The sequence below is a fragment of the Ciconia boyciana genome, chromosome 13 (assembly GCF_034638445.1).
Source record: "Ciconia boyciana chromosome 13, ASM3463844v1, whole genome shotgun sequence".
Lineage (NCBI taxonomy): Eukaryota > Metazoa > Chordata > Aves > Ciconiiformes > Ciconiidae > Ciconia > Ciconia boyciana.
The window spans coordinates 3,883,226-4,146,671 of NC_132946.1; the positions used below are offsets into that span (position 1 = coordinate 3,883,226).

General features: G+C 46.2%; 5 protein-coding genes and 2 long non-coding RNA genes across 21 annotated transcripts; 3 read left to right on the forward strand and 4 right to left on the reverse strand.

Moving 5' to 3' along the window:
* Nucleotides 1-12,956: 12,956 nt before the first annotated feature.
* On the reverse strand, nt 12,957-124,724 carry USP22 (ubiquitin specific peptidase 22). 8 transcript variants are annotated; one of them, XM_072878583.1, is made up of 16 exons: nt 124,472-124,612; nt 119,338-119,646; nt 118,754-118,799; nt 82,829-82,961; nt 70,993-71,106; nt 70,416-70,460; nt 65,430-65,531; nt 40,897-41,066; nt 33,952-34,099; nt 26,491-26,596; nt 24,623-24,781; nt 22,297-22,423; nt 19,371-19,462; nt 17,824-17,886; nt 15,738-15,887; nt 12,964-13,875 (listed from the first exon to the last, which is right to left on the reverse strand). In XM_072878583.1, exons 4-16 carry the CDS (start codon nt 82,938-82,940, stop codon nt 13,833-13,835), a joined length of 1,431 nt encoding a protein of 476 aa, XP_072734684.1. In that variant the 5' UTR covers nt 82,941-82,961; nt 118,754-118,799; nt 119,338-119,646; nt 124,472-124,612; the 3' UTR covers nt 12,964-13,832. The 8 variants fall into 8 exon arrangements, with proteins under 8 accessions (XP_072734682.1, XP_072734684.1, XP_072734685.1 ...); XM_072878584.1 differs by lacking the exon at nt 118,754-118,799; XM_072878579.1 differs by lacking the exons at nt 118,754-118,799; nt 119,338-119,646 and having other exon boundaries at nt 124,472-124,722.
* A 564-nt stretch (nt 124,725-125,288) lies between these two features.
* Nucleotides 125,289-132,761, forward strand: LOC140659221 (uncharacterized). 2 transcript variants are annotated; one of them, XR_012045042.1, is made up of 4 exons: nt 125,289-125,364; nt 127,317-127,566; nt 129,977-130,201; nt 132,626-132,761. It is a non-coding gene; the product is annotated as an uncharacterized lncRNA (long non-coding RNA). The 2 variants fall into 2 exon arrangements; XR_012045043.1 differs by lacking the exon at nt 127,317-127,566 and having other exon boundaries at nt 125,296-125,364.
* Nucleotides 132,762-133,456: 695 nt separating this feature from the next.
* LOC140659220 (uncharacterized) lies at nt 133,457-144,309 on the reverse strand. Of its 2 annotated transcripts, XR_012045040.1 has the most exons (5): nt 144,143-144,309; nt 143,540-143,734; nt 142,273-142,338; nt 136,644-136,751; nt 133,457-135,281 (listed from the first exon to the last, which is right to left on the reverse strand). It is a non-coding gene; the product is annotated as an uncharacterized lncRNA (long non-coding RNA). The 2 variants fall into 2 exon arrangements; XR_012045041.1 differs by lacking the exon at nt 142,273-142,338.
* A 113-nt stretch (nt 144,310-144,422) lies between these two features.
* On the forward strand, nt 144,423-158,436 carry DHRS7B (dehydrogenase/reductase 7B). 2 transcript variants are annotated; one of them, XM_072877716.1, is made up of 7 exons: nt 144,423-144,468; nt 150,991-151,166; nt 152,808-152,923; nt 153,622-153,832; nt 154,507-154,599; nt 156,077-156,229; nt 156,585-158,435. In XM_072877716.1, exons 1-7 carry the CDS (start codon nt 144,449-144,451, stop codon nt 156,788-156,790), a joined length of 975 nt encoding a protein of 324 aa, XP_072733817.1. In that variant the 5' UTR covers nt 144,423-144,448; the 3' UTR covers nt 156,791-158,435. The 2 variants fall into 2 exon arrangements, with proteins under 2 accessions (XP_072733817.1, XP_072733818.1); XM_072877717.1 differs by lacking the exon at nt 144,423-144,468 and adding an exon at nt 144,493-144,762 and having other exon boundaries at nt 156,585-158,436.
* A 2,679-nt stretch (nt 158,437-161,115) lies between these two features.
* TMEM11 (transmembrane protein 11) lies at nt 161,116-170,310 on the reverse strand. 3 transcript variants are annotated; one of them, XM_072877719.1, is made up of 3 exons: nt 170,124-170,193; nt 166,150-166,421; nt 161,116-162,016 (listed from the first exon to the last, which is right to left on the reverse strand). In XM_072877719.1, the coding sequence occupies exons 2-3, from the start codon at nt 166,287-166,289 to the stop codon at nt 161,500-161,502; spliced, it is 657 nt and encodes a 218-aa protein (XP_072733820.1). In that variant the 5' UTR covers nt 166,290-166,421; nt 170,124-170,193; the 3' UTR covers nt 161,116-161,499. The 3 variants fall into 3 exon arrangements, with proteins under 3 accessions (XP_072733820.1, XP_072733819.1, XP_072733821.1); XM_072877718.1 differs by lacking the exon at nt 170,124-170,193 and adding an exon at nt 167,096-167,812; XM_072877720.1 differs by lacking the exon at nt 166,150-166,421 and having other exon boundaries at nt 170,124-170,310.
* A 2,689-nt stretch (nt 170,311-172,999) lies between these two features.
* NATD1 (N-acetyltransferase domain containing 1) lies at nt 173,000-185,676 on the reverse strand. Of its 2 annotated transcripts, XR_012044965.1 has the most exons (4): nt 185,431-185,676; nt 177,343-177,461; nt 175,883-176,540; nt 173,000-175,482 (listed from the first exon to the last, which is right to left on the reverse strand). XR_012044965.1 is itself a non-coding variant. In XM_072878247.1 (3 exons), the coding sequence occupies exons 1-3, from the start codon at nt 185,525-185,527 to the stop codon at nt 176,424-176,426; spliced, it is 333 nt and encodes a 110-aa protein (XP_072734348.1). In that variant the 5' UTR covers nt 185,528-185,676; the 3' UTR covers nt 173,001-176,423. The 2 variants fall into 2 exon arrangements, 1 of the variants encoding a protein (XP_072734348.1); XM_072878247.1 differs by having other exon boundaries at nt 173,001-176,540.
* A 4,366-nt stretch (nt 185,677-190,042) lies between these two features.
* On the forward strand, nt 190,043-225,878 carry MAP2K3 (mitogen-activated protein kinase kinase 3). 2 transcript variants are annotated; one of them, XM_072878067.1, is made up of 13 exons: nt 190,043-190,529; nt 210,855-210,887; nt 211,310-211,379; nt 213,264-213,312; nt 216,221-216,334; nt 216,832-216,951; nt 217,431-217,547; nt 217,708-217,759; nt 218,569-218,696; nt 219,342-219,419; nt 221,620-221,759; nt 222,557-222,602; nt 223,083-225,878. In XM_072878067.1, the coding sequence occupies exons 1-13, from the start codon at nt 190,058-190,060 to the stop codon at nt 223,164-223,166; spliced, it is 1,503 nt and encodes a 500-aa protein (XP_072734168.1). In that variant the 5' UTR covers nt 190,043-190,057; the 3' UTR covers nt 223,167-225,878. The 2 variants fall into 2 exon arrangements, with proteins under 2 accessions (XP_072734168.1, XP_072734169.1); XM_072878068.1 differs by lacking the exon at nt 190,043-190,529 and adding an exon at nt 205,418-205,710.
* The last annotated feature ends 37,568 nt before the right edge of the window (nt 225,879-263,446 follow it).

The window sequence follows — 263,446 nt, forward strand, 5'->3', positions numbered from 1 at the left end:
GCGGTTCACAAGCAGAGCTGTAAGCATCTCAAACATGGACTCAGACCCAAGAAGTTACTCATGGAAGTTATAACGTCCACCGAATGCCACTGCCATGCTCTCAAGCGTGGCATGTTTTCTGACTTTAGCAGAAGTTTCTTTACAGGACAGAATATTTGGTAAGACACAATGTGGAAAGCTCCACTGCCAGCTTTCAACACTGCTCGGGACGGGAGGACAGGTCACGGGTGATGGCGAGGCTTTGCCTTGTGACAGGACACGATGCTGCGCAGGACGAGCTGGGACGGGCACCAGAATCCCCGATGCAATTGGGTTTAAATGTGAAAACTCATCCAAGTCTGAGAACTTTCTAAAAGACTGGATTTATGTATGTCTGGTCTGGGTTACTCAAAATAGCTGGTAAAAGTGATGAACCAGCTAGAGATACAGCTGCTTTGAGGGAAGATTTTTATCTGACCTGGCTTTGAAAGCTACTATGGAAAAATGTGGGTTTCGATATGTAACCTGAAGTTCTCATTTTCACTAAAAGAGAGTGTAGGAATTTTTTCCTTGGTGAGGAATCACTCCTGGTAGGAGCACATCCCCTCCACTTTCTCAAACTAGAGCTTCAAACTTGGAAGAATAAATATGAGTCAACATATGCACAAATCGGTGCTGGGAAAGTAGACAGCTGGGGAAAGCATAAGCAGGTAGCTATAACAGACTCTGTCCCCTCCGTATTATGTATTTCTTTAAATGTCAATGTTTTCTTATCACTGAAGAAGGCAGCACCTGGGGGGTGACCATGACAAAGCCAGCGCCATGAGTGATGTCCACTCCCAAAGCAGAAAGGCGTTAGGAGCACATGAAACCCATTAGAACTAGAAAGTGCGAGAGGTGGTTTAAGGTGAGGCCTAAGAGCCCACGTGTTGGTCCAACAGCTGGTACGCGGGGCAAAGTTTTGCTGTCTTGAATTGCTCCAGGAACCAACCTGACAATTCTCCACCTCGTTATCCTTGCGTATTGCCTTTCATCTCTTCCAAAGCAAAGTTTAGCAAAGTCCTTATCCCGCAGTAGCACGAGGGATGAGTTTTGTATTGTGCTGCATTTGCACCGAGGGGAGAAAATAAGCCTTTTCAAAACTGAAATCTCATTTTACTCAGATGGGTCTCCTAAACACAATGGGTGAGCCCTGAAGGCCACCACCCCACGGTACCATGGGGAGAGCAAGGGCTTACCCACATGCACAGAGAACAAAACACAGACCCTGGCCACAAGCAAGCCGCTGGCAGGGTACAGTGACAGCGGCAGCCTCCGCTGGCTGGGCCTCCCCCGGGACCTCCACCCGCTGAGCTTCTCACACTTGCCACCTCCCACCCTCTCTCGGCACCCACAGTCCACGGGCCTGCCACCCTCCCTTGGCCTCCTGCGCTCTCATCCTTCATACCTCCTCTCCTTCCCACTCTCTCAACCTGAAGACCCTCTTGGCCTCCCACTCCCTCTTGGCATCTCCTCTCACATAGCCATCCCCCCTGGAGCCTATAATGCCACAGCATCATCTTCCATGGCCTTAGCTCCTGTCATTTCCCTCCTGTGGAATCTGCTCCAATGGCCGCTGGTCTCATGGCCTCAGTTCCCATGGTCTCCGGTCCTGTGGCCTCCTGCCCCATGGCCTCAGCTCCCATAGTCTCTGACACCATGGCCCCAAATACCGTGGCATCATTAGCATCCCAGTTTCTCTAAACCTCCAAAAGTCTTTCTGCCCCAGAAGCCACCTTGGCCTACAGGCATGCTCAGCCTCAACTCTTCCTCAGCCTCCTACTCCCTTTTGGCCTCCCACCCCTGCTCAGCCTTAACTTTTCCTCGGCCTCCCACCCCCTCTTGGCCTCTGTCCTGGTTTTGGCTGGGATAGAGTTAATTTTCTTCCTAGTAGCTGGTATGGGGCTGTGTTTTGGATTTAGGATGAGAGTAACGTTGATATCACACTGATGTTTGAGTTGTTGCTGAGCAGTGCTTGCACTGGTCAAGGACTTTTCAGCTTCCCATGCTCTGCCGGGCGCACAAGGAGCTGGGAGGGGGCACAGCCGGGACAGCTGAGCCCCGCTGCCCAAAGGGCTATTCCAGCCCATAGGGCGTCATGCCCAGTATAGAAACTGGGGGAGTTGGCCGGGGCAGCAATCGCTGCTCGGGGACGGGCTGGGCATCGGTTGGTGGGTGGTGAGTGATTGCATCACTTGGGGTTTTTTTCCCCTGGGTTTTGTTCTTCTCTCTCTCTCTTATTGTTTTACTTTCATTACAATTTATTATTATTCTCATAATTATTATTATAATTATTATTATATTTTTTTCAATTATTAAACTGTTCTTATCTCAACCCACACGTTTTCTTACTTTTGCCCTTCCGATTCTCTCCCCCATCCCACACGGGGGGTGGTGGTTAGCGAGCGGCTGTGTGGGGCTTAGTTGCCGACTGAAGCTAAACCACAACAGTGCTTTTTGGTGCCCAACGTGGGGCCCGAAGGGTTTGAGATAATAACAGATTAACCAGAGCATCTTAAGGAATTTAGATCTGTTAATAGTTGAGGGTCACAATATTGATTCATCTGTTCTCGATATTGGTTTATCTGGTCTGCACCATGCTAATTTTTTTGCTGTACATGTTAAAGATCAGTGTTGGTTTTTGCAGTTTGCTGTGCTCTGCAGCAATTAGTGATGTTTTGCCTGGGAGATTTGTTATTAAAGCAGTGGCCTTGAGCTTAATTTGGTATCTGAGTTTTGTACTGAAGCCATTACTGTACGTCGGGTACCACCTCATGGAGACAATTAGCAATTATACTTCTTCCTCTGAGAGGTTTTTTATGGAGGAAATACAGAATGGCACCTTTGCTACCTTCTTCTATGATGTTTCCTCCTTCATTACAAGAACTTTTCAGTATTTTGAACATCCTTGAGTAGTTAAGATACTTCTGTTGGTATTGCTTGTTTCAGTTTTGTCTCAGGTTAATAAGAAATTCAAGAATATCATCCAGAGATCTGCCCCGAGGCTGGATAGTGATGAGTGGCAGGGTGTGTGGGATAGTATGGACAAGTACCTAGGACAGTGGGCACCTCCAGTGTTTTAGAACTTCACCCTTGAACAAGTGCAGCATTCTGAAAAACTAGTAAAATATTTGGAAAAAGTACGCTATCACCCTGGCAATTCCAGAGAGACACAAATCTCTGCAACGTGCTGGGGCCTGGCCCATGCCTACCGAGCCCTGCTCAACACTATGCAGAACCCTCAAGGGGAAGAGAAGCTCTCTGGATCTGACGACAAAGCGACAGGCATCACGGCTACTCCAGCTCTGGGGATAGGCACCGCGGTTACTCCAGCCCCCGGAACAGAGCCTGCAGCTGCTCCAACCCCAGCAGCAGGCACGGTGGCTGAACCAGGGAACCAAGCTGTGCCGGTATCAGTCACCCCTATACACAAGAAGAAATCTTGGAGGCGAAAGTCAGCTTGTTTAGAAAGGGAGGATGAAAGAGCAGGGCCATCACAAGGAGAGGAGGAGGAAGAGGAAGAACTCATAAATGAGACGGAAACCACCCGATCCCTATCCCTGAGTGAGCTGCGAGATACGCGAAAAGATTTCAGCTGTCGTCCAGGCGAGCACGTTGTCACCTGGCTGCTCCGATGCTGGGATAACAGGGCCAGTAGCCTGGAATTAGAGGGTAAGGAAGCCAAACAGTTGGGATCCCTTTCTAGGGAAGGGGGCATTGACAAAGCGATTGGAAAAGGGGCACAAGCCCTCAGCCTCTGGAGGCGACTACTGTCACGTATGAAGGAAAGATATCCCTTCAAGGAAGATGTTGTATATCACCCAGGCAAATGGACCGCCATGGAAAGAGGTATCCAGTACCTGAGGGAATTAGCCGTGCTGGAGGTGGTTTATGGTGACCTGGACGATGAGCGGTTACCCAAAGATCCAGATGAAGTCCGGTGCACACGACCCACGTGGCGCAAGTTGGTACGGAACGCACGAGCATTGTATGCCAACTCATTGGCAATACTGACCTGGAAAGATGGAGAGGGACAAACAGTGGATGGAGCGGCTAGCCAATGCCGGGAATATGAAGAAAGTCTCTCTTCCTCCCTTGTCTCGGCTGTGGAGAAACTGGTCCAGCAACTCAAAGAGGATAGATCCTACTCCCCACCCGTATGGATGAGTATCTCAGCTATTAGGGGTCAGCATTCTTCTGCTCAAGAGAGAGGATATAGAGGGTACGCGCCACGGGGCACCCTGTGGTTTTACCTGTGTGACCACGGAGAGGACATGAGGAAGTGGGATGGAAAACCTACCTCGACCTTAGAGGCGCGGGTACGTGAGTTGCAAGGAAATATAATCACACAAGGGTGTTCTTCCAGGAACATTGCTGCTCCAGTTTCCAGTGGACACTTCCCCAGACAGAGTAGAAGGGCTGCTCTTACTCCTGATTTTAATGAAGAAACTCCTGACTCGTATTTACAAGAAGTGAGTAACAAATACTATGACCAGGACTAGAGGACCCCTGCCTCCAGCCAGGTGGAGGAAAGGGACAACCGGGTTTACTGGACTGTGTGGATTCGATGGCCTGGCACATCAGACTCACAGGAGAATAAGGCTGTAGTAGACACCGGTGCACAGGGTACCCTGATGCCATCGAGCTATACAGGGGCAGAACCCATCTGCATTTCTGGAGTGACAGGGGGGTCCCAAGAGCTGACTGTATGGGAGGCCGAAGCGAGCCTAACTGGGAATGGGTGGCAAAAGCACCTCAGTGTGACTGGCCAGAGGCTCCATGCATCCTTGGCATAGACTGCCTCAGGAGAGGGTATTTCAAGGACCCAAAAGAGTACCGGTGGGCTTTTGGTAGAGCTGCCTTGGAGACGGAGGAAATTAAACAGCTGTCCACCCTGCCCGGTCTCTTGGAGGACCCTTCTGTTGTGGGGCTGCTGAGGGTCGAAGAACAACGGGTGCCAATCACTACCACCACGGTGCACCAGAGGCAATATCGCAGCAACCGAGACTCCCTGATTGCCATCTATGAGCTGATTCGTTGACTGGAGAGCCAAGGAGTGATCAGCAAGACTTGCTCATCCTTTAACAGTCCCGTACGGACAGTGCGAAAGTCTAATGGAGAGTGGAGACTGACAGTAGACTATCATGGGCTGAACGAAGTCATGCCACCGCTGAGTGCTGCCGTGCCAGACATGCTAGAACTTCAATACAAACTGGAGTCAAAGGCAGCCAAGTGGTATGGCACAACTGGTATCGCTAATGCATTCTTCTCAATCCCTTTGGCAGCAGGGTGCAGGGCACAGTTTGCTTTCACTTGGCAGGGTGTCCAGAACACCTGGAATCGACTGCCCCAGGGGTGGAAACACAGCCCCACCATTTGCCATGGACTGATCCAGATGGCACTGGAACAGGGTGAGGCTCCAGAACATCTGCAATACATCGATGACATCATCACATGGGGCAACACAGCAGAAGTTTTTGAGAAAGGGAAGAAAATAGTCCAAATCCCTCTGAAAGCCAGTTTTGCCATAAAACAAAGTAAGGTCAAGGGACCTGCACAGGAGATCCAGTTTTTAGGAATAAAACGGCAAGATGGACGTCGTCAGATCCCAATGGATGTGATCAACAAAATAACAGCCGTGTCCCCACCAACTAGCAAAAAGGAAACCCAAACTTTCTCAGGCATTGTGGGTTTTTGGAGAATGCATATTCCAAATCCCAGTCTAATCATAAGCCCTCTCTATCAAGTGACCTGGAAGGAGAACGATTTCAAATGGGGCCCTGAGCAACACCAAGCCTTTGAACAAATTAAACGGGAGATAGTTCATGCAGTAGCCCTTGAGCCAGTCTGGGCAGGGCAAGATGTAAAGAACGTGCTCTGCACCGCAGCCGGGGAGAATGGCCCTACCTGGAGCCTCTGGCAGAAAGCACCTGGAGAGACTTGAGGTCGACCCTTAGGGTTTTGGAGTCGGGGATACAGAGGATCCAAGGCCCGCTATCCTCCACCTGAGAAAGAGATATTGGCAGCATATGAAGGGGTTCGAGCTGCTTCGGAAGTGGTTGGTACTGAAGCACAGCTCCTCCTGGCACCCCGACTGCCGGTGCTGGGCTGGATGTTCAAAGGGAGGGTCCCCTCTACACATCATGCAACTGATGCTACATGGAGTAAGCAGGTCGCACTGATCACACAACGGGCTCGGATAGGAAGCCCCAGGAATCTTGGAAGCTATCATGGACTGGCCAGAAGGCAAAGATTTCTGAATATCGCCAGAGGAGGAGGTGACATGTGCTGAGGAGGCCCCACTGTACAATAAACTACCAGAAAATGAGAAGCAATACACCCCTTTCACTGATGGGTCCTGTCGTATTGTGGGAAAGCATCGGAGATGGAAAGCTGCTGTATGGAGTCCTATACAACAAGTTGTAGAAACTGCTGAAGGAGAAGGTGAATCGAGCCAATTTGCAGACGTGAAGGCCATCCAGCTGGCTTTAGACATTGCTGACCGAGAAAAGTGGCCAGTAATTTATACTGACTCATGGATGGTGGCAAATACCCTGTGGGGGTGGTTGCAGCAATAGAAGCAGAAGAACTGGCAGCACAGAGGCCAACCCATCTGGGCTGCCGCGTTGTGGCAAGATATTGCTGCCCGGTTAGAGAACCTGGTTGTAAAAGTACGTCATGTAGATGCTCACACATCCAAGGGTCGGGCCACTGAACAACATCAAAACAACATCAACCAGCAGGTGGATCGGGCTGCTAAGGTTGAAGTGGCTCAGGTGGACCTGGACTGGCAACATAAGGGTGAATTATTTATAGCTTGGTGGGCCCATGACACCTCAGGCCATCAAGGAAGAGATGCAACACATAGATGGGTGGACTTGACCACAGACACTATTGCACAGGATGTCCATGAATGCGAAACATGCGCTGCAATCAAACAAGCCAAGCGGTTAAAGCCTCTGTGGTATGGAGGACGATGGCTGAAATAGAAATATGGGGAGGCCTGGCAGATTGATTATATCACACTCCCACAAACACGCCAAGGCAAGCACCATGTGCTCACCAGGGTGGAAACAACCACCAGATGGCTTGGAAACACATCCTGTGCCCCATGCCACCGCCCGAAATACTATCCTGAGCCTTGAAAAGCAAGTCCTACGGCAACATGGCACCCCAGAAAGAATTGAGTCAGACCATGGGACTCATTTCTGAAACAACCTCATAGACACGTGGGCCAAAGAGCATGGCACTGAGTGGGTATATCACATCCCCTGTCATGCACCAGCCTCCGGGAAAATCGCACGACACAATGGACTGTTAAAGACTACACTGCGAGCAATGGGTGCTGGGACGTTCAAACGTTGGGATACACATTTAGCAAAGGGCACCTGGTTAGTCAGCACTAGGGGATCTGCCAATCGAGCTGGCCCTGCCCAATCAAAACTGTTATGTACTGTAGAAGGGGATAAAGTCCCTGTAGCACACATAAAAAATATGCTGGGGAAGACAGTCTGGGTTACTCCTGCCTCAGGCAAAGACAAGCCCATTTGTGGGATTGCTTTTGCTCAAGGACCTGGGTGCACTTGGTGGGTGACACGGAAGGATGGGGAAGTCCGGTGTGTACCTCAAGGGGATTTGATTTTGGGTGAGAATAGCCAGTGAACCGAATGGTATGATGTTAATTGTTCTGTAATACTGTATGTCACCACTTCTATGGTGGCTATATACCATATCAACGGTATTACAGTAAGAATCACCCAGATTAATGACAAATGAACTTTGATGAAACCAAGCAAAATGCAGCGGTGATGGAACCCAAACTGGCTTCAGCATGCAACAGTCCAACACCACACACCATCTCTCCTGCCCTGAAAGACTGTTACAACAGATGGAGCCCAAAGCCATGGACTAAATGGACTCAACGGACATTTTAGATGGATGGCCCATAGACCAAGGGAATGATACCTGTGTGTATGTATCAAAAGACAGGGGAAAGTGCTGGTGATTAATTGGAATGTATTGGAAAGGGTAGGACTTGGGCATGACATAGATGGTATAGAATAAGGGGTGGATACTGTCCTGGTTTTGGCTGGGATAGAGTTAATTTTCTTCCTAGTAGCTGGTATGGGGCTGTGTTTTGGATTTAGGATGAGAGTAACATTGATATCACACTGATGTTTGAGTTGTTGCTGAGCAGTGCTTGCACTGGTCAAGGACTTTTCAGCTTCCCATGCTCTGCCGGGCGCACAAGGAGCTGGGAGGGGGCACAGCCGGGACAGCTGAGCCCCACTGCCCAAAGGGCTATTCCAGCCCATAGGGCGTCATGCCCAGTATAGAAACTGGGGGAGTTGGCCGGGGCAGCAATCGCTGCATCAGTTGGTGGGTGGTGAGTGGTTGCATCACTTTTTTTTTTCCTGGGTTTTGTTCTTCTCTTATTGTTTTCCTTTTCATTACAATTTATTATGATGATGATTATATTTTTTTTTCCTTCAATTGTTAAACTGTTCTTATCTCAACCCACACGTTTTCTTACTTTTCCCCTTCCGATTCTCTCCCCCATGCCATGGGGAGGGCCGGTTAGCGAGCAGCTGTGTGGGGCTTAGCTGCTGACTGAAGCTAAACCACAACAGCCTCCCACCCCCTCCTGGCCTCCCACTCCTGCTCAGCCTCATCTTCTTTGGCCTGCACCTTTGCATAGACTAATCTCTACATCAGCTTCCCCCAGTCTCTCTGTTTCCGTTCCAGCTCAGCCTTACTCTTTCTTGCCCTCCCACCATCTTTTGGCATCTACTTTTGCTCTGCCTTTTGTCCCCTACACCCTTTAGTCTCCCCAAGAGTCTCCACTCGCATTCTTGCTTGGCCTCCACTCCTGCTCATCCTCACGCTCCTCTCCCACCTCCCTCAGCCTTTTGCCCTGCCCTTGTTCTCTGTCAGGCTCCTGTTTGTGCTCGCCTTCCCAAAGCCTCTCGGCCTCTCCTCACCCTCCACTGCTGCTCCGTGTCCTGCTCCCTCTATGGCCTCCTAGAGCATGATCTCCTCCACTCCCACTGGGCCTCCCACTCCTGCCTGGCCTCCCCACCAGCTTGACCTCCCACTCAGGCTGGGTCTCCCCCTTGGCCTCCCCAGCACTGAAAGCCCTCCCTCTCTTCCTTTTCTTGGTTTCCCCTCCCTGCAGCCTCCCCCTCTCAGCCTCTGCAAGGGGAAGGGGTTTTGCAGGTACCCTGGGGCAGCACCAGCAAGTCCCTCCCCGGCACCAGGGCTGGGAAAGCCCCCAGCCCCGTGCCCCCCTCTGCCCAAGCGCTTCCCAGCGAGGACGGGGGCTCCAGGAGAAGGAAAACCCTCACAAGCAGACGTGGCAGCTCGTCACGCTGCCCCTTCCCAGCGCGGTGCTCCTGTGGGCAGCACTGGGGACACGCGGCTTCAGCCCGGCTCTGGTGCCCTGCGGATGTTCAAGTGTCACCAGGGACAGGCGCTCGTCACCCACAGGAACCCCCAGCCACGCTACTTGTGCAAGGAGATTTAAGACCTTATTTAAAAATGATAGAAATAACTGAACGTGTACCACCAATTTTGCAATTAGGGCATCTCTTGAGGATCAAGAGGCATCAATGATTCAAATGAGAAAGCTTTTCGGAAAGCATTTATGCCAGCTAGCGCAAGAGCTCACCCTGCGTGGTGCTGGCAAGCGGCAGCTCCTGCTCCAGCTGGCCCAGGAGGCCACTTGCCTTCTCGCACCAAGGCTGAGCCTGCGTTGGGCTGGGGCTGTCCCTCCCATCACCGCGCTGCTGCCCGCAGAGCGGCACTGCCCAGGCTGCTGCTCTGTGCTTCGCTGGTTTCTCCAGCCCTCGCTGCAGTAGACGGAGGAAGCACCAACACCCTACAGCAGCCAGCATCGTTTCTGTCCCACAAACTGGGGAAAATGCTCATCAGAAGCCAAGTCCTTCCCCTCCAGCCCCGATACACAAGAGGGGAGCATTCCTCACCCTCACAGACATGCCCTGCCCTCCGTCAGGGAATATAGCTACCCTTGTCAGCATGTAAAAGAAAAGATAACATGGAGCAACTGGAACAAATCAGCAATGAGAATAATATACAGGCTCCCAGATACAACCCTTAGATGCTGGAGAACCAAGAGGAATCAACGGATTTGGTATCACATTTGCAGCCACTGGCCAACAGCTCTGACGGCACACATCTGAGGACATCACTTCAAAGATTAGAGGGACTTTGTAAGTATGGAACACAAGCAGTTACAGCCAGGACGAGTTAAACTACATGGAACTAAGGGCATTGATTTTGAGCAAGAGCATCCACCTGGGGGTTTAATCAATTCTCACATTTCTGCTTTTGCTCAGGTTTTCATTAGGCACCAGCATCAAGTAAAGCTTTATCTCTAGTCAAGTGGCGGAGGGACAAGAAAATATACTGAAAGCCACTTTCTGGCTATTTTTGTGCCCCACGTAGATCCACGTTCAGTGCTGGCAGATAACAGAAGACACACCCCAACGTGAGCCTGCATCACCACACCAGTCTTTGTTTTCAGTCATTTCTGCAGATGCTTCCTCACAACAGACCAAGCCGTGCCGATATAAAACCGTACCTCAAAATAAACAAGTCCACCCCAAACTGCTCCCCGAAATGAAGAGGGTCAGCAGCTGAAGCAGTGCAGCCATCACGCATGGAGGAGGCAGCCTTTCACTGCTGTCTGCCAGCACATTAGGGAGGCATAACCTCAACAGCCCTTCGTTAGCGTCTTGCTGCACAGCAAGGAGCTTTGTGGTCGGTGCTTTCCTAAAGGTGACGTTAAGGGAGCTCTGCACAGAGAAACCTCCCAGTTCTGCAGGGAATAAACCCAGTGTACGAGCTGCGTGGCTGCTTCCGAAGAGATGAAGAGAAGGCTGCGTTTGAGAAAAAGCATCACGAGGGGTAGTGCTGCTTGCGCGACAGCAGCTGTTCTTCCATTTTTATAGGAAGAGGAAAATGCTTTCTCCTCCTCTAGCAACCTGCGCTGATTTACTGTTACTGGAAATAGAAACACGCCTGGTAGGATTCAGGGAGAGACACAGGGGGTGGGATGGCAGGGGGAAGAAAAGAATAAGTGCTTTTAATACACCGGGAATTCTGCTTTGAAACCAGAAACGGAGCACTGAAATCTACCTCGCTCTCCATCTCCCACTGAAAACCATCTGCGCCGGTGCAGTTCCACGGAGCACAGCCCTCTTCACCAGCCTCACAGGGGTGGGGAAAAAAATTAAAGCTCATTTATATGACTGGCATCGTCCCTAAACAATTTGTTTCTAAAGGATTAACGAAACAGACTGCATTAGCTCCGGTGGCCAAGCGCGTGCTAGTGGAAAAGAGAATTCATTTGTTCAGGCTCCAGCATCAAAAAAAAAAGGCAGCTAAAGGCTCAGATCTCGGCATCACAAAGCAACAGCATCCCCGCGCCGCCAAAGCCATCCGCCGCGCGGTGGCACTCCTCCTCCAGCCACGGGACAAGGTGGGGATGCCAACTGCAGCAGCCCTGGGAATAATGAAAGGCTGATTCTTGTCTTCCTCTGCAAGCTTGCTGCATTATTAAAAGGTAGCAGAAAGCGTTGTCAAGCATCTGCACGATACCGTGCCCAATTCGGGGAGGGAGGGGCCCCCTTTCCTGCGGGTGCGCCATTCATCTGCATTTCTCCAGCCATTTTTCATTGGCGACAAGAATGCTCAGCTTAAATCTTGCAGCACCCAATTACAATTGAAAATTATTTCAGGCATGATGATACGGAAAGACAGGTTACAAAACCAGAGTACGCTATCACTTCTGCAGCAATCAGGCTGCCTAGGTAACTCCCACACTGTGCGGTACATTTTCTATGTCTGATTTAGTATTCAAGGTGCTTCAATTAGTTGTCCCCCTTCTTCCTTCCCTGTTGCAAGCTGTCGCAGAAATCTCTTGATGTACAAAACTGCCTTGTACTCTTCCAGTTTGTGTACAAATCAAATGCAATTCCACCGTCCTTTTGTTCAGCTGCTCTTGTAAGATGCTCATTTAAAAAACAAACAAACCCGCTTCCCTTATTTTCCTCCTATTTCTTCTGTTCATCAGATCGCTTTCCACCTCTGCCTCGGGCAGGTGAGACACCTGTAACTCATTTCTAGAGCACAGAATCTAAAAGGTTAGAGCCATCGATGTTTTTAACCACACTGCTGAAGTGGAAGAATGGCTGTCTGGATACATATGCAGAGCTTAATGACCTTTTTGGTGTGGCCCTTACACCAATTTATACAGTGCCTAACGCTTACACGTAGCTCCCTATAGGTTCCATAAAGAAGGGAGAACAAAGCTGGTTTTGCTCATTTAAACTCTATGTTCAGAATGGTTTCTCTCACAGGCTGCAATTCAATCCACAGCCCAGCCTCCTGAGAGCAAGATACAGCACACCAGCGGTTACTTGCTGGCATCTCGACAAGCCAACGAGCTGCTTTTAAAAGGCAGCGGTGGAGGGGGAGAAAAGGAGCAAAACTGCGTTTGTGACAAAGCACGAGCAAGCTGGTGCACCAAGTGCTGCAAGCTAAGGACACTGATACGGCGGCTGTGATTCTGCAAGGAGGAGAAGAGTACATGAGGAGTTAATACATGTGGGAGGATACAAGGAACCAATACCAGCCTAGCACATACCAGGGAAAATGTGTTGTTTACTTAAAAACGGAGTGCACTGCAGAAGTGCTCAGTAGCAGCAGATCTATCGCTCAATGCTGCCCCCAGCAGCAACCGTTTCTAACAGATGGTACATTTTTCAATACTGAGGTTCTTTCAAGTGTCATATATAAGTCTTTGGAAGGCAGCAAGGGAAAAAAAAAAAAACCAAAAACAACGAACCAAAACCAGCAACAACAAAACAAGCAATTTTGAGAAGTTCAAACTTATTCACAAGGTTTTAAAAAAAGAACCAAGACCACTCTTACAGTATAAACACGCCAATTCATTCATTTTTACTGATGGTTGCATTTATGAATTTCATTCTCGTGAAAAAAGGGAATAAAAGGAAAAAATTAAGAAAATAGCTATTTATAGAAAACAAAACAAAAAAGGGCTCAAACAGAAAATAATCTGTGCTGATGCTTTTGATGAGCAGTCCGATGGCATTAAACATTACCTGTGCAAGCAGGCATGCCTGAAAACCTGTCTTAGTACTGTAGCTTCAGTTCCACAATCCAGGATTTCTTTTATGGTTGTTGAAAAAAAAGAGCCTAATAGTTTCATACTGTATTTATTTAATAACTAAAATTCACAAATAAAAAGATACTTGCAAAGTCCTTTAGTTGTGTCATCCCCTCCTCCTCCACTCTACTGCTTTCAGACCCATATGCATAAAAAATGGGCTTGGATTTTTAATTTTAACTGTTATATGATTGGTCGTTGGAGCTGAAGCACCAAATGGAGAAGATACTTTATGGAGATGAGGGTATAACCCCTTGCCTTCCCACACACATTTTGGAGGAACATAGGAGATGTACCAGTGCCCGGACTCCTCTGCTCCCATTTCCCCCACCCAGAGCATTCCTTTCATTTTATATTTCCTCTGTTAAGTGACTGACTGTAGCCTCTTTTTTTCCCCCTTTCTGTCCTTGCGGGACTGCATACACGGTGGACATTGTTCATTTCTTACTCCGCCAGGCTTTGATTCAGTGTCAAGTAGGTCCTGTTACAGCTCAGTGCTAGTTGTTTTTTAATGGGTCTCTTCGTTTCAGGTAGGTTTGTGTGTCGATTCAGAAGGCTTGCTTATTTTCTTCCTTGTTTATATCTGACAAGCTGCTGGATAAGGCTATTCATACTCCAGGAACTGTTTGTGATAGAACAGCAAATATCTGCAAGAAAGCGGAGGTACAGTTTTAGCTTTGTGCTATGCATCAGAGCAGATTAGTATTTCCATTGATGCGATGATAAAAAATGAGGACTATTAATTTTGTTTTTCTTTTCAATTTGAAGTGATTCCAGGGACCTGCCAGTACCCTACAGTAACCATGGATGAGAAGGAGGGAAGCCAGCTGAACTAATTTAACCAGCAACTCAGAAACTGAACAGTTGTACATCAAAACAGTCAAACGCTCTTGTTGTACAATCTATTTAGAACCTGAAAGCTCGGGAAGACTGGACCATGTCGGTGCCCAGACAGGCAGCATCCATTTAACACTATCATGACACAAAATACAACTGAGATGCTTTAAGATGCAAATGTTGCTTTAGAGTCCCATTAGTAAAACATCAGACACTTAGGATTATTGCAAACTGTCTGCCATTTACTGTTACAGAAGCAAAATGAAGAACTAAGCATGTGGGTGAAAATTCACGTGTCCCAATCAAATCCAACTGAAACATCTAATGTCTCAATCTGTACTCAAATCTGGTGTTTTAATAGGATGAAATTCTTCCTGTCCCTAATTACTTTATGCATACTGCTACATAACAGAGCTTGGCCCTCAAGCAGTTACATGTCAGAGGGAAGTGGACTCATCTCTTCATACTCTTTACACACCACACACTGACAGGGTCACTGCATGACTCTCTCAAAATGCTTCAAAGCACTTTTGAGACTTTCCAATTATTATCATTCCATCTCACGCCCTATGGAGCTTCCCTTATACAATGCAGATCTACTTAGTGTCAGTTTTTATCTGAACCAGGGAAAATGGATCAGAGCTCAAACCAGCCTTTAATGAGACGGATGGGCAGCAGTTGTGTCGTGTATCCTCTCTTCCTTGCCTGTGGCAGTTTCTTCCACAGACATACCCCATCTGAGGACCAGAGCTGGCCACTTGTTATTGAAGAAAAACAAACTCATTTTCCTGCTGACCTCAAGCAGAAGTTACCTTGTCAAATCATTTAACACTAAAATTCAGATATTACAGGATGGATTTTTTTTTACTTCCCGGTTGAAGTTCAAAAAATGAAAACATGGGAAAATCTGTTAAAAAAAATTACAAAATGAACAACTGTACCTGCAGCAATCCATGGAAATGTCAGGAATAATTAAAACAAGAACAATAAAGGCTTATCTTTCCAGTACCAAGTCCATAGTGGAAAATGCAAAATGAAGACTTCAGATTTTAAGTTACCTTATTCTTGAAACATGTACCAGTCCCCAATGCTTCCCTCAAATGAGGAACACCAAGATGCTCCCCTTGCAAACTACTGCTCTGCACTCCCAATACTTGTCTAATGCAAATATCTGAAACCATAATGTCAATCTGAAATCAATTTAAAGCTGTGAGCTAAGAAACAGCTCATGTTCTATACCTGCCTCCCATATAGCCTCGCCACTCTGGTTCACAGTATTTTCTTAATGGCTTTTCTTCAAATCTTTTACACTCATAGTAATCCAAAGGTTCTGCAGACAAAGACTGGATTGTGTCATGGAGGTAAATACTGCTCCTACACTGGATGATCGTGTCACTTTGGTTTTCAGAGTCCCTTCCATTAGCAAGCAAGAGTTTGGACATGAGCACCAGTTACAGACACTGCAGAGTCAGCTGATGTCCTTTGTCCTTCCCCTCTTCTTCCTTCAACAAACCCAGGATTATAAAGCAACTGATAACATACACAGAGACATTAGATATTCAAAGAGAGAAATTAAGTCTTCTCTATGATGAAAGGATCTTAACTGAAAGCAAGGAAAACCCAACAAAGGTCAAAGTTTCCCTTCCTTTCCCCTTTCCAGTTCACAACTCACCCTTCACTGTCTAGCACATCCTTAATGCTAGCCTTGGTGATAATGGCATCATCACACTTGAACCACTGGTCCTTGTGCTGCCGGATGAAGCTGGTATAGTGCCCACTCTCCAAGGTTCCCTGGTGATTAACTACTGCAAACAAGGAATACCTGGTACAGAAAAGAGTTAATGAATAAGTGGATCAAAAGGGGAAAAACAACTGACATTTCAGACAGGCAGAAGCTTCTGTTCATAAACATACAGAAATAGTAAAGGATCTGATCCATCAATAAAACACCAGCTCTTAATGTTAACTGGGAAGAGGGCATCCTTGCCCAGGGAAAAGAACCACATTTCTCTTTTTCTGTCTTGCTATTACTGCAACACTCCAGTCTGATGACAGCTGTCAGCTCTACCAATACTGGCTTCCAAATATTTTTCTTCTAGAACAGATCAATATTGATGCATTCCTGAAGAGGACCACTGATTATCTAGTCTGACCTTCTATTGGCCTGAATTAGCTACTCTAACGAACCAGACAAATGCATGTGAGGTATGGGGATGGGGAAGGAGGTAATCTTAAATATAACTAATGTTGAATATTTCTAGTGATGAATTGCTGTACTAATTAGGGGTGCTTAATCTGGAAAGTCTGTACCCATTTTGAAATACTGAATATATTCAGCCTCAACTTCCAGCTTTCAGGTGCTGCTGTGCATTTGTCTACCAGTCTGAAAACTAGCAGACACATCTCTGTTCCAAAGATAGATACTGACAGACTGATCAAGTTGCTCTTAACTTTTTTTTCCTTTTCTTTTCTTAAAAAGGAGAAGACTGAAGTCCTTGGCTCTTTTGTTCTAAGGTAAGATTTTGTTTCCAGTCTTAAATATACTTGCAGCTCTTTCAGATGTTCTCTACTCTCTTTAACTCTCTCTTAAAATGCTATCCTCAAACTGGATACAATCACAGCTGCACAACGGTAAAATAATCTCTCTAATCTCACTTGATATTGTTCCACTTATGTTCAAAATTCACAGAGCTCTTTTGACACAGCGGTGCCGCAACAAGGCACCTATTCAGTTGACTGTCTACAGAGCCACTGATTTGTAAAGTCACCCTCTTCCTAGTGGAGTCCTTTAATCCAACTAGGATGGACACCACTCTTTAGTCCCGGATGGAGGATTCTAAGATTGCCCCAGCTGTTTACTGGCATCCGGCTTACTAAGCAGCCCAGATGCCTCTGCTCTCATTACCTAATCCTCTTCATTGTTAACAACTTCTCCAACTTAAGTCATGCGCAAACCTCAAAAGTGATCAGTTGCGTTTTCTTTCAGATCTTTGCTAACACTATTAAACACCATACCAATTGCTATAGGACCACACGTAACACCTGCCTGGTAATCTGCTTGTATGACATCTGCACTAAGACCTAGTTAGCTAGTTTTTAAATCTATCTGTTGTGTGATTCCAGTTTCTTAATGAAACTTTTAGTGCCAAATGAAGTGCCTTGAAGAATTTAAATACACAACATCAGCACATGACTGTAGCAATCAAACTTGTAACCTTCTTAAAGAAAAGGTAAGGTTTGTGTATTCATCTTTATTCCCATAAAGCTATGGATATTGGTTTAAATTACACTCTCTTTATATTCTTGAGCAAGTCCCATCCAGCCCGTCATTTATTCTGACTGGAATCAATACCTGACCCAAGAGACCCCAGAATTACTGGGGTCATCTACTTGGGACTTGGAGTGTCAGTGTTCTATAAACTTTCTTTCGGTCCTCTGGAACTCCCTTTGCTAATGCAACAGAAATAGGATTATTTAAAGAAAACACCCATCCCTTTTAATAGTGTAACCACAGCTTTTAATTTTGCTCATAGACCAATTGCTGGGGTTATCACCTTCAGATCTGAAAGTCAGCTGCCACAAAACCATGAAAGGGTAGGCAATTGTAGTGAATGAAGCTTTATTTTGCAACAGTTCAGACTTACTGTGCTGTCAAATATGGTAATGCACTTCGCACTGCAGGATATACAGCAGACTGTATATCTCCTTCTAGAAGCCAACTACCTTTCACAATAGGAGTCATGGAATGTACCACTTACTTATTATCATTGTTTAGACTATCCGTCGGCTGCTGGTATTGCCCGTTCATTCTGCTCTCTTTACTGCAACACACACACACACAAAAAACCAGTCACTTAAAGCAGTGGCTTCCCAAACCGAGGAAATAGGTTTTACATGACACAGCCTGTTTGCCGAATCCAGGTCCTTATTCAAAAGCACAATGCTGCTTAGCAGCAGAGAAGGGCTGCTGATTAGGATGCTAAAGATGCTTTATTTGTTCTCACAGCAATGCTACATAAGAAACACCATTTCTCCTCCCAGTCAAGGCTTCAGTGCTGCAAATACAGATCTGTTTACGTCAAATGTCCTATCCAGAAAGCTTAAAAACAGGTTAAGAAAAGATTTGTATTTTAAACCTGGAAAAATATCTAATTACATCAATCCTTTATCCTGTGATGGGTCAATCATCCTGGCTCTGACTTGTAAATTCATTTTGTGTTTTGACAGCAGCAATAAGATTATGCTGTTGATTTCATAGCCGATGAAATTCAGATTACTGAGTTATGCCTGCTGATTATCCCATCTATATTCCATTATGCTTGATACCTTTCATCAGCAGAGCCTGTTCTATCCAGGGAGAATTCACCACAGAGGAACAGGGAAGTCTCAAAATCTCCAGAATATACTGGAATAAACCATATATTCTTAATATAACACTATTTAACAGAGCTTCAGGGCTCTCCTTTCTCTCCTGGCAGAAGCATCTACTTTTCTTAGGTAGGGGGGGGGCAGGCAAAGCTTTAAATTGCTAGTAAAATTTTAGCATCAAATAGAGCCCCTGTGTTAAGAGATGCCAAGTTTTGGGGCTTTCTGCATTGCTTCAGATATAAATTAAATCTGAATATCCTCTTGTATATTTGAATGGAATACCTGACAAATACTCGTTAAATGAGCTGGTTAAATTCCTTTCATAAAGGTATATTTATATACATGTCATGTCTTTCACAAACTTGGGAGGTGGGAGAAGTCTTACTGTTTCTGTTTAAATACCAATTAGAAATACCTATTTTAATCTGGACTATGTTTTTTCTTCTTGCAGCATTCTCTAAACAGAAGTTGAAGGTACAAAACAAAAAATCCCAGATTTGCATGTGTGCAGGAATAAAGAGGAAGGATTTTTATAACTTCAGAAATACTAGGTTAGGCATTAGGTTATGTCTAGTCTGCCTCATTACACGAGATGACTGGTGGGTGGGCACTCAGGTGATGGGACCAAAGCAGAGGTCTGAAGGCACAATGATCTGAGTCTATAAATTTAACATGCAACCAGAAACATAACACACATTAATTTAAAAAAATTCATGTTTAAATATAAAGCCTTTTCTGGCACACAAACCTCAATAGTTTATCTAAAACCTAGTTTAGAAAAGATGCACATTTCAAGGAGAAGCTTACAGCAGAAGTATCATTATACATACTGTTCTATAACCTTGATTCAAGGATGTTCCATGTTTCATGATGCACATGTATGAACTGGTAAACAGTTCTGTCCAGGTCTTTGGGGGATTTTGAACTTGGTACACACCTGGAAGCCATGAATGGTGTCATGTCCAGCTCCAGCGGAAATGAGACATACGTAGTGATCTTTCGCCTCAGTTTGGCTGAGTGTTCAAACCGCTGGAGACAAAGTGGAAGAATTTTGTTTTTCTTTAGAGAAAGGCTGTTTTCTGTCTTTTATAAATGTCCTAAGCTTATGAACAATAACATGAAAGCATATCAGCAGTCAGTATCCAGGGACATCCCCAGATTTTTTTCTACCAACTATCTGAGCTGGGAACCCCCATGTAAATGCTAACACATTTCTACCAGGAAAATAAACCACAATTGGTGGGGGAAAAATACAGTATTAATTAGATTGTTTACCTTAACATCTATACATACAAACTTATTCCAAACTGACATTAAGAAAAAAATATATTAAACAGAGACGAGCACACACAGCCGTTAACCAAACCAGTGTTCATTTGTACTACGCACTATTCAAATATACGGCTGCTGCCTACACTAGCACACAAAACTGGTGACAATGGGAGCTTGCCATCAGATTCACACACTTAATCCACCCATCCAATCATCTCAAGTGACAGGATTCAAACCTACACAGGAATACCAATTAAAATTAAAGCAAAAATGGAATATGATAATAAAAAAGCCGTGTCCCTCCGCCAAAAGGAGCCTGCAATACCCACCCATCCTCTCCTCATCTTCTCAATTGAACATTAAATGGAAACAGGAACAAATACCAGAAAGAGATGAATGAGCTTCTATTTAAAGGCAGCTTTTCTCCCCATTTCTCAGAAATTCTGCTCTATTTACACTTCAAGTTAATTATTTTCCAGTTGTGGTGCCATAACAATTCCCTAGCAACAGATCCAGACGTGAAAAACTGAGACTTCCGTAATTCTTATCTTTTGTGTTTCTTTTTTGCTTTAACACATGAAATGAAATTTGCATTTTGCATGGACAGGACAACACAATCACTTAGGAGAAGAATTTGTTTTCAAAAAAATCTTCAGTCATTCTGGATAACACAAATACTGAACTGAGTGTAGGAAAGGGGTTGAGCATATTCACATTGCCTTGCCCAAAGAGCAGAATCACCTAGGTGTATCTTGCCAACTACTCTGCAGTAATAAAATAAAAACAAAACCAAGAGCCCAACACCCCCTAAACTCCCCCCAAAAGCCAAGCAGCCAGCTAAGCACTCCTGAAACCTCAAGTCAGTCAGGCAAGAATGCTCTTCAGGAAGACCACAAACAGCCAAAGAAGAACAAAGGAACTGTGCTACTATCTATTCCAGTCAGGCTAATATCTGTGGCGTATAACATTGCATATCAGCTTGGTTAATACTCAAGATGCAACTGAAGAACTGCTGGTATATGGGGGTGAACATCTGAAGGCATGATTGTCCTGAACAGTCTGAAAAGACCTGTAAATTACAGAAGAGGGAATTCTTTCCACCTGTAACACCTTTTTCCAGTAGAAAGCAGAATCAATCTTTTCTCACAAATACAGACCTTCCTATGGCATTCTGTTTTCATGTCAAGACCTCTGCATTTCAGTAACAAGCTTCTGTACAAGCCAGATTTTGAAAATAAATTTTAAATCACTGCTACGCTGGATACAGAGTTGCTATGTAATTTAACAATTCCAAACTACAGTCATTTCTTGAATACAGTCCGTGCCTTGCTCAGTGAGACCATGACACTATAGTTACACAGATTATTAGATTTTTCCAGTATGAACGTACTGACCTAGCTTAGAGGGCTACTGGAAAATAAACCAGAAAAACAGCCTGCATGCTACAACAAAGTTCAGCATGCACTTTGCTTTGACAACTACAAGATAAAGGTCTAATTCCAACACTATTAAAGTTACCCAGGTGTTTTACCAAAGTTCAAAGCCTAGAAACCATGTAAGAATTGAACAACTTAACAAAGTGTCTGGAGCAAAAGGCTGGGGCATGTGTTCTTTCAATTCACCATTCCCCAGCTGGAAAGAGAAGCGATACAAGCCTTCATTTGTACACAGGATATAGGCTGCTGTTTTAAAATCTGTTTCCAGTCACCATGGTGGGAGGTAAAATGCTGCTTTTCTTTATGTAGCTTATATGACATTAGTATCATCATCAGATAAGCAGTTTCTTGCAACACTGGTCATAGTAAGAGCTGAGGCCAGTGATCATGAGTTGCTGCCTAGCAATGAGAGGACTTTGTCATTCTATTCCAGGAGACACTCAAGACCTTAGAGGTCTGCATCTAAAAAGCTCAAGCAGATCAAAGATGCAGTTAAATTACTATGGTGGCTGCTTCTACAAAGGCCTGTGGCATCACTTTCCAAGGACCCTTTGCCTCTTCACACAGAATGACCTTCATCTTCGGCGACAGCTGCCTACTTTGCACCACAGTCACACTCTTTGTATTTACAACATGAATTGTACAGGACTAAACTATCTGAGGGCACCAACTATGACATGATCTTCCATCATTGCATCTGACAACCTGGATTGGAAATGTTGAAAACTACATCACAGTTGGGAAGATACAAGAAGCCTTCTCCATTGCAACCGATAACTCTTTCTTGCTTTTGCTTCAACAGAGTTCCTCTGTGGCATTCTTCCAGTAGAAGTGTAGGGTAAAAATTTCACCATGCAGGATGAGTAGGTGTTATTGGAGATGGGTTTCTACACTGGTGCAGGTATTGTCCTAGCCTTCCATTTTGTTTCTAGATTCTGATTAGTTAGGTTCCCACAGACATCCTGCAAAGCTACATTATCTATAATGTAATACTACCTTAATAGACAATCTAGCTGGGCATGCAAGCTGTTCTTTATATTAATTTATATCATAAATGATTAGTTAGTGAAAGCCAGAATATATGTCCAGGAATTTAGCTCATCTGCTCAGAAAGGAATATACGTCCTCTGCTCTGTCTGCCCCCTGTGAACTTACTTTGAGATGAAAACAGGCCACAATGGGTAACTTCTTCATAGTGAGTTGTTTGGTAGATTCCTGGTAGCTATGGCAACCACTACATTTGATTTTGGCACTGCTTCCTAGATGTTCTGGCCTTGTAAACCTGAAAAAATATTAAAAAGCAAAGGAATGCACAAAATGATCAGACTGTTTTCCACACATGCTGAAAACACTTTTTACTTGTGGGTCACTGGCACCACAAGAGACAGAGTTCATGGCTTTTAAGTGTCATTTTGAAAAAACCCAACACTTAGAATAATGTAAAGTGCTATGGTTCAGATATCCAAATCTGACATTTATCATTGCTCTACTTGGGAACACTGCACTGAAATGCATCAGTGTCTGAGAAATGAGCTAAATGTTGGTTCATCTCCTACAACAGCACAGCTAATTTTCACACAGAAAACAAAGATCTTTTGTTTTCAAAACCAAAAACGTTGATATGGAAGTTCTGAAGCAAGAGGACACGACTTCTGTGCTCAGCTGCATGCTAGTCTGCAGGACACCCTTCTAGCTTGTAGCACTCCAGGGCTGGGATCAAAGCTCTGAGATGGAAAGGGCTGTAAACACAAAGTTCTTTTCAAAATACAGATATCTTCCAAGAAAACCCAAGTGTTGACAACTAGAAAAATCTCCTTCAAAATTTTCAGACAGAACTGCTCAAGGGAGCTATAGGAAGAGACCATTACAGAACAGGGAACTGCTTAGAGAAAATATACTACCTCTACGTTCTCACAACACACTAAAGCAAAATATCTCTCACTTTTTCAGAAACTGTCAGCACAGAAAAGGCTAGGAGGATAGACTGCTAACTCTTTTCCTCCAAGTTGAGACTTCCACGGGGCAAATAAATCATCTCCCCAGAGGCTGATTTACAACTAGGACTTTTGAGATGAAATATTTTGAAATGTAGTTGAACACACTAAGCCCGTGAGGGCAACATGGTATCAGCTCATTACCAACCCTACCTTGCCTCATTCTGTTTATGGCCAACGCAGCCTCTAGCATTAAATGATCATCACACCCTCCTGGTCTCCCCTCTTGTTTGATTAACAGGATTTCCTTTACCTAGCCTATGTACCACCATTCTCTGTTTTTGGTTTTGTTTTTTGATTTTGTTTTTCTTCTCTCAACTCTGAAGAAAGGCTTATAAATTTGTTGTTATTGTTGTTAGGAGTGTCTATATCTTTCTGGTTTTTCTCATATTCCTGCTCAATCCTTCCTTCTGCAAGCCAAGTTCAAGTTGCACGGCCACACTGTTGACATGAAGTTACACACCTTCCTTGTTTGAATCTAATATTCAACCTGCTTGCTAATTTTTGGGTAAAAACCTAAACCCATCCTCTTTATCCATTATAGTTCAACTTCTTTCCAAAAATCCATACTCTTTCAGGGTATCTTTGAACATGGATGTTTTTCCTTCCCTATCATCATCATCTCTCTCCGATTCTACTAATGCCCATGTTGAAGAAAATCACCAACATTTGACCGGTTTTGCCTCTTGATGCATTCCTGCATCAGCAATTTCTCATTTGTACTAATTCCCTCATTTTGTTAAAATTATTGATCTTAAAAGTATCAAGAAGGTTAGAAATCAGATGTCAGAGGCTATGAATTTTTATTTCAGGAGGATTAGCTTTGCCCCAGGCTACAGGTAACCTCTTCCTCAGACAAATATCTGCATTTGCCACAAGAGAATGACTTTCAGATCTCCTAAAAGATCTAAGTTAACTGTATATGAAGCCATGACATTCTCTCCAGTTACCTGTTTCCAAGTTGCCTAAGTTTCCTGCTCAGAGTTATCTTTTCTTTTTGAAAGCTCCATTCCTTTAATTCATAATGCCATCCCTGCAATTAAGCTGGCAGTAGCTGACCCTCAGCTCTGCTTAGAGCAAAACCAGATTCATACTTGGTGTTATAATTTAGACAAATATTAAATGCATTGTGAACTCTTCTTATGTGCTTACTTAGCTGACACAACCAAGAACACCGAGACAGACACTAGTGGTTTCGATCCTTTAAAACCACTTTGCCAGGTGGCAGCCAATATAAAATGTATTTTCTTTTTGCATCATATGGCAACTGGTTTTGATTGCTTATTGTTAGGCCTACTGTTGCTCTGAGCCTTCTTTGCCTTCTCACTTTCTCTTATGCAAAAAACCTAAAATACGTATAAAAATGCTGTTTAGGGATAATGCCATGACAAAGCATCGCTTACTCCCATTGTTCAGTGCCACCTGGAGAACAGAATGAAGCCAAATTCTTTTTACCCCGCCAGAACTGTATTTGTCTCATTTCATACCTTCGCAAGCAGTCTGTGAGAGTGGTGGTGCCTGATACATGGCTTTCCCCATTTACGACACTGCCATCACTCCCCGGACTCAGTGGCCAGAACGGGGTGGAGGAGCCTGGCAAATCCAAACTGATGTCCCAAAATGGGTCTATCGTTGTGGAAACGCCACTGTGAAAAAGAAAGCAGTTTAATACTTGTTTAAAGGAAGTAAAATTAACAGTCTCTCTCACTTTAGGGTACACACCAGATACTTACTTTCAAGAACTATGGGATCTACATCACCCCTAGAGGGCACTCAAAGATGACAGAAAACATAGTTACTCCTGAGTGTTTTCCCACAACCGATATTTTTTCTGAATATTTAAAATCCATATGTTTTAGAAAATGTATGTGACGTACAAAATGCAAAATATGTGCATTTAATATATTCTCCCACTCACTGAAGCCCTGTGACTCAAAGTGAACAAGCAGGGTTACTCAGAGATAGAGGTACTGGCCATATTACTGACCAGTATAAACCAGCTAACATCTACGATAGCTACATGCAATCCAAGTTTAGAAGTTTAGAAGCATGGTTCTCTGGTCAAGACATGGAAGATGGTGCTTAAGGCTACTTCGATAAAGAGAGCGCCAAATATTTTTGCTATACAGTACTACACTGAATTAAGCTTTGCAATTCATATTAGCATCTCCTACAGCATTTGGAATTTGAGAGGCCAAAGAATAACTGCATCACGAAGTAGCGTATGTTCTTGATCAGATTTCTCTACAAGACAGCTGAAGACAAGCCAACAGCTAGACTATGGAAAAAGCTGCTCAAAATTTTAACTTGTATTGACTCAAATCTTTTCTTGCAGCATGTACATTTTTAAGAGAACTCCAGAACTTCAGGGGTCTAAGCTTCTAGTTTGGAAGCATTTTCTGTTTGTACTCGTTATGCTTATTTTTTGAGTTCTCTCTTCCTCTAAAAACTAGTGTCTTTCACTCTGCGATCTCACATTAAGCCTACAATATTCTGCCTTTTCTCCAGCTTCATTCGTGCAAAAGTTGTCAATTTTCAAAAGAAAACTTCTTTTGTTAAAGTTTCATCAATGCTAATATTGTGTCATAACATATCAAACTTTTTATTATCATATAAGGATTCTGTGGCTCTACGAGGCAAAGAACAAAATTTCATATGTTTTCCTTACAGTAAGTCTTCTGCAAATCTCTCCAGGAAGCTTGAGAATAAAAGCAGATTCAAACAAGCACAGCACAGCAGTCCATCTGCAGGACAGCGTGCATAATTATAAAGAATGCAAGACAGAACAAAAAACAAGAATTCTAACTTCTGTGCTATGGCAACACCAAACATCTTGAAAGAGAAGTCAACTTGCTCCAGTACACAGAGTGGAACAACAAATACATTTTTCCTTACTCTTGTAAAACATTCACTTGCTGGTACTTGAGATTACATTAGTATCAGCCTCTTTGAAACCTCTCCTGATGATACATGAGGCTCCTAACTGAAGGAAAATATGGCTGCATATCAGTATTTTCTTCAAATGTAGTGGCAATTACATACTTTCAAAACCAAAGAGATCTTGGAAGTCTTTTCCTCCTGAACTTGGAAAAGAACAACCTTTACAGACTAGTAAAAAGTTTATGCCCATAAGCCTGTGGTACTTCCCAGGTAGCTTTTTTGGCGTGTCTTAATATATGACAGTTAACTAGTAATTGATTGCATTTAGTTGATGCTGTATTTAAATAGTTCTTGTCTTGCTAGAATTTTGCTGGTATTTTTTTGGTATTCAAGAAAGAAAAGATTCAGTACACTGTTGCACTGGAGGGTGTACAGCTTCAAATCAGAGTGCAGAATCAGAAACAAAATTACTTACTGGCAGACTTGACAGGTAACATCAGACTGCAGTCCGCCTGTGAAGATTTGGTCTATGATGCAGTTACAGTGGTTGGGGTTGTTGGCCTTCTTCCCATTATCATCACCTGCAGGAACGCAAACACAAACTCAGAAGTCAAAAATCCTCTTAGGGAACAGTGGTTTGTCTTGGACTGTGTAACTCTTTATAATACAAATTTATAAACATACTGCAAGTTCACATAGACAATATGGAATGCTGAAAATGTGCATTAAAGAAAAACAAGGAAACAAGAAGAGAACTCCTAGCAAAATATAATCAGAGGGTGACTAAATGCAGTTAACTCCTGTAGCGGTGAAGCTTTAAGCCATATCAGCTGTCAGCCAACCCCTTTTTCAGGGTATAGCCCTATCTCCCTTTACAGAGATTTGCTTTGCACTATCTGGTGTAAAGATCAGTTCCTAAAATGAAGGAGTTGCCAAAGTGGTTCATGAAAAAGACCACTTAAACTTCACTTAGGGGGCCACCATGCAACATTCATATCTAAACAGATGGCCAGCTCTTTACCACAGAAGCACTAATTTCTGCTTCGGCAGAGTATTCCATAGCACATTACTTTCCTAAATGAACAGAGGACAAACGTCCGCAGACGCTACTTTTTAATTCTATCCCAGTCAACTTCTGAGAGTAGAGTGAAGGGAGGAGGTTTGTTAAGACTCATTAACCTCCGGCCTGCTGTCTGCATCCTGTCCTTTCAACATAAACATATACCTTCCGTTCAAGTTTTCACCAGTGAGAAAATGAAAGATGTCCTTATCTGAAGTGGGAAGATAAGTGCTGTGTCTTCCTCCAGCTTCTTCAGAGACAGGGCAATCCTCTAAGTTCCCAAGGGGCACAATGAATGCATACCCATCTTTTAGGCATTATAAACTGTCATTGCAGGTCTCAGGAGCACAGCAATTCATTTTTATGATTTGAGTGCTGAGTTTAGGCCAATTCAGCTTTCTTAGACTAACCAGAGCATTAAATAACCAAAAATTTCTTGGCACAGTTCTCAGCTTTAAAGCATATTCCTCCCATTCCCCATAGGTGAACTAGGAGTGATACACTTTTTCTTTGATTTCCAAGACTGTACTGCTAATTTCCTTGGGTAGGATAGATGCAGTTGGTTTTGCTTTGTGAACAGAGATGCACATGCAAACTATTTCACAGCACTAGCTAATTATTTTGTAAAGTACATATTAAGATGTCTTCCAATCTCCTACAACAGAAACTGCTAAGACAGAATCAAGTTTTGCCAGATTTCCTCATATCTTTGTAGTCTAACAGGACTACATCTTTAACTTACTAGGAAGTATTTCAGTTTCAGAAATTAAATACTAAGATGCTGACTCCTCAAGTCAGAGCTATTACTCAAAAATAATTAATTTCGAGTCAAGCATGTCAAAAAAACACCCGAAGACACTAAAAGCATAGGATAAAACCCCACCACTTCTCTTGTGTCTAGGGTGCTCCAGCTGAACTCTTCTTGCAGCAGAAAGGAATGAGATTTTTTTTTTTTCCAATGAAGCTTTTAGAAGTCTGTTGGAAAATACTATGTAAACTGACAAAGGTTCCACCTAATATGAAGTGTGGAAAAGCAGACATAGGTGATACCTACTAAGCTGCAATGGGCCACTTCAGTTAATTAGATCCTAAATGCCTCAGAGAAGCTCTCACTCAGCTGCCTGCTTTAGAAACTTTTGTTTGAATTGTCAAGAAAAGCATATTGTTTCCTTAAAATGGCTCTTGAACAAAATGCTCTAAAATTAGATTTCGAATGTACAAGGTTCAAGTTGGGGGTTATCAGACCCAGTCTCAGGCATTTCTTGATGGGAATTTCAGCTAAATCTTACTGAACTTCAGATCTTTTTAAGGTCTCAATTACACTAAGCTAATGAATAGAGCATACAGTATGGAGACTGTACAAGACATTCTTCACCTTTAGAAAAAGATCACTTATAAGCTTTAAAGACTACATGTGGATTTTTAAAAAAGAATTTAATGGATTTTATCCTTGTTTTTGAAACTCCACTTTTTCTTTTCAAAGAAACAACATGCAACTGCCACATCCCTGTAATCACACCATCTGAAACATTATCTCTCCCTGTTTTGTTTCGAGGGGGCAGAAGCAGAGAAATAGTGTCTAGAGATTTCCACTGGACCACAGGTAACATCCCTGTTGGACACCTTTAATAGACAGCCATTTCCACCTATGGGAGAGAACGAATACTCCCTTTTCAATTATACAAGTCAATTAGGATCAGTGATGAGAGGGTCTCAAAAGAATATCCTGCAAGCTTGTTCCCAACAAAACAGAAGGGCATTACCCACTCAACATTATTTCCCATGACATTTGGTTGGAGAGGAGGAAAAAAAAAAAGATTACCACCTACTCACACTTGTCAATATGTAACAGATGCTGAGAGGAGGTATATTATGCAGCTGAGAACTAGAAGCTGCTAGATTGTTGTGCTCAAATTAAGGTTCCCTTCAACATTTCTGTCTTACAAAGTCGGTTTTAGTTTTATACATTTTTGTTTTTAAAGCTGGTCATAATTCCTACTAGGGAAATCAGCAGCTTCTTGTAAGAGATTGGTCAGCACAAGACTAAAACGAAAACTTGAAAATACATCAACGTATACACTAATGTAATTATAAGAATGGCAAAAAACTGAGTTTAAAAGCTTGGAATCAAATTAAATGCAACTCTTAAAAAACCCCAGAAGTTACTCCTGCGTCTGTGCAATAGCTAAGCATATTAACTTGTGTTGAAATGTATACGCATTTAATATACTACTAAAGGTAAATCATATGTAACAACTGTAAGAACAGCTATAGATTACTCTTTAACATTGCTTTTGGTTTTGAAATAAAAATAAAGAAGTTTTACCACCAACTTCCATTGTGTATTTTAAATGAGAAAAAGGAATTAAAAACCTGCCAGATATAACCATTATAATAACCATTTAAAAGGGCATTTATCAAAAGGGGCATTTATCAAAACAAGACATTAATGGAAACTTTTCTGCTTTACTTTGGCCCCTCATGTTCTGAACATGTGCTTGTTATTCTTTATGACAAAGCAGTATACACATAAATTTATAAGGATCATGGCAGATGACATGTTTCGCAAGCATATGCTTTATCAGTTCCTAAGAATATCATGCAGAATTCACAGAGCAGGGTAGTGTTTTACTCCCAAATCTCAGCACAGCATCTTTTTCTGTCATGATACCTAGCACTAGGCTTCAAATTTGCTTTGTAGCAGTCCTTGTTAAAGATGAATGCAAAATGCTTCATGAAAACCAGATAAATGAGAAATAATCAGCTTTAAAATACTACTCGTTTGGTTAGACAACTGAAGAATATTGGCTGAATAAAGTTTGGGATAAAAATATAGGATTACTTCAATTTTTTTATCTTGCTTTTTGAACCTTTGTGTACAAATGCCCATCTCTGCCACTCTCTGCTGCTTGATTGTTGTTGCTCTTGCAATAAATAAATAAAACAAAAACAACCCACAGCTAGTGATTTCACTGGGCTGAATATTAACTTTTGAATTGCAGTCTTGGTCCATACAAGAAAATAACAACTCTGGTCTAAGTTTCTCCAAGTTTGAATATGTCTGAGACAAAGTTAGTAAACTACGAAGTGTTTGCATGATTGGAACCTCATGGTCATGGGAGTTTGCAGAATTAGAACCCCAAATTTCTTCCAGAGCACTGATAATTAAGATGTATCTGTCATGTGACTAAAAGCCGACCTAATGCTTTACACACTAAGCAGAAATAACCATTATTTACACTGCTCTAGCAAGTGAAGAGCCCTGGAACTCCTGAAGGATCCCACATGAAGAGTGGGGCATACTTTGTACTTGTTCTTCACAGAAGAGTAAGACAACACACAAGAAGCAACAGATCAATGTCTGATCATTTTCAGCATCTTCTATAATCCAAACATATTCAGAGACTGAAAATCAAAGTTGTCATGCATTTTAAAGATCAAACTCAATACATGCCAAAGTCTAGGTGAATGGTTAGACTTTAGTACAAAGGCGGCGGCCATTACCTACACAGCAAGGGTGTTTATAGCATTACTCCGGTGAAGAAGCTAGTATCTGATGTAGAGTAAGCTCTGAATCTCATTTGGAAGCTTTTGTGGTGAGAAGGACCGCAAATGCCAACGTACAATGACACTGCAGAACTCTGAGCACTATCAAACTAGCAAGAGAGACTGGAATAGCACAAAATGCAGGTACAACTTTAAATGACATTTATAGTAGTAACATTGGAAAAAGAATTCAGATTCAAGAAAGCTCCTGCTTTTTTAGTTGGAGTATGCATTTAAGGACAGACCTTGTGCACACTTTGGGTGAATGGTGGAGAAAGAGGAGTCATTAATAGCTTAGCTTCCCCCCCCCCCCCCCCCAAATACTGGAGTATTCCAGTTACTCCATCTTTCTCCAGCTGTTGGAATGAAAAATAGTGATGCACAGGCATGACAGACTAGATTCTTTTTATTCAGAAACATTTTATATTACTCTAGCAGCATAGAGGAGCCCTGTTAAGTGTTCAGAATATGCCCTGCACAGATGCCACAGCTCAACACAACAGTGCTAGGACAAGGAGAGCTATCACCCCTGAGACATGATTTACATGGGTGATCATACAGGTATCCTGGGCTTCCAAAACTTCACAGATGCCACTAAAACAAAGTATATATTCAACCAGCATTAAAACAAAACCAAAAAAAACCCCCACCAAACAAACAACTACCTGGGCCAGCCCATATATGAATCTCAGGGCAGTTAATTTTATGCTTCGTAGGATGCAGTATTACAAAACTTATCTTTAAATGCACAGCAAAATCATCTATTTTTCCTAATTTAGGCAATGACAGATATCAATAACGAGCATTCACAGCCTTCTTGACTTCCTAGAAAGCAGAGTAAATGGAATGGAAAAGGGATAAATGACCCATGTTAGCCAAAGAAATATCACTGGATATTTATACAGTTCTTAGCATAAGGAATACTTTCATTTACTTTGGTGCCTGAAGCCTTGATCATGAATAGCATCCAAAAGCTAGGGCTTTTGGACAAAATTTTCCCCATACTTTATATTACTTTACTGTGTGTTAATTGTAGAACTTGATTACTATTGACTGAAAGCTTTAAAAGCTTTTTTGATTCATTAAAATAAATATTTAATATTGGCAGGGGAGGCATTATTTGCTTATTGTAGCTTTAGGACATATTCTTACTATTAGTAATAATATTTTTACATATGTATACTTCACGTGTGTGTGTGTGTGTGCACATGCATACGTAAGTATGTAAGTGGGAAAACTTTCTCATTACATAGCAAACTAGTTCATTCCAAAAGTGGTTTTTCATGACCGTACTTGAAATTCTGGTTTAGATGAACTGGTTTGGTTCCCACACAACTGCTCAACCACTTATTTTAAATTACCTTGATGTGGTATAGATTATTTACCGTAGTTTAATAAAAGTTCATTTCTTCAGAAACAGAGATTTAAAAACCTGGGTGCATGGATGTCAAGGATCTAGCGTTTACGCCTTCTCAATAGTAGCACTGTAACAGCTTAGCTATGTCCATGCAAGCAGCTCAAACTTAAGGATACCCATTAAATAACTGAATTTCAGTCCTTGTATTGAACGTTAATGGTACACCTTTGCCACAACCCAAGAAACCTCAGTATTAAAGGTGCAAAAACTCCTAATGCAATTCAAGCTGGCTGAAACCATTATGAAACTTGATACCAATTCAGAAGTCAATGTTTTCAACACATCTGCGATATCCAACCAGTACTAAAAGAATCCACATGCATGCACATGCTCTTTCCAAAGAATGTTTAACAATTATTTTTTTCAAAGTTTTAGGACAGATTAGAGTTTCATTTTCATTCAAGCCAGAGAGGCCAAATAGAACCAAGAATAAAGGAACTGTTGAGAAAGCTTGATTTTGTTGGCAATTGCAGAAGATACATCAGATAGATTCTTCATTTAAAGCCAAACCACACTTTAAAAAAAAAAAAACAACCTCTTTTCAGATTCTTTATCAGTTTGAAAAGAGTGCAGGGACCTTTATTCTTGCAAGTTTTTTCTGTACGATTCTGAGAAGAAAACATTCCTCCCTCATGAACTACTCGGGACGTATAGAAGAAATATGGACATCATTTTATATCAAAAACGATGAAAAAAACTTCAAGATTTGTTAGATCAGTGGTTCAGAAACTTTACAGGAACCATGAAGTATTTCTCTGTGCAGCTGAGTTTATTCAGTGTTAAGAAGTAAGAGTCGGTATTTGGATAGACTCTATTCCTTACAGTACTTCAACACTAGTTTCATTAGGCTTATTGAATTTCAGTTAGTGATTGTCAAATGACAGATATTAATAATTACAAAAGAACTGTTCTACGTTCTCGTGTCCTTAGAAGTACTCTTTTTGGAGAAGACTCTTTTGGAGGACACCTATTATGAATCTGAACAAGCACATCTGCTACCATGTAAGACTATCTCAAAGATAAAAGCAAGACTTCAAAATGTTTCAAAGAAGCAGTAGCAGCCTTCCCTTTGATAAGCCAAAAAACTAACCTCTAAGTGCCTTTTCTAAGAGCACTAGAGGAAAGTTGAGTGCTTTAAAGCTCATTTTTAGTGACTAAGGATTTTTTTGTTTCTTTGTTTGTTTTGCTAGTATCAACCCTAGTTTTCCCTTACAAGAACAGTAAAAATTTCTGTGCTTAAGTGAATCAAGCTAGATCAAACAGTGGCAGATTGGGAATTTTTCAGTTCAGATTTAGTTCAATTAGCTAATATGAAATACATAATTTCATAGGATATTACCAAATCAGTTCAAGACTTACATACTTCATCTCTAAAAGCATGTCACTGAATATCTTCAGTGTATTGTACAATTATGTATTTTTATATACAGACTAATAAAAGATACCAAAACCAAATCTTTTCTTATTCACATTTCTGTAAGCAATTGGGCATAATGAATACAGTAGAATAGTATTTAAGCAGAACAGCCATAGCCTCCCCTATGTTATTTTCATCAGTCCCATGACACACTGAGTAAGAGTTCTAACTACCTCAAGTATAAATAGAATTAAAATGGCAATTTTAATGGCAATTTAAAGAAAAGACAGTGACTCACAACCAATAAGAGAACAACATGATGGTGATTCAAATCAATGCACAGGCTTGTCTGCTTCTAAGTCTAGGTAATTTTTGACAGTGGGAACGGTTTATTTACTTATTTATAAATTTTTTCCTTTAAGTCTACCAAACATTTTAAAAGGCGTTTGCTAAGACTGCTGTACTGGAAGAGACTACACTTGATTTAAGAAGAGATTGTTCTACCTCCTTTTGATCCAATATTCCTTGTTGATTGAAGACTCAGTACAAGCCTTACCTTTGCAGTGTCTGTGTAGCACATCTAATGCAGCAATGAGGAACTCGTGTGCATCTTGTTGCTCGTACCCTGCTAAATGCCGTGCATGAGTCCATACCAGGTGCAATAACCTATATGGAATGTGAGGAGATCGGTGCCCAGAGTAAAACTGCTCAAAGCAAAGAAAAGGACATGACTGTTAACAAGTTACACAGCCTCAGTGCATTTAATTATTAAAAACTTAAAACGAGTGCAATTAGTCAAAAAAGTTTAAACCATTTAATTCTGATGGCCTTAATAAATACACAAACAGCTTTTTATCACAGACTACTGAAGAAGTGATGTCAGAACTGAGCACCTCAATTTTCTCCCTTGAAATTCATTCATTTTGTGATGGATTAGCCTAAAACAAAAAAAAGAGGGGGGGCACAAACAACACTCAAAAATTCCTTACTGATACCACTGGTTTTTATTAAAATAGCGGGGGGGGGGGGAGAATTCCTGCATTTGCAAGAGATCAGCAATTGCATTCACAAATTACACACCCCCAAAAATCAGGACAAACACTGAAGATGTGAATATCAGATGCCAACTGCCATCCACCCCTGAACCAAGCCATGGTAACTTTCTGCATCCAACAGCTGTGCACGATCCTATCTTATGGAAAAGTTTACAAGCAGGATAGCAGCCTCATGCCGGTATTGGCCTTTCACTGCATAGCTATAGCAGCGCAAGGTTTTAGAAACAACTTTATTCAGCACAGCTGTTTGCAGAGCTGAAGATACCACTTCATTCACCTACTCCCAAAGTCAGGGTGTCACTGCTGGAGTTCTGGTCCTGGACCAGCTCCTGCATCTGCTTCTTAATCTGCTTCAGTCAGAATCTGATGAGCTGGCTACCGTAGTGACTGAAATTGCCCCAGGTGATTTTACCAGAAGCATATTAGAGAGCGCACAGACAAATTATTCAGTCAGCAAAACTGATGTGAAACACCACTGCTGAGTGGTGACATACAGCTGGGGAGGTAAGTCAGCACGGAAGAGGACGACAGATAACTGCCTACAGAAATTCATGCCTTTTTTTTTTTTAAATAAAAACCAGCCAGGTCCCACTAAAAAAAAAAAAACCCAAACCCACAAGAACAAAAAAAGCCAAGAAAACCCCCCATGCTAAGGGTCTGTGTTTCCCCGGGTCGAGGTTCAGCTCCTTCCTTTACCCTCTCCATTTCCATCCAAGTGCTACTGCTGGAACTCTTCTACTTTCATCTTCCTGGGTCCTCAATTCTGTTGCCAATTCTGGCATCCAGAGTCTGAAACTGAAGCTAACAGTCCCTTCTTGAGCAAGCTGACTTCTGTATCTGTTCACAAACCCCTGCACCATGATACCAGTTCCAAAAACAAAGCAGAGGTGCTTGTGGCGTCCCTGCAGGGAGCCAGAAAAGGCCCAGAAGAGTTTATTCACTTGGGCTTCAGGTTTTAATGGAGTAGCGTTTTATTTTTAATAAGTGAAAATTTAAGTCATTTTGCCTTCCCTAACCTTTGGAAAAGGTATTTGCCAGTAAAGGGTGCCTGCAACACCATGACTATGTTTTGCCAAGATCCTATAAAATCGATGGCGGTTTATTTTCAGTTACTCTTCCCAAACAGAAGACAGTAAGCAGCAAATACAGAGAAGAAGATTTAAACCCCCAGCAGTATATAATTTCTCACTCTCATTGGAAAAGTGGGCTTCCTTCCTCAGCCCTACGTTTCTCCCTGCCCAGTCTCTGAGCATTTTATATCAGTGCAAGCACAGGCATTGTGCCACTAACCTGCCTAGATAAAACATACTGCATTTCAAGGGACAGGTAGGCAAAAGGTAGTACAATCTTCTCATCTAGTCCTTACATCTGTAGGGTTTTCTAAAGGCTTTTAGTGTATTTCCTTGCAAAGAAATTTCTTTATTGCAAGCTCCACTTTTTCCAAACAAGAAGATATACCTCTGCAGCCAAACAACACAAAATGCTTCTATAAATAAAAAGATCAATAGTTAACTCTGATGCCAACAAGAATGACACCGAGGGACTGGAGCAGTAGTATGGTAATTGAAATCTGCTGACGCAGCTGCTGCTCAACGTAATTCAGGGAACTGCAGCAATAAAACTTCTCTGTTCTGTCACTCCTTACAATTAGTCCCAGAGCTCTCCAGTCATTTTAACCAACAGCACTCTCCATAATTACTCCACTGCAGACACTAGACCTGCCGGCAGATTTTACATTCTCTAGTGTTTCATTAGGATTAGAAGAATCTAACAAGAAGCTTTATCAAATGATTAGCTATTCTCACACAGAAACTAGAAACACACCTAAGTAAGAACGCTGTTGAATATACATGGGGGTGGGGGAAAGCTTCGCTATCCTAATAAATCAGAAATGAAACAAAAGAAATTGAGCATACTCAATAGCCAATATTTTAACTGGAATGTATAAAACATCCATCCCATCTCCGTCATTTCCTTGTTGCTGGGAAGACCAGCCTATCAGAGCTGTTCCAATCCACAAAAGGGAAAAAAGTCCATGTAAAGTCTTATTCAATCACTATTACACAAACCTTTTCATTAAAGTGTGCAAATATAAATAATGATGTGTTTGCAAGTCATCTTTAAAACACTTCAATGGCACAATTCTTCCAAACATAATTTAAGAGAATTTCTGTTTAAATTTGTTTTCAATTCAGCAATATCAGTTGTTTATATTGGAGAGAACTAGTTCAAGCAATTTGAAATGCTTGGTAATACAGTGTTTAATTACTGTTCCAGGGAAGAGGGGGAGGGGGAAGGGGAAAAGAAAAAGAAACCAAACCAGGATTCAAAGCCTCTGTTCTTCCCAGTAACATTAGCTTTCTTTTTTTGCACTTATACATTTTGCTCTTGGATTCTAAAAAGAAGAATCTATAGGGGATTTAGAGGATTCTAGGCTTTGTATTTTGCATTATTGTTACCAAAAATATACAGATACCAGTCAGGTTTAAAAAACCAAAACACCAACCACGCACATCTGCACTTCTTTCTCCTCCTCCTGACAAACACACATGCATGGAAGTTTTCCAATTACATGAACAGATACGTTTGATCTATCCTGCATATGTATCAACTAAACAGTCTCCGAGCTTTGTAATCAAGAATTTATAGGCATAAATCCTGTCCCAGGCTCCAGTCCAATTTGAGAAGCTAAAACCTCCTCTTAGAAATTGGTTCTCAATTAAGACTTTACGGGTACTGAAAATTTACAGTGGATAAAGAGAGTGGGTAACACATGTGTCTTTCAGAATAAAAAACCACCTACTGGAGGTTTCCCAAAGAGCAATGGTTCAAAGAGTCAGAAAATCCATTTTGCTTGCACACACTCTTTATGTTCTACACTTATTTCAGAGAAAATATTTTACTAAATTGGCACCAACTCTGTATTTTCCATTACAACATGCAAGGCCTCTGCCTATGTAAAGAGCCTTAAGTACTTTTTCTCCCTTGTACCTTTGTTGTAACTTATTTTATACATAAGCCATTTCAACGTTGTACCATCTTAAGGTATCAAAGCCATAAATCATCTCATTCTTTTTCCTTTTTGTCCTCACTCCTCAACTCTCCACGTGTTGTGCTGTGCACTTTGATAGGCTCATGAGGATGAGTAATGATGGGAATAAAGAAGGCTTTGTTCTTTACATCTCTGAGTGGATGCACTGCGTTCTGCTGTATTCCCAGGTATTCTTGCTATTCCTGTCACAGAGTACAGATCTGCTAATCCTACCATCCTGAATGGTCATTCTGTAAAGGATTTAGATAAACCTTAAGGTGCAGACCATCTTGAAACTAAGTTTCATTGGTGAAGCAAGACTAACACATCAATACCGGTAGGTAAAAAGTAGTGCACAAATCCTTTCAGCCAAAAGGCTCAATGAACGGATTCTGTGTGTTCTGTCTTCCCTCCATCCAGTTTTACCGCTATCTGTTATTCCCAAATCCTTTTCATTCCTTTTCTTATGCAGTGTAATTCATGTCATGATTCTATTGATAAATAGGTTTCAAGTAGCACAAATGAGAATGTTAATTGATGCAGTCAGATATTTTTAAAACAAACAGAGATTCAATGCTTGGCATATTTGCAAGAAAAGCTACCAGGAAAAAAACCTCAATTCTAAGAACCATCTGACACTCATTACTCACCATCAACCTACTTCAAGGTAGAAGAACTTTGTAGCTTCCTATTTATCACAGAGAAATCACACACCCTATATAACTAAATGATCTTAAACAAAAAAAAGGGACCAGCATCTTCTGTTCAGGAAGCAAAATAGCAAAACTTGCTTATTTATGTATAGTAAGTTTCATTTAATGTTCAAAACAGTCTCTTTTTCTCCTGTAGAGCTCTTACTGGCACGAATTCACCAGATCCCCTGGCATTCCATTTGCCTAAGATCACACCTTCAGAAAAGAAGGGTGGAGGGGAGATGAAGTTAACCCTTGCCCTGATCATTTGTCACTGGGTAAAATGCCTTGGGATAACTACATTAGTTAATCCCGGTGGGAAAGCTACATAAAAACAAGACAGAACCTGAACCAAAGTTTCCCTGGTAATTCAATTATAAAGGAATTCTTAACCATAGCACTGAAATCTCCACTGGTTAGCTTTCCTTCATTCAGACCTCATCTCTGCAAAGGCAGCATAGGAATCTTCATCATAACCACTGCATACAGTTGGGACACGAAAGATAAGCAGTCTGCTCCAAACATGCAAGATTTTGGTTCTAATCCTGAATGTAGAGAAATTAAAGCTCACTGGGAAACTGAATTTTACAATGAGTGCTGACAGAGCTATAAACATAACATGGTATTTACTGCTTGCAAGTTAAAATATGCCGAGTTGGTTACAGACACTACGGTTTTGCTTGTGGAGGACTAAGCTCTAGTTTTACTTCAAGGTGGTTGAGTCACTTTTTGTTGCCCTCCCACAGCACACAGCTACAGTATTGCAACGTGAAATAAGGCCACTGACTACTGTACTGTCTGTACTGACTACATCAGTCTGATATCACAGATATGGCTCTTCCCTCATTCACATACCCTCATGTCGCAGAACATTAATTATCAGAACTAATAAAAGTGTAGGTATGAATTTTGATTGGGGAAAATGAAGGCTGAGATTCCCAAAGTTGTGTGTGAAATTAAACTCGATTACAATTGAAACTAATATGAATGCTGCATTTAAACCCCATTTTGGTTAACAGCCTGTTCTTTGTTTCGTGCTTGTACATAGTCTAGCAAAAGGCATCCTAGACCATCAACAGGGCTCCACATACAAAAATGGAAATTAAAATCATTACCTAGACGGTCTTGATCCTTCCTCCAGCCCCTCAATCTGTAATGTAATACTCATTTCCCCTTTCCCAAGGGATTTTTTAAGAAAATGTATGTGTGTAAACAGAATGTGGTGATATTCATAGGAATGAGACTTCATACCACAATTTGATGAAAGGATATCAAGACTATAATAGTACCTTTTTTTAAAATAAGCAAATAGGTTTCTATATTAACAGTGTACAGAAACTGGTATTTCTATACCACGACTGATTTTTTTTATCTAGGCAGAGTGATATTTCCCCATTTAACTGCACATCTGGTTTCAATAACCCTGCAGCTGCTACCTACTGGTATGCCTGCCTTTTGTTTTTACCTCCTTTCCTGACAGACTCAGGAATAATTGAAAAATAAATCAAAAAATGAGAAGTATAACATACAACTAATGACTGATAAGCAGCATGAAAAGTTGCAAATTCACGAGTGCTGAGTATGAGCAGAAAACAACTTTGTACTGGAATAGCTAAGGGGGACTTTACCTTCCACATATGTTTAACTCACCTGCAATGACCAAAAAGAATCATCTCTGGTGAAAAAGGCACAGAAGTAAAATCAAATTGAAAATCACAAGATAAAGGTAAATCTATTTGAGGCTGGTCTCAGTTTGAACGAACTTCCATAACAGCATATACACAAGAGACATGCTCTGCGTACAGACATCTCCAGCTATCTTAAATGTTCTGTGACAGCATGTGCTATAGCTTTTTTTAGGGGGGTTGGGTTCCCCCCCACACTTACCAAGAAAGCAGATCTATGACTGAGGAAAAAGCACAGGACTGGATCTGTTTGTTTGTTTTTAAAGACTCATCTTAAAACTAGAAGTCCATGTCTAGCCATAGTCCTTACATTACTGATGTGGAACTAACATAGTAGTCAAAGAGCTTGGTTAACTAAGGAAAAAACTGTGCCTATCTCATACAGCAAAGACTGGACCTACAGAGAAAGGCACATTGCAAAGCCAGTCACCTGAGTGAGAAAGGGAAAGAAGGGTAGCTCATACGTGGAAGGTACCAACACATTCACTTTTCTACATCCTCCTGGCCATTAATGGGTTTCCACATAAGAGATCACAACAAAGATGTTTCTCCCTGTTAGAAAGCACCGAATCGAGATCTTTAAAATATTTATACAGACCTACATAATCCACTGCCTTAAACCACAAGGCTATATACTATTGCTTTATTCTTACTCCCATTATCACCCAAAGAGCCTGTGACATATTTTCCAGTTACAACTTGCACCTTTAATTAAAGCGCACATTCCGCTTTAAGACTAAAGACTTGTAGGTCAGTCTCAGAAGAGCAGGCAGCACAGTAATTATTTCCAATACCGGCTTTGCCTAAACAAGGGTGACTTAAGAATAGGACTTAAAAGGCCAATAGTTTCCTTTTCAGCAGTCGGGTATGTTTGACAGTAGGGTCTCACTCAACCTTTACTGCTCTGTTTTGCCTCACCTTGAGGGGAAACAAAATTTGCATTCCCTTTATATTTGCAAATAGAACACAATCCCTTTTGGGGTAAGAAACAGCCAGCATCTGTGGAAAGGCGATGCTATTGTGGCAAACAGCACTCACCTCCTGAAAAAGCGTAGACATTTCACAGACCAGACATGAGCTGGGGCTTTGCATTTCACATTTATGCCTGTCGGAGAGGAAGAAATCTCGCAGCAGTGGAGTGTGGGTAAGTGCCTGGACAATACAGTTCATAAAACATGTGTTCCCAAGATTGATTAGCCCTCGTAGACCTATAAAGACAGAAGGGGGAGGGGATGCATAAGCATTATCAAGTTAACAAAATGGCATATTTGCATTTTTATATAGTTTTCACAATATTGCCACAGATTTACTGTATATGCACAGCTCCAAGTACACAGTTTTATATTGTTTTAGGTAGGCTATTGGTTTTGATGTACTCAAGGCACTAGCTACCACAAGCTTTCTGACCTAGACTAGGATTTGTTTTAATACTCAGAAGAAAGGAAACCTCAAAGTACAGCAACACCAATAGCATTATTTGGCAATGGCTGTTTTGCCATACATCACCAAAACATGCCCCCTCCCCAAGCTGATACCAAAGTGCAATGACAACATCTGGTTAAGTCACTATAGTACGAACCAATACATTTAAGTAAATCAATAAATAAGTTTTCAGATAGTTTAAAAGGCTTTCCCTCATGCAGGTCACGAAGCCAGAATAAGGTTTTTGTATTGTTATAATGCAACAATCATCTCTAAGACAGGCAGCAAAGGAAACAGCCTTGACAAAACAAAGTCAGGCTGTGACATCCAATGCAGACTTAGCATATCCTTTTTTCATACAAAACCCGAGATCCAAACAAGACAACCTTAAAGAGAAACTCTGAACAATACTAGTTCCACACTCGTTTTAGCTAAGTTAAACATTAATCTACAGCATACATCAAAAAATTCAACTTGGCATAAGAGGATTCATCACACCTTAAGTCAAACGTTCAGTAATGCCCAGAGACGATTTCTTGTGCTTGGAAACCAAGATGCTTAAAGGAAAGCTCTTTTGTTGCACAACAGAAGAGAGGTTAGGAGTGGGGAAAGCTTTTCAGTCATTTGCAAAGTCTAAGCGAGAAGAAAAACATGCTCAAATCCTTGAGTATTCTTCCAAAATGTTAACATAATACCACCATACAGGAGTGCTAAACGAGAAGAGCATCAGGTGCACAAGAATGCTTATTTTTAATCAAAAACTTACTTTGAAACAAGATAAAATGCACTGATAGATACAATTCTAACATTAATTTAAAATCAACATAGTCCTCTTATGCAATATAAATGGGATTACTACACAAACGGTGAATGAAAAAACACGATTATCTGACAGAGAACGAAGAATTTCCTTGCCACTCCATGGGGGGGGGGGGGAAGTATCAGCTGGCAATGCTGTGGTAATTAAAAATGGTGCAGTTCCCTTGCAGTACACCAGATAGTGCTCAAAGGGCTCTTTAGCATCTTTCAGCAGGAGGAGGTGCGGTCCAGTTGCTATGTTACCAGAGAGAAACGGCACTACATCAGCTTGAACTGCATACTGAGCTATAGGGGATGGACACAGAGTCCTCTTAACTTTTCTTTCCTCTATCTAATGCAACACAGTCGTCCTTCCAACAGCTTCCTGTTGCTTCTGTTTACTCAAAGTGCAGGACAAAGTTTCTCATTATATTATAGTAACTTCTACTGGACAGAAAGCTTATTGCAATTATTTGCTTTATTTTCATGTTGGGAGGCAACAAGTGTACACACATTAGCTAAGTGTTAAATGGTAGCTAAGTGTTAAATAGTTAATTTGTTGTATCAGCTTGAAATACGGTGTGATGCTTCAACTTTGTACGCAATCCTATTTCAATCCCCAGTCTAAACGTCTCTGCAAACAACGTCACAACAGAAAGGTGTTCATGCTGTGCAAGTGGAGAAATGTTTGGTCAGTACCTCTCGCCTACCTCTCCCCTGTATTTTCCATTTAAAACTTACTGGTTGTATTTAAAATCGCAGACTGTGCAAACAGAAGCCTGTAAGGCTCCCTGGACATGCCTCAGATGCACCAGGGTATTTTGAGAAGCAGAAGAGTCTCTCCCTATTTCTCTCAGGAAAACTTGGTCCCTCTGGTCAGCGCCAGAATTCAAAGTCAGCCTGCACAGCGCAGAAGAGCAGTGGAAAATCGGTAGTACATCTAGAGACTCACCCTATCACTTTTCTTTTCGATATCTAATTGAGCAATCACAAGTAAAAGCAAACACATAAAGGCAGCTTTTTGGAATCATTTATTAAGCATCATTTATTACATGCCTGTGGCTGGACCTTCTTTCCCTGTGACCACAAGAATCAGATCTTCCTCAAAGTTGCCACCAGAAGACTAGTTACAGGTGTCAAACTCAGAAGGCTCTCTTGGTTTACTCTGCTTGCTTGGTCTTTTGGTGTCAGCCTTTCATAGGTCTAAACGGAGTGCTTCATACACTATGACTTCATTCAATGAACCGAGACAAAGTAACCTGCAAAACAGACAAGGCTGAAATGTGAATACCCCAAACCCTAATAAAAGTAAGAAAGTGGTGAATGTAGCAAAACATGAGAACTTACTTGGCTGAAAAGGGAAAAAATGTAAAGGAGCATACATCAGTCTCATCCTTGAGGTAGCAATGACTGCAGCTGCTATACTGCCTCTAAACTGACATTTGAAATGAAACAGGTATGATGCACTGAACTACAGCTAAGACTGCATAACTAATTGCAGCATCTTGGAAAACATCAACATTGGATGTACGTAACTAAAGAGCTGATAGAACTCAGAACAACACATCCTCTTGAGCTTAAGTTTTATGGGAAAAAAAATGAGTTTTGTTGGAAAGAAAAATAACTAAAAGTTAAAGCCTATACAGCATTCTGGTCAATAAAATATTAAGAATGTAAAAGACTCGTGTCTGCCACACCTATTCCCTCCCCATTAATAAAGCCTGGCAATATTTAACTGGAATAGTCAAGCATTGCAACATGTGGGTCATAAATTAACAGAAAAATAATGTGCCAAAACCTCAAATGCAGCAGTCCACTTTTGCTAGCATCAACAGTTGTCTCCACTAGCATCTCATCAGTGGACGGTATTTGTAGAGAGGGGTGGGCTAACTGTCTGAGGACTGCCAACAGGATCCAACCTCTAGTAATAAAGCTGTGGTACTTTGCAGACTTCTGCTGTGCTTCATAGTGTTATCTTTATTTCTGTTTCTTATGAACTGTTTCTGAAATGAGCAAGAGCAACCAGTGAGATACTTAATATATTCTATACACAGAAGTGTTCTCTTGTGGTAAGTGTAGTTAGCAGAAAAGCACTGTTGTACTTCTGAACCTTGCTGATGTAAATGTAAATATTGGAATAAATGAATATTGTTGTCAAGACAAAATTGTCATGTATCGTATAATCATAAAAAAGAGAACACCCTTTAATCATTATGCATGGTGTACGACCGCTACTCTCATTCTGTCACATGCTGGACAGGCAGGGCGTAAGAAAAGCAGCAAGAAATCTACTTCTGCAATGCCTTGAGCACAGGTTAACGCATCTGGGAAATGCTTTTTACATTTGGCCTCAAAACTAGGTCCTAAGCAGCTGGCTTACCTTTGTCAGCTTCAGTTCTTCAATCTTCTTCCAGTAACGGGTTTTGTTTTTTCAAATGCTCAAAGTAATAGATCTGCAATACTGGGCAACAACGCTTGTTGTGATGCAGGAAGATCTAGAACACTGGTTCTGCAAGTCCACCCACGCAGGCGAGATGAAAAAACCAAAACAAGATAAGGAAATTCCACTTCTGTGAAATACAACTGTACAGCTATTAAAGGTGGGGAAACGGGGAAATGAGAGGACCACACGTGAATACAAAATACAGAAAAACCAATCAGGTGCCTATCATGCTCTCCTGGAAGAGGTTCTCTTTGCCTCTCAAACTAGGCTTCGTGCTGGGGCAGGAAAAACAGCAGACAAACCAGTCTGAACAAATATTACCACACAGAAACGGTGTTTTATTTGAATGAAGGTTCTGGAAGTAAGAACATAGGTCACTATATAATGCAACTTTGTGAGACGATCAGGAAATCATTCACATGCACTAAAGCACAGCCAGCTTGAGATTACATTAAACACAGGTTGGCAACACCTTAGAGAAATTTTTTGCCCCCTACCCCCAGCCCTCCCAGTTCTCCATCTGGTGTTGATGTTTCCCTGAAGCTCCATCAGGCAGTATCAGAAGTCAGTGCAAGCTGAGGAAGTGTACACTGAAATATTTAAAGAGAGTTCAACATAACCCTTGGAAACAAACAGTATAGCATGGCAATGAAGATTTGTAGAACAATTTTGGGTTTTCATCCTATGTTCATCAACAGGAATTGCAACATCACTTAAAAGCATCTTTCTGAAAATGTATTTCAAGGGAGAACTGCCCTACTTCTTAGCACCTAAACCTAAAGGCAAATTCTAGCTCAGCTCTCAAGTTTCAGGTGCAGACCAGACCATACATTACCAGAATATATGTTACAAACACTGGCCCCAGCCAGGCCAATACACTACTGTTCCTGTGCCAGAAGCAGCATAGTTTTGCTAATGGGGTTAGTGACAGCAATTATTCTCAAGAAATAATCCCTTTTGAAATAAAGAAAAAAAACCCCACTCATTTCAGAAAGCAACAGTATGCAGATATATGAAATTACAAGTCTACACAGGAAAAAGTATGACATTCTGTGACACTAGCGATCATGTCAGTTATCAAAAAAGAACCATGCAGTTTTGGTGAATTTATTCCACACCACTTCAGCTGAAGCATCCTTTCTCAGTGGCTGCATGAAACCCACATGTAACTGTAGAAGCAGAAATACTGAGTTGAATGTATTAGAAAAGGTTTTTTCAGCATTTTTTACAGAACATTTTATACAAACTTACCAATGACACACTTAGGTATTAAATTATTTTGACAACAGTTTAAGAAAAAGCTACATAAACTTTTGCCACAGCCAAGTTAAATTAAAAAATTTCAACCACATGATCTTAAAAACTAACTTAACAATTCAACATCTCTACCACCAGCAAACACACAGCATGCAATCTAGCATAAAATAAATAATAATGGGGGGGGGGGGGGGGGGAAGGTGTTTGAGCACAATCTGAGTTACAAATATGTAAGCTGTATTCTTTAAATTCAAAGATTTTTATAGCTTTGCTTTAGAATTTGTAAAGAGTGAATTTCTTTTCCTCTGTTTATTCTTAAAGGGTACAAACAGTTTGACCACATTAAGTTCATATTTTAATAGGAAAATTTTGAAATAAAATTCTCAAAAGTTATCTTGAAATTCACCTGAGTTCTGCCAACCACGTCTTGTACTTTTTCCACCAGTTATAAGATACAAGGCAAAAGCACGAATTTATTCCTTCAGTAATAAGCCACCACATTTAGGTATTATGCCTTCTTTATATTGCAGAAAAGTATCAAGACAGAAACTGGGGTTTTTGTTTGGCTGATTTTTAAACACTGCAAAAATACTATTCAAAAATACTCAGAAATAACACAGACCCCAAACAGCTTTCATAAAGAACACAGAAGGATGGAAAACATTTGTGTGACCTGGTACATGGCTGAACTGAAACACTTGTCAGCGACTACACTGTAACGCTTTGCTGGGAGGAAGCCTGCAGCAACCAGGAGGGCTTTGCTACGGGCTTTGGTTCCAGTGCCTGTTAGAGGAGCATACACAGAATAGAAGTGTATTAAGTGTTTGAGGATTTCCCCCACCCCCTTTCACATGTATTTCAAGAGTTAATAAAAATGTCCACGCAATATTCTGTTGGTTTTTAGGCCACATCAGCAGTACCGCTTCAGGAACATGTAGTGAGTTTGAGAAAAGAATTTAAGCAAAGAAGTTCTGCAAGTATAAACTTTGAAACATCTATAAAATTCAGAGTATAGTCAAAGCTACTATAAATAACCCTGAAATGAATACGCTCTGCCTAGAAGCAAGTTAAAGGCTATATCCACAGAGCAATGATTTCGCAGCAAGTTACACACTCGCACACAATTTGCTGTTCAGGTGGAATGAAGGTGGTCTCTCATGACCCCAGGTCTAAGACCAGACAGTCAGCAACAGCAATGCAAGAGAACTTTCAACTTTGTGGTGAGCCTCTTAGGCAGTCATAGGTGGACTTGCAGTCTTACTGCTGGTGAGAGGACACTTCAGCAGACACTGACATTAAACCCTGAACAGAGTTCCTTCAATAAGTCAGTAGTCATTTTGTCAGATGTTAAGTTTTTTTTTTTATGATACACTTTTGACACACCCCCAACCCCCCCCCCCCCAAAAAAAAAATCAGTTAATAGTGGGCTTGCCAAATACCTACAATAGGAGTAAGCTACTGCAGTGCTGGTTAACCTAGCTTATGTTCAAGAAAAAGCCTGCACAATGGCAAAACTATTCTGTCAATCCAAAAGGATTTCCAAAAAGGGTAAAAATTTAGGAGACACCAAACACAGAAGAAACTTGATAAAGAAAATGCATAATGCTAAAATAATGTGAACCACTCAAGACACTGAGCAGTTATAAACTGCTGAGTTGCAAGCAAGACGATAGACTTTTGCAAGAGGCTAAGCTTGAAAACACTGCATCCCTACACTGAACATTTCTCAGTTTTATATAATCACCAAGCTACAGAAAAAACCCTCACTAAACAGAAACGGTATTAGGAAGGGAAAAAGGGTATGTGGCTTTGGAAGACTAGACTAAAACAATTCAGTTAAATGAATGAAAAAGACGTGGCGAGATCTAGATACATAAAAATAATGAATGAACCACAAAAATGGTTCTCATTTTTGAGCTCCCACAACAAGAGCAAACCCAGTAACATTAAAGAATGCCACAAAGATGCTGAGACCACCCCCTCCGAGTAGTGCAGAGCAGCAAGATCAGGGACACTAAGGCTGCAGCTCCCGGCTTCTTGCCATTGCATCTCCTTGTTGCCCCGACCCTCTCTCATCTAGCAGGCTTATCACCTCAACTTCCCACTGAAACCGCCTTCCCAAGTCACCATGGGCTCTTCCTCCCCAAATGCATCCTGCTCTGTCCTGCAGCTGATCGGCATAAGCAGGTTACAGACTAAACTGCTTATTACCACCCTTTGCCTCAGTACTTAGGGATCCCCAGCAGGTAACTTGGGGCAACTGCTTGAGTAAGTGCTCTCCAAACTGATTCATTGATTCAGACCGGTTAATCAGTAAATCTTTTTTAAACAGAGTCTTTCTGACAGAAACAGTTAGCAAGGGATTACATGACAGATCAAAGAAATTAAGATGAACACTCAGGGCAATAATCTTTCCTCTTTCGGTTACTGCTGAACCAGGTGAAATAAACCCCTGTGTTTATTTTTCTGACTTGGCTCCTTTTCTCCAGTTATTCAAGGTTGCCAGGTTAGTCATTGCTCATTTTGAATCACTGTAAATCCCTTCCGAAACAAACCACCTTTCTCAAGCTATACCACTACCACCACCCACCCACTCTCCCAGCCCCCTCAGGCTATTCAGCCACCCAGAGGCACAACCTGGAGAACTTCACTTGCTCTTCTGCTCTACCTGACTTAAGCAAAGCCTTTTAAATCACAAGTCAGAAGAGAGTTCTAGAGCAGTATTTCTTACCTTATAAAAAGAGATTTGTGATACATGTTTTCAATTTTTCTATATATGTTATATTCTATATATTAATATAAATATTTTCCTATATTATATTATTCCATTATCAAAAAATACCTATTATTAAATATCATGTATATATGTGTCTGCATCAAGATTCACAGGCCACACTGAATCCTGCAGTTTTGGGACGTTGGGAGGATGACAGAGTACACTGTATTTAGATAACAGTCAAACAAATTTTGATTTCTTTTTCCTGTTTTAATTAGAAACAAATATTTTAATTTGGCACTGACAGGAGGCAAATAAAAAGCCAGCCCCTTCCATCCAGAAGGCCCAACAGACACACATATGCGCTCCGGTGCAACTGGAGGACACATTCTTTAGTTTAAATATCTGACCTGCGCACACATCATTTGTGGGAACCATAAGTTAAGTCCATTCTGCAGAGTACTGGGATTAGAACAGAAAGTAAACTTATCCGTATTTATTGCCGCTGCTTACCCTATCAAACACACAAGAAGAATGAGGTGGGTTTTTTTCCTTACACATACTGACCTAATGTTGGTGTGCTCCCCTCCCCCCCCCCCTTTCTGGAAAACTCTAACATAAGAACCAAGGTGCATAAGAAAACTAATTTAAAACATGGAAGGCACTGAAAACAGAAACCAGTCAGTATAAGACTATGAAGAACAACTGTTAATAGAGAGAAAATAAATTATAGGACTATTTTAGATACACTGCATTATGCATTGCACCGTAAACCACAAGTTTACCCACCCCTACACAGACAGAAAGGCAATTACATCAGAATAGGCTTTCTGGAAAGAAAAAAAAAGTGTATCTTAGGAAAAAAAATGGTTGCATTCTAAATGAAAACTCATCTTTAACCTTCCAATTTCTGGCAAAAGGATTCTGGATCACTGCATTTTTTCCATTACTATTGAAATAACAGATTGCTCAATAGAAAAAAGTTTGCTTATGTGTGCAAAAGGAAAGTGTCCTTGAGTTTGTTTCCAGTTGAAAATCCTGGAGCCCAGCTACAAAAGATGGTGCACCGGAGGAAAGAAGTACATACCACGAATGGCACATGTATAGCAAAATCATGAACTGTTGAAAGAAACAGAATACAGTAAGTATTCCTCCTTCTACATATCACCAGCACCAGAAGACAAACACTATTTAGACAGATGAGTCACTCAAACCTATAAAGTTCTCAGTTTCAGTATGTCACTGCTGTCCAGAGTAATTGGAATTCATCCTCATTACTGATCTGTTTACCTATTAACACAACTTCACCCAGAGGCAAAGATGGGTTGGTCAGTCCATTTAAAGAAATTAACCAGACACAATTTGCTCTATAGCTGAGTAACTGACAACTCAAAAAACCCAGGAACTATCTCCCATGCACTGAATGCAAGTTGTGACCTTAACTAGATGCTCTGACATTTACTTATTTTACTTAAGTTACTCATTACTGGCCAAGGGTAGTTTTGCTTTTAGAAAAGAGAGGCAATTCCCCACCTTTCAGGTTACCACGTGGTTCAAAAAAAACCCAAACAACATGTCGGTTCATATTTCCCAGGTTTGCTGTCTGTAAGAAAAATCTCATGTCAAGTGTTATGACTTAAATGCGACACTTAAATGCATGCTCAAATACTTCATTGAGGTTCATATGACAACTCAAAGTCTTTTTTTTGGTAATTTCTGGCATATTTGTGTGCAACTGGGCAGTTCTGGAGTGACCTCAAGGAGACAGGAGACTTTCCAGATTTATCCTTTTTTATGTTGTGTTAGGATTGCCATTCAAAGTCATTGTTTTTACTCTTTTTCTCCCTTAAAATATCCAAAAAGCCATGAAAAGTTACCAATAGGTAACAACCTGCCTACGTTAAATTGTCAGGATATATGTGCAGTGATGTTTGTAGCATCTGTTCAGCAGCAGATATTAACATATTTTCTACCATGTCTATGAGGATGATCTCGTTCATCCACACCACAATGTAGAAACAACAGCGCTCGTTCTGTACAGGCAAGATTAAGTAGTCCAGACCAAGTAAACGTGGTTACATTCTTTATGCAACCAGATGTAGTGCCTCTGCACTGCATTCCCCAGTACTTCTTGGAAGGCTCGTTACCTTGGGCACAGCGCCATGTGAACATGTTCACGCTGTTTACAGACCCACGCTGACACTGCGCACATTCATGCTGCTCTGAGCCTAAGCTGAATTTGCATTGACTTAGTGTGGATTGAGACACCGATAATGTTTTTCCAGCATTTAGTTTGTCCCCACCCCTCTTAGTTAATGGGGAATTGATTGCATTCACTATTTTTATTCAATCGCTTCAGTGACATCACATAATATATACTTACAGAAGGGACAAACTACATCAAGATAGCGCAAACATAATTGGAAGACAGAATAATAATTCAGGAGCAACTTGTTAAACGGGAGAAACTATCTGAAATCAATTAAATTCAATAAAAACAATTGTGAAGTAGGAAACAAGAAAAATTAAGTGGACAAACACAAAATAAGGAGCAATGGCTATAGCAACTCAACCTAAATGACTTAATACTGTGCTGTAGTTCTGAGACAAACAGCATTTTGAAACTTAACAGGAATATGAGAAGGCCTGGGAGGTAATTATTCTGCCCTGGTGACAGGAAAACCTCAGCTGGACGATGTCTGGAATTGAGCACCCGTTTTTAAGAGAGATCTATGCGAACTGTGGAGAAGTCAAGAACATGAGCGAAAATTTGCATGAAATTAATATTTTGAGACTGGAGAAACAACTAAAGAACCCACTGGTTGAGTTAATTAATTAAAAAAGATAGTGCTGATGGAGGAACAGCCAGGCTGACAATTTTCAAGTATGTTACAGGCCACTGCAAAGAGGACTGTAATTAACTCTTGTGGCCTACCAAAGGTATAATAAAAAAAAGACGGAGCTCACAAGAAATGAAATTTAATTAGATATTAGAAATAATTGTCTCACAGTTAGAAAACATTGCAACAAGGGAGTTTGGGACTCCCAGTTGTTGGAGTGGTTCCAAAAGCAGCTCTGTCAGCTATGAGGAATGGCCAAGTACCTTGACTCGGACTCAGAAGAGGTATGTAACGCCCCCACCACTTTTTCATCCCATGACTGTTCACGCATCCAGATTAATATTATAGCGTGATACGAAACACAGGAACCAGCTTTGACAGGGAGGGGGAAGATTAGGGCATTTTCACACTACAGCTAAGCCCATCTACCAGTTCACTGATGCCAAAAGGGATGTTCCCCTTGCACTGAGCTGGCATCTGCTTGACTCCACAGTGAAATGGTTCACCTTGCCTGTCTGACAGAAAAAGTAGTCTCACCTTGAGGGCATGAACTCATCACCTGCAAACAGTGATGAGTCTTTGACCTGTTTGAGCCTGTTCACACAGCTCACCGCGGGTCAGGACAAAAGGCCAATGCCAGAATGAGGGAGAGGTGCAGGAACGGTCGGTCTCTCAGAAACAGCCAGCCCTCGTATTCCCTCTACTGTAACAAACTTCCAGCGCAGGCAGTTGTCTAAAAACCACAGGCTGGGTAGCAAAACAGCCATAGCCCTAATGCTTGTATCCCTATTCCTACCACACAGCTCTGGAAAACAAAATTTGTTTTGTTTTCCTGCTGCCACTCAGGAAGGGATGGAGAATAAGTAACAGCTGCTGCCAGAATCAGGGCTGCTATCTATCTTCAATGTCATTTTTAGACTACATAGGTATTCCGCATATGAGCTTTTGCATTTGTGGCTTAATGCATCATCCATTCACTTTAGTAATGCAAAAAAGAGTCACAGGATAATGCAAAGAGATCGCATGGATCTGGTATTTCAGTTCATTTCCTTTGTGTCATACCTGCTCACGTGGGTCGAGAAAAATTTAAGTTTGCAGCTATTGGCAGTGCTATATATCAATTCTGGAGGAGCTCTGCGGTGTCCCTGTATCATGCTGCACCTTCAAGTAAAAGCAATCACATAACATTTTAACAACACTGGACTAAAGGCTCAGCATAGGAGATACATGTTTGTAGCTAATCTAAATAAAGAATTTCTAGTAATGATATAGAAGTAACAGCAACAAACGGAGATAAGATTCATGGAAGGTTACCCTTAACTTTACCAGATTTGGGGAAAAAAATGCACATCTCTAAGCAATGACTACCAAAGGCGGCTTTACTATAGATTCTTCCTCAGAGCAACAGATGGGCCTTTCCATGCATACTATTCGGACATGTATTGTTGGAAGAATCTAAGGGCAAGTGACATCCTTGGAGCAAACGGATCAAAGAAGTTACCAAGAGTGTAATCAAACAAAGTGTAGCATTTTAGATTACTATTGCACAGATGAAACAAAACCCACAAACCAGACAATTCCCAAGTGTACCACACAGAAAGTACTCTCTGTACTATACTTACAGTATGTACATCTTTGAACCAATTCACAAACTAATGATGCCAAAACATGAACCATTTCACAGCCCAAAGGAGTTTCCATTTTGCCTTAGGGCACACTCCCTATGATTTCATTTACCTGTAGATACTTTGTGACTTCGTGGTGTGCAAGCACTGTGTGTCCCCGATTCTCCAAAAGAGTACTGACCAATTACGCTTATTTTTATTTCTGTTTCTCCAGGCTTAAAGCACTTCAAACAAGGCAAGTGATCTCTTCTAACAGTGTGGGCATGGTAAGCCAGGCTGTGAGGTTACAGCCTGTCATTTACTTTGCAGTAACTGTATGCTTGGGTTAAGACCAAGCACACAGACGAGGTAGGAGCACTTGATGTCCTTTAAGTTCTCATCCTTTTGATTTGATGGTAATTTGCTCATGTGTGCACACCCTCGGCCTGGTAAAATGAGTCAGCATTCCTAAAATATCTGGCAATACAAACAAACAAACCTCTTAAGGTTTATTTTTCTATAGCCTGTGTAAATAGAGAAGCTGTTTCAAGCAAGACAAGGGACTGCAAGTATTTTTTCCCTATGAATTTAAATTACGAAACATGCTTCCAAAACAAAACAAAGTGAGTGTTTTTGACCAAACCACTGAAAAGTGCATTGAATCTGAAAAGTGCATTGAATCTTCCACTAAAATCACAGGAAACATAGCTGTAGATGATCTTGAGAAATCACCTGGTCTAGCCTTTTACCTCAAAGCAGAATTAACACTACCTATGTTATTCCTGACAAATGTTTCCCTGAATTGTTCTTAAAACTCTCCAGTGATGAGATCCTGCAATATTCCGATATACTTGTATTTTGAAGTGTTCCAGTGTCATCTCAGTAAATAAATTAATGCAGTTTAAGAACTGCAAAAATGGAAGATATATGGAAGATACACATATACAGACAAGCTCCTTTACTAGTAGTATCAGAATTTCTGAATTAGAATTTTTTTTTTTAATACTTCAAATAGCAATAGCTTTACAAAAGCCCCTAAAATGAGGGAGGAGAGAACTTGTCCACGATACTGCAGTATCGCTGGTTTTCTCCACTAGAAACTTCTGTGCACCTGAGTGGGTATGGCACGGGTCATTTTATTTCCCCATACGCTTCCCCACAAGGAGGAAAAGAAAACAGCTAGACAGAAGCCTTCTGTGGGCCAAATCTAGCCAACATGTCCCCAAACTGGTCACAATTACAGTAAAAAGGAACAGATCAGAATACAAGTAAAAATACTTCCCTTTAGAGTAAATATTTTGCTGTTTTGTAGCTGCAGAGCATGACATCAATCCTGATACAACCACACAAAGTTTCACGTGACAAGTCCACAACAGTTGGGTTTTCATCTAGGTAGGATAAAAAAAATATTCCAGGAGCAATTTGCCCTGGCCAGGATGTGAAGTTGAACTGTTCTTCCTGTTAAGCAGTGGCTGCCTTGTATTGTAAGTGTAAAGAATAACCTGAATTTAAAAAAATAAAAATTCAGGGAAAGGACTTTTCATAAACTAAGGTGACATAGTTAAATCCACGCCTAAAAAGTGATTTTAAAATATGTATAAATGTAATAGGCATTTACATTAATTTACTGTCTCACATAGCCAAGCTTAAGTTTAAAATAAATGTGGGGCGGGAGGGGAAAGGGGAGCTAAAGCCAAGGATCTCTGCAATATGCAAGATTAGTTTTGAACCTTTTGGTAAGTCACCTAGCAGGAAGACGACCCGTGAGCACTCTGCAAATAAAGGCTTTTTTTTTTTCCCTTCAAGAGTATGGAACATGTCAGGTTTTATATCCATAATTTCTTATCTTCAGTATTTTTACTGACCATCTGCATTGCAAAATTGTTTTTCTCTCTCAGGTGTCTCAAGAAGAAACCAACACATCATGTTCTCAAAACCAGAAAGCTATACAGCATGTAATCATCCATGGGAATCATCTCTTTATTTGATTCTCTCAGCTGAAACATGTAAGCCTGAAAAAGACATTAAGTTCTGCAGCAGAACTTGTACCAAACTTCTCTGAATTCCTATCCTGGCATATCAAGACCCACTGAACAAATTTTGTGTTGTGCTTCAACCTGATCCAATATCTGTCAGGATCTCTGAGCAGTGAGTGAACACATTGGGGAATGCATACATACAATCTGGATCTCAAATTTTCAGAACATGCAATAGAAGAAAACATCTTTCATATACAGCACTGGAAATAATCACATAATGCTTTGATACTTAGTAATTGATTTGATTATCTGATCCCTGTAACACCTGAAGATCAATCAGCTGGAGGAGAAAGATGAAACACGATGCACTCCAAGCACACGTCATATCAAGAGCTAGAGAAACAAAAAGGCGCCTATTTCTGCACAGCAGAAAACGTGGCATGAAATGCTGCACATAGGTCTATGCATTGCACAAAATGCTTTAGTTTAACAATGAAGCCAGACCCCTTACAACTGTGGTGCTCGTTGTACACTCAGATACACAGAGCTGAATCAATCTGAAGAAGTTGAATAAAGGTATGGAGAAGCCCCTAAAGGAGCTACATAACCAAAACAGGAGCTGCCCTATCTCACACACCCTACAAAGCAAAGTTCAAGACATTAAAGTCCTATGAACCAGAGCATGAAAATACTGATTAATCTGATAATAATTGCAGGAAGGTCAGGGAGAAGAGACAGAAGACACCCAACGTCAAAAGAGAACAGTAACAGGCAAAGAACAGGAACTGTGTTTGTCAAAACGACTGAATGATCGATACGGAGCATTATGACAACTAGGCTTTAAAAGCTAGTTAAGTTGTAGACCCTTCAATGTATTTTTATACGGCAACTTGATGGCAAAGAAAAAAGCCTTTATAAAATAAAATACTTCAAAAGGTGGCACAGAATAATATATTCTCTTTGCCCTCCCCCAAAGCAGCCAAACTTAAAAGCTCAGTGAGATCTTATATGATCTGCACAGAAGCGTAAGACTTACAGTGAGAATCCTGTGCAGATGGCATCTTTAAAGAAGAAGAGGTACTCCCACTAAACTGACAAAATAAAATTCACACCCGCAGCCGTCCTTTCCCCCCAATATCACACCATATGCTGCCTACAAGTTTTTACCCTTCCTCAAAACAGATTTCACAAATTAATAACTTAAGGAGTAAGCTAACTGCCAATGAAATTAAATGCATCCAAATATATTAATATGCACAAATTATTGTTGATGAATTGGCACAGAGCTATTCCAACAATCCACAACACACAAACCATGCCACATGCTGTTTATGCATATTCCTAGTTTCAGTATATACTGTATCTACCTTCTGTCCACACGAAGCCCGACTCTAGAAGCAGATATGAAAGAGCAGAATGGAAGGTCATAGTAAATATAATCCAAAAGTGATCCACAAAAGAACAAAACTGAGATCGAGATTACTGGCCTTGTTGAAAATGCCATGCTCTCTGTAATGACATGGAGCTAATCAGGCTAAAATACAGTGGTAAATCAAAGTTTATTTCTTTGGTTTGGGTTGTTTGTTTGTTTGGGGTTTTTTTAATAGTAAGAAAAAGAACCTTCTAATGCTAAGGGTGCATCTCTGCCCATGACAAGACGACAGGCACACATTAAGACTGTAATCAGTGTAGCTACATGGGCTAATTCTGAACTTCCTTATCTGGGTCTTGATTTAGAGATTATGAAAGTATCTTTGCATCGACTGCACCACTGTACAGCAAAAATATACCCCCCATTTCAAGAAAGGCTTTGGTTTTTAGAGGATCACTGCATGATATTGACCAAAAAAAGCAATAGTCTGTAGTTTGGCATAGCATGGTCAAGAAAACAGGAGACACACCTGCTGACCTCAGGGTTTGCTGTCAAAGAAGGGTTAGGCCTGCTGTTTGTTCTGACAGACACAGAAAGCCAAGCACTTGTAGCACATCTGTTTTTCTGTAAGTGTCCACTGCTTTGTTGGTTTGTTTTTTTTTAAGACAGTTAAGCACTACTTTAAAGAAATACCCTGATAAATTTTATTTAAACAAATAAAAAATAATACTTTATCTAAATAAAGGTATCTTCCTCAGAGGGCCAAAATAAAATTCTGGCTATATATTGCTGTTGGGTTTTTCTTGATAAGAAACCTCCCCTTCCCATAAAAACCTGTTCAAGCAGATGATGACAAGTGACTAACATTTACTGCATTTTTCATGTTAAAAGCCTAGTGTTTTGACTGCATATTGAAGTTATATAATGACTCAGTGAAGAAAGCACAGCACAGGAAAAAAATTAACTACCATTAGAGAGAGATAGGTAAGACAAATAATTGATTCAGCAAACATTTTACACTTGAAAGTTGAATCAGCATCTAGGAGGGGAAAAAAAGACCTTTTTCATGCTGCTACCTGACTGGATCCAAATGATGAAGTTTCACCTGAAGAAGTGCAGAGCACGGTTTTAGAAAAGTCAAATTGAAACACTGTCTGTAAACTAAAAATGATGTGTATGGATCAGTAACAACCATGGATCCACTTTAAAAAAGTCCAGAGGAGGAAAATCAGGTTTGAGTTAGAAGTTTGGAACATGATCCAAGCCCGGGATTAAGAACCCTGTCTTCTAAGGAATTTCCCATTGTGAACACACACAGTGTGTCTTCCTTTGTCTCAAATCCCCAGGAGCCACCTAGAGTTACAAAATTAAAGTATTTTCTATGCAAGTAATACGAATGGCAATTTTCCAAGACAGGATAACAGAAAAATTCAGCCCCAACTGCAGTCTGCTTATTTCACATACAAGTAGTTTTAACTTTGTACAGTCTGCAGGAGTTGTATTTGAGGTAAATATCCCTGGAGATTAGAATTCTGGCTTTACAAACTTTGATGCTTATGTCAATATTTCTTCATCTGCAATATTTTATATTATTGCAGCTACACACATGCCTATACATTGGTCTCTCACTGCTCTTATTTCCCCACTAATAAAACATGCAAAACAAGCTTTACAGGGAAGGAAAAAAAAAAGTCAAACCACTCACAATTTTTTATGTATATTTTTAAGGAATTCTAAAACCTGTATGAAAACCCACTACTCCTCAGACAGCAAATATACCCAAAGGTTCTACTCAGCTTGCTATTCTAAACTGCTCCCACATAAAGCCATGCAAATTAAAACCTTCAAGCAGATCCCTGAACCTAAGAATCTCCTCCAGAACACATCTAGCACATCACTGCAAAAGCTGTTTCCAATGCTAACCTACCACCAAGCTCAAGCTTCAAGGTAACTTCTCCTCACTATTGTTTTTGACATTTTGTTAATTTTTACTGGAAACAAAGCAAAGGCATGGGATTTATTCTATACACAGATATGGCAAGAAACCAAAGTATCATATTTCTAAGTTCTGCTAAGAATACTCCTGATGTACACAAGTTAGGTCTGGTGGTTTCTTCAACGATCTGTATACTACTGCAAAAAGATCAACTGAAAAATACTGGGAGGCCTAACAAGGGCCAAAACTAGCCATGATTTCCTTGAATACGTAATTTTACTTTCCAAGCTATCCCACTACTATTGCCTGATACTCCCTGGAGAAGAGATGTTAACTGGTTTATACTTCAACTAGTTACAGCACTTCCACTGCAAAGCAGGACTAAACCCTTGGGGAAAAAAGTTCTTTGTAAAGGGAATTGGTATCCTCCTTTCATTAATCTTTACAAGCTGAAAAACATGCCCTGCAAGTTTCAACTATCCTTCAATCATCAAACAAAAGACAGGCCAACATTTTATATTAGTTACTTCCGAAGAGCTTTCTTCTCTCTTGGGGAGGGGGACTGCATATAAAGGCTGAAAAGGAAGAGCCATAAACTTTGAGGTTATCCATATACACTACAGCAGGAACAGTAAGTGGCATAAGCCAAAAAGGTCATTTAGATTTCAGCCTTACATTGATTGATTTTAAAAAAGAAGTAAATTGATAAATACAAGGTTACTGACTGATTTTAGAATCTTAGAAGACAAGGAGGAATTAACATAATTATGTAATATTTTCTTAAAAAATATTAAGCTAAATATGCAACAATATAGGCCATGTTATCACTAATGCCAGCTTCTCAAATAATTTGTCTTGTTCACATGGGATCCTAAAAAGCCTGAAAACTTGGTTTTCTGTTTAAAATTGACTTCCTGGCTTACTCTAATGTCAAGCCTTACAAGGTGACAGTCCAAGAGTAGTTAATCTTCACTGGCTTTGCTGTAGACAAACAAAACTACAGCTCAGATGCAGCGTGGCTTGCTGTCAGCAAAAGGAGGTTCCCCCTTACTCCCAGCCACACATCCTGTTCCTGTGCCATCCCCTCCTCATGCCAGCTTTGTGCATGTGTCAGAACCTTTGTCAAGCTGTTGAGTGTGGTAACACAGGAGAACATTGCTCTTGCAAAACCACCACCAACAAAAAGCACCATGTTTTCTGCCAGGTTAATGAACTGAACAGACCCTGCAACCAGCTTGACAGCACAAGAGTGAATGCCCAGGAGAGGGTGGGACCATGTGGCTGGCATTAAGGGGAAGTGTACACAAGGCTGAAGAGAAAAAAAGGATTGTCCCCTGACAGAAGAAACCTGTCTACCTCAGTTGTAGCATATGTCTTCACCCTTAGCAGGTATTAGAGAGAAGTATACTGATAGTTCTTTTGCTTAAAGCATAGCATCAACATGGATGGAGGGGAGAGGGAAAGATAATAAAGTGTTATTGCTTTCATCAGAAATGCTTTGTAGAATTTGGTTCTCTTAATGTTCCTTAAGGAGTATGCCCCTGCAAAACCATGACATGAAAACATAAACAGGACAACTCATATACTGAAAGACATCAGCTAGGATTCTATGATTCTATGTCCTTTCTGAAAGAGGGCCTAAAATTCAATCAAATATCGAGACAGTAAGAGCAGAAAACCCCCTTCGTTCCTCAGTGAAGCTAGCCTGGGATCAAATCAGCATTCTGAAGAAGTATTGTTAATTAGTAAACACCTCAAATGTGAAGGCAAGATGACTTACTCCTCTATAATAAAAGTTTCTGTAACAAAAGTTTGCTCGCTCCAAGCAGGTAAACACTGCAAGGACTTCAGTGATAATGTGGCCGTTCCTAAACTTACTTGGGAGCAATTAAATCATAGATAACTCAATCAATGACTGCTGTGAAGATCAACCACACAGTGACATTACAGCAGTGATGCAAATTGCTTTCTGGCACTAGCTTCGGAAAACTAGGTGACATGCTCTCAGATAACAATCAATACACAAAAAGGCTACTGAAATATCAAGTCTGGAATTTCTTTTCAAAATGTCTTTTGCAGAGGGAAGCTTTATATTTTATATTGATAAAGAGGTAAACTTCGGAAGTCTAGCAATCCCTACAAACCTCAGCAAGTAAACGACAGCTTATGTTTTAGAATTCTTAGGAGATTCACACCCCTCTAATTTTTCTTAAAATTCCCTGGGAGCTTTGAGAGGAAAGGGGTTTTTTTTATTTATTTTTACTATCAGGATTATCAATTTTAGACCTAGGAAAAATATTACACAACTCAGTCCAACGGTCAGAGCTCATGGCAAGGTAAAACAGGAACAGAAGGATCTACCCGATAGAAGGGTAGCATTTTTTTATTTTACTAATGCAACCTTTTAGGAAACAGTTTTCCAACCAGATAAGCATTCAAATTCTGAAATTAGATATAAAAAACAGTCACAGAGGAAACATTCACCTGAGTAATCTTAAAGGAGGTTCTCCTTTCCTCCATCACACAAAGTCCAAAAAAATTTAAGAATCGAAGAAGAGGCTACTATTCAAGGTGCACTTTGTGTGGGCATGATTTCAAATATAAAAGTATTACTGTGTACAAATCAGTAACTTTTAAATTTAAGTTACAGCTAAAAATTTGGTGCTGTACCAAACCATGTTTTTCATTACACTTTTCCATTTGAGCTACCTTAAGTAGCATTCAACTAGAAAAAGTACACCAGAAAGCTGGTGTTACCCCACAAGTGTGGGATAACACTGGTACATTCACAAAAGACTTCCAAGTACTAATGTAGTCTTCAACACCTTCAAGTTACCGCTACTTCTACAGAAGCGGAAAAGCTCCTGCTAGCTTGTCTAGAGAACCAGAAATATTTTCCAGGCCACTGTTCCTCTTCCCTTGCCACCTTTACATGGGAGCTCTGCTGCAATATTTATTCCACTCATGCTGCTCTTTGTCACATCACACTGCTTAGTGTTGCACAGCTGCAAAAACCACCTGCTACTCCCATGTAGCTATTGTTTTTGCCACCTCCCCCCACACCTCATCCTTCTTTCTGAAAAGGATTTGCTCAGTCTCCTATAAAGGCGATCCCCTCTGCCTTTTTGCAACACTGCAAATGGGAATCCCAGGTGGCTCCTGCTAATTATCCATGTGCCTTGGGAGTCTAATTCTTCCTATTGTTAATATACCAATCTTTAGCCACAAAGTCACTTCATATGCTAATCAGAGACCAGCTGATCCCAAGCTAATACTTCATGTACTCAGGAGAGCTGATCTGCTGGGAGTATTAATGATAGCAGAGCAACACGAGCTTTGGAAAATAGTTCCTGAAAGATACTGCGTCACTTCTAGTATAACCCTGTAATAAAAAAAACTTGCTTGAGAACTTGGAGCTTGGTCATTACCCTCACTTGCTGAGGGCAGCCTCTTCACAGATAAGAGGCTGAAAAATTAGATTTTCCTTTTATGCTGTTAGAATCTAATTTAATAATTGTTAAGTTTAACTCTTATCTGATTTTCCATATAAAAGTTTTGGTTTTTATAGGATGCTTGAAACATCAGCCTCAACCCAAAATCAAGATGAGCATTTCTATGGATAGAAATATTCTGTAAATCTAATAATCTAGGCCATGATTCAGTACTGCTGCTAAGAACAACATACAATAACTTAGAAAATTTCTACTTTCCACTCACCCTCTGCATTCCCTGCAACATGCGATCCCTTCAGCCTGATCTAGTTCACCTGAAAACAACTGTGCCAGCACAATGAAAAAGGCAGCATGCTATTAGCATCTGGGGCACACAAGGTCTGAGAATGTCTTGAGCTGATATTGCTACCGAAGAGCACGTTCATGGTCCGAGTAGACGGTCTTCTTGAGTGTTTTGAAACGCAGAAACTCCATCAACATTTCAAGTCTGCTAGCACATCAGAATATGAAGTGCCCCACATAAAATCCACACTATGCAAGGAGTTTTTATCATGGCTTCTTGCACATAGATAGCTCAACATTTCCACTCAGTTAACAGTGTGTTCCAAGTTACTTTGAAGATGCTTATGCGCAAGGTTGGGAACAGCCGTTTGTTTATATCCCAAAAGGCAGGAATCAGCAGAGTTTCTATAGCCTGTAGCAGTGCCTGACATGAGTTTTCATTTGAAAAGCAATTTGCTCAATGGCAAAATAGTGATTCAAGCAGTTACCTACTCTGTCTCCTTACTAGCTGGAAAGATATCTATTAGATGGAAACACACACCATTTTAAAAGAGCAAACTTTATGGGGTTTTGTTAAGTTGGATTTTTGTTGAGTTTTGGTTTGGTTTTTTGTGGATGTGAACAAGAAGTTCCTTCTTCAATGGGTTTCAAATTGTTGCATAAGTGAAAACAATTTAATTTCGCTAAATCAAAAGCTAGGAGTTTTGCACAGTATTTCCTCCAATGAACTACCAGTTCAATCTTCCATTATAACATATTCATTTCATGACTGAGTTTTCTTCAGATTTAATTTATGGTGACAATGAAAGACAAAGGATCCTGCAGCTGTATAAAAGTTCAAACAGCTCAGAAAAAGTAGCAGACACGTCCAGCTGTTTGAGAAGCATCATGAGATTACTACAAATCTGGAATAAAGAAAATCCCTTTAACTATGAAGAGGGTTCTGCCACATAGTAAAACATCCACCTGAATGAGTGTCATGTAAATAATGTAAGTGTAACAGAAAACTACAACAAAACATATTTTACCGCCTCAGTGTATTCTAGATATGAATAACATCAATTTTAATGTTTTTTTATTATTAGGGCTAAAAATCATATGCAAGCCTTTCACATACAAGTTAAGGATATCCTTTCAAGGCCATGCCTGTCCAGGTTTCAGAGTATTGTCCCACTTAGTTATAATACTAATACACTTGTCTTTTATACAAATTCTGAAGCGGGCATTGGCACAACAATCACTTCAGAAGGTCATTGCAGAGCAGTTAAACATGCTGTCTCCCAGCTGACATCAGTGTATCTCTGGAGGTAAGACAGAAAGCAGCAAACACCCCTGGCATTCCTCTTAAAATAGCTTTGTAGAGAGCATTTTATACATAAAAGGCAGCTGGTTATGCTTTAACAGACTCTTTTGTAAACAGAACTGATCAACAGATGTGCAATGCTTATAGATGGTTATCAACATAACCTTCATTTTCAGAACCAATAGAACTGGACATTATGCCTATTCTCTGAGCCATTTACCTACCTCAGAAGATAAACTGGATTCACTAATATCTGCTATGGGATTGATAAAAACTTGATGTCAAAAGAATTGGGTATTAGAAAAAGAGAGAAATGGGAATGTCCAGATAATTGCAGCATTTCAGTCTGCATATAGGCTCTTCACTGATCTGAAACTGCAAACAGACAAGTCAATGTGAGGAAAGTGAAGGGAAAAAGACTCTGAAGCAGATATATATTTAGCAGCAGGTTAGATGGAGAGAAAAGGCTCAAGGACAATGGCAGATCTTTTCTTCCTTCAGCTAAACCCCCAATGCATTTTTGTGAAAGAAAGCTAGTCTTCTGCTTTTAACTGTAGCCCAAAACTGCATTATGTCTCCTGGGTGCTTTGATTTTTTTCTCTTTCTAAATCTCAGCACATAGACAGCTCCAGGGCTCAGTAGGAGAAATTATTAAAAGCATGCCTGCAGAAGTAAAGAGATCAGTCATTTCCCTTATCCCCTGTGTTCCATGAGCACTCCCCTGCCCGTGCAGCGTTGTATGAGATTTCATGCAACCAGACGTGTCCTTTTAAAATAGACTGAAAAATTTAAAATCCTTTCAGAGTAGGCATAGCATTCCTTCAAATTGGGAAGAGAAACACAGAAATGTGCTTCAATTCTTCAGAAAGGTCACATTCACGTTCAGATTTCTATCAAACTTTTTTTTGCCCTGCACAGTTCTATTATCTTAAGTAATTTGTAACAGTCTTTACAAAATATACTGGAGTTTCATAAAACACAAAATCCCAGTGTGAACACGATGCAAGCAATCTTTGCCTAGTTATTTTTTCCTAGGCTGCTTGAAGTTTCCAAAGTCCAGATGTTTTTCCAACTGTCTTTCCTGGTCCACTATTGCAAATGCATAGGTCCCTTCTTTAGAATTACCATTCTATACGCATTTTCAACTTATTACAACTTACTTGGTCTTCTCTGTCCATTTTTCCAAATAAATATACACATATTTTGGATTAAAGATGACTTACTGTATTAGAAACATGACATTAGAAAGTTTTAGCAATTATGTTCAGTGTATTTTGACAAAACCAAATGTGCTGAAAGCATGACGTGTTGTCATAAAACAGTAAGTAGCTTAAAAATTAGGAAAAAGCTTTTTAAACCGTTTCCTACTTCCAATGTCTATAGCTACACCTCCAACCTTGTACCTTCACCATTAAAATGTTACTGTGGATTTAACAGTATAGGAAAATGCCCAATAATTTTCATTCGAGATTGTCAGGAAGCTGGTTTTAACCCCCTACGCCCCCAACCTAAAGACAGCAGAAAAAAATTGGAAAACGCTGTTCATTTTCATCACCCTTACCCAAATACTCTCCAGCCATAAGTAGATATGCCCACATTTCAGAGTTCTTTGCTCCAGACTACTGAACTCTAAACATTAAGCATTTGATATGCATTTCAAAACTGCTGTTTGACACACATTGGAGAATAAATTACATCTTTTCAGAGTCAATATGAAATTGAAGAGACCCCATTTAGAGTTTAGAACATGAAGCAGAAAGACACCGCTGTGCTTATTCTGTCTGCTAAAAACAGATTTACCAATAGACTGCTATAGTTAAGGATACATCTGAACTACAGGATTTCCCTTCATACACCTTCATGGAATCTCCAATGAGGACTGAGTTGAGATAACATCACTGATTTCTGCTAAAGTCTTTAAACGCATATTGTCAAAAAAAGTTCTGTTTTGTAGCTGTTATGCAGATGAATCATCATCAGTACCAGAGTGACATATCCTTCTACAGTGAGAAAAAGGTAGTGTAAAATAAACTTATTTTGTTATCCTAACAGTTAAGGAAATCCACTACAATTACCTCAGGGTAAAAATATTTATGGAAAAACACCACAGAATTTTGATCATACAAGTGGCTGAGAATCAGCTTCGGAAAGGATTTCTAGAACTTACCTATGGTGCAGTTTGTGGTTATTTTTCTCCGCTTGGGGTTGTGTCGTAGCAATTCTAACTCTCGTTTGGTTGGCTCCCATGTTGAATACTTCTCTCCAATGCCTAAGCAGACGAAAAGAAAGTTTCAGGAAGTTGTTTAGTAAAAGGATAAAAACTCTGTTCAAGTAAAAACTTTCAACATGCTGTCCATTAAGTTAGATCCAATCTACGTACAACTACAAGAGACTGATTTCTTTTACCCTTCCCGCCAAACAATATTGTTCAGAAAAATATCAACCAATCTTCCAACAAATAAGAACTAAAAGAAAAGCGCTTCTTTACTTATAAAGAATACCTAGCCCAAATAAATTTTCTATTATTGGATTATAATCCGCCTTTCAGTCAAAAAGAAATTCTAGCACAAGAATCCACTATTACTCAAAAATGCATTTCTTTGTGCTCAGAGGAGGTCAAATGACAGAACCGCCATATGATTTTAGGAGAAGATACAGGATAACCAAGAAATCTCATCACCGAAATTTGACAAGTTATTAAATAAATCAAAACTAACCCAACTTAATGGACAGATACAGGCTTAATCCTTACAGACAAACAGCAGAATCTAGTAATTTGATATACTAAGCAGTTACTACACGTCTTAGGATATACCATTACAGAGTATGGCCTCTCCTTATAACCACTGAGGTAGGACTGGATATTAGCAAGGTCTAATATTTGAGATTCACTTTACTGACATATCTAACATTACCTAAAAGTACAATTAGTAGTAATAGGTTTAAACATAACCCTCCCCCCACCAACCAACAAAAACTCTCCAAATACTTAACTACCCTTTCGCATGAGCTGCAGCTAAAATCTGTCATTATTCTCTTCAAACATCAACATTCTATTTCCCATACATTTCTTTTGTTCAAAGGAAAGGGCAGTAGAAATGAGTCAGGTAAGTAGTATGGAGAATAGATCTGAAGTAAGCACAGAGTTGTGTTCAGTGTAAATCTGATACAAGAAAAACACAACAGTGAAGACTCACGTGCTGACCAGCTAAGTACTGCTGCAGCATTCTATGTAGCACAGAGAAATTACTATGCAAGGTCAATTACAGTGAGTCACAAAAGCATCTTGGCATTAAAAACAAAGAATAATAAGATGACAAGCAATCTATTCTAAAACTGAGGATTAAAGTCAATTAAGAGTTATTTTTCACAGAATGCATGGAGCAGAAACAGTGCTGTGCTACAGAAAATAAATTATAAATCATACATATGAAAAGGAGGATAGTAGAAAATATAGCTAGAGGCTTACACATTCTGCATAATATACATGAAATTTTAATAGCTCTTTGATCTTCATTTTCAGAAATAGCTATGCTTGTCGGAAGCTACCCACCCAAAAATGTTCAATTCATAGTTGCTACTGACCCTCCAGGTTCTAGTAATAAAAGGTCTCATTTTCAGATTCTTGAGGACTAGAAAATTCTTATTTACATGGATGCACCCATCTCTCACTTTATTCGATTCAACAATAGATTATGCAAGAAGCATAAGAAAGAATACCAGAATCATACAGTCCCTTTCCTTTATCCAAGGTTCAGCATCAAGCTACACACCCAGGAAAACAGAAAAGGAAACTAATTACTGTGTAACAGATTGATGAGATAAAACAGCTGCAATGCTTTGAATACACTATACAGTATGCATAGGCAAACGAATGAAGCAACTTCAGAGACGCACATATGGACAGTTCACATATGACAGAACATTGGCTTGCAACAAGTTTTATATTAGATGTCTTCAGCAACCCTTTTCATATCTGTAATACTTCCTTAGGAATTTATCTAAATTGGTTTGTAAAAAAATCTCAAAATAATTTTCAACACCATGTTAGTACCAGCTATTGCACTGGCCAGCTGTAAACTTGAACTCTTGCATTTGGGTTCATTGTAGTTTAAAAATGGCCAAACACAGTTAGTATAATCTGACAACAGGATGAAATCGCATAATAAGAAAAACCAACAAACTTGGATATGTTTAAATCCTGGTTTAAATCAAATATAACAAAATTCACACCTGGAAACACATGTGCGCTCAGCTTTAGGCATGCAATAGTTCCACATATGTCAGTGGGACTATTCAAATATATTTATATATATCGATATATAATTATATAGCTTAAATGCTTATAGAGGATGCAGACCAAAGCTTTTCACAAGAGCAACTCTTCAAGTAAAGTTAAACATGACAGACTGGATTACTTTGCAGGATTCTGGGTGAATCAAATATTCAATTAAAAAGAAATGAAACCAAACAGAAAACCATGTACAGTTAATGCCACAACAAACACAGAGCAAAACAGACAGAAGACTTTTGTACAGAAGCCTTTCATTAGAAAGAGCAGAAGTTAAGTCAGAGACAGAAATTAAGAAGTGTTCTGTTCCGGCTATATAACTTAACAAGAATATTGAGGTTTTATTACTCTTGAAAATTTGGAAAAAAGACATAACCATTTATTAGGAATGGTTCGGTGTTTAAAATTAAAAAAAAAATTTAAAACCCACAAAAAAACCCCAAAAAAACAACAAGAAAAAAAAACAAGGAAGGAAAAAGTTTTAATAAAAGGTTTAATAACACCCACAAACATGCCAAAAACTCCAATATAAACTGCCTTAAAGATCTGCAAAACATGCACAGGTTACCATTTACAATTAAAGGAAAGTAGCGTTAGAGGAGTGAAAATTCATCATTTTAAAAATGATGCTATAAAATAGCCAGAGATTCGAGTCAGCATGTGAAATCTCCATCCAAGAATTAATTTTATTAGGTCAAATACACAAATTGTCATTTTTCAGAGACTTTATCAGGGACATATGGATGAGTGAAGGAAAAGGCGATGAAGGCTCTAGTTTATAAAAGTCACGGTTTTGCAAGTAATCATTAGACTGTTTACTTTGCTATACTTCAGCAAATCCACCTTTTTCCCCTCCCAAAAATCCAAACATTAATTAGAATGAAGGGCTCCTTAGTATTCTCACCTCCCTTGTTATTAAAGAATATTCAATACCAGAGGAAAAAAAAAAAATGGTAGAGTTGCAACTTGTTCAGAGTTATATCATATAACCCTGAACTACACTGGACATGGGAACTCATCACACTAAGAGTTAATAATACAAGAGTATGAAATGAATCTCATTATATTTGGGGTTTTTCTTAAAGTTTTTTTTCCAGGCATCATGTTGTTATGTGAGCATCTATTAAAATATATACTAATACCCTTCAAGCACTGTGGACAGAAGTTTGAAAACATACAACATTGACACTTTAATTTTTAAGCCAATCTCAGTTTTTGCAGACTGGATTCACTTCTTAAGTTCTTTAAGTTGGCAACACTATCTGAGGTAAACTAACTCTGTGGTAGAAATATAAAACCAAGACACCGAGTCTGGGGTTTGTATTAATCTTGACATTCAGTTTGGAAGAAGAAGGGTTCCCTCCCCCTTTAAACTTCATAATCTTTCAGATAACATAAGTCACTATGGGAAGGAGGGGATGGATTGAAGCAATGGAGAAAGAAAGAAAAAAGACATAATTCTCTATTATTTCTCCCATGTATGTCCCTTTCTCGTTCTTTAGACAAATTTGCAGGGAAACATATGATTTCACAATGAAAAGCCATAAAACAAAAGATCCTATGCCATGACTTTAGAGAGAAAATGTCTATATTGTGTACTCCAGTAATTTAAAGTGTATTGTTGTCTATGCCTTCATTTTATATCTTCATTGGTCATTACAGATTTGTTCTCCGGGGACAGAAGATGCAATGTGCATATTCATATAAACATGCATTCATATATCTATTTAATATGCCATTCATTAGTCAGTTAACCAGTACAGAACAGGTTTTGTGCCTGGCAGTTCCTCTCGGTGACTCTTCCCTTCACTGCACAACTTTGTGATCCATGACGACAAGATGAACAATCTTGTAGCTGTAATTACCCTAGAACATAAGCTATAGCAGCCTGACGTCCACTGGAGGACAAACTGGCTGCATCTCAGTCCAGAAGGCACAAATATATAATTTGCTAAGGACAACATAATTAAGAAATTGCTCTTTGAATTTACATATTCAAATGTAAGGAACTGAGGGGCCTTCCTCTTCCACAGCATCATGAAGAACTGTTATGTTGTTGTAGTTAATTTGGTGCCCAAAACAACACAGTTTAGAAGGTTTTGAAGGAGTTTTCAGAAGAGGTGCATAGCCTAAATGAAAGGTTTAAAAACCAGTTTTCTTTTTGTCTTGCTTTGAAAACCAGTGCTTTGTGCTAAAGCTTTTTAAGCTGTATTTTCTTGTTCTAGGACTCACTGGCAATCTCGCTATCCTCCTTTCCTCTGACTCAACTCCCTCAAAATGGGGAATAAGCAGAAAGTAGAATGGAATCTGTAGTAGGAACTAAGTAAAAGCAGCTACACTTTCAATACGCCATCAGAAAAGCTCTAGTTAATACGATGTTAGCTGCTATTTTTAAAATTGGAAATGAGGTTAAGAATGGTTTGAAGTCATATCAGCCCTGACTAAGGCTGTCACATTGAAACAGGATGCCATGGATTCAGTAAGAGACATTACTAGACAGAAGTCATCCGTCTTCAAATACAGGCTTTCCCACTTTAAGAAAACATACCCCCTAGAGGCCACTGGAAATGGAAGATGACAAGCTTTTATAACTGATGCTTAAAAACTACTCAGTTAAAGGTAAATGCTACTTCCTTTCCAAAAAAAGGAGAAAAGGTTTGTTTTGGAGTAGTTCTATCAAGGAAAGGGCATATGAAATCAAGTCTGCTGTAATTATGCAATCATTGGAACATATCCAAACAAGAGGAAAACAATTTGCACGATAAAACTGGCATTCTTAACTGTGATTCATGTCTAAAATGGCAGGATAATCAGCAAAGGGACGCTTGTTAGTGAAGTGCGTCGCCAGCCCACGCCTCTTACCTGTCATTGTACACTGGTAGTGAGAAACCACTGTTGGGGTGAAGGCTAAAAAAGAAAAAATTAGGGAAAGCAAACTGAATAAAACAAATGTGTGTACATATATTTGTGTGTAAATATTTCTACATAGAAACTGTGCGTGTACCATGAAAGCACAGGTGTGTAAGTAAGCTGGCACGTTCTATTAAAAAAAAAAATCACACACAGGGGTGGCATTTCATGTGCGGGGAACAGATTTATTGCCTGTATCACCTAAATTAGCCTAAAGGAGCAGACTGTTACATTTTCTACAGATCTGACTCTGATATTATGCAAGCTTTGCAGGATTAATGTTAGATATTTTTATATTTTTTGCAATTAAAAATAAAATATTTTTGCTACAATTAGGTGTGGCGCACATGTTAAACTAACAGTCTAACTCGTGGAAAGTAATAGCTAGACATCTCTCTCTCCCAAGGCCTGCACTACTATCTATCTCTAAAGAGCTCTTTCTTCCCCTTACTGTTTTTTGCCATTGACAAATGGGAGGGACAGGTATGATTAAAAACAGAAACAAGAAATTCAGGCAGGAAAACCAAACCTTGTAATTTCCAAGCTTTTCGTTGTTCTTCTTTGGCAATTTGTTCCATGTCTTTGTCGTATATGTAATCTTGACACATAAAGCAGTATATACCCCCATACAAAAGGTCTATGGCTGCAAAACAGAAGGGAAGTTGGGGAGGAGGAAAAAAGACGTGAGTTCATAAACTAGAAGACATTTTAAAGCAGGTTTCCAAGTCAGGCACTCTTTCTTCTCAACAGTCCACAAAAAGTAAAATCTGTACCTTAGAATCGGGGGGGGGGGAGAAAAAAAGTTTTTCCAGTTAGAGTATGAGTTATTCAATTGCTTCTGGCACAGCAAGAAAACTGTGCAAGACAACAAAGCATTAGCTGCCTTCAAGTTGTTTGTAATTCACAATATACCTTTCAAAGACATAAGTAACCAAAAGGCATAATTACAGTGACTAAAATACATGCAGAACTAGTACTGTAAGATTTGATACGTAAGTTTGAACTGTCTTTTTCTAAGACTTCAGTAATTTCCTATTCAAAGCTATTAAAATAATTAGAAAGCACCTATCCAAATGAAGGCTCAAACAGAAGACAGCACTCAAAACTCAAAAATACCTGTCCAGGGGAATGTTTTTTTGGAGTAGTTTATTCCACAGGTTACATGCCTCACAATTTCTCATTTCACATGCCCTTTTAAAACGGACATATGAATGCTGACCAACATTCAAAATATTTTTCTTACACAACCCTAAACAAAAGAAAGCCAAGAAATGAAATAAAACAGCTAACTGGGAAATTACATTTTGCTTCAACATATACCAAGGAAGAAGAAAGTGCAAACTAATCATAGCAAACTGCTGATTTTCAGTACATAGATATGGAAAAAAGCCACAATCAAAGGAAAGTTAAAAAAAAATTCAGTGGGCACTAACAAATTCTTAGCCAGCTACTAAAATCGAGTCTGCATCTAGCAGACAGCTGAGAAACACATCACCATTCTCCCTCAAGAGTGTATCCTCCATTTATTTTATTTCTAAATTCCTTTTATTTCCAGATAAGTAGCATTATTAAAAAAAAAAAAATATCTCACTACAGTGGAAACTTGTTTCAAACAAAGGAAACCATTACCACATTAGGTGGCCTGCAAGAAACAGCACTGAATTACTCTGAAGTCATGAATAAGCCAAAACACACGCCACGCAGCAAGACTTCTGCTGTCGGTCTCATCAGGCAACCAAAAGTGAAGTCTTAGTGCTCTCCCCCGTTAGTGGGCCAGGCCTTGGTAAGGTTGGTAAGCTCGGTAAGGTTTCTTTCTAACCACATCTCATCCATCCTTCACAGCCTCTACCCTTCTCCTTTAGTCCTGTACGCCCTCTTTTTCTCCTCCTCTTCTTTCAAAATCACTTTTTCAATGATCATGTCAAATTGTTTGTTACTTCTATTACATAAGAGAACAATTACTTTAAACAAGTTCATATAATGTCTATTGGCTGTCATCTTACTCATGTGCTTCATTACTTACTTCTTTTGTTTTGTCTATTTGGACCACAATCGGTTTGCGGAAGAGGGTAAGGACTGCTTGCATTACCTTGTGTAATGTCCAAACACCAGACTTTTCACCCTGGTGCCCAGATGACTTAATAAACTCCTTCAGCAAAATATCACAAAAGGGAATAAGAATCTTAGCTGCAGTGAAGATCAGTAACAAAACACTATGACATGGCGGGGGGAAGGAAGAAAAAAAAAATCAATATTAAGCTACAGAGTATAAGAGTTGTATAATATTTAGTCCATTACCTATTGCACTACCAGTTGTGCACAGTTTTCAACAAAGAATTGTTGAAAATCATCTAAACTACTGGTCTCAAAACACAAAACCAAATATTGCTCTCCATTTATTTTTTTTTTTTAAAAAAGATCCCACAAACACCCCCCCCCAACCCCCCAATAATAGAACAGGACTGGCAGAATATTAAATAAATAGGACCCTCTGTGAGCACTAATACTTTTAATCTACCATCAGAATGGGTAAGCATACATTGCACTCAGAGGATTCCTTACTTTTCTCAGCTTTCTGGATTTACATGCATGAGTGATGAAGTATAGATGTCAAGATCAAAACCAACAAGAGACCGCCTTACACAAACCACTTGTTCAGAGCAGAATGAATTTCTGGTGTAAAGAATCAGAAAGTTTAACAGAAACACTGGTGGAGTAAAAGCTGTAATTGGCCAGTACCTGATTAAGGACTCTTGAGAAAATGTCCTCTCTCCAGCATACTTATGCTAACAACACAGTTGTATATATGCCAACACTTTCAATGTCATTAAAGACTGCAGTAGGTTTTGGACAAATTACCTCAAGCACCAGTGACAAGGCAGCCATACAGGCCTGGTTACAGCACAAAGGAAGGGCAGGAGTTTCTCATGAAAGCCAAAACTCGGCTGCTCAGTTTCAGGATCCTAGGAAAAGAGTCCGCTAGTAAAGTTTGTAAGTTAATTGTTTCAAATTATACTAAATTTGAATTTTTCCCTTGAGATGTACTTTAACCTTCTTATTCTGGTCATCTTGAGGTGAAAAATAATGTTTTCTTTAGGGCAAAGTGCAAAATATCCACTACCAAGTCACTCTGGTGAGCTCCCATGCCCGTGGAGTTGGCCTGCAGGGCCTGGCAGGCGCTGGACTGAGGGTCCCCAACGGAGGAACCACTGAAGGGACTGTCTTACTGACAGAAATTCTTCCAAAGCAAGCAATTCATTAGCACTAACTGAAGTTACACCACACCAAAAGGAGAAAGTCCATGCAAAACTTTCTCCCTCAAAGGACCCAGGGTGGGGGTGCAACACAAATTTCACCTCATTGTTAGCAACGGGCTAAAACTTTTTTAAAACTAAATTGCTGTGAAGCTCTACCCCAAACTGAGCCACTTAACCAGAAAATTCAATAAAAACCACTACAAGAGTAAAGTATGAGAATGCACATGTAACAAATTTCATCATCTGCATTAGTATTTGGGGGTCACAAAACTAACAGAAACAGGCCTCAAATTCATAAAGAGCTTGGGAACTACTAACCTAGAAACAAACAACCAACTAAAAAAAGGCCAAAACACACTAGCAGACTCATCTGAGGCATCGATCAATGTACATATTTGAGTTTTGGACAGAAACTAGTGAGCAGACACATTAAAAGCTTTTCACACTTTTCTCTTATCCTTTCAATCTCTATCAAGGTGATCATAGCCTTATCAACTCGACAAGTCACAAAACAAGTACACATAGTTTTTATTTATTTATATATATAAATAAAAATAAAAGGCTAGTCCTGATAAATGGTGATCCAAGCTAGCTTCCACTGAAATAATTGAGAATCGCAGGTACTTACTTGTGGGGTGGGGGGCAGGGAGCAGAACCCCAAACTTCCTTTTGTTGCCAAAAATGTAGTGATACCCAATCTTGTAATAAACATTAAAACGATTAAAAACAGTTAAATATTGAATGTGGGAGGGATGGATAATGCTTAAGAGAAATGGTATTTTATTCTCCTAATACTTGAGATAAAGCCATTCTATTCTTTAAGTACTTCTTTTTCTTCTTTTAAACCAGCAGCCAAAGGACAAGCGTTTCTGTGGGCTGTGCTCTGAAGTCTCCAAGATGCCTACTGGCCCCATACAGATCTAGAATTTTAATGTTTAAAGGGACTGATTTGCCTGCAATCCAAACACAGCAAGTACCCAATACTACGCAGCAAAGCACTCAAACAAAACTAGGAGCCAAATCCAACCTCTATGCTGTACACTTGCCTCTGTGATAGTCTGGAGTATCATCCTACATCAGCATGCAAATTCAAGCCAGGAAAGATGAGATGTTCAGATGAAGGAAAAATGTCCTAGTATCCCTGTGGGATCTAGATACCAACAATATTATTAACTTAATTTAGAGGAACCAGTCTGTCAGAACATTTTATGTTAATTTATTATGAGCAGAAGATTAACTTCAGAACTTCAGCTCCTGACCTCATTCAGAAATACATATATCATACACACACTACTTATGTATGTGTGCATGCACCCAGTATACTACAGAGGAGTACGCAGCATGCCTATACTTAAGTTGCCCTGCACTTCCGCTTATAAAAGATGTTTTGCCTTTTGTCAGTTTTCTCCCTGCCCTTCTCTGACCCTACAAACTTTAACAGTTCCCTTGTTTGTAGCAAGCCTTTCAAAAGTGGAAAGGATTAAATCCTCCTGGCTAAATCACCTTTTATTGATACCACAAAACATTAATCGGGTTTAAAGGAGAGAAATTGTTAAACACTCCCTACTCCCTGTTTTCTTCAGAAATTTGGGGGCACAATCCCAAAATCACAGCCATCAAGTTTTGTGTTGCTCCATATGAAATTATGCAAACTGCTTATACTCATCTGCATATTCTCATTTAATCAACAATGGAGAGCTACCTCAAAGCACTATTTTCAATAAAAGCAATAGTAAGATCCAGAACTGCACAGAAGTTAGTAGTTGGGTCTGAGGCAAGCAGATGCATGCAGAGCTGGCAATATGCAGGTAAATATTGAGGAGGTTGGCTTTGAGGGCTAAGAACATTCCAGGTGTATAGAGAACTCTTGAGGAGTTACTTCTGAGACTAAGAGGAGCTTTTGAGAGATGGCTTGCGGGAGCTCATAACTACCCGCACTTACCAGAGCAGCTCCTAGCAGAAGACAATTGCAGTGAACAAATGCCTGCTGTGTTCTTACAAGTTCAGTCTGTCTCAAAGTTTGAGCTAAGCTATAGGAATGCCATGCTGGAATATGCATCACATAAGCAAATGAGAATTTGCCTGCAATACTTTGCACAATACATCCTAGAACACCAGATATTTTTAATGGCTATGAGGAATATTGGAGGTTCAAAGCTACACCCTATGGCTGACCCGTATATCCAAAATGCTTTCCTCCTCCATTTCCAATCAATGATCCTCTGGTTGATGCCACAAGAGTGTTATTATGTTGAAGCACAAAGAGTTTGTACTTTCTACTATCAAATTCCATCTCACTTTTATTACTGTAGTCAGTGAGGCTATTTAATTCTTATCACAGGACTACCTAGCCCTCCCCAGTATAAGCAATACCTCAACTTTGTGACCATCATGAATGTCATACACAGATGCAATTCCTTCTCTTCAATTACTAGAAAATAGCCGTAAACCAGAACTGGTTCTGCTAGTAAAGTCTATGCGTCCAACACACTCTGCTTTCACTTTATTCATCATCAGTCTCCCTTTATCCTGCCTCATATACACTACAATTCTTACATTAATCCCTGTCACTTCTACCTCAAGTAATAACTTCCAAGAGGGCAAAATGTCAAATTCTTCACTTGATCTAGACAAATTAGGTCTAGTGTATTTCCTCTTTTCTAAGAAAATCAGTTATATTATCAAAAAGACATAGTAGTCTGACATGATCTATCTCTGACAGAACTAAAACACACTGTATCCTGTTTTCCATTTGCCTTCATCTTCTTAACAGACTTTTTTCAACACCCACACTAAGCAAAACATTAGAACAGAAGTCAAATCAAGAGGCTGGTAAAATGCCCAGATGACCTTTTCTACCCCTCTCTGAGCCTAGATGGAAAAGGGAAAACCAAACTGCAGTGCTACTCCAGCACTGCAACACTCTGCATGGGAAGTGTTTTAATTGCCCCTTCCACACAGAGTATAATGAAAGTTTTAGCTGTTTACAAAAGAACTCAATTCTACTGCCATCATGCAGAATTAACACTACTGTCAATACCTTCCAACTCAAATGAAAATTAAATAACTTTGTCATTCCTTTACATAAGTGTTCTGTTTCTACATATTTTATTTCAGACAGACAGATACATATTAACAGCAGTAACCAGATTTTTTCCTTTGACCAACTTCAAGTATAGAAACCAGCTTTTTGTCATGTTTCCCCTGAATCACATGAAAAAATTTCGTTATTTGTTTTCTAGGGGAAGTAGAAGCTTTTTGAATTCTACCCAAAAAATCCTCCACTTAATCTATGGACATTATTGTTATGCTCACCCACCCAGTTCCTCTCACCACAAATGTATTTATTGGACTGAACCTTACATCAGCATATACTTAGAAAAAACAGTTCCTCAACAAACAGTTTGTGATCTAATAAATATTGAATGTACTCTAACAGAACTAATTCTGAAATCAACTGTTTGCCAGTCTCCTTAGAAACTGAATGGTACTTCAGTCTTCCAACTGTTTCTCATTTAGTCTTTTAACCACTGAACCTCAGTCCTATTTCACCTACCTCTATTCTTTAACTCCAGAACAGGGCCTTAGAGCAGAGCAAGACTTCATCAAAAACAGCATTATGTGCTGTTTCAGAGATACTATTCGCGTGTTAAGAGTGCATCTCTAACAGATAGAAGCATAACATGGAAATGCAAGAGTTGGCTCCTTACCAAGGAGTCTGAATAGGTCTACACAGAGCTTTGATACTGTAATTGAACTAATCTAACTCAGAATGGTTATCTGCAACAGACTTTCCTAAGCCTCATGCCAGTGATTTTTCTTGCAGCTAAGTGTATATATAAAAATATACATATACACATATATATATATTTATATTTAAAAAAAAAAAAAGAACATGGGGGGAAAACTCCCAAGCAAGGTTACATAAGTACTCCACACTCAAAATCATCAATTTTGTTTTCTCATATGATATTCCCCCAAAAAGGTTTTAATCATTATGTAATAGAAATCAAATATTCACTCAGAGAGAATATTAAAACTGCATTTGCTGTCTGCCTAGGATTTTTCAGTCCCAACCAGGAAACTGATAAAAGAATCACTGCTATCGTTCCAAGATGAACTCTACAGCACCAACCTCTCTTCTCTTTTAGAGCTACTGTTTAGAGTCATCTTCCTGTTCCTGCTACTCTGGGACTAAGTTACTATGTATTTCCCTTCATTGAGCAACTGTAGAAGAGATAAGAAGGGACCATGAGTTTTTACAAGGACAGAAACTACCAGCAGATAGATTCCCCAGGTGCTGGAACCCAATTTGGAAAGATTATATAGGAAGATGACAAAGTATGCTGATGGCACACATTCATTTAGAATAATCAAATCTGAAGCTTGCAAAAAGCTCCAGAAGGATTTCAAGATACTTAGCAAATAGGCAATACCACCAAGAGTGAAACTAATCACTTCCAACAAGGTAGCAGACAAATAACAATTACCACTCAGGAAAGAGGGTTTGGAGTCACTGAGTATAACTCCTGAATAACATCAGCTCAGTGTTGAACAGCATATTAAGAAACACAAAATAGAATTCATAGAAGTATTAACTAAGAATATGAGTCATTAGTATAGTAAACTGTATTAATCCAAAGAGTTGTCACCACAGATGGACACATTAGAACTAAAAAAAAAAAACCAACCAACCAAAAAACCCAGTATGACGAGGACACTGAGAATCATACAACAGTTTCAATAAGAAAAGCTAAAAAGAGTTCAGGATCCTACAGGTTGGGAAAAGGAAACATCTGACAATATCAAAAAGATCAAGAATCCCCCGAAGAGATCTATAAGGACTTTTTACTCACCATTTCTCAATTCCTCACAAAATAAATACACCGGAAAGTTACAAGATCCATTATAAAGCAAACTAGAAAGACATATGCATTTTTCTTATGGCTCAGAAAAACCGTGGAACTCACTGCCTTTGCACGTTGTGGGTGCCAGAAAGGAACCAGGCTTTAACACTGGACTGGCTGCTGGAACACAAGCACCTAGAAGCAGTCTCCTGTTCAGAAAGTTTTTGAAGAGCTGAGTAGTAGAAAAAGGGAGAGTACAAGAAGAGAAAAAATGCTTAATAACTATACTGCTGCCTATTCTCTAAGCTACCTCTGTCAACCACTACCAGGTAGAAGGCTGGGTTTTTATGATACAGCTTCAGCCAGTACAACCACTTCAAAGAAGCAAAACATGTTTTATGAAATTGGGAGAAGAGGAAAAAAGGAAAAAATAAGGATTCTATATTATTAAAATTGCAACAGCAGAAACTATTTCCTGAAGTAACAACATCCACAGACTAAGATATCACTTTGCTTAGGCTGCTGGATTTCCGATCTGTAGCATCTATAATCAGATGTCTATTACAGTGACTTTGATTAAGTACCTTCCAGTTCTCAAGGAGGGTATGGACAGACAGCCCTGCCTTATCTGCTACTGACAAATCCTTCGCATACTACCTACTTTGACACAGACCATCTCTGAGCAGTCCTAGGACATACCCATGGATGTTTATAAATGATACCATTTTCATGTATTGGGGGGGGGAACGGAGGGACACGGATGTGTGAGGAATACCTACACAGTAAGAAAACAGCAGTGAAACCGAACAGGAAGAGGCTAGTTTGAATAGTCCCAAGTCTTCAAGGTCCTGGAAAGGTCAGTCTTATCTACCTCTTTCTAAAGGTTTTCACATCTGTATAAAAATTTTACATTGCATTAATGATTCCCAACCCAGTGGCAATATCAGCCTACCATGGTGATCAACTAACAGAGACTGTGCAATGCAGATATTAAAAAAAGCAGCTCATATAGCTGGGTCTTACCTCACCTACCCGTCACCCACATCCACAACTCAAGGAATATATTAAAGTACAGTATTATTAATATACACTGAATAGGCAAGCAGATGCAAGAGCACAGGTATCACTACAAGGTCAGAGTTGCGAGTGTCTAATTTATATTGCTCAGGGAAGCAAAGATAACAAGGGATGTATTTTAAGAACACTCTGGACCATGATCCTGAAGCATCCTGAAACATATAGGAGTTAGCTGCAAAAACATTGCTTCCAGTGCTCAGACAGCTGTTACAGCTGAAATCTATGATATTTCTTAGAACTGTGATTAAATGTGCAGTTCCTGCTAGTCTCCATGGAGACTGATGTTGGCTCAGCAAAAAGTCACCAAGTGTTTTAAAATAATTCCTGTTCGTTTTGAAATTTCAAAGCACTTAACTCGTTTTTGCCTATCAGATGTTATTCCCCCAACGAAAATTGCAGCAGTAAAAGCAACCAAAAGCACTAGCAAAACTACAAAAATATTTTTACAGCTCATTTCACATGCAGCTAGAAATTAAACACCAAAACATACATTAAAAAAAGAAAAAAGGAATCTCCAAAACTAGAAATCAAGCAGTCAGTTGTACAATCTTCACATTACATGTATTTGTGCACTGAGTACATTACATTTAACTGCAAAATAATACTTTTTGGAATGGTACAATACTGTATTCTGTATTTTGGCTTGTATAATTAACTCTTGCCCTTTTTATCTAAAGGCTATTCCTTTTGGGAAGTACCTTATCTGACGCACTCTTAATTGTCTAGTACTATGACAATAACTACAGTGGCCTTAAAGCAAGAGTGCATCCTCAAAGCACCTCCCTCCTCTGTCCAGTTTTATTTTTCCTTTAAGGAAACAGAAGATATTTCACTGCAGCAGACACCAGCAAATTCTACCTTGCACGAAAATTAACTTGAAGAATTTAGGCTTCCCAAACACATAGACAAAACAGCAGCTCACAACATGTGCAATTATAAAGCTCTTTTTAAAAGTTCTCTGTAAATATGGTAAGTTTAATGGTAAAAATATTACAGTGTTTACACAGTATCCACAGATAAACAGGCAAATACTGCCTACGGTCTCAATTTAGCACTGTAATTTTTTAAACCTTAAACCTGGCCATAAACTTATATTGGCACAAAAGGTTTTTTATACATACATACACTTTACCAGAAATCCTTTGATAGAGTTTACCTAGAGTAATTTGTACTTCTGCGGTGGTAAAGATTCACAAATAATTTCACCTAATTAACTGACTTCAAAAGCTCTTTGAGATTATACCCTGTAAAAAGCAATTTAAAAAATTGTCATACAGGGTTGGTTTGTTTTTTTCAATTTTCAAAGAACGGTTGAGGTTGGCAGAGACCTCTGGAGGTCACCTTGTCCAACCCTCCTGCTCAAGCAGGGCCAACTAGAGCAGGTTGCCCAGGACCACGTTCAGACAACTTTTGAGTATCTCCAAGGATAGACACTCCACAACCTCTTGGGGCAACCTGATCCAGTCCTCCGTCACCCTCACAGTAAAAATGTGTTCCCTGATGATCAGACAGAACCTCCTGTGTTTCATTTTGTTTTTACTGCCTCTTGTACAGTCACTGGACACCACTGAAAAGAGCCTGGCTCCACCTTTTTTAACCATTCTTTCAGGTATTTGTACACACTGATGAGATCCCCTGAGCCATCTCTCCTGTATGCTAAACAGTCGCAGTGCTCTCAGCCTTTCCTCATACGAGGTGTTCCAGTACCTCCACCATCTTTGTGGCCTTTGCTAGGCTCTCTCCAGTAGCTCCAATCTCTCTCTTATTGGGTAGCCCAGAACTGGACACAAAACTCCAGATGTGGCCTTATCAGCACTTACCAATTTCAGATGTCTTCTCATACTAAAACATTTCACTTTTTTCTCCTGAACTTATTTAAAGTACAGCTATCCGTGCTTCAGTTTATAGTGAATATTGCTGCCTACCTTGACATCAAGAATTCTGATCATGTCGCTCTCAAAGGCTAGCAACTTCATAAACATTATGGATATTCAGTACTATTTTCCAGTACTCTATTTTTCAAGGCATTTACAAACTTAAGCTATACCACCATAGAGCCTACATTTTTTCTTTCTTGACACATACGGAGGAAGAAACTGTAATGATTTGCTAGTTTAAATAATCTTTTCCATAAATAGTAAACTTACACACCAATTTCTTAAGCACAGAAGTACACAGCACTGTTGGCCTTCTGGAGCATCTTTGTCTTCATGGAAAATACAGACAGTTTGTTCCATAAGCACTTAGGATAACTTAAATGAGAATGGTGGCCACACTGGTCAAGAGAAAATTTATTCCATGAAATAATGCCTTTTTTCCTGTTTGTTATATCACTCCACCAAGAATGTATCTTCATTTGAAGAAAAATTGTGTTGTACACCAAGCAAAATTGTATACATCTTTCTGACACACCCAGAATTTTAATATGAAATGATCAGGATTTTGCATTATAACTCTAAAATATTCTAAACTATAAGCAATAAGTAATTTAAAACAAAACTGAATGCTTTTTGTTTTGAACATTATGTAGCACCAAAGCTGACAGAACAGAAGAAAGAGCGTGTTGGCATTTTACCAACGTTTGTGAGGCAGTTGAGGGAAAGGTACTCCACATCAGTTAAACTGTTTTCTTGTTACTTAGGTTATTGACCCCACTGGAAACAAGAAGCCAAGACAGGGAAACAACAACAACAAAAAATTTAAAAGTTTAAATAATTCTGATTGTCACTTGATTAGTCTTCTTTGTGATAGGAATGATGTTCTTCTCCTTAGCAAGAACAAAAAAAAAAATGAACATGACCTCCTGAAAAAAGTTCACTGAAATAAATGCTCTAGTTCAAGGCACTAAACCCACCATTTATCAAACTTAGCAAAAAAAAAAAATCTCTGTCTACACACATTTTTATTATTTTTCCCTATATATGACATTAATTCATAAATACTAAGACACTAAACAGTAATGATTCAAATTTTAAGTTGTGAACAAAAACTTCTCTGTGATGCAGTGGAAGCTCAAGCACCAAGTTTAAAATAATGCCACTAAACTAATCCAAAACACAAATAAAATTGATCTCCCTGTCTAATAAGGTAGCTACAAGAAAATATCACCTTACTGGCCTGGAATTGCCAGAGATAATACAGTGAGTTAGAAAGCACCACTGAGTGTATCAGGATGACAGCTTACCTAAATTGTGTCGCTTTGTCTTTGCGTGCTCGTGAATATGTTTCTTTGTAAAACAGCCAAAGAAGACACAGTAGAGGCAAGAGTGGAGTCTGTTCAGGTGGGCACCACACATATGACAAATGCACGACTTTGCCTGAAATAGAGAAACAGACACAGAATATGAGTGACAGAAACATATCTCCAGCTAAACGGACATAGATGTAACTGCTAGCTTTCCCTTTTACTCAGTGCCTGCAACTCGGTCTTGCACACTATCAGGGGAAACAGGAGTTCTGTCCTCATGTGACAAAAACACCGATTAGACATATTAATGGAGAAAACTCTTTCATTTGTCCAGTACCTTTCCAAGTCTTGACAGAGAACAGGTGTCAACAAAGAGCAGATGATAGTCAACCCATTCACAACTTTCAGCCTGTAGTTTAATGAATATTTCAAGCCAGGGTAAGCAGGCACTGCTGCCAGAATACACAGTCCTACCACTCCCTCACACTCCACCTGTGCACTTCTATTCCAGTACCAACCAGGTACCAGCAGAATGACCTACACAGCAGTCACAGCCATGTACTCAAGCTGGGAGATAGATGTGTTTGAAATGAACCTGCCACTCCCCGCCAGATTTACCTGGATCAGTTCCTCCAACCAGCTCGCTATGAGCCATGCAAACATTCATTGCTGGTGCAAAACATTTGGGCATTACGGCTAGTGCAGCGTGGGTTTAACATTACCGCAGCACAGATGCTGATTACCAGGGAGCGAGGTCTCGATGCATCTGTTCCTGCTCAGTTCTTCAGCATCGCCCCCCACCCAGCGTCCCTACCTTGAAGCAATGGGCTGTGCTGCTCAACAACCCCCTTGCTAAGCTGGTTCAGCTTGCTAACCTGGAAGTTGAAGCTAGACTAAAACTAATCTTGTGTCAGGTTAGTAAGTTTGGGGGATAGGGGGAGATGGAGTAGAACATCAGAGCTCAGGGAAAGCAGATGCCCAGCAGGGAGGTAAAAGGGGTGAAGAGGCAGGAGTTTTGGGTGGTGGGACCACAGCAAGAACTCTGCTGTTTCACTGCACTGAGCTCTTCGATCCACTCAAAAGCTGTAATATAACTTAAACATTAAAAAGTTTGTGGGTATACGGCACTTCATTTCTCTGCTGGGAGATTCTGCCAGATTCATTCATTAGATTTCTTTATACCAGCCCAGGAAATAGTGGCGCAACATCAAATCCGTACCAGTCAAAGAGTTACAGAAGTCACTTTTGCCACTCTCAGACTGGCTTTGAATCAAGTTTGGAAAGCAATGTGCTGACTATTCCCTGGAGGGACCCAGAATGGGGAGGTATGTGATGAAAGTTACCATGATTCACTGGAAATTAATAAGCATGCAAGCCTAACGTGATGGTTTGCATTCTTATAACAATACATTTTAACAAGTAGGCCTGGAGGAAAAAAAAAAGCCATTAGAAGGTTAAGTAGACTTTTTGACTCTCAATCATATTTGAAGCACTCTAAGACAACAACACCCAAAACCTTCTCTTAGCATTAAACTCAGGTACTTCAACAAATTTTTTGAAAAATTACTCTGTCTAGTAAAAGACTTAAGAGAGTTTGGGAGTTTCGATGGTGTTGAGTCTTTTGCTCAACATCACCCAAAATAATTCAGGTCCAATACCATCTGACTGGACAATACAGACAGGAGAAATTCCTCACAGTAAACTCACTTTTCATCTCAGACAACAGCAACTGCATTCAGACATATGTTTAAGAGTAACTGAACTTCTGTAACAGCTCAGAGCTACAGAGATCACTTACAGAGGTACGCCTCATTTTACAGACTAATCTGAAAATACTATTCTGTTGCTTGTCAATACAGAAGCACCTTTTTTTCTTCATGTTAAAAAAAAATAAGAATCGGAATTACTAAAATACTAAGCTATCACCTAACCCAGGCAGTGCATTTCATCAAAAATAACTCCCAAAGTTCTTTAGTAATATTTGCCCAGTCTGCCACAACTTAAAACGAGTGCTGAATAAATGATGCACGATCCTGTTCTCTAGTCTGGCATTTTTCTTTCAGAATACTTACGGCTGTTAAAAAAATAATCAACAAAGAAGCTTGCAATATGCCACACCGTGTAATTTATTTTCAAGTTTCTACAAATTAAGACTTAAATCCTGAATCTCACATGTTGTGTATTCAAAGTTCTCCTAAATTCTGTTAGATGAAAATAGATCGGTTGAATCAAACTCCACACACCTACAGAAAGAAATATTTTAAAGTAGGACCAAAAAAATTCACCACCACCAGCACAATTTCCATCTTTAGAAAAATACTGCAGAACTGTCAAACTGTTGCCTAACGGTCGCTCTTTGGCTGCAAAAGCTAAATAGGATCAGCCTATCTGTTAAGATTGCTGCTATGACAACAACTCTAGCAACTAGCTATTTTACTTAGCCAGCTAAAAATAATCTTTTAGCATTAAATGTATTGTAAACAGACGACATAACAAGCATATAAAACCAAATCATTTTAGGCTAAAAGGCAGAAAATTCATACCCTAAGAGTTTTTATTTCAATGAAAATGAAGAGAAATCGAAGAATGTAAAAAAGAAAAATTAGCGGTAAGTCAAAAGAGAAGTTCAATCACTTATTTAAAGGAAGCTATTTATCCATATCCTCTATTTGTTCGGTATAGCTCAAGATGGTTTTTCTAAAATTGTAAGAAAACAAGGTTAAAAGACAGAGTGAAGAAAGAAATCAATATAAAAAAACATAGTGGCTATTCTTAACTAGATTAGCTGTCTCCTTTTCATCTGTCTGTGCTTTTAAACAATTTGCTAAGTTAAAACAAAGCTGCCACCCTCCCACCCCACCCCAAATAATCAAATTACTTTGTTTCATAATACTCCCACCCTTGCTCACATATCTTGAGGCTACAGTCTAAGACAAAACAGGATACTGCAAATGAGTAATCAAAATCAGTCAGATCCATAAAGTCACACGCTTGTTTTAAAACGCGACTCGACTTTTTTGAAAAGCAAGTTAGGTCTTGCTTATGGTCCAGACGCTTTACGGAAGTCAACCAGCATTTTTGGCTGCAGAATCAACCTGCCACTTCTCCTTTTCTCTGGTATGTCTTCCTAGATACAAGAACACTCCTTCCTTATCCTCCATATTATGGAGGATTATTATTCTCTCCCATTATTATTCTGCTCCCTCCATCATTTTATTCTGCTCCCTATTTGCTTCTCTCCTTTATTCTCCTCACCTTCAAGTACTCCACTCTACATCTTTAACCCTATTCTCTCTCCCTACACACTCAGTTCCTCATTTTATGTCCCCAGCCAGTCTTCCTTCAGTCCATACTGAACCTCTGTCTGTCTATCCCCTCTAATTTTGCTTTGATATTCCAGCAAACTGCACAGAGAGACCACAAGAGGCTCTGAGCGTTTTCTTGCTGGAAGATTATAATCAGTTTTTTAAATTATAGAAAACTGGAAAGAATGGTCCTGCACAATATAAACAGCATATGCACACATACACAGTAACCGACATTTCTGACAAAGCTGCAGGAGTGAGCAACATTAGATATCCCAATTCCCTCTTCAGTGTTTTTTTCTTCTACTAATCTCTTTATTGCTACTAAGACAGCGGTAACTCACACGCCCAGACCGCCAGAAATGGTTCTGTACCTTCTTGAAAGGAGGTTTAAACAGCCTAGCAAGTGAGGCTGTAAAGCCTAGTGCATTATACACAGAAAGGAACCTGGCTGTAATGACCCGTAACACCGGTCAATAGAGTCTCATCTCTAAAAGGCTACCTGCTCTTGATTATTGCTAATAGCTATGATATGAAGTGAGTTAGAAAGCAGCAGGCATCAGTAGGTCAAATAAACTAGACTGCTGACACTTCAAGTCTTCCCAAATTGTCAGAATAGCTTATTATTAGTTTACCATCCTACCATCAAAACAGTGGTGGAGAAAATTAGTGCATCCAGCTGGCATTTTTTTTGCCCTAGCAGTTCTCTGTCTGACAGCTCCCATTCCTGCTCTTCTTTCCTGGGCCAGCTCAGGCTCCACCTAAAGCAAGGTCATGCTGGGCATGTAGCGTCAGTTGTTCCAAAAACCTACGAACCAGTTTCAACTTCATATAATATTGGCTCCTCAAATCAATGAATGGCAGTTTCAAGTGGCAATACGCTATCCCTGCAAAGCAAACTGTGCAGAAAAAGTAAGAGGCATACAATAGACCTTAGCTACTGCAAACCATCCTTCTGTATTTCCAGCTACTTCAGAAGTAGCTTTAGAAGCTCAATTTTTATTTAATTGTACATGAGAGGAAAACATCTTTTTAAAGAAATTTTCCATTAGGGTACTTAAGGTGTCTTGCCTCTTAGGCTCACACTAAATATATCAAAGCACTTTCAGAATACAGCTCTTTTCAGTTACAAGCTTGTAAGCCAAAGGCCTCCCACCTTTCACAGTCTGCAAAAAAATCACATTCGCCACAAAGGTTCATGGGAAAAGATGAACTAGGTAACACTAACAAGACAGTGGGAGGCTTGGGAGGTTAAAAAGATCATAACAAAGGTGTTGCCACACTGTACGTGTTCACAAGGAACTCAAAGAAGCAGATTCTTAAGGAACTCTTAAAGCAAATACACTAGTTACAGATCCCTGCAAGTGTTTGATTATGTACAAATCCTTAGCATCAGGAAAGTAAAAATTTCCCAATACAAATCTACTTCAATTTCCCCACCTTTTAAAGTAAGTTTTTGTGTAAAACAGACATAACATTTAGACACACCAGAAGCAAGAGGAGAAAGTTACTTCATGTTCTAATACATAATAATCATTATTGAAAGTCTTTGAAGGGGTACACTTCACTTTCCAGCCCAAAACCAAATCTAATTCTTCAAAAAGAACTTTAATCTCAGTCTACACTGATTAAGGTGTTTGTTGTGCAGCTCTAAATATGCCTACCTACAGAATACAGATGTATGTGGGAAATTCTCCCTCCATGCATAAGTTTGTTACCATAATCTGCTTTGTTTCTCAAGACAAGCATTTGTGCTCCAGAAGCAGTACTTCAGCTCAGACAAACTATTTCTTACAAGGTAGTACTTAAGTGGACTTGAAAGAAGGTGAAGTCCAGGCACATGAAGACACTGAGGAGTCCTATTCATAGCTGCTGAATTTTGAAGTAGGATTTCTGTGAGAAATTGAGAAACCTATTCCAAAGTTAACCTTGGTACAACCACCACAGCAGTTATTTAGGCAGGAGAAGCTGCTAGCCCTAAAGTCAAGAGGCAAAATTTAGCAATGCTATGAGATGCTTGGAAGCAGAGTATCTGTAATTCTCAATACTTTCTTTCCCGTTACAATTTTATGTTTCTATGTTTAAACTTGCTTTGAGTTAAAACTAGATATTATGAGATAAATACATCCTTTCAAGTCCCATCCCCTTTTCCCAGTGATGCTTCCACACGGTGGTGAAAGAGGCGAGTAGGAGAAAGCAATAAATGAGCGTCCACTTGCCCAGAGCCTTAGGAACCTGTGACAGCTCCCACAATAAAACTCTGCTTTCTTGAATCCTTAATCCCTTACAGACACATGAACAAAAGTGAAGAGCCTGATTTGAAGTTTGCAGTGTTCATTAGTTTAACAGCACAACAAGAAAAAAAAAAAAAACACAAACCCAGAACAGAAAAGTCAGAGACTTTCGACTGAAACTTTTCAGATATGAAGTGCAAATGCCCTCACTGAGCCACAGATCAAGATATTTAAGGGAAATTTAAACATTTCCTCACATATTCAGAGTTCCTGGTTTTAATATGCACATTTTGTGTACAGTCAATCCTCTTTGTCAATTTTTGCCTTTCATATTCACCTTGCCATGTCTAGACCATAGCCTAGGCACAGACTTTTATTTTTATTCTTATCTATCCATGTTGTAACCAATTCTTGTCCAAATGTAATGTAGACACAGCAGCACATGATGAGTGACGAACAGCATGCTTCCCTTAGCCTATTTTTTGAAAGAAAAAAGGGCCGATAATCACAAAAGGTCACATAACCGACCACTGTTTCTTTCTTTGCTGAAGATGGAGACCCTACGGCTATTCCCACAGCAGCGTTTCTCCGGCCTTGTGGGAGGAGAAAGCCAGTATTAAACCATAGCTGACAAGATTTATTACTCTTGAGTACCCTTTGCACCTCAAGAGTAACAAATTTAGGTCAAATCTGCCTTACGACATTTCTATCACTTCTTAGTCTACACTTACTTCAAGATTCACTGTACTGCTTTCCTAAGGCAGGCATGCCACAGACTCATCATCCATTAGTATAGTGGCTGGGATATTTCATAAATTTAAATACTTAAAACTTCAAAGCCACGTTCTTAGGTTTCTTGAAACAAAGAGAGGGAATTGATTCTACAGTTCTCCATGGTACGGCATATAAATCACTCCTCCACATGCTGATAGGATGATTCAGAGTTACTCTGAGTCAGTGCACATTTCTGACACATCAGCTTTAAAAAAAAAAATCAACTTAAGTATTGTTCACTCAGTTCCTGCAGCAGAGTCTTAATTATGATATTTTCCAATTAGAAATGTCAATTATTTTTTTAAAAGAATATTCCATCAATACTGTAAATTTTGTTTCAAGGCCCACTAAGGTCAAGGGTACTAGTAAAGGTTTTATGAGTACCAGGCAAAACTGTGTGCTAGTTACAGAATTTTGTGGCTTGGTAAGTGTTCAGAAACTCAGCTTTTAAAAAAAAGCCAAGTACAGGTAACTTCCTAAACTGGGTTATTCTAAATGTTTGTTTAGACAGTAGCAGAAAAATAATTAAGTATTTCAGCTCTGTTCAACAGCAAACATTAAATCTAAGGTGCTTGCTCTGCACCGGTGTATTTGCTGGCTTCCATATTGCCATTGGGTGCAGCAGAGAAAAGATGTCTATGCAGCTTTCCTAGTCTGTGAACGGGATGTTTGGCTCTGACCACCTGAGCACAAGTTTGAAGACAACAATATCACAATTTATAATTAAAGATGAAATAGCCTAAGTTGTTAAATAACATCACAGTTCTCAAACTGAGTGTAAATAAAAATATACCATTATGACCATCTGAGCAGCTTGCTGTCCTTCTGTAGATCAGATTAACCCACGGCTAATTCCAACGAATCCTACTTCTGCCTATAAGTGAAGAAACTGTGAAAGAGGGAAAAATGAAAGTACTGAACATGCTACAAAAGATGCTAGAAAACAACTTGAAACTTTTTTTTTCTTCCAAACTGATAAAACTTTTCCATCACACCTTATTCAAGATGCTGCATCCCAGCAAGGGCACAAACTACCTGTCTTTCAATAAGGCAAAGTAACATGTACATTAAACTCACCTGTTTGAACCTCAGAATCACCTTATCTCAATTTAACCCTGATTTTGAAAAAATATTAGTTACACAGTACCAACCGCCAGAGAAAGAATGATTAAATATTTTCTGCAATTCAGATTCTGAAGGTAATTCCCCCCTCGCCTTTATTTTTTCAGGGTTTTTTTTTCCCTTCCTATCTTCATAGAATCACAGAATGGTTTGGGTTGGAAGGGACCTCAAAGATCATCTAGTTCCAACCCCAATGTCATGGGCAGGGACACCTCCATAGACCAGGCTGCTCAAAGCCCCATCCAACCTGGCTTCATGGAATCTTCATGGAAGACACACTAGGAACCACACAAAGGAAACAAGACTTGCAGTTTTTGAGGCCAATATCAGAATATTTTGCATGATCTGCTTAATTAGTACTTTTTGGTCTAAAAGTTTTAAAAGCACACTAATTCTATTCCTTTTTCAGTTGTATTTTTTTGTTTTGACAAATTATCTCAATTTCCTCACCTGGCAATGACAAGCCTCTGCTAAGTGTTCTGTGGTGCTATGATGCCTGGCTGACAAATTCTCTGGAGGCTGGGGAGAATGGGAGTTTATCCTAATTAATAAAGCAGCCTGAGCTACCTTCTGCAGGAGTGACAGCTTGCCACAACAGCAGTGTGGCTAACCCACCAGGAACCAAAGCACAGTTGGCCAAATATTTTGATTGGACCAGGATCCCCATCCAGAGAAATAATAATGCTAGAACTGAGTTTAAAGGAGATGAGATTAAAAAAAAAAAAGAGACACCAATTAGGTTGTTTCCAGTTCCTGAACAGGTCTTCTCAAGTGTAAAATTAACCACAAAAATGACTGTGGAAGCCTGACAGTATTTTGTCTTGTGCCTTTGGACACAGTAAACAATTGTTTTTATCCTCTGCTTGAAGGGTGGGAAGATGGCAAGAAAGGTACCATGCTTTCACGAGTTAGCTGAACACCAGAAAAATGCTCTACACAAAAGTGAATTCTTAGTAACAAAGAAGAAATGCTGATCCAAAGACAAGACACAAGAGGAACACGCAGGTAAACCCTTCAAGTTCACAAGGCATAAGGAATACAGAGGGGCTGTTTTGTAACATGCAAGAAAAGAGGCCATCTATAAAAGCATCTTCTAGACACATCAGCTGGAAGCAACAGCATTCAGAATAAGCCTGAAAGGACCACAAACATCTTTTGAAATAACAAGATCCATTCTGCTGAAGGATGAAAAATCTGGATTAAGTTATCCCAGAAACTTTCACAATGCAGGTAATATCCCAGTGTCCACTGACTTATGAATCAACAGCCAGAGCATTCACTTTCCTTATCCAAACTGTACCACAAAATGGGAATGGATATTACTGAGCAGTTCTAGAGCACAGTGAGTAGTTACATTAATAACTCATTTGCATGGCAGTATTGTTCCAGCCCTAAATTGGCAGGGGTTCATTCCCTATCACTGTTAAGGAAAATATGGGTAACTTTTCACCAAGCAGCAGCTGGAAAGAGGTGCAGTATAAAATAAGGCGACTCATTGATCTGAACTGAAAGAAGCAAGTGTGAAGTAGCTTTGAGTCCATTAAAAAAAAAAAAAAGACAGACGGCAAACAGGTTCCACATAAAAAGCTTTAAAAATGCTTCTATACATACTAAGTGTCAGATAACATAGTAGGTTTTTTATGACCCCACATGCTTTTCTGAATTCTTGAGTGCATTTAGAGAATAGTGTTAAAGCCTGTTTTCCACTGTGCCCAAACATACTACAGCTGTTCTGAGACTGGTAAAGGGAGAGGGAGAAGGAAAAAAATACAGGAAAAAAAAAAAGAAAGGAAAAAAAAAATCACTGAAAGTTATTTCAGAAAAGACAACCTCCTTTCCCCCCCCGCTCCTTCCTTATCCACAAATACAAAGATTGATCCATAGGAGTCAGAAAAGCCTTCCTAGAGCTTTTCTTCCAGAAAGAACCAGACTTCTTGAGGACAGATATTTTAGTTCTCATCTACTAAACTTGATCTAACATTATATGCCCTTATACACTAGGATCACCCTATCCCAAAGCGACCTTTCCCATTCCTGAGTGAGCTACTTCAACTAAGTAATTTTTTCCCAAGGATTCAGAACAAGAATAATGACTTGCTTTTAATGTGGTCTTTCATTCAATAAGATCAAAGCTCCAGTGAGGCTCTGCACTAAATGACAGGATGGAAAACATCATTACACTCATATTATTTGTCCCCTTCCTACTGGAAGGGATTGGTTTAAACTGTTCTGCTTCATATCATACAATTTGCATCTAACATTTTTCTAAACTAAGACAGGTGACTTCATGCTGATGAGGAGCACTCACATTATTTGTTCCACTGGCTCAATTGTAGGTGGAACCATCTCCAAAGGAGGGGCAGTGACACACATTTAGAGCAATTGCAGCTGTTTGTGCAGTAATCATGCCTTCCTGCTCTAAAACAATTAGACTACAGCTGGAGAGTTACTTCTATTGACAATCTGTGCTGTCTGAAGCTTGGAGTGCATGTACCCTGAAGGGAATTACAGTTCAAGCTCCAACACGCTAAAGTTAAGGGATTATATGTATGGACAATACTCAGAAGAGAGAAAACACATTTTTTGGAATCAACTCTGCAATGAAGACATGTTCTTAAACAAGAACAACATTGTAGCCAAAGTCTACCCAAGCTCCAGAAACACAGCTTTGGTTCAAGGGCTCTTCTCAAGAGAGCAGTGCAAGTCAATCTAAAACTAGACAACTTTGATGAAATTAAGAATTGTATTTGGGGGTGAAACAGATCTGCCTAGCTATCATTTAATCTCTACATACAGATTTTTTCCTGCTCTCCTTACTCTGGATGATATATCAATGCCAAGAGCTGGACATAATTCTATTTTTTTTTTAAACCCAACTTTTTCCAATTTTTGTTTCACACAAAATTCCACAGCAGGTACAAGGCTGAAATGAAACTTGGGAGGAAAAAAAAAGTTGCATAATTTAAGAGACAGACAGCATAAGCTAGAGGAGAAAATAGGAGAATGCTCTAAAGATGTAATTTTGGTTCTCCCATATATAGTCACAGTAGTAAAAAGCTGTATTTCAACAAGAACAAAGCAATTCTCTGGAATTCAAATGACCACGCTGAAATTGCTTATTTGCTTCTCCTTTGGTAGGTGCTCATTTCCACCACTAGCATTTACAAATCTAAATTATTTCTCAAGTACTCTATAAAAGATGCATTTAACAGCCTATTGTGTTTTTAAACCATTTAAATAATGGATCTTGTTCAAATTAAATTGCATGTCCTTCTGTAGTAAGATTCTTTTAAAAGTGGAAAGCGTATTTGCTTGTGAAAACATGTAAGCTGCTTAAGGTTCAAATGCATGTCTCTTTCCCCGAATATATATGATGCATGGATATATTCTGTGTGTTGATTTTTATCTATTTCCTGCAATGCACCACTGCAGTAGCGAATTTCACATGAGAACAAGGGGCTTGCCAATACCGCAGTAGTGTATTCTAAGATCTCGTACAAAATCTATTACTTTACCTCACCATTCCCCCATGTCAGCAAATCATGGAAATGTTTTTCAACATCCTATTAGGTAGTGTATTGATCTAATCTGTGAGCACGTGACTTGGGAAGCAATTGAAGGAGCAAGCAGAACAGACAGACCTGCCTGATGCTGTGCAGAGTCTTATTAAACCCTGCCTGTGCTGCAGAGATCATATTTTGCCCTGCACAAAACTAAGAAATCGGATTCTTCATATGAAAACAGGTATGCTCTTGGGAAGTTTGCCATACTACTTTGATGGAAATACTCTAGATAGCATCCTTTCAGAAAGAAAAGAAAAAAGAAACTTCAGATTATGTAGGATCAAAGCCCTAACAAGTCCTACAGCCTCATTTAGAAAAGCACAGATATTTCAGCTATCTTTTCTTTAACTACTCTAAGATGTCCATAAAAATATGTGAACTTAATTAGTCCACATCAAAGTCAAAGCAATTCTGCTAGTAGGAAAGATGGATAGGATGATGCTACAGCACCAATTCTCTGTGGCATGACTTATTTATGAGACAAATACTCTCAGCAAAAAAAAAAGGAGACTAGTAGAAAATGAGCAGCAGTAGACTGACAGAGTGCATCTATTAGTGCCTATTTGTTTTATTTAAAAAAAAAACAAACAACCAATGCCAGACTAAATAGGCTCAACAATGGATCTACCCTAACTAAAAAACATTAGTCTGGTAGAAAACATTTCTGCTTTTAAAAGCTTCCTATGAGTTATGTACCATTCTGTCAAGACTTGAAGAGTTATTATACGTGACATTTTTATATTTACTGTAGCAAAGCAAACCAACTGGTAGTACAGAAATTAACCCCATTGCTTACAACTTTTCTGACAATTGTGGGTTTCAATGATACATATAACAAACAAATAAGGCATACAAGCCAAACTCTCTTCTTGCCATAAGAATAAAACTTCCTCTTTGTCTAATAGGAGCTGAAGACAAGTTCTAGTCCCCTCACAGTGCCTACAAGAAAAACCATTACGAAACAATAAAATAAACTTCCCTTCTGGTTTCACAAGAGCTATACAGAACATTTGCTGATTATCCTTCCAAAGACTGATTTGCCCAAAGCACCACAAACCACTCCCAAGAAGCACATTCCCCCTTAAAAACATGCCAGAAAAATGTGCTGACACAGATAAGACCATTGACCCATAGACACTAAATAGCCTTCATCACAGAACAAGTGTATCCTCTAAAGTTACACAGCAAGTCTTGCAGAGAAAGTAAGACAGAACATCCACAGGGTCTCAAACAACAGTGCTTTCACTAGCATGAAGCATAAAATAGAACTATAATGGACAAACTAGAAGTTTTGCTTGTCTAGTTCCACTTATGATATTAAGGCATCAGCATCTGAGGACATATTTATGTTCACATAGCTGTATATGTACAGGAATACTCTAAGCCAACTAGCACATTACTGCCTAGGAACATCCAGAGAATGAAAGCAAATTCTCGATATGTTTGCACAGAACATGCTTTGATATCTAGTGAGCTGAAGCTTACTATTTCCTCATACCTCAGTACAAAACAAATTAATAATTCATTTTACTGGAGCAAAATAAGAGGTCTTTCATTCACTTTCATGCACATTTGCAAACCTAAAGTTATGGAGATAAGACAAAGGTGGTCAGAACTACAATTCACCCTTTAGAAGATTTAAGATTTAGACAGATAGATATTCTGAACTCTACAGACATGCAAGTCAGCTCAGAAAAACTGTTATTAAAGCAACAGGAACATAAAATACCTTTTGGAAGAGAAAAGGAGTTTGGATTTCTCACACTAAAACTGGTAAGATGAATGAAATCATCTTCAGAAAAAACCCAAAACCCTGGGAAATAAGCACTCTCATGACAAAAATTTATTCCTTTATCCATTTAAAGAGTTTGCAAATTGCTGCAGTCCCACAGAATAATCATTAATCACAATGTGTATAGGAAGGTAGGTGATATTTGCTAGTGAAGAGCTTCTGTCTTTTTACACAGGATGTACAGCCAATTATTATGTTTTAATACTTCATGCTGCATTTGGAACATTAACTTGTTTTGCAAAATAAGTTAATTTTACCTGCCTCTCAAAGGAATTAATTGGGAGGAGGGTGCAGTTAAATTATTACTGCCCCTCAAGATCAGGGCACGTGAAATTCTAGCTGATGTTGTTCAGGAGGGCTTGGGGAAGGGGTGGTTTCCAAGCAGAGAAATTTGGAATCACCTAAATGGAATCAAGAAGCAACCAAAAAACCCTCCAACCTGTCCCTCCCCCAAAGAAACAAAGAATACCCCCAAAACCCAACACAAAACAAAAATACATCACAATACTTTCTCAATTTGGCACTTCACTACTAAGACACAGTTCTTGGAGCTGAGTTTAGAGCATCTTGCCTACATGTTACGAAAAAAAATGCTGCCATAACAAATACTTGCCTTTTTTGCAGAAACATTGAACTACAAAGTTTCAGCTGTCTGCTCCTTTCCCCCCTGCCCCCAGGATACTACTAAGCACTTTGTTAATTATCTCAAAGCCAAAGTTCCATTACGACAGGAAAGAGCATTTTAACTTTGTTACATTTGAAGTATCTCTAACCTTACTTAGTTGTGTTTAAACCAAACGTCTAGTATAATATACAATCTTTGTATTTTGTGGTTGAAATCTCTATTCCTCCCATACTATAGAACTTCAAATATATACCAGCAGCAAATTCAAAAAAGCAAGGACACCATTTCTTGATGGTTTCAGAGTGCTACTGAGAAGCTGGGATAGCAATGGCTGTGAAGCACTTTCTGAATTTCCATCACTGACGTCAGGACTGTTAAAGACAGTACTTTTTTATTATTTTTTTTTCCTAATGACGTTTCAGTTATAAAGCTGAAACCTTCCCCTGAGAAGTGTAGGATGACAACCTCGCAGTTCTCATTTCTTTCCTCTTTTTAGTTTGTTGACTACAGCTAAAGACATCTCCTTCTCATACTCTGATTTTTTTTCCAGCAATATACAACCACTCAACAATATTTTTGGGGTTTTTTTTTAATGTACCAGCCAATAGCATTAAGTAAAAATCCATATATTCCCTTCTCACAGAGGCCTGTAAGCCATTAACAGATCACATTTCATGTATTAGTGTCATTGCTTTGTTAGAAGACCTAAACAGACAAATTTCTGAATTTTTTAAATCAAGTGTAGAGAAACTCATTCTGATATTTTTAATACTCTATTCTCTACATTACTAAAAGGAGTGCTATTAGGAAAGAAAAGGGTTGTTGGGTTTTTTTATTTAGTCACATGCAAAACTTTGCCCTTTTTTAATAGTGTAATTACAAATGCAATTATTTTTATCTTTTTGAGGTGTCATCATCAGTAGTTTTGACTTCAGGACATTTACTTTGATTCTGATCAGTCACAGTTTAATAAACATGATGCAAACCTGTAAGTGAACGGAGTTGACATCCAGGCCCTAAATCTGTCCACTGACATTTGTGTAAAGAAAAAAAAAAAAAGGTCTAGAGCCTCACTGCAATGCAATTCTTTGAAGAGCAACATGGAGAACCATCAGATAGATTCAAATCTTCATCTTGACCCAGCTCAGACTGCTTGCCTACAACAAACATGAGAACAGGAGGGCATTTATGGACAGGTCAGATGCCACTCACCCTAGCAGCAAAGGGAGAAGCTTCTACTCATAGCAGCTTTAAACTACATGAATTCACTAGAAGAAAAAAAGTCTGTCCTTACTACTGTGAGAATCAATATCCAAACAGGGTTAAAGATAGGTATTTTTGTTGTTTTTTATTATTGTTGTTGTGGGGTTTTTTCATTTAACTTCCAAGCAGCTGCTGTATCTTATAAAAAAAAAAAAACAAACACAACACTCCTCTGGCACCTAATAGCAGAATGGGAAGTGGCCAGAGGTTTGTATATCTGACTGGTACTATATGAAAAATTTTCACATTCAGCAATAAAGCCAGAGAAGAGGCAAGCCTACGTCTCTTGTCCATGCTTACAATTGCACTGAGTGTGGCAACTGCAGGGCCACACTCAGTGCAATCAGGGCCAGGCATGGACAGTTTGGAGGAGAGAAAAAGAAGGTTGCACAGCCCAAACTGGCAGTGAAAGGAGCTGAGGGGAACTGTGCCAGAACCCAAACTGTTGCTGTGGCCCACAAGGCCACAGACACAGAAGTCAAGAAGCAGCACTAGGAGAGCACTGAAGATGATGTAGTGCTGGCCTTGTAGCTAAGGCTCTGCATCTCTTGAGACTGAAGCCCACATTACGATAATGCATCTATTACAGGTATCAGCCACAGGAAGCCTGTCTTTGCCTACAGATAAGGACATACGATCCAACAGTCTCAAAATCTGTCAGCAAGCACAGAAGATACAAAGAAGTATTCCTTTTTCCCATTGGCCAGTGTTTTCCTAGCCAGGAAGAAAACATCTCCCATCACTAACAACTACAAAAACTGAGATACAAGAACAAAAGGGGGCATAAGAAAAAAAAAAAAATTTAAAGCCCCACAAATACATGAACAATCTTACTGCAACAATTCCAGTGTCACTGTTGTAGACTTGTAAATAATGATTCATTACTATTTTGAAACAGAATTTCTACTCCATGCTTCATCTTCTAACATTTATTCTGTTCATTCATCACTTGGACCAAACCAGAAAGACAGGTGTCTGAATTTCAGAAAGTTTAAGTACTTTGAACTTTTATCAACTTCAGACTGCCGCAACCCTGAAAATTAACCCATCAGTAGAATCCAGCTACATGCTACATGTTAACGGCACGCATCATCTCCTACAGCAAAAGATATGAAGATTTGACAAGAACATTTTGTGCTGACCCGCCAGACCCTGCTCTCTTCACTTGTCTTCTGTATTTAGGAGAGGAAGTGCTAAACCCTTAACTCAATATAAACACTCCCTTCCACAAAGGCTGATCACTTTAGTTTAGCACCATTTACATGCCACCAGTATTATTTCCACATCTTCCTTTTTAGTAGGCTGCTTGATTACATAATGCCACACATTGAAAACAAAAATTAGTAGATTATAGTGTTTGGTTTCATTTATGGACATTGTGCTTGGTTTGTCATTTAATGCAAAAAGTGTTAGTTTAATTTAAAGCATGGATATAAAAAGTAGTTAAGACAAAACAAATACAGACTGCAGCAGCCAGCTGGGCTCAATGGCTAGGAAAGCTTATTAGGCAAAGCACATGCTTTTAGCTAGAACACACCTCTGCATTCCAAAAAGAAATCCCAGAAGGACAGCAAGCTTTTGCAACACGGGGATAAGAAAAGCAAGCAGAAAAATCCCTAGGTTGTTAATTACAGTGAAGGCCTATTTCATAATATCAACAACAGATCTTCCTTCCTATTTTCCTTGCTCTTTAAAGGACAAAACAAAACAAAAACAAGGCACCTCCAACTTTTGCCATTTTGCTAGCCATGTTTTAAAGAGAAGCCTGTCTCTAAAAAAGCTTCACCTACCCTCTACTGTTCCAAAGGAAGATACTGGAAGGGCTGCAGAAAAAAAGAGTGAAAATATAATTAAGTGCTGATAACATTACTTTCAGGACCTAAAACATCCCCTTCTTCCTGACATCAAGCATGAAAACATACCCAGAGCCATAAGCATTATTCAATCTGTCTGTGTAAACACCAGTTTCTTTCTGAATTAATTAGGTTTCATAAAGTTATAATACCCCTATTAAAATATGAAAGATGGAAAGGAAGAAGACATTTCAGCCAAAGTGCTACCCAATCCTGGCACGATAAAAAACAATCCACCCTCATGCTACCAAATACAGCAAATGCTAAGCCTCCTTTTAAGAACCTTCAGAAGGGAGTGAAAAAAACAACAAAACACCCAACCACCACCACACACACCAAAACAAAACAAAAACCCCATAATACCACCACAACACTTTTGTGGAGTAAAGACTTATCCTACAAAGCAATTGGGGAGTTCTGAGAACCATTTCTGGTAGCCAGCTCCAAACAACTGTTAGCGACCTTTTGAAAGGAACACTGCTTTTACTTAAATAATTGAAAAGCTGAGGCTAATGACTTAAAAAAATCCTAAAACTATTCCAGTTCTTGAAACTATTCAGAGTTCTGCAGAACAGGAACCATCAAGACAGAATGCTTTCAACAATGCCACTGCTCCATTCTACACTGCATCTTTTTGACAATACTTCAGAACGCATAATATGCACGTTGCTTCACATTCTCACAACAGAACACTCTTTAAATTAAAATACTGGAACTCAAGTTAGGAGAAAGCAAAGAAAAATGTTTAAAGGTGCCGAAGAACATCTTAAAACCATATCCAAAAAAAAAAAGCTTCTAAATCTCAGTGAAAGACAAAAACCTGACTTTAAAAAGAAACGTAAATGGATTCACCTTCAGCAGTTTTAACTACTGCCATTATACGTATCAGCTCAGTGGAAGTATTCAAAACACAATACTCTCACCTTTCAGATGCTCTACTAACCGTTATGTCGGTGCCCTGTAAGCAAGGAAAAGTAACATGCTACATAATACATACCATTTTCCATTTCTTTTTGGTGAAGACATTAAGATTTCTATCAAAGATTTAATTTTGTCCACTGCCAGAGAGCTAGAAGAACAGTACTTTGATGTAGAAGACAATTTGCCTGTCAAAGTTAATGAATTACTCCAGTTATTCTTTGATTAATCACACAGAAATTAAGAACGCAGAGAAAAGGTTCTCTAAGAGAGGGGAAATTTTTCTGAAAGTTTGCAGGCAAGTTCAAGTGTTTTTCATCAGTACTGCGAAGCCATCCCCAGGCATTTCTTTCTCAGTAATGAAATAATTCTTGGAATTAAAGTGCCAACAGACTTAATCAGAGCAGGATTTTCTGACATCCCGTTTCTGATAATCAAGTGATAGCAGTGGTAACTGATGAGGGAAGTGGGGGAACAGTACTACCTACATGCATTTAGCCCAAGATCTGATTAGGACTCCCCAGTCCACCAATCCCAGGTAAAATTTATCTCCTAAGAAAAATGAAGAAAAGATTTATCAAATATGTCTATGTTCCATGTGACCCTTTGGAGAAGTGTTTTTGCATAGCAAACTCATCACTATAGTTTTGCTAGAGAAAAGCCAAATGATGACCCTAAAAAGAGACAGGAGAAAAAACGTCACATAGCGGATGGGTCAGGAACACTACAAAGAAAGGGGGAAACAAAAGTCTAGTGAATGTGACAACATCTTCGGTATCACTATTGCAGGCAACTCCTTTAGCACTTGGTACAACAAACGTGAAGTATATATAAATGCTGTTCTGTGCAGTGTCCAACTACTAGAACATTTAAATACGCAAGCATTTAGTGCAGCTAAAAGTTCATTTCACCATTTATGTAAGATTCATCTTCAGTTTTACATAAGACATACAGTTTGTCCTCCAAACTGTAAACTATTTCATGAAAACAAAGACAGTAACCACCCCAAAAAACTGTCCATGATAACAAGCGGGAATAGCTATTTGTACATATCCCTTCAAATTCTGTAAACCAGCTCAGTTTTTATGTTTCAAGAAAAAAAAAAATATATGATTTTCCTCTCTGTATCTTGCAAAACAGGAGTACCGCAAATAAGATCAAAACTGTTTCAGCCCACTTCATTAACGTCTCCCTTCTCCTCCACTGCCTCTTGGGAAACTTTGGCTTTTGAAAAGAACTGTCCCATACATGAATCTTCCTTGTCAAATGAAAATACAACTTATGTACATATATATACACACATACATGTGTTAAAGTGTAATCATTCTACTTAGAAGAAAGAAAAGGTAATTTGAATCTCAATTTCTTGTCAAGATAGTTTCAGAAGGTACTTTATGTACTCGAGTACATACTGAGCTCCAGGAAGCCATTGCAAATTTTCTATCCAAAAATAATAGCTGAACACAGGTATAGTTTGTATGATGGGAAAATATATGGTTTTTTGTAGAGGTCTTGCTCTATTTATGTCTACTTATATTAATGCCATAGACATTCAGTAGTTAGCATCACACACTTGGACAGAAGCATATCAGTTTCTCTAAGAGCAGAGAGACCTTTAAAAAGAGATAAATGCACAAGGAGAAACTACAATACATCCATCAGTTACAGAGAGCATTCTGGAGCACATGCACCTGACAAATTAGTAGCACGTGGCATTTTAGTAATAACAGTGCCTGCAGAAGATGCTTGAAAGAAGGGAAGAAGATAGTCTTGCTTATGCATTACAGGTGATTGCCAGCAACAACTCAGGCACGTGCCATTGATTCATTCAGACAGGACAGTCAGAACTACAGTTACTGTCACACCTGTCAAGCATAAAAAACCATAACTTAGATTATACCTGACATTAGCAAATACTGGGCCCACAGCATGTCCATTAACACTAATAATTAAGATAAGTAGTGTTTCATTTACCAAGAGAGCATCTGTACAGTAACGCTGCAGACTGTTTTCAGAAAAAAAACCTACTCAGATATGATTTACAGTTTATCTTATCAGAAGAGTTTAAGGGTACTTGGGCACACATGCATTTTCATGTAAAGCAGAACACAGAAGAGACAACTTCAGTTGTATGAATATAATAATTGTGTTATTTAAATAATCTATTTGGAAAGCAAAAATTATAGATCTGAGGACTCCCAACTGAAAGACACACAACTCAAAACTGGAACATGCACTGGTGGAACAAATTGCTTTTTAACTCCTATGGCAAACATGACCGAGCTATTTGCAGACAGCAATTGTGACAAAATCAAATAATCTTTTTTGATCATCCAAACAGAGACTGGGTGTCACTGGCATCTACAAAGCCAGACTGGGCCGTAGTCAGTGACCTCGTAATTCTGTTTAATGGAATCTCACTAACATGGCTGCCATGATTCAAACAAGCTACAAGAAAAGGAAGTCTCCTCTTTGCCAGCTAAACTCCTATAGTCTGTCTAATGATGAAGCAGAACCCACTGTTCCTCGGGACACTTGCTCAGGGACAGCAGAGCTTACTCAGAGCTATGAAGGAAATACCTTGAGTCTGAAAACAGGATGGGAAAGCAATATGCAAGCAGCCTTCCGAGTACAGCTTCAGATTTGACACAATGCTCCAAAACGGATGGGAAAAGAAGGCTCTAGCATTCACATACTTAGGAAAAGATTACTGCCATGTCTATGATAGAAAATACTGACATCTTCACGATAATCCTCAAATATGGAGCTTGTGCACGTGTGGAGTTAGTTACACCAACATCAGTGTAACTATTCTGTGTACCAATGTAAAACTGCCTGTGGTATGAGAATTTATTAAAAGATTGAACTTTCATCTCTAGAAAACTAGAGATGAAGCTGGATCACCAGATCTTTTAAATTCTCAAGAAAACTAAAAAGCATTACTGGAAAAAAAGCAGTAGCTGTAAAATCTCACAATCCACTGTGCAAACAAGTTGCTCTGTTATTTGGTTTAGAATGTAAGGTGGTCATCTGAAACAGAAGGGCTTTTGCAGTTCATACAAAAATTATTCCTGGACTAGCCCAACAGATCTCCCTAAGGCGTAGCTCTTTGAACATCAGAATTTCAAACTTGCAGGTCAATAGGTAAACAAAAGAGGTAAGCAAAAATCTTGTTTCCTTGCAGGAGTGGGGGGAGGAGGTGCTAGGTAAAGAGGAAGAGGAAGAGAAAGCAGTCCTATACAGATGGATTCCAGTTACTCAAGACTGCTTGGCAAGCAGATAATGGGTCGAAATAACCAGAAGTCCATTTAGAGATAAGAAATCATTCTGCAGTTCTTCAGAGAAGGGATTATTACCACTCAGGATTTACAAGCATTACAAGATGGTCAGCTGCAACACCTTAAAATACAGATTTGCTATGTTTGATAAATATTCAAAATACAGTCCATCCTCACCAGCCATTGCACTGCACATTCAGTATAAAACAGGGGTTTGGAAAATTTACAACAAATCCTCCATTATCTTAGTCACAAAGTAACTAAAAAAGTGGGTCCTTTCATATTTTACATATTGGTCAGACTTCACCTCTAACAATCAACATAATAATGAAGATTTTGCAAATTTTAAAATTGACTAAAATATTACAAGCAGCAGCCTGGAAAGACTGACCCCTCCTTTGCTTTTCTTCCTAACACATTTCTGATAGAGACTAAAGAACAACGCTCTACAGTAGTAACTTTTCCAAAGTGGCCACTATTTCCATCATTCTTCAACGAGACTCTGGGGAAGGGAGCAGAGGAATAGTGTATGCATGTACAAAAACACTACCTGTTCTTTGCGGCACTTTCATTTTTCCATCTTTACAGCAAAAGAAAATACTCTCTCTCCTTGGGCAGCTAGATCCTGCTTCTACTAAGGAAAAAAGTCAGAAACAGCAGCTATTTCAAGGGATAGCAGTTCCTTATTCCAAAGGTTTTATGCAGCTCTTTTGCTGACAAATATTCTCTTCGAAAACCGGAAAAAAAATTCAGAGCAACCACTAATATTGTATGTAATTAAAAAAAACCCACTAAATTCCTCTTTAAATCAAAAAAGGAGACAGTAACACTGACAGACATGCACATCCAAAGAAGTTACCAAAAAAAGATAAGGGGGGGGAAGTTATGTATGTGGTCTAGCTGTGCTGCTCTGACAAAACACAGCAGACCTTGAATCCTCTTTAATTGATCTTTAAATTAGTGAACCTGATTCTTAAGAAGACAGAGAAGAAAGATTCTGTACTATACTGGATACCACACACCTTGAAGTAGCTCATATTACATTTTATTACATTACATTCTCCACTTTTCCTTCACAAGGTTAAGTAAATTACATTGACCGTATATGTATTTTTAATATACATATATACATACACACACACAAAAACTAATTAAAGTAAAAAATCCATGGCAATGATATTCTGTGCAATGAAATGAAGTATTAAACCCTCAAAATTCAAGTTAAGACTTTAAAAAGTTAAGATTTGGAAACACATTTATGTTGGCCAAAAATACCTCTGCGCTCTACCGAACAGCAACATCACAAAAAAGAAATAAATAAGTGTTCTTACAGGCTTCTAAACACCAAAACACATTTTCTCATCACACAGCTCTGGTCTCTCATGATACGAGATAAAGTTCAATAGGAGTCTTCCATGAGACATGGGGATTGAAATAATAAGTTTTAAAACTATTCACAATAATTGTTTGCATTTTTAGTAAAACAATACAGATGAAATCACTGTATGATTAACACTAATACAACAGAAGAGTGAGTGTTCATTGTACCAGTACTTAATAACTGAACATAGACTGACTGGAACAACCCAAGTGACATTTTTCTTCTTTTATGTTTAAGATAATACCGTGGAGAAGGAGAAAGCTTTACCAAAAGTAACTACTAAACCTGCCTTTACATACATTTTTTTACTTTGTTTTAATTACCTACAGATACACATACGTCTACATATAAAACACCAATTCAATGCAAGACACTGCCTGACAGACGAGACAGAACAGTGCAAAAAGTTTAATGAAGCACAGGCTTAAGAAAGAACCAACCACGCACTTCAAACACAGAGACTGCTAGCAAAACTAATAAAATTAATGCTTTGTTTGTTGATCATACACGAATTACAATTACAGTTTTATTGCTCTGTATTTTGTCCAAATATACCCCTGTGTACCTTGGCACAAATCTATGCTTCAAAAATCAATGGAGTAATTAGAAAAGCTGTCGAAAATTAGTACATCGAGTAGTATTTCCATAATTTCTCCTAAGAAATTATTAACAGAGATTAGATACCAAGAGCAGTGCTTTTGAGGGATGTAAGACTATACTCATTTCGTTTTCCAATTAAAAAAAAGTTATTATATCCAACTGGCCTCCCAGCAGCCAATATAATGGTACTTCAAGATTCTCTCTAAAAAACAAAGAATGGTGTTAGAGGCACAAAATCTTACATGCTACCACAGCACAAAAGTGACAGGTTCTTGTTTTTCAGACCAATAGAAAAATTATATTTTGTTAAGTGGTTTTAAATTTGAATTTCAACACATGCATGCATCAACAGAGAAAGTTATCAGTTATGTTTAACATGCAGCTACACAGACTTTGCACAGAATATCAGCATTTAAAAGAAATACAAAAAAAGCAAGAAAGTCCATCCATGTGAAAAAGCTGTGTTCATGCAAACAGGGAGGCTAAGTCTACACAATAATTTCTGCTGACGTTATAACGTCCTTCAGGGAAATGAAACTTGGCCAACAGTGTCTGCTCCAAGGCCTCACGTTAGCAATCTTGCATGAGAACACACTGCTGGGACAGACAGAATCAGCTATACCACCAAAAACCACACCAACAGAATCAAGCCAAAATCATACTTCACCTCTGAGACACAGAGGAATAGTTACCCTGAACAGTACTCTGGCTTGTTGCTTGAGCAGCGAGTCACTAGAGTTACTTCCCTGGTGTGTCCTCACTGCTTACACCAGGGGTTTCCTGAACCATCCCTATTATGATACTCTCTTCCCCCATCATCTCCCCACCCAAACCAAAAGGCTTTCCTTCCAACTCTTCTACCTTCCCTCACTTTGTATTAGATGTTGTATGGGCTTCCATCTCTCATTTTCAGTTTACTTACTTTCCATACAGAAACTGAAGAAAGGTTTTTTTGTTGTGCTAGAAGGTAATAATTTATATCAGGTGGATATAAGCAGAAGACGGAACTGCAGAGAAGCCTGAACAAGCCAAAGGACAGATGGCATGGGTTCTGTGTGTCCTGCCTTCCCTTCTGAATTTCAGTTCTCTCCCCAAACCAACATGGATGGTCTGCCGGTATCCACAGCTTCCCCTCAAGTAGGGAATCCATCTGATGCAATCTCAAAAGTTACCACATTGCATTCCAACAGAGAAACATCATCAAAAGGTAGGACTCCACAAGCTCTGCCCCAAAGCTGCAAATGACTGAGGTCTGAAATCAATCTGTTCAAGCAAATAGATAAGCTTAATGCTTCTTTTCTCCCAACTGAACAATTTAATTTCGGAGCGGGGGGAACAGCTGCTTTGGACTTGAAGATCTGAAACTGCAGTCTCACTGGGAAAGAGAGAATTAGGGTATTCATCATTATTTGCTTTCCTTGTTCTTCCCCATACTACAGGAACATTAACAGTTTTCAGAAACTCTTAATTATTTATTGCTCCCAACATACTAACAAATATTCTTTGGCAGATGAGGTGTACTTTTTAGTATGCTCTTCCATTGACCTAGCTGATCCCTGTTTCCAGAACTAAGATAGACTTACCAACACCTTCTGCTGGTTAGGGCATTAGCTGGTATACTGACAGCTCATTAAAGCTCCAGACTCCTTACCAAAGTTAACATAAAAGCAGAAGTTTGTGCATGCTTGGCATTGGTAAAAAAAAAAAAAGTTGTATTCGCCATTAAAAAGAACCACAGTGCAATCTGCATTTTGGTAAGAACAGAGAACTCATCTTGCAATTTGCTCTAAACAAATCCCTGCTTCTGCACTCACAGAAACAGTACCAGTAATAAATTCAACATCTATAACGCACGTGGCAAGACATATTCAGCCTCAATCTATCATTTACTCGGACGTGTCAGTGGAGTCCAGAAATACAACAGACAACTCAACCTTTCTCTAGTCAGCTCTGAAGAGCTGTGCAGGCTACCCCAGCAGCAGGATATAGTTGTCTGGGCTCTTAAAGCCTCTGTATACAGAAAAATGAAAAGCTAATACCTATGTACAAACCACAGCATTGGGATGGGGGTGACAAGGGAAAACATGGGAGTGGGGGAGCAAGTTAATTACCAAGTCTTTTACCTGAGCAAAAACCAGAACTGCCCTGGCATACTTCACTTGAAAAACCAGTTAAGAGCTTGAAGCAAAACCAGGGGAGGATTCTTGAGGAAATTACTACAACTGCAAATCATCAGTAATCTCATATAGAGTAGAGCAAAAGTATTACATGAGATCCCATACAAATTTCTAGTTCCAATCTCTTGCTTTGTTTCTATGGTTATAAACATGTGCAGTGTTTTGTGGACAAATACATGGTCTTTACACTTTACAGCGGGATTAAAGAATTTGAGAGTACTGCCTCAGGCCTTCTTGAGAGTATCAGGAGTTGCTTAAAAGCTATCCCTGCCAAGTAAAGAGGTGGTTTACTCAGGCCTAAAAGAAGTCCTTCCTAGTTCTGATTTTCAAGATAGTGTTTTCCTATAATCTGGTAGTACAAATAATTGAGGCACAAAGAATGAAAAGTAGGGAAGGCTGCATGACACACATAATTTGGGTAATACTAGAACAAACTTTCTGACACCACATTTTTGCCTGGATCTTGACCTATGGGAACACATTCATAATAACGTAACTTCTATGGCAACTTCTCTTAAAATATAAGAGAAGATAAAATTATTCATGACACAATGCCTAGCCACTGGACATTATGATATTTATGCTGGAAATACACTGGCAAAAGCATATTAGCAAGTTTATGTCTCACTAAACAATCAGTAAATCTCACTCCCCTGGTAATCAAACACCACTCTGCACAAAAAATGTAGTTTTTTCAGAAGCTATCCATTAAATAACTTGCATTTTTCTACAGCATGTATATGAGGGCAAATGTTAAGTTGTTCTGGGGAACCTCAGCTCCTGTACCAAAAAGCCACCAATTTTCCTCTTCAGAGCTCTACGTCTCAAAGACAGAACAGCTACTGATGTAAGGGCTTACAGAAGCCTTACAAGGGACAGATGTGACCAAATAACAGTGGTGACCTGTACTCTGTGATCTGGCTTACAGTATCATCTTCCAGTGGGCCGAAAAAACAAGGAGTTTGTAAGTTACAGCTATAAATTCCAGGAACAGGATAAGTAACCTTGGGTATTTAGAGCAGCCTAGAATAAAAATTCCAAGTGAGAGAAAATTATAACCACTTAACCTAAAGTAGTTGTAACTACACCAAACAGCATTGTACAGGCCAGCGCCTAGATATGCTGGCCATTATCAAACAAGAGTTCACAACATTTCCCCCTCTTTTGAAAGGTTGTAAGGACACAGATGGCAGAAGAAGTTACAGTTCTTCAAAATCAAACCAATCTAGTCATTAGCACATGTTCTTAAAGAAAACATAAAACTTCCACAGCACCTAACTATTGCTGAATAGTTAGAGAGAACACAGAACTATAGAGAACACAACTAAAACAGCAAGGGAGACACTGTTTAATTCCTTTTTAAATTCCCCTCACCCTACCTTAAAAGCTTTCCTTCCTTTTTAATCTGAACACAAAATAGAACTTCCCTACAAGCAAAACCAGAAAAATTAACCATGATCGGAAGTTCATCTACCTCTTTACCAGTGCTTCACAGGAATGTGTTTCACTGTAAAATAGTTTTTCCTCCCTGAAGTCAGAGCAGTCATAAAAAAGGGGGAGGGGAGGTTGATTGCACTAGTTCTACAGCATCTGGCTATGCAATAAGACTCTCGAAATAATTTTCTCTAGTGTAGCATATAGCCAACAAATCTGGCAAGAAGCAACTTTAAGCATGTGTTGCTGTGACAGCAATGAATTATCACCCCAGTCTGCAAGCAAGATTAACACTTACAACCTTGGCATGAAGAGCAGTCTGCTCAGATAGTGTGTCAGGACTAGTGCTCCATGATCAGACTCGAAAGGGTGGGCTCACGTTAAGAAATTAAGAGCACAGAAATGAAGACATTTGCCTAAACTATAAACAAACAGATAATTTCTAGGGGAAAAGGCAGTGTACAGCCAAAGAAGTAGGAACACCAAGGGAAACTCGAGGTATGGAAGAAAAAAAAAAAAGAAAAAGCAGCCATTGAAAAACAAGGTACTGCCTATGACAGATGACGTGCTCCAAAGAACAGTTACAGAACAAAAACAAAAATTAGAAAACAGCCGACCAGATTTCTCCTGCTTAACACAAAAACATTAAATTATCCAGTCAAACCATCCTGACACAAAATAAGCTTCTCTGAAAGCTAGGTACAAATTGTAGAAAAAAAGCAATCACTGACTCCAGCTTAGGAGGTTACTCATGCTGTGTTACAGAGTTTGTCAAATCTTTTGTGTTCTACAACAGTACATGTCATTACCTGTGAGTTAAGTGCAGATTCAAAAACAGCTTTGGCCTCATTGGAAGGTGAGAGATGACATTACATCAAAACCAACTCTACTAAGGAGTTCTGTTTGGCAGATTCATGGTCATCCATTCCACTTTTCCAGCTAACTGACCACAAAGAGAAGAAACCTGAAAACAAAGCTCCTTACCACAAGTTTCTTAAAACAAAAACTGCAGAGGGAAGTGAAGAAAGCCATGAAGGTGAAGAAAACATGGTGGAATCACCTTCCTGCTTGAACACTCACCATACTTAGCCCTTCTTTTGCTTTGCAGAATTGATAGGACTACAAAGGATGACTTCTGCTCTTTGATCTGGTTTACTAGAAATTTTTCTATAAACACAGTTATGAGATTCCACCAATCATCAGCTTCACCTCTGACGCAACTTTGCTTCATGAACCAGAAGAAATGTATAATATTAATGCTGATAGAATTGATTTCACAGATTGTATGTTCTACTTCCAAGATCTTAACTTGAAGGAAATACTTCAAGAAGTTAAGCAGTGTGAGTTGAAGCATATGAATAGGTGAGGTTAAAGGATTCAGCACTGAGGAAAACCAGGACAAAAGGATTTCACTTCTTAAAAAAAAATCTAATTCACGAACTATTAGTAGTAGCTGGATATAAAAGTATCTTAAAGTCACAGGAACAGTCTAGTGGGCATCACAATCAGCATGGTTTTACATAGAAAACAGCTTTCTGCATGACAAAAGGAAAATTTTACAATTTCCCTGAAAAGCTTTATTTCAAACACATACCTGTAAGTAGATACAACATACCTCCAAACTCTCAAATATGACAGCATAAGAAAGAATTAAGAGAACAATGTGTGTTGAGAATTTTGTAAGGAAGTTACTACAATTCATCTATCTTGCTAGGAAATTAGCTCCAATTCTCTGAGATTAGAAGCTCCTCTGTAAGTAAAAAGGTAGGAAAGATGTTGTCTAGCAAAGAGGAGTAAACACTGAGTTGAAACAGATCCTGTAACTGAAGTCAGTTTGGAAAAATCTACTTTGTAAAGAAATCAGGGAAGTGCAACTAAAGCTTTTTAATATTGGCTTGTAATGATGAAATGAATGCTGTATTGGCTGGGAAGGCCAACCTTCATCCAAGGGACACAGTTTAGTGCGAAGTCTCCACAGACTGGACGTCGGTCTTCTGGAACAGGGCACTTAAGCTCCGCTGGACTGCTCTGAAACACTAATTAATTCATACTATTCATAGAGATCATACTTACTGCTGCCATCTATGGTTGATCACTCACGAAAACAAAAAACAAACCAAATCAATCCTAACAAAAACACATTATCCCCCAACTCCTGCAAAATTACAAGGGGGCTACAATACAAAGTTCTGTTTTTAACTCCCTCAGAGCAGCTTGTAAATTATTTCTCACCATACTTTTCCTCCCAGTACTTCAAGTTAGCATATCTTTCATGATAGACATAGCCTTAAATCACTTGTCTTTGGTAACAAAGACAAAACAACAACTCCCAAACCTACATAATGTCCTATGGGATCACAAAAATACCAGCATTCTGTCTTCAAGAGCAGAGACAGATACTATTTAGGTTGGAATAAGATAGCCACTGCTTTCTGTGGTCCATTCTCCTTCTAGTGCACTCCTCCAGCACAGATAGTCATTGGAGCAAGGAAGCTACAGGGCACATCCTTCCTTGCCTATTCCCACTAGTATCCATACAGTTCTGGAGGCTGACAGGCCTTTTTTTTGCCTCAAAGTAAGTAAATTGTTCTTCTGAGGAGAAGAGCCTTTTTACATACTATCATGTTGAGTTTATTAGCTTATTTAAATCAGACACTTGAAATATCTGACCAGAATAGGCTTATGTGCCTCAATTGGGGTTTTTTTTCAGCTACAGTTCAGCATGTTGGGTTATATCAACTATCTGTGCAGCAAATGCCACCAGAGTAAAATCCAAGCTTGACAGCTATTTTGGGCTGCTGGATTAGAAGTGTTAGCTGCATTAATGGGGCAATGAGAACAAAGACTTCTGTGGCAAGAGAGTGACGAAACACCGGGTAAGCTGGTGTATCTCAGCTCCTCTAGAGAACGTCTACTGTTTGAGCAGTCATCAGGTAATATGAATCTTCAAGGAGTTTCACCCATTTACTGTCCTGATCTCCACAAGATGGAAATCTTCAAACACATGGTTTTTGTGGGGTACATCATCTGCAGATGAGGCTATTCTGCTGTGGCTGCGAGACTACTCTGACTAAGCTTGTTCTTGAATACAAAGGCGGCCACAGGGCTGAGGTGGACCAGCAGGCCTACTCAAATATAAAGCAGTAATACCAACAACAGATTTCACTGGTATTCTAAGAAATAAATTTCTTTCAGTAAAAACTATAAAGTCAACTCACCAAATGAATGGATTAAAACTTCTTATATCTTTTGTTTTAAGCATGTTTAAAGTTGTCACTCAGGCAGTAAAATGAAGGGGTTTGTTTTGTTTTAATTAAAAAAAAAAGAAAAACCATCAGTATTAACAAGCTTTTTCTTGTCTGGATATCTTATAGATAACAGCATTTTTCAGTAGTCAGGAAAAAAACAGGACAACACATCAGGAAACACCACACTTGCTCAATATTAAGATAGATTTTTTTTCTATTTTATTATCTGTACAAGCTATGGAATTCAACATTTCACAGATACAGTATAGAAGCATAAAACTAGAAAGGCAGCGATGCTAACACACTCCAAATGTTTCAAAAGCTGAATCCTGTATTATGCATCTCCTCAAAAAAAAAAGAAGACCCACAGATGCCCTAGTCCAGTCCTTTCCACGGCTGCACCAGTACAAGAGCAGCTGGGTACCAGCACAACCACTTGCCCAAGGACGCCCTGATGTGGTTGCAGAGCTAGCACCTCTCCTCGACCCTAGGAAGCATGTTAGGGTTTTACTGGAGTGCTGCTATTCTCCTTCTGTCTCCATCTGGCACACCAGTCCCGCAGGGCTGCAGCCAGCTGGCACAGCTCAGAACAGCCCTGGGGCTGCTCTAGACTACACAAGGAAGCAGGCCAGAGGAAAATCAGTACCATAAAGAGCTAATCTACAATCCCATTATCCCATCATTCTCAACTATATGCAGCATGAGCATGATCTAGACACATGCCCCATGACCAGATGCTTTAAACCAAAAAAAAAAAAATTAAAACATCTTAACAGATATTGATTATAAAAGACAGAAATCTTAACTTAGAGACAGGCCTGTTTAAAGAGGGAAACGAGTGGCTCATAACTTGATTACTTAGAAAAACACTATTAATTTCATTAAATTAAATGTAATGTGAAAAGTGGATTTTCTGTAATAGCTGATCACAGATTACAGGCATTCTACACTCCCTGGTTCATTTATTTTTCACAAGGAAACTGGAGTAGAAGCAAATGATTTGCATACTGGAATAAATTCTAATGACTGCAAACATAAGACAAGTTTCACGTATCAGGCTCAGCACACACTAGTACATCTGTGAAAGCATGCAATACTTACAATACCAGGTACAATCGCACAACTGTAGTAGTAACAGAGGTCTACCTTCATGGAACCTTTCAAATGAAGTTAGTATTAGCCACACTTTCCAGAAGAAACCATTAGTACATGGAGAACATTCAAACACAGTCAATCTGTCAGTGGCAAAGTGGCACACTGGCAGCAGTGGTTACTCAAACTGCCTTACACAGCCTCCAAGCGTCACCACTCAAGTCCTCTGCCATCGCCCAGGCACTCCTCTCCTCAAGCTACCAATGCTACAGCTGTTTGTTCAACCCTACGTTGACACATAACAGAGCCAATTCAGGTGAAATATTATTAAGAGGAGAAAAAAAAAAATCTTTTTCATCCTTATCTGTTCTTTCTGGTTCACAGCACCATCGCACCAACACAATGCAGCGAATGGTACCACAGCAAGAATATGCAGCCAAGAGCTGGTACTTCCATAGACTGTTAAGGAAAGACACACACATACACCCACAGCCAAGGAGCTGGATTTCGTGTTCCCCACTCACTAGTTTTTGGTGATAATGCACAGAAAGGTCCAAATGTCACATCTTTTGCTCTCCTCTGGTAAATCAAATATTGCCCTGTCCTGTATCTGAATGGCATTTTTGTGATGCAAACCATTTGCCAATTCCATCACACACTTGTGTTTCACTAGTTCCCACATATATAGCTAGTTCTTAAATTTTAATTCAAGCTTTTAAAATTTGTCAGATTTGCTAACCTGCCTTTTCCTCCTTAAACTCATTTTCTTGTGTTCTTTTTTTCCACTGCTTAAAACAACTTGTCTGCAAAACAGCTTCAATCTACAGGTACAATGTGCTTACAGAATTAAATTGCTTGCTTTATAAAGAATTGCTATAATAAAGTAATTCTTTGGGTTACCACTAAACTGGAGTTCTGTTTTTCTACAGTCAAACTTTTGCAGTACACAGCCTAAGACAGACAAAAAAACCCTCCACCTCCTACTGCCAGAAATCTTTCAATAAGGGCCTGAAAACTTGCATTCCAATTATGAGATGTCCCTGCGACCTCAGACATACCAGGATCTCTCCCCTCAAGTTTCCTTTTCGTAAAATACTTAACCACATAGATGAACAAAAGATTTACTTAGCATCATAAAGCAATTTCTCTAATGCTCCGTGTATATTTTTCATTTTTAAACTTGGCACTATTTCACAGATACACAGTGATACACTCCATACAATTACAAACTTTGGTACCATTCCATTGCACTTTGTGATTGAGATCCCTTCAATTAGCAAACAAGTGGTTGACAGTAACTCTTCTGCATGTGCAAGTCTGAATCAATTCTGATAACCGAATCAATGCGGACTAATTATAAAGAGATGCAGAAAAGAAATTGAATTTATTGGGGCAACAATAGAACTTAAACATCAAGAAAAGTTATAAGAAGCAGAATTACCATGCGACAAGGAAACACATCACTAAGGGTAGTAATATAACATTATGCTGGACAAAGTGTAAGACCAATTTCGTTAGGGAAGAGCCTCATAACGAGATAAGAGACTTGTTCCTCTTTATGCACATAACTGCAATAACTCTTGAAACTATTTTCACTGCTTTCCTCATTCTGTTCTCCACATCACTGTTAAGATCATCCCACAACCAAAAACACAAAATGTAGTCACAAATGACCAAAGAATTGAGTGTTAACCATTCAGATAAACATATCCGATAATTAGCTTTTGGGGGAGGATGCTTGCTAAGAGAGCATGACAAAAGTCAGCAACGTACAGAAAACAAGATTATATGAGACTTTCACCCTGCTTATTAGCTGCCAAGCAGGACAGCGATCCAGTTTAAGAAGAAAACTGAGCAGCAATATGAAGATAACAAAGCACAGCAAAGAAAAACATAAAACCTTAAGACAAATTTTGCATTTGTCACTGGAGAGCACAGGGTCACAAAGCCTCACCTAACATAAATGAGGTACTGAAATCAGTCAGCTATCTCAGCTGTCTTCACTTATGAAGTCATCATACATCTGCTGTGCAATAAATCTTACCTTTATTTACCAAGTGTATTCTAAAGAATGTCCCTTAAAATCTGACTTGCATGCAATAACAAGCCTGAATGCACAGGACAGAAGCCCAAATTACAATTAGACAAACTTTGTGAAATAACATTACGTGGTTCGAAGACACAAGGAGAGGAAGATTAATCTTTTTTTTTAAAAAAAACAGAACAAACAGAAATTGAGGGGGAGGGAAGGCAAAAATAAAGGTTATAGCTGCTGTTTTCTCTCCTTGTGCTAACACACTGAAGTAATAGAATTCAAGTCTGTATTTCATGCAAAACAAAAGCCCTTTAAAAACAGAAGCAAAACATACATATAAAAGCCCTGGTAGTCAATTCAGTAAGATGAATCCAAAGTCAAACCCTATTTAAAAAAGGCTACTTGGATGCATGAATTTCTGAGTGACAAGCGAGGCAATCACCACAAATGGAACTCAGTGTCACATCGGTGTTCGATACTCCATCATCCCCATCACTTAACTATATTCAAGTACTACAGGGTCTTTCACATGTTTAGGCAAAAATAAAGTTATTAGTAATTTTGTAATTTTTACTGTTTGGATTTTACATACTACTTTTAAAATTGTATATTGACATATATATATATATATGGATGAAAACAACTTGGTTTAACATACTAGGGCAAGAGTTGCCACACAGAAATCCAGATTAAGCCACTAATGAAAAAGAAGAGATATTCTAATAATCTCTTAACTGCAACGTAAACTAATCATCTCTACAATTTAATTCTACATAAATACAACTCATTGAATTTATGAATAGTTACATTTTTACATCTTGCATGTGCAGAAGAGCTCAGCTGTGTGTGCAAACCAACTGCCACATTGCAAAAACAGCATGGTATAAGAACAAGACCACGTAAGTGTAGTTAAACCTAGGTTCTCTTTTCAGAGTTACTACTAAGGCAGCATCACATTCAGTGAGCTGCTTCTCACTACTACTTTTAATATGATATTTAATATATTTTACATGTTTAATGTCAGAATTTGTTACTGGACACCAGAATTCCCACTGGCCCCAATATTTATGCTAAAAAAACACAACATTTTTTAAATTTGTTGAAAACAACTTTTGTTACCACATCTACTTTTTTCTTTTTTTTTAATTTCACCTTGCCTAACACCCAATTTTTTAATTCAATTACAAATTTAATACACCATAGACCTTCACAGAAGTATTTCCCAGCGATATGCTGACATCACCAGTGATACTATGCAAAAGGCAGACAAGAAGAGCCATGCTAATTTCAAGCTCCATTAAACACAGGAAAGGAAGAAGAAGAGGGAAAAAGTTATCTTTACAAACTTGGAAAAGCAGCAGAGACAGACAGGAAAAAAATAAGAATTTTAAATTAGTGTTACATATCACTGAGAGGTTTTGAAAAAAAAAAAAAAAAACAACAAACAACTTGCGTAACATTCTACCCAAGTAGAGAACTGAAACAAAGTCGACTATTTGCTGTATTTCACACACAAAAGAATGTGACAAGACAGCCACTTACTGCTAATCAGTTACCAACTGATAAAAGTGAATCTCAGGTTACTTTGAGTCAACTGGTGTCTGGTAACAGTTCACTTTACTGATCATCAAATAGGTCTTGAAATAGATAAAATTATTCTTTTTCTTAAATGAGAGGTATCGACATGGTGGAAGCTGTCCTAGCACTAAAGTAAACCACAGATCATTCTGGAGTTGCTATGCAAGTTGCATGTGTTTTGAACCAAACAGAACACAGGTTAATTTTGCAATGAGTAACTCTTTACAACATTGATTATATTACTAGCTAATGCAGCAAAGTTCTTATCTTGAATTAAGCAGAGTGTACATAAAGGACTTCCAAATCAATATGTAAAAGAATACAACTACCAAGACAGAGTTAGCATCCAGTCAGAACAGATCTATCAGCTTCTAGAAGTGCTTCTGGTAAGAAAAGGTTCCCAATTCAGGCCTCTCGGATAACATATGGCTCTCCCTACGCTTCAGCACTGCTTGCTGACAACACACTCCAGGATAACATAATAAACTGTAATGTCATCATAGCATTTCACTCACTTACCTCCGTTGCCCATAGGTTAACAAGAGATTGGAGGTAGCTGCTCTAGGCAGCTCTGACCAAGCCTAGAAAGGCTCTAACAAAAATGGCTCCTTGCATGGTTAAAAAAAAAAGATTACTTTTTAAAAATATAGTTCTAGTAAATCCAGCAAAATGCATACAGGCCACCTTCAGACTGCCTTTCTTGTGATGCCACTGTAACTGATATGTAAGGAAGAGTATGTATGTTTCTCCTCACCTTCGATGCTGCCACGTGCTACAGACACATTATAAATACTTGGAGAACCATGGGAATACAAGAATTAAAACACCCAAACCCAACCTTTTCAAGTAGCTGTCAGCCAAATGAAATGGAAAGGTATGGCCGATAAAAAAGCCCTACATCTACCAGGAAAAAGACATCAAGAAACCATAGTTCCAAGTCAATCGCACATAAACAGGAAAAAACTATGGGTGCTAGGTTTAATATGAGAAAAACAAGCTTTTAAACCAGAGAAAGATTAACTCAGTTTAAAACAAATCAGCTACCACAGCCACCACTGGGAATCAAACTAACATTTGCAACAGCATTTGTTACAAAGCAGGATCCCCAGAGTATGTCCCAAAGGCAAACATACTTTTTTTTGCTCAGACTCAAGTAGCAGTAAGTCAGGAGAAGGGGAATCAGCAATTCACAAGCAGACAACTTCCACTATCAGTCAGTAGCATTTACCCGTTGATTTGTTACTCCAGTTACTAAGACAGAAAATCCTCAAATGAAAGGAGTGTAGAAGGTTTGAAACTGATTTGCAGCTCCGGTTTCATGTTAACGCTACAGATTAAGGGCTGAAACAAAAATGAGGATATCAGCTAACCTTTGTTTGGAGTTTAAAGCTTTGATGGCTTAAAATAAAGCTCAACAGATAGTCCAACAAATCAAACAAAGCCATTCCACTCTGCTCACCTTCACACTACTAGCCATCATTTCAGTTTGAAAGCTTTCAACGTTGCAACATCAAGCAAATAAGATCATTGACTGCAGACAAAATTAAAAGAGATGCTACAACTGCTCCCGACAAACAGCCTGGCTATTAGCAAACCCTGACTGCTGATAAGACTACAGAAAAAAATAAGGCAGCCTTCTTGTCCACATACCCCTATATTTTTCCTCCGTCAGCTTGTGCAGATCCATCTTCCTTCTCTGCAACAGGGAACAAACAAAATGCAGGAAAACTGCATTTATTGTGCTCATTTAGCTCTCCATCCATATTAAAAAATATAGAGAAGGAAATGGTTCCAATACAACCATTCTTCATAAGTCAGCTTCAATGACAGAGATTTGTGTAACCTTTAAATCAGACTGTAAGTGTTGACCCGAAAAAGAGATACGAACAAGTGTTTGGGTAAGTCCTGATGGTTCAGATCCCACAACTCAAGAATTGCTATTCATGACTGCAGAGGTCATGGCACAAGACTAATTCCTAACCTTTGGCCCAGAAATCAACCATTTATTTAAAAAAACATGGCAGAGGATACAAAATAGGGATTAACACCACTAGGAAGAGGAAGGCCTGGTATTATATTCTTCTTTGGCACCAAAGACAAACTCAGTGGAGCATTTTCAATCTGTCTTGTCCCACATACACAAGGCTCCACTGTGTATGGAGCTAAAATCTCATGTCTGGATGTGTCTCACACCAAATATCGTGTCTTCACAGCAAGAGGAAAGAGAACATTACCTTCAGCAGGTCTAAGGACCTTTCTACTCCTTAGAGGTTAAGAACTAAGGAAGATTGTTCAGTTATAAAACTGGAGACCTCCTGAACAGTGAAGCTTGCAGCTGATTTTGACACTTCTTATGGGCTTTCAAGGAGAAGGTAGTCCCCAGAACACATGGCAAAGAAGAACATCCTTCCTGAGTGAATCAGACAGGTCACACAAGCAGCCAAAGCGGAGTATGCAGCTGAAAAAGAGACATGCTTCTGGAATCCTCGACTCCTCTTTCAAATTCTCCACAGGTTTTGTAATCCAGAAGTTTGGTTCATATGCTAAAAACGTTAAAGAAAAACAAGCTAAGATTTCCTTATTAGTTTAAGCAATCAAAACACCGAGTCTGAGAAGGCTGCACAGCCTGGTAAGGTTCCTTGCCCATCTGTTATGGTACAAAGCAAATCGCCTAAGCAACACTCCCTGTTCCTGGACAGGTATATGGGGCAAGGCTGCAAGGGAGAAAGCAAACGAGCAAGCATGCCTCAACAGGCATTCGAGGAGAAGTTCCACCATTAGCTTACCCTGTGACTGCAAGGTCATTTTAGCAAGAACTTAACACGTTGATTTAGACTGTGAACCACAATACTTGCTACTGAAAACATGACATGGCATTTATTTGCTAAAATGATATTAAGCTTTTTCTACTTTGAAAGTTAGGAAATGAACCAAAGTAATTTCAGTTTTAAGTATCTATTAATCAATCACCTGTCAAATATAAGAAGGAACAAAGGACTGAAGTCCCAAGCACATGGGGAGAAGGATACCTGTGGAAAAGTCATCACCCATAAAAGAAAATGTTTCTCCATATCTGAAAGCATCAACCAGTCTGGAGGGTCCGTGTAAAGTGAGAATAATGGAAAGAACAACAGAAGCTCTCAAACAGGAAGAAATATGCTAGAACGCACCCGCTGTCAATGACAGTGTACAACCCCTGACAGGCAATTATTCTTTGATCTATTGGCAGAAGCACAGAACAAACATTCTGAAATTCCAGATAGGACCTTGTGCGTATCATGACTGTGGTCATAATGAGCGGTTTACTTTTATCATTGAGAACATTTTCAGAGCAGGGATAATAAGAACCATTCAGAACGAGAAAGACAGTTTTCCTCCAAGGTGTATAGTCCAGTAAGACAGAATTTAATTGTAAATTCAGCTGCCCTTCAAGCACTGAAACCATTACTTCGCAACTCCTAGACACAAAGATGCATCTACATGTCTAAATGCTCACTGATGAGGACCAAAAACTACATTCAGCACTGCAAAACAGATTTTTCTCATCTGTAATTCTACAGGAATAAGCAAAGCGTTTCAAGTGTGACCCTACAGAAAAATGGAAAAAGCTGACACAAAGGGCTGGCAGTAAGTCTTTTTAGCATCCTCTGTCTGTTCCATAATTCCTGAATGGGAGGTAGTGGTGTCAAATTTAAGGACCTCTTATACAGTGTTACTTAATTAAGTGTGAGGTAATTTCCACATCAAAATATTCAAGGTAAAGTCCATGACCTACAGAAACATGAGCTTTGCCGTCAGCTTATTAAACAGATTCTAACTATCACAAATTAAAAATCAAGAGTCACAGGTCAAAGCCCTAAGGCCAAGACGGTCAACCCTAATTTTGTGCCACTTTACATACAACTTAAGCCCTGAAATCTAGTTCCAACTTTTAGTCACAATTATTACAATTTCAAGAGCCATCCTTCAGATTTCTTCCTCTATCCCTTTTCCTGTTCCACTCTTCAGTATGACAGACAGGTTTCGTCTTCGCTTAGGCTTTACCATCAGCAACGCATTTACAGTATGGCAAAGCCTTTGCCTAGAACAGCACGTACAACGATGCTGCACTTTACTACTTTGGCCAAGATGCAGTGAGGCGAGGCAAGCTACAGCCTCGCTCCTTCGTGTAGATACAACGATGCACCATGACGACAGCTCAAATCCCACTGTAGACAATGCTTCAGAAGCAAACGTACTCCTAAAACCTTCACCAGAATTCCAGTACCTACAAAAGTATATACATAATTACCTCTCGCTTCTGACTGAGAATTCAAATACACGTTCAGGAGATAGCTTTCCAACTATAAACTGTGCTTTACAGCTATTCTATTCAAAACTCCGGGTGTAACGCATACTGAACCGAGAGCTGAAGCTCATAAAAGCTGATTTGCAGAAAAGGTACGTATTAAAAACGAATAGCAAACAGCAAGCAGCATTAAAATGGTCTTCCAAAGCATAATGCAGTAGGCAGCGTAGGTAAGGCGGGAGGAACGGACACTTTCTGCCCCCTGCAGTTCCCATCGCTATCTAGATTTTTAAGACAGCCTTAGGAGGGATCATACATTACCATTCTGCAAACCTAACCATTTACATCTGCCTATCACCAGACAACCAAGACATTTTTGACAGCTAGGTTCATCTGACTAGCAGTTAAATTGACCAACGCTTCCCATTCACGATCAACTACGTATGTCGAATGTTTTCCGTGATAAATGAATGATGTGACTGTCCTTGATTTTGCAACAGAGAAGAAAATCACCTCTCACCAAACCTTTAATTTGACCTCATAATTTTGATTAGGATTAAGAACAAGAATCCTCACCAATAAACAGGTACTCTTAAGCAGTCAGAGCTATGATCCTAAAATATATACATAGACATACATAATATATGTACATATATAATCTTAAAGGACAAAGGATTGTTTTCTAGTTATTAGACTATAAACATGCCTCCAAACAGAAAACACCATTTATCAAATTTTACATGTAAAACTGTAAGCCATACATATGGACAGAGAATTTCAGTAAAGAAAAATTCCATGGAAGAAGGTCTCATGTCCATATGTAGGAGAGGTAAGTACCGTAACTGTCGCTTATATACTCTCTTCAATCTTTACGAATATAGACTGGGAACTGAATCCCAAACTCAGCTAGCCAAAATGTTTCCCTATATGTGATCGTGTACTCCCTATACGTGATCGTGCCAGGTTGGCTGAATTCAGGAGTCCAACTATTTTCAGACTGGTAACCTGCTTAAAAAAGGGGGGAAAAAAGAACATTTTTAGCATGTATTTGGAAAACTGATGTTTTCCATGAGACGATAGATAATTTTGAAACAATCCTGTTCTGCTTTATGAGCCTGGCTGTGCAAAGAGGAAGTGAGAACAGATTGATTACAATGGAATATTATTTATTTCCAGCTGTTTTGCAAGCAATGATGAACACATCACTACCATTAGATTTCAGAAGAAAAAACCCAAACTGTTGCAGCATACAAATGGTATGCAGGTTACAAAGGATACTCCACATTAAACAAAAAAGCTGAAGTGGTAATTTTGCTAATGAAATTTTTTTTTCATTCTTCCACGTAACACTTGATAGATACTTGTCTGAGATATCTTACATCACTTGTCATTTTTTTTCTTCCACAGCACATGTATGTTTTTTTCCTCCACTTAAGTTATAAGTACCACTTATTATATATCAATTTGTATTTTGACACACTAAAGGCTAAATAAAACCAGTTTTTGACTAATATACTTCATAACATTGACTTGTAGGGGATTATAAATACTGAAAACAAATATGACTATATTTTGCAGGGCTATCCAAGTAACTAAATACATTTAAAACATGCTGCTTCTCAGCTTCCATTTCTCCCTCTAAGTAAAAAAACTGGGAAACAGGAATGTCCTGAGAACATAAACGGAACACAGAAAAATGGTTAGCCACCTCACCCCTGAAGTACATCTTTCATACTCTAGGTCTATTACGAACAATAAGCTGAGCAGCTTAATGCAAAGCAACTGGGATCAGAAAGTTTTCAACGGGTTCCTTCAACACAAAGACAACCTGTGCTGTCCCAAAAAACAGGTTTTGCTACATGTAGCTGTTGCGCTCCCCTCCTCAGTCATGAATATGATGACTGATAGAAATCTGCCAAGTCACTTTGAAGTAAAAAGTAGGAAAAACTAGGGAAAACAGTAATTAGTTGCATAGTTAAGAGAGAAGTCCTCCAGAAGCATGCATGTGGATAAGGGATGTAATTTTAGAAGATACGTGGGAAAAAGTGCTCTTCCTCTCGCATTTTGCCTCATTAACGCGGATTTTTTTCCTGGCGTTTGCCTGCGCAGTGCATGCCCCAAGCACCAACACACTCCGAGAGCAAACTCCCCTCTCCCTTTCCGTGTACTCCAGGCTGAGCCAGTTCCTTTCCTCCCCCCGCCCCACTAGGGCAGGAATCCCCTTTTCCAAGTGGATTATCAGAACCAGCAGCTTGCTTTTTTTTTTTTTTCCTTTAAGAAAAAAAAATAAATAAACCAGCGTCGTCCCCCTCCCCGCCTCCGGGACCCGCTGACACGCTCCCAGCCATTGTGCCTCCCCGCTCTCCCCACGCACACGCCACACGCCGCCCTGCTCCGGCCGGCCCCGCCGCAGCCCCCCGGGCTCGGGCGCGCCCCCGCGGGGCTCCCCGCCGCGCCCCGGCGGCACAAAGCTCCGCCGCAGGCCGGACGTGCCCGTTGCCCCGGGCCTCCCCTCCCCCGCCCCGCCGCCGTATTCCGGGAAACCCTCGCTGCCTCCCGCACCTCCGGGAGGAGGCGGCGGCGCTGCGGAACAGCCCCGCTGCGGAAAGCCGGCCCCGCCGCCGGGGCAGGTGGCAGGGAGGGAGGCCCCCCGGCGGGCGCCGGGGCCGGCTGCCTCCTCCATCCCGGTGACCGGCCCCGCTGTACACACACACCACAACCACCCCCCACCCCCCCGCCCCGGAGGCCGGAGACACCGACCGCTTCCTCCTCCCTCCCTCCCCCCACCACCGCGTGCCGGAGCCCGGGCCCCTTCCCTGCCGGCGGGGCGGGGACGGGGCTGGGGGAGGCTCGGGCCCACCTGCCCCGCGGGGAGGGAGGGAGGGAGGGCCGGCCGGCGGGCGGGGGACCCGTCCCCTCCCCGCGCCCGCGGGCAGGCCGAGGCGGCAGAGTGCGTGTGAGCGGCGGAGGGAGGGCGGGCGGGTGGGTCGGTGGAGGGAGGGAGGGAGGGGAAGGGACGGGAGCGCGTGTGGGGAAGGGACGGGAGGGGAAGGGGGGTGGATGCGAGCCGCCCCCGGTACCTTGCGCTTCCTGGTCTCGGCCGAGCCGCTCCACACGAAGCACTGGTAAATCGCCCGCAGGTTCTGCTTCCAGTTCTCCACCTTGAAGCCGGTCACATGGCAGCACCCGGCCGCCGGCGGACTCATGTCAGACCCCCCCACATCAATCCGCCCGCAGACGGGCCGGGCCGGCGGGCAGCGAGCCGGCCCCTTCCCCCCCTCCGCAGCAACCGCACGGACACGGACGCGGGCACGGGCCGGGGCGGCCGCGCGCCCGCCCGCGCGCCCCCCCCGCCCCCCCGCCGCGCGCCCGCCCTCCGGGGCTCCGGCCCCTCACGCCGCCGCCTGCCGCGCGCCCTCCGCCGCCCCCGCGGGCTGCTGTGGGGGCGCGGGGAGCGGCTGGCACATAGAGCCGGGGCTCCGCGCCGCCACGGCCCCCCGGCTCCGAACAAAGCGCGGCGACGGGCGGGCAGCGCGCACTCCCTCTCGCCCGCCCTCTCCCTCACACACAAAGATGGGGCTCTCTGAGGCGAGGAGGAGGAGGAGGCGGCGGCTGTAGCGGCCGCTGCCGCCCCCGGAGTGGCCGCCGCTCCCTTCTACCTCATAGAGGCCGCTGTGGAAGCGGCGGGCGGAGGGGAAGGGGAGGGGGGGCGCTGGCGGCGGCGACCCTGGCCGCGGTGTGAGCGAGCGTGTGTGGGGAAGGGGGCGAGTCTCCGCCCGCCGCCGCTCCTGCTCCCCCAGCCGGCCGCCCGCTCGGCTCTTGTCTCTTTAAACCGCCCCCCCGCCTCCTTCGTCGTCTCCTTCCTCCTCCTCCTCGCCCGCCCCCCCTCCGCCCGCCGTGTGCAATGGTCCGAGCCGCTAACTCAACCTAGCCCGCCAGGCCCGGAGTGGGACAGACCAACGGGGAAGGGGCGGTAGGTGCGCCCCCTCTGCCCCGCCACCCTTGAGGGAGGGAGCCGCAGGGGGAAGGAGCGCGGCAATTGGTCTCCCCGCCTGTCACTCCGCCGCTGAGGTGCCCTTCTCTAGGGTCTCATTGGTTTCTTTTCCTTTCTTCTCCCCCCTCCACCCTTCCTACCTAGCATTTCCCCCTGCCGGAAAGGGGCGGGAAGGGCCCGGCCGATTGACAGGACATCCGGCCAACGGAGAGAAGGGGCGGGGCCTGTGTGGCGAGTGTTGCGGCGGGACTGGCTGGAACGGTCGTCAGTCACGTTCCAAAACGAGAGGGGATTGGCGATGGCCGGCTGAGGGGGCGGTCCCTCCCAGCAGCAGCCTGCGCTGTGGGGGCAGCGCTGCTGTCACATCCGCTGGTCCCGGCTGTTTCGCTGCTCCCTCAGTGATTTCCTGAGGGGAGAGGGGCGGCGGCGGCCGGGCCGCTCCCCGGGGCAGGGCTCCCGCTCCCCGGGGCAGGGCTCCCGCTCCCGGGGCAGGGCTGCCTCCCCGTCTGTTCCTCTGTGTGCTTGGCAGAGGCCCTGCCAAGCCTTGGGCTCCCGCCCGGGGGTGGCTCCGGTAATGCCACAGCGGGCTCCGGTTAGGTCAGCCGGTATTGCGGGACAAAATCAACACGAGAGGCAGGCCTTTCCTCTTCCTTATCGTTCGCAGGTTCAGAAAGCCGAGTGCGGCTTTGTGGGGGCAGGTCTGGGTGTAATAGGCCTCGCCGAGCATGGAGATCCTTGGGGTCTGGGGAGAAGATCTGTGCAATGCTCCGATTTGCCCTGAGGACCATATATGGTCCCTCTATACTGCCATCCTTCTCTCCTGGTGCTTCCACGGGGAAGAAACAAAAGTAGTGTATAGACAGAACTGGTATTATTTCAGCTTTTTCCTATAAATGACTATACAAAGAAATGAGAAGACAAAAAGTTTTGAATCTGTACACAGTTCTTAGCTTGCAAGCCACACACGCTACAGGGTTACATAATGGTGGAGTGCAGCAGGAGGAAAAGGATGGGAATTTTGCTGAGATTTATGAAAAGAGGCAGGAGGCTTTGCAGGGGCTAGGTTCTTAGACAAGCCCTGGAAGGACTGTGCAACAAGAGAAAGGTAGTGGTTAAGTACCACTGTGTTATTTTATCAATCCATCTTTGAATATGTGCTATTTACATTCTTTCTCATGAGCTATAATCTCTTAAGTCTTTACGTGGCAGATTTTTATAAGGCCTCGTCCAGTTCCCTGGCCTACTGCTGCAACTTGCAGGAATCAAAGACAACTGCAACTATCACCTGAGGACAGAATCACTTTCCATTTTCTTTAGAGGTGCTGCCATTTTAGAAAGAAAGCAGGATATCTGGTAGTCTAAGAGACATTTTTTCATGATTTGTGTATAACCATAAGGTTTGGTGGCAAACCAAGTAGGGAATATAGGGCTAGCGAAAGACCTGAGTTTATACCCTCAGACAGTAAAGCAGCATCAGGCCACACTGTCCTGCCAGCGTAGCTGTGTGCCGTATGGGTGACCTCCTGTCATGGTAACATGGATCGTTCAGTCTGCCTGGCTCACGCTGCTTGTTAGGCTCTCTCTGAAATCCCTCTTCCGTGCAGTTTGGGGATTATGGCTCCAGCAATAAAACTTGACTTGCCCCATAGGAGAAAAAAAGGATGCCAAGAGACCTTTGCATTTGACAGGAAAGGGCCCAATTATCCCGCTGTGTACACAAGCTGGTAGAGCCTGGTAGTTGCACTACTAGAGAAGCAGTTTCAGAAGATTACATGCAAAATCTGGAGTGAGGCTATACCCTGTCTTTGACCCTACATAATCATTAGACCTATTAAGTCATCACAGCAAGCGTGCAACCCACATTTCTTCTTGAAAAGGTAACAAGAACTGGTGCTGCATATAATTCCCACGTGTTAACCTGTCGCCCTCAGAGACATCTTTACCCATGACTGTGCAGCATAATGCTTCCAACCGCAGTCACTTGAGCGTTGCAGCTCTGACACCACCTACTCACCCTAATGCATCAGAGAGGCTGTGAGCCATAACAGGACTTCTAAGCCCTCGTCCTTCCTGCGTGAGAAGATCCCTGCACATGCGTGACACCTTCCTGATGCTAATGAATACAGTTTAATGACCCCAGTGTTGAGCGTTTCCCACATCAAGGAACGACTGAACGTCTTGGTAAGACAGTCATTCCCAGCAGTCCGAATGGCTCTTTTATAGACATAAGAAACAGTATGAATCTATTAAGCTATACTGTTTCCCATGCTTGGAACAAGCTCCCTGGTGATACCTACGTAGCCGTAGCCTCCTCTTTCCTTCCTTTGAACCCCTGATTAGAACCCTTTGCTTGCAGTACACACAAAGAAGCTGAGGCTCACTAAACTACTTACATATCAATACCAACGTCTGCCTCATGATTAGCAGATTGTTTCCCTGAAAGCTGCTGCTCTCAAAATCTCCCTCTTATCTTGTCCTAGCTCCAAAGCTGTTCGGAGCAGGGACCTTTTTTTTTCTTTTTTTGCATTTGTCCAGTGAGGATTGGTGGGGGTTATGAGATATTACAAGAAATGGTAATAACTGAGCTAAAGTGAAACCTTTATAGATCTGAGAAGGCTCTCCCAACGTTAAAAAACAGCCTCATGGGTTTGGCGATGATCCTTTTCTACTTCCACTAAGTCAATGTTAATATTCCTTATTGACTTCAGTTGTAACAGAATTGTACTCTAAATGCTGCACACTTGTCCTATCTTCACAAAGACAATACCAAAGAAACCTCTTACATGCCATGATCAGCCATACTCTTTAATATCACTCTAATTTTAACACCAAATCTATAGCAGACATATTCAAAAGAGTGTCTCACCTAAGAAATGTTATAAACCATTTTTAATAACCTTGATCTTAACATCTACCAGATCTTTAGCAATCAAAACCAGCAGGAAAATAGAGATCTTCTACACTTACTAATCAAACAACTCTTATCTTCTCAAAAGAAATGTACATAAGTCATTCTGACATAATCTGCTAAAATTAAGAAGTAATAAAAATGAGTTCTCTTTTATCTTTCTCATCCAGATACAAAAGGACCATCAAAGGAAGCTACCGATTAGTTTTAATTCAGAAGCCAATCTTCAAGCAGACCCTGGTCTCTCTGACAATCTGCTTTTTCTCTGTAGCCTTAAAATTAGCTAGTCACTCATGCCTAGGTTCCATCACCATGAATCAAAACAGGACATTATCTGTGATCATTTGGAAACAAGATATGTGTTGTAAAAGCACACTGACTGGTAGAACTTAACAATATGTGATATTATCTCTGTGTCACTATGTGTCTCTGTCATCCTACAATGTCACCCCAGCAAAAGCAGCATAAATTCCTTTCTTCCTAAATATGCTGCAAGAGCTCTGGTTTGCATGTTGCTGTAAAATGCAAAATAGTTTTCTAAAGAAAAGTTGCAAAACGTGCATGAGGCTACGTGCTGAGACGCTGAGAGGCAAATCAAGTAATATACCAGACAGCATGGATATCAGCTATATTTGGGAAACTAAAACGTTACCGGTCAAGCATTCACTAATCCTACCCATAGCCTGCTTTGCCAATAGCAAACCAGAGCAAGGTGTGGTGTCTTTGTTCCTACCATTGTCCCGCTTTCTTAGCCCATGCCACTGCCAAAGGCATTCAGTTTCTTCCTAGGTTCTCTGAGAAAAGATTCACCTTCCGTTCTCTAAAGTTTCTCACTACGAGCTTCTAGAGGGAATCTGGAAACTCATTGCTGGACACTGCTGTTAAAGTAGTATTTTTGAATTTGGCTTTCTTGTGGCACTTGAGGCATCTCAGCTTCAGAATATGGCCCATTTAATTCATTATTAGCCACATGGAGTCAAGTTCCAAGGTGCCCTGATGTCTGTAGCAGGGCAAAAGTATTTAAACACACTGACCTTCAGAACTAACCATTGTTTCCAAAAGCAGCAGGCATAGAGAGCCACCCTCTACCCTGTGAAAGCCACCTCAACATCCCTCAGAACAGATGGAAGTTAAAGATTACCAGCATTTAGTTCAAGGTGGATAGAAATTAATGGGACGGGTGATTAATGTCCTAACAGCATTTAGTATTTATTTTATGCGATCTGAGTATTTCCAGTTAAACAAAACCCCCGATATTACTACAGTCTAAATCCAAGTAGAGAGTTATTCTTATTCTGCAACAACCTACTGTTACTAATCTTGGGCTTTTCTCCATGGCTACCACATCAAAACAGGAGATAAAGATAAAAGACAGAATTTCTGCCAATGAAATTTAAGTCCATCTCTCTGAAAAAATAGGATACCAAAAAGACAATACATATGTTCAATGCCCTGCAGATTCTGAAATTTTCACAGAGATTTCTGTGCCACTCTTTCTTGCAGCGTCCTCATGTTTACTCAACGTAGGGCGTGGTGGTGGTTGTCTTACGCAGAAATAACAAGAATTGTGAGTTTATAAACACAGTTGTTTTCTCTTAAGAAACACCTGCATTTGTTAGTGTTTCCCTCTCAAAGAAATATTTCCTTTGGAAAAACACTAATTTTTCTCTCTGGCCATTTCAGGAACAATTACAACATTTAACTATTCCTGCTCCCTGAGGTTTCATGGGCCACCACTTGAAGACCTGCTGAGGATGTGAGAAGCATTCTTTGAGACACAATGAACCCTCATGCGGGGACACCCGTCCTTGACCACTTCTGCTATCAATGGGAGCTGAGGCCTGCTGTCATCTCCCAAAGGCAGGAATGGAGAAATTTAAAGATCGACTCTTAGGGAACATTTCCAAGGTATGGATGTTACTTTTCAAACGTAAAGTTCCCCCAAAGTTTTCCTGGCATTTATTCTCCATAATGAGGAGTCTCTTTAAGGCAGAAATCCAATCTGAGATTCTTGTTGTCAATTAATCATTTTGGAACCAGAGTAAAAATCCACTCTAAAATAGTCTAGGAAAGAATGGCTCTTGAGATTTTTTGAGGCCAGCTCCTGACTTGGGGAGCTTGATGCAAGCTCTAGAAGGGGGCACTATCATTAAACCCTTTGCTTTCCATCTTGTGAAGACACTAGAATCTTATACTGTGAAGTATAAAAACTTCATACTTTACAAACACTTCTTGATTGTTCCAGCCCACACAGTAAAGGTGACACAGCAGCACAGAGCAGCAGTCAAAACAAAATAGGAGTGGAAAATAGTGACAACGTTTTGTCAGGTAGTAATTGTCAAATCAGGGCCTGCTTGCTACACACACATGCACGCACACACACACACACACGAGAGTTTACAAGTTTGCTGTAGTTTAATTTACTCTTGGGCATAGCTTGGGAATGTTTCTAGAATAAAACCTTTTGGTGCAGCAGATATCTTGGGAAAGGATTTGCCTCTGGGAACAGGAAACAGTTTCAATCCCTCCTGTGTCTCTTGGAGGAATTTTTAATTTTAAAGCATTGACGATTCTGCTAATTAGTGCTTACCCCCAAATGACAATGGAATATAAATGTTGATAGTAGCTAAAACATACTGCAAATGTGCAGCAAATGCTTCCTCCAGAGAGTCATCTACGTTACATGATAGCTCAGCTGGGAAGAAGCAGCATTCTTCACATGGAAAAGCAAAGTAACTGTATCCTCCATCCATGTCATCCCAAGGTGGCACTTCTAGACTTTGCTGGATAGCCATGAATCAATCGTTACTTTACCACTTGGGCATGCATTAAAGTGTCCAATTTAGTTCTCAGGTAAACGTGAACCTTTCCCTTAGATCAGATGTATGACCAACATCAAGGATTTAGCTAGGATTCCTCACATAAACTTGGATTACAAGTGAAGCTGTCTTAAGTTTGAATCTACAAGAGGCTGAAGACCCTGGCTCCAGAAGTGGATTTGAAGGGGGCTATTCAGGAGCTTGCATTGCTTGCTGGTTTGAAACTGAATAGCTTGCAAAGTTCTTGATTCTGCGCACGCTTGCTAGAACTGAGAAAGGAACTTGGGAATATGTTGCCATAAAGTAGTACTCCTTAAGTGTCATCCTGCTTCTGTTAGAGCAATCAAACCAGACTCCTAAGTAGGCACTCCTCCATATTAAGACAAGAGGCACACGGCTTGGGTTTTCTGTGGTAGATGCTGGACATCAGCTCTCACTCCTTTTTGGCTTCCCCTGGACCCCGGTCTCCAGATATGAACCCCATTTCATCTTCTAGTACGAGACACAGAGAAGTTAGCCTGTGTGCATATGGCTAAAATGCTAGATCCAGTTGTGGCATCTTGTTCTCATCACAACGAGTCTATTTCCTCCTGCAAGCACAAGGACTGTCCATGCTAGTAACCAATACATAATACATGAAGATTCCTCAGTACCTCCCCTGCATTTTTTCAGGCACTCTAAAAAAGACAAATTCACCCACAATCTAACAGGAAAGGACTTACAGAACAACTCTGCTTACCAAAACCCACATGGAAAAAATTTTTGAAACCCTAAACAGAACACTTTTAACATTTTAAAATTACTCTATTTTTAAATCTTTAGCAATTTTTTTTTCCTAGCTCAAGCCTTTTTTCATCTAAGCATTATGAACTCCCACCCAAGTAGTACTACCATTACTTAATCCAAAGCGTTTAAAGCACATCAGGTTGTATGTCTGACTGCAGGGCTTAAACCTCTGGAGATATCATAGGTAGAACCTGTTGCATCATTCTGCCTGAAGCTGATTGCCTTTACTTTCCAATAAAGTTCATCTGAGATACTTCAGACACCTCACAGTCTGTAGGGAGAACACTGTGTACCTGTTCATTTATCTCAGGGACAAAGTACTGACCTTGCTACAAAACTGAATTGGTTGTAATAGTCACAGCTACACCAGCTTCTCTAAAACAAAGTTTTTGTTTTCAGCCCAATCCATTGGTAACAGCACCTGATAGGTGCCAGATGAGAGGTTTCCACATGGCTCAGTCCATGGGGAACAGAGCTCAGCCCATAGGGGACAGAGCGGCTTCTGGAATCCACAATATTCAATGACAAAGGGTTAGTTCAGCTGCACAGGTCCTGCCAGAAGGATGCTTGTTAGTCCAAGGAGTACAAAGAAAGGTGGATTTCAATGGATCGAGCTGACAGAACTTTGTAATCGAGTCCTGAAGTTTTCTCTTGGAATCATGGACCCCTGTATAGCTAATTTAAATCTACGGACAATAAGCTTCCTTGTCTTTGTGATCTTTTGCAGATCTCTTCAACAGAATTCCAAGATTCATGGCCCATAGGTTGAAAAGTGTCCTAGAACAACAGAATGCCTGCACTTATTTTTCTGAAGATCATTTGTTAGATTTCCCATCAGTGCTGTCATAGGATGAAATCTTGGCCCCAGTTGAACTCAACAGGAATTTTGCCACTGACTTAAATGGAGCTAAAATGTCACTCCTGCTATTTGTCAAGTCAATTACATCCAGACAATACGTTAACATCCGGTTTCAACTGAACACACAGAAAAGTTCACTCCCTTAGTCTCTGAAGACAACACAGGACATTGGCTATCTCAATAAGAATGAAAAATTTGTTCTTGGCAAGCTGCTTGTAATAAAGAGTGGATCCATCCAGTGACACTATCGGAACCAAATCCCCGTTCTTTAGCATACAGTTATTGGCAATAGCATCAATGGATTCTCTGTCATTTTCTGGGAAGAATGTCAAAAGCACCCATCTACTGTTGAAAGTCATTCTGTTGTAAAAACTTTGTTTAGAACAACAGATCTGTCCTCATCTGTGGTTTCCCACAGACGAGGGGGGTTTTCACCCAATTCATCTTCTGTTTCCCAAGCCACTGGAAGGGCCCTTGCTAGGTTAGGTAGCAGCTCATCTATCTAAACCCGTCTCTGAGTATGGAGATCAAAGGTAAAGCTGAAGGATAACTCATCACAGAATCATAGAATCGTTTAGGTTGGAAAAGACCTCCAAGATCATCAAGTCCAACTGTTAACCTAGCACTGCCAAGTCCACCACTAAACCATGTCCCTAAGCACCACATCTACACCTTTTTTAAATACGTCCAGGGATGGGGACTCAACCACTTCCCTGGGCAGCCTGTTACAATGTCAGACAACCCTTTCGGTGAATAAATTTTTCCTAATATCCAATCTAAACCTCCCCTGGCACAACTTGAGGCCATTTCTTCTTGTCCTATTCCTTGTTACTTGGGAGAAGAGATCAACACCCACAAGGTTTATAGGAGGACAGCTAATGTGAGCTCATTTCCCTCTCTGAAAACCCAGCTGAGACAAGGCATTATTGTTTTATTGCAAAATATTCAGGCTAGGCCAACCACAAGTGGGGTACATCTTTTCATGGCAGAAAAAACCCCAAAGCTATAGAGTTATTTGATCAGTGGCAACTTAAAAAAATCTATTTGAATGGGAAGTATCATCGGATGATATCTGGAAGAAAAGGGAGGTACAAAGAGCGGGGCTTTTATGCTTAAGGTAGACAAGGATCTGCACACTGTTCTTCCCTGCTCCAAGTGCTGGTGAGTTACCATACTGCACACCTGTGCAAAACCAGCTTCCTTCCATCTTGTTCCATCCCCTGGGAAGCAAAACCAAAATCAGTCTCCACTATCTGATGAGCCTTAATTCACAGCACTTAAATAATTAGCTTCTCAAATGTACGAAAACAACTCTCATTTTCTGGATTAATGAAGGAAGCTGGGTTCCACTGAGCAAAGCTATTACGGAGCTGCTAATGCACGGTTTGATTTCGTCGCCTGCCACTAAACACAGAGCAATGTGGGCTCCTGGGAGAGCAAGAATACAAGGAGAGCAATGCTGGAGGGTTAAAGTGGAAGGCAGTGGGGGAAACCCTAGCAATACTTTGTGGTTTTATGCAGAGGGAAGGCTGGTTTTATTTGTGTGTCTGCTGAGTTTCATCTGGGTTTGTGAAGATGCCATATAACCCAAAAGAAGGCTAAAGCTCAGGGAGGTCCTAAGGGGTGGATAGTTTGCTTTAGTCACAGACTAGGCAAAGGCAGTTTCTGAAGCAGGGTGACAGAAATGTAACACACACAGAAGCCTAAAGCTTGCAGCAGCTTCTGCCCAGGTTCTGTAGCTAGAGCAGTAGAGAATGGCAAAGAGCTGTAGTGCGATGCCTTTCACAATTGGAAGGCTACAGTGGTACTGGAGTGTACTTGTCCTCCCTGCTCATTTGGCTTATGAGTTGATAGGAAACTGGTTGCAAAAAGTCAATCTTTTTCTTGCCTCATCTTGGCAGGTACAGGCATATACACTGTTCAAAACAAACTTCTGTTCTTTCTTTTATATCTAGGCACAGGACTGGTGATTTCATTTTTCCTAACTGGATGGAGAAGGGACTGAGAAAATGTCAGAAAAGACTGCAAAGGCTGCTTTGCTCTGTCTTGGGAGATTTAAACCTAGGCCATATTATGTGAACAACTCAACAGTACTAGGACTGTTCCCTTCCCCTCTGTGCCTCACTATTTTGCTGCCTTGCCCCAGACTCTACTGTTTCACACAGGCAGAACCAAAAGCCCACATTGAACCTCTCTATGTGGTACATGGAATGGGGAACAGAGAATAACTAGGAAATCAGGGGTTTTGAGATGTAACTACAGGTATTCAACAATGCAGTCATGCAACTTCTCAGACACTGGGAGATGGAAAGGCCTAGAGTGTTGATCTCCTTAGATTCTTCAACCATCAAAAAGCCCTTCAGTATGTGTCATTCTCCACCACCCATCAGTATATCCAAATTAGTGAAGCTGCAGTTCTGGATGTGGATTTGGGACTCAATAGCTTCCTTACTGAAGTTCTTCTAACTCCAGTACCTTCTAACTCCAGTCAATATGCCCTCAAGCACATAACATCTGTCACACCCTGTAAAACAAGACAAAGCAAAACTTTTGACCTCTGTAAGAAAAGCCTGAAATTGTAATGCAAGCCCTGGGTTATAAAGAAACCTTGGTGCAGACATGCAGCAGGAGTTGAGAGATTAACGAGGAAATCAATGGAACTGTGACGGTTTGTACAGCAAAGTTTGTGCTTCATAGCCCAACTTTCAGAGATAGGGACCAAGGACACTAGGGACCTGCAGATGCTAAAGAATCTCAGCACCTTCCCAAATCAGGAGCAGTTTTCTAGAGGTGGCCATTCAAAATTAAGCATCTTTGAAAATGCAGAGATGCTGCTTCTTATGTCAGGGCTTGTTGGACCACTGACTTCAGAGGGGTTACACCCCATGTAATTTAGCTGAAGCAATCAGGAAATAATTACGTACAGTGGAGAGTTAAAAGATGGTAATTCAACTGTACAAATAAATAACTGAAGTGACTAAAAAAGTCCAACCAAAGCCTACTTTTGGAGCACTATTTAATGTAAATGAATCACTTAGTGGACAATGCAACAGTCATCTCTTCAGCTTCTATTCATTATCAAAAACAATACAAAAGGATTGGCAGGGAATAGCCATGTGCCAGAGGGAGCCCTTTAGGAAATACCACAGAATCTGGACTGGCTTTTGTCTGTTCTCCTATTGTGTTCTGACAATGCTTCGCTAATGAATGTCCAATGTCATTTTGGTTGTCCTTTTTTTTTCCCCAAAAACAAATCAGTAGTAATCTTGGCCTTTCAGAACAAACTGAAATGCTTGTTCGTGTTAGGAAGACTTCCACACATGATGTATCAGTTTTGCCAAGGTCTAAGAGGCTGAGGATGTATGATTTCAGGCACCCTGGGAAATCCCACTGGAGGTGATGAAGCAAAATCCTTTGATTTGGGTAAAAATCCATTAAGTTTTTAAAGAAATCATCACTTATCTTTGAAAGTTCAAACGCTTACTGACTTCAGTACATCAGTGAGTTGTATACTCAGTAAATTAATCTTTTGTTACTCAATTTGAAATGACACTAACCTCATTCTAAGCAATAAGCTACTTAGCTACTTTTCAGTAGGGAGTATTTGTACTGATCATGCCCAGCATTATCTTGGGAGTTATCTGCAGGAAACTGCAAGCTAAAGGGAATCCTCATTAGGGATCTGGGGAGGTAAGCATACCAGGCAGACACCTATGCTAGAAGAAACAGAGGCTAAGAAGACAATATCAAGCACTAAAATACTGTCATTATGCTTCAGAACTGACAATCCACTGGCATTCACATCTCTTAGAGTTACTGGTTTGGAATATCTGCAAGTTCAAACTTGATGGCATAGCAGGTATCCACAGGGGTACCCTTTTCTTACCTGGTTCCTTGGCTCACTCCTACGTTGCTGCTGCAACTTACAGCTCCTGCAGTGTTGCTGGTTCAACTCTTTGCAGACCCACAGTATAAGCCAAATCACTGAAATAGTCTGAGTTAAGAAAAAAGGGCAACAACGATACATAAAAGAGAAAAGAGCGGGGCAGGTAAGTAGGCTTTGCTGCTGAGAAAAAGGCATGTGGAATGGCACCCAGATTTGACTTCTCAAGGTTGTCTCCAAGGTTGTTTTATTTTGTATTAAACAAAATCTTAGGCTCTGCAGCAAATTTCTGCAGCCAGAGATTATTTTTGTCAAATCCAGTGACGATAGAGTATGTGGGTTTCTAGTTAACAGTATCTAAAATTTGAGATAGAAATACACACTTCATAAAATCTTGCTACTAGCTCAGTCTTCCAAATAAAATAGACAGAGATGGCATCAAACCCCCTAGGGCTTATGCTTGCAAAATCCCCACCAAGTTAGCTGCATAGCTTGGCTTGCAATTTGGGAGTTTTACTCACAGCATGTATTCAGAATGCCACTGAAGGTGGGACTCGAGGGGAGGGCTGCCAGCCCATACTGGGACTATTTATGATATTACTATTTCCAGCTTCTTCCTGTCCTTCAGCTGGAGATCATTACTGGAGATCATTGCAGAAGCTGCAAAATGGGTGGCATATCTTCTCTGTGGCCACCACAGTTCAGTGCTTGGAATAGTAACACAACCTGAAATAGCTGGCAGTTTAGATTAATACGCTGGGCTGTGAATGGTGATGCACGGTCCTGCCTGCTGCCTCGGGTACTGGACAGAGACCTCTGACAGCGGGCTGGGGCAGCAACATCGAGAATCAGTCTGCCTAGAACTGCTAGAGCTCTTTGGGAGACACCATTAGTATCACAACTACTGTGGTGCTTTAGTTCAAAATACACGATTCCTAGTACCTACTAGGCAGTGCTGCCACGTAGAGTCATGAAAATGGGTGGTTACAATACCCTAGAGCAGGAATCCTGAATGTTGCCCTTTGACTAAATATTTTTACCACTGGGTAGGGGTTGGGCAGGGAGGGACAACTACTCAGCTTCTGATAAACAATAGTTCATTTCGCAAGACCATTGCCAGCATTTGCACTAATTGACACTTTTTTTAATAGCAATCTCTGTTAAAAGCCAAAAGATCTCAAGAATCCTTTTAGAAGGAAAAAAACCCCACGATTATGTTAACACACAGTATATTAAAGGCATCATCCTAATATTGGGATACACTGAGAAGAAACCAGCATAATTAACGCCCTTCATTTAACACATTTCCCCTAAAATATCCCCAAAAATGTATTCAGTAAAATTCTGTTCCTCCCTGCTCTGGTATAGAATTTTTTTTTGTTAGTCCCTCGAGTGGTTGCTTAAGTCAGGTCTCACTGTAATTACATATCTCACAGCAGTGCGGGGAGACTTAATTAAGAGAGTCACTGTAGGTGTGTTGTCAGACAGACACAACCTAGTCCTGTTGGAGGAGGCACTAGGATCCAGCTGCAGCGGGCATGTTAAGGAAGACAATTAAAGTTTGCAGAGGGTTTTGAGATCCTCCTGCAAAAAGCAGCATGGACACACCCAGCAGCCTTTATTCAAAGCCCCTCAACCCCATCATCAAGGAAGCTGTGGTTTTAAAAATCTCTCTGTACTCACCAGGAGACATTCTGCCACACTGCAAGATTTCATATTCCCCCCCCCCCCTTCAAAAAGTGTGACTCACCAGTTTCAAGCGGTGACATTTCATTCCCAAACTATTCCGGGAGCAGCTGGCTCCATAACACATGGGGATGTGGGGAAAAGGGAGGGGAAGAGCCAGATTGTGAAGTGAAAACCACTCATTCTCTCCCCCACACAGGTATGTTGCTTTTAAATTTCAGAACCACATAATTTGGGACACGCTGGCAAATTCCATCGGAGGAAAACAATAAAACAAGCAGATTTCAGGAAAAATATCCGCACACGCCAGTGATGCAATTCCCTCTCAGCCAGGAGGGACTGGGAGAGAGTGGTTTGCTCTCCAGATCTAATAGATGTGAGGAAATGCACTGTCCCCACTTCTCACTCTTCTTTACAAGTTTGAACCCTGCAGTTCTGGGCTGCTCCTTCGAATGGTTTCTCTGTGATGCAGACCCAGGGTTTAGTCATCAGCAATATCTTACTAATGATGAACAAATGTATGTGCAGTGGGAAGATGACAACAGGGGAATGACAAAGAAATCACTGTCAGCTCCCAGTCCCAAGAGGAGTTTTGTGTCACACTGCAGTTTAGCATAGCTCGTGTCCCTGCTGTGGGGACGTCACTGCCATAAGCATAACATCGAGCACGTGAGGACAGGGCTGCTGCGGGCACTGGCCTTGTGCGCTTGTCAGCACACACATGAAATTGCTGTCATTGGTGCAGTGCCAGAGGCAGAAGCATAATCTCTCCTGGCCTCAGACTATAAATCTGTGCATGGCTGATTGGCGTCAGAGCGGCAATCCAACCCCATTCATTAACGTTTGTAAAATTCCATGGGGAGGGAGCTGTAAGTGATGTAACCTCGCAGCCTCCCCGATGGGAGTGTCCGGATGCACGTTTGCAGCGTGCGAGTCAGCCTGGCACGAAGGCAGGGGCACAGCAGGCTGCAGGTAGCCCTGCGAGCACATGAATGTCAACAAACGTCATCGCTGCGGGCGAGTGCCAGAGGGGCGAGAGCCTCAAGGCGGACTCAGAAGGGGCCAGCACAGGACGGTTCTCGTCCGTGTGTGCTAGACTGGGTTGCTGGGGGCAGGCAGCCCCATTTTGCCCTGCACACGCTGTCACGGATGATGACAGCACACCACCGCACACCCTGCTGTGCCTCATACTGTACGAGCTCATAACCGATCCCCGTGCATGTCTGCACAGGAAATGTTTGATTACAATTTCATTCATCTCCTCTGCTGAATTTATAACAGGGAAGGCTGTTCTTGCAGCTTTCTCTACCCAGCAGCAGCTTGGGACCTTGCATTGGCAGATTCAAGCCCATTCCCATTCCTTAGCTGGGGAAGCCTTACTGAAATCAGCGCTCATTCAAGGAAGAGGAGGCTGGCTCGCTGCTTGATACTGGCACGCAGCAGCAATGACCTTGGCTAGGTAACCATCTCCTGAATACAAAGATGGATATAAACGCAGCAATTCCCTTTTTAAAAAAACAACCAATCTTCTGCTAAGGTAGGGAAAGGCAGTGGTTTGTTAAATAAATGCGTCTGTCAGAGCTGGATTTTTTTTTCCCAGCTTCCCTAAATGCCCTTCACCAGCAGAGAGGGGGAGGGGACCTGGTCTTTGAAGCCTTTTCCTTATGGGAATAGAAAACACGGAAAGAATTCAATTCTCTGCCACAGCCCAGCACCACTGATACACGCTTCAAAAACCAAAGCCCAGAAGACAAGCTGGCTGGTGGGTGCGGGTGGCTTGGCGCGTGTATTACCACCAGATTAGCCTTGCTCAATATCCAGCATCATTAAGTGTCCCCCGTAGTGTTAAAGCATAGAAAGAAGAGGGGAAGGAATGGAGACTGGGGAAGAAAAATTAGGAAATTCTGTGCTGAAAAGAACTGCCGTTATTCAAATCTTTGATCAAAAGCACCATCTAGTGAAGAAAAGGATCACTGCAGCTGGCATTGCTCTCGGGCAGCTGCATCAACGACAAATGGAATTCGACTTTCACCACAGGTTTGCCTACTAAAAAACCCAAATATCACCATATGCACAGCCCGCGCTGTATCTGAGTGAACAAGAACACGTCCAAAAATTGCTACCCTCTGTGTAAATATTTCTCCATTGGAAATGTGTTCTCCTCCCCTCATCTCCCACCAGAGAATCTCAGCCACCCTGAAACCCGCAGGGAAAGAGGCACCACAGGAAGAGAATGATTTCCATGTTATAATTTGGGAGTTAAGGAAAAGAAAAGGTAAGTGACTGGTCCAAGGTCATGCAGGAAGCCAGAGGCAGATCCGGGAATAGAGATCAGCCACCCTGGGCCCAGGGATGCCTGAACAATAGCACAGCCTCTCCCTCTGTTGTCATTTAACTCTTTCCTAACCCACCAAAAAGCAGAAGAGGGGTAAGCTATACACTTCTCTGCATATGTGCCTGCTGCCTTACAGCTCTTGGGGGCCAGCCCTCAGACCTGACCTGCTTCTACCACTCCAAAACAAAGAGGGAAGGCAGCAGGTAAAGATGGGGTTGGATATCCTGAGATCAGCAAAGCTGCAGGTAGGAGATATTTCTATACACCAGGCCTGAGCTGTCCACTCAGCAATTAAAGCAATGGAAATGGTACCTCAGGTTTGCCATGTCTCTATTTCTGTGTGCGACAAAACATCACTATCTCCCCTGGAGGCATTCAACTCGGTTAAAATGGTTGCGGTGTATGTTTGAGGATCTTTAGCTGCAGGAGGAGAGGATATTGCTCCCTCTTCCCTGGCTTTTAGGTTAGCTGCAAAGATCAGGGATTTGCAGCATGATAATACATCAGAAATGCAGTCTCACTAAGTCTACACTGTTTTCATACTGCGCTTGGAAATGCTGCAGTGCAGAGTCTGGAGAAGACAGTAATTATAAACAACTGGAACCAAATCTCATAGAAACTAACTTAAAAAAAAAAGACTCAGGTGGTGCAAAAACCTGTGAGTGCAATGAACTGAACCTAGAGCAAAATTCTCCCAGAGAGAAGAGCTGAGAGACTAGTGACCAGGTGTCCAGCAAGAGTTCTCCAAAAGGAGTCTGATGTCCTTGAGTCAGAGCCCAGTTCCAAAACAGAACTATAACTGGTGCAAAAAACAAGACCATCTTCTTGAGTCCACTGCCTGGAAGGGAGACAGACGACTGATCTGCACAGCGCTGCAGGAGCAAAGAATGGAGAAGCCCCAAGAAGCCCTTCTTTCTCTGTTTTCTACCTTAGGTCTCTGTTTCTTCCCCTAATGCCCTAGTCTGTTTTCATTCACTCCTATAAACCCAATCTATGCAAGCAGGGAGGGGAGGAGAGAGTCTGCACTCTTGCATCCGAGGCTGAGACAAGAAAACCTTTAATCATGCCACAGCCTGTTGAACATTTACATTTTCCAGCCAAAGGCACTGTGAAATTGGGAGCTTTCAGTTCAAACTAGTTCAAGGATGTTTTCCCTGGGGAAGGTTTTTGTTACCCTGTGGGGATTTCTGCACAGATCTTTGCTCTTAGGGTAAGCAACCAAAGCTTTTCTTAAGAGAGAAGCTACATCTTATACTCCTTGAAAAAAGGTGACAAGTAAGAGCCTGGAAGAACTAGAGCACAAAATTGTTGCTCTAGAGAATAGGGTTAAAAGGCTGTAGATCTGCATTCAGCGATGCTTGCAGTAAAGCAGATGTCACTGAACACAAGTGCAAATAGTTCCTTGAGTTTGGAGATGTTTTTCCCCTCAAAAAAGAGCTCCTACACTTCAGGAGGGCAGTGATAGAACAGCAGGATGTTTGTCAAGGAAGCGTAAAAATGCTAAAAGGATTCCAGCCGTTTGCAGTTCTGGCCTGACACAGAAAGAAAAGAGGAGACTGAGCGCTAATAAAAACAACAAGCGTAGTTTTAGAAGACTGTACCAACATTTACCAGTCAGGCCTGTATGGTCTCCAAAACAAAAGTTTGCGATTCAGCGTAGACTCCCCTCTCATGTTTCTGCGAACAAAGGCAGACAACATAAGTCAGTCGCCTAACTGCCATCCGATGTGCAATGTGTGAATCAGCAGGTTTAAATCAACGGTGAATTTGTTGCCAATTACACTAGGTTAACCTAAGAAAACAGAATCCCAACCAAAGCAACAAAGTCAAGCCTTAGTTCAATGAATTTCCTTCTCTAATTGCAGCTCCTTTGCTATATCGCTTGCTACTCATACAATCACTGCAGGGCGCTTGGTTTCAAACAACTTTGCCAGCACCTGCCAGTCTGGTGACAGACTATTCCCTGTTAAAATAAATAGGCTGGCAGATACCAGGTAAATGACCACAGGAGCTTGGACAGAGCTCTCAGGCAACTACTGTCCTGTAAGAAAGAGAATGTATTAGACTACAGCTCATCCTGCCTTGCTTTGGTGGGAAAGATGGTCTGAAATGGCTTTTTCCAGATTTTCAGAAGCCTGAACTGACTACGGCTTCCAGTAACGTTGCCATGACATAAATTACCTTCTTCTGGTTTTTGTTTTTCAATATCATTTGTGTAAATAAAATTATTGATTCTTTCATTTTGCATTGGTCCTGAAGCTAGAAAAGTGCATTACCATCAGACCTTTCAGAATGTGATTTTTTAGGAAGATCTTGAATTCTTTTCTGCCTTTTCCTGAAATATCGATCCCTTACTAACGGCAAACTTACTGAAATGAATTCACAGCTTCAGTGTATTTTCCTTATTAGAAGAGAGGAGCAGAACACTGTTATCATAAAAATTTATGATAAAACTGTCTTTCAAATAGCTGTCATTAAAAGCTATCCTTTATCTCGCTGCTGTTCCCAGGGAAAAGACATCTGGGATTAACTGCCTTTGTCTCTGGATAATGCTGAATATTTCTGACTGCCTCTGTAAACGTACCTTCTGCTCACGCACACCTTAACAAAAAGGTGGAAAAGCTCCCTGTGTTGGGATGAAGCCACGCACCCTTTCCTTCCTCAGGGCAAAAGCTCCTTACACCACTGAGCCCATTTGGACTTTTGGGATCACTGGGGCCTCAGGTTTCCAAAGGCCTGGTCAGATTTGTGCTACAGCCCGGCAAGGCTCTACTGCCCCTTACCAGCGCCATTACCTCAATGAGGAGATTTAAAGCTACGGAACCTGTAGCACATTCAGGCCACATTTCATCACAGACAAACTGAAACGTTTCCGTACCACTGTTGCAGTCTGTGAGCATCACTGCAAAGAGCTCAATTAAAAACTGAGAAATCAGATTTCCCCCGATCATGGCTTTGAGAGGGACTCTGCAGAAATGCCTCTTTTTCTCCTTTTACAGGAATTCGCCACCCGTTGTTCCCCGTAGCCACGCACTGCACGCAGTCCCGTCACATGCAGTTTGTCCGTCTTCACCTTTCATGCAGAGATATTGAAGAAGAGAAGATCATTTAGGTCAGTGTAATCAGCGATGTGCACATAAAATAATGACCGTTGCAAATGGGAACTCTTCCAAGCTCGTCAGAGATCCCGCTTGGAGGTCAAATTGGTAATTACAGAAGACTCCCCTAAAACAAGTCACAGACACAGCCCGCCCAGCTCAACTGCTTAGAAACAGCCTAATTTCTGGGTCTTGAATCCGATGGTAAAAATTAGCCTCAACTGCAGGGGTTCGGAGAAGCCAACCTGCACCCACCTGCCCACCTTCCCCCCTCTACCCGTCTGGCCTTCCCGCGCCCGAGGGACAGCAGCTCGGGTACTCCCCGCCCCACCGAGTGGCTCGGCCGGAGGCGACCCTGGAAGGAGACACGGGAAAAGCAATACCCATACGAAGGGCTGGAGTCCCGCGCTCACGGTGGCAAGCCTCGGCCTTAGCGCTGGGGGCGGGAATGCCAGAGCCGCGGCAGGAGCCGCAGACCCCGCCGGGGGGAACCCCGGGCCGGGAGCGCCGTTCCCCGACCGGGCGGCACCTGCGGGCGGACCGGCGAGGGCACACCGCCCTCCGGCGGCGACTTCCGGTTTGCCTCGCGGAGGAGCTGTCTGTCATTGGACGCTCTGGCGGAAAGCCCGCCTCTCCCCCGGCGGTACCTCAGGCGCATGCGCACGCTCCCGGCACTTCCGGCGGTGGCCATGGTGACGGCAGTAGCCAGGTAGGGCCCGGCGGCCCCCGCCGCGCTCCCCCCGAGGCCTCCCGCTCCCCTCAGCGCCAGCCCCAGCCGCCTCGGCCCCTTTCCGGCGGGGAGGCAGCCCCTCTCTGCCGGCGGCCCCCTCGGGGCCCCGCTCAGCAGCGAGCGGGGCGGCGCGGGGCTGCCGGCTCCGCGCTGGGGCCCTGCGGTGCCCACCGCCGCCCGCCCGCCGGTGATCTCCCGGGGAGCCCACGGGGAGGTGCCGAGGGGGCTGCGGGCGCGCTCCTCTGGGAGGTGAAAGTCTGGCAAATGGGAGAGGTGGGTGAAAGTGCCCCTGCTCTGTGTGCAGGGACACCCTGGGCTCTCCAGTGCATAGTTCATCGCCGTTACAGCTATTAAATACGTTTTTATATATAAATCGGGGCGGGGAGAGACATTTAGGCAACTCTCATTTTCTCACGATGTTTTAGGCGATTCATGATTTGATAAATGTCTGCAAAATACTTTCTCTGGCACAGCAAATGTTTTAATTTTCTAATCACACCACTTTGATTTACTTTTGTTTGTGTCCCAAACACCCGTAGAGGATTTTCGAGTGGGAAGGTTGGAAATGAAGCTTATAACTGAATAAAAGTGGCAGGAAGATTTATGAGAAGATGTTCCTCAAGTCCAGTCTGGTTTTTGGGTGCTGGAAACATATTTTTTCCCTCTTCCTGTACCATGGGGTGAGGTGGTTGTTTTGCATAACAGTTCTGTAATGCATAAGCAGGATGCTATTGCATGACTGCTGCAATACAGCAGATGGTTTTCCTAGACGTTGCTTCAAGTAATGCTTGCGAGATGGTAGCTTGTTCAAACCGCACTAGAAAAAGTTAATTAAAAATTTACAACTGATACTTACCCCCCCCCCCCGCAGCAAACCTCAAACACTTGTTCATCGTTGCCAGCTACTTACAACGAGACCTACCAGTGCATAGCACTTCTGTGGCACTCCTGATAACACCCGTTGCCATCATTTCTTTTGGGAATTCCAGCTGGGTTACTGTATTCCTTCTCCTGAGTCCCTTCTCCGTTTTCTGTTTGAAATGGTTGTACTGTAGTGAGGAGCTCTGTCCAGTTCCTGCGTCCCTTCTTAGGAGTTGTACTGGTTTCTGATGACCTCAGTGTATTTTTGACTTTATTTTCTGCTTATAAAGTTTGGAATGAAAGCGGATTATGTAAGCATGTAAGTGCACACTGGCATTTCAGTAATTCAATTGTTTGAAGTAATGTCATCACCGTTTTTTCTCATTGGGTTTTGAATGAGTTTTTTGAAGTTTAACTTACCATTTATGGACATCTTGTGCATCAGAGAAATTGTCCGCAAATTTCCCAGTGGCTTACATTAAACCACTGATTTAACAGACAATGCTATATGACTTTTTTTTTTGGCTTAGATGTCTATAAGTTTGATTTCAGTTTCTTTCCAAAGCAGTTGGGTCAGTAAAACTGATTAGCCGATATAACATGCAAGTAATGCTTACTTTTCTCCCTGTCAGACATGGCTTATAAGGGATTTAGTGAATTTGATCTGCTGGAAGGAATGCCCTTCTCCCTGGTAAATATCGGGTTTTGATGCAGAGTGTGATGAGAAACGCATCTGTCCGTTCAGTTGTGCTCAAAGTTCTCAAGAATCCTAAGGGAAGACAAAAAAAAGTCCTTTTTGTTTTAATTAGTGTGGTACCCATTTTAGAGTGTGCACTATAAAATCAGTGTATGCCCCAGAATTAATGACAGTAATAGAGAATTGCAACTGATTCACAAGTTGCCTCTTTTTTTTTTTAATTGATCTTTATGGATGCTCTGGATTCAGTACTAGAAATTATTTATTTAGTACTAGAAATCATCAGAGGGTCATCCTAAGTTTTGAATTCACCTCTGTCTTTCCAATCTGGGGGTTAAATTACCCCCACATTTCAAAGGTCACAGACTGTATTCCTGAGGTTTGTTTTTAGAGGCTGTTCTTGGCTGTGCTAGCATTGGACAGAGCGCATTCGCTTGGACTGCTGCCATTTCCAAATTTAAGTCAGGTCTGTCCTGTTAAAAGACCAGAGGGAGACACCATCTCACAGAGTCACTGGCAAGTGAGTTCTTTTCAAAGGTAGGATATTGTGCTTTCTTCAGACTAAAGTCGGTAGCTAATCAAGCTTAGAGCTGCTGTGCTTCTGGACATGGGCTTCCTTAGAAAAAAAAGATTTTTTTCCTTCCTTTTATCCCCCCACCTTTTAAATGACACCTTTTGATTTCTGAAAATAGCCTCCCAGTTGCTGCCATTTGTCACGTAAAGGACAATGTGATTCTAGGTGGCTGAAGCTAAAGGAGAATAGGTGTTGTTTAGGGAAACTATCATGGTTTTAGTTTCTTTCAGGACTTGATCTCATCTTTGCTGCCTTTAGTACACTCTTGACCTTATTAACTAAGATCCTTGTTCCTTCGGAAATCATTGTCCTGGCTTTTATGGGATAACATCCAGTTTTTGGTTTAAGGGGAAAGTTGGTTTTTTTTTTTTAACTGGATATATGTGATTTATCTTTGGTAAGCCTTTCAAAAAGTTTCCAATCACCTCTATGTGCTTACATCATGGGTGTTCTTATTTCTGCTCTCTAATAACTGCATGTTCCAATCCTGCCTTTTGGGATGGAGAACTGAGAATTACAGGACTTTATTTGAACCAGTTATGAGCAGTGGCTTCTCTCCTGCCGATAAGCTGGTGTCATAAACATTATCTGTTAAGAATTAATAACAGTTTTTTTCAGCATGAATACCCAAATTTTGGAACAAAGGTGATAGTGGGGTCTCAGACCTTTGAGCAAGAGGTCTGAGGATATCCAGTTCATCTTGAATTAGGCGTGGAAACCTATGTGTTCCTCACCGTCCCCCATGTTTTTAATGTGACATGGCATTACCTGCCCTGGGATGTCTCTAGCTACTTCAGAGTGTTACCTTTCTTAAGTTGGGTTTTATGCTTTTTATCTTCTCCCAGCCTTTCTCTTGCAACTTAGCATTTTTGTTGACGTGAATCAAGCCTTTTTTATCTACGATCTATCTCATTCTCCTTCAGATGGCAGCAGTCTTTTCCTCTGGCTTTTGCAGCAAGTAACCCTAACACCGAACAGAATATAACCTCTCCTTGAGGTTGCAGCAATTCTTTCCTTTGGTCTTTCCACCCAATAACCCTGAAAACTGAACAGAACGTAACTGCCACGCTGTTGTGTCAGTAGCCTGGCCCTGGGCTCCGTAAGATGGATATTGTTGAGCGTACTGCATTGTGGCTCTATGGCTTGAGCTGATTTCCATGGTCTCTTGTTCCACTGATATTTATTTTATCAACTATTTTTTTTAGCATGTTCAATATGACAAGCTAAAATAAGGACTCATGGGTTTGTGATACAAGCTAGTCTATGAAATCAAAGCAAAACTTGTTGCTGTGAGTCTAAAGTGCTACAGAAACTTTCTTCTCTCCAAAATGATTTAGTTCAGCTTGGTTGTCCTCTTTCTCAAGTCTGACTGAACTGAGATTTTCTTTGTTCTGGGGCTCTTTTGAAGGGGCCATTTGAGTACCTTCCTTGGCAGAAGGTACTGCAACTGTATGCCCTAATAACAAAGGATCTACATCTCTGATCAGCTAGTCCTTCTCTTGCTTGCTCCCCCTCCTTCATCCAGTCCTTCTCTTCCCCATCCTGTATTTCCCCTCCCCAGATATCAGAGGGCGCTACCTGTTGATTCAAACTCTATCCTGGAAGCTGCAAAAGTGGGTTGTTGCTGCTGACTGGGTTCATGGCTTGCTGCAACTGTTGGGCAGAGATTGGGTAATTTGCCCAGTTCCTGTATATAATATGGGGGGGTGGGGAAGAGAAAGAAAAACAATAAAAGGCTAGGAAAGATTTTTCAAATGAAGAAGGATTAAAGGTAGACCTTCTTTGTTTAGAAAGCAGATGAGTAAGTGATATGATTAAGGAATAAGTTAAGCAGGCATAACTGGTTCACATTGATGAGCAATGGATGCTACCTGACCAAAACATGGTTAGCTTTTAGTTGGTAAGATGGGGGCTCTTTTCCACCTGGCCCTGTAGCAGAGAGTTCAGTCCTTGGAAACTCAACCTTTATTTTTGCCAAAGAATGTGAAAGAACTGTGCTGTAATCAAACATGGGACTCCCTCCCATCTCCTAGTGTGGTTTGGTTAGAAAAGGTGTCAGAAAAGCCCCATCTTCCCAGTTACCTTTTCATCTGCTTTTTACTGAAAGTAATCTGCATTTTACTGAAATCAGAAGCAAAGCTGGTCAGGGCCAGAGTTTTAAAATGCCTCAGCTTCAACATGGGCTCATAAAGGAAGTGCCACTCCACCTGTCAGCTCCCACTTTGGAAATAACAAAAGGTCCTAAATGGGAGCTGAAGATTTTTGATTCCAAAATGTCCTGTAAGCCACGCTGCTCAATGTCAGCACAGCACCTGTTGTCCCTGCCCACATCTTGTCTTCTGAATCTCAAGAGACCTTTGAGAGCAAAAAAACCAAGGGACAACATAAAGAGGGCAGCTGCTTTAAACAGCTAGCTGAACATGAACCAGTAAGGAGAAGCTCCTGCTTATCCAGCCTAAAGAAGGCAGCGGCCTTGTGTCTAAACAGCTCTTTCCCAGGAATTACTTTAGGGGCGATACACACTCTTTTGTTAAATCAGCCCTACCAGTCCTCTGCTGTAAATCAGTACAAAATACACGCTCTTTATGCGCACTCAGCACAATAAGGTGGAAGAATAAGACGCTGGTCTGAGCTGCTGGGTGCTGTGCTCACGCACTGCTTTGTAATGGAATGAGTTTAACCCTCCTTTTGGGTTTCTGATTTCCCACTTTGGGCATACTCCCTATGCTCGGGGGTGCCTGTGGCCTGGGTGCCTAGCTGCGTTATGCACAGTGTACTGCACAATGAAGTACTCTGTAGATACATGAGTTAGCTCATGAATGGGAAGCTCCATAGTGTCTTGAGAAGAGCTGTGTACTAACTTGATGGCTTTATTTTTAGACCTTGTCAAGCTTATTTAGAGCTAGCTCAGCTATCTTTATGTGTTATTTTATTGTGTTCTAGCTGTACCTCCAGAAATACTTATTTTATACAGTTCACTACTGGTTCAGCAAACTAGTTTGTTCACTGACCAGCTACTTGAGGAGTTCTGTCCAAGCCCCTGATGGAAATCTGGAAGAGCCTGACATTTTCCACATTAGCTCTGTTCCACAGCATGTAGAGCCTCTGTCATCCCTTCAGCTCCATACAAGCTCAGTCCTACTTAATGACACTGAATTCTGGCTTAGCATTCTTAGTTACCTCTTGTTTTCTGCTACTCATGCTGTCCTTTTGTTTGAAGTAGCGTATGAGTTGTGTGCCCAGACCTTTCCAATACCTTCCTGGGAAAGGCCTATCTTGCAGGTCAAACTCCAAGAGTTCAAACTCTATCTGCACAACAGGGAAGATATACCAATATTTGGTTTTGGCTTTATGTGTGCCCCACAAGTTGTATAGATTCCAGGAAGGGGTTGTAACTGACTTCACTGTAACATCAAGCATAAAAGTTTGGGGGTATATACAGCGGGAAAATTAGTGACCTTTTTTACAGCAGAAGTATCACTTACTCTTTGGCCATGTAGTAGGCTGTAACATAAACTACTCCCTTGAAGGCAATGGCTTAGCAAGAAGATTAGAGCTATGCATTGGTATCAGAATCCAATTCCAGGATGAGCTAGGTCTAGTAGATACCTTTAGCTTGGGTTTCATTCGCAGGTTTAATTTCAGTATATTAGAACACAGGTTCATGCTGTTAAACTGCACAATTAATGTTGGCATAAAAGTAAAGAGCATGAATGTAGGCTTTAGCCTACTAGATTGGACATGTGGCTCATTTAAATCAGATAATTTGTCTCTACTAACGGGTGGTGAAAGACACTGGAGATGGAAGCACAGATTTCGGTGCATTAAGCAAATAATGTGCGCAGAGAGAAAACTTACTCTATGTCTCCAGAAGACAGACTGGCTTACATCCATGTGGGATAATACACAGTATCTGGTCTCTGGCATGTAGATACTGGGGTACTGGCTGCTCTAGAGAAATCTAAGAGACTTTATTACAATCAGAAGAATGCAGAGACATATCCCAGCCCTGAGGAGCTTCCACTCTAAATACACTTTGTGTCAGAGAGTGAATCTAGAGCAAAATGGAAAAGCATGTGGGAATAGCATCTCTGAACCCAAGATTGTTACATGACAGCTGACAAGATCCAACACCAAGTGTCCTGCAGGGATGTTCAGATTAGCATTTAAATGCTTAAAATTGGGTACTGATGTGAACTCGAAAGTCTAAATGAAGGGATGAGGAAATTTGTTGAAGAGACCTCTGTATAGGATTTGGCTTATTGGTGGTCTAAGGCAGGGTTAAGAAAAAGGATTTTCCTGGTTTTCAAGCCTCTGCTAATTTTCTTGATGGTGAAATGGTCTGTTTCCTTTCATCTTGTGGCTCTAGGAAGACCATTCAGAAAGGAAAACTCATGGATCTCACAAGCACAGTCATCATCCCACTGCTTTTTGGCAGCCTGGGGATCTTCGCCCTTTTCCGGCTATTGCAGTGGATGCGGATGCGAGCTTACCTCCAGGAAGCAGTGGTCGTGATCACAGGGGCTACCTCTGGCCTGGGAAAAGGTGGGTACCGAAAGATAGGCACCAAAGGCAGGAGAAGCAGAGGGCTGTGGAAGGGATACCTATTGGAACAAAGCAGTAACGAGCAGAAAGTTCCTATTGCTCTGAATTTTGAGAGGCATAGCTTGCACAGCCGTATCAGTTATAACTATAGCCGGTGCAAATTTTGATGCAAGAAAGTCTCAAAATTTGTGGAGGAAAATTTTAATCATGCTGTACAAACTGGAGCTCATCAAAGCAAGGAACAAGTTATGCCGTTCTTGTGCTGTCAGGGGTATTTTCTCTAAATCCTGAAAAAGCCAGAAAGTCAAATTGTTTCTCCAAAACTTCCCAGAACTGGTGTTCTGCATTCATGTTTGTTTTATTTCCAGACACACTGCCATACTTTCTACTCCCCCAAGTTAAGGCACCTTTTCTCTTGTGGTACAAATCCATCCATTCTAAATTCAAACTCTTGGCAATATTAACGCCAGTGAGTATTTTTTTTCTAAATAAAAACACAGTATTTTTTTTTCCAAATAAAATTTATTCTTTGTTTGAGCGGATACTTTCTCTAATTCTGCTTTCTATACTTGCTTTAAAAGCTTCTTCAAGACAAGGTGCTCTCTGCTATCAAGGCCTTTCATTAGGATGAGTACATTTGTAGAACATACAGAACTTAAATTGCTGCTGTCTTTGCATGTGATCCTTAAGATCCATATCTTAAGGATAGGGGTGTTCAGTAACTGAATGGCCAAAGGAGATGAAATGGTCCTCTCTGCCTGTCAGAACCAAAGAGCTGGGAGTGGTAAAAGAATGTGTATTTCACATCAAGAAGAGAGAGAACTAATATCTCAGGAGAGACCTTCCAGTTGGGATAGGCTGGGCAGATGAAGCGCTGTGTGTTGTTGGGTGTATAGATTTCCACCACTACAGTGATGTTTCCCCCCTTATAGACTCATTGGCAAGATCTTATACTATTCCCTTCACTCCCAGTTATTAATATACTAGACCATCTCTAATTCTTATGTGTTCTTAAACACCCTTCGTTACCACCACACTAATCTCTTACACAAATAAGCAATCTGTCTCACTGGATCACAGGGGGGTGGGATAGAAGAACATACGATTGCCTCAGCAGCTGGTGGCACTGAAAGAAGAGCAACAGCATGGCATCCATTCTTCAGCCTTTTCTTCATGAAGAGGATCACCTTGATGAAGCCATTAGCTCCAAGGCTTCCAAAACCTTTGGAGGTGTTCACTAAAACTGAAACTCCTAAGACCAGGCCCCACTGCATTAGATGACATACACAAGGTAACTGTAGTCCCTCTTAAGAGAGGGATATAGTCCAAAGTTAAGAGGCACAGGGAAATTCAATCAGCCGATGGGGGAAGATGTGTAAACAGCACAATAACTGCATAAGCAGCACAGTAACTGAACATACCAGCTGCCTCACCGCTGTCACGTGTCTGTCAAAGTCACAGGAAAATGGCATCTTGCTGCGACTTCATTGTAAATCAGCCTATCACTAAGGAGTAATAAAGCCACCTTAGATCCTCACCAGCTAAAAGAAGTTTTAGCCTATCACCAGGGATGATGTGGATCTGCTGTTTGTCTCTGGCATTCAAATGTCTACTTTTCTCTCTTCCTTGCTTCCTCCAAAGAATGTGCAAAAGCCTTCCATGCAGCTGGCTCCAAGCTGGTGCTCTGTGGCAGAGACAGCGAGAAACTCAAAGACCTGGTGCAGCAGCTTTCTGCTATGACCAATCACCGAAAGAATGTAAGTGTGGGAGAAGGAGAGGCTTGTCGTCTCGTGAGGCTGGGATTTCTGCTCACATTATTACAGAAGTTACAGAATTGCTTGTGGGTTGTTCTGTTGAGCAATAGGAAAAATGCAACTCTGTGGTTAGGGATAGATATTGCTATAGGAGTACATTGAGCTGACATGTCATATCTTGTAAAAACCCTAAAAAAAAAAGCCAGCTGCAAGACTCCTTGCCTTGTAATGGAAGTGAAAGCATGCGAGTGCCCAGAGCCCTTGCATCTGTACGTCATATACTGAATCTGGAAAAGTGACTTTCCTTCTGGTGGCTTTTATTTTTGATGTCTAGTTCTGCTGACAGTGGCTAAGAAAGGTATTGCTGGCTTCTGTAGAAGACACCTGGGTTAAGTTTTTTACTTTTTCAGATGCATTTTCTTTAATAAGACAATAGGAAACTTTAGTACCTGAGGAGGATCTCACTTGCCCCTTTCCTAGGCTCTGGTATAAGAAACAGGACAGGAGCAGAGAAAGACAAGAGCACAACCTGCTTCTGTCATGTATTCCTACCAAATGGAACTGCTGTGCTGTAACTGCACAAGGTTTGGATGGCCCTGCTTCTGTGCTTCCAGAGCTGGGAAATCCCACCATGAGCGTGAACATACAGCACATTCAGCAGAGCCTGAACTGCTCTTTTGCTAACTTTTGTTTATTCACAGACACACAAACCTCACACTGTGGTGTTTGACCTCTCGGACACTAAAACTGTCCTAAATGCTGCTGAAGACATCCTGAAGTACTTGGGTCACGTGGACATACTGATCAACAATGCAGGCATCAGTTTCCGAGGCGCAATTGTGGACACAGGACTGGATGTGGATAAGAAAGTGATGGAAACAAATTATTTTGGTCCTATAGCCCTCACCAAAGGTACTCGTGATCCGGATTACAGGGAGACAACGGATTTGGCTGATACCTTCTGCAGGCCAACACAACTAAGCACAGCTTAACTCTGTTTGTAATTGTATTTGGTACAGTACAGTATAAGAGGGGAGAAAAGTTTTTTTTATGGGGAGGCCTAAAGGAGATGCTTGGGCATGACTACCTGATTAGAGATACCATCTTGTTTAAAACACCTCCTGACTCTTAGTCTGGCAGGAACTTGTGAAGAGAGATATGGTTAGCCTGTCTGCGCTGATAAAACCCTAGAGAACGTGGTATGGGTTCTAGGTGAAGCTGTAGCTTTCCTAGGAAGCTTCTTCAGTTACACAGAAAGTTCAGCCTGGAGCGTGTCAGCTGCAGGAACTGGAAAGATGTACTGGTGGCAGAAAAGTCCTGCTGACCGTGCCTGTGGGAGATCATAGCACCTATAGCAGCCTTTGTGCAGCCTCGCTGGCACAAGGAGTCTCCTCATAGGTGAATGTCCCCGCCAGACTGCAGCTTCAGTTAGAGGCATCCTAAGCACTATCCCTTGCCCAGCCCCTACACTGAACAAGGATCTTGTAATTCACTTAGGCATCTTTGAATGCTCTGAAAGCATCAATTCTTGACAGCAGTAATGGCAGGACTGTTATTCTGAATGGGTCTTTTCTGTCTTTTGCTAGCTCTTCTCCCCTCCATGATCAAGAGGAGACAAGGCCACATTGTGGCCATCAGCAGTGTTCAAGGCAAAATAAGCATTCCTTTCAGATCTGCATGTAAGTACCTCCACAGAAGATGGAGAAGACATATTTGGGGCACCAGACTGAATGAATACTTGGCTACTGCTTCCACATTTAGCTCTCTGTAGAGCTGGCTGCATGCAGGGAAGGCAGAGCTGTGCATCATTCTTAGTGTGGTCACAAATCACTGACAGCTGTTGAGGAAGGCCACTCTCAAATACAAAATCTTAGCCCTGTCCTAAAGTTGTTAAGGGATGGGAAGGAGAATATGTTTTCAGTGTCTTGAAAACAGCTTGATATTCCTGTCTTAAAATTTGAGAGTCCCTATAAACTTTCTGATTAATTCCATAATTTTATTGCATTTTATCCTTGCTGTTTGCCTGGCTAATCTCCTATAAGAAAGTATGAACTTTTTGTTTTAATAAGTTGTGAAGTGCCATAGTACAACCAATGCCAAAATAAAAGCCTAAACAGTTATCTTGATCCAGCAAACTCTTCATGCTAAATCAGTTATGACAAGAAATACATTGGTGACATTACTGGAAAAAGCCTTATAAAAGATGGAGGAACTAAAGGAGAGCGTTTGGCATACAGGCATCTGTAAATCACTGAAAATTAATGTAAAAATGGAAAAGTACACCACTCTAAGAGTGGTGGGGCATGATGCTGAGTGAAGGAGAGCCTGGAACGTCTGGGCCTTGCAGATGATCTGGGTACGACTGCACCAAGAAGTGTGTTCTGAAGAGCTTCCAGAGCGCTTGCACAGTGACCAGAGCTGCGTGGGCCTGCAGGATGGAGCTCAGCTCTTGCCTAGGTCCTCAGACAGGGTATGCAGCCTGCGCCAAGCTCTGTGCTGCTGGTGTCAACCCTGCAGCCACGCTGAGGTGATGGCAGTCACGGTGGTAGTGACCAAGTGCACGTGGAAAGGGAGCGAGCAAAAGGAGTCGCTCAGCCATTTAACAGGGGGAAGTCCTGCCCTAGGCCACACTTCCCTGCTCCTGTCTGCTTGTGTGATCAGGTTTTGACTTGTGTGCAGCCAAGCTCTGAACCTGCTCTGCAAGTCCATAACGCTCAGCGCATGTAGGCCAGCAGGGCGCTCGGCAGCGAACGTCAGCTCTGCCCTCCTGTACTGGCATCACATTCCCCCAGCCCCAGCCTGTCTTATCAAACGCTTCCCAAGCCAGGCTTCATGTCTCCTTTATCGCGAGTGGGAGGCAGCTTGGGTTCACTCCGTAGCACTTTGGCATGACTGTGATATTAAGCTCAGGATCCTAGCCAGTTTCCAACTTGAGTATTTACATTTTGCCTTCCTAAATTGCCTCTCACTCCCACTACCTGTTGCTGCCATTCACTTAAAAAAAAAAACCAAACCACGAACCTAGAAGTTGGAGAACAGCTGCTGGGTTCTTGCTGAGAAGTGGCTGCATTGCAGTGAAAAACCCATTCAGGGGAGTGAATCTTCCTTCAGCCTTGCTCCTTCTCTTTAGTGCACAGTCCTTTTCCTGTTTTTCAGATGCTGCCTCTAAGCATGCTACCCAGGCCTTCTTTGATTGTCTACGAGCAGAGGTAGAGCAGTATGACATTGATGTGACAGTTGTAAGCCCCGGATACATCCAGACAAACCTCTCTCTCAATGCTGTAACAGCAGATGGATCTCGCTATGGAGGTGAATATGATTTTGTGCCCCATATCTAAAGCATCTGCACCTCACTGAGTTACTCCCAAGTGTGTTTGCAACATATGGCCTCTGGTGGGGATACAGGTTAACCCTGAAGTATCAAAAGACAACTTTGGATGCCGGGTAGGAACAGTAACCCCCAAAATTTAGCCTTCCTATACAGCAACTACTGACTTCTAGCCCAACCATGGATTATACCTGCCTGTGCTCCCATACATAACTGGTGTAAAAACCAAAACCATACAAGCAGCCATGTACAGTTAGAACAGAGCATTCCTAGGAAAGGCACTTAAGTGTGGGCTTACCTGCTGGCATTGGTGCTTACTCAGCTTTCCTTTGGCAGTTATGGACAAGAACACCGCCGAAGGACAGACAGCCGCAGAGGTCGCTCAGGTGGTTCTCAATGCAGTGGGACAGAAGAAGAAGGAAGTACTTGTAGCTGGCCTAACGCCCTCCCTGGCTGTCTACCTGCGAAACCTCTTCCCCAGGCTCTTCTTCACCTTAATGGCAACTAGAGCAAAAAAGGAGAGAAAAGCAAAGGAGTCTTAGAGCCCAGCTCATTCGAGCAGTAACTGTAGGGAGAGGCTAACCCCCTGCAGTTTGGCTGGGACGTCAGTGGAGGTGCTCCTGCAGGAAAAAACCTTTCTCAAAATGCTGCAAGTTACCATTGCGTGGAGAGCGGGAAGCTGTTTCCCCCACATCGGGGCAGGCCCACTTGCTGGAAGAGAGCACCTAAACCTCACCTGAAGAAGGGTGCTTGGACAAAGGGGGAGAGCTGAGGCTGCTGGGGAGGGTAACTCAAGGGAACTTTGCAGCAGGGGAGGCCCATGTGCTGGAAGACAGCACCTTACCTCACCTCACTCCAGGCATGCTCAGCTTTACTGGCCTACTACAAATAAGCACCACCTGTTTTGCCTTCACACAAGCAGATCTTAGCTTTCCCCACCCCATGCCCCCTGTGAAATACAGTCCTCAGCTGGGAGCTCTCGTGATCAGTGTCTCCTTCCCACTCCTTCCAATCTGATCTAGAACATGTTGCTTGAAGTGGGAAACTTCACAGAGCCTCTGCTTGTTAACATGCCAAGTCATCTGATACGTTAAGCTAAAGTCAAGTCCAGTGCCACTTTTAAAGACGTAACTGATGTAAAATTTAAGTTTTATTTGCCAATTATCTGTCTGAATCATGCCTTACTGATGTACAGGGACATTTAACTCTGCACTACAGTATTAACCCCAGCACAAGTTAATGCAGGGGAAGCACTGAACAGACAGAAAATAGCACAGCAAGGTATGCTGTTGCGTGTCAATACTGTGCAGCTGATAGCAGCACACCCAGTCCACCTGCAGGCCTGGAGGACAGAGTAGGTGGGATTCTGTAGATGCCAGGCACGCTGTCTCCTGGCAAGCAGAGGAGAATCTGTGTGCGTAGGGTGGACAGTATAGGAGACAGACCCTTAGTTCTCACCTGTTTTAAAGCAATCATGGATGCTAATTAGGATCACATCCAGTGGGGAAACGATACCCGCCTGTTCACATATCACAGGCTTCAGGGAGTCTGACAGCCTGAGGGAATGCCATATTCCATTCTTCACCCCTTCTCCTCATGTGAGGGATACCAGCACCACTAGGAGAAAGGAGTGGCTGCAGAGAGAGTTCAGTAAGGACAGAAATAATCTTTTTTAACTTATAATTGAAATAAAGCCTACTAGTAGGAAACAAGGTCCAGACCCCTGCTGCCGCCTCCATGCACTTACCAGCATTTTCCACGTGTACTGCCTTGTATGTCCTGCCTGTGAGTGCACATCTGATGACAAATAAATTATATTGCTATGAAATTAATCCTTTGTTCTACTTCAGCTCCTCACAGCAGGTAACATTAGAGGAAAGAAAAGCAGGAGGGTTTTGTTTTTCTTCATCCCAGCCCTCTTTACATCATCTGCTAGCTTACAGTAGACATAGTGTGAATCCACACAGAGGATTAGCACACTAAAACTCTGATACAGGTGTGCAGGGTCAGCAGGACCTTCTCCTTCAAAAAGCCTTTTCTTGACCACTACAGATTTATAACCATCTCTGAGAATCCATCCCAGACGATGACCAGGACGTGTTTAACCATCACAGCGCTGCTGCTCAGTTGGGACATCCTCTACCATTTTCACTGTGGCTGAGGTTGCAGATTTGTTACATAAAGGCCTAGGGTTGAAATTACAAGTTGAAGCTTTCAGGTGTATGTCTATTTTTCCTGTTAAGATAGGAAACCAAGGCATTACCTTCTCTCCCTCTCCACAAGGGGAGTTTCTGTAAGTGTTTTCCTTTTGTGTTTTGCATGTTCAGGTCCTCCATTTCTCAGCAAAATACAGTACTCCTGCCAGTCTTGTCCAGCTGCTCCGTCTTCTGGTGTTTCAGGTCATGGCTACCCAGGAAGGACCTAGAGGCCACTTTGCATTTCTGCATTATCTTCCAGGGTGCTGAGGGGTGGAACACATCAGGCCTGAGGGAAAAAAAATTACACGTGGGGAGTTACTGGAGTTACCGTTTGAACTACAGCCCCAAGTCAGAGGTTACAGAGAGTGTGCACATTCCCCTTTGAAAGTAAATTCCCTCTCTGTGACGAGAGGAACGTAGCACACTCCATTTCACAGCACCTCCAAAAGCCCTTGCAAAGTGTGCGGGGCTTTTAAAAGGGAGGCTCGTCTCCAGCCACTGTAACCCACAGCTACCAGCATGGGGGGAGGCAGAGACTGACCCCAAAGCCCTGCACGCAGCACCCATCTCATGGGATCCACTGAAACACACAACCCTTGAGACCCCACTCATTCTCCCAGGTCACTCTGCATAGTTACAGCTCTGACTTACTAATAGCCAGGATGTCACCAAGCATTTTAGCTAGATTATCACTAATATTTATTGGAAAACAAGGCCTCCCCCCCATTTATGTCCTCTCCACCTCAGAATGGAGTGAAAGGTGCAGTTTTAAAGCAGACCTACCTGTTGTGACAGCTAAGCTGACTTTTCACTTTTCCTCCTGCAAGAGATCAGAGGAAACTTGCTCATTTTTAACTCCAGAGTCTGATGTGAGCCACGCGTGTAGGGAGCCTACCAAAGGTTAGCCCTTCTGCCATAGTCATCATTCCAGGCAAGGGAAAGCTTAACACAAAAATGTGCTCAGGACCATAGAGGGTTGGTGAAGAAAAGGAACTAATAGCCCTGACAATTATTCTGCATTGATTAAAAAAAGAGCAGGAATGTCCTTTGTGTGGCTAGCATAAGGATATTTCAGGGCCTTCTGCAGCAATAAAGTACATATTAGCTACAGCAGATCTGCCAGTAGTTTAAAATTCATCCAGTAGACAGGACTTTAGGAACAAACACTGTCAGGACTCAAAAGGCAGCCTGCCCAGCAGTCTTGGCCTAACCGCAGAAAGATGAAGTAGTTGCATTTCTTCCCCTCCGCTCTGCCAAGGCAACTGTACATTGTTGCTATAAATAGAGATGCCTGGATCTCAGCTTCTTTTAACCTCGGAGGGAGACAACTCAGCCACTGTACCAGCAAAAGAGGCAAAGGGCTGTTGCCACCTAGAAATGTCTCGATGCCACAGGAGTTTCCTCCAGCCTACGTGCCTGCTCAGGTACAGCTGCCCGTGCGGGTGGTAAAAACACTTGCTCAGAACTCCCGGCAAACCCCGTTTGCCCAGCACGCACACGACTGGGATGCATGCCCTGCTAACACAAAAGCTGCATCAGCAGAAAAGCCCAAGTTGGAACCGTGGCCAGAAAAGCCTGCTGCAGTCTGGAGGCGAGGGGGAGTTCTTGGTGCCTGCTATTGCAATTTGGAAAGATAAAGATAGAACTACTGAATTTGGTTTCCGACCTCATGAGACTCCCCTTCCAAGGTCAGTGCTTCAGCTGTGGAGGTCGGATTGCAACTACCACTGAAGCAAGCAGTACACCTGCGTGCAGGCGGTTTTTATTACAGGGCTTTGCTCTTGTATCCAGATCGTAACACTTGAAGCTGTGCCAAGCTGGCCTTGTAAATGCAAGCCACGCCTGTCTTCCATCTGGTAGGAGGAGATTAAAGAAAGCAAGCCCCTGTCTTTTAAAAGTAACTGGCAGATCTTGCAAAACGGTAAATACTTCCCATTCTAAGAACAAGATTTTGACAGTTTTGAGCTAAAAGATGAATTACTGCAGAAGATTGAATTCTCAAATTTCAGATAACACAGGTACAAGATACAATCACGTGGATGCCTTGCAGCAGTAGCAGGCAGCTCCAGAAGTGTGTGTTCCAAGCACAAGCAGTGGAATTGCATAGCCGGGGCACAGCTGTCCGAGTGTCAGCAGCGGTAACAAAGCACAAAGGCAAGACAGCTGGACTCCCACCTCAGCAGTCCTCAGCTGCACATGGTACCACACATTTCAGTGGAGATGTATGTATGTAAGGAAAAACTTGTACAGGAACTGAGCAGAATGTGTTCGTAGCTGGAAACAGAGTGTTATCTCCATTGTTCAGAGAAGTAATGGAGGTGGCAGGGCAGCAGAGGATTTGGACACCTTTAGCCCCAACCATCAATGTTTAAGCAATTACCAAAAAGATATAAACACTGGGGTAACAAGTAAGCCCTCTTCCAAGAAACAAAACTAGTCAAGCAAGATGGAAAGCAACACTCTACAGCTATTCCTTCAACAGATGGCTGCTGTGAAGTAACATGCATGGTGCTGCCATGTGCAATGGACAAGAGGAATATTGGGTCTGTGTGTGAGCATGCATAAGTAGTTATCACCACTGGAGTTCTCATAGCAAAGCCTCCATCCTCTGGAAGCACGCTATAAAAGGGAACTACGATAACAGTAACAAGAGAGCAAAAGCATTTGAAATTCTCATCCTTTAATGGTCAATGATAACTTCTGGCTGGTTCTGTGTAATACAATTAAACAATATACTTAAATGTTTCCAAAAAAAAAAAAAAAAGAAGCTCTCACGCCCCCTCTTTCTATAGCTTTCTTTCATCGACATTCCGCTGCTGGATTGGACTCCCATGGCTTAACGTACAGCTCTCAAGTCACCACACATCCACATCTTAAGTGTAACGAAGAACTGAAAAACCTTGGTGCACCAGTGATGTGTTATTTTAAAAATAACAGCTCTATTAAACCAAATCCTTCCCAGTCTCCACTGCTTCTCAAAGAGGAAAAACAAAATGTTACTGTGGGAGTCTTAATACACTTGTCTTTGTGGGTTTCTCTCTTCCCTGCTGAAGTCATACAGCGTAGAGTTCATAGATCTTCTTTACACAGTACACCAGGGCAGCGAGTGCTATCGTGTTATGCAGTCTCTTTCTGTGCAGGTCGTCCTTCCTCACCAGCACCACCGGTGTGGAGGAGGTGAGCGTATGCAGGGGCAGGCGGGAAAGTTTATAGGCATCGTACTCTACTTGGTACTTGCAACAAGGATCAAATTGCCAAGAGATCCCATAAAGGGTGCAGCAAGCCACGCTCAGCACACCAGCAGGCAGGGAGATGTAGTGAGAATAATCTACTGGAAGTGCCAGAGGGGTGAAGAGACAGGTGGTGCCCGCTAACACGGCGGTCTTGTGCAGGCAGTTCCCGACAGTGATCCAGCGGGCCGTCTCATCGCCAATGCGAGTGGGCTCTATCACTATGTATTTGTACTGCGCTTCCAGCGCCTGCTCCAGCTCATACTCAAACTGGTCCTGAGCATTCTCTCCGTTGTAAATCTCATGCACGATGTAACAGTCCGTGGAGGACAAGGTGACCCTGTTAACAGGAAACACAGAATTAGAACTACAGAGCTTAAAGACGGACTTTTCACCCACCCAGCTGTGGGAACAGGAGAGAAAAATGCCTGAAGTGAGGGCAGCCCCTCAAGGTCAGTCACTGCCTCTGTTCAACAACAAGCAGCTCTTTCAAATCAAGATTCATTTCACATCAGCTAATTATGCCTGCTGTACATGAAGTCATCCCAAAATAAGGCAACATATTTTTCCTTACCTTTTCTTAACTTGGAGGAGCTAGAACATTTTGAGAAAATAGCATCTTGTTAACAATCCTGAAATGGTTCCTCACGCTGATACCAAGCAGTTTCCCTAGAGATACTGGAAGTGTCACACCTTCGCGACCACACCGCATGAATGAATGAACATACATACTTATGGAGTTTTCACAGAAAATAAGACTATCAGCTCATCCATCAAGAGGGCGAGTTGCACTGGAAGGTTTTAAGAGAGGAAGCATCTTCAGATGAATACGTTTGCTTTCTCCCCACAATAACTACCTCCTTGCCACTAATGCAGCTTGCTATTTAGTCCTCCATACTAAATCCAACATAGCAAATCCAACAAGGACGGCCAAGAAACATTGCTGGAAGTGAAGATGAAAACGGTAGCAGAGCACTCTGTTACAGAATGGTTCACTCCCTCTCCTGAAATAGGATGCAGCAAAGCAAGAAAGGAACGCTTTTTTAACCCAGGCAGGCTTTAACAGTGAAGAAAGAGCTGCTCGCTTTACCTTGGAGCAGGCTCCCTACTGACAGGGGATTCACAAGGCTTGTACATCCCTCATTTGAGTAGCAGCTCTTAGCTACCTGAAGTCACATCAGTTTCCACCTTCCCTCCACCCTCCTCACACCCATCACCTTAGCTGCAGCTACATTAATGTATCAGACTGCTAAGAAATAGGATTATGACTGTTTACCTGTGCTGAGAATGGGTAACCTATCCATTAGAACAAGGCAAAATCCTCCCTTCTAAGCAGAAGAAATAACTATTTCTGACATACTTGTGCTTAACCAGAGCAAAACTGAGCACGTGGCCTCTCAAGGATAAAAATATCTAGCCGATTCCTTTAGCAGAAGGAGAGCAAATCGCATACGTATTTGACCTAATCACAGCAGACAAAACAACCTCATCCCAACAGCATTTCAACCCTCCTGATACTGGGAGGCAAGACACTGCTGAGATGGAGAATGAAACTAGCACTTTTTGCTCCATTAGTGCAATGGTACTTATGTGCACGCACTGGAAAATGAGGGAGAAAAATACACATTCACAAGCTGCTGCATTACCAGACATTACCCTTAATGTGCAGCTCCATTCATGCTGCAAAGGGTATCGTGCAGTGGCCATCTGTAATCAAGAATATTGTTAAATTACAAGCTGTTGCCAGAAGTAGCTGCTTTTGTGAACAGCGGCAAACATATCAAACAGCAGGACCCAAGATGCACCAGCCTCTCTCAAAGCGGAGTAATAAGCAGTTTCATTAAAAGTCTGGCTGGAATTGATAGAAACTACAAGGAAAACTCAACTTACAAGCTAGTTATTGAGTTCTCTGCAGTGCACTTCTCCCTTGGCCTGTTTCATGGGTAGAAAGAAAAATAAAAATCCACCTGAATACTGTGTATGCCAGGGGCTTCTTTAAGGCCATCATCTTGTCAGAGATTGTTTGGAAAATTATGATTAACCCTTTCAGCACAGGATGCGGTGGGCTCTGACATTCTGTAGTGAACTGGCAAGTATTTAAAGAAAAATTTTGAAGGACAGCACCTATATAAAAATTTTACAGAGCACTATATCTCTAATATAACTAAGTGTATCAGCTAACATTAAGGAGTTTCTAACAAAGAATAGTTAACCAGATGTTACACTGATACATTAAGGACACAGCTGGTAATGATTTCTGCCAAGGATTTTTTTTCTTGATGACAACTGTTCCAAGTGCAGCTTATTCCAAATCAAAAATTCCAGTTTTGTTACAGAAGACATGCTGAGACTTACGGTAACTCTGCAAAACACCATCAATGACTATGTGAAACCACTTGCTAAGGCATAATGACTACAGGGAAAAGCTATTGCTGAAAGGCATTTTCAAGCTGGTAGCTGACCCAGTGCTAACACAACCCTCCACATAAAATTAGTATTTCCTACCAAGGAGCATTTTCAGCGTTTTGTAACACCTAGGAACATGCAGCATGGGTCTGCAAAACAGAATCCAAATTCAGCTAAGAACTCCGCAGAGGCTTAGGAACAGTACAATAGCCTAAATCACCCTAGGATCTCCCTACCATCACTGGGAAAACAAGGGTGAAGCAAGCCCATTTCTTCTCTGCCTGTACAAGAGCCATGGGGAACTGGGCTTCTAACTCTAGGAATTAAGTCAAGTAACTACATTACATGGGATTTCTCCAGGCTCCACATCAGGACAGGTGGCACTAACCTATCAGCCTTATTTCTCCTCGCTCGGATCTTGCCTGTTCTTCCATCTGAATGTCCCTTCCCTCCTTTCACCGTAATGTACACAAACAGAGCCATGCTGTAGTGGGATAACAATACCACAAGCAACAGCCACCTGTCAAAGAGAGCAGGAATCCAACAGACTTTGGCCAGAGGCAGCACTGTCCGTCTCTTGTGGAATCTTTTGGCTTGCCAGGCTCTGGGGCTTTATAACAATAAAGTCAAGAAAAGCACAATCCTCCAAAGCCAAAACAAGCACATCTTAAAATATGTTCTGTTGAAAAAAATCACTGGGAAATAAACTGCACAAAGGCTTCATCCCTGATGGAGTCTGGCCCCTTAACTATGCTGTTTCTCCAAATTAGTCCTCCAGTATGGGAATAAATCTCTATCATAGTGCTGAAGCTGCAAATGGCAAAATGGGCAATCCAAAAGCAAAGGACAAAGAATGAAAAATTAGCTGCTCAAACAATAGGACACAGGAAGAGTCAGCAGTGCAGCAGAAAGTCTCCATTTCTGGAGCAGAGGAAGTGGGGTTTATCATGTATCAATTTCACACAAGAACTGGCTGCCCCTGGAGGATGGAAAGCTGAAAACTGGTTTGTTTTCATAGGATATAGAAAGAGACACAGAGGAGATACATGGGCTTGAGAAGGTTTTAGACCTTGTTGGCATGCAGAGTAGGACTGAGGACCTCAATCCACAGAGGCAATCTCCTGACACAGCCTTTCAATTGAACACAGCAGCTGCACACGAACAAATGCAGTCAAAGCAATTGGATTTGCTCAAACGCTGGAGGCTATGGGGTTTGCCTTTTGGAGCTTGTCCCCCACCCCCAGCAATAACAAACAAAAATGCAGAGCTGTGCAGTCAACTCCAAGCTGGCATCCACTGGTTATGAAGTGTGGTGATTTTATAAAAATTCCATTTTACTTAAAAGAATAGTAAATAACCAGTGTCAGAGAGGACCTAGTTCCAGAAGTCATAAAATGCTGCCACATGTTCAGAAGCCCAGCATGCTATTTACTAGGCAGACCAGAACCTAAAAGCAGTCATTAATATTATTCAGTCAAATGCTTTTCCAGGACCTGCCTCCCCACCCCAAAAAAGAAGGCTACATTAAAAAGCTGTACTGCTGTTCTATAAGAATAGTTTGGACCTTATATCCAAATAGTTTGTTCTATTGCAGCTTCACACATTCTATTCTTGAGAAATTTTAAATGTCTCATTCCTGGTGCCAACTGCACGCATAGATGGGGGAGTGTGACAGTACTCAACTATTCAGCATAGAAAGATGAAAATAATTTAAAATCACTGATGTAAAATTTTGGTATTGCCAAAGTTATAAATAAGGAATCAGTTGTTAACAGAGCTACCACCAGCAGGAGGGGCAGAAGTGTCTGTCTTAGTTATAGGGCAAGCTTCAAATTACATTTGGATTTATCTTCCTAACATGGGAATATCAGAGAGCACCAGGAGAGGGGTGCTGGAGCTGGCTGAACAATAGCAACTCCAGCAGTTTCCCAGTTACAGCCCTCAAAGCAGCTCCATTTCTCTGCCTCCGACTTGGAAGCAGTCTCCTAGCTGCCTCTTGAAAACAGCAGCCTGTCTGTTAAATATAAGTTTCAATTGGACAGTCTTTATGGATGAAGAAATAAATACCCTTCTAAGGAGGGGGCACAATGCCACTCAATGTGAAAAGACCGAAAGTTTTGCCAGGTGCCAACTGGCAAAAAGAGAAACAAATGAACACAGTGCTGAAAACAGGGCAGATGACGACATCCTGGAAGAAACCCCAACATCCTTCTACCGCTGTCCACTTGCAGGGGAGAATGACCAAGCCTCACGAGTTTGTTGCTCTCAGCCTAATGGTGTTCCTCGATCTGCCACATAGACTTTTGGAGAGGGTTTCAAGTTGTCCAACTATCTCAGTTCTGCAAAATGTTCAGAATCACGATTAGAAACAATCTCAATCTGCACAAAGCACAGGTACAGTTCTGTACAAAAGAAGTTCTTTTTAAACCCCTCCCATAACATGTAGGTCAAGTTTTGTTTGTTTTTTATTGTCGTTGTTGTTTTTGGTTTTTTTAAAAGAAGAATGTTCCTGGACAACAGTATTGCTCAGAGCACCAAACATACACTCAGATTAACTGTAAATGAAGACCAGTCTGATCAGTAGTTAAAAAAATAAGAAAGGAGAGGCTTGCGGCAGTGCGATAACGCCTGTCACAAGCAGCGCGCACACACAAAATCTAGTTTGGCAATGCAACAGAGGGACTTCATGCTGGCTGTGCAAGTGAACTGCAGGAAAAGGGCATCACCAATGGCCAAAGCACAGTGTCTGGGGTCACTATGAGCATCTCAGCCAAGCTTGAGTAAGGCAATAAAGTCAAGGTATGACAAATTAAAAAACTCAACTTCTCTCCCCCCACATAAATCTTTCCTGAAATTTAATTTAATTTCAAGATTAAGGAATGAGCTGTGATCTGGCTTTAACTCTCAGTGGAAATACTCCATCTCAAAGTCATATTCAACAGTGTATTTTCCTACTCAGGAGAGCTCCAGGATATGGCATAATGAAAGTACTAACACATCTGAGCTTAAGCACCTGAAGAATTGCTTCTCTGCTGAACGTCCACACGATCTACCAGTCTCAGGCCATTAGCCATGGCTGTCAGGCCTACAGCTTCTTAAAGGCCATTCTCAACAGGTTGTCAATGCATGCATTAAAGCACAGGAAGAACAGGAAAATCGTAGCAATAAAGCAAGACTTCCATTCAAAAGATATACCTTAAACACAAATAAGAAAGAGAACAGGAGAACATAGGTGAGATCTCCAAGCAGCCTCAGCGAGGGAAGACAACACTAAGGAAAACATCACCAGACCATAACAAAAAACTCCAGCCACCAGAGCAAAAAGAGGTGTCAATTTTAAGTCAACTAATGATTAGCCAGGCTAATGGAAATAGGTCAATCATTGCTGTAAGCAAACAGAGTACCAGAAATCTGAGCAGCGCAGGCAGCGAAAGGAGAGACCTCTTTAAGGACACAGAGAAGCCATTACAAGCAGTGGTGATGACATTAAAGCTGTTCTTTCTGGAGTTTGTTAGAACATCTTCTGGGGGAACAAATGGCATTCTGTCTTGTGTTCTGGCGGTCATCGTGCTGAATTTTATACAAAAACACTAAGTACAATTCAGTGTCTGTTCTGTATAAAAAAGTTGTTTTGGTCTACAGAGTAACAATTCCCTTTAGACAGTCTCCATTAAAGAGTCTATCCAGAATGAAGAAAAACAAATATTTAGTTGGTTCTCCTCAGTGTTTTGGGTTATTTTGTTTAACCTTATTATTTCACCACCAGAGCACCAGCTGGAGTTCACAGCCAACATCCTTTGAAATTAATGTCCTTACATTTAGTCCTATTGAGAAAAGCGCTTTTTGACCAATTACAGACTTCCTTATATCAATAAAGTTGTTCATGAAGGGATACAGTCTCCACAGATACAGTTGCTGGACTTTTTTTTTTTTTTAAATGAAAGCTGGCCTAGTCTAACAGCAGACAGTATTTTATTCACTACTGAGTCTCCTCACCCCACCTCCCAACACAGAGATGCCTTTTAGACTAGCTGGCTGACAACTATAAAAACTCCTTGAAGCAGCTCATTTATGAGGAAAGCTGGATTAGCATATTCAGTTCAAAGGAATGTGTCTTTGGACAAGAATCCTGCCCAGTGTAAGAAAACTGTATTCACCGTATAAAAAGCATATGTCATCATTTGATGACATCAGGTCTGTCAGCACTGCCTTGTACACAACTTGGGTTGCCAGCAGTCAAACAAGATCGGTAGGTGTGATTAGGATTAGCCACTGATGGAGAGAGGCAGAGGCCCAGTCATGCCTATCTCCAGCTCTGCAATTGCAAGGAAGAAGTAGCACCTAGCTGACATCACCCGACACCTACTAGAAGCATGATCTTCCGTCACGTTCGTCCAGGATGACACCCGAAAGAACCACCATCTTTTGACAGGGATTGTGAAACACTGGTCAATAGTATATCTGTTGTTGCGCTATGCCACTTCTGTGCTTTCTTATACTTAGCTATATACTTCTCACTGGCAAAGGGAAAATAATATATGCAGCAGGTTCATGAAGTAACTCATGGTTATGAATCACTATTTTCGATCCTAAGATCAAGAGTAACCATAGCTTAAAAAAATAACCTCAAACTACAACTAGATTATTGTATAGTTCACAGATTAAGTTACAAGGTAACAACTCTCTTTTAAGTCTGCATCAATTTTTACCCTGGGAGAATAATTTTCCTTGAAGTTATTAAGCGCTCTTTTCCATACTTTTTTTTTGTCCTTCACTTCTGCTGGGAGGACAGGTCTAGCACATGAAAACTCCACATGAAAACTCCTCCACGCCCCATGTGCTTAGCGCTGGGGCAGGTGCCAGCACTGGGTACAGCTTTACCACTACGCCACTGAGCTCTGTGGTATTCTTAGTTGTTTATATAAACTACACTGATGCAGTAATTCCATTGGCTCTTCCAGTTCAATTACTTTTAAATTCCCTGAACACAGACAGCATTCCTGCAATTCACATTAGCGCCAGAATTTTAAGGGCTACTTGTGGCTCTCCTTGGCTCTGTAGATTCAACGCCATCAAAAAGAATACTGTTGAATTACAGCAAGGGAACAAAATGAAGCAAAAGACACAGCAAAAATTAAGAGAGATCTCAGAGTCTCTAGGTAAAGCAGCAGGACAAAAGAAAACTCCTCAAAATAAAAATGCAGCAGTTTTCAGCAGCTGCTGGTTACATCAGTCAGCCCTGGGGCAAAACAGGGAAAATGCCAATGTAAGGAAATACAGGATTTAACCAGGCATTTAAAGTAGGTAAAGAACTGTGCATACAGATTTTTAAGTGGCTCAACAAGATTTTCCTCTGTCTCTTTTTGCTCCTTTAAAGTTACGGTTCCCAAACTTCTACAGCTACTCTGTGGGTAGTTCCAGCATGTCCTAGCTGCTCCTCCGTCCTGACAGAGGCAAAGAGAGAGCGTTACAGAGCTCTCTGCCAGCGCCGAGGCGGCAACCGCCGCCCGCCCCGGCCGCTACCGCCCGCCCCGGCCCGGCGGATCGGGGGAGCGCGGCGGCTCCGCGCTGAACCCCCAAGCGGCCGGGACCGCCGCGGCCGCCCGCAGAAGGAGGTCACCCTGGAGGACTCGTCGCTGCCCTTACCGCCTTTAAAAATAGCCGTGGAAGGAGCCTCCCCAGGGCTGGCCCTCCTCCATCCCGGCCCCGAGCGCCGCATCCCCGCGGCGGGAAGGGCTGCGGCCACCGCCACCCTGCGGGCCGCGCTGACCTTCCCCGGCCCCGGCCCCCTCCGCGGCCCCATCCCCGCGCCCGCCCACAGCGGGAGATCGCCGGCCCCGGCGAGCCCCTCCGCCTCAGCCCCACCTCAGCGGGGCCGCGTCTCCCGCCCGCCCTGCCTGGCCACGCTCCCCTCAGCGGGGCCCCCGCCCTTGCCCCGGGGTCGCGGGGAGCCCCGGGCAGCTGCAGCCCACCTCCTCCCGCTCCCCGCCCGCCCGAGGCGTCCCAGCGGCCCCGCACCCTCCACCCCCGCCGCAACTCACCTCTCCCGGCCGCCACCGCTGTTGGTGCTGCCGGGGCCAGCGCGCCTCCTTCCCCACGCCGCCATCTTGGAGACACTCGTCTCGCAAATGTCTCCGCCAGCGGAGCCCGGGCCCGCCGCGCCGCCCGACGGGAAATGTAGTTCGCGGGGGTCGCCGGAACCACTCAGCGGGCGGGGGCGAGCCCACGTGCGGACTACGAGTCCCACAGCGCCCCGCGCCACCGCCCGGCCGCGGGGGCCCCTGGGACACGTAGTCCCCTCGGCGGGTGTGGGGGCGGCGGGGCCGGACGGGGACCAGGGCGGGAGCCCGGATGGGGCCCCCTGTCTCCAGCGGTCGGCTGCGGCGGGCAGAGCAGCCCCCGCGGCCCTCGGCGCGGCCCCTGCTCCCGGCCTCTTCCGCCGGCGCGCCCCAACGGGAGCGGGCCGGCCAGGGGAGGAGCGCCGCGGCGAGTCCCCGCCTGCCCCGCCATGAGGGGGGTGCGGCCGGGGATGCGGCCTCCGCCGCGGGCGAAGCGGCCTGGTCCGCGCCCTGGAAGTGGCCGTAGGCAGGATCGGGGTCAGCTCTCGCTGAGGTTCGACCGTCCTCCAGAGCCTGAGCGCTGCCCTGCTTCCCTGCTCGAAAAGAAACGCGGTTTCTGTTCGCAGGCGGAGGAGGAATGGAGGACCTCCTCAGAGCAGCACCGCTCTGGGGAAGAGAGACGGGGCTTTGTTGGGGCAAATTTAGCCCCTTTAATCAATTCTGAAAGAGGAGCAGGGAATGGGGAGGCTCCACCACTGCCGCTTCTCTGAGGAGGAATAACAGTTCATAGCCAAACGCTTCACTAGAAAACAAAATGCAGGTTTGCCACTGCCACAGGTTTCCCAGCTCCCATCGATCCAGCAGCAGTGGATGCTGCAGGTTTTGTGGGGGTGTCCCAGGACCCAGCCTGTCCTCAGCCTCTGGCCCAGGGGGCCACCCCCCAGCACAGCAGGGTCACCCAAGGGTGCTGGGGTGCTTGGTGTATCTTGGGGATCCTTGTGCCTCTCCAGGGCCTTCTCTAGCTCCCCGTTCTGACTCCTCCCAGGAGAGGAGCCTTTTCCTCAGGAATCGGTTCTCCCTTAACAAGCAGCAGCTCCCTGCTCTGCTGATGGCTGCGCTGCCAGCTGTCCTCAGCAGGACCAGCCCTCCTCCAGCCTGACAGTGCATTTCAGAAGAGAGCGGTGCTGTCTTTGCATCTCCCCTTCCTAGAAAATGCCTCTTTTTGACGTTATTTCCAAGCCGTGTAATGTAACTAAAGAGAACAAACCCATGGCTTCCTCCACCTTCCCGGGCATCGCGAGGCTGCGCTTCCAGACCGCAGGGCCCTCCCGCACCCCTGCTTTCTCAGCCGTAATTTGGGGGTCAGCTGTTTCGGTGGAGGTAAATGGTGCATTTGAACGAACAAGAGGTGTTTGGGAAGCGTGCCCAGCCTGGCAGAATGCGCGGCCAAGCGGCGGCATTGCTGGGGCAGGCCGGAGCATCGGACTGTCTGGAATGTGGAATGTAAACAGAGCATGTTACCAGCAACAGCCCGGCTTCATGCTATAACCCAAACCTACCATGCTGTCTCTTAGGAGAAGCAAAACCCACGCTCCTGCCTGCTCGAATTGCAGCCCAGGGGCTACTTGTCATGTTGTATCAAATCATAACTGTAAATAAGCTGTGCCCCTTCTCCCCACCGCTGCCCACAGCCCTGGCATTTTCAGCTATTGAAACTCCAGCCTCAGCCTCCATAGCTTGCACCCGGCTTTAGGAAGCACGTAAACACGCCGTGCTGAGAGCCCGAGTGCTCGGGCTGTGCTCCAGGGCTGAGGAGCGCTGGCCCCAGGAGGGAAGCGCCTTGTGTTCCTCGAGTCACCTGCCCACCCGCCTTGCTCTGGACAAGCACAGCAGGGAACAACTCCACCAGCTGGTTATTTAAATGTTTTCAAACATTTTAAACTGATGAACACAAACTTTGAGTGCCTGCTCACCAGAAGCTGCATTTGCGGGACAACTCCTGAAGACTGTTTGGCCTGAAATCTCGAGGCAGGACTGGTGAGCGTGAGCAGGGGCGGATCAGCCAGCAAAGGAGAGGAACCAGTTGTGATCCACTCACCCCAAGCTCTACACAGTCATCATGAGGTCAGCCAGCCCTGCGACCTGAAATAAAAGTCAATAGCTTCAGCCCACGCCTCCCTGTTCATTTGCAATGGAAGCATGCTGGGCTCACCTGGGGTCTGGCTCCGAGGTGTTCTGTGATGGGAGAAGGGTGATGCAGGTAGCGTCCAGGTTAGGTGATGAAAAGACACAAGTGGCTGTCTGCAGGTCACAGGGAGCTGTGGGCAACACCAGGCCTGGGACCAAGACTCCTTTGTCCTGAACCTAGCAAGGGTCTTATGGACCCTCCATCATCCTCGCCACCTGGATGGGGTTCTTCTTGCATGAGTTCCTCTTCCTCATGAGGGAGAGAAGCAGCATTTTCTCCATTTTTTGGAGGGGAAGGTTAGGCAGTAAGAGAGTAGCTGCCAAGTACACCAATGTGCAGATCTGCCAACTTCTGCCTTTTCTCTCACCTCCTCCAAGACACTGACAGATGCATGGTAGTTACTGTCTAAGAGATTCGGGGTTAGATTTGTTAGAGGATGTGTTTTTTGCGGATGAGAAAAAGATTGTTTACATTTATGTCAAAAATGAATATGGAGCAACAAAGCAGCAAAAATCATACCCTGGACATGGACTGGAGAGCAGAGTTGTTTGACAGGACCTGCGAAACAGGCTCTCTGCCAGCGCGACCCAGCCCAGCGGTGACAGAGCTGGGGATGCCCGAGGTCCCCTGGTTCTGTGGGCACCTCCTCCTGCCTCCCACCAAGCGCGGCACAGTGAACCACTGCGGGTCAGTTAAGCCACACTTTTTATTGTATTGTATTCCATGCAATATGTTCATGTTTTATAGTATGACAGAGGGAGGGATAAAGATAAATGTTAGACGAACAAAAGCAGAAAGGTCATTTGTAACAGGTCCTGAGAAGGAAAGGCACATCGTAACCACCGAATTCAACAGAATGGAAACCTTGGACAGAGGAAGACAACGCTGGAAAGCGGACAAGGGAGGGGGTGTTTCAAGTTGGGCGATGTGGAAGCAGGTTTGACAGCAATCTGCACTTCCCCACCCACCAAGGTCTGTAGTTCAAATGGGTTTGGGGACCTCAATATTCAACCAAACCACTTCCACACTCCTGTTGCTGGAGAGAGTCCAGGATCCCCAACTCCTCCAGGCTTAGTCAGCACCAAGGGGCAGTGCGGGACTCAGAAAGCTCCATCCTGCAGAGATGAGCTGGGAAAGGGCGGCTGGCAGAGAGGCAGGAGGGAGGGCTGCCCAACGCCGAGGGACCCCAAGCCATCTCCCACCCGGCAGTGCCAGATCACAGGAGCACCGTGGACCGCAGCATCGCTGGTGACCTGTGGGTATTGCTATTCACCGACATCAAAGACCACAGGGAAGGGAAGGCCGGGGCGGAGGATGGGTACAGCAGTGAAGCAGTTGGCACAGACACTGGCACACGTCTCCGTCAGGTCAGACACCGGAGGGATTGTAGCACCTCGAAGGGAAGCAGCAGCAAAACTGTGTGCGGTGCCTGATTTAAGGCAGCGATTGCCACTTGTGATCCAGCACTGAGAAGCACAAGGTTCCTGCCAGAGCAGGATGAAGGGCTCCAGGGCCAGGCTTGGATGCTGTGACCCTGGCGGTGCAGTGACCACAGCACACCCTCCAGCGAGCCGCTCTCATGGACCAGACCTGATGGGGTATTTCTGGGAACTGTCACACAGTGGAAATGAGCACAAAACCAGGGTAGAGGCTTGCAGCACTGGGCTCACACTATTGCTCCCACGAGGCAACCGGGCATACATCTCTTCCAAGCACCCAGCCCCGCTGCAACAAAGATATGACGGTATCTTATCCTGGCTTGCAGGAGAGGAGACAGTTCAGCTTCTCCTTGGGAGCAAGAGCAGGGACGGTTCTGCCATCACTGGGCTATAACAGAGCCAGCCTTGCTCCTGTAACTAGACGTTGAAGTGTGTTTTGCATGTTAAAAAGTGAACATTTAGCAGCCCAGATTTCTTCTTGAGCCCCTTTTCTTTAGTTCGTTACCTGCGACCCTTTCCCAGTCCCTCTAAGCCATCCTGAAGGTCGCAGCCAGGCTGAAATAGGCAGCAAGAGGGTAGAAGCACGAGGCAGCGGCAGGGCTGAGCCCGATGCCTTTCCTGAGCAGCACAAGCCAGAGATGGGTCTGCCGCTGGGCACGGGTCCCTGCCCCAGGCAGGTAGTGGACATGGGCAGGGGTCTCACAGCCTGCGGTGTGGCAGGGCAGGGATGGAGTTTGGGAGATTTTACTCAAGCCTGCAGGCAGAGGGCTGCATTATGTTGGCAGTGGGCAGCCCACAAGCACAGGCAGGTGGCAGGGCTTTGCCTCGAGCCAGGGGCCAGGAGGAACAGCTCAGGGCCTCCCTGGCTGAGATCAGGCACAGGGTCTCCATCTCCAACCAACCCAACCAGGAGAGAAGGTTGTAGAAGCTTTTGCCTTCACCTCTGTGGACTTTGCACTGGGCTCTATGAGAGGGACAAGCTGCCTCTTGGCCGGGGCTTCATTCGGTCCGTGGCACAGATTGTAAACTTTAGTCCCTGCTGACAGATAAGCTAGGTCTAGATTTAGCCTCCAGGTGAAAGGCTCTTTAGCTCGCTCTGCCTGGCTGCAGCCCCCAGCAGCTGCTCAGAGCTGGCATGCCGGCAGCACCGTCTCCCCCACTGCAGCCCAGCCCTGGGACACCACAAAATCCCAAGAGCTCAGGGGGAGATGCTCTGGGATCTAGCTCAGGCCCTGGAAAGCCTGGGCAAGGCAGGAGAGGCAGCAAGCTGGAACCAGGCAGTGCCCTGCCATCACAGCATTACCTCTACATCCGACTGTGGCAACGCTGAGCTGTGCTACGAGGTCATCATCCACTGAGGTAACAACGTGACGCGAGGGTGTTCCTGCTGCTGGCCGAGGACCCCACAACGCTGCCAGCACCCTGGGCTTGGAGCTGCGAGGAGCCCAGTGAGGAGACAGGTAATGCCCTGAGCCAGGGCTTCTTTCCAAAGGCCATAAGGAGAAGTGATCAGCATCCAGGCGGAGGCAGGCGGCTCTAGCATCGAGCCCTGGAGATGGGCCAGGACTAGGTTCCAGAGGCCTTATCCCTGACGCTCTCAGGATGCAATGACGGCTCAGGCCTTACAATCTGGGGCACAGACAGGGGTGCAGAGCTGGAGTCAAGGGAGATGGGGGGAGCCTTCCTCTTCGGCTGCAGGAAACCACCCTGGTGCCTGTAAAAGCATGGGATGTCCCCTCATTTGCTTAGGCCAGGACTGGCTGTCGGGGCTGGTGCTCTTCTCCTGAGCAGGCTGTGTCCACACCAGCACAGACAACACTGATAGCAGGGAGCAGAGACAGGAACGACAGCCCGCGACCCTGCAAGGATGCCACGCTGGGGCTATGTACAGACGGCTGGGCAGAAGCTGGCATCTCCAGGGAGCAGCGTTTGCGACTCAGCCGCCTTTCTTCCTCTGCACACTCATGCAGCATATGCTCTGCCGCAGCCCCTGCGGCCGAAGCCTGCTCCTCACACAGCTCCTGCCTCTAGGCTCAAAGGTGTCACCATCCCAGCGACTCCACAGCCGGTGCAGCAAAGCCCCCGCGGCACTGCTATGGCCCACACGTTCTCACCTGTGCCCCACGTGGGCTTGGGCAAGGCTCAGTGCCCAGCAGATGCTGCAGGGGATGAACCTGCCAGGGGGCTGGGGCTCCTCCAGCACCTCCCTCTGTCCCACAAGGCTTAATCCACAGCATCTTCCCCAGCTGCCGGGCGGAAAGGGGGGCTGGTACCCCACAACCACCCCTAACCAACATCCCCCAGCCAGTTCACAGCTGTTGCCAAGCAGAGGGGAGATGATGAGGCGCAGACCGAGTCATCCCCTGGTCTTGTGATGGAGTTTGGTGGAAAAATTATCCTCTTCCACCCCCTGGCTTGGGAAGAACAACACCGGGGGGCACCACGTGTTCCTGGAGCCAGCCTGGCCCACGGGCTGTAGCCATGCTCACACGTGGGCAGAGAGGAGGAGGTTGTGCCCACACTCATGCACCACATGGATGTGCTTAAAGAAGTGGGAACTGTGAGTGTGGGAGGGGGGTTTCCTGAGACCGCAGAGAAGCAAAGGCCGCGTTGAACAGTCAGGGACAGGCGTGCTGGTGTCAGAGCTGTCCTGCCTTAAGGCTGCAAGTGTTCCAGGTACTGCGGCAGCGGGTTCTCCTTGACGTATTTCTGAATGTACCAGCACGTCAGATGAGCTTTCAGGTCCTCCTCCACCACAAAGTCCAGGGCTGCCTGCAACCAACCGGAGAGGACAGACAGGTTACAACCAGCAACCCCAGGCTACGCTCTCCTCTGAAATGTCCCGGGGGTCTGGACTCCCGTACCCCACATGCAGCTGGGGGAAATGGCAGGCTGCCATCACGTACCCCCTCTGCAAGGCAGCTGTCGAAGAGCATGGCCGTCCTGCCATAGCCACCACAGGGTCCCCTGTTTATCCAGAGGTGTGCAGGAACCCTCAACGCATCCAGTCTGGTGGATGCTGCATTGTGGGTGACCCAGCCACATCACGTGAAGGCCACCTTTGTCACCCATTTGCCCTGGCTTACAGGGCTAGGGAGCAGCTGTAACTCCAAAGCATCACCCCTCAGTCCCCCCCACCACCGTGCTTGTGGCTCCTCAGCTTTCCCTGCACAGCTGTGGGCCTCAAAAGCAGGGCCCAAGGCAGGAAAAGGGTTCAAGAGGGCCTTGAAGCTTTGAGATGAAGGGGTCCAGCCCCCAGGAGAGGTGCTACATCAGCCCCTGCAAGGTGGGCATGAGGGCTGGTTGCTGCAAGGAGAAAAGGGATGAGCCCGGGTGAGCGGCTGGATGTGCTGGCACTCACCCAGCCCCTCTCGCTGCCAGAAATAGGAACATCTGACCATGGATTTCCATCTGCCCCGCCAGCTGCCCCTATCTCCCATCGGAGCAGGAATGGTTCCCGTGGGGCACGCGTGCAACACCAACGCAATGGGGCCTTGCTTCAGCCATGCTCTCTAGCCGCAGCTGGGACAGCGAGAGCTTCTGCCCAGGGGAGAAGGGGTGGCTGGGGCCGTACCTTTGCGAGGTGCTTGGCTATTCCTCTCCCTCGATAGGCATCCGGTACTTCCGTGTGCTGCAAGTCCACGATCCGCTTCCCCACGTATTCGTAAAGCAGCACCGCCTTGTCGTGGCAACCTAGGGGATGCGAGAGAGGGGTGAGGCTCAGGATGTCCCCGGGGAGCCGCAGGCTCCTGGCCCACCGTTGGACAGAGCCATTCACCGGGGAGCCCACAGCAGGGGACAGGCAGCTTTGGGACTGCTACAACAGCCCTCGCACGGCTCCTCGCACCCACGGGAATGGCTGTGACGCTGGGTGGTCTCACGCACTGGAAAGTCTCAGCAGAGATTTTTGCTTTCGGTGACGCTTGCATGTCCCTGTCGGTCCCCCCTGCCCTGAGGTGCGAGGAGAGGCAGATCTGCTTGGCTTTTCCAAGCCCCTGGACCTTTTCTACCCAGCCCTGAATCAAGGGCCAACATGCCAACATAAAGACATTTAGGGTAGGAAAGCAGCTGGCAGGGAGGGGTGGGGGGCAGGGAGCGTGTTGATGGGGCAGTGAGCAAAAAGAGGAGGGGGAAGAACAGGACAAAACCGACCCAGGTAATGGCCAATTCCTTTCTCTCTACAGCACAGAGTTTTTTGTCGCGGCAGATAAAACAGGACAAGGACTTCTTGGCTGGGTGTTGCAGCGTTTGGACAGACACATTTTGGGGAAGACGCTGGCAGAGATGAATCCCACAAACACGCAGGAAAGTGCACACAGGCGTGCAAGGGGGTTTGTGCACACGCATTTACACGCACACAGAGGCTTCCTGTTGCGACACCCTGACCTGTCTCACAGCAGTTCAGTTACAGGAAAAAAGAAGTTTCAGCACACATGTAAATCAGAGGAGAGCTAGTAACACCCCTCCGGCTTTGTAGAACCCGAGTTTCTGTCTTCAATGCAAAAGCAAACATTTCATTTTTAGAGAAGGTTTCTGTATTTAAAAGCGAGTTTCAGAAATGCAAGCTTCCAATCAAAGAGACGAGCTCAATTCAAATAATGGAAACCTTTCCTTTCCCTCCAAAGGTTATTGGAGGGTGAAGGTCTGCAAGGTTCACCTGCATTTACTACGTGCTTTAGCTGAGCTCAATACACTTTATTTTATCACATTTCAGCTGACAACTCCAGCCCAGTTCCCCTGATCCCTGTATGTGAGAGGCACTAGAAATGAGACCATTTGAATTCTGTGTTTCAAGAGAAGCAGCTCAAGTTTTTGTTCCTGCTCCTTTTAGGCAGAGACTCAATCCTCCTACATCGGATGGAAAACTTCGCATTTCCAGCCTGAGCTTATTCCTGCTGGTTTCTACCAGATTGTTCTTGTGCCAACGTTGTTCTTGGGTGGACATAAAATAACTTCCCTCCCTGCCATCCCCCCAGGTATTTACAGGCATCAGTCCTGCCCCTCTCAGCCTCAAGTTCACCAAAAAGCCAAGCTCTTTTAGTCTCCCTACAGATCCCAGACTCCCCCCCCGTCTCAGGACAGAGGGTTTGGGGTGAACCACTGGGACAGGCAGAGATAACGGGGTGGGGAAGGGGCTGAAGGGGTGCTCGCCTCTTCCCCGTTAGCAAGACCAGTGCAGATGAGATCCTATAGCCCCATTTTACAGCCACAAATCTTAACAAGGAAAAAGAAAAAAAAAAAGGAAGAACTACTGCATTTCCCCATGTGGATCCAGGCACCCAAACAAAGCCAAGAGCCAAGGGAGCAGCTGCAAGCTGAGCTCTTCCCCAGCAGCACAGACCTGTCTCACTCGAGAGAAAGCCCACCCAGGTCGGGGCACAGGCAAAGCCGGGTGCCCTCGCCCTCGCATCAGAAGCGACACATTCGGTGGCAGCTCCCTTAGAGGTGCTATGGGCAGAGCTGGCAGCACCGAAGGCTGTAAAACGCTCTTATAACAGTGGCTTTCACATGCTCCAGACCTTCCACTCTGCTCTCCTCCCAGGCCAAAACTTTCCATAGACTCTGCCTGAAGCTTTGGTAAGTTCAAAATTAAATCCTTTTCTAAGTGATGACAGAGCAAAAGATTGTTGGGCGCTTTTTTTTTAAATATACTTTTATACATTATATTTTTATATATATGATCCATATAGAAGTATCACCCACAAAAATGTATTTTAAAGCAGGAGATGATGCAGTGTTTGAAGAATCTCAGATCTGCCCTGGACAGACTTTCCCTTGATATTCACTGTACCACAGTAGCACCACAAAACCCCAGCCGGGACGGGAGCTGCAGGGTGCCATCCGCGTACAGATGAACACACACAGAGCCCAAAGGATTTTACAACCGGCTCTGCAGAGAAAGACAGTGCTGCCAACACTGTGGGGAACTGGTCCCAGTTCAGAAAAACATCCCGCTTCAGCCAAGTACATAAATGCATCTGTACCTGCTCACCTCAGTGATGGGACCCTGAGCCACCCAGCACATGAAATCAGGAACACTCATGCCATAAGGTTTGGTGTGGGCCCTGCAGGTGACACCGACGGCTCGGGAGGAGATCGCTGCTGCGTCCGCACTCCTGCGCAGCCCCGGGGCAGGGCTGGGCTACGTCAAGCATCTCCGGTCCCCTGTCTCCAGCTCCCCGCTGCAGGATGGTGGGTGATGCAGAGCCACAAACCGAGCACCCGGGCTGCAAGAGGAACTGATGGAGGCAGACAGCCAGAGGTGAGTGGCTATGCTTAAAGGTCACCACAAATACACCCTGCTGCTCCTCCGGGCAAGAACATGCCAAGCCAAACCCATAAGCTGGGCACAGCTGGATGTATGGGACTGCACTGCCACAGGGGCTGGAGGTAGGAAAAAGCCCTGATCAACAAAGGAGAAACAAGCCGGGATCCAAAAGGATTTCAGTCTTGTGAGACAGCATCCCACCCAGATTCTCCACTGTCTGCTGTCAGGCTGTGCACTCACGGCAGCCCTGCCTCCACGGTGACGCTGGCTCATGGCACAGGTCCTGCAGGAACAGCCTCTCCTGGAGATCGAGATCCCTCTTCCTCTACCGAGCGAGGCTGAAGGTGGCCAACAGCTCATGAAGGGAGGGGAAGGACTGGCTGGTGGAAAGCCTGTTTCCTTCAAAAACAGCTGCTCTGCACATCCTCTCCACACCATGCTCACCGTGGCCGAGAGCCTCCGGGAAAAGCAGGGTGAAGCAGGCTGTGCACCCAAACCAGGACTGTTCCAGGGCTCCCCATGAGCAGCTCTGAGCATAACCCTCATCTTCCGACCAAAAAGCCTCCCCGGGACCAGAGGGAGGAGATGGGGGAGCAGAGGCATGTTGCTGCAATAATGATGCTGGAAGAAGGCGCTGCTATGTACCTTGGACACGGGGGGCTGCCCCCGCAAAGGAAACATTGTGAATCTGGGGGAGCTGGAAGCAGCGTTGACCCCTCGCAGGAGCAGCCCAGCCCCAGCTTGTCTCAATCCACCCTGAAGAGAGGGCACGCAAGCAGAAACCACACCAAAACATGACATAAGAGGAACGTCGCAAGCCAGCCTCCCGCCTGTCTGTCTCACCCCCTTAGACTTTGGGGCAGGGATTTTATCAGCCTGCACAGAGCTTGGCAAAACAGGCTCAGGTCTCGGCCGGCCCAAGCAGTGCCCTGTGAGCCTGATCGTGGTGTCTGACTCGCAGACACTCCCCTGCACAGCGCCTCGGCTTCGAGGCCACTGCGAGCGAGGAAGTCTCAGTCAATGCAAATCAGCACAGCGAGAAAGAGGAGCAAGAGGAGGCTGCTCGATAAAAATGGCAGCAATGGCAGCACAGCTGGTCCCTAGCCTTCCCCCCCTCCCTCGAGTCACAGGGTGCACAGGGAGGGGGAAGCTTTTCCAAGTGGTGGGAGAGAGGCCAAGTCTAAATTTGCTCTCCATGGAGGGTTTCCACTGGGACCAGTGGCACAGAGCAGGGTGGGTGGCAGGGTGGACAGCTTTGGGCAGCAGACGAGGCCCCTGCACCGCAGGCTCAGACGTGAGTCCCCAGGCTGGGCAGCTCGTGAGCCTCAGAGGAACAAGCGGCGAGCCTGGCCCCAGCCCCAGGCTGAGGAAGGGACACGGCAGGCGTCCGGGAAGACACAGGCACCCCACTCCAGCCCATCCTTCGCTGGTTCCCTCTCCCGTGGCGTGCACAGTACCTGCCCGGTGAGCGGATGCTGCAGCACTGGCAGCACAGCAGGACCTGTCCCCCCAGCCTGAGGCCTTCTCCCTGTCCCTCTGTCCTGGCCCCAGCCTACAATACACCATTGTGTGCCTGAGACTGGAGCAGGGCAGGGGCCTGGCAAGGGCTGGCTGCTGCTTACGGGCCAATTTCTGCACTCACCAGCCTTTGGAGGCAGCCCCTGAGCTCCAGCCTCCTCGAGGCACTGCTGGAAAGCCATTTCCCAAGAGCAAGGGGGGAGAGAGCAGACGCCAACCCCATTTCCCGCTCTCAGACCAAAGAAAGCCCAGAGGCAGGCAGCAGCTCGGCTCTTCTGGCTGCTGAGCCAGAAGGTAGCTGCCGAAAATTGCATGTGGGGTGAGCCAAGAGGACAAGACGTCCCAAGGAACGCATGCATCCCAGGCCGGGGCTCGCTGCACGCTGGCCTTGCTCCCCAGGGAGCCGCTGGCATGTTACTACGGAGAGAAAACACAACAGATAGCGCTGAGCAGAGACGGTGCAACCGTCACCGAGGGGCCTCGCTCGCAGGAGCGGCAGCGGGGGGGCACTCTGGTTTGAAGCAGTTTCCTGTTTAGGAGCAGCTCTCTCGAGGAGACTGCAGCATGGGAGAAGAGCAGGGACATCTTGACGCAGTGTCCGGTGGCCATATCCCTTCATCCCCGCTGCAAACGCCGCAGCTTTCCCCTCCTGGAGGCCATCTGCCCCAGCAGGGAGGAAAGCACCAAGGCATGACCTGCTCTGGTTTTCCTAATACGCCTGAGCCCAGACTCCTGACAAGGAGCTCCCAAGACTCAGATCAGCAGCAGGCAAAGCAGGAGCTTCCAGCCACTGAATCCTGCCCAAACCCAGCTGGGGAGGAGTGGGAGGTTTGGGAAGCGTGGCTCGATGCACCCATGCATTGAATGAATGGGAGCGCGGGTGTGCAAGAAGCCTGCGCATCCCTGAGGAACCGGTGCTGCTCGGTGCATGGGGTGAGCCCATCTCCCGACCGGAGAGCCTGATGTGTTTGATGGGCATCACAAAGTCAAAGAGGCCACTGCTCAAAGTGCTGTTCCCCTACCCCAAGCAGCTGTGCCAGCAGCTGGACTGACTGGCTGACTACTTTGGGGTGGGGGTCTCTTTGGGTTTCTTGTTTTGAGCAGAAATTTTATCTTGGATCAAAAAAACCCCCAACTATTCCTGACAAAACCGGCCTATATGATTCCCATGGAAGTTTTTAGCTTTGACAAATTGATGTTTTCCAACACAGTTGCTGCATCAGGGGATTTCTGGCTAGCTCGTGCTGTTAGGCACATCTTAACCGATTACATATCCAGTTGGGCTTCTTTCTACCCTCCTCTCAGAGGGATAACGAAGCTTAGTGAGGTCTGGTTATAATCAGCTTTACTTTCAGCTTCTCAATGCTTCTGCACTTGGGATGCAAGGAAAAAGGGAATGTGTTAAAGTGAAGCAGCTGTTTCTATCAGTTTTAGGAGCCACGTGCAGCAATGAGGGCTCAGAGAAGGGAAAGACAGAGCCACGCAGAAAACACCAAATGCAATTTATCTTTCTTGCGTACAAGGAGGGAGTCCTGACACGAGGTTACATGGGGGCACAGAGGCAAACACGGGACAATGCTGAAAATAAACACTTTCACAACTAGTTCACAGCTTTCACGGTGTCTCAGGCCTCTTGCTACAGGGATTTCCATAAGAATATCACCACAGAAAGTTTTCTAACCCAACATCACACTACTGTAAACCACCAAGCCATCAGCCCAGAGACCAGCTATTACTGGAGATGAGCAAAGCCTGGCTCCTTGGTCCACAAGCCCGACGCACCAGTGTTTTCCCAGAGCATCACCCAGACTTGACATCTAGCTGAAGTTAGGACCAAGACACAAGGGACAAGCTGACCCTGGAGCCCACCAGCGAGCTGCATTCGCCCCACGGGCTGCTGTTCATCTCTGCCACAGTGCAGTAACCTGGGATGAAAGTGCTCTCAGAGGGACACTGGATCACACTGAAGCCAAAACCTGTTGCCTGACACTTTTCTTGTCATTCCCCTGCATGCAGCAGGGAAAACCTGCCAGAGCATTCAGCATCCCTGATGCTCATCGCGCCAAAAGCGGGAGCGATGAAGAGAGTAGTGCAGGAAATAAACACCCCGCCATGCACTCCCACAGAGATGGTTATCTCCTGACCGCCTTCCAGGGCTTGGCTGTTATCAGCAAATGCCTAACAAGAAGGAGAGACGGATCACCCGCCCTGTGTGGATGTTAGTCAGCCCAGCGGCAGGAATACCATCACACCAGGACGCTGCTCAGCCCGGCTTCCTTACGTGGCCAGCACTGAACTCACAAAAAAAGGGTTCAGTCTCCCTGAACACCCAGAAAAAAACCAACCCTGATCACGGGAATCCACCTACAACCCTGGGGAAGGCTGCGGCTTCCCTGAGCCGTGGTGGTCCCCTCCTGAAGCAGGAGGTTTTGTGCCGATTTACACACGACTCCCACCATGGATCCCACAGTTGATTCTCTCACTCTCAAAGTTCATCCTCTCCAGACCCGACTCATCCCCACTCAGCCGCCAAACGCTACTCGGCCCACGGTGTGGCTGACAGAGGTTTTATTCAGCAAACCACGATAAAAAAGATTACATTTCCCTAATAACTGTTGGTCTTTAGCTCTCCCCTCTCTTTTGTGCACATACGAACTTTGCCAACAGCAACAACACTGTGTTACAGCTCTCGCGATGGCAGTGGGGACCTGTCACCTGGGACCTTGTTTGATCTCTCTCTGTTTGAAATAAGCAGTTGGTGAAATTGTTTTCTCCGCACCCAGCGCGCACGTCTCCTCCTTCCTTGTTCCACCACTGCTGAGCCTCCAGCCTGCGCTTTGTAATTAGTGGTTGAAATGAAAATGGGGTGGGGGGGAAGAAGAGTCTAAAATAAACCCCAGACTATTCCTGTTGTTTTATTGAGAATGCCTCCTACAGTCTGTATAATTTCTGAACTACCCATTTTATTTATGTATTTTTTTAAAAAGGCAACTACCCTGCAATTTCTGTAGGGCAGTGAGACAGCCTGTTTTCCCCAGAGTGGTTCTCGGCATGACAAACAGACAGGATCGTTGAATATTTGGGATTAACCATTGAGAGGATGGCTGGAAAGGAATCGGTGGGCTGTAAAGAAATGTCAGTGGCACCTACTTTTCTGTTCACTCTGCCTGATAGGTGACAGATCTGTTGGGGGGTCACTGCATCACCGGATCTCTGCAGCCCTGGTCCCACGGATGCTCGTGGCACCTTGCCTCCGTCCTGTGGATCCTACCGCACCAGGCAGGATCCCACAGTGCCAGGGCCCCCACGGGCTGCTCACACCCCCAAGGGACTTCCCCGCAGGAATCCCACCAGAAAAGCCACCAAGCAGCTCACACGCCAAGGAACATCCCCCCACAGCAACCTGGCGTGGCACCTCCATGTCATCCAAAGGCACCCACTGCTGGGGGGGCCGAGCTAGTCCCCCCAAGACCTGCCCAGGCCAGCACAGGGTTCCACACCCCAACACCAACCAAGGGAGCCAAAAGACCCCCAGATCTCCTGGGCCAAGCTTTTAGGGGGGCAGAAAGGATGGGGGGCACCAGCAGGACCCAGGGGCACTGGGGAAGGTACAGGGGGCTTGGAAGAGCATCGGGGGAACGGGGGGACACAGTGGGGTGGACAAGGGAAGGTGCTGTGGGACACAGCAGCGCTGGGGGCTCGGCGAGAGGAGAGCTATGGGGCAAAGGGGGGGGACGACGAGGGGAAAAGGGGGGGACGACGAGGGGAAAAGGGGGGGGAAGGGGGGTCGTAGGTACTGGGGGCCCCAGGGAGGTAGGACCGGGGGCAGAGGGGAGCAGGGAAGGTGCCGGGGAGCCCCGGGCCCCCGTCCCTTACCGTTCAGCCGCACGGTGAACTGCCGCCGCTTCCGATCGTGCTCTACCTGGATGGGGCAGCCCTGCTCCAGGAGGCCGAGCGGTGCCGAGTGCGCCATGGCCGGGCCGGCTGGGGCCGTACGCCGCACGGAGCCCCGGCAGCGCCGGGTCCCGCCCCGGAATCCCGAGGGCGGCGCCGGGGGAGCGGCGGTGGCGGCGGGGCCGGGCCGGGCCGGGCCGTGGCGGCGGGCGCCGCGGGGCTGCCACCGGCGCGCGGCCGCAGGAAACCAGCTGTGCGCCACGTGCCCGCGCCCCAGCCAATGGCCGCGCCGCCGTTTTGTTTTGGTCCGGGCGCCCGGCGCTTAAAGGGGCAGCGCCCCCCCGCCACCCGCCCCACCGGCGGGGCCCGGCGCCCCCGCGCGGGCGGGCACGCGCTCACCCGCTGCCGGTGCCGCCCTGGTGCGCTGCACTGGTCCTGCACTGGTCCTGCACTGGTGTACTGGTCCTGCAATAGCGTACTTAGTCCTGCACTGGTGTACTGGTCCTGCACTGGTATACTGGTCCTGCAATAGTGTACTGGTCCTGCACTGGGTACTGGTGCTGCACTGGTATACTGGTCCTGCAATAGTGTACTGGTCCTGCACTGGGTACTGGTGCTGCACTGGGTACTGGTGCTGCACTGGTATACTGGTCCTGCAATAGTGTACTGGTCCTGCACTGGTATACTGGTCCTGCACTGGTGTACTTAGTCCTGCATTGGTGTACTGGTCCTGCACTGGTATACTGGTCCTGCACTGGTGTACTTAGTCCTGCATTGGTGTACTGGTCCTGCACTGGGTACTGGTCCTGCACTGGTATACTGGTCCTGCAATAGTGTACTGGTCCTGCACTGGTATACTGGTCCTGCAATAGTGTACTGGTGCTGCACTGGTGTACTGGTCCTGCACTGGGTACTGGTCCTGCACTGGTATACTGGTCCTGCAATAGTGTACTGGTCCTGCACTGGTATACTGGTCCTGCAATAGTGTACTGGTCCTGCACTGGTGTACTAGTCCTGCAATAGCGTACTTAGTCCTGCACTGGTGTACTGGTCCTGCACTGGTATACTGGTCCTGCAATAGTGTACTTAGTCCTGCACTGGTGTACTGGTCCTGCACTGGGTACTGGTCCTGCACTGGGTACTCTGTACTGGCTTACTGGTACTGCACTGGGGCCCAGCCCTGGGGTACTGGTACTGCCCTGCTGTGTGGTACTGCCCCGCAGTTACGGTACTGGGTACCCCGCCCATGTACTGGGTTCTCTGCCCCGGTGTACTGGTGCTGCGCTGTCACTGCCCTGTTGCACTGGTACTGAACCAGCACACGGGGCTGTGCACTGGTGCTGTGCTGCTGCCCTGCGCTGGCACTGCGGGGTGCAGTGGAAGCCCCAGGTCACGGCCCCCATGCGATGCTCTGCCCGGCCAGCACAGGGGGGACCAGCAGTGCCCCAGCAGGGCAATGCCACGTCCCGCCACCCTGCAGCACAGAAAAAGCCCGGAAAGCCCCAGGAGGCTTGTCGGGGTGGCCGCACTGCTGTGTGAACAGCCAGCTCCGAGGTGCTCGTCCCAGCGGTCCCAAAAGCAAAGGAAACCTTGTGCATCAGCTGTCACGGGACACCACGGATGCCGGGGGGGATGACACAGATGTCCCACAAAATCACTGTTTGTGGGACAGTTGCACTAAGCGCACCCTCAAAACCAGAAGCACTTGAGCTTCCACGCACCACATCACGTCCATCAGGGTCTGCTCGCTAACCTCGGTGTATCCACCACGTGCAAAACTGGGCGAGGAAATAGGGGGGTTTGTCTCCATGCCCGTGGAGCTGTAGCAGCAATACCTCGATATATTTGAACTGAAAGCTCTCGGAGGTAGGAGCTGGGCCTGTCCGAGGTGCCTGCACGCCGGCTGCGCACTGGGGCAGGCTGGTGGCTGCCTGTGCAACAGGCAAAGCAGCAACACCTAGAATTAATCTGGAACTCGTAATAGTTCACTGGCAGCTACTCTGCACCTAAATACCATCTCGTGTAGCTTCGCCTTTGTTTACTCATCCCTTTGGCTCCTGCTCCCCGAGCTAGAGTCCATCAGCTGATTAATTCATCAGGCCACTCGATTTGTTTGCTTTGTGCTGCTCCATCGGCCGGTGCCAGGTGCTGGTGTTGTACCCGTCGGGGTCACGTTCTCCTGCTCCCATTGAGCACGAGCACCTGCAGCACCCACAGAAATAGCTGTCTGCTAGGGGAGAGGGCTTTGTTACCCTCCTGCTTCAGGAAAGGCTAGAAAATGTCGGTGGTGAGATGCTGTCCTTCTCCTCATCCCCTCCCTGGCAGCCTTCGCTCCGCCTGTGCTCCCATGCCGTATGGCGGTGCGGGAAGACAGCAAAACACCGGGAGCAGGGGAAGGCAAACACGCTGCAAACGGCTGGGCCAAGTACAGCTGCAATTTTTCAGGGAGGTAAATGAGTGGCACAAGCCCAAGGGCAAGGGGGAGCCTGGGGCAGGTGGAGAGAGGGGCCCGATCCTGCACCCGGCTTGGGGCTATGAGGGAGCGCTGATGCCCTTCAGCACAGCGATGCTTGGGGGAAAGTCAGTCGCTTTGCTGGGAAGCCCTAGGAGAGAGGGGAAAGGAGAAGCAGGTTTTGCACAGACAAAGGCAAGGGGCTCCCCCCTGGCTCTCTCGGCAATCCCCCCAATCGCTGTGCCGGGGACACCGGGGATGCCCCGTCCTGCCATGGATTTCCAAACCAAGCCTGGCACAGCCCCACAGCGAGGGACCAGCGCCAGAGTCGAGCGTCGAGCGCCAGCAGCAAAGGCCCCAGCGTGTCCGGTGAGGTCTGGCCCTGGGATGCACCCACACCTCCCTCCCTCCTTCTCCCTCCGTCGGGCTTTCCTTCCAGAGCCTGCAAACCCGCAGGTTTACCTACAGCTCCCTAGAAACATGGAGTGGCCTTCCAGGGGTTCCAAAAATCCAGCACCCTTGTTGAAATTTCTGGGAGCACTCGGGCTCCACCGGGACGCTTCGCTCTGCCTTTGCTTGTGATGATTCCCTCTGCCTCGGGCCAGCAATTACAGCTGCCTCTGATCTTTCAGATACACTTCTCCAGCAAAGAGTCTGCCGGGTCCAACAACTGCAGCTCGGGCAGACAGAGGAGGTGCAGGCAGAAGGCTGGCAGGCACTGAGAGGTTGCAGAAGAAAAAGAGAGGTGCTCCCAAGAGGTCCCCATGCCCTGCCACTGAAGAGAAGGTGACCATATGCTGCCTCTGGTCCCTTCCTCGCAGCCCACGGAGGTCGGTGGGCTCCCTCCCCAGCCCCACACCTTCCCACCCTGTTGGATTTTGATGCCAAGCATACCCAAATTTCCATTCGTGCTCCTGCGCTGGAAGGCCTCGGAGCAGGCAACAAACCCCTGCTTGTGAAGTGCCTGGCGATTCAAGATGGGTGAATAAAAGCTGGGTGGCTGCTTCATCCATCCCTGTAATTGCAGCCGAGGCCAGGGCCAGCGGCGATCTCCAGCCATGCCTGGGGATGCAGGCGGAGGAATGGCGTAGTATGCAATGTGCTTGGGGACACAAGGGTCGTGCCCTGCACTTGCAACGACACCCCAGGTGCCACCAGCGCCGAGGGCGGGTGTCAAAGCCGGTCCCACCGGTCCTTGCAGGTCCACATCCAGCTGCACGTTTGCAAAGGTGCTAATGACACTCTGCCCTGCAGCAGCACCCCCCGAATCTTGCACCCAAACACTGGCCTAGCCCAAACCCGTTCAGATCAGCCGGGCTGGAGCTCAAACCCTGTTGTTGATTCAGAGATTCGGACGGCTAAACGCCAGAAAGGCCCACTCTGCTCCCACCTCCTGCTTGCCCAGCCCAGGCAGTGACATCTGCAGCTCTTGCATCAGAGCTAATAACCCTGCGGTTGAACTGGAGCGGAGTTTTTTTAGAAAGACTCCTTGCCTGTGTTGAAAGACTTGAAAGGTGGTGAATCTACTACGTCTCTTGGGAAGGTAATTGCTCTCCCTGTTAAAAACCTGTAATTTATTTCCCATTTGAACCTTTCTAGCTTCAGTTTGCAGCTGCCAGATCTGATGCCATTGCTGCTGGATTCCAGGTCTGTTTGAGGCACCAGTCCTCTGCACGATGCAGACCCCAGCCCGCCCAGCTCCTTCCCCCCTGCAGCGATTGCCTTGAGGTGTCTGGTTTTGAGGCAGGTTTTCCAGCCCTCAAACTGATCCAAAATGCTCTACAAAACGCGACGCTGAGAACAGGCTGTGACAGACCAGCTGTGATTTCACCAGGGCTGTCTGCAGTCGCCACCCCTCCAACTCTTCCTTCGTATCTGTACGGATCACGCTAGGAATTTCAGACAGAAAATAGCACTTGTAATCTCCTTCTTGCTTGTTCAACTGCATCACTCACGTCGTGTTCAGCCGCTATGTTCTGCAGCCCAGCTCGGGAGTTTGGGGGAGCATCCTCGCCCCAGGATGTGTCACAGCACATTGCTGGGCAAGAGGGCTTGATTCCCCAGTGGCTCGGGGAGGAATAAATCCCCATCGCTTTTCCAGCCAGACCCACTGGCGGGAACCACGGTGTGAAGAAGCAGGCACCCACGGGAGATGCGATGACCTTGGCCGGTCTCAGCTGCACAGCACCAGCCTCCCAGTCCGGCACCACCCTTGCCCCCACGCTCCGTGCCCCCCTGCTAGGGGGGCGTGGCGCAGGACGGAGGCCCCCTGGGCCGTGCTGCCGGCAGGGCTCCGCGCCCCAAACGCCACCTCTGCCCCGCGGGTGCCCCGGCGGGGGTCACGCCGGTGGCGGCGACAGCGGGGACGCCCCGCTTGCACGGCAGCGCCCGCCCGACTCGCTTCCTCCTCACAGCCGTGCCCGAGAACCGCCAAGCTCTTCCCGCGGAGACAGTAACCACGCCTCCTCCCCGCCGCTGACCAATCCCGACGCGCTGGAGGCGGAGCCTGCCGGCCGTCGCCCCGCCCCGCGGCTCTTCCCCGGCGGCCGCCGCGCTGGGCCGGACTCCGCCGGGCGCCGCGCTCAGCCCGGGGCCGCGGGGCCGCCGGCAGCCATGTCCCTGCCCAGAGGTAGGGCCGCGGGCCGGGGGCGGGCGGGGGGCTGCTCCGGGCCGGGTGTCGCGGGGGGAGCGGGGCTCTGCGGCCGGGCTGTGCCGCGCCGTCGGGTCTGGCGTAACCCGCGGGGACGGGGCTGTTGCCCAACCCGCCGGGCGTGGGCTCCCCGCTGCCGCCGGCCGGGGCTTCCTCTGCGTGGGCCCTCAGTGCCTCCTCCTGCCTGGTCGGGGCCGAGGGCCGCGCTGCTGCCCGCCTGCAGCCCGGCATCGCTCGCCGGGGCCGGGGCCGGGGCCGGGCTCCCGCGTCCCCCTGGAGCTGCGGAGCCCGGGGCGTGCATTGCTGTGTGGAGGGGAAAGCGAGCGAGCGGCCGCCGAGCCTGCGGGGGCGGGAGGGGGTGAAGCTCCCGTTGGGCTGGAGAACGGGAAAGGATCATTCGAGTGCCGGTTTCATCCGCTGCTGCCCGACTCTTTCCTCCTCCAAGAAGCCGCCCGTGGCAGCTCGGCGGGCGTCGTGGCTGGCTCAGAGCAGCGTGTGCCCAGCGGAGCCCTCGTCTCGGCCTGACGAGGCGGGAAGGCCAGGGGCGAGGATCCCCATCCCCGCAGCATGGCGGTTCGCTTGGGTGGCCGAGGCACAGCTGCCATCCAGCTCGGTGCCGGCATGTGCCGGGAGCGCCGCGGCGGAGTTTCCCATTGTCTCCGCCGTACGCGGCTGGCAAACGTGACCGTGTGTCACGGGTGTTATTTATAGACCATCGCCGTGACTAAGGTGGCCTGGTCACTGTCCCAAGGTGAGTGCCGGCTGGCAGGCATTGGCCCGGGATGGCCCTGCCAGCGTGCCGGGGTTGAGGAAGATGGGGAAATGGCTTCTCTGGTGTCTCAGTGCTCCCGGGAGCCGGTTGCATCAGCGCCCTGAGCGCGGGCCGGACGGAGGAGGGAGCACACGGAATACGGTTGCTGCCTCTCTCTTATCACCGGAATAAAATTTGAGGGGTATTCCTTGTTTGGGAGTGATGCACTGGAAACTTGAAGTCAGGAACCATGTGAGCAGATGAATGCACCTCGGCGTGACTTTTCCCCCCCCTTTTAAATGATCCGTGTCTTAACCGGAGGGAATGTGGACCTGAGTTTCCTGTTTGCTGTGTAAGCAGGGTGTGAATCAGCAGCGATTTACGGTGCTGCTGAGCGGAGCTGCTGACTCACAGGTAGGAGCACATGCCTCCAGCCACCGTCCCGTGTTGAAAGAGATCAACCGGGCTTCTTAAAAAGGCTCTTGCCGGGACGCCTGAGCCCAGACCTCTCGCTCGGCTTGCAGTTGCGGTGGGCTGCCCACGCCTGCCCGGCGGATGTGTGGATGGAGGGAAGAGGTGAGCCTGGCCGAGGAACCACTCGTGACCCACGGGAGACGAGGCCCCATGTGGGCCCGGGAGGATTTTGGGGGAAGCGGTCTGGCTGACAGCAAAAGGCAATGCTTGCGGGAGCACCTGGGAGCGTGGTGCTTTCCTCGGAGGCAGTTTGGAACCCTTCTCTGTCTGCAGGTTTCTGGTTGCACAGGGCTGTTGGTTGTGACAAACCGGTTCATTCATACAATTACTCCTAATATCCTTTGCTGGAGGTGTCGCGTGTGTGCCGAGTGCCCCCGGTTTCTGCTGGCACCAGCAGCTCCGGGTCCCCATCTGACCCGAGCTCCTTTGCCTCCGTCGGGGCAGCATTCAGCACGGGGATTGATCCCAGATGCGTGTGACCCAGCTGCCTCTTCAGAACCCTCTCCTCTTGTCCTGTTAGCCGTCCGCCGTGCCTCTCCTTGGTTTTGCATCAGCCTCAGCAGTGCCAGCCCTCCGAACAGGTTTGCTAGGATGGTCACAGGTCCGAGTGCATGCATCTGCTTCTGGGACTGCAGACGCTGCTAGCACTACTCGCAGCAGCTCCTTCTGCCTCTCCTTTCGGGCAGCCCGAATTTAAGCTAAATTTCCCTAATTTTCCTTAGGGAAATTCAGCGAACGGTCTCAGGTTTCCTTTTGCTGGTTGCTTTCCCTTCTTGGGCTTGAGTTGATCATGGTAGTAAATGGAGGGTGCTGTGCTGAAGCTCCCAGGTTGGCTATTTCCATGATAGATGCATACCAAAACTTGCCTGCTGTCATTTTGGCTTAGTCACAGGGTTGTCTCCTGCCTCGGGAGTTTTTGGGGAAGCGTGTGGCTGGCCGTGACACGCGCGATAGGAATGGTGCTGGGCGAGAGCTTTGCCTCGCTCTGCGCTAAACATAGCTTGCAAGATAAACACCTTCTGGGGATTATGCAAAGCTTAGGAAGGATTTCGGCTTTCTTCCTCTTCCCATTGCTCGTATCTGCTTGATCCAAATTATCTCGCTGGATCAGGTGTGTGGGAAAACGTCGCTTGGTTTCTGTTTTACCTTGCACTGTCAAGTCTGATGTTTACTCAAATATGCAAAAGCTCTGTTGTCTCAGGTTGCCAAATCTCTGTTGTCTCAGATCTCCCTCGAGCTGTGTTTCATCGAATGGGTGGCACTGAGGGAAGGAACCGCGCACAAGGCTCTGGAGCTGCCCATGCGTCCTCCTTACGGAGCTTTGCGAGGGACGCAGCCTCTAGCCGCAGATTGCAACACGTGGCTGGTCCTGGGCATGATTTTCCAACCAAGTCTGCACCTTTTTTGGTGAAATGGCTGCTGTGAAGGGAGCAGTGTTGTATCCGAGGGGTTAAAGCAGAAGGGGGTGAAGCCTCAGGGAGTTTGCAGCCCTCGGGTGCGTGCAGAAGCAGGACAGAGGGTGCAGGGTCTGTGTTAGACTCTGTGCCTACAAATCCAGGCTGCTGCCTTTCCCCGGGGCTCAAGGCATTTTGCTGCCTGCGTGTGCAGCCCACGTGGAGACCCGTGCACCCGTCGCTGTGGCTGTGGCTTGGGTGGCCACTGGCACCCGGGAAGCCTCTCCTGGAGAGACAGGCAGGAGTGTGCTGGTGGGGAGACGCGTGTCTCCCGAAAATGGGGAGTTTGCTGGAGAAAGCAGCCGTGCAGCTGTGAGGAGGGAGGATGCACGGATGGGGTCTGGAGGGAGAAGACCTGCTTGGCCTCCCCAGGGCTCACCCAGCGCCAATGCCTGAGTAATTCAAAAGCAAGTCCTTCTCTTTAGGGGAGAGATCTTCCTGCGGGAAGGTGGGTGCTGTTGGAGAGAAGGGGCAGGGTCCGGCTGAAGCCAGGCTGTGTTTCTGGGGAAGCAGCTCTCCTTTGACACCAAGGGTTGGAAAAATCAGCGGTGAGAAATGCCAGAACCCAGGGATGAACTGGTACTTGTTCTGGTGGTGCATCTATTCTGGGTAGGTAAATAAGCAGCGGGGACGGGTCCCTCCCGTGCCCTGGCCGTGCCCTCTGCGGGAGCTCACTGCCGTTATGCAATTCAGTCGGCTGTGAATCCTGTACTGTCTCATGTGCCATTCACACTTTTCCTGCCGCCACCCCAAAAAAAGGCAGTTCTGCTGAAAATACATGTGGGGTTGTGACCTGCAGAAGCAAGGCTTTGGCTTCGGGCTCCCGTCACCTCCGGGCAGAGCAGCCACCAGCCTGGTGTCCCCTGGGTGCGTGTGGGCAGGGGGGTGGCAGGGGTAGGAGCTCTGATCCCATTTTATGGTTTCATTTTAATTCTAGTTTTTCATTTAATTCTAGGTTTTCATTTTAATTCTAGTTGAAGGATCATAGAGCTTGCATCAAATTAATTATATCAGTCAGAGAGAGAGCACAGTGCTTTGCTCCTGCCCTCCTCCTTGTGCCGCTTTCTGCTAGCATAATGGTGGGTGCCTGGAAAATATCACCTTGGATGTGATAAATATTTAGCTATGCTTCAGCAATCCGTTTCCCTCCCTGGAGGGATGCTCCCCTGCTTTTTTTTGGTGAATAATGCTTCTCCCTGAAGGCTGCTGTTTTTATTTTCCAGCTCTGGGCTGCAGTTCAGGGCTGAGCCAGAGTTTGGTTTGCCCCCGTTGTTTGCAAAGGTAGTCGTTGTTGGAGGAGACTCATATGTGCTTTGTAGAGCTTCCCTTTGGGTGCCTGGGAATGGGTGCGGGTTTCTGGTCCTGGTCATTTTGTGACCCAAGAAGCCACTGCTGTGGACGTGGGGCTCTGTGGGTTTTTGGACGGAAGATGTTTTTCACTGGTGTTAATAAGGCGCTGCCCGGGCAGACTGTTCGCTGGGAAAAGAGCTGGGAGAGGAACTTGCGTTGGCTGGGGAGGTGATTTTACTCTACCAACAAAAAGTCTGGGGTTTTACTGGCGTGACTCAGGACTGCTTGTGGGTACGTATGGAGTTAGATCTACCCACGGCCTCTTTTGCTGACAAAACCCTGTAGCGCAGGTCAAGTGTTAGCCAGGGATTTTGAGTGGGGGAGAGGGCAAAGAGGATTTTTTATGGTGGAAACTTGAAGTTTCTGTTCTTTTTTTCAGCCTGGGAGATACTGCATCTCCCCACAGCCCCTTATCTGTGTGGGGATGATGCTGCACTGATTTCGTGGCAGCATTGTGAGTCTAAATGTTCGTCGCCCCAAGGAATACCATAATTACTGGGCATGACTGCAGCTATCTCAGATACCACAGCAGTGTCTTGTGGCCCCAGCTGGCCTTGGTTTGCAGTGGGTCCGAGTCTCTGCTCCCTTTTCTGGAGCTGAGACAGAGCTCCCTGCCTGCACCTTTCTCTTGCAGCTGCTTCTCTGTCCAGCAAGAGGCTGGAGCAGAGTTGCTGTCTGTGCGGGATGCAGTGGGCTACCGTGTGGCTAAGGGGAAGGGCAGGATTTGGGGGTCTCGTGGTCCCAGCAGGTTGGGGAAGGAGGGAATCACTGCCTAATACTGGGTGAGGTTCTGGACCTGCAATGGGGTGAAGGTGGGAGGGAGGTGGACCCTCTCCAGCATCCTTTCCCCCCGCAACCCTGTGCTGCATTGTCCACGTAGCTTAATTAATCCACGGGCATAGTAACACAGGGCTCCTTTGTGCACTGTCTGCTCTATCGACCTGTTGCCAGAGAAGATGGACAGCACTTTGGAAGAGCACATCCCTTTCAAGCCCTGGAGGCTGGTGGGCTTTTCTGTGTGGCATGATTGCCCTTGTGTGCTGCTGGATCTAATGTAGGGGGAAATGGGGAAACACTTGAATCATGGGCTTTAAGGTCAGGAGGGACGATGGTGAGCATCGTGCTCGGCTGGAGGTCAGGGCGTTGCTTCCAGGAATTACTGCAGCCAGTCCAACAGCTTTTGGGCGAATTAAGCCAGATTATGTAAGAAGACACCCGATTTTGTTTTTAAAGACATGCAGTGCTGGAGTTTGGTTTCTCCGAAATGTGAGTGTTGTGACCTCGGGGAGCTGTTTGGTGCACTGGGGTGTGGTGCAGCGGGATGTCTCTGCCCTGTCCCTGGCTCCCTCCTGTCCCGGGGAGCAATGGCTTTATAGCCCTGCTTGCCAGGAAGCGAGGCAAAGAGAAGCGTGACGGTGATGGCCTGGCTGTTGCCTCCTCCTCTGGGAGCTGGCAGGGTGCATGAGGGGCTGGGGAGGGTCCAGCACCCGCCGGGCTGTCGCAGCCTCCAACCTCCTGCCTGCGCTGCGCTCTGGGAGGTCGCTGCTGAACTAGGTCTGTCCCATCTTCTAAGCCTTAATTTCATCATTTCAAGTGAAATGCTTATTTTTATTTTTTTTTAAAAAGATAAATTTCCGTTAAAAACATAACTTCAGTGGAAGAGGAGGCAGGATGAGGAGGAGACAAAACTTACCAGAAGTTGTTTGTAGAGCATCCACCCTTCCTCCCCCCACACCACCGCCACCAGCAAAGAAAAATCTAGTTTTGGAAAGGAAGAAACCTCCACAGTGCTCAATACAAGTAATTTCCCATCAGATACTGCTAACCTTAGCTGTGGTTTGGCACTGGCATCAGCCTAACTGCTCGTATCCGATTAACCTCTCTGAGGATGACGGTGGTGCTTGGACCCTCTCCTCCCCGGGAGCTGCTTGTTGGGCACCAAGTGTCTCTACCTTGCTTGTCTCGTCTCCTGCCTTGATAGTGCCTGTCGTATCTTTTAGGAAACTTAAAAGCAGCTTTTAATGATTGTATTTCGTTCCCATAAAGGTCTCCAAGATTTCCAGTAAGGAATGCATAAAACCCTGCAGCTGGGATGGGGTCCTGCCAGCATCTCTTTGGCGATGCCGAGAGCTGCGTCCTCCCTTACCGTCTGCCGGTGATGGGTGTGGTGGGACCGGTGGTGCAATGACCGGTGGTGCAGTGACTGGCAGTGCAGGGCAGAGGGACAGGAGGGGAAGAAGCTCGTCTGCAGGGCTTGGCAGGTGACAGTCATGTGTCTGACAGATCATAAACACGCAGGGCTGGTTACGTGGACGGGCCGGGGGTGGTTTAGGGGAGGATGACGGGGTTATCTAGGGAGTGTCAGCTTGTCTGGGCTTGCAGGCCAGTTAGATACTGCTTTGTGGAGCGTGTATATAGATTCCCTCCTAGCCTGAATCTCGCAGGGATGGCTGACAAAGCAGTCTGCCTGCGCTGCGGGAGTTGGCTACGGTGGGTTGGGTGCCATGCAGCCCTGGCCATCTTTACTGGTGTTAGTGGCAGCCCTTTGAGATGGCAGCATCTTGACCTGCCTTGCTGGAGGGCATTTGCCATCCATCTCAAAGCAGCCGGAGCAGATGTCCTCTCCTGCTGCATGCATCTCTCCCTGCAGGAGACTTGTTTCCTACTAAAGGTAGTGAAGGGCAAATACACTGCCTGGTGGAGGTATTTTTTTGCTGTAGGATGGAGATCTTGGTTTACTTGGTGTCAGAGTGACGAAGTTGAAGCTTGAGAGGGAGATGACGGAGCAGCAGAGCGTGCAGCCCCGAGGACCGGCGAGGATGGTCCCTCTGAGTCAGTCCTGAACGTGTGCCCCGCGGTGCAGGGGGGTGTGTTGTCCTGAAGGATGTCTTTGCAGCTCGTCACTGAAAATGACGTGGCTCTTCTTCTGAGAGCCAGATGTGCTCACCATCAAGGCTTTTTAAGAAAGCTGCTCTGCATAGTTAAAAATCCCCTGCCGCTGCGAACTGCTTGGTTTCTCTCCTGACATGCTGCCAAGTTGCACCTCAGCCAAAGATGACACGATCTTGTGCTGATACGTTGCTTTGGCTGTTCTTTGTCATCTTCCAAGCACCTTTACAAGGTGCTCGGGGGTAGGTGGCAGGCCCAGCCCCAGCCCCACGTGCCTGTTTGTAAAACCCCGTGCCTGCACCCAGAAAATCCCTGCCAGCACAGGGCAGGGCAGCGCAAGGCATTTTTGTGCGTGTGCACGTGTGCTCAGCTGGTTTTTGAGGTTTCCCTGGTATCCCCGCAACTAAAATCATCCACCCTGTGCCAAATCCGTACCCGGCTTGCCCGCGATGCTCCCTGCCAACCGCCGTCCCCGTCGGTGAGAGCTCGGCGGTCAGAGGACCGAAATGATGTAACAGTGCAGAAAGGAGGATGTGGGTGCTGGGGGGGTTGGACGTGGGTGGTGATGCTGCCAGGGGACCGGCACGGACCTGTACCAGCCTCCGTTCTGTGCTCTGGCTTTCTCTCTTTGGCAGCACCCATTTTCCTTAAGGCTGGAAGCAGCCGCACGCCGCCTTAAGGCTGCCAAAAACGGGGGTGGTGGTGGGTGTTTTAGATCTGCTTCTACAGCCCCCTGCGTTAACTATTCATTAGCATCTGCAGCCTGTTTCCTCCAGGTTTTTGGTTGATCCCTGTAATTGCTTGGCTGTGAGCATCGCTTGTCTCAAGCGTCAGTGGTGAGCACTGGGTGCCAGGGGATGGCTGGCACGGGGCAGGGCTGGGGTTGTCCTCCGAGCCGAGGATACCCGTGGGGCTGTACCGTGGCCAGGCTGCCTCTTGTGCTCTGCAGACGCTGCTCTCTTGCCCAAGAGAAGCTTTTCGCAGGTATTAATTACACCTGCCCCTACCTGGTTTGTTGAAGGATGTCTGGGTGATGAGTGGAGGCTGGAGGAGGTGCCTCTAGAAATCGCCAGGCAGAAATTGTGGGTGAATATTAATTGAAACTCTTATCAGCCTTGTGTGTGCTTTGCTAAGGTGCTAGAAAACCACTCAGCTTTTCCTCCAGCTGCTCTCCTGTATGTGTGGTTTCCTTTTCTGTGTACATTCCAGGTTGCTGCAAGAGTTTACCCTTAATTTTGAATCCACAAAGAATTTCTTGTTCGGTAACTGTGGGTTTCCCCGTGGGGTTTTACAGTCGCAGCTCAGCAAGGGAAACCGTGTGTAACCATCGCAGGGAAGGGAGCCAGCGTGCGTTTCCCTTTATCTCAAACAGGTTTGACATTTCACACGTCTTCTTCCAGCTCCTCTCCTTGCCGTTTCGCATGCCACCCTGCAGAGCACTGCTCCTTTCCCCAAAACACTGATGTGAGGCTTGCTCTTGGGGGATAAAGGGGATTTTTAAATATTTATTATTTCTTATTTAAATGGAAATGGTTCTTGGAAGCCCTAAGCGTGCCCCACGAGAAGCTGCAGGCTGAACTGCACTGAGTCACAGCCTGCGAACTTGTGAGCTGGGACGTGAGCCGGATGCGTTGGGACTGGCCTGTCTGCGGAGACTTCTGGCTTCCTGGGACAGAGTGACAGCTCTTTAATCCGGCTTTACTAGGAAAAGCCTGCAACGCTCAATTCCCCTGAACACTGGAAAAATTGCAATGCAATAGGTGGATTTGAAAGAGGTAGGCGAGGAATGAAAAAAGAAGGGGGAAAAGAAATAAAGCCCACCCAAAGGGAAGCAGCGGAGTGAGGCTGTGCCCTTCCTGCCGGCAGCCACGTGGGACCACGGTGGCGAAACGCCGCTGAGCTGTGGGCACGTCGCCCGCGGAGCCCCTGCCTTTCCCAGGCACGAATCAAAGCTTCCCTGTGGGTACTGGGCAAATCCGCCACAAAATAGGTGTTTTCCCCACACAGAGTTGTTGCAGCCTCAGATAAGAGTCCGCAGAGGGGAGGCGGGAGGGGACGGTGGAGGGCGATGCTGGGCAGTGGAGCTGGCAGTGGTTTTCAGTGTGCTGATGGTCCAGTCTTTCATTGGGGGGGGGGGAATTTTTAAGCTTTGCAGGAGGGAGTTTGGAGAAGCAAAGGAGAAATGTTTGCAGGTGACTTCTGCAAAATGTGGAGCTTAGCAAGTATGTGGTGCTTCTCTTTATATGTAGATATCTCTCTCTGGTAGATATATAGATATATCTTATTTTAACTTTCTAAACTTTCTTCCTGATGAGCAGCAGGAGCTGATCTCATGGACCAGCTGGACGTGGGGCATGTTCTGGGAATGTGGACATACATCTGTCCTCTGGGGCAGAGGAGCAGCAATGGGAGAGCAGGAGGTGTGCGGTGCAGGTCAGAGGGATGGCGTGGTTCATGCCAGGAAAAGAGGCTGCAGGTCCGGCTCGCTGCGGCTGGGCTCTCCTGGGGGTTTCGGGACCCAGCTCTCCCCTTGCTACCTCAGCCCTTTCTCCCGGCCCCTGTTGCAAGCAGGTCGTGGGGACCAAACGGGTCACCGGCTGCCTCTCTTGACTTGGAAGCGTTGTTAGTGGTTAAGATTGAAGCTTTTCAGCTGGCCGCTGAGGTTTATGTGTGGTAACAGGCTTTACATGGAGATAAGGATGAGCGGTGGCCTGAGGGGAATTGGACAGTCTCCATATTCCCTGGCTGCTCTCAGCCTGTGGTTTTCCTTTGGCTCATCTGAGGCTGGGGAGGCCTCCTGGCTCCCCCTTCACCTCATGACAGGGTGGATTTTTCTCTCAGAAAAACTCAGTGGAGAAACTGAGGGCTCTAACTGGCTGTGTCTGCTTTGCAGCAGCTCTCTGGTGTGATGAGCCCTTTGCGTTTGCGTCTTCTGCTCGGTTCCCTGGAGCGGGAAGGGGACAGGGTGAGAGAGGCAGGGAAAAGGGATGGTATCAAAGATGCACCAAAAAGAGCAAAGAATTGGTGTGGGACAGCAGGAGACATAGGGGAGCGTACCGCAGTGCTCGCCTGCTGCTTTCTGTAAGCTGTCGGATTGGCACCCTGCTCCGAAAGAAATAATCGAAGGTTTACCCTGCTCCTGCACCCTGGAGATGCGGTGCTGGGTCACCGCTGGAGATCGGAGGTTTTTCTCTGAAGTTGTGTGGGCTTTGTCTGCCCGAGCCACGGCGGCATCCATGGGGTGTCCTGGGATGGTGGAGAAGCTCCTCTCTCCTGAGCCGTGCCTGGGTGCTCCCTGGGTTCCTCTGTCTCAGCTGGGGAGAGCGTCTTGGCATGGATGTAATTGGGGAAAAACACAGTAAAAATAGCAGATGAGCTTGTTGGGTCTGTTAGGCATAAACGTGCGTGTCGGTTCAGGCAGGCAGAGCACTGAGTCGGTCCTGCCTGTGCCGTGCTGTGGCTGGCGATGACAGACCGACCTGTTCTGACTCCCAGATCCCCCCCAGCTGAGTTTGCAACATCTGCGGTGAGATAACAGACCTAAAGCATGTGAACTGGGCAGGCTTGGTCCCGAGTCACCGGCAAGCAAGAAACACCAGGCTGCAGGATGTCACCCTCCCGGTCCCGGAGGGTAATGTCACTGCGAACCATCGGAGTAGCTGCCTGCCCTGTTCTTCAGCGCAGATGCTGGTCTCGAGAAAGTCCTGCCCGAAGTCTCCGGGCCAGGGAAGCACCTGGTCGGTCTCTTGTTTCGGCCCCTCTCCTGGAGCAGGCGGCTGCGGACATCGAGGCCTTCCTTGTTTTTTTTCCCCTCCATAAATTCCATTTTCATAGCAGGTGCCTGCTCTGTCTTACATCATTTGCAGAGATGAAATCACTCCATCCCTGCCCAAAATCAATCGGAGAGAGGATGGTAGAAAGCTAATTTTTTTTTTAATAAGAATTGCATTAGAAGCAGAGAAGGAATACTTTGCTCTCTTGCCAGGTTTACAGAGGTTTGGGGACACCTGGAAGTACTTGAATTGCACCAGTCTGGATAGAAAAAAAAGTGTCTATTGACTCTGGAGTTGAGTTACAGCTGGCAGTTGAAAAGTCAAATGATTCTTTTCCTTTCTCAGAAAGAAAAAAATGAACTAACCGTGTGCCTCCTGTCAAGCTGATCTGTTCAAAAAACGGTTTGAGTTTTCTGTCCCATCAGGAAACTCACCAGCCGGTCACATCAATTCCAAACAGGTTTTATTTTTTCATGGCTTTGCCTATGGGCTGAGAAGTCAAAGGGAGGAGCGTTGCTCTGGGGAGGGCTGGGTACCTGCTGGCAGGGAGATGGGCACAGATGACGGTGGCTCTGCCTCTTCCTTTTTCTCTGTTTTTGGGGCTTTTTTAGCATGCTTCTCTCTCTTTGTCTTCTCCTAACAATTAAGGCGTTGGGGCTGGGATTGCTTCCAGACCTTTGTCTCGTGGCGGCATGCCAGCGTCTGCAGCCAAGTTGGTGCAGCCCATGCCGGTCCCACGAGATGGCTCGTAGCCACGGGTTTCATGCTGGCCATGCAGGCTGCGGGCTGGCCGGATGCATGTGCCACCCAGCTCCGTGGTTCCTGACGAGCTGTGGCTTGGGTTAATTACCCATCCCAAGCATTTTCCCACTGCCCCCAGCCTACCCTCGGTGGGTCCATGTTGGCATTGCGCTGCAGCTGAGCTTTGAGGAGGTGCTGTCTCTGCCCCTGCTTTTTTTGGGAGAAAACCCAGTCAGAGGGATGGATGCAAAGGAGACAGTCTCCAGCCCCGCAGAGGATGCTTTGCCTGCACCCTGGCTTGGTGCCTGCTCCAAAGAGGTGCCCCTGTGACCGTAACCACCTTCACACTGGGGTTTTGCACAAGCTCTGGTGCAAAGCAGCCCAACTCTTGGCATGTATGTAGGGTGTCCTGTAACAGCATAGTGCAAACGCCAGCTAGCTGGTGCTTTTAAGCTTCCTAAAGGCAGTCTGGTCTCTGCTCGTGTGGGTTTCTCAGAGGGGAGCCCGTGTGCTCCATCGTCACAGGGCTGCAGGATAGCTAGCTGCCACCTGGGAACAAAACACAAAATCAAACGTTTTTTCCAGCCCTCGGGGTTATGCAGGTAACCTAAAAATACAGCTGGAATGTAACTGGGCGGTGACATCCTCCCGGAGCTGCCGGCAGAGCCGGCACGGCTCGCGGCGGCGTTATCTGGCCGGTGCACGGAGGCCGGGTGTGGCCCCAGAGGTGGCAGCGCGAATGTCGGCCTCTGGCTATTGGTAGCTTTGGCTAACGTGCCCATCCCCAAATCCCTTGCTGGGTACTAGGAGGTCGCACCCTTCTCCCTTGCATGGGTCTCCCCCTCACCCAGCCCTGGTGGCACCATCGGTGCCGTCTGGGGCTGGGTGACATCAGTGTCATCCTGCTCTGCCGGAGGAGATGAGCCCTGCACGGTATCGGAGATTGATCGTTCCCAAGCACCATCCGAGGGGATGAGAAAGATGACCCTGTTACCTTTCCGATTGGATTCGGTTCAAAGGCTTTGTTTAAAAATAGAGCTGCCGCAGAGTTTCCAGGCTGCTGGTCCCGTGCGTGGCTCAGGCACGTGGAGCTTTCCCATGGGATGTGCACCTCGTACATGGAAAAGCAAGTGCATCTTGGGCTTGGGGCAGTGGCCACGTTACAGCCTTGGCCAGGGAAACTGCTGCAATTCCCGGCCGGACAGCGAGGTGCAGTGGGCATCGGGCAAGATGGCGCTGGGATGGGATGGCGTGGCCAGCTGCTGCGTGGACTTTTCTCTGATCCGAGGAAAGGGATATCCTATGAAAATCGCCCCCTCCCCTGGTTGGGCAGTGACTCTTCTTTCAGGGCAGGTGAAACCGTTAATTTCTTGCTCAACCCCAAACGCACACCTATAAAAAGCTCCTTGCTGACCCTAAATGGGGCATTCCTTTTTTGCCGCTCGTGGCAAAGCGGCTCTTCCCCGGTCCCCAGCTGCGATGGCGACCCAGCCTTAACCAGACCAGCCTTGGGAGACGCTGCCTCTCCGCAGGGGAAGGGTGGGGAGAGGGGCCTGGCATTGGCAGGGTGCTGTTTGAGCTCATTGCTGTTTTTAAGGGTGTGCTCTTCCACTTATTCAAGCCAGCCCACTGGCAGGAGGCTGCTGGGAGCGATGGGAGTGTGGCTGCCATCCCACCGGACCCCCGCCTTGTCCCTGGCTCTGCCCCGGCATACCTGGACCTGCAGCAAGTGCCTTTCTCCCCGTCACAGGCTTTGCTCCCATGGCTTCCCTCACCAGTTACGGGGTGATGTCCCAGCCCAGCAGCGTGGGGAGGCTTCGTTAACATCGGTGAAACACCCGATGCCTTTTGTTCCTCCGGGATTACCTGTACTGTATAAAGGGCTGGGTGATTAATGTCAAATGGCGTGTGTCTTTCAAGGCTGGGCAATTCCTACGGTGTCAGCAAACTTTTGAAAGAGCTGCCAATGGCGAGACTGGAAAGGATGCTTGGGTTTGGTTTTGTTTTTTTGGTTTGGTTTTTTTTTTTTTTTTGAAGATGCTTTTGAGATGTCAGGAAGCTCTGCTTTACACCAACCCTGCTCCTCAGGCACTGAAACCCAACTGGACTAATTCAAAGGAAATCGTGTTTCCCATCCCACCTCCTGGGTTAGGGACTTTCTGCTCCAAAGCAGCACTGACTTTGTGGGTGTCTGTAAAGATCCTTGGAGCATCTTCTGTCTTGGCCAGAGAATTCTCCATCAAGCCAGAGGGTTAATGACAGGAGAATAACACAGCATCGTTCTCCCCAGGAGTGCTGGGGACGGGTGCCAGTGGCTCTTGGTGCCGTCTGCGATAGCAGCTCCTGCGTCAGCATCCTTTATGTGCTGATGATCTGTGCCTGAAACTATACCCTGGGAGTGGAAATGCGCCTGAGAAAATATCTTCCGCAGTCCTTCTGGGGCTTATATAAACACTATTTAAAATTAGAGTCACTCATTATGTTGGTATGTGCATTTACCTTGACCTCTGACTTTTCTGCCTGCAAATGTGTATGGCCTGGCACAGCCTACAAGTTAGGGAATAGCTCAGGAGCAAACCAGAGGCATATTTGCTATAATTGGTTTAAGGTAAAGAAGCTGGTACAGTATCTCCCCTCCAGGCTGACAGGGAAATCAAAAACAAAACTGCAGCCCGTCAAAGCCGAGTCTGGCTTTGATCAGGAATGTCAGTGCTGGCTTCTGCCAGGCTGGTTTTGAGGGACAGGGGAAGAGCAGTGATACTTCGCCACGGCTTCTCTTGCACATGTTTGCAGAGAAATGAATGATTTTTTTTTTTTTTCCCCATGCCTTTGTCTCTCTCCCTTGCTATTTACTGGCCAAATCCGTGCAGCGATTTATATTTTGCCACCAGAGATGCCGTCTCGGTTGTCACCCTGGAATAGCTGCCAAGCTCTGTGGCGATATTGTCATGGAACAATATTTCTACTATTTGTTGTGGTAATAGTTGTTAGTGGCAAAGCAATTAGCGTGTCACCTGCAGCACAAAGGAATGTGACCTGTTTCTGTCCCAGCACCCCCTCGGTGCCCGAACCGGCGAGCGTGGGCTTCCCTCTGCTCTGATGACCGGCTGATGTGGGGTGGCAGCAGGGCTGTCCTCGAGCAAGGGTCGCTCCAGTGGGATGCCTGGGGAAGGGGATGGAGGAGACCGGAGTGGGCTCTGCCTCTCTGCCTGCAGGCTGGGTTTGAATGATTTAATTTGTCGGAAGAAAACGCGTCCCACCAGGATGCACTGTAGCAATCCAGTGCTTCAGTGGCTCCCGGAGCTGGAGCTGGCTCCCCCCTAGTTTCCTGTTGACGTCATCTGCTATTTCACTGCTGCAGTTTTTACAACTGTTGAGCTTTCAAGGGTAATCGGAGCTGAGACCGGCCAACCTCAGCAGCTGCCGATGAGGGAACGTGGTGCTACCTTCCCCGTCTCCCCCCGCTTGCCTTCGCTGCTGCTTCCAGCCTCACGGACCCCCGGGAGCTGGGGACGCCGGGCAAGGAGAGCTGCGTGAAGCCGGCGAGCGCTTCGGGCCATGCATTCCCACCGAAAATAATCATCGGTGCTTGCAAGAAGTGCCGTGTGCCGGATCCTGTGGGATTTTTTTTTTTTCCCTTCCCTCCTCCAGCCCGCCCCCATCCCTCTCTTCTGCCAGGCGTGCCGGCGCTGTTCTTCATTTCTGGGAAACCATGGACAAGAAGCAAGGTAGATGTTGCAATTTCCAAAACACGTGGTGGGGGAGAGTGAAGGGCCGATTCTGTTGCTAAAAGGGGCTGTGTAACTTTTTTGGGTCAATCCATGCGGTTTTACTTCTTTCTCCTTGCTTGGGCGGGGGGTCAGTGTTTGCAGCTGTGGATCTATTTTTAAAGCACTGGAAACTTGCATGTTTTGTGTGGGGTTGAAACACTGGCATCATAATTGTAAAAAAAAAAAAAAAAAAAATCTAGCATGGCTAAAGGAAAATATTCGGAGGGTAAAGCAAGCTCCTGGCTCCGGTTTTGGTTGCATTCCTGGGACGCAGGGTTTGCCAGCAGCTCTTACGTGGTTGTCCCCTGCTAAAAAGCCTGTTGCATTGGAAAGGTGGGCACCCACGGCGGCCCCGGCAGTCAGGACCTCTGATTCAATGCAGGCTGACAGGTTGTTTTGGGGCTGCAAGGGGCTTTTTCTGAAGCGTGTTTTTTTCCTCCTCCTCGCTCACTTTTTTGCAGAAGTGGCGAGCGTGGGGCAGCGATGACCCGCAGGAGCCCCTCTCTGCAGCAGGACCTCGGCGGACCGATGAGTGACGGCTTTCGGCAGGTTGAGAGCCCTTTTTCCACTTCCACAGATAGCTTTTTCCACTCTCAACAGTGGAAAATAGCACAAAGTGTGCCTGTGAGGAGCTGGCTCTCATGACCAAAGCAACCAAATTCCCCTCTCTGCTTTGCACCCTGCCTCTAATTTCTTTTTTCTTTTTTTTTTTTTCTTGATGCTTTTTTTATTCCAGCTCTTTCTTTGCAGGAGGGCTGGGATCCACCCTCCAGCCTTCTGCCCCATCCATGGCATTTGACTCTCCTCCTCGGATCGAGGAGAACCGGGATGCATCCAAAACATTTTCCGCAGCACTAACAAAGTGGCGTGGCTCTGGAAGCAGCCTCCTGTGCCGCAGCCGTCCCCAGGACTTCACCTGGGGCTGGAACCAGAGCCCTGGGGAGGCAGCGGAGAGGCTTAATTTCAAAGGTCGGCTCAGGCAAATAGTTTTATTTACAGTTCTTTAGATTGTCCTGTTCGTTTCTCTCCACCCACGCCAGCGGAGTGAGAAGGATAAACCTCCTGGGGAGAGGTGCAACTTCATAGGACTGAAGTCGGTGGTGGCAAAGATGAGGATTCAGATGTTGAATTAAGCAGTTCCAGGAAATGTCTGTGTCAGTTCTTAGCTGGTGGAGGTTATAGCATGAGAAAAAAAATTGTTAGGCTTTCTTTTTTTTTCTTTAGGAGGAAATGGTTCCTTTCTTAGCATAAAGGATGCAGTTACGTGCCTGCAGCATCACGTGGGTTACAATCTCGTCCGCACCAGGAACTTCTGTCAGCTAATTTTCTCCTGCCTGGGTGTAAGGCACTGTGCCGCGTGCCCCCGCGGCCGGCAGCCCCTTCCGCTGCCCGGAGCACCGCATTGGCAGTGCCCAGCTGTCCCGCGTGCTCGGGGCTGGCAGCAGAGCCCTGGGGCTTGCAGGGGTAACCAGGATGTGTCCCCACGTTGCCTTTTCCTGCTGCTGCCTTTTTGCTCACGTGGAGGAATGTCTAGAGGGGAGCTGTGTTGCTCTGTGCTTGCAGCCACCCCTCTTGCAAGAGCGCAGTGCCCTGGGAAACTAGTGTGTTTCCAGGACTTTCAGGTGACAGAAACCATTCTTCACGTTATAGCAATTCCTCCTGCACTGACCCTACCGGGATCCCAAATGTGCGAGAGAGAGTGCCGAGGCCTCGCTGGTGAGAAGGAGCTGACAGCAGCTGTCTGCGGGGGCTAAAAGCTGCCCTGGGATGTACTTGGGACAGAAGGGCTTGAATTGCAAGGTCTTGTCATGCCCATCCCACTACTACTTTTTGTTCCTCCCATTTTATTTTTCTCCCCCCTCCGCTCCCTGTCCTTCCTCCCACCCTCATTTACCCTCAAAACAGTGTGTGGGCTTTCCCTGGGGGGCTGCAGAGGCTCAGGAACGAGGAGGTCACCTCCCAGGGGGTGATGCATCCAGCTCTGGGGCTTGCAGCAGGCAAGGGGGCTATCACTGGGCTGTGCAATAGTGGGGAGGCAGTGCCGTGCCCCCTCTCACATCGGGGCTCTGCCTGCCCTGAGCAGGCTGTGCAGAGCTTCAGGGCAGGACTGCTTGTCTCTTTTTTGGGTGTTTTTTATTTTTTTTTCCTTTCCGGGCTGTGCTCAAGGGGAAGTGGTGCCTGCCCACTCAACCTCTGCCCAGCTGGACCCATGCTGCCAGCAGCGGGAGAAGCTTGCAACAAGAAGCAAGAATTCAGACCAACTTGCAGGGTGCTGGAAAGCTTGTGGCAAGTTTTGGGAGAGCCATAACAGGCAAATCCAATCTCTGCCTCAGCTCCCCCGGCTGCAGGGTAGCATCGGGGCTGATTTTATTCCTGCAGGCATGGGCTGAGCTGGGTTTTCCACTGGCGTGGGTGGCCCAGCCAGAGCCTGGGAGTGGTGGCAGAATACCTCCGGTTTAATCGGTGCTTTTTCAGACTGGAGCTAGGAAATGCATTTCGGGGCTAGGTGCGACAGGGTGGGAAGGGAATTGTCACTGACCCTGGCAGTATGATGCTGTGCAGTGAAGGGCAGCGGTTTGAGGGTACAGGGAAGCAGGCTGATGTGCAGGACCCCCGTTATAGCAGAGTTCACAGGGGATGGCTGATGCACAGAGACGTTAAATGACTCTCCTGTATGGCGCAGGGAGTTTGTAACGGGGAATCTCCCCATCCCTCGCTGCCCCTCTAACCTGCGCTTGCAAATCCTCCTGCCTGTGAGCTTGGGCTCCACCGAACAAAGCACCCCATTGATTCCCGACCCTGGGTGCTCCCAGCTCCCTCTGGCCTGGCTCTTGCAGCCAGGGCTAAGGAAGGGCTGACGCCGCAGCCTGCGGGACGCCTGGCTCGGGGAGCGTGTGGACCCTGCTCCTGCTGCGTGAGTCACCGTGCTGTGGCCGGCGCTGCCAGAGGAGCTGGCGGCACAGAAGGCGCTTTGTGCCGGCTGCGGGATTACTATGGCAATTGGGGAGAGGGAGAGCAAACAGACTAAGCAAAACGCCAGCCGGGATGGGGGGTGTTTCAGGGCTTTGTGTAGAGGTCTGGCTGGTAACTGCCTGGGGGGGCTGCTTGCAAACCGCAGTCTGCATTTCGGAGCAGGTCACGGAGGAGAAACGCTCGGTGCAAGGCTCCTGGTCGGCAGCGAGCTAAATCCATCCCCCTGGATGGGATGGCATGGGATGTGTGCCCACAGTGAGCTCTGCAACTAGTCCCAACTTGGGTGCAGAAGGACTCTGGGGACCCCAGTTTTGAGGTTCTGTGGTTGGCCTCCCATGCTGAGTAGTGAGAGGCTGGGTGCGGGAAGGGGAGGCATTTCTGAACCCGTGGATGGCATCTTTCCTTTGGCTCTGTTTTGCGTTTGCTCTCGTTGCTCAACCAGGTATTTTGCAAAGTGTCATCAGTGGGCATGCTGGGCCCCTGGTAGTCCCCCTTCCAGCCCTGCTGGGTGGGTGATGGGGAAGGGAAACTTTTCAGGCTCATGAATTAGAAGCTTTGATTGCCGGGACATGGTCAGGTATCCAGAGATGGTTTCCAGCCAAGCAGGATCGGTTTGGGAACTGCGCTGGTCCCAGACCATATGGGCTGGCTCTGATGCAGGAAAGGTGACAGATAAGATGGGGATATAGACTGATCCGTGCTGATTCTTTCAGCAGGGAGGGATGCTGCTGGTCCTTGCAGTTGGGACCTTTGCAGTATCTTGCAGACCAGCTTTCACCTGCAGCCTCAGCGAGTTTTGCATTTGGGGAAGGACAGGACTGGAAAAGTGGGTTTCAGGCACTCATCTCAGCTGAAGCATCTGGAGCTGGTGGGGGACAGGGATGGGGATGGGGGCTGTCTGTGCTGGGAACATGCTGGACACGTATTGTCCTTCTGTCTCGCCGCTGCTGCAGGAGCTCTCGCATGGTGCTGCGTCTCGGGCTGAAATCCCAGCTCCTTGCCTCTCCCCTCCCTTCCCCACAGCCTTCGAAGTGCTGGACTTTGTCCGCACGCCTGTTCCTGGGAGCCAGGCGGGTAGGAACCGTTTTGAAGGGCCGTCCAAGGCCACGCCGAGTCGTCTGCTCCCAGCCTGATGCCTGGAGCACACCTTGCTGTTCGTGCTTTTTAACGCATCTTCCAGGTCTGTGCAGGCAGAAGCGCCTTTAGCTGCAAAGCGCAGCTGCCCCCTTGTCTCTCTCGGAGGGGATCAGGACTTCGATGCTCTCAGCTGTATCACTTCAGCCCCTCGTGGTCTGTTTATTTTCCCAGCGAGCTGGGGTAGATGGGTGAGCTGTTTGCTGATGGAGGAATAGCTAGGGCTTCGGTGAGCAGCCTGGGGTCCCTGGCACCGCAGCGAGCTGATTCTTAGCCCTGCGCGGGTCTCTTCTGCCCATTGCTGCCCGCTGGCCCGTGCTGGTTATCTCTTGTCCTTGTAGTTTCATCTGCAAGTATTTGGCCTGCACTGGACCTGCCTGAACCCCGTTTCCCTCCGCAGCAGTGGGTTATGTTATCTCAGTGCTGTTTGGAGTTGGGGAGGAGCGGGAAGAGAGCATCCTCTCGCCAGTCACTCCCGGTGGGGTCACGCCTTGTCTGGCGGGGTCTCAGCCTCTGCAAGCCTGGGTTTGTGGCCGGTTCACTACTGGCTCTTATAGTCAGCTCCTGTCTGGTTTCCTTTCGTTGTGCGTGGGGTGTCCCCTCTCCTGCTGGGACTAACTCCTTGGTTTTGCTTGAGGTCTGATGGCCGTCACCCTCCGTGCCCGGTCCGACCCACGCTGCAGAACGGGTCTGGCTCTTCCCAAGAAGGCCTGGGTGGGGGCCAGGGGGCTGTGGGGCAAGGAGGAGCCGGACAGGGAGTGTTTTTGGGAGCCCTGTGCATCACTAATGGCGTGGGGACCTCTTGTGGCTGGAGAAACAGGGATCTGGCCAGGCTTGGCTGGGCTGGGCTCCGGCAGCCTGTCTGCCTGCCTCTGCCTGCAGCGCAGCCGGGAGGGCTCTCCTTGGGCCGTGCGTGGGACCCGAGGGACGCAGGGTTGGTACCCGGTGGGTCTGGAGCATGAAGGCTGAGCTGGTGCCTCCCTTTTCCCTTTCAGATTCCAAAGGATCCTTGGAGCCGCACAAACCGGGTAAGTGCCCGGCAGAAATCGGAGCTTTAACCCATCTCCTGAACATCAGCAATTAAAATCTCCAAAGAGAGGGGACTGTTAATGGCCATGAAGGGTAAAGAGTACTTCTGGGGTGTCTGAGGAACACTGCAAGGCAGTGCTTGGCTGCGAGACTTGGAAAATGGTCTCTGTCAGTGCACCCCTGGGTATTTCTGTGGGCAAGTGCTCGACAGGGACATCGAGACCCAGTTGTGCTTCTGGTTCTTGCCTGAAATTGTGGGCAAATGGTCGTGAGCACTGTGACCTTCTTGTGATCTTGCCATAGCTGCACAGTATAGGGGATCCAGGCCCTGCCTCCCCTACCTGGTGGCTGCAGGCAAGAGGATGCTTGAAGGAAGAAAAGTAAAAATGCCAGTTGCTCACATGTGCATCTTCTCTTCCAGTGAAAAGCAAGAAGAAACGGGAGCTGAGGATAACATGTCCCCCCATCAAACAGCCCGTTGCCAACACAACGTAAGTGTCTCTGCTGCTTAAAGCCAGCCGGCGGTTCTCCAGAGCCGGATTCAGCAGTGTCGCAAGGGGAATGGCCCATGAAGACTTCACAAAATCAGCCCAGTTAATTTTTTTTCTCTTAAGCTCTGGCTTACGGGCAATGAGAAGGAATTACACACGTATGCACATGTGCGTGCAGACACATGCACAGCGTGTGTATCTCTGGGAGGTGCCTGTTAGATTTGAAATGACTGAAAGGCAAAGGCTAGGAGACTGCTGGGAGACTCTCTTCAGTCTTTCTGCCCTGGCTGTGCTGATGCCAAAGGGTAAAGACATGGTGGAGAGAGCAAGTCTGCCCGATGGAAGAATAAGGGAAGGTTTTCAGTGCAGGGGAAGAGAAGAGGTGGTGGCAGCTGGACCACGGCAGGAGCAGGAGGGTGAGGGTTGGGGGATGCTCTGCATGGCAGGGCATCCTCCCCCTGACCTGTGCATCAGAGCTAGTTTGAGTTGTTTGCAGCTCCTCGCCGTGGTGCGAGGACGACGCAGACATCTTGCGTTGTTGTGCTGCTTGGTGCCGGGGGCTGGTGCCCAGCAGTATCTCAGGGCACTGGAATTTCTCTCTGCCCTGTTTGCTTTGTGTGACTGATGCTTGTTATGCTGTGGGGGAGAGCCCAGGGTAGTGGCGCTTGGTTTGACGAAGAGCAGACTGCTAAAATTCCTCTTCTGTGGTGCTCTTCCAAAACACCTTGGGCTGCGTCTCCACCGCTGAGCCTTGTTTGCTCCAGAAACCCTTTCTAGAGACCCTCCCAGCTCCAGGAGAGCAGTGAAATCCCCAAAGGGGAAATACCACTACCGAAAACCCCAGGTAGATAGGGCAGATCTGCCAGAATGAGAGCCAGGGGAACTCCCCCATTAATGCTGTGCAGCCTAGCATGCACACGCAGAGCCCTGCACGCAACAGCCACCTCCTTCCCCTGTGGGTGCATCTGTCTCTGCTCCTGTCGGTGTTTGAATTTCCTCTGGAATTTGTGCGGCACTTGCATGTCCAGAGCACTCATGTAAAAGCTGTGCAAGCTGTCCACAACTCCTTTTCTTTGTGCTTTTCAAGCTGCAGTGCAAATATTTGTGCAGTGTCAGGCTTTTGCTGTGAGCCTGAAGTACTTCCTTGAAGCCAGAGGTTGCTATACTGCTTGGATGGGAATTGGGAGGCTAAACCCGTTGGGCAATCTCCATTCTTAAAGGTCCCAGGGGATGGGGAGAGCAGAGAAGTGAGGCATGAGGGACAAAATGCTCATGTTGGCTCTAAAAGTACCGTGCTGCCCGTAATGGGAAGTGGGCAGCAATGGGGAAAAAAAGCCATAAAGGAAGACTTTCACCTGCACGGTGTTGTGCAAAGCGTGACACCGAAGTGCTGCCTGCTCTGCCTGCCATGCTGCCTGAAACAGGCCTGCGAGTGTACACAAATGACTCACGGGTGAGGAATTACCTGTTGTTCCCTCGGCGTGCGTTTCGGGCTACGTGGCTGTCCTGTTACAACACCTGCCTGTCAAAACATGACAGCTGAGCTGCTCTGCCACAGAAACTTCTCATCCCGTCGGTCTCGGTTCCTTGGGCTCCTGAGCAGGGATGGTTTCGTAGCCGGTTGGTTTGATGCATGTCTCACCTAGCTGGCTCTCTGGGGTTCTCGCTGGCTGCGTGCAGCGAGTGCCTCGTGGGTGTGGGCTGAGGTGTTACTGGCACGATTAAAGCATTTGTGAATGTTTGGAGGGGGCTGGTTCAAACCCACGACAGCAAGGCACAGTGGAAAGCAGCGGCTGAAAGCGCTCGAAGGAACATGAAACCTGGCTCTGGCCAAGAGGGTTAACAAAGCTGGGCTTTCTCCTGACTCTCTCTCTTCTCTTGCAGGCCCCCGAGGAACTTGGACTCCAGAGCATTCATTACCATTGGAGATAAAGTACGTGTCAATGTGGTTTATTTTTTGCTTGCTTCCAATTTTGTTTGCCCCTTGTATGGGGAGTTTTATGGATCATGCCTGAGAACCTGTCAAATCATATCTTGAGATTCCGTGAGAAGGACAGTGCCATCCTTGTGCAGCCTCGTGGGATGCATCTTTGCAGGGATGAGACATCCCCCAGCAGGACCCTTCCCTGGAGCAATGGGGTGTCTGTGTGTATGTAGAGCAGTGACTGTTGGGGAGCTGAGCATGTCACCCTGCCTGCAAGAGGGCTCATCTCTGAGCCTGTGTGCTTGCTGGCTGATCTCTCCTGCCTGCGGGCAGTCCCTGCAAGGCAGCTGGGTGTCAAAGGCTGGGTGTGCAGTTTTGTTTGTAGTGGGAGATCACGGTGGTCCCTTGACAGCCCCACCGGCCACCTCGGTCTGAATGCATGGACCCAGCCCATCCACCCTAAAGCAGCGTGGCCTCACTGCGCTCTCTGACTGCCCCAAACAAAGTCCCCTTCATGCTGCTGACCCGCAGGGCTGTGTTACTGCCTGTGGCCCAGGAGAAGCTGGGCACAAAGCTTCTCTCTGGCTCTCCAAAGCCTTTCCTAGTGACCTGATGAAAACCACTGCTAGAAATAGCCACTGTCTCTCTTTTATTTCATTCTCTTGTTACGGGCTCTCCTGGGGCTGCAGAAGGCTGTTTGCAAACGAGCTAAAAATACCATGCATTGGATCAGCCCTATATCTAGCTGCTTACCTTCCAGGCTGGGGGCAGCTCAGCTGATGGGATCTGGGCCCCTCGGCCCTGGTGCAAGATTTTAGGGTTAGGGGACAGATAAGAGAGGGGAGAGGAGAGGAAGCTTTGGCTGCGTCTAGGGAACAACCCCGCTGCCTGTATCACTTTCTGGCCATTGTGTCCATTAATAGCTCGGGGAGAGATGCTCTCTAACAGCCTGGGCATGGCGTGTGCAACAGGAGAGTGCTGTAGCTCGACGAAAGCTCTCTAGATTCGCTTCCTTCCCTGCTCTGCCTGCACCGGTGTTTGCAGGAGGGGTCTGGTCCAGGTATTTTTGGAGCGACGCAATGTGGGATGGAGGAAGAGGGCTTGGGCAGAAGGCCAGCTTTGGGTCGTGGGATTGGATGGTGACCTCGGGTCCATCGGATCCATGCAGGTGATGCCCTGCGTCCCCACTACCGGCTCAAACCCCCCAGGGCACGGGGTGAGCGATGCCGGGGTGGGGAGTGCCGGCTCTGTTGGTGCATCACCTTTGTTGCTGGGCAGGGCGATGCTGGTTCCTGGAGTGTGCTGGGAACCGCCAGCTTCTGGGGAAGCCTTAGGGTAAATGCCAGGAAAAAAAAAAAAAAAAAAAAAAGAAACAATAACCTGGAACAACTGCAGAACACGTGTCCTGCAGAGCACGACCATGTCCTTCCTGGAGGCCCCTGCAGGAGCTGCGAGCCTGCACTGCTCCTCTGCCAGCTGCCCGGGGCGGCAGGGTGGGGGGTTGGATGTGTCCCCATTACCCTGCTCTCCTCATTTCTGGATCCACCGTCCTGCCCAGGAAAGGGCCGGCACCTTCCTGTGCTGGGTAGTGCATAGCTCAGCGCTGAGCTCAAGCACAGATCTCTCTTGCTCCCTGCCTCGGCCGCCTGCCAGGCACATCTGGCTCCAATAAATGGAGCCGGGGCTGCCGGGAAGGTCCGGCGGACCTGGTCGCTGCTGGCCTTGCCGTGGCCTGCGCCGAGGGGAGCTTGCTGGCCAGGAGCCCGGCAGCCACATCTCCCAGCTTGCCTCCTTAATGCCAAAGGCTGTTTCCTTTCTGCTCTGGGTGTAGCTCGCAGGCACAGTATCCGGCGCTGTGCCGTGGATGTTTCCCACCCTCGCTGCCTTTGTGGCTACTGGGGCAATTTGGCATCCTGGTATTATATTTTTGTTCCCTGAGACCAGAGGAAAACTGGAGGCTGGATAAAGCCTGGCTAAAAGAAGGCCTGTGACTTACTAGGAGTGATGAACGCAGCGTCTAAAAATAACCCATGTCTCACTCAAAGAGTTTGTGCCCTGCCCAGCAGAGCAGGCAATTACAGGGTAACACGTCTTTAGGGAAACTTGTTCGTGGGTTGCGCAGGAGCTCACTGGCTCCCTGCTGCGTGGGACACTCGCTTGTCTGAGCACTGGTGATGGTTTTTTCCAGCTTGAAGTGAGACTTATGTAGTTGCACTCGCCTGAGCTCCTTTGTTGGTGCTAACTCACGTTTTACCTTGCTGACTGCTTTCTGATGGTGGGAAAAAGTACCGAAAGCAGGTAAAACCCTTTTGAACTCCCCGATAATTAGGAATTGAGTTGCTGGGTTGCTGCGTGCACCATCCCATCGAAGAGAGGCTTTGCACAGGCAGAGGTGTTATTAGACATGTAGGTGTGTTTGTGACCAATGATCTCTTGGGGTGCAAGGTGAGGTGGGGGATTCCCCGCTGTGCACGGGGATTTGGAACTGTGGCAGAGGCTTCTGACTGCTGCCCGTGTTGGCACGGGAGCTGTTAAAATCCTGCAAGTAGTTCAGCAACCGCAGAAATACCCTTGTGTGGGTAATCCCGAGCAGGCAGAGAGGCACCAACCTTTGGTGCCCTTTCCAGTGGCAGCGTGCCCTGGCTTAAAGAATGAAACTCCTGATCTCTAGCTGCAGAGGGGGAATTAAATGAGCCCTGGTGAGTATGGGGTGAGAGGGTTTGGACTCTGGTTCAACAGAGCAAAAATTATATCCATCTTCTCTAAGCATGGTGCCTCTGGTTTGTATAGGAGCTGGTGGGGTCCTGTAGGTACCATCCTTTGGAAGTGCTCTGCATGAACGAGCTGCAAGTGTTGGAGCTCTGCTGATGTCCTTGGTGATAAGCATGCCTGTGTCTGATTTTTGTCTCTCTTAAAGAACTTCGAGGTGGAAGCTGATGACCTGGTGGCAATTTCGGAGCTGGGCCGTGGAGCCTACGGTGTGGTGGAGAAAGTCCGGCATGCGCAGAGCGGCACCATCATGGCCGTGAAGGTGAGGACAGCTGCTTGCTGAGGGAGATGGAGGTCAGGATGTGCAGCTCCAAGGGAGCGGAGAGACTGCTGAACTCCACCGGTCGCAGCAAAACGGGGACAGGCTTGTCTCAGTTTGGCAGCCTCTGGTATCTGTAGTGTGGCTTGGTTGTTGGAGGGTCTGTGCTGATACCAGCTGGACACGGTGGGGTTGATCAGCAGGCTCTGAAAGCCAGGCTTGGTGCCTGCAGTTAGGCAGTGCAAGGTTTGGATGTCAGAGTGCCCATCCAGGCTTCTGGCCTGATCCTGCATCTGCTGAAGAGCTTGCCAAGGGTTTGTCATTCATTAAGGTGCTGTCTGGAAGAGGGAATCTGGGCATCTTCCTGGGTGCTACTGGCCACAAAAAACAGCCCAAAACACTTGCCTTGGCCTCAGAACCGCAGGTCCTTTGAGTCAGCCCAAGGGATAATGGTCTTATCCCACCTACATCAAACCCCTCTTCTTTCATATTTGTCTCAGAGGATTCGAGCGACTGTGAACACTCAGGAGCAGAAGAGGTTATTGATGGACTTGGACATCTCCATGAGGACAGTTGACTGCTTCTACACAGTCACCTTCTACGGAGCCCTCTTCCGTGAGGTACTGAGCCGATGGATGGCTGGTGGGCTGCGTGGCACCTGGGGCTCCTGCGATTGCGCTGAAGGCACTGAACTGTCCCAAACCACCTCTGCATTCTTCAGTGCAGCTGGGTTGTTTGAGATGCTGCCATGACTTAAAGTCAAAGGCTTGCCTCCATCAGGCAGTGTTGAGCAGGTCCGGTTCCTCACTTCCATGGCAAGTGCCCAAGCGCGTTGTGCGTGGCCCAGACCGGCTTTGGGGTAGACCCTCAAAGGGAGCCATCGCAGATAGTTTTGGTGGTACCTGGACGTCTGTGCCCATCGCTATCCAGTGTGGAGCCCATGTACTGGTGGTGTGGGCAACAGCAGCTGCGCAGCAGAGACCTTGGCTTGCCTGTATGGAAGGGGCAGTGTCTGTTTGTCCATCCATCCCCACCTCTCCCTTCAGCTCCCGGGGATTTCCAGGGAATTCCCTCTCAGCTGCTTTCTCTCCATCTGCAGGGCGACGTGTGGATCTGCATGGAACTCATGGACACCTCCCTAGATAAATTCTACAAGAAAGTACTGGAGAAGAAGAAAACCATCCCTGAAGACATTTTAGGGAAAATGGCTGTGTCTGTGAGTGCCTCTTGGGTTCTTATGTGGTTTTGTGCATTCCCTGAGCCCGTTGGAGGTCTCTGTTCATGCCCACGGTGTGTGGAAACGGGTGGTGTGTTTGCAGTGGAAGGCTGGTGCTGCATGTGATTAACAGATACTCTTTCGCTGTGTTCGTTCTCAGATTGTACGAGCTCTGGAGCATCTGCACAGTAAACTGTCCGTAATCCATAGAGGTAGGTGCTGGGTGGGGTTAGCGTGATGTGGCTGGAGACCTAGCCTTGAAATAAGTTATGTGAGGACTCCTTCCCAGGCGATGCGTGGTGTCTGCCTCTGGGATGCCTACGGTGGGGTCTAGTGGTACGTGGGACCATGGTGGACAGATCTAGATGCTCAAGGCCTATTCCTGAGATGTAGCCTTCATGCATCTGCTTGCGTGATGCTGTTCTCATCCTCCTTTCCAGATGAAGGGTTGAATATAATAACTGAATTCCTCACTAGCTATGTTTTTATGGGCATCTCTAGCTCTCTTGGAGTAGAGATGCATCAAAGGCAGCTCTTGGAGCCAAAACCCCGTAGCCTTCCTGGCTGGGTAGTTCTGGCAAGGTGAGGGCTGAAGGGGACCTTGCAAATCAGAGATGGGAATTGTAACACTCAGGTCCTGTTCTTCATCCTGGTATAGCTCCTTGTGTAGTTGTGGACAGATAATGACGGGCATGAGACAAGCTGTCCTGAGAACTTGGTAGAGTTGAGCTTTTAAGGCTGTGTTGGGCACATAAATCTCTCCTAAGGAGCTGGGCATTAACTCCTCAACATTTTATTTCAACCTTTTGACCTGCCTCCTTAGAGAGGAGGCCTGTTCTGCCTGGAGAGGCATGGTTATGGTTTGCAAACAACTTTTACTGAAATAAAAGACTGGTGGGGTTTTGTCTCCCTTCCCTTGTGTTAGGGCCTGCCTGCGCCTCTCCCAGGTCAGTGGGGAGTTTCCCATCTCGTCTCAGGCTCTGCAAAGGCCCAATCTGCCCTCTCATGTTCTCTCTATTAGACGTGAAACCTTCCAACGTGCTGATCAACAAGGAAGGACATGTGAAAATGTGTGATTTTGGGATCAGCGGCTACTTGGTGGACTCTGTTGCGAAGACCATGGATGCCGGCTGCAAACCATACATGGCTGTAAGTGTGCTCGTGCGGGGCTGGAGCCAGCAGCCTTCAGCTGCCTTCAGCCTTTACTCGAAGAGGCTGCTGCTTAGAAATCAGTCTTGGTTCACCTGTGTCCTGAGATAGAAACCACTTCAGAGTGCTCTGGGCTTCCTGACTCAGCAGAGTCCTCCAAGGACGGGATTACCCTCCCTGTAAGCCCTGCTGTGTGTGTTAATCCCGCAGCAGACTCTTCCTCTGCCACCTTCCATTTGCAGAAGGGTAAAAGACTGGCTGGTGCTGGTTGTGGTGGTTGGAAGGGCTGCTCCTTGTTGGCTTAGAAAATGCTGAGACTTTTCTTGGCAGGATCATTTAACTTCATCCTCTCAAGGCAGTATGAATTTCCCTTTACCATCCGTGGCATCTGTGTGGGTAGTTTGTGCTCCTGGGGCAGGGATCATGCTGCAGGGATAGTACAAGTCTCACTCAGGAGCTGGAGGGCAGAGTTTATGTGGGTTGTGTGGAGCAATCAGTGCTAGATTTAACCTCAGACCCTGCCTCCATGGGGACATGAGCCAGGGGAATCCACCCAAGCTGAGTTTTGAGCCAGAGATTTGCTCTGTGGGGTTTGCACTGGGAAAACGAGATAGAGTTGTAATATCTTCCATTTTGCTGTTACAGCCAGAAAGAATAAACCCTGAGCTGAACCAGAAGGGCTACAACGTGAAGTCGGATGTCTGGAGTCTGGGGATCACAATGGTAACACCGAGGGCTTGGACTGGCACCCTGCAGCCCTGGGGTTGGGATGGGGTCTGTACTGGGGCTCTAACTCTGCCGTGAGCGGTGGTATCTGGTGGCTTCACCCCTGGGTGGGTGCCCACCAAACGGGGCTAAATTCTGAGCGTGATAGCTCGGGACATGAGGTGAATTACCCAGGGCACAGGGTGGTGCTGCTGCCCTGCGCACACGGGGTACCTCACCCCGGGGCAAGGTAGCTGTGAGCCGGGGCGTGCGGCCAGCGTTGCCACCACTGCTGCAGCTCTTGCCGAGTCGGCTGGCAAGCTTGCCAGGAGAGAGTCCATCTTCTACCTCTTCTCTTTCCTCCTCTCCCTTCTTGCATGTTCCTGCTGGATCCTGGGGGATACACAAAGGCCTGTTATCCCCACGTGGTTGCCTTGTACCCCTCCGTTTGGTTTCACAGAGCTACTTGTGTACTATGCCAGCTCCAAATAGCTCCAGTTAGCTCTGAGCCCTGTTGGTGTGGATGGCAGACTCCCAGGGGGCAATATCTGGATGACGGCGGGCTTCGTTGGGCATCCAAGAGTCTGGCTTTTAATTGCTCTGCAGCTCCCCATGTGCTGGCTGGAGAGGTAGTCAGTGGAGCAGGGTTTGCTGCAGCTGGGTCACAGCCTTCCTGCATGCACCCCCCTCCCGTGTTAGCAAAGCCTTGCAGGAGGATTGCGGCGAGTTAGCCTGCCCTGCTGCAGCGAGGGGTGCTGTGCATGCTTTGCAGCAAGTCCTGCCTGCAGGGTAGCTCAGAGCAGCCAACAGGAAGGGGAAATACTTTCAGTTCCAAAATTGCAGCTGCTCAGGATGGTTTATCTACCTCTTGCAAGAAACGGATCTTGCAGAAAGCAGCTGAAATCTTCTGGCGCCAGAGGACAAAGGAAATCCCAGCTGTTGGCTCGAAGGGGATGCCGCCTGGGAACGCGCCTCTCGCTTTCCAGGAGACTCTCTTTCTGCGGGTAGATTATTTTCAGGAATTTTTCCTGTGCCCTGTTGGCTGTCGCTTGTCTTGGGTGCTGCATCCCTGTGTTTGTGTGCGCTGCACAGGTCTCTTGGTAAATATTCCCTCTTCCCCAGCTAGTTTTGTCCACAGTGCCAAACCCAAGCCCCTCTCCTTGGTATCCCTGTGCCAGTGCAGAGCAGAGCTGGGCTGGCTGGCTGGAAATGTAGTCAGCTCTGGGTTTCCTCCCGAGATGCAGGAAGCTGTGGGATGGGAGATTGCATGAATGATGAAATCTCTCAACCTTTCCAAAGCTGGATGGGAGAGGGGAACCTTGCTGACAGCCTGCCAGCCTGCAGCTGAACGGAGCCCCAACCTGTCTGACTCCCTCTAATGTCTTCCTCCTGGGCTGGCTTCCTGTTTTTTTTATTTTTGAAGGGGTTTGATTGATTTCAGACCGGCTGGTTTTAGGGCCATTGAGTTGCAGGACTAATCCAGGCCTTTCCGGGCCGGTGGCTTCATTCAGTTTTCCAGCAGCAGGAGCTGAGCTCCCTATGCCTGAGCCAGAGGCATGCGGGGGTCCCTGGCTCTGCCCTGTGTCCTTTCAGGTTTCTCATTCCTCCCATTCCATCCCATCCCGTCCCACCCTGCCAGGCAGGTCTGGAGGTTCTGCTGCCTGTCTCGAGATGGGAGCCGACCCTTGGCATGAGGGGTGACGGGCTTTTTCCTGCTCGAATGGGTGACAGAGCAGAGGTGACTTGTAGGAAGGACCCAGTAATGGAGGTGGTTTGGCAAAGATCTTCCTAAGTGATGTTCGAGCACTTAGTTTTTCTTGGGTTTGTGGATTATTTTTTTTGTGTCTAGCTCATTACAGTACTAGTCTGAAGCCTAGAGGCTGGCTTATGGAGAGCAAAGCACTTTGGAAGCTAGTGCAGAAACAGTGTGCTGTTATTATTATCTTTTTAAATAATCCCATTTTACATGTCTTTGGTGGCTTCCTGTAAATGCATTAATATGCTGAGCCAGCCTCAAAAGGAAGTATTTTTGGCCTCTTGGTCTTTGTATTTAAAAAAAAAAAAAGAAAGAAAATGTGGTATGACCCAAATTGAAAATGGTTTGTAAGGAAAGAGGTTTTTCATTTTGAGTCCGAGCTGGCTGCAGAGGCTGAGGTAGGCAGGCTGCGTGGGGTTGCGCTCATCCTGGTGTTTCATGTCGGGCTGTCTCCATCCTCAGATTGAACTGGCCATTCTTCGCTTCCCGTATGAGTCCTGGGGGACCCCCTTCCAACAGCTCAAGCAAGTGGTGGAGGAGCCTTCGCCCCAGCTACCCACCGATCGCTTCTCCAAGGAGTTTGTGGACTTCACGGCGCAGTGGTGAGTCTCTGGCAGGGACTGGTGGCTTCTCCCAGCCTGGCTGAAGAGGAGCCCTGATCCGTGAGGGCTGGAGCAAGGCTGGGTTTGTCGTCCTTTTGGAGCCCATTTCTCCTCACCTTGCTGTACCGAGGCTGGTGCTCGGCCATGGCAGGAAGCGCTGCCCAAACTGGTTTTGCTCTCTGCCTGACTCATCCAGGCTGGTTAGAAGGCCCAGACGTTTCTCTTCCCCTTTTGCCATCGTTGCTGCTGAAATTTTGGTGGTTTCTGGCAAAGCGGCAATGAAATGAGAACGAACCCCTGGCAGCGTCTGGGTGCCTGTGGGTGAAAGCTGATTTGTGGTTTTGTGGGTACTACGTACAGTAGCTGCTCCCCTCGGCGTGTCCCTCTGCTCCCTGTGTGCTGCTTGGAGCTGCCAGGCAGGGGTGAGCCCACCGAGGCAAGGCTCGAACGAGCCTTGAGCTGATCTGCCGACCCTACAGATGGTGGGAAACCATCTCCTCTCCTCCCCGTTTGTTCTGGTCTGTGCGGACAAGCGAGGCTGTGCGGGGCAGACTGCAGTGAGCTGCTTGCCTTGTGCTTTTTGTGGCAAAACACCATGAGTTGGCCTTTCCCAGTTACCTGCCTGGCCACTTTGCTGGTGGTTCAAACCTGCTTGGCCAAGGAGGGAGAGGAATGGGTGCTGCCCATAAGAAGGTTGTCATGTTGGTTGGGAAGGGGAGATCCCTTGTGACAGACCACATACAGCAAAAAAAAAAAAAAAAACCTACAGCCTTTCTCTCCCATTTTTTGTCCTCCAGCTTAAGGAAGAACCCTGCTGAGCGAATGAACTATTTAGAACTTATGGTAAGTGTGAAGCCATTTCTGCTGGTCTTTATCGCAATGCGTTTCAAAAGTCAAATGAATGGTCCAGCAGGTCCTAGGAAAATGGGACAACAGGATGTGTGGGTCATTTTTCAGGCACGGAGTGGGATGGGTGTCATTTGTCTAAGGTGGAAGGGTGTGTTGATTTCATGGGTGTTAAGGTTAGGGTTTCTAGGTGTTTTCTCCCTCTGTCGTATCTGTTCTTGGTGAGTTTAGACCTCAAATGGTGGTAGTACAGCTGCCAAGGTGGGCTGTCCCACTGGGGTTGAACCTAGAAATGCCAAACCTGAAAGCGTTAGTTAATTGTTAAGCAGAAGGCTGGCGTCCATGGGAGCCTGGGGAGGAGGTTGGTGTCCACCTCTCCCCCAGCACCTTGCCAGCTGCCTGACATCCCCCAGGGACTGCTCTTGGGCTTGTCTGTCCTTGGGTGTCAGCTGATGTTGTCTTTGGTCTTTTTGGCAGGAACACCCGTTCTTTACCTTGCACGATACCAAAGAGACTGACATGGCCTCCTTTGTGACAGAGATCCTCGGGGAAGACTCCTAACTCAAACCTCACGGCTTCGTGCAGTCCCCTCCATCCTGGCTTCCCCGCAGAAGAGCGAACGAGGACTCAAGTTAATGGTGGTTTGCACAAATCGTACTTCCCCAACCCACGGGTATCTCTGGCCCCATCTGGCCTCGCAATCTCTTTTCTCTTTGCCCTGTAAATGAAATCCCCCAGGATGAGCCTTTTGAAGCCAACACCTTTCCAACTAAGCCACGGAGACCGAAGGCTCGAGAGTTCCCCGCTGATGCCAGCGTATTCCTCCTGGGGAGAGGACTGTGCCCGCGGCACCTGAGCGGGGCCAGGGCAAGAGGGTGCCAGAGGGCATCTCCCCTCCCCAGCAGCCTGGTGCGCAGCACCAGGGGGTTTGTGTTTCTTTGCTGCCTGGGGAAGGCAGAGAGAAAAAATGCTGCTGCGCTTGCCCCACTCTTCTCCCCTGCCTGCCCAAAGCCCCTTCCCCGGAGTCTGGTCTTGCTCACCTTCCCTTTGTGCCTGGCTCTCTGTCCCCAGGAGCCTACGCAGCTTTTTAGGGGGCTGTGGGGCTCCCTGGGCATGCCACTGTTCACACCAGAGGCTGTTTTAATGCCTGGCTCAACATGTTGATGACCCTTCGAGGCAGCACCCTCCTTCAATCGATACGCCGCTCCCTTGGGGGGAAAAAAGAAGCATTTTTCGATGAGCCCACCTTGACGCAAGCTGCGACCCACGCCTGCCCGGGGGACTTCATCCAGCACACAGTGCTCCCTTCCCCACGCGGGCACAAGGTGACGGAGAGACAAGCAGGTCCCCGGGCGCTGCCTCTCTCCCCTCCAGCCCTGGGCTGGGACGACGCATCCCCTCTCTGGGCATCTAACACCTTCCGCAGCCCCTGCCTCCACCTTCCCTGGCTCCTGGAGAAGACGTTGCTCCATCTCCCTTCCACCCTGGAGCTCATGTAAGACCTCGCACTGTGACACCCGCTTGTTTCGGAGGCTGTACTTGCATCCCTCGTGTCCCAAACTGCCTTCGAACCCTCCAGCTGCCTGCCGAGGTGTCAGCCGAGATCGAAACCCCAGTGGCTCGCACGGGGGCTGCCGACAGTTGTACATTTTATGTCTATATATAATGGACTTTGTAACATGTTTCCTAGTTTTAATCTAACTTGCTATAAATTAAAGCCCTTCTGTGTGGGAGGAGGGAGGAGCAGTTCCTTCTCTGCTAACAAATCCACTGTGAAAACCTGATGTGTTTCCCCACTCTCCCAGCCTGAGCACTCTGCAAGGAGCTACGGGAGCAAAAGGGATTTCTGTTTTCTACTGTATATGATCACGGGATAAACGCACCGGCTGTGGATTTTGTTGTTTTTTTTAATAGATTGAGTTTTCAGAGGGATTTTTTTTTTCTTTTCTAATATATATTTGTGTGTGTGTATGTGTGTGCCCTATATATATTATATATTTTTTAAATCAATGATGAATGTGTGAACGTCTATGTGGCCAGCAGATTTGGTGAAATGGCTAGCATTTTTCTGCCTAAATTTGGGGTGGTGGGGAAGGGGTCAATAGAAGACACCCTGGCCTAAGACTTTTTTTTTTTTTAAAAAAAAGCATCTATTTTTTAACTGAATCTTTTAAAAATGTTTTCCCTGAAATTCATGCCCTGGAGGTCTGGATTTCAGGGTTCACTTCCAGCATTTGGGGTCCCCCACCCAATGAAGAACGATGTCCCCTTAAATTCAGTGCTCCCCCCGCCCGCAGCCCGGGGTTTGAAGCGGTGCTGGGGACCCTCTGCCCGGGAACAGGGCTGCTCCAGGCCGGGCTGCGTGACACCATCTCTTTCTGTGAGCAGCTGCTGGGGGAAGCTGTGCCGGGGCATCGTGCGGCAGCGCTTTTCCCCCCGTCACCACTCTCATCCCCTTCCCCAAGTCAACAAACCCCAAGAAAACCAGCCCGGGCTGAGCTGGACAAACCCTTTGGTTCGACCCTGACCCCCCACCCTACCTCTTCATGTAAAATAAGAAAGTGATTGATGTTCTCCGCGTCTCTCTCCTCGGTCCCGCTCTGCAAACCACCCGACGCTCTCCGGGAGCACCCACACCCTTACCCGCTTGGTTTGACAGCTTTGCAGCCGAGATGTACAATTGTATTTTTTTTTTCATAGTTGGTTACTTTGGATTGTTTTTTGTTTTGATGTTAAGCTTCTGATTTTTCCCTTCTCTCCTTGTTTCAACCCCTTTCCCCTTCCTTTATCTCACCTTTTTTTGGTGCTTTGGGGAATGGTGATTTTTTTTTTTTTGCATGTCGGTTGGTTGTGTTTTTTTTTTTCTTCTTCTTTTCCTGCATTTCTCCTCCTGGAGGAAGTTCCAATTCCTGTATTTTGGGGAAAGGGAGTATCTGCCCTTTCAAACACTGGGGAGATGCCTTCAGGGTGGACTTGGGACCCTGTGAATGAAGCAAGGCTTTGCTGAAGAGGCACCCACACCACCTCCGGGTGCCATCTGCTCTGCTTCCTTCGACACGGGGCTTACCTGTCCCTCTTCACAGCTGATGCTTTCCTGTCCTGCTGCCTCCCCTCTGCCATGGCAGGGGGGAACGGCAGCCCTGCGGGGAACCAGCTTGGCTTTAAGGTGGATGAGGATTTTGACTCACAGCGGAAGCCCCTCTAGCCTTGTATTTTTGAGAATGGTCTGTACCCATTAACCCCAGTCATTGTTTTCAATAAAATTCACTCTCAAACCTGCTTCTTGTCACCTCTTTTCTTGCTGTTTGAACATCAGCGTGGGGTCCAATATCAGATGGGGTCCTGCCACTGGTGTGCTTTCTCCTCGTACCGTGGGGTAACGCTGGTCCCGAGCCGGGGCTCCCCAGAGCAGCACCCTTAGGAGCAGCACCCCCGGGAGCCCTGCCAGCGGCACCCGGGGCTCTGCTTCCCCCCTGGACTGGGCAGGAGGGTGGGTGCTGCTTGCAGGGGCTGGGCTGTGGGTGCCTGGGGCAGGAGGGCAGGGGGGTGCAGGCCCTGGGGGGTCCCGAGACCCCCTGCCCCCCCGAGCCCCCTCCAGCCATCCCCTGGGGGTGCATGTCTGGGATTTGGGCTGGGGGGGGGTCTGCTGCTGCCTGGGCATCATCCCCATGGGCGGTGGAGCTGCAGGTGTAGCGGGGTGGGGGTGTTGTTTCCCCCCCCCTGCAATGGGACAGGGAGAAGGGGAATGGCTCCTTCCCCAAATATTTCCCCTGGCAGCCCCCGCCAGGCAGGATCAGGCCAGGGACACCGGGTCCCTCAAGCACCAGGAGCTCGGTGGCGATGCTCTGCCCGGAGCTGGGATCCAGGGGTGTCAGCGATGCTGTGGGTGAGCAGGGACCTCAGGAAAACCCACTGGCCCACCCGCATGGCGTGGGGAACGCGCTTGGAGGGGGCCTGACCTGCCATAGGCCGCGGCCGAGCTGGAGGGCTCTCCGTTTCAATTACCAGCTTAATAGCTACATTGAGACCCATTAAAAATGCATCAGTGCCTCCGAGGAAAGAACTTCAGGAGAAGCGGAAAATTCATCACTTTGAGTTCCTTTATTAGGAGAAATGGTGTTTTTTTCCCCCCATTTGTCTTGCATACAGGCAAAAAGAGGTTATTTCTGCCTGGTGACTTCCCCATGGGTCTATCATGAGGTATAAACAGGCAGTGCCCAAAGCTGGGCGAGGGGGACACAGCGCTCGCTGCAGAGAAGGGAAAACTCAGCACATCCAACACAGGGAGAGGACGTCGGGACCGTCAGGGCTGCGGCAGCTCAGCCCTCCTGAATTTCAGTGCCAGCAGCTTTCCCTGCCCTTTGCTGAGCAGCGTGTGTTGGGAGCACGATCTCCCTGAGAGGGCAGACCCCCAAACGCGCTCTCCCAGTACAGCGTGGGTGTTTGTACTGGTCATACTGGCCCTTTGCTGGGCTGGTGGGTCTCTCCAGGAGCTGCTGAGCTGGATCCTGATTCCATGATTCCTGAAGAGCCGTTTGTGGAGGAGGGCTGGCTAATAGCATTAGCAGGGGGTGTGATGATGCAGCCAGTTTTCTGGGGCTGTGGGTTATTTATTTTGCTTAATTTTTCTTCTTTTCCTGAAGGTGGCTGAGCCTGTATCTAGGGCAGGGTTGGGTTTTTTTTGGTTCAGGTGGCCTGTGGGCACCTTTCTAGATCGATAGCGTAAATTAGAGAGTTCACGCAGGCCATCGGCTCGTACGAGATGCCTTCAGTCCTCCCCTAATAGCTGTCTCGCCCAGAAACTTCCAACGCTCCCACGCCTGTAGCACCTAAGTGCTAATGAGCTGAAGCTGCAGAATACCAATGAGCCCTCAGGAATATGGATCAGCCTTTCCAGCCCCAGCCAGGCTAGCCAGAGGCTTTAAAATCATTTCAGCTGGCACCTGGAGAGCCTGGTGCAGCCCATCAGAGAGGGAAGGGGTTAAGTGAGGTGCACTTGGGTGCAGAAGGTCCTTGCTGCCCATGGGGAGCTGCCGTGGATGTCTCCCAGCTCTTCTCTCCAAACAGAGGGTAGGTGGTTTGTTTTGGGGTGAGGAGAGCTCAAGTTCTGGTTTAACCATGGGTATCCAGGTGCTTTGGTGCCCTTCCTTTTCCCCCTGATAATTGGTCATCCCTGGAGATGAGTTTCTAAGCTCAGCTCTGTTTTCACCGCCGGCTTGGATAAAGCATCTCCAAGTCTTTTCCGTCTGTCCTAGCAGCCTGGTTTTGCAAATCCAGCCCCGGTGTGTGCGTGTTTATGGAGTGAGCCATGGGACCGGTCCACGCATAGCTGTTTTGCTGCTGCATTCCCCTGGGACTTGCACCAGGGTCCATGGCAACTCCCCATGGATGGGGTGCTGGAAAACTGGGGTGATTTTCTGCTGCCTTCAGTGAACGTGGACCTCCTGGCTTCCCTCTCGGCTTGAAATTCCTGTTGATTTTTCAGAGGTGGGAATGCTGGTGGGGAAATGTGGGGGTGGGAGAAGGAAGCCTTAGCAGTGCAAAGCCTGAAAATATCGAAGGTTGAAGCAAACACTTTGGGGGGGGGCCGAGGAGGTCACCTCCTACTCAAGGAGCCCCAATCCTCTGACAGGTTTGCCTGGAGGCTTTCCAGCCCCTGCGAGCAGTGGCTCTGGCCCCTCACATGCTGCGTTAACCTTTCTCGAAATACCAAGCGGTGCTGGAACAGGCTGTTTATTTCCAGACGGGAGCAGTGGCGAGTGCTGCAGGCACGTGGGCAGAGGGCTGCGGAGAAGCCTGGCGAGCCAGGGTGGCTTTTGCACTTGATTTACATCTTGGAGCAGCTCAGAGCGGAGGAGACGGGAACCTCAATGAATCAAAGCCGTTACCTTGATATTGGCTGTGTTTTCCTTGGTGTCATTCCCTGCTCAGGGCCACTTATGTCTCTTCTAGAGTGATATGCTCTTTTCTTCTTATAGAAGCTGAGATTTCATAAACAAAATCCAAGGTTTCAGACAAAAGCTCCAGTTTGGGTCTGAAGCTGCCCCGAATGCCATGAAGCGTGCATTGCGTGCGTGGCTTCTCCGAGCATCGCCGCTCTGGGTCAGTGAGGCAATTAATTAAGTATTCCCTAGGTCGCCTCGACCCTCTGCAAAGGCCCTGCAGAATATCACCGCCTGCAACAGGTCCTGTTCAGTGTTGGCGACGAGAAGCTGTTGGATGAGCTGGAGGGTACCCCGGGATGCGACCGTGCAACGGAAGCCGTGCCTGGTGAGCCCTTGCTGGCATTTAGCTGGTGTGCAGCTGCCCCCGCTGCTGTCCCCAGCCCTGGGAATGGGAGCCCCAGGGATGCTCGTTGCTTCCCCCCTTCGCAGGGCTCGTAGTCGCTGTGTAAATACACAGCAGATGCCGTGCAAATCCAACGCTGCCTCACCCGGATCGATGCAGGCTGGCGCTGCGCAGCTCTGGGGACGGGGAGCGACCTGGCAAAGCCGGGCCAGAGCGATGGGCAACGTTGTTGGGTGCAATTTTGGGGGCCTGGGGTAAGCCAGGAGGATGCAGAGGTGCTGGTGGCTCCTAGGGCTCTGCCAGCATGAGGCATCGGGGTGGCAGAAGTGCTTCTCAGGGAGCGGTACCTCCAGGTTGTCTTCCCACCCCACTTTTTTTTAGGGCTGTTGGGTTTTTTTTGAGACTTATGCTGTGGCTATCATGTGCCAGGGTCTGTCGCTTTGGCTCTGTGCCTCACTTGGGGGCTCTTCCCCCTTACAAGGGACCGTTGCTGCACCTTTCTCCTCAAAAACCTGATTTTCTGGCCCCTAACGTGACAGGGGACCCGCAGCCCTGGGCACAGCCATGTCTACTTGCACATCTGAGGATGCGACCCTGGTTCCTGCAATGCTTCTGAGTCCTGGGACAGGGGTCCCAGCCTGGCTCCTGCGGCCATCACTGCTAACGAAGGGTTGGCTCTTCTTGTTTGGAAAGATGCGTCATGGGGTCTTCCCACTATCAGAGTCTCACCCCAGCTTCCCTCTCTGCTCGCTGCCTCTTGCTGAGCCCCCACCTCTGCGGGCAGTCAGCATCTGGTGCCAGAGATGCGTTTTGTGGCAAGTACCTGGCTCGCTGCTGGCTGGCCCGGCAGGTTGACTGCGCTCTTCCCTTTCCCATCTATTAAAGAAGCGAAGCAGAAGCTTGGGTTAAAAGAGACTAGAGGAAAGGGGTTTTCAAGGTGCCATGAGGGAGCAGCCATGGGGCTGGGAAAAGGGTTGGTTTGCACCGAGCAGCCATGCAGGGATGTGCAGCATCAGGGCTTGTGAACCCCCATCGGCTTTTTCTCCTCTCTGGTGGCCAGGAGGGACTGTCCCTGCGGTCCCATGTTGCGATGGGAGCAGGGAGTCTCCTGAGCAGGTTTGGGGTTGCCTGAGCTAGGAGAGCCATCTCCGAAGTCTGACCCATGTGCAGCTCTGGGGCTGGAGACTGTGCCCCGAGCAGCAGATGGGGCCAGGACAGATGCTGCTGCCCTGTCTGGGGCCGGCTTTGTGCCTCCTTACTGAAGTCTGGAGGATTTTGGAATGTTGGAGGGGGCCACGCAGCCTCTCCTCCCAGGCCAAGGGGGTTTTGGGGAGCAGATGTTGCTCACAGGGTTGAGCTGCTCCTCCAGGGCTGATGAGACACATCGAGAGCTAAATAAAGTGGGAAAATTGCCTGTTTCCAGCACCAGCTCTGAGCGGGCTGGTGGGATGGGCTGTGCCCAGCTCGGCAGCTGATGGAGAGACATCAGGAACTGGTGCAGCTCTCGGACCCTCCCCACCCAGGCACCTCCACCCTGCTGGAGACGGGGCGGGAGGCCCTTGGTCACCCATCCTGGCTGGCGATGCTGCTCTTAGCATCACCATATTGAAACGGTACTTTTCCCGGAGTGCCGGCACACACTGAAAGGCAAGCTGTGCCGCTTTTCAGGAAGGTGAAGCCTGTGGAGCAGGCTGTCCCGGACCGCGGCACCTCTCCAAATAGCCCAGAAGGGCTCTGCAGGTCCTGGCGGCAGTGGTACCCACCTCCCAAAGGCCACGATGGCCTCCCGGCCTCTGAACCGGCCCCTTTTGGCTTGGAGGGGGTGAGCCAGCGCTGGGATCGAATCCCACCAGGACCCTCCTGCTTCACCAGCCCGGCAAACCTTCGCCGTAACTCAGAGTCAAACCAACAGGAATTTGGGTTTGATGTATTTTTAACTAGGCTGGAGTGCCTGCTTGCTCTGCGTTTGGTGAATCTTGCTGAAGGTCTGGGGGACCTCAGTGAAGATTGAAAGGTTGTTTTTGTGGGTGCAGAGCAGCCTCCGCGACCTGTGTGTGGGGGGATACCTCCCCTTGGGGAGGGGGCTGCGCCAGCACCACGGGGCCACGGTGGGGGTCTCCACTCCCCTCGCACTGCCCTCCTGAGCTGAGCCCCATCGACAGCAGGACGTGTCCTTTCTCGTCGTCCCGCCTTGCCCTGAGTTTCTTTAATTACAGCTTTGGGAGGGATCTTCCCCTTTATTCCCCCAAATCTTCTTCTTAATTAAAATGCTCAATCTGGGCCAGCAGGAAGCAGCTGTTGCTTCTTTGCTGTGTGCTTGGGTGCGTTGCAAGCTGCTAACCTGATTGCTGGCCATGCAGGGACATCATGAGGGACAGCGTGGGGACGGGACGGGGCTCACGCAGAGGTGGGGGGCACTGGCATCGTCACCGCCCCACCTGGCTTCTCCAGGCATCCCGAGGTGACGCTGAGTGGAGCTGGCTGCTACAGCCACCCTTGCCTTGCCCACGGGAGGGCTGAAATCAGCTGAGATGTGGATGGGAACCAAGCACCCGGTCCCTCCGCATCCTTTGCACCGTGGAGTCCCTTCCTGTGGGGATGCAAACGGCCTGAGAGCCAGCACCCTGGGGAGAGGGCACTGGACCCGAAACCAGTCATTTTTGGGTTCACCCACCTCCTGGTCTGGAGAAGGGCTGAAAGATGCAGGTGGATGAAGGTGATCGGGGAAGCTGGGGCTGGGATTGTCCCTCGAGCCCAGTTTGCCCCCGGGACCCAGGATGTGTCTGGCCAGGGTCAGCTGTTTCTCATTCCTCCTTCATTCACACGCTCGCACCTTCAGAGGAAGCACATTGGGAGCTGGCTGCAGCACTGCAGGATCCAAATCCAGCGCTGGCACCTCACAGGGCTCCTGGGACACCCCTGTCACCCCTGTGTCCCCAGCCTCGCCACGGCTCGGGGCACTTCCCTGGCACGGGCTCTGCAGCTTTGTTACGTTTTCTTCCAGAAATAACCTGAAGAGGTGACTTTATCCCTCCCTGCCTGCCTGGGGCTGGTGTTTCTGCAGTGATCCATCATCAAAGCAACAGAGAAGTGTCAGGAACAATTAGTGAACCGGTGGTGTTAACTTTATCAGAGACAATATGTCTCTTCTTAATGAAACTCATGGAAGGGGGGGGGAAAGGCTGCTGACAACATGTATTATTTCACCTCCAATTTACTGGCACATGCATTTTTCATTCATGGAAGCAGCTGATATGCAGATTTATTCAGAGCGGAGCAGGTACAGCCCTCGATGGATCAATTCTTGGAGCACGCTTAGGAGAAAGGGACCTGGCTGAGAACACAGCCGTGCAAGGCAGTTCCCAAAGCCAGCCCCAAATTTGGTGCCCAAGATGGGCTAAAAGGCCAATCATCTTTTTTTCCCCGAATCTGTGCTCTTCAGCCCCGATTCTGTTCCCATTTTTGGCCAGGAGAGATTTCCACTGACCTTTGTGGCTTGTGTCTCTCATGTACTCCCTATGGGGTGGCCTGGGTTGACTTTTGGTCTTCTCCCAGCTCCACTTTGCTGGGGCAGCCAGCACTCGGTGCAGCCCAGGACGGCTTCACCTCCACCCCGTTTTGGAGGAACACATCCAGCCGCAGATGGCATTCATCCAGCCTCCACCTGGATTTATATTATGGCCGGATTTATATTATGGCCATATTGAGGTGGCTTCTTCAGGAGACCCTTCTTCCCTCTGTCAGATGGGTTCTGGCTACTTGGTCACCATCGTCATCACTTGAACCTCAATGCCAAAGCCAGGTGCCTCTTACTGGTGAACTGAGTTTGGCCTCCAGACGTGTCTGAAGCTTTTCTCCCTCCATATGCAGCGCATTGTGGTTTCTCTTTGTGTTTTGGGGGAGTCAGCTCCCCCGCAGTGGTGGAGGAGGACACCCTCCAGAAGCCAAGTAGAGTTTCATCTCCTTGTGCTGATAAAACTGAACCCAAGAAAAATATTTGAGGTCTTTTTCCCTCTCATTAGGAATGGAAGACGGGAGTCTTCTCTCTTCTGGGTACTATACAACCAGCATGAATTATTTAGGACAAAGCATCTCTCTGATAAATAGTTTTTTTATGTGGGGAGATTAAATCTGATTTTTTTTTTAATACAATAACAAAAGCAATTTCTCTCTCATAAGTCCTCATATTTCAACACAGTAAAGAGATCCCAGACATCCATTTCTGTATTGATCAGCAAATAGGTCCTTGTATAGATTTAGTTCACCCAACCTTGTTTAATTTTGGATTCATTGATTCAGTGCAAAGATCTAGATGAAAAGCAAGTGGGCTGTTTCCAGTGCTGGTGATGCTATTTTTAAATAAATCTAGTGCATACTAAAATAAATATGCAAAGCATTTTGTAAGTCCGTATATGGGTGGGGAAGAGGAGACCAGATGTACTAAAATATTTAACAAACTTTTTCTTGATTTCTGGAAATGCATGTTTTATTTAGTAAACGCTAGTGAAATTTAATCTCACCCAATATTTGCTCCGATGGGCTGTCCCGCGCCCATCGCCTGGTGTGAGCAGGTACGTGGGACCTTGAGGGAACAGTCTGCGCAGTGACATTGGTGCCACATTTAAATGCAAAGCTCATTAACCATGTCTGGGATTTTTTGTTTGTTTCTTTCTTTTTTTTTTTGTTTTCACACTCGTTACCAGAGCAAGAGATGAAATACCCATCTAGAATTCCCTTTCATCTCTAGGCATGTCTTTTTTTTTTTTTTCCCCCTCTGTTGCTCAGATGACAAAGTTTCTCCTTTGGAATTTTATTTGATTTCAAAAGATGAGAAAGAATTAAAAGCACCTCCGGGAGGCTGGGCTTACCTTACTCTAGCTGGGATCCTCCAGAAGGTGGATGCATGAACTGGCAAAGGCTCCTGGCCCCAAGGGATGGAGTTCATCCTGGGGCTGGAGCCACGTCCCAGCTTTTCCTTCACCTAGGGGTGACCACCCTGCAGATCTTAGCCCGCTTTCCCAGGGAACGGCGTCCCGCTCTGGGTGTACGTGCCTGTCTCCTTGAAAACCTTGGCTTTCAATCCAATCAAATTTAATTGAATTGTGGTTTTGATCACATCTGACAGTGGTAGAGATCTTGCTAATAAGCAGATTCCCACGGGTGACATGGAGACAGGGCTGGTGGAGGGGGGAGGTGAGACGGGGGCTTGTGTGCCTGTGCTGATGCCGCTTGGTCCTTATGAGACACCAGAGAAGCTACGCGGGAGCCAAGCTCCATCCATCCTAGGATCAGATCACGTTTTGGGGCTAGGTGAATTTACTGCATGTCTCAATAGGGACTTAACCAGACAGGTTGTGTTGTTTCTGGTCAAAAAAAGGCCAGTTTGCTTGGCAAAGCCCTGAGGTGGCTCTGTCTCACTGGGGCTGTTGGGGAGCACCTCCAGCATCCCCCACCGCTGCTGCTCCAGCACATGTGGTACCCAGCCTGGCCTCATCCTGACCTGGCTGGTGTCTGGATGTGGGCTCAGCTCTTCCTCTGCGTGCCTGCCCCATCCGCTATTGCTTGCACGTGCACAGCCAGGGACGGCAGCGATTAATTACGGGAATTCACGTGTGATTTACATGAATTCACCTGGAAGCGCAGCCCCTGGGATGGGGGGAATGTTCCTCGTAGAGCTGTGCTGCCCCCCTGCTCCAGATGCCTTTCTGTCAGCAAGTGTTTAATTGGGCGTTTATTGTGGGTGTAATTTTGGAGGGAATGAAGCGGGCAGGGAAGAGCGAGCTGGCAGCCTATCCTCCATCCCCGGTCCTCGGCAGCGACTTGAACGCAGCAGTGAAGGCATCGGAGATCCTAAGCAGGGCTGTGGTCCCTTGCGTGAGACACCGGGCATTTATCCCCCAGGTTGGGGGGAAAACAATAATCCTCCACCCTGACCTCAACTTCTCCAATGAGCCATCGAAGGGACACACCTGTCCCCACCCCAGGGTGCCAGTGCTGCTCCCCCGGGGTATTTGGAGGTGAGAAGATGGGGCTCCCCAATGCAACCCCGGCTACCTGCAGCCCTGTAATATGGTGCTGCCGTTGCACGAGGCCATAAGCCTTGCACTGAGTTTGCAAGGCCTCAGGACTGAGGCTTGGTGGACCTGCTCTGTCTGAACTTTTCTTGAACACAGCTTTGTTTTACCTGGTTTAGCTGTAACAGCAGTTTTTCTAACTGAGCAGGTAGCTATGGCTAATTTATTTTACTTCTATTTGTATGGTACAGCCCTAGTTTTATACAGATAACAGGAGCCAGCTGTTATTCCATGTAGAATGAGAATTTTTTTTTTGACTAATATAATGATGTGGGATAGAGAAATATAGGCCTGGTCTGAAAGTAGAGATGTGAAAAGTGGAGATGTGGGATGGTGAGAGCTGGGGTCCAGGGTTAGCAGTAGAGACCCCATGGCTAAAAACACCTCACCAATGGTCAGTGAAGGACATGCAGAGCTAGAGCTAAACAAAACTGGTTTTAGGGGTAACAAGGAGAAGAAATACTATCTAACATACGTAAATGGCATGGTATGTAGTAAATTCAGATTTAACATGGAGCTGCAGACCAGTGGAAAAAACGCAAGGTGTAAAAATGTTAGTGAACGTCTAAAAATGACCCCAAGTGGATTCTAAAGTGAGGAAGAAGAAACCCTCAACGTGAGCATCATATTCTTCTTGTTGAGGACTCCAGATGCTGACCACTTGTGTAAGAGGGGATGTGAGTGCTGTAACAGGGGGATGTGGACACGTCCCCTCCTGGCTCCTGCTCCCTCCTCCTGCTCCCCCCTCTGCCCTGGCTGGTGGGTGGAGGTGGGAGGGAAGGGCCGTTCCTGCCACCTGCGCTGGGGTGGGGGATGCACCCCTGCAGCCGGTGAGGAGGATGGGATGGAAGAAGACTTGCTGTATTTAGGAGCCTGCGGAGCAGAGGTTGTACCAGAAAGTGTCACGAGCTGAAGATGCAAAGGGTGGGCAGGTTTCCAGACGGTATCAGTGGCCTCTGCAACAGATTCCCTCCCATCTGGTGATACCCAATCCACAAAAAATAGGGTAATTCTCCTGCCTTTGATGAAACCAACACTCAGAACTCTTGCTTCCACTGACTCATCCTTATCAACAATTTATACGAGGGGCTCAGGAGAAACATTCAGTGCAGCCGCCTCTATCGGAAGTCCCAGGAAAGGATTTTAACTGAAGCCCCCAGGTCCTGAGCATTCAGGTTGGCCCAAAGGACACCTACTTACATTATTCTTGGGAGCAGTTTGCTAATCATCATGCTGGAGGGAAAGGTGAAGGCATGGCGGCTTTGCATGATTCCCAGGGAGGGCTGGAGACACGGCCCTCTGGAGCGAGGAATACTCTGCTGTTCTTTCTGTGAATAATCCAGACTCCTGGCAACACTGGAATGGAAAAAACAAAGGGAACAGGAGAAGGAAACTTTGCATTTCTGCAGGGCTTCGAGTCCCTGAGGCACATATTTCCCTCTTGTACCTCAGCATGGACCTGTGGTGTCCAGGAGTTGGTCTGTCCATCTGAAAGGCTGGGGAAAAAGGGAGGCTGGGCAAATTCAGGGGAGAAAAGCTGTTCTCCCTTGAATGCCCCTGACTTCTTTGGAGTTTTTTGTTCTCACTTTGTATTTAAGGCCCCAGACTAAGACTCAAGATGGCTAGTTTCAAAGACTCTCTGTTGCTTGCCTTTCATTGCTGATTGATTGTTTTTTTCCCCCCTTTCTACCTCATTTTCATAACTTACTCTTTGAGAGGTGCCAAAATATTCCAATCATAGGAAACAAAACCAAGAAGACCTGGGCTGTGTTTCCCTGTGGCTGCAAGTCAGTGGATTTCTGGGGATTTTCAGCAGATTTCTACTACAGTGAAGGAAATCTGATTAGATCTCTCTTTTCCAAAGTTTCTGGCACTAATTGAAGGTAGCATCTCCTCTCTGTGGGCATGCAACTATGGTTTAATGCATCTAGTCTCCTTGGATGCACTCGTTTGTGTTAATTACAGCAACACTTGTCAACAGCAATTCTGCCACTTTGTTCTTTTGTTGTTGTTGTTTTTAACAATTTTTTCTTCCTGGTCGATTTTTAACACCTGATTGCTCTGTCATCTCCTGTGACTGCTGAGCTCGGGCAGGACATACAGCACCCGTGCACTCACTTGTGCCATCCAGCCTGGCTCCAGCTGCTCAGCCTGAACTCTGCCAAACAGGCAGTACGTGGAGTGCGAATGTGTCCATCGACTTCAGGGGAGGATCATGTTGTGTCCAGGATGTCTTGAAATCAAGAGAGGGTGATCCAATGCATCCTTCCAGCCCTACATCTGCAAAGCTACAGTCTTTCCTTGCCCATGAAGGTGACGACGACATCCATTGCTACTTTAAACAAGGCAGTGGTGGGTCTCTCAGACCTAAGTGATTGGCGCTGGTTTGGCCAAGTGGAGTTGAGCAGTGGCTTCCCCAGGGCTCAGACTGGTGGGACTCAGGTGGAAGTGGCTCAACAATGCTCCAGCATGGCTTGGAGATGAAAGAGACCCATGACGGTAAACTGCCAAGGGAGGATGGAGGGTTGTAGTTGTGGAGTGTAAATGAGAAAAGAGAGACTCCTGCAAGGACTCTGCAGATGAAGTGTGTTAGCTCGGTGCAGAAGATAGCAACAAGCCAAGAGACCTGAATATCATGGCCAGAAGGATGAGAGAACATTGCCAAGCCATGCAGCTGTCAAACAGATGAGTGCTGAGCCTGGAGGAGACATGTGGAGTCTGGAAAGGAAAGGACGAGGTCAAGAAACTGAAGTGTAAGGTGACAGCTAGAAATAGAATGGACCAAGTGATACTTGTATCAGAGGTATCATGGGGAAGGCATGAAGAAATCCAGCCCTGAGATACCCAGCTCCTCATGTTCAAGCCTTTCCCCTTAAACCCAGCATAGACTATCTTAATGGCCCTTCTCAGCTAACCGCAAGAGGGGACAGAGCCGGGCACGGCAGCCGGGCACTTGCACCAGTCCACTGGTTTGGTTCAGATCACTAATGAGCTAATGAGTTGCTATGGAAATGTAACGTGTGAGAACTTTGGGGAGGAAAAATTAAAGGTAATTTTTATTTGTTTGGGCCCTGTTCCTATAGCAACAGGAGAACTTGTCACTGAGTACCAGTTGGTTTCCATGGAGTTGGCTGCTGGTTCTGGGTTATTAATGCCTCCGAGCATAAAACAGTGCGACTTACCTAGTAGGACTTGTGGGTCGTCCTCCATCACATGCACGGGAACTTTGCATTTAGCCAAACTCCTGGCCTTGTTTTTGCAATGAAGCGAGCATGCTCCCAGGAGTTGGGTAGGAGTGTTCATCGTCAACTGATATAGTGCTAGAAGGATCTATTAGATTCCCCCTCCCTTGAATTCAAGACATCCTGGAATGAATAATCCATCACTTCATAGCTTGTTCCACTCACAGCATCGCCTGATTTTTTAATTGGATTTTCTCCGGGTTCAGCTTCCAGATGCTTGGTGTTGATCTGCCTTTCTCCGCTAAATTAAAAAGTCTTTTTAGCACCTGGCAGTTTTGCTGTAAAGGGACTTATTGTAATTAAGTCACTTCTCATCTCACCACAACTGGTTCTCCTGAACGAAGCCATTTGTTTTCCTTCGGCCTCTCACTGTGAAGCATCGCCTGTTTTTGTAGACCTCTGAACGAAAGGGATGCGGTCTCTGCTTTGCAGCCGTGTTGGAGGTCTGTCGAGGGACCTCTCCAAACTCCTTCAGAAGCTGAGCCTTGGAACCAGACCAAACACTCCTGAACACTAAAGAGACTGGATTTGGGAGAGAGATTGGTTTTATGCTAGGTTATAATTTCCCTCCCACCAGCTAACTCCTCAGCCTTCTGTAGGTGATAATTACCCAGCAGGAGCTAAAATGTCTCTCTCCATTCCCCACTTATCAACCCGTACTCCACTTTGAAGGCATCAGCCACTTCTCTCCAAAGCATCCTGACCAATATCCGCAGCCATGTGAAGCTAGGAGCGAGCGTGCGCGGCCTCCGTTGGCTTTGAAGGTGGTGCAACAGCTACCGCATCTCCCCAAGGAGAGAGATCTCCCTCCAGCTTTGAAGGCAAATAAGGTGATCAGTGTGTGGATAAACCTTTAATGATATTTGGCTGAGTGCACCACGCAGTTGGAAGGGAGGCATGAAGCAAACCAGCTAGCAAAGGGCAGCTACTTGTAACCGGCCCTTCTTCAAATCTCTTGGCAAGCTTTGCTCCTGGCCTCGCAGCTCCACATGCTGTGCTCACAGCTGCTCCTTCACCGTTGGTGAGGCACAACCCAAATGCCTCAAAACGAGGGTGCAGAGGAGGATGGAGGATGAGTCTGAGATGAGGGCTGCCTGCAGAGTCGGGAAGGGAGTCCTGAGCCACCGAGGTGGGTTCTGGCTGGAAAACCTGGAGAAGCCAAACCTTCAATGTGGAAGAAAGGCTTCATGCAAGAGTTCCTGTATCTCCTTAGTGCCTCTTGAATTACAGATAAATTATGTTAGAAATCCCTCTGCAAGATCTGTGTTTGTTCTTTCATGCATTTCTTTCCAACGGTGGTCCCCATGGGGGGAGAGCCTTGGGAAACGCTGTATTTAGGCAACCAGTGATGTTGGCTTTAGCATCAAGACTGGCTGTTGGATGGAGAGTGTCACCTGGATGAAGGGGTCACATCCAGCACACCAGGAACCCAGCTCCAGGTTGGGGATGCAGAAGATGAGAGCAGCAGGTGCCCAGGACATGATGTGCTGGCAATGCACCGTGTGGCCCCTGCCCCGGGGCAGCTGCCAGGGTCTTTCTGCCCATATCAGTGTCTTGGCGATAAATGACAGGGATGTTCTTAGTGGTCATCTCCAACCCAGCTGCAGCCCATGACTCACGGGCTTCCTGTCCACAGCAACGCTACAGGCTGACTCATGGCTATGGAGGAGCGTTTCATCCTGACCCCACAGCCCTTTGATTTCACCAAACACCATTGGGTATTTGCGAACGAGAGGTCTTCATTTCAGGGCTCGGAAATCTGGCTGGCAACCTGCAAAGACACACGGCAGATGGTGCTTTGGCCCTAGCTTCACCTGGTTCTCCTCCTCTCCTTCCTTCAATCATGGCTGGCAAGAAATGCTTCCTGGCTTGGTTTGATCTGCAGCTCTCCCAAGCATGGCTTTGCTTCTCCTGTGCTGTTGGAGCCCCTTGCAAAATCAGCATTTCCCCAGTTAATGTCCCAGCCTTCCTAAGCCCAGGGCAGCTGCGGGTCAGCACCAGAACAGGCACGTGGCCTCACCGAGGTGTGGGAAGGCAGCTGATACGGGCTTTATTCAGCCATCCAGAAGCTGTTTGAAGCAGGATCTGCAGAGGGGTCTGAGCATGGAAAGTACCTGGCACGTGGGAGGGGTTAGACCAGCCTTTGGGAGATGGCTACGAGTTGCGGCACTGATGACGGTGGAGCTACGCTGCTTTGCTCTGAGCATCTGGCACCATCGTGGCAGAGGAAGGGAAAGGATGACCTGTCCCAGGGCACAAGGTAAGGCTGGCTGCCAGCTGAGAGAGCCTTGCTGGACCCCTCGGGGATGTGATTGTTCCTGTCGTGTCCATGCAGGTCTCCTCTCCTCGAGCCCGTGCTCTGAGGTGACGTGGTGGAGCCACCTCGGAGGGGTGTGACGGGAAAGGTGCTCCTGGCCGGCAAGGCCACCGGACGTGTGGCCGGAGTGCTGTGGTGAGCACCGGAGATACCGCCCAGCTCCGTGGTGAGGGTGGTGGGAGGAGGAAGCAGTGTCTGGTCTTATGACACACAAGCACATGCTTTTGATCTGAGTAACCTTCTCCTGACGGAGTTAGGAGCCTTCTGCTGCGCCCTGTGCTCCCAGGGAGGTCGGTGGGAGAGCTGTGGGGCTGCAGGCATTGCGTCCCGAAGCATGGCAGCCACGTCTAGTACCCGTCCATGAGAGCTGGCAGTGGGCGGGTGGCCACAGAGGAGCTCCGTGGTGGGACAGGCCTGGGTGGCTTCCCCTTGTCACCCAGTAGCTCTGCCATGAGTGCGACAGGCAGGTTTGGGTTGTTCTCCACAAAGTAGGTGGAGACCTGTTTGGGTACGGTGTTGTCCCAGCCTCCTGCTCCAGGTTTCTGCTCTCCCCAGCCCTTTGGGATGCTTTCAGACAGCCTTGTCAGGGGGATTGCTATTGCTGAGATGTCTTGGTGAGCTTGTGGTACAACCTGGGGTCCTTCCCACCACTTATTTCAGCCCTCTGATACCCCCAGGATTTGTCCATGCTGTAAGGGTCAAAGAAGCTCTACAGCAACTGAAAGCCCACAGCTTCACGGTCCACCAATTTTCCACCCATGTTGCTGGTTTTAACCAGCCATAGCTTGGACTCAGAGCATGCTGTGTCCTTGCAGGTCTCTGTTTATGCACTGCTTGGCCCTGGGGCAGCTCAGGAAGGGGCAGAGAGCAGCATTTGTCCAAAAGCCTCACATGCGACCTCACAGCTTCAGTCTAAAATAAAACTATGGAGTGTAAAGGCATATTATAACAGCAAATATTGGAGCTACCTAGGAGCAAGCCCAGGCTGGATTAGTCCTAGATAAGAAAGCCCTTTTTCCTCAAGGAATGGCCATGGCAGACCCCAACGCTGCAAAGCAGAGAGCAAAAGCATCTTGAGAGCTAAAGGACTCGCTGGCAGCCTCTTTTCCTCTGCTGACTGTGGTGAAGAGGAGGCTGTATCTGCCAAGGGGTGTACCTCCTGCAGCCTCCCGTCCACTCCCTGCCCACGGATGGCCTTGCCTCACTAGGAACATGTCTTTCCAGGTGAGCATGGGAAGGTGTTTCCTGTGGAGCTACTAACCAGTGGTTGAGCAAGCGTTGCTGCCTCGAATGCAGGTTTTCCTACTGCCCCAGCCCTTTCCCTGCTCTTGATCCATCCACGGGGAAACATCTTCTCTGAGCTGCTGATGCTCCCCGGCTCCTCAGCCTCGCCCACGGGAGAAGTGGACACGTGGCGGTTGGCTCTGGGCTCTGGTGGCAGAGGAGAGTGGCGAGGGCTGGCTCTGAAGAGGTGAGATCTTTCCCCATCAGTGCTTCGGAGGTAGGAGCAAGAGGAGAGCTCCAGGAGCTGTTGTAGAGAAAGAAGGAGTTGAGTCAGGATGGGATGGAATGGGATGGGCAAGTGCATGTGGCTGCTCTGGCCATGCTTTACCTCTTGCCATGGTCCAGGAGGCTTCTTGATTGCCAGGAAGGGGCATTTGGAGTTTCACAGGGGTGATCTTCAGTAGTGCTTGCCTGCCAGTGGGCAGGGATGCATTGTGGCTCTTCATGTCCTACAAGAGGCCCAGGGGACAACTGGTCATCTCCCGTGGGACCCAGAAGGGTTGGGAGGAAATCTGGGTGTTTTTCTCCAGGGCTGGGCTCCTCGTCTGTCCCCAATGGCGAAAGGAAGAATGGATGTGGTGGCCTGGGGATTATCTCGGTGCTTGAAGGGACTTGGGGTGGTTTCCTGATCCACCTTGGGGTGCAGCAACATGCTCCATCCCCTCAGCAGGGCTTTTCTTTCCCAGCTGGGCAATAAGGCGAGAGCAGGCGCTTGCTTTTGGGGGAACCGTTTCTGCGAAGGGTTTCCCTTGCTCTGCTCTTCCCAGCTCACCGACGGCTTTGCCGTGCCTGTTCCTGGGGGCTGTTCACAGCACGCAGGGTGATCTCTGACGGGACTGCCTGGACTTTTGGTCCCCAACAGTGATTTTTTTTATTCCGTGTATGGACAAGTCATTTTGCGTCTCCTATAACCTGCAGGGCAGGTTGTCCCGGGGCTGGTGGCTCTCTGCAGATCCCAGCCTCTGCATCTGTGCCAATGAGGTGCTCACAGTGTCCGGGGTCGAGGGGTGCTGCTGCGGGGATCTGACTCCGGAAAGGACCCATGGGGCCATGTCCCGTCTCTAGGACACCCTGCTTGGTTCTCCCTTCTCCATCTGTTTAAACTTTCATCACCAAATCAGCTTCTGCAACAGAGCAAACATCCTCCTGTAAATAATCTGCACAGATGGGGCTTTATTTAAACAACCTGATGTGCACTGGCAACAGAGGATGGTGCAACAGGGTGCTGGGGTTGGGGCACCTCACCCAGCTCTGTCCTGGGCTTTTCCTGTGGCCAGGGGATGCCTGGGATCCCCAGATCTCTTGACCGGTGCTTGGAGCCGGGGAGGTCCAGGGAGTTTGGTTCTGCCATGGGAGAGAGGTGAAAAAATAGGTCTCATGGTGGTGGAAACCTCGATGGAGCTGGGGAAGGAGGGAGGGAGGGAGGAAGCTCCTGCTCCTCTCTGGGTTGCTTCTTGCCTCCTTTTGAGCCACTCTGTCCCCTGTGATCAGAGCTGCTGAAAATGGAAAATGTTAAAAAGCTGTCAAAGCTCTCACCTGGAAAACCTCAAAGCAAACGGGCATCTGCATTTCCCAAGCAAAGCCGCTCCTTTTGGAAGCCCTGAAATGCTTCAGTACCCTTGAATTTTTTTTGCCCCCCCATAATTATTGCCTCACTTTATGCTGAATTGGCAAAGAGCTTCTGTTTCACCAGAACCTCATTTTTCAGGTTAATCACCATTAGCTGATGTTTTTCGCTGCTCTGAATTCAGCAGTGGGCCACGGGGGCTCGCAGCAGCCATGGCTGAGGGAAGAGGAGGAGGTGACTTCCCGACCTCGTTAGCACCGGGTCCGATTCATTAAGAGCAAACACCCAGAGGAGGAGGAGGTTTGCTGTCCTTGCATGCCCGATGCTTTGCTCTCAGCCAGACCAGCAACCCAGGCTGCCCTGTGGTGCTGAGCCCCGGTCCGGGAATTGGGGGGGTCCCTGGTCCCCCCCCAGCTGCTCAGGGGACAGGAGCCCTTTGCTCGCCACAAGCAGGCAGGACCCAGGAGCCCTGAGCGTTCCCTGCCCCTTCCTTGTCCGGGGAGTGCATTTTTGGGGACAAACTGGAAACATGGGGCTCTGTCCTGAGCCCTTTCCTCACCGAGCAGCAGAGCCGAGCCCAGCCAGCCGGGAGGGAGGGAGACAGACATCTCCTCCCAGCTACGTCTGCCGGCTGCGGGTGATGGATGTCACTGAGCTGGGCAGCTCTATATATTTATAAGTTGTAGCAGAGCAGCACAGTGCTTACCAGCTTCAGAGACTTCCATCTACCTGGCAGCCAGACCTGAACCTGAGCTGCTCTCCGCCCTGGCCTCGATTCTGCTTTGCTGCCGGCAGCTGGGGCTGCTCTTATTTTTAATAGAGCATTTCTCGGTTACAGAAAGTGACAGGAGAGTGATTTGCTGTGCGTCAGGTTTCCTGCCATTTCTCTTATAGCCCCGGCTTATAAAAATATGCTCCCGCTGGGACTGCTTCAGTTCCATCTTTGTTGGCCAGCTCAAATCCCTCTTTATTATTGGTATTAAGGAGGGCTTGGGAAAACTTGCTACCTCGTGGTACCGGTGCCCAGCAAAGGCCAGTCCCTGCCATGGCTCCAGGATGAGGAAGGCTGATTTCCACCCCTGGGGAGATGAAGGGAGGTGCCCTGGGACACGCGGGCAGGGAAGGGTTCACCCCGACACTGCTGGAGGTGAGATCCTGGCCATCACACAGTCCAGTTTTGCAAAGACTCATCTCGTACATGTCCTGTGTGTGCTTTGCCTTTACTTTGAGGTCTTGATCTCACCGCCTTTATAAAAATCCCCTGCTCAACAGGGAATCTGTTGGCTTCACTGTGTGCCATGAAGCTGTTTTTGGCGTGGACTGCCCCCTCGGTGGGCTGGGAGCCTCGTGCACTGGCTGCAGTGGGCACGAGGCTGGGGGAACCAGGAGCTGCTGCAGCCCTGCGGTGTGGTGCGGAGTCGGGGCTGATCTGCAGCACCAGGATCCCGGTGACATCAAATGAGCAATTAGCTGAGGCTGATGAAAGCATCTGAGGGAAGAGTTCACTTGCACAGATCATACCTGCTGTTCCTCACCACCCCGGCGTGCCGCGCTCTGCCTCCCTGTGGCTTCTCCCCCCTTCAGGAGATCTCAAAGGGCTTCACAGCCATCACTAAATTAAGCTTTTACTGGGAAATCAAGACGGTCTGCGCTTCCCAGACAGAGGAACAGGAGGACAGGATGAGATAATTGGTTCGCCCAAGTCCGAGCAAAACCTCGGCGGCAGATCTGAGTCCCAGCCTGCAGCGTGGCTGCAAATCCTTCTGCTAATCTCTGCTTTACTGAAGAGCACCAAGGGATTTTTAGTGGTCCTGTTTAGATTACTAATTTGTTTTCCCCTCCTTAGTTCCTCTCCACCTTGGCAGAGTCAATTTCCTTTATTAGCTCTAGACTTTCACTGTGGTGACAAAGCTACTAGAAGATCCCTTTCCTCTGCAGGTCCCCTCTTAAAAAACAAGTGAAGCATCCTTAGCTTGCACACATGGATGCAACTATATTTCCTAGTGCTAAAGGTGCCAGTTCTTCCCTTTGAGAGCACTTCAAGCACTTATACTCCAGCTTTTGAGAGTTATGGCACAGGTCTTGCCGAGAGCTGAACATTTCCAGGACCTTCAGGAAGACAGAAGCAAGGGAGGACACGCAGAGGATGCCATCAACCCCCCTGCAGCATGCAAGGAAAGGAGAAGGCACCTTGCAGGATGGAGGAGCCAGGCTGAGCCGGCGCTAGCGACCGTCCCAAACAGGTTGGATCTGTTGATTGCTGGCTGCAGCCCTGTGCCGCGCTGGGGGCTGGATGGCCAAGCTGGAACGAGCCCAGAGAGAGAAAATTGGCTGGCAGAGGATCCTGTGAGAAGTGGAGCGCTTGTTGCTCAGGCAGGAAATCGCCGTGTCTCCCAGAGCTTGTTTCTCTGCTAAGGTCCCCCTTGGCCGGGGATGGCAGTGCTGCGTTACCCAGCCTGAGCGCTGCCTGACGCGACCCGCAGAACCACAGCTCAAAACCATTGGGGAAATGCAAGTCCTGGCTGTTGCCACCTGCAAGGGGACCGTGCTGCAGCGTCCCGGCATGGCACAGCCCTGAGCTTAGCTCCCAGTGCCTTAGCCCTGGCTTGTGTGGGCTCTCGGCACAGGGCAGCATCCTCTCTGGCCGGCTGGCAGCCGGCGTGGCCAGGCGGCAGCACTTTGGGTGGCTGAGATGCTTCTGCAATGGCAGGACCTGGCTTAGGGTCTGATCCTGGCCTGGCAAAGCTCTGCTAATGCAGCTCCTCTGGATCAGAACCAGCGAAGCCGGGGGTGGAACTACACCTTTCTCCACAGAGGAAGATGCTCCGAAATTTGGATGTGTGCAGGCGTTTCTGCTCAGACATTGCTGTGAGTCGCCAAGCCAAGCAGCAACAGGAGCTGCTTGCCCGGCAGAAGCCACTGGGTGGGACCGGCTTGTGGCACAAACACAGTGCTCAGCCTCCCAAAATGCACTTGGGAACGCAAACCCCTGCATGCTGTGGGCACGACACGGGCGAATATGGTGGGTCGTTGGTCGGGATTGAGGAAATGCATATATAAGCCATGGCAGGGTGGGTGGGCAGAGGAAAAAGTACAGGGTCTCATTCGAGACCCACAGCTGTGAGCAGCCTGCATCCATCCGCTCTCCTCCCGAGCTGTTCCCAGCCCCCTGTGAGCATCTGCTGCTTTAGCCAAAGGTCAAAACCAGGTGGCATGGAAAAACCTCCACTGCGTTTAGTGGATTTTCTAGAGAAATGGGGAAACTGAGGCACAGAGATGTGCTGAAAGTCATGCCAAGAGTTAATCTGAAGTGCTTGGAGTCCCTTGGCTTATGTTATCCTCTTTCTTCTCCCTCCTTCTCCAGACTAAGGGGGTCAGGGACAAGGTGCAGCCCCTTCTTCCTAAAGAAAACTGGTAACTTCATGTTCATAACCTGGGTATGCGGCAAAAACATTTGCAAGATGGAAAGGGTCTGGAGAGGCTGGTTTCCAGGAGAGGCTCTTGGATGCTGAAGGACCCAGAAATGCCAAAAAATCCAAGGGCTGTAGCAAACCTTCGATCCAGCAGATTCGAATCTGCAGAGGTGGGTGTTTTTCCAAGGGGGTGGAAAGGGGATTTGTGAGGGGAAATCTCCATGGCAGTTATACCATCCCTCTAAGAAATGGGGTGCCAGTCTGAAGGAAGGGGCCCCAAACCAGCTTTCACCCCCTGATTAAGCAGGGGGTGAAAATAATAAAAGCACAGTGTCCTGTCAAATTTAATTAACAGGAAAAAAAAGAGATTTTTCAAAGTTTGGATACTCAGAAAGGATGTTTTATTCATGGCCCAGCAGGGAAGTGCTGGCGGTGCTATTAATTATGGGAGCTGCCGGGTGCTGTGCCTGCTCCGGCGAGCTCGGCTTGGCTTTATCACCCTGACACCCAGCGTGGGGAATTGGGGTGTCGTGGGGAGCCCGTGGGGCCAAGGTGCCAGCTTGGGCTCACCCGCTGGTGTGAGCCCCTCTTCTCCACGCTGCAACATTCCACGATGCTGGATGTCCTCGGCCATCTGGCGGGTCCTGCCGCCCTGCGCCGTGCTCAGGGGATGAGCGTCACCTTGCCAAAAAACCGGAGGCAGCGTCGAGGGTGGATGCCCGCCAGCCGAGCAGCCGCAGCGGATCACCACCCTCCCCGCCGGCAGACACCGAGCAGATCTTGGCAGCCGCTGGTGAAGCAGCGCAAGTTCACAGCTTGGTCAGAGGCCCAAATGAAAAGGGATGATGATATAAGAAAGCACATTTGAAGCACACCTAACGCGCTCGGTGGCACCAGGGCAAGCCGGCAAGGCTGGGGCTGGCCTCTGCCCAGCTCCTCTGTGCAGGGTGAGGGTGGTTGCAACCGTCCCTGGGCTTGGTGCACCCCCAGGAGCAGCTCACAGCTCTGAATATTTCCTATTCTAGGAAATCTCCCAGTAACTTTCCAGAGACGTAATAAAATATTTGGTGTTAAGCAAACTAAAGCGGGTGCAAGAACAACACAAGGGGGGAAAGGGACCTGGGAAGCGTCCCTGCGGGAGGTGGCTGCAGCTTCCGGAGATGGGAAGGACAGGGACAAGCCTGAATGGGACCAGCCTGGAAGACAGGGCTGACCCTGCGGCAGGACAGTCTGGTGCCTGGGCAGCTCTGAGAAGGTGGCCTTCAAAACGCAAAGCATCACATTTATAATATTGTCATGAAAGAAACTCCTCAAAAAATCTCTTTGAAAGACAAAAATGGTGAAACAAGGGTAGAAAGTGGGACAATGACCTGGAGGTAGAAGAAGAGGGCGACTGGCAGCATTGTTAGCTCGGCTTCAGGGTTGCACCCCGGGGTGCTGGTGCACCCCCAGGCCAGCACCCAGCTGGTGGCATTGCACTGAGAACAGGGTCTTTTTTGTCTGCAGCGTCTGAAAAGGCAGGCGACAAAGCAGGAGACACTTTGAAAGGGCAGGAGCATCCTCAGAGGAGCGACTGCTGGATTAATGAGGGAAAAAAACCTCTGGCTGCCTGGCAAGGAGGGACGGTCCCTGGGAGCGTTAGGCAGCGGGTGGCCTGCGGTGCTGAGCAGTGTCCTGGGGACCCACGGGGCTCCGCACCCTCATCTGCAGTTCGGGGAGCTGGACTCGATGGCAGGGGACAGTCCTGCCTTGCTCTCCTGGGAGGGTGCTGGGACCAAGCGCTGCATTAACCCATCTCTTTTAATCAAGGTAATGGTCACTTGTGCCTGGGCCCAGGCGGTGTCACGGGGGAGGATTAATCGCCGAGCCACGGTCCTGGCACACCAAAACCTGACTCCGGCGACAGCCTCAGCTCAGATGGCCCCACTCATCTGTGCTTCCTAATGCAAACAGCACTTCATTTTTGGAGAAGATGCAGCAAGCAAAGGGAAGTCAAAGGGGCTGCCTGAGCACTCCTGGCCCCTGTTCTCAGCCCCAAACCACTCCTGGCCCCGCTACCCTGCAGGCAGGACTCCACCAAACCCAAACCTCCGCCGCCCTATGGAGGGATGGGCTCTGCTCCCGCTCCGACCCTGGCTGCTGTGAGCTGCGGTCACATTTGAGAAGGTTCTAAGAGCAAATAATGTGTATAAAGAGATCTGGGGGATCCCATCCTGCGTGCAAGGGGTTCATATCCCTCAAAGTGCAGAGAGACCCAGAACCTCTGTCCTGGGGCAGCCTGGGCTGCGCTATCAGGGAACCAGCATCAGCTACCCAGGGGGATGCAATTAGCTTAATTGCTGTGAGTATTTGAGGGAAGATGGTGTACCCTGCCCAGCTGAGCCTAACAAGAGGAGAGGCATCTTCTTCCCTAGCCTGCTGGGTTATGTACAGGAGGAAACAAGTGAGGTGAGTTGGATGCTGGAGAAGGAGGAGAAGAAGAGCAAGAGCAGCAGCAGCAGCAGCTGCTGCTGCCGCCGCCGCCGCCTGGTGTGGAGTTTGTTGGTGGGATGAGTTGTGCCAGTGCTCAGCCCGTTGGGTACCTCCCCACTCCTGTGTGGGGGTCTCAGCACAGCATCGTCAGGGAAGGCGGCATGGGACAGTCTGTCACGGCAGCAGGGCTGGGCTGGCTCCCAGGCACGTCGGCTCCATCTGCTCCCGCAGAAGAGTCCTCCTGTTCAGCCTCTGCAGCCAGCCAAAGGTAACTTGTAACCCTTGCTCGGAGCTGGCTCCATGCAGAGCCACGTGCTCTATAAAATGCCATGCTCCCTGGGAAGAGTCCCCCCTTTATTAGGATTTTTTAGAGGCATCTGATGTCGAGCAAACCTCCCCTGTAGCGTGGGGTGGAAAGCAGATCTGGGATGGGCAGGGTCCTGCACCTTGCTGCCTGCACTGTGCAGGGTTAATTAGTGGCAGCCCTTGCCTGTCCCTGAGCCCTGCCATCTCGCTCTGAATGTCTCAGCCCCTGAAACTTTCATGCCTTTACACTAGTCCTTCAATTATTAAGCGTGGAGGTAACGGAGAAGCCGAGCTGGGAGAGGTGGCTGGCTTGGCCACTGTGCGCAGTTGCTGTGCACGGGTGCAGCCCTGCTTCCCGGGCACGCAGGAGGCTGCAGCGTGGCTCTGGGCATCCCGGGGCTGCTGTGGTGCCTCACACAGCTCAGACATTGCTTTGGCCCCATCCTCTGTGCTTTTGGGAATTTCCCCCGGCATGTTGCTGCTCTGCAGGGACCGCAGAGGGTCCCCGTATCTCTTACTCTCTGCCTGTGGTGTGTTTTTCTTGTTAAATTTGTCAGAGGGAATTGATGTTCTCAAGGGGCTGATGGAAGAGATGTCTGTGAACCCGCTGAATTAATGCCTGTGACTCAGTTGTCTGTAACCTGGGGGAGATCTGTGAGCTGGGGGGTTGTGTCCAGGGTCCTCTCCCTGAGGTACCGTGTCGGATCAAGGCGAAGGGGAATGAGCTCCCCGGGCAAAAAGTGAGTGTGCTTGGTGCTGAGATGGGGCTTGTCTGCAGCCGCAATCAGAGCCCGATGGTGCTGCGGAAGAGCCTCCCTCTAGCTACAAAATGGCACCGTGTTTGCCAAAAAATGTAAAACTCTTGTGCTAACAGAGTAATTGATTAATTACAACTCATTAGAGGAATTACAATCCCATTAGTACCTTTGGATCGTGGTGGTGGGGGGAGCTGATCCTCGGAGGATGTGAGCGAGGGCACTGCAGGCTGCTGAGCACGGCTGTTGGAACTGGGGAAACTGGGGGTGCTTTGGGGCTGATTTGTGGGGATGGGGTGATGCTCAGCCAGCATCCCTAAACCATGAACATTTAGAACCCCTAAACCATGGGAACCCCTAAACCATGGCCCTTTGCTTCCAGGGAATTGTGCATGGAAACTGCTGCCGTCTTCTCAAAACAGAAGTGCCAGCACTGGTGTTTCCCAGCTCGCTCCCAGGAGCTTGTGTTGGGTGTCAAACTATGCTCCGTCCTGCTATGCTCTGCCTACGTCCCTTTTTGGAGACGGCTCGTGAAACTCTGCCTTAGGTGGGGATGGATCAGGGTAAGGGGCTGAGCCCACGTGGGACAGGTCGCGGGGTCCTGGCATCCCAGCTCTCCGCTCTCTCAAGGAGCGAAGCCTCCCTCCTGCCCCACTTCTCCCCTCGAAATCCCATTAGCACTTCCTTTATTCTTTGCTTCGTGTTGCTGTCACTCACTGGTCGCTCATTTCTTTGATCTCTTTAATTTATTATTTTTATTTCAAAGAATTTTTTTTTAAAAGGCTCCATCGGCAAGGGTAAGTGAGCGTGGACCTCACTGATTAAATATAGCAATGAGACGTGCTGATCAAAGCGTGCCAGCCTTGGGGTGTAGCGCTTGTCCTCTGTACGCTTGGGCCATTTTCCTCCTCCTCCTCCTTCTCCCTGCCGGGACATGGAGGAGCGCTAGGGCCTGCCTCCAGTCCAGATAAATTGCTCCAAACCTTAAGCCCCGGCTGGAACAAACACCAAGTTTCCCCAATTTCCGTTCCTTGAGCCTGATGCTCAGGATCTGGGTGTTTCTGTAATGCAGCAACACACCTCATGAATAAAGATTAAGTTGATTAAAAAGGAAAACCCAGAGCAAGGCAGAATAAAAGTGATTTGCAGAGATTAGATGCTCTGGCACATCAGGAGTTCCCTAAAGGGCTGAGCTAACATGTTCAAGCATAAGAGCTTTAAGCACTCTTCCCTGTTTTGTAACTAATGGCTTTGGGTCGGGACTACTAACTCTCCCATTTGATAATTGTCCCCGTGGGACACTGGTGAGACTTCATGCACCGAGGGACCAGCCCGGTCCAGAGGCCAGCATCCTCTGTTGTAACCTGTCCCATGCTCTCCATGGGATGGACTTTGGGCAGTTACACAAACCGTTCCCTTCACAGCAGCCAGACGTGGGAGAGATGGAGCAAAGGAGGGGTACGAGCCTTGTATCCCAGCACGCACAGCCTCTTCCATCCTCCTGCATCCCAAAGTCAGATCATACCTTGCTATCAGGTGCCCAAAGAAGAAATTTGCATAAATGAGCTGAAGGAGGAAAAAAAAGAAAAAAAAAATCAAAGTTTTCCTCTCATTTGCAAAAGTAAGACTGAAAATGAAGCATCTCCACATGATGCCTCAGCAGACAGCGTCGTGTCCCAGGTCTCTAGTGCAGCCAAGGCAAGTTGCCTGGCTCCTCTTGCCGTGCATTGAGCCTTGTGGGCTGCCAGCGTCACAACCTGAGCCTTCCATCCACCACACAAAAGCAAAGGCACATCCTCCTGACAATTGGGAAAGAGGGGGGGAAACTCCCCCCATACTCTTTTCTTTTCCCCAGGGTGTCTTCTGCCCTGGATAGCCCCGAGGTCCAACACACCGGCTGTCCCGGAGAGCTGCCTGCTCGTTGCACGCCTGGGGCGAGTGCTCCGGCATACGCTGGGCAACAGGCACTGTGTGTTATTTAATGAAGCAGCGGGGAAAGGAATGTGCATACGTAACCTAGAAAATCCTTTGTCTGGGATTTACAGGGGTAGATATAAGGGCAGAATCCAGCTCGCTCCATTTTAATGACGCAACCTCTGTCTTCATCAGAATTTATTATTTGGTCTCAGGTCTGCAGCGATGTCTCTATTCTGGGCCAGGACCTTGTCTTGTTAAGCCCTGTTTGAACGAGCAAGACCATTCCTGTACCTGAGAGATTATAAAGTAATTGACCTTTTAATTCTGGCCTGAAAATGCAATGCTTTCTACACCGCATTTCCCCCCCCCCCCCCCCCATTTTCTTTCCTCTCTAGAGATGCTGTCACTGAGCTAATGCTGGCTGTGCCCAGCTGGGAAACCAGCCCTGGGGTGATGTGTGTCTGTGTGGGACCGCCTCGTGCCCCGACACATGGGGAAGCCCACTCCGAGGTGGGCATGCCTGGAGCGGAGTATCCTCGGTGCTGTTGGAAGGAGGCAGCTATGGAGCAGGATGTCAGCAGTGGCAGGGGGTAGAAAATTGAGCTAATTTTAAGATTTCCATGATAGATTTCCGAATTGGATTTCATGACATGGTTGCCAGTGATGGCAGGGTCTGGAGTTGATGATTCAGGGTCCTCGTCCCTCCTGCCTGTCCCTGCGTGACCCAGCAGCCGTGACTCCTGCTGTAGTATATTTTTTTTTTTTGTGCGAGCCAAACTCCATCATGGGTAATTACACTCCATCTCTTCAAATTCCTTGTGGAGCATCGATGCAATTTGCTAGTCCTCTCCCTGCAGAAGGAGCCTCAGGTTGCAGCGAGTGCTACAGCCTGGAGGTGGCCGCATTGCAGGCGTGCGAGCCCCAGCGAGCACCTGAGCCTGCGAGATGCTTGCAGGAGCTCACGCTGGTGGGACTGGTTCGCTGTCTGGTTGCTTATCAAAATAAAACTCCTCTTTTGCTCTGAGTTTCTGGATGGTGATGGGAGAGGGGAGGTTCGAAGGGTGCATTTGGGCTGGACACGCTGCCTGCGTAGGTTGTGACAGTTGTGCTCGGATGCTGGAGGATGCGGCCGGGGTTTCAGGAAGGTGGCAAAAGCTTTGAATCCAACCAGAAATGCAGCTGGTGGAGCAGCAACTCCCTCCTGCTCCACTCACTTCTCCTTGCAGTCACAGCCATTCATCCTGAGCAGTTGTATCCAGTACCGTATCTTGGCAGAAATTACTAGCCCATCAATTCAGGCAGCTATTTCTTTCCCCCTGCGGCTTCAGAAGGCAATAAGTCCGCAGCAATACAAATATTGAAATGCTGCGCGTGGGGGATTAGTGACTTGGCAATTAAAATATTTGACCTACATCTTGTTAAGTACCAGCAAGGTCGGATGGAGCCGTGTTTCTTCCCAAAACTTCTGCCCAAAGGAATTTTGGTTATTTGGTTATTATTGTGGTTCCTTCTGTTTGAACAGGCTGTTTGTTTCCTACTGAATGTGAAGCGAAGGGCTTGAGGACCGGGGCCGTGGGGCTGTGCCGAGGGCTGGACCCCTCAGCAGTGATTTTTGGGGGTGTGGGGAGTGGTTTCTGGAGGCAGGTAGGCAATCTTCTCTACAGCACAAACACCCCTGAATATTTACAGGACTCTTCCCACAAACACGGCAGAGAACAAGCATCTCCTTTTGTTCCTGAGATTGTACGTGCTGAGAATCCTTGTCCAAACAAACGAGCTGGTTTTTCTTCCAGCAAACATCACAGATCTCTCGTTTTTTTTTTTGTTTTTTTTTTTTTTCCCCTTCCCTTCCCTTCTCCTTCTCACATGTTGTTCGCTCTGTTCTGCAAACAATGTTCTTTTTAAGCCTGGGCAGAAAACTCTGTCTTCAGAGCATGATGTGACAGCAGAAACCAGCGATGTCCGCTTGGCAAGGAGATTAAGAGGAAGTCATTGATAAAGGTCCTCACATCCCAAAGCAAGGGGAGGGGGGAAAAAAAACAAAACCCCCCAACACTGCTTGGTTTGAAGGGCTGGGCACACAGCTGGGGTTACAGTGATAGTAGTCAGAGGGTTCATGGACACCTCCCAGCCCAAGATCTGGCACAAACCCTCCTTGGCTTTGAACGGCAGTGAGTGGCTAATGGGGCTGGAGGATAACTGTGAATTTGATCCCTCGGACCACGGGCTGTTAGGTGTTCCCCCCAAAACCACCCATATAGCTTGCAGCCCCCCACGGCCTGGAGAGGGGGTTTTGCTGTAATATGTGCTGAGGTTTGTGCTATAGCTGAGGTCCCGTATTGTGGTGGGTCCAGCAGCTCTGCCTGCGGTTCCTGCTGGCAGACACGTGTCTCCTCTGATCCCACCCGTTCCAGGCAGGGCTGCTAAAACACGAAGCTGCAATAGCCTGATGGGAAGTGTGATTTCAGGGGTGATTTTTCGAGTTTCTACCTCCCAGAGATGAGCAAGGGAGGCTGTTGGCATCTGCTAAATAAGCATGGAGGTGGCTGCAGCCCTCCATGGGCTGCGATCCTGGGAAAGGGCTGTGCGAAATCCATGTGGCTGGTCTGGAGGTTGCTGCTGGCTCCAACACCCCAAAATCCCAGTGCTCCTTCCCCTACCTGGTAAGCAGGCAGGTGCTCGAGGGTGCTGTCCCGGAGGAGGAGAAGCCCAGGCCGTCATCGCTCTCCACCAATGCTCAAACCGGAGCCCAGGAACCCAGCGCGACTCTGACCCAAGTGGACGTCCTCACCTCCTGATAAAAACCTGTCCCTGGTGTTTTACCCGTCCGACCCAGGAGCATGAGTGTTTGCCAGGAGACTCAAGTAACAGGCTTACCCAAGAGGAACGGTGCTGGATTTTGGCAGAGGAACCATTTGGAAATGGAAACCAACGGGCTTACGCCCCAGGCTCTGTCATCCTGGATGGAAGTCAAGTCACTCGCCCATCCACGCTGAGGGGCTCCCCCATCCCTTCTGCTGCTTTCCAGTGCGATGATGCTCCCCAAAAGGTGTGGGGTTGGGGTAAGAAATTCCCGATTGCTGCTGTGGACTTGCCTTAGTGAAGGTCATTGCTGCTGTCTTTGCAATTACCCTGCCTGCTCAGGTCCTGCTGGGCTTTCCTTGCCTCCCCAGGCTCGCTCCAGGTGAGTTTTGATAGCGCGTTTTTATCGAGTCGTGCAGGCCTTGGAGTCCAACGGCAAGAATCTCTTGCAGAGCTATAAATGCCTTCAGGGCTACCAGCCTGTGAGCCAGCAGGGAGTGGGGAATTGCTGAGTTTGGGTAAATTTGTCATTAGAGAGAAAACAGTTCTTCAGGTTCCTCCCTGAGTAATGCATGACTTAAACAAAAAAAACTCCCCAACAACATACACACCAGCATGGCTCAAAAGAAAAAGCACATTTTTTTTCATTCAGCATATTTACCTGCACCCGCTCCCTGGTTTTCTTTAGAAAATGAACTTCTGGCTAAACCTATTCAATCTCACAAAACATTTCAATTTTGACAGGAGTGCATATTCTGGAGGAGCGCGGTTCCATCAGAGTTTCTCCAGCCAACTCTAATCCCAAATGCCTTGCTGTGACTAAACCTCATTTCTATGTTAAGTACCTTAGCTTGCCTGCAAGGGCCAGGTAAAAACTCCATCAGTCAAGTAGCCTCCCTGCAGCTGTCTTGTTAAACATCGGGGTTTTTAAAATTTTCTTCTTTTTTTCTTTAATGGAGCAGAGGTGGAAGATCCCCTGGGGAGAGGCACAGTTTGATCCTTGATAAACTAACCCAAAATTTTACACTGGGAAGCTCCCTTCCATCAAGGGAACTGAGGGAGCTTGGGGGTCCTGGTCTCTTGGGGCTGGGCTCTGAGAAGCCTTTTGCTGCTTTGTCTTTTATTATCCAGCATCCCGAATGGAGGGAAAGAGAGGAAAAAAGCCAAGAAATTCTAAAGAAGTGCCTTTGATGGAAGCGCATTTGATGAGAAGCACAGAGTGCCTGGCGTGGCGGGCAGCCCCAAGGTGCTGGCTGCAGTCCTTAGGGAAGAACATATGTACATTCATATATTTTTCTCTCGCATGTACATCTATACCTGGTGACAGCCAAATTACCAGCCCAGCGGGGCCGAATTTAAGGCACAGGCTGCTGTAGCAGGAGAAGGACTTTCCTCTTCTCCCAGGGACCTGGGTCACACCTTCTCTGGGTATTACGCCTCATCTATACGATGCTCTTTACTTCACATGCTTGCTGTCCCCGTGCCACCCGTGCATGGCAGGAGGGTGAGGTCCCCTCTGAAAAGGAGAGATGTAGGAAGATCCCCAACACCTCCGTGTGGGAATTATTCTTCCCTGGTCTTTGCAAGTCATTGCACTGGAGCATCGAGGAGCAGCAGGGATCACCCGATGTGATCCGTCATGCAAAACCCACATCCCAAATGGGATTCCCTGATTCACCCCAGAGGGATGAATACCCCAGGAGAACGGAAAGAGCCTTTTCCCACCCCTTTACGAGCTCCCTGCCCTCGGCTTTGCTGGGGTGCTCTGCTCCTACGGCTGAACTGCGGCTTTGATCCGGCGTGTGCCGGCAGCTGTGTGCGCTCAGCACCAGCGCTGCAGAGGCTGGCGCCCATCCCAAACTCACGTGGTGTTTGGAAAATACGCGTGATTGCACAAAATGGGGCATGGAAACATCCGAGAAGATCACGGTGCTTCACCTCAGCTTTTGGAAATGTGAAGCTTTTGTTTCAAGAATAGTCGGAATACCCTGTTTGGAGATTAATTTATTTTTCAAATGGGGCTTTACCTTTTCTGGTCTGGAAAATGCCTTTTAACTAACCTAGAGGAGAACTGTGATTTTACAAATGGGTGCGATAGCCTGGCGAGAAGCTGCTTCATTTTGGATTGAGCAAACTGTTTTGAGCCTCAAGGAAAAAACCTTTATAATTTTGTCTTTCACTTAAAAAAAAAAAAAAATTGTTTGCATCTGAACGTACACTTTTCTTTTTCTTTTGCTCAACAAGCCAAAGAATAGCTCAACTCTTCATCTGCCCAGCTCTGGGCACTACTGAAGTCCTGTTTTCCAAGTCCCCACCCTCTGAATACCTGTCACAGGCGGCGGAACACTGTATCTTCCTAAAATAAAGCTGTTTCAGACTGCCTTCTGGCTTCCCTGACACAGCCCAGGTGTCTGGTGTGGGTCTTGCCCATGGCTTTGAGTGAAGGGTGAAAACTGGGATTTTTGTGTTGGTTTTGACTGCTTCTACAACCCTGTTTGCAAAGTTTGAGCACTTGCCTCTGGAGCCTGCAGCTGCCCAGTGTCACTTGATGCTGCGTGCTTGGGGACAGGACTTGAGCAATTCGTTAAGGTTTTATATTTATTGCCATACGCCGGCTCTGAGGGCTGTGGCTGCTGCAGGCAGCTGCCGGACGGACCCGTTTGTCCTTTCCCAGACCCTGAGAGCTGCCTGTGAGCAGGCAGCGATGGGGCAAAGAGGCCTTGCCAATAACAGGAGAGCACAAATATTTGCTGATGCGTTACTCTCTGCCAGCTGCAGCGACAGAGATGCAAATTCTCCGTCCGACTCTTTTCTGCCCAAGCCCGGGGCCGGCAGTGGCACGGCCAGCTCAGCCTGGGGCAGCAGCGCTGATGGAGAAGCTGCTGGTGCCGTTTCTGCAGGGATGAGTTTAACCTTGCTCCTTGTCCAGGACCGCCCCTGGGAGCCTGGATGGTGCAAGTAACGCTCGGGCTGCTCTATCTAGCAGCAAGGGCTGGTGTGAAATGCCTCTTATGGAAGACGGGGATGGGTTGTCGGTGGCCGCAGTGTATAAGTGACCTGTCAAAGCGGAGCAGGGAGGCTGGGGCAGGCAGAGGGGCAGGTTGTGTCCTGTCTGCTCCCTCAGCTGCTTGCTGCCCACACCTCTGAGCATCCTCCGGCCATTGTCTCAACTTCTCATGCTCATGTGTGATCTGGTTTGGCAGAAAGGCGATGGCCCATGGATGGGCAAGTCCCCCAAGGCTGGTGCTGGCAGTTAAAGGCAATAGTGAGGCTCGAGCCCACGTATTTGGGGTTTTTTTGACCAAAAAACCCTGTGCAGCCATGTGGGTAAATCCCCTGGAGATGTGAGCCCAGAGGGAGGACACCAAGGGAGGAATTAGCATCTGCCAGCCCCTGCCTCAGTTTTCACCTCATTGAGCAGCCTGGAGGGAAAGCCAGTGCTGACAGTTTAAGTGCTGTAGATGCCCACAGATTGTCCTCTGCAGCCTGTTAATGACCCAGCCCAGCTGCTTTTACCCCCGGCTGTGTCCATCCATGGGCTCTCTCTAGCCTCCCAACTCCGGTGGGCTCCAGGAGGCTGCTTGGGACAAAGAAGAAGGACCTCTGTTGTGCCTCTGGCCATGCTGAGAAATTTGGGGGCTAACCTGCAACAGAGGAGAATGGGATCTGAAACTTCCCACATGGTGAGAGCCGAGCGCTGGCAGAGGTCTCCTGCCTTGGTGTGAAGTCTCCATCACAGAAGGTACTTAAGGTCCAGCCAGATAGCTGTGGCTGGGCTGGAAGGACTGGCCTTGCTATGGAGCGGTGCTGGGCTCTCCACGCTCTCTCCAGCTGCGCAACCAGCTACTAAGTCCTGGAGGACAAATAGTTTGGGGGCAGAAGTGACTTGTCATTTTGTCCCCTTCTTCTGTCCTTTTTTGCCATTGGGGATGGGTTTCTCCTGGAGCCTCCTCTGGCAAAGCCATGGAGATGGGTCACCAAGGGGTTCTACAACCGTATAACAGGTCTGTGCTGGGGAAAGCCCCTTCTGGCCCCTCGGGCCACCTCTTGTGCCTCTATCCAGGAGGACATGGCTGTACGACAAGGCTGAACTGGATCCGACCCCAGGCCAGAGGTCCTTATGTAAGATACTTACTGTGTGCCCCAAGACCGCCTTGGGAAGAAGCCAACGTGCTGATTAGGTGACATCTGCTCAGGACGGGGCGGATTTTGCCTTGGAGCATCTGCTGCCTGGTCTGGTGGTCTCAGAGGCGCTGCCCTGAGGTTGTTTATGTAAGAAGCCAGTTGGGCTCTTTGGTGGCAGGCAGCCCTTTGGGAAAGCCTCCGGGTTATACGAGGTGCCTGTCTGACCCCGGGGATGTCCAGCCTGCCTGGGCTCTGCTATGAGTGGCCATCGGTCGGGCGGTTGCTGCTGCTCTTTCCTCCTCCCTGTCCTAAAATAATCTGTTCTGTGGGTGAGGGAAAGGGGAGCTGAGCACTGGTGGTGGAGTGAGGAGAGCAGAAAGGGGATCGATGGTTTCTCCCAGGTGCTATGAGCACTGTGGGTTGCCCAGGGGAGCTGCCCTTCACCGTTCCTTTTGGAGCATCCCATGGTAAAAAGCCAAAGCCATGCTCGTTCCAGCTGGCCTGGGATGCAGAGCTCGCACCGGGCTTACGCACGAGGTCTAGGAAATTCCATCTGCTGCCCCAAATCCTCCCCTCAAACACTGCAGGTCACGACAGCAGCAGATAAGCTTCTTGACTCCTGCTTTGTCCTGTGTTTTCCAGGCAGGATCCCAGCGTGACATAGTCTCTGGGCTGATCTTGGGGTGGTGGCATGCTGAGGGCACACGGTTTTCCCAAACTGGCTCTTTTTCTGCTCTTCAGCTGCAAATAAGGAGCAGGCCTCTACCTCTGGCCACGGTGCCATGCACTGGCCAAGGTCTTCTCAAGTGTTTGTCCCACAGACGTGCCCTGGGCCTCTCTCCATGCAGCGAGGCAGGGTCAGCACCTCTGAAGTCCTAAAAAGAGTATCGTGACCATGTGTAAAATGTCCACACTTTCAACTGGGGTGGTGTAGGGTCACGTTTTATGGAGGATATGATTGCTTGGACTAGCATTGCTCATGATGGAGCAAGGATCAGCCTCCCTGAGGCAAGCAGCGTGCGCATGAAGGAGGAGAGAAGCGGAGGAAGAGGCAGAGGAGGATGCTGGGAGCAATATCCCCTCGGGACCTTGCTGAAACAAGCTCTAATGGGTGAAATTAAGCTGAATAGAGAGGGAAAATTTCCTGAGACGTGTTAGAGTCTCCCAAGGGACGCAGTGCAATCCCAGCAGCACGGTCCCCACGGCAAACACAGGGATGCAAAGGGTGGAAGCAAACCTCAGCATGGGAGCTGTGTCCCCGTCATGTGGCAGCGCTTGAGTTTGCAGCGAGCCTGAACCCGCGGCATGGCATGGGGTCGGCCTGCTTAGGAACGCCAGTGCTGGGATGCGACAGCTGATGCTGCCAGTGTCCACGTCGTGGCTGGGGCTGGAATCCAGCTGGAAGCTGGACGGAGCAATCCTTTATTAGCAAAATCTGCAGAGCTTCACTGGCTACAAGTGGTGTCTCATTTTGTCAGCTGGCAGAAATACAAATGTCTTTTTTTCCCTGTGCTAGCCATTTTGGGGGAGAAATGGCTCACCTGCTCCATGGCTTTTCACGGGGCCGACTGTTGCTCCTGGCTATTGGTTCCTCAGGCCCAATCCTGCCTTTGCTTTTCTTTCCCGGGCGAGTGGATGCAAAGGTGCTGAGCCCAGGGAGCCGGACCTGCCGGGCACGGTGCCACTCGCACCCAGCCTACGGAGAGCTGCTCTGCACCCCTGCATGGCGGTGGCTGATTCTTGCCCCCACCAGCACTTTCTGGTCCCTGGGACCTTGCGTGTGGTCTCATAAAAGCACCGCAAGCGCTGACCTCGGCCGCCGTGCTCCTCCTGCCGGCAGTCCTGCTCCTTCCCTGCCCTCCCTCCCTCCTGGCCGCACTGAAGCACAGCCGGAAACTAGAGTTGCGCGGGGATGTGCACTCTTCTTTTTCCAGATCAATCTACGGCAGTGCCACAGTTCATCACTCCTCGTGCCCTGAGCTCAGCTTCCTGAGCTATTTCAGTCGTGCTCCCTGCTAACCAGCTGCTGGTGTAGCCCTTGAGATGCTCTGGACAGGGAGACTAGGTCTGAGCATCCATCTCTCCATCATCCAACTGCTCCTTGGTGTCCTCAGCCGCTCTCCCAGGCTGAGATCTCCCCGGTAAACCCCCATCCCTATCACACAAGTATCTTTTCTTCTGCACTGGGCCAGCACCCCTGTTTTCTCCTTTGCTGCGTGACCACGTAGCCTCCGTGAGCGCTCTGGGGGCGAGAGCGATGCCCACAAACCCACGCCATCCTCCCATCCGTCCACCACATCCCCTGGCCCGTTGTCTTCCTGAAACCCGCCGGGACTTGGCCCTCTGCACCGCTGTGCCGGCCAACAGCGTGGCCTGGCAGAGCCGGCATCCCGCACCGGCGGCGATGCCCGTGCCCGGAGCAGATGGTGGCAGTCGTCCGGTCCCTTCCCCATGGCCAGTTTTTCGGCCGGGAGCAGGGTGGCCTTGGTGCGCGGGCGGGTGGCGAGACAGGAGCCAGCTCGGCCGGCGAGTCAGGGGCAAGGTGTATTAATGGCACAGATAACGTCTGTTTTTAATTTTGATAGATGAGAGCTTATTTCCTGACTTAGCTTGTGCGGCACAGCGGCACGCATGTCTCCCGCTGCCCGCACCCAGCGGATGGGGAGGGGGACACACGCTTGTTTTGGGTCATCAGTGGAAACCCAGAGCCCAAAAATGGCCTTTCTAGGAGCAGAGGTGGGAAGGGAGTGGGGTGCTGGGAGAGCCAGACTGGCTCCCCACAGGGATGTCCCGCAGCCCCACGGCGGGCTGGCATGGCTTGAGTTTGGGGTATCTTGGCTGGGCTCTGGGGTGGATGCTGCATCCATCAGCCTTGGGTCTTTCTCAGCTTGTACTTTCAAGTCCCAGTTATTGCAGTGATCTACTGTGGGGCTTCAAGCCTGTTTTCCCCAGCACCCCATCTCCCTCCTGCTGCAAAACCCCTTGGAGCAAGCGGGAAAGACTCCCATGGGAGCAAAAAACCCTGCCTTGGCATGGGAGATTTGTGAACAACCCTGCACCTTTTGGGGCTCAGCAAAACCAGGTTGCTCGAAATCCCACCCTCTCCAGCTGCTGGGCTTTCGGAGGGGCTGGAGGATGGTGGGCTGTGCCCCTGGGGCCAGGCTGCTCACCACGGGACGGGGAGCACACCTGGGTGGTGGTACCCGGTCCGAGCGGCCCCGTGCCATCGGGAGGATGGGTGACTTAGCATGTTTCCCCATCCCCGCTCCCCCCTCGCCTCCCCCTCGGCCTCTTCCTCCAGGAGCCCTGACACTAATGCAGTGCGAGCGTGGGATTTATGGGCGGCAGCCCTCCAATTGGGCCATCCGTCTTGATTAAATTAGCCCTAATGGCTCTGCACTGACTTGCTCACAGCCCCGCGCAGCCGCGCTGCAGGCGTCGGGAAGGGGCCCGCCGGAGACCCCGCCAGGTGCATCCCCTTGCTTCGCCCTCTCGCCCTCCTTTCCTCGCTTCGACGGCTCCTAAGCGAACGGCCGAAGGGTGAGGCCGGATCCTGACCCGAGCTATTCCCCAGCTGGGACCCCCCCGGGGTGCAGTCCTGCACCCCCAGACGGGCGCGCTGGGGGCGATGGGCTTCCCCACAGCTCTCCCCAGCCCCGGGGCAGCGGTGCCCGGAGCTGATGGCAAAAACGTAGGGAGCCTCTCTGCTCCCTCAGTGGGTTGGGTGAATCCCACGGCTTTCCGGGATGGAAATCCCAGGCTGTTTCTTTGTATTTCCCATAGCAAACTGGGGAGCAAGGGGTAAGCTGCCAGCATGGCAGGGAGATGGGGACACCAGCCTCACCAGTTCTGGCTGCCCAGCTCCCTTCTGCCATCCCAGCCGGCCCCAAGGGCTGCAGCCCCCCTGGGTGCCCATGTCTCCCCCTGCATAGAAGCCCCAAACGTCTCCCACTTGCTGCTTTGCTGGAGAAACCCTGCTCATGCAGCTCGAAATTGCTGCTGGCAGCCCCGGCGGAGCACCGTGCCGGGGAGCGGCAGGCGAGAGGGGGCCAGGGTTGGGGACCCCACAGCCGCTCTCCCCGCCACGGCCGGTGCCTCCCTGCCCAGCCCTGGCCCGCGGCCAGCTGCCTGCCCCAGCCCTGCAGCCAATTTCCGGGCTGCCCGGCGCGTTAATTATATTTATGGCTGGAGAGAGTGGAAGGAGCCGGGGGGCTGGGTGCGGGGAGCCTGGGGCTGGCACCGGGGTGGCGGGGGGATTCGGGAGGCTTTCCACGAGTGA

What these genes read in the sequence shown, in the direction of transcription:
- DHRS7B (XM_072877716.1), top strand. Translation starts at nt 144,449, where the DNA reads ATGGTGACGGCAGTAGCCAG. An exon ending in TCCTATAGCCCTCACCAAAG is followed by an intron (nt 153,833 to 154,506) that starts GTACTCGTGATC and finishes GTCTTTTGCTAG; the next exon opens with CTCTTCTCCCCTCCATGATC. An exon ending in AGATGGATCTCGCTATGGAG is followed by an intron (nt 156,230 to 156,584) that starts GTGAATATGATT and finishes TTCCTTTGGCAG; the next exon opens with TTATGGACAAGAACACCGCC.
- TMEM11 (XM_072877719.1), bottom strand. Translation starts at nt 166,289, where the DNA reads ATGTTGGGGTTTCTTCCAGGATGTCGTCATCTGCCCTGTTTTCAGCAC. An exon ending in TGTGCCCCCTCCTTAGAAGG is followed by an intron (nt 162,017 to 166,149) that starts GTATTTATTTCT and finishes TCCTGTTAACAG; the next exon opens with GGTCACCTTGTCCTCCACGG.
- NATD1 (XM_072878247.1), bottom strand. Translation starts at nt 185,527, where the DNA reads ATGGCGCACTCGGCACCGCTCGGCCTCCTGGAGCAGGGCTGCCCCATC. An exon ending in GTTCACCGTGCGGCTGAACG is followed by an intron (nt 177,462 to 185,430) that starts GTAAGGGACGGG and finishes CGCATCCCCTAG; the next exon opens with GTTGCCACGACAAGGCGGTG. An exon ending in TAGCCAAGCACCTCGCAAAG is followed by an intron (nt 176,541 to 177,342) that starts GTACGGCCCCAG and finishes GGTTGGTTGCAG; the next exon opens with GCAGCCCTGGACTTTGTGGT.
- USP22 (XM_072878579.1), bottom strand. Translation starts at nt 124,597, where the DNA reads ATGAGTCCGCCGGCGGCCGGGTGCTGCCATGTGACCGGCTTCAAGGTG. An exon ending in CCGAGACCAGGAAGCGCAAG is followed by an intron (nt 82,962 to 124,471) that starts GTACCGGGGGCG and finishes TCTCTATTTCAG; the next exon opens with GCAAAGTCGTGCATTTGTCA. An exon ending in GATGTGCTAGACAGTGAAGG is followed by an intron (nt 13,876 to 15,737) that starts GTGAGTTGTGAA and finishes GCTTTCTTGCAG; the next exon opens with ATATTTGCTGTTCTATCACA.
- MAP2K3 (XM_072878067.1), top strand. Translation starts at nt 190,058, where the DNA reads ATGACCTTGGCCGGTCTCAGCTGCACAGCACCAGCCTCCCAGTCCGGC. An exon ending in CAGCCCGTTGCCAACACAAC is followed by an intron (nt 211,380 to 213,263) that starts GTAAGTGTCTCT and finishes CTTCTCTTGCAG; the next exon opens with GCCCCCGAGGAACTTGGACT. An exon ending in TGAACTATTTAGAACTTATG is followed by an intron (nt 222,603 to 223,082) that starts GTAAGTGTGAAG and finishes TCTTTTTGGCAG; the next exon opens with GAACACCCGTTCTTTACCTT.